The 282,340-nt window shown below is 50.0% G+C and overlaps 7 protein-coding genes and 1 pseudogene across 8 annotated transcripts; 6 read left to right on the top strand and 2 right to left on the bottom strand.

Moving 5' to 3' along the window:
- Nucleotides 1-1,269: 1,269 nt before the first annotated feature.
- On the bottom strand, nt 1,270-65,794 carry PKP4 (plakophilin 4). Of its 2 annotated transcripts, none has more exons than XM_088519806.1 (21): nt 65,660-65,794; nt 55,166-55,278; nt 44,317-44,351; nt 38,772-38,903; nt 38,426-38,616; nt 37,042-37,588; nt 32,516-32,707; nt 30,842-31,062; nt 28,668-28,796; nt 26,052-26,265; nt 15,478-15,661; nt 14,118-14,235; nt 13,428-13,619; nt 13,126-13,299; nt 12,343-12,493; nt 10,146-10,341; nt 7,057-7,141; nt 6,836-6,953; nt 4,294-4,425; nt 2,778-2,851; nt 1,270-2,251 (listed from the first exon to the last, which is right to left on the bottom strand). In XM_088519806.1, exons 1-21 carry the CDS (start codon nt 65,786-65,788, stop codon nt 2,003-2,005), a joined length of 3,576 nt encoding a protein of 1,191 aa, XP_088375932.1. In that variant the 5' UTR covers nt 65,789-65,794; the 3' UTR covers nt 1,270-2,002. The 2 variants fall into 2 exon arrangements, with proteins under 2 accessions (XP_088375932.1, XP_088375933.1); XM_088519807.1 differs by having other exon boundaries at nt 38,778-38,903; nt 65,660-65,788.
- A 38,917-nt stretch (nt 65,795-104,711) lies between these two features.
- On the top strand, nt 104,712-147,445 carry CCDC148 (coiled-coil domain containing 148). Its single transcript, XM_088519810.1, has 14 exons — nt 104,712-104,778; nt 106,268-106,389; nt 107,902-108,005; nt 108,818-108,900; nt 109,039-109,202; nt 109,475-109,570; nt 109,773-109,954; nt 118,230-118,368; nt 119,887-120,093; nt 132,878-133,018; nt 137,043-137,161; nt 144,045-144,162; nt 146,364-146,504; nt 147,298-147,445. The coding sequence occupies exons 1-14, from the start codon at nt 104,712-104,714 to the stop codon at nt 147,442-147,444; spliced, it is 1,830 nt and encodes a 609-aa protein (XP_088375936.1). The 3' UTR covers nt 147,445.
- On the top strand, nt 122,756-126,815 carry LOC148595719 (ankyrin repeat domain-containing protein 26-like; annotated as a pseudogene).
- A 19,782-nt stretch (nt 147,446-167,227) lies between the features above and the next one.
- On the top strand, nt 167,228-192,104 carry ACVR1 (activin A receptor type 1). The gene is made up of 9 exons (XM_010226674.2): nt 167,228-167,299; nt 169,768-170,034; nt 170,355-170,572; nt 177,040-177,139; nt 179,934-180,080; nt 181,361-181,636; nt 183,584-183,781; nt 189,670-189,800; nt 190,816-192,104. Exons 1-9 carry the CDS (start codon nt 167,233-167,235, stop codon nt 190,948-190,950), a joined length of 1,539 nt encoding a protein of 512 aa, XP_010224976.1. The 5' UTR covers nt 167,228-167,232; the 3' UTR covers nt 190,951-192,104.
- Nucleotides 192,105-211,470: 19,366 nt separating this feature from the next.
- Nucleotides 211,471-230,063, top strand: ACVR1C (activin A receptor type 1C). Its single transcript, XM_010219499.2, has 8 exons — nt 211,471-211,699; nt 222,066-222,311; nt 224,166-224,396; nt 225,825-225,992; nt 226,792-226,948; nt 228,850-228,974; nt 229,365-229,495; nt 229,717-230,063. Exons 1-8 carry the CDS (start codon nt 211,546-211,548, stop codon nt 229,840-229,842), a joined length of 1,338 nt encoding a protein of 445 aa, XP_010217801.1. The 5' UTR covers nt 211,471-211,545; the 3' UTR covers nt 229,843-230,063.
- An 11,762-nt stretch (nt 230,064-241,825) lies between these two features.
- CYTIP (cytohesin 1 interacting protein) lies at nt 241,826-252,075 on the top strand. Its single transcript, XM_088519809.1, has 10 exons — nt 241,826-242,369; nt 243,355-243,599; nt 243,773-243,943; nt 246,319-246,368; nt 246,743-246,797; nt 249,231-249,333; nt 249,460-249,553; nt 250,155-250,224; nt 250,921-250,987; nt 251,617-252,075. Exons 1-10 carry the CDS (start codon nt 241,826-241,828, stop codon nt 252,060-252,062), a joined length of 1,845 nt encoding a protein of 614 aa, XP_088375935.1. The 3' UTR covers nt 252,063-252,075.
- Nucleotides 252,076-255,765: 3,690 nt separating this feature from the next.
- ERMN (ermin) lies at nt 255,766-257,861 on the top strand. Its single transcript, XM_010219506.2, has 3 exons — nt 255,766-255,994; nt 256,301-256,393; nt 257,291-257,861. Exons 1-3 carry the CDS (start codon nt 255,766-255,768, stop codon nt 257,743-257,745), a joined length of 777 nt encoding a protein of 258 aa, XP_010217808.2. The 3' UTR covers nt 257,746-257,861.
- A 2,248-nt stretch (nt 257,862-260,109) lies between these two features.
- GALNT5 (polypeptide N-acetylgalactosaminyltransferase 5) lies at nt 260,110-268,289 on the bottom strand. The gene is made up of 10 exons (XM_088519794.1): nt 268,058-268,289; nt 266,349-266,515; nt 265,453-265,572; nt 265,135-265,270; nt 264,726-264,845; nt 264,328-264,445; nt 263,788-264,111; nt 261,390-261,470; nt 260,814-260,969; nt 260,110-260,246 (listed from the first exon to the last, which is right to left on the bottom strand). Exons 1-10 carry the CDS (start codon nt 268,234-268,236, stop codon nt 260,115-260,117), a joined length of 1,533 nt encoding a protein of 510 aa, XP_088375920.1. The 5' UTR covers nt 268,237-268,289; the 3' UTR covers nt 260,110-260,114.
- Nucleotides 268,290-282,340: the final 14,051 nt, after the last annotated feature.

The following is a 282,340-nucleotide window of genomic DNA, read 5'->3' as shown; positions in this document are numbered from 1 at the left end:
TGACTCCCAAACAGGGTGTCCGTGCACCCTGTCCGTGACTCCCAAACAGGGGGTCCATGCGCTCCATCCGTGACTCCCAAACGGGGCATCCGTGCGCCCTGTCCGTGACTCCCAAACAGGGGGTCCATGCGCTCAATCAGTGACTCCCAAACAGGGCGTCCGTGCGCTCCATCCGTGACTCCTAAACAGGGCGTCCGTGCGCCCTGTCCGTGACTCCCAAACAGGGGGTCCGTGCGCCCTGTCCGTGACTCCCAAACGGGGGGTCCGTGCACCCTGTCCGTGACTCCCAAACGGGGGGTCCGTGCGCCCTGTCCGTGACTCCCAAACAGGGTGTCCGTGCGCCCTGTCCGTGACTCCCAAACAGGGGGTCTGTGCACCCTGTCCGTGACTCCCAAACGGGGCGTCCGTGCGCCCTGTCCGTGACTCCCAAACAGGGGGTCTGTGCACCCTGTCCGTGACTCCCAAACAGGGGGTCCGTGTGCCCTGTCCGTGACTCCCAAACAGGGGGTCCGTGCGCTCCATCCATGACTCCCAAACAGGGGGTCCATGTGCTCCATCCGTGACTCCCAAACGGGGCGTCCGTGCGCCCTGTCCGTGACTCCCAAACAGGGGGTCCGTGCGCCCTGTCCGTGACTCCCAAACAGGGGGTCCGTGCGCCCTGTCCGTGACTCCCCGGGCGCTCGTCCTTGTTTCTTTGCCCTGTCACAGCGCGGGGCGCCGCGATGGCGCCGGCGTCCGGCCCGCGGAGCCGCTCTGCTCGCTGCCGCGCACGGGGCTGAGGCAGCGGCCAACGACGGGTAACGAAGTTTATGATTACAGGCAGTATAAAGGCAACAGACCCTAAAACACGAGGAAAGTATACAGTTTTGTCACTTAAAAATCAAGAACCGGGATTGTAATCTAAGCAAAACATTCTTCAGTAGTCAAAATTGAGATGGATTTCTATGAAAGCAAAATGCTCTTAATTTCCTTTGCAGGGGAGCAAGAGGATAGAGGAATGGTGGAGAGACAGCAGAGTGGTGGTGTGAAATTCTTGGGATTGCCCATTTCAAAAATAAAAAAACTAGGGGAAAAAAAAGTAGTGCATAATTTCACACTTTGGTATGTTAGCCTGGAGAAACTGTAGAAAGCTGGGGAAATGGCCCAAATGGCTTTGACATATTTAATCTGTTTATCTCATGCAATTTAACTTCACATTCACTGTATTTGTTTCTGAATATCACATGTTGGAGGAAAAAAAAAGAAAAAAAAAAAAAAACAGGGAACAACTTTCCATGGATGAGACTTCCATATTTATTGTTCTTCCATGTGCATAGAAAATGGCAGTGAAGTTTCTTATGAAAGAGGCAGGGAATGGGAAATGTGTAGATATACTGGACTGGACTTTGTGCTTTAGAATTACACTATTAATTTTAAAAAGTTTTTTTTTAATTTATAACACTTTCTTGGATTTTATTTTTGTATGATGTTTCATGTGTTTTAAAATGACACACTGCATTACAAATGATGGCACTTTTAACCAATGTGGCATTTCCATATTTACACCAACAAAATAAATTTACAAGACGTAATAGCATACAATCTTGACATTTAGTAATAGCAATAAAACCAGGCCATCCATTTTATTTTTTTTCTGTACAAACTATCAGAACAAGACTTTTATTCACATTAAAAAAATCAGCTTTAATCTGCTCTGACCTACACACTTTCAAAATTCATTTTACTCAATTCTCAAACCTTTCATCACATCGCCCACACCCTCACCAGACTACAGGAGCTACAAGTAATTATACCTAACATCTAAACAGAGCAAAAAACCCATCCCTTCCAGTTTTTCTTGCACCTTCCTCATAATTCCTTATTTAAAAGAAAACAAAAGCAAAAAAACTCCTTTGTTCCTTCTTTTACTTCACCTTCACATTTCATCACCAAAACAGCAAATGAGGCCATTCCACTTCTTCTCAAGCAAGATGAGAAATAAACTTTTTTTTTTTCTTTAATGCTACACCCAGGAGTCAGGTGAACCTGGGTACTGTTCTGCTCTATAAGAAGATCGTCTGGTGGAGTAAAAGTCTACGTAATTTGTGGTTGATTTCAGTCCATATTGTGTTGTGTAATCTGAAGTAGCAGGAAAGTGAACTCGGTCATCAAAATATGGGTCTTCATAGCTATGTGGGGATTGCAAATATAACCTGTATGCATCATAGTTTTTTCTGTTGGTATCCTCTTGACTGTAGTACAATTGCTGATGCTGTTGCAAAAATGTTGGGAAAATATTGTTAAAAATAATTAGCAGAGGAAAGACTTGTTTCTCAAACTTACCTTTGTGGAACTGTGGTGCATAATGTGCTCAAATGCAGCTGCACTGGTGACATCAAGAGCAGAGGCTTCATCCTCTGTGAAACGTACCCGTGTTTACACAAAACCCCTAAGCCCCCCTGCACGACACCGTCAGCGTTCCCTGGGAACCTCGGAATACCTAACAGTATTTTTAAGGCATGCATAGTTGGAATCTGACTACTCCAGCACATTGGTTTTAGATGCAGTCATAACATTAATACACTAAAATAAGTGGCTATAAAAAGAAAACTCTCAGTCAATAGACTAGTAGTTGCTAATGTCCTACTAAGAATCCTCAGTAACAAATTAACTGTTACAGATAAATGCCACAAAAAGCTCTGATATTACAACATAGACTAAACTCCCTTAAATTCCACTGAAACAGCACATGCTGAATCTTGTATCAATATCAATTCAAAGTAAAATGTTAAAGTCACCTGTAGTCGTCTGTTTTGTTCTCTTGCTGGTGAGGAATAGGAACTGATGTAAATTGGTGAAGCTTTGCTGGAACCTGTGAGAAAATGTTTATGGCATCAAATTTAGTACTTTTTTACCATTCTTTTTGCCCTTACCCATTGCAATTACACGCAGACTTTGCAAAGTCTGCAGACGTTGTCTCTGCAGCCCGAGCGTCCCGGGCCCCGCTGCGCCCGTCCTGCTGCTCCGTCCCGCGCGGCCGCAGCGGCTGCTCCAGGCTCCGCGCAGCAGCGGGAAGAGCTCACAGAGCGTCACCCCTCGTCCTGATAATGTTACAGGAATAACTAACTTAACTTTGCACCCATGAAAACTCAAATGCATTGGGAAACCAAAAACTGAGTCCTAAAAGCTAAGCCCGTGAAAGCCTTTGCCATTATATTCAGTCATATTTATGTCGTTACTATACTGCATATTTACATATTTATGTAGTTACTAAAAAAAAAAAAAAACACAAAAAACTCCAGAAAAAACAAACACAACATGCAATTTTCTCTCAAGAGGGCTCATGCTGACTGCCTTACAAAGCTCCTCCGCAATCCTTCTTTTCAAGTTAATGCAGGACTTTAAAAGTGTAATACAAAATATACAAAATCAAAACATACATAAAATATATACAAATATATCTTAAGGATATTAGTTAACTCCTGCAGAATAAAAATAATATACCTGATCCCACACACACAGAAGTTGATTTATAAACAAGGCATCACACATTTCCTTAAAAGTACTAGTGTTTTAACACAGCATTCATGGCTGGAAGGGCTGTTAAATTTCCTTGTGATCATATATCTCTATTAGTAAACAGTATCATAAACTTTGTATTTAAACACACCAAGAAAATTCGGTCCATCAGCAGCAGTTAAAATTGAAACCAGGAGGGTTTTTTGTGGGTGTTCCTACAACATGGAATTTGTTTCTCCCTGTTCACTGTCACCTCAAGACTGATGTCAAGTGTTACGGAGGAAAGGTGCAAACAAGTATGGAGTCTTGGTACTTCTTTTTTGTAATACTTATGAGTAACAGGATAATAAAACGACTTCCTGTAGCAGTGTTAAACAAGATTACACTTTTCAAATATCTCTTATTTCCTAATATGCAAACAAATCTCTTCTTATTCTGGTAATGTGTGCGATTTTAAAGAAAATAGCACAATGAAGACAGATGAATACTCTGCACTGTTCCACGTGCAGTGAATATGAATAAAAATGGGAAACATTAAGCAACAGTAACAAGCATGCTAATGCAGTTCAACTCTTTTGTTAGCTTAGACAAACTCGGCTTAACACAGGAGAAAAAATAATTTCCAGAAAGTTTGCTTCAAATGTTAATCAATGATACTATCTTATATTAGCCTTGCTCCTTACGTCACATCCACGTTAAGCAACAGTAACAAGTCTGCTAAAGCAACTGTCCATATCGTGACTGCATAAACTCCTCATATGGGGAACATTTAGATGTTCCTAATTGGTGTCTTACCAGTGTATATGTCTTTATGTGTAAGGACGTCACCTTGGTTACTGTAATACTGCAGGGAAGGTTGTGTTCGATCATATTCCGAGCGGGGTTCTCTAATTCCTAATAAAGCCGGTGAGGAGGATGTGCTGCCAACTGATGAAAGGAGAAAGATTATCAGTATAGGCAATAAAGCCAATAAAATTTTCCAACCTAACCCCTTTTTCCTCTCCACTCCCCTTTGTCTCCAGGGATTAGCAAACGATAGAGATGGCTGCGCTCATGTAATGCACAAAACTCGCAAATACTTCTACCAAGATAAGGAACCTCAGTGACCAAAGCTAGCGTCACGAAACCATCGAATTATCATTTCATAGTCTTATGGCAAGTCACATCCACAACACTTACAGCTGAGACCCTACCCATTTTGGTTTGTATATGACATCCTGAGAACTTGATTTAGCATTCAAACAAAAATGTAAATGCTCACTTGTGTGCAATCAGAACGTAACACTTCTGCTGGCATTTATGATTTTATGTAAGTTATCCTTAAAGACAATTTTAAAATCCCCTGCGACCTGGCTGAAATGACCCATGCACCCGTGTGCTCTGTGTTTTGGTTTGCATGCTGAAGGGAGCCCTGGGGATTCTGTGCTCTGGTGGGCTGGTAGCCCCTGTATGATCACAACAGTGGATTACTTATTTTTTATCCCTGCTGTGAATACATAAACCTGTTTTAGTTGTAAGAAGTTTGTTCCAGCAAATCTTTTCACTGAGAACTCAACTGTTTTTTTCACTTAGACAAACTGCCTAACACAGGAGAAAAAATACTTTCTAGACGTGTTCTTCAGTTGCTAATCAATGACACCATCGTTATCAGCCCTGCTCCTTACGCCACATCCCACGATCCTGTTGTTATGGACAGTTAACATGGACGGCCCTCCGGGGTCTGACCAGGAGCAGCCGCTGCAGCCCGGGGGTCTCTCCCTCGCGCTCCTCGCGCGCGCGGCGCGTGGTGCTGCCTGCGGGAGCCATCACCGCGCTGCGGACACGGCCCTGCTCCAGCCACCGGGCTGCCCTTCACCAGGTGAGGCCTGTCCGTGTTCCGCAGCAGAAAGCAGGCACTTACTCACAGCATTCCTCACTAAGGGCTCTTTAAAGTCGTCTCTGGATACTAAGTTAGAACTCTTTTTTTTTCCTGTTTCTAGTCCCCAGAACTGAAGAGGGGGGAAGCTCTGAGAGAGGAATGTGGCAGCAGCTACGGACAGTCCAGTCACACACAGGTAGGGTCTGACCAGTGCCCTGAGCCGAATCGCTGTTAGTGTCAACGTTGTTGCTTATTTTGAGGAGCTTTTTTTTAGGTCTGCCTGTAGAGATGTAACTTAAGCAGTCCAAGACTTCGGGGTGTAGGGGTGATGCCAGTGTGCGCAATTTGGCACTGGCTGTGAAAGTAAAAGCTATTTTCAGTACCATGTGCTGTGACAACGACAAAGGAAAAGGAAGGTAAGGAAAATCTCTCAGAATCCTAAGAATTGAGAATGGAACTAAGAGCAGGCTGATAAAGTCACGTAAAACAGGCAGATAGAGCTGCTCCCGCACGGCACCAGGGAGAGCAAAGAGCACTGAGAGGCTCCTCCGGCCCCAGCGCGCCGCTCGGAAACGCGTCTGCCTGGGCCTGGTCTGCCGCCTCGCTGCGGCGGGGCTCCTGGCTCCGCTTTCTGATAAATAAGTAATTAAGGAACAATATTGTATTAACTGGTCACTCATTTCAGCAGTCAAGATATATACATGCCTAAGTAATTAGAGAGATCTGTTCACATAAAAATACAGGAGTTAATTGGATAAATCCAATGCCAAACAAAGAGGACATCGGGAAGGTTTTATACCAGGCTTTTCCTGAACATTTCAGTCCTAGCACTGCAGAAGTTGTAAGAAGAAAGGGGCAGTTTTGGTTAAACTGCAATGAATGACCATGAGTCAGAAAAGCCAGATTTGTGTTTTTGACTTATTTGCCTATTTTGGCATTACATCACTAGGGATGAAAACAGGTTCCCCCGGGGGTCCGTGCTGCCCGTGCACCCACGCGCGGCCGTGCACCGGGGCAGAGGCTGCGCAGCGGAGGCCACTCGTCACAGAGACCTGGCTCCACACCGGGCACCCTGGGGGTCTTGTTTAGGAACAACCTGGGGGTCTTGTTTAGGGACCGGCTGCCCCTTGGCACCCGCGGGAAGCACTCCAGGGCTCTGCACACACAGCATGTGCCTCAGGCTCATGCCAAGGAGACTTGCACATTCTAAGGCTATCTGCATTTTGATTTGCACTGAGTAAGTGGGGAGACAGGCCTCAAATTGCTTCTTATCCAAAGTAAATGCTCATATTGAGACACCCACAAAGCCGGTGGGATTTGAAGCCTGCCAACAGCATCAGTGAAGGCAATACACTGTACAGAAGCACGGTCTTGCTTGCTTAAATACAGCGGGGAGAGAGCAGGTTTTAGGCAGAGTAAAAAAAAGAGCAATGCCCAAGGGAAGAAGCTCTTCAGAAAACTCTGCAGTCTTTGACTGACCTGACTGTATGACAGGGGACATCTGTTGGTTCGTTGTCGATAAAGAAGGATGCGATTTGAATCTCTCTCGTTCTAGTGTTGACACTGGTGTAATAAAATGACTCTGATTCCATCCATCCTATGGAGTAACATGAACAAAGAACATGGATATAAACTGCTTTTCATTAAAGTAAGAGTTTTTGTGCAACTGTTTTCATGAAGGTGATAATTTTGTAATTTACCTTTTTATAAATGCTACGAAGGTCTCGGTATTGCCATAATGTATTCAGTACCTGGGCAGCTGCCTTGACCACTTTTAGTGAAGACCTAGGGATGCAAAGAATACTACAGTACTGCAAAGTATTCACCCCACTTAAAAAAGAAACATTTTATTCAGTACATTTCATGAAATCCGCCATTGCTTTCTTGCTTCAGACTGCTTTTGTTCTTAACAAAATACCTGCCCATTCTCAAGAGTGAAGCTAAGAAAAGAAAATTGTGCTAACTGTTGTTAGAAGCAAAATCGCATGACTTTTTAAAAGAGAATTGGTAGTAAACTTAGTAGTGGGACTAAAGGAGTGATTTGAAATTAAATGCCAGCATGGCATCTGTGCTAAACGTACGCCTTTTTCTGCCATTGTGAAGATTTATCCAAATTCACCTTTTGAAAGAAAAGACTGAAACAGTTTGTAGTGTCAGCCAGTAAAACTAATATTTTTGCAAGATTTAAAATTTGCTCAGGGTACCCCATGTCCTCAAAGCTTCCATGCAGCTGCAGCTGTGCCCTGTATCTCAGCGTCCAGGAGAGATGAAGTCACATCAGGGATCGCTGCACTCACAGCCACATAAATCCTGGATACTCCAAACATAATCCACAGTCCCAGACTTTGTTAAGTGTGGCGTGTTTATTTCACATCAATCAACTTTAATCGTTGATCGGCACCCGCACATTGGGCTGATTTTATCAGCTTCCTGCTGTCTGCAGAGGGGAGAATGGGGACACATACGGCGGGGAGCTCGGGGCGGATCAGCTGGGCTGGGGAGCTCGGAGCGCCGCTCGGAGCCCCGGGGGTCCGCAGGGGTTTCCACCGCGGCTCTGCGCTGGTCCTGCAAGGCTCGAGAGCCCGTACGTGACCCCTGGCTTGAGGCTCTGCTCCCCAGCTCCGGGTGTCCCTGCAGGGCTGCACAGACCTGGTGCTCTGCGCAGCCCCGGAGCAGCTCTGCACGGATCCCAGAGCAGCCCTAAACGGAGCAGCAGCTCTGCATGGACCCCAGAGCAGCTCTGCACGGAGCAGCAGCTCTGCACGGACCCCAGAGCAGCTCTGCATGGAGCAGCAGCTCTGCATGGACCCCAGAGCAGCTCTGCACGGAGCAGCAGCTCTGCATGGACCCCAGAGCAGCTCTGCACGGATCCCAGAGCAGCCCTAAACGGAGCAGCAGCTCTGAACGGACCCCAGAGCAGCTCTTCATGGAGCAGCAGCTCTGCACGGACCCCAGAACAGCTCTGCATGGAGCAGCAGCTCTGCACGGACCCCAGAGCAGCTCTGCACGGAGCAGCAGATCTGAACGGACCCCAGAACAGCTCTGCATGGAGCAGCAGCTCTGCATGGACCCCAGAGCAGCTCTGCACGGAGCAGCAGATCTGAACGGACCCCAGAACAGCTCTGCATGGAGCAGCAGCTCTGCATGGACCCCAGAGCAGCTCTGCACGGAGCAGCAGATCTGCACGGATCCCGGAGCAGCTCTGCACGGAGCAGCAGCTCTGCATGGACCCCAGAGCAGCTCTGCACGGAGCAGCAGATCTGCACGGATCCCGGAGCAGCTCTGCACGGAGCAGCAGCTCTGCATGGACCCCAGAGCAGCTCTGCACGGAGCAGCAGATCTGCACGGATCCCGGAGCAGCTCTGCATGGAGCAGCAGCTCTGCACGGACCCCAGAGCAGCTCTGCACGGAGCAGCAGCTCTGCACGGACTCCAGAGCAGCTCTGCACGGAGCAGCAGCTCTGCATGGACCCCAGAGCAGCTCTGCACGGAGCAGCAGCTCTGCACGGACCCCAGAGCAGCTCTGCACGGAGCAGCAGATCTGAACGGACCCCAGAGCAGCTCTGCACGGAGCAGCAGATCTGAACGGACCCCAGAACAGCTCTGCATGGAGCAGCAGCTCTGCATGGACCCCAGAGCAGCTCTGCACGGAGCAGCAGCTCTGCACGGACCCCAGAGCAGCTCTGCATGGAGCAGCAGCTCTGCATGGACCCCAGAGCAGCTCTGCACGGAGCAGCAGCTCTGCATGGACCCCAGAGCAGCTCTGCACGGAGCAGCAGCTCTGCACGGACCCCAGAGCAGCTCTGCACGGAGCAGCAGCTCTGCATGGACCCCAGAGCAGCTCTGCACGGAGCAGCAGCTCTGCACGGACCCCAGAGCAGCTCTGCATGGAGCAGCAGCTCTGCATGGACCCCAGAGCAGCTCTGCACGGAGCAGCAGATCTGAACGGACCCCGGAGCAGCTCTGCACGGAGCAGCAGCTCTGCACGGACCCCAGAGCAGCTCTGCATGGAGCAGCAGCTCTGCATGGACCCCAGAGCAGCTCTGCACGGAGCAGCAGCTCTGCACGGACCCCAGAGCAGCTCTGCATGGAGCAGCAGCTCTGCATGGACCCCAGAGCAGCTCTGCACGGAGCAGCAGATCTGCATGGACCCCAGAGCAGCTCTGCATGGAGCAGCAGCTCTGCATGGACCCCAGAGCAGCTCTGTACGGAGCAGCAGATCTGAACGGACCCCGGAGCAGCTCTGCACGGAGCAGCAGCTCTGCACGGACCCCAGAGCAGCTCTGTACGGAGCAGCAGATCTGCACAGCCCCGGAGCAGCTCTGCATGGATCCCAGAGCAGCTCTGAACGGAGCAGCACCCTGTGCTCTGCACAGCCCCGGAGCAGCTCCGTGCCAGGCCGTGTGGTGAGGGCACGGCGACGGCTCCAAGAGCCGCTTCTTCCCATCAGTGCTTCTTCCACAAACCTGTTCTAGAAAATCCCTCTGGAGAGAGAAATGCCCACAACCTGGAGAGATAAACTGCCCACGACCTACCTGCTGGACATGCCTGGGCTCACTAACAGTGGTTGTGGTACATCCCTGCAAAGGTGCTCATCTATCCTGACTTTCAAAAGCTCTAAGCATTTTATTTATGATACCCTTCAGGCTGGGTAGCTCCTCATCAATAAGAGGGGCGCTGTAAAAACAGATAATTTTTTTTCACCCCAAAAGACATTTCCCACATTTGTAAAACCTCTGAAATGGAACAGATAAACCCTTTGGTGATGATGAAGCTTGTTGCCTACTTGCCTGTCACCTCTTCCCTTGGTTATGTTCACCAGTTTTTCTATTCCTCCAGTGTCGGCGAGGGCTTTGGCGTTTTCCATGTTCTTGCTCGTGACCTCGTGCAGAGCACAGCAGATCGCAGCGACGGTCTCATCGGACAGGACGCTTGGACCGTTGCCTCCGGGAAGTCGGTTCACCAGATCCCGCATGGCATATTTACCTTTAAAAAGAAAGAAAAACACATTTTGGTATTTAAGATGTGTAATTCTAGTACTCATCACAATATTGTATTTGAAAGCAATAAAAAGGAACATATGAACATTTCCAAGAATTCGCATTTTATACAGAGACAAAAGAGATACCAATTTTTCAAATAAATTCTTTTTCTTCTGTCTGAAATGTGAGAAATAAGTTGCATTTGTGTATTACAGCAAGATCATTTGGAAATGAAAACTATTTGGAGGAAGAATATTACATGATTTCTTATATCTGAAAGGGTGAGGCATATTCCTGGGTTAATGTGGGAGGGTTAAAGAAATCCTTACAGTAGTTTGGAAGTTTTTCTTTCAGCCATTCTGTTCACCTTATCTGTCACCCACAAGAGGTCAGATCTCATTTCTGTCAGATTTCAATTACTGACTGATGCACAGGAATAATCATAATGCAAACAGAGGAAATTAACTGAAGTAAAGGTAAATATTTTTCTTATGTTTAGGTAGGCTGTGTTGATAATGGAATGATCATTAATTGATTTTTTAGAGGACATGTATTTGTATGTAACAGTGAATAATGAATAAGCTTCACAAAAAGCTGTTAACTCTCTATTTGCATTAGATGCCCGAGGAAATCTTCTGCAAACAAAAGGAACTTTTTATGCCTACTGGAAAACGGCCACACATACTGTGAATAGTGGTGCTCTGTCACGGCTCTCTTCTAGCAAGATCCTCAACAGATGTTTGCACATACCAGTTTTTATTGTTATTCATTACAACCCCTGATCTCTACTCTGAAATAACTTAATTTTCTTCAGTGTTTAGACCACCTAGCCCCACTATTCTGGCCCATACCAACCGTGGTGAAGCCACCCCCGACTGCTTACTGGCATAGGGTAGTTTAGGATTTTCTTCATAACTCCAAATGTTTTGTGGAAAGGTGGGTTTTGCAATGGATCTGCAAAGCAAAAAAACTCTGGGCTTTGGCAGGGAGCGGGAGGGGAGGTGCCCAAACTCACAACTCCTGCCAGGAAAGGCAAAGACATCCTGAAAAGAAAACGTCACGCTGGCATTGCCTGCGTGCACGGGTGCTGGAGAGCACAACTGCTAACATAATTCCTGCAGGCCCAGCACACGCCTTACAGGAAAGTATGCTCTGAGAAGCTTCCAAAATAAACAAACTTTTCAGCTATATTTGTGTTTTTGAGAGCTGTACTCTTATATGCACAAATAGTTTTACATACTCATCACTGTAGTTTGAAATAGAATATTCTCCTACAACAAAAATCACACTTCTCTACAGCATGATACGATACGTGGTTCATTCAGGCTGCATCAGGCTTGGCTGAGGTTGGAGCATGTTGAACACTTGCTGTAAGAGAGCTGGAGACTCTTGAGCAAGGAAGGACAAACATTTTTTTTTGAAGAATGCTAGACAATAATATTAAAATACTTGAAAGGAAAACAGTAAGTTTTTTTTTTCCCCTCTCTGGCAAGCACCACTGCTGAATATTTAATCCAGCAAAGGCATGCACACACTCTGTACACTGCCCTGCGCTGTTCTTTACTAGGAAGAGTTTCTTCCCTCTCTCGCTACCTAGAACTGTTAAATGAAACGTTTACTGGCACACGGCTGAGCTGTCATATCCCCTTATGGCAAGCAAGGAACCTGGAAGCCCTCTAGGCAGGTTACCGTTTAGCTCCAAGGAAGCAGAGTTGTTTTCTATCATATTTTGTATCAATGGTTTCCTGTCTGGTTGAGTTTAGCTGAGGTGACTTCACTCCGCTGTAACTAGATTGCTATGCAAGATGGCTCAAGGCAAACCAAAAGACAACATTACTCCGAAAAGCTACTGCTGTCAAAAAGATTAATTTCTGTGACACAAGGGACATGGAATAGTAAAATCCTTTATGCTGCTTCTCTTGCTAGACTCTTATCCTGGTGTTTTTCCAACATAAGGCCTGCAACGCTGGTAACCCTGCCTGCTGCAGCACAGTTCTCTGCTTACCAATAAGCTCCTTGTTACGAACATCCAAGGCCATGTTCCTTAGGGCAGTTGCCACCGAAGAAACGACTCTATCATTATCCATTCTCAGCAGCTCCACGAGGATTGGCAGCCCCTTCTCCTTTCTGACAGCAGCTCGAATGTATGCTGCAAACTGCAAGAAAGCTACAGTCACTTGCAAACCTGCTACAATAGCCCTGCTGATACCATCTCTCACAAGACGGCAATTCTTAGGTATTGTAGGGAAGGCGTTTTCCAAAGAAGGGATGCTAAGTTAAATGCATATCTTTTCTATTATCATGGAAGGTTGGTTCTTTCCTGTTCTAGGCTCATTCCTAGCCTTTTTTTAAAAAAAGAGCTAAAAGGTTAAAATCAAAACAGATGACATAACATTGCACATTATATATATTTGTATTTGCACTGGTCTTACTTCAGCAGTACCTTCTCATCTAAACTGACAGTGGGATTTTTTTTTTAACTCTAATGTGCACTGCAGAAAAGATTTCACTGCTTTTAAAATAAATGGCACCAATGTCAAGGCCAGTTTCCACACTGCTCTCTTGCCTACGTTCTTTGCTTTGCACCATGGAAGCATTTGCATTTGTGCAATGCGTAAGTAGTAGTGACACATGTTAGACATAAACAAGCTTATGCAGAAGAGAAAATTACTGTTTCCTCCTGAACCCACCCCAGCATCTGTTTAAAAGCAAGCAGGTTAAGTACAAGCACAGGAGAGGTGACAGGAATCGAGATGCCCCCGTCGAGGAGGGGCTTCTGCAGCACTACCTTCCAGTTGCCTGCAGAGAGATTCTGCAGGGATCCCGCGGAGCCCTCCAGAGTTGCTGGGTTGGAGCTCTCTGCCAGCAGCGTCAGGTAGGGTTTTACCACAGACGGGTGCCACAGCATTTCCACCCCTTTAGGAGACTTGGAAAATCCCGGTATAGGGCCAACTCCATCCCACTGTGAAATGAACACGCACTTCTGAGTACAGAAACACTCTATTTTTGTTTTGTTTTTGTCCAAGCCATATGTTTCCTTTTGGCTAAACTACGGTTGATATATTTGTACTAGAAAAAAATAAATTAAACCTGATCCTCCTGCGAAGCTTTTTTTTTCTTCTTCTTTTTTTTCCCCCAGCAACTGGGCTCCGAGTCTTTGCTGGGCGACTCCTTTCCCAACAGGTCGTCCAGCTCGCTGATGCCCAGCAGACGCGCCTGCGGCACCTCCAGCTCCAAGCGGTAGGAGAGGTTTCTCAGGGTGCACACGCAGTTTTCCACTGTCTGAAACCAAAGCAAAAGGTGTTTGGAATTAGTGACTTGGTCACAGTGATACTGCAAACCAAACATATTAAGAAGAGATGAAACTCTGGTATTTGGGATACAAGCAGCAATTTCTAATTCTGGGCCTTGGGCATTGCTACTTCTGCTTCTTTGAGAAAATTGAAATGTTGCTGCCGATATCCCCAGTTATGAAAACATTGCTAAAAGTCACCTCTGCTGTAGTGATTTTTTCTGGTATTTACAATAAAAAATAGCATGAGTGCTTTTTATTATTATTTTATCAAGGAATAAATACTTCAACACTGCCAAAATGTTATGCATAGAACCAGTTACTTTGTATTATGCAACAGAATTCGATTGCTTACAAATGACTTCAGGCTGGGAGAGACAACCAGTCAAGCTAAGCACATCACAGTCCTAGATCACACCATGTCATCCCCAACAGATCCTATCGGACGCACAGCTCGGCGTGAGAAGTCACGTAGAGCGCGCACGCACCTTGCTGTCGTAATCCGACGTGCTCACACACGTGTGGATCACGTAGAGCAGCGAATCCACCAGCCCTTCGCAGGACCTCATTTGCTTCCGGGCTTCTTCGCCCGCAGAGCTCAGGTTCCTAAAGGATCAAAGGGAATGGGAACGTAAATGCATGCACGGCGCACGGCGGTGCACAGGCGGCCGCGCTTCACCCGGGCGCTGGCACAAGTCTCTTACACAGCTGTTTGACTTGAGCAGTTAAAAGCAAACGCACCGCTTGGAGCAACCACTGCCTCCCGCCCGCCACACTCTTCATAGAGGGCAGCTTCAATTCACACTAGTCTTGACACGGAAGTGGCTCCCTGACAAAGCCCACCACGAGCCCAATCTCTCCCCACTGCCCTTCCACCCCAAGCTCTCTCAGCAGACCTGACACAACTCTCAGGTCTGTGTCCGCCGCACAACAGGTCCCTGAGCTTGCCCACGTTACAGACACCCTTTGTGGCCTCTTGTAACACCCAGGCAAGTCCAGGCAGCTCTCTGTGGTCGCTGTCACTGGTGGCAGCGCTACGCAGAGGGCTGCACAGATGTATGGAGCTGTGGCCAAGGAACAGGCTGCGGCGTGCGCAGGACCGCGCGGGGAGGCAGCCGGGACGGGATGCACGAGGCTGCAGGGAGGAGCTGCCCAGAGCCGCCGCGGCGCTGGCTGCACCCGCGTGAGAAACGGCCCTGGGAGCAGAACGGAGGAGCCGCTTAGGAAAACGCCCTGGAGTTTGGAAAAGCCTCCAGCAAATAAAGAGCGGTTCCTCTCTGTGTATGCAAGTGCGGTGGCCTCATCCTGATGTTTAAAGAAATACAACTTGAAGTCTAGTGAATCAAAATGATAAGCAAACTTACAAATAAACAGAAATTGTTCATATCACAGAATATACGGCCCCATGTCCTACAATTTTCTTTTCCAATTTTTCAGTTTTGCATTTTATTATTTTAAACAATACTTTTTCTATGTACTGCTGCTTGCTAAATTCACAAAAGGAATAGCCAAACATTTCATTTCTGATATACATACATAGCTTTTAAAAATATATACAGCAATAAAGAATCACCACATGCTCAGGCTTTTATCTGAGTAATTTTCATGATCCCATGGTAGTACAAACCACAGTAATTAATGCCATAATAGTTAACATCTCCCAGTGTCTAATTTTGTATTTCTCACTTTCTGAGAAAGTGAGAAATAGAAAAAAAACTTGCCTGTGTGGCAGAACTAACTGGAATGTATCAGCTGTAACAGTGATTTTGTTTTAAAGTCACCCAATAAGAAGCACCTGCTGAATAACCTGGTCCCTCTGCAAATAGAGCCTCATGTGACAGCCCGTACCTGAGGCAGCCGGTGGTATTGCGCAGAACCAGGGATGTCTGAAACTTCATTTTATGATCGTCATCGAAGGAGGAGCTGTTCCAGCCGGAGTGGGGCACGATGACGGTGCTGGTCAGCGTGGACAGCGCGTCCCTGATGATGGTCATCTTCACCGCGTCGCAGGAGGACAAGTTCCAGAGGACCCCTGCGGAGCAAAGGAGCGTCGCGGCCGGGTCAGCAACACCCGGCAGCGCTGCCACCCGCAGCAGCCTGGCACCAAAACAACCTCCTGCAGCCTGGCACCAAAACAACCTCCCTGCAGCCTGGCACCAAAACAACCCCCTGCAGCCTGGCACCAAAACAACCTCCTGCAGCCTGGCACCAAAACAACCCCCTGCAACCCGGCACCAAAACAACCCCCTGCAGCCTGGCACCAAAACAACCTCCCTGCAGCCTGGCACCAAAACAACCTCCCTATGGGCAGCACCAGCAGCCTGGCACCAAACCAACCTCCTGCAGCCCGGCACCAAAACAACCTCCTGCAGCCTGGCACCAAAACAACCTCCTGCAGCCTGGCACCAAAACAACCTCCCTGCAGCCTGGCACCAAAACAACCTCCTGCAGCCTGGCACCAAAACAACCCCCTGCAGCCTGGCACCAAAACAACCTCCCTATGGGCAGCACCAGCAGCCTGGCACCAAACCAACCTCCTGCAGCCCGGCACCAAAACAACCTCCTGCAGCCCGGCACCAAACCAACCCCCTGCAGCCTGGCACCAAAACAACCTCCCTGCAGCTTGGCACCAAACCAACCTCCCTGCAGCCCGGCACCAAACCAACCTCCTGCAGCCCGGCACCAAACCAACCCCCTGCAGCCTGGCACCAAAACAACCCCCTGCAGCCCGGCACCAAAACAACCCCCTGCAGCCTGGCACCAAAACAACCTCCCTGCAGCCTGGCACCAAAACAACCTCCCTGCAGCCCGGCACCAAAACAACCCCCTGCAGCCTGGCACCAAAACAACCTCCCTGCAGCCTGGCACCAAAACAACCCCCTGCAGCCTGGCACCAAAACAACCCCCTGCAGCCTGGCACCAAAACAACCTCCCTGCAGCCTGGCACCAAAACAACCCCCTGCAGCCTGGCACCAAAACAACCCCCTGCAGCCTGGCACCAAAACAACCCCCTGCAGCCTGGCACCAAAACAACCTCCCTGCAGCCTGGCACCAAAACAACCTCCCTGCAGCCCGGCACCAAAACAACCCCCTGCCGCCTGGCACCAAAACAACCTCCCTGCAGCCTGGCACCAAACCAACCTCCCTGCAGCCCGGCACCAAAACAACCTCCCTGCAGCCTGGCACCAAAACAACCTCCCTGCAGCCCGGCACCAAACCAACCTCCTGCAGCCTGGCACCAAAACAACCCCCTGCAGCCCGGCACCAAAACAACCCCCTGCAGCCCGGCACCAAAACAACCTCCTGCAGCCTGGCACCAAAACAACCCCCTGCAGCCTGGCACCAAAACAACCTCCTGCAGCCCGGCACCAAAACAACCCCCTGCAGCCTGGCACCAAAACAACCCCCTGCAGCCTGGCACCAAAACAACCCCCTGCAGCCTGGCACCAAAACAACCCCCTGCAGCCTGGCACCAAAACAACCTCCCTGCAGCCTGGCACCAAAACAACCCCCTGCAGCCTGGCACCAAAACAACCCCCTGCAGCCTGGCACCAAAACAACCCCCTGCAGCCCGGCACCAAAACAACCTCCCTGCAGCCCGGCACCAAAACAACCTCCCTGCAGCCCGGCACCAAAACAACCTCCCTGCAGCCTGGCACCAAAACAACCTCCCTGCAGCCTGGCACCAAAACAACCTCCTGCAGCCCGGCACCAAAACAACCCCCTGCAGCCTGGCACCAAAACAACCCCCTGCAGCCTGGCACCAAAACAACCTCCCTGCAGCCCGGCACCAAACCAACCTCCTGCAGCCCGGCACCAAACCAACCCCCTGCAGCCCGGCACCAAACCAACCTCCCTGCAGCCTGGCACCAAAACAACCTCCCTGCAGCCTGGCACCAAAACAACCTCCCTGCAGCCCGGCACCAAACCAACCTCCTGCAGCCTGGCACCAAAACAACCTCCCTGCAGCCTGGCACCAAAACAACCCCCTGCAGCCTGGCACCAAAACAACCCCCTGCAGCCTGGCACCAAAACAACCCCCTGCAGCCTGGCACCAAAACAACCTCCCTGCAGCCCGGCACCAAAACAACCCCCTGCAGCCCGGCACCAAACCAACCCCCTGCAGCCTGGCACCAAAACAACCTCCCTGCAGCCCGGCACCAAACCAACCCCCTGCAGCCCGGCACCAAACCAACCCCCTGCAGCCCGGCACCAAACCAACCCCCTGCAGCCTGGCACCAAACCAACCTCCCTGCAGCCTGGCACCAAACCAACCTCCCTGCAGCCTGGCACCAAAACAACCCCCTGCAGCCCGGCACCAAAACAACCCCCTGCAGCCCGGCACCAAAACAACCCCCTGCAGCCTGGCACCAAAACAACCCCCTGCAGCCTGGCACCAAAACAACCTCCCTGCAGCCCGGCACCAAAACAACCCCCTGCAGCCCGGCACCAAAACAACCCCCTGCAGCCCGGCACCAAAACAACCCCCTGCAGCCTGGCACCAAAACAACCCCCTGCAGCCCGGCACCAAAACAACCCCCTGCAGCCTGGCACCAAACCAACCTCCTGCAGCCTGGCACCAAAACAACCTCCTGCAGCCCGGCACCAAAACAACCTCCCTGCAGCCCGGCACCAAAACAACCCCCTGCAGCCCGGCACCAAAACAACCTCCTGCAGCCCGGCACCAAAACAACCCCCTGCAGCCCGGCACCAAAACAACCCCCTGCAGCCTGGCACCAAAACAACCTCCTGCAGCCCGGCACCAAAACAACCCCCTGCAGCCTGGCACCAAAACAACCTCCCTGCAGCCCGGCACCAAAACAACCTCCCTGCAGCCTGGCACCAAAACAACCCCCTGCAGCCTGGCACCAAAACAACCTCCTGCAGCCCGGCACCAAACCAACCTCCCTATGGGCAGCACCAGCAGCCTGGCACCAAACCAACCTCCCTGCAGCCTGGCACCAAACCAACCTCCTGCAGCCCGGCACCAAAACAACCTCCTGCAGCCTGGCACCAAAACAACCCCCTGCAGCCCGGCACCAAAACAACCTCCTGCAGCCCGGCACCAAACCAACCTCCCTGCAGCCTGGCACCAAAACAACCCCCTGCAGCCCGGCACCAAAACAACCTCCTGCAGCCTGGCACCAAAACAACCTCCCTGCGGCAGCACCGGTAGCCTGGCACCAAACCAACCCCCCTGCAGCCTGGCACCAAAACAACCTCCTGCAGCCTGGCACCAAACCAACCTCCCTGCGGCAGCACCAGCAGCCTGGCACCAAACCAACCTCCCTGTGCCCAGCCAGAAAACACCATCCCTCACGCTGCCAACACAGGGATTTACACACTGACAGCATTGATCAATCCGTGGTCAGCAGGGCTGCCATCAAAAGATTCACTTTACAGACTTGAAATTACATTTTGTAAACTCCAGGTTGCAGTTTGTTCAACAGCTCTCAGCTGGGCTGCCTGGCTGGGCGCAAACCCTTCCATGAAAGAGGTGCCATGTGCAGTAATAATGAGAACAAACGCAGCAGCAGATCAGCAGCTGTTTCCTGCCACACTGAGAAGGGAAACCTGCACATTAGCGAGTAAATAGGCTCCTCTCTTCCTCAAGGAAAACTATCCGACAGAAGCACACGCTGGCTGACGGGGGAATTTCCTGGCTCCCTTGCTTGCACAGTGGCTCGTTCTGCTCCTGGCCAGCAAGGGGAAGTCCCAGGCACCACAGGAGACCGGACAGATATTCCCTACCAGTGCTCAGACTCATCACAGTTTGCAAAACACCCTTCCACCCTCCTGAAACCTCTGCTGTTGCTCGCTACTCATCTCTCAGGTCTGCGCTCTTCTGGATATCTAAAGACAGGAGACTCTGTGACCAGCTTACGCTGAGGCCAGAGGTTCTGCCAGGGGGCTGCCGCGGTGCTGGAGAGGCGCTGGCGCTGCGGAGGCGCGCGGCAGGCCCCGGCGCAGCCACGGCAGGGCCGCGATGCGCAGGCACGGCGAGGCCACGACGCGCAGCCACGGCGAGGCCGCGACGCGCAGCCATGGCAGGGCCGCGACGCAGCCACGGCAGGGCCGCGATGCAGCCACGGCGAGGCCATGACGCGCAGACACGGCGAGGCCGCGACGCGCAGCCATGGCAGGGCCGCGATGCAGCCACGGCAGGCCATGACGCGCAGCCACGGCGAGGCCGCGACGCGCAGCCATGGCAGGGCCGCGATGCGCAGGCCCCGCGCCCGCCCGCCGCACGCCAGACACGCTCAGCACCAACGCCGGAACCCTTCCAAGCGCACGCGCGCCGCTCCCCTTTCCACACTCCCCATGCGTTCACATGAGGAGACGCATCTTGGTCTTCCCGGAGCCCTTGTTCCTCAGCACATGAGGATGGAAACCTGCAGCTAATCCCCAAAGCTGCTCTTTCCATCGGCAAACCGCAGCTCCCGGGGTTCGCCCTCCAGGAAAGGGGCGCGGGACTCCCCTGTCAGCCAGAGGCAGCTTTGTCCCCTCGCGCCGGCTCCGCTGGCGCCAGCGGCTCCCGCTCCCCATCCCACGTCCAGGAGGCCCCGTGCCCACGGGCTCGGCAGCCTTCCTGCTCTTACACACTCCTGCCACTGTTCAATTTTCTGCGCATGCTCACAGATGATTTTGGTTCAATCTTTTCTCCAAAATTCCTTCTTGTACCCATGGTCCGGTTACCTTTTTGAACACCTATTTTGCAGAATATTTCTTCTGTGAAAACTACGCATTTCATTCCAATATTCCAATGCTTCAACATATTACAAGATACTGCATAAATATATAAAAGCTAAAGAACAGATCGGGTCCTTCACAGTCTCATAGTCCTGAGGAACTTCAGATGAGAAATCTACTGCAAAGGATACTTCACATGTTAAAATGGTGAGCGATAACTGAGGCTAAATGTTAATACTACCATACAGACACTTTTAGAGACACGGAAAGAAGTATTTATGACCTTTCTCTCCAGTTCCTGTAAAACAAGACTTCCAGCAAGACAGGCGACTGATATATAAACTAGGAAAAGGGGAAAAGAAGGGAAAAGAAATCTCTAGGGTGAGATGGAAGTGTGCTATGAAAGACTGGAGAGATCTTCATAAATTGCCTGCGGTTTCCAAGTTTGAACTGCATCACATCTGCATGCTCCAAACAAGCTGAGGTTTACCTATTCCTCAGGTTGAACAGCTTGATTACATATGGCTATTTCAATACATATGCAATTTCATACCTTAAATATCTCCTGTGACTGTATACTCCCACTAAAGAGAAATCCTTCATAGAAAATTAATGGTGAGAAATCCAAACGCTCTGCTGGCCAACGGCGTCACACTCCTAAAGACCTGAATTCATGCGGTTTGTGATTCACTCTAGAAATTAATCTCAACTAAACTCCCCATCCCATTTTTTGTTAAAGCAAGTTACATAAGATAAATAAATTCTGCATCAAGTCCGAGAGTACTATTAGATATTAAATTGTCTCCAGTTACATAACACGGGAGAAAAGAGCTTACCCGATTTGCTGAGCCCTGGGCTCATCCCCAGCCGTCCCCGTCCGCCTCCGCCGCTGGGAGGGCGGCTGCGCCCGGGAAAGGAGGCAGGAGAGCACGAGGGGCTGCACGAGGGAGCCGGGAGTGGCTCCTGGGGTTGCCTATGGCTCTGCGTGTCACTTAGAGAGGGACGCCGACGTCTCCCCGTTCCTCGCCCGGAGAGAGGCCTGTGAGCGTTTCTGAACCCGCTGCCCGCAGGCAACGCGCAGCGGCGCCCAGGGTCGGTTCCCCCGCGCGGCCGCCGCGCACGGCCAGGAGCTGGCGCTGAAGCCACCGCGCACGGCCCTGCCGCAAGGCTCCGGCCAGCCTTGAGATCCCACCAGGTTTGAAGAACAAAAACAAAACATTTAAGGAGGGTTTGTGCCTCCTGAAAAGCTGCCGGTCATATTAAAGACTGTCTGGTATAGCAAAGCCTAGATGTTCAGCAATGATGAAGTATTCCATCACAAGTATGTAAAATGAATGAAAACATATATAATACCGATTCAGCTGCAGATAAACTGCCTTTAAATAGCTCGGATGTAAAAGAGACAATAAAATACAGCACTCATATCAAGCTATGCAAACAGTATTGATGAACCAGAATATGTTTTTCTCTAAACTGGCTGAACAGGAGAAAAAATAATAATTCAAGAAGGTAAAGGATGAAGAAAGTACAATAAAAATGCTCAACATGTTATTCAGAGCTATAATTTAAAAGGCTTTGATACAAGCTTCTGTAACATCAGATACCAACGAAATAAACGTATAAATCTAAATAGCTTTAATAAAAGCTAACTAAAGGGACATATATAGGCTTATGTAGTAGATCCTTCCTTTTATTTTTTTTTTAGGCAGATTTTAGGTTCTGCACACTGGAGTCCTAGCAGGGCAGGTGAGTTCTCTCATAGAGCCACACAAGTCACCCACTGAGGGTGACCCATTTTAAGACCCCCCTTCTCTTTCCAATTCTGTTCTGAAGCAACTCTTCAGAACTAACATAACATCACAAACTTGGCACTAGGCCAGGATAAGTCCGGGATAGCCCACGGCCCTCCCAAAGAGGACTCCTGAGGACGCCAGCAGCCAAAGACACAAGCGCCTCGCGCGGCCGCCCAGCGGGCAGCTCTGCACCCGGACCCATCCGCCAGCTCCCTGGCATTGAGCTTGAAGGTCTTTCCCAACCATAATGATTCCATGACTGTACGATGCTGACAGAAAGCAGATGATCCATCTGAGTCTTTGAAGCTGTCCTGGGGCCTCGGCAATTCAGTGGAATGTGCAACCAAGGACAGGACCAGCCAGTGGCAGCGGATGGAAGTGGGTGCAACCCTCGGACAGGCAGCCACCGGGAATGACCCTCCAAGTGCAACACCAGGACTTGCACCTCATCCATATTTCTAGCTTCCTAGATTGAAAGCTGTTCCGCGGAGATAAAAGCTCATAAATGATGTAGGTCCCATCCTTGAACATGGCGTGGTAAAGCCAAATAACCTTGATGATTCAATGTAGGCTCTGGTCTAGCAACAAAGCAAACAGGATTGCCTGGAAGATTTCTGGGTGAAGCAGTCTAGAGATGTGGGTGCCTGAGGAGAGCAGAGAGCAGACAGGCTAAAGACACCAGCACATAAAACAGTGCATCAGACAGCCTACAAGAACAGCTTCTCCTGCAGGCTGAGTCAGCTTTTCACCCTAAAGGTCCTCAATCTGTCTCTAAGATGCGAGGCAAGTTCTTCAAGTAAAACTTGGCATTATGAATTTGATTATAACTGACCGTGTTCTTCCCTAATTAAAAAGGTACTTACAAAGAATGTGAAATTTCCACAAACTGGAATGGAGCAGAAACAGAGACACCCAGAATTTGAACATCTGGTAAAAAAATGGGTGATTTGGAAACCTTACTTTTAAAGACAAAACTTGATGCTGTTGCATTTAGTGATGTCAATTGTTTTTATCAAATCCCACTGCCAGAAGACAGGTCAGAGAAACCCTCCAAATCAACGGATTTCTCAAAATCTTCGGTAAGGTATTCTCAGATGGAGAGGAATTACTTATGAAGAGCTGTTCTTTCCACACACCAAACAGTAACAGTCTGTTTTTATATGCTGCTTGCTGTGCATAATGCACATAAAATCACTCAGGAGCAACATATTCAAACATTCAAGTGGATGGCCTGCTATATAATTAAAAAAACATATTTAAAACTCTACTGATTCATTTGTAGATTAATAAATGCAGGAGGCTTTATCTCTTACAATAAGGTAGGGAAAAGACTGGAATTATAATAGCATAGATGTAGGGCTGTAGTTTACTGACTCTACAAAAGGCAGCATCAGCTGAAAGCTAGCAGTGAGGTAGATAAGTCACAGCATGAAATTTCACTGACCTTTTTCCTGCCTTTATGTGGTCAGGCACATGGAATGCAGAAAAGTGTACACAGCAGTATATGATAAATAATTTAAAAATAATATAAAAAAATAGTTTGTTAACTAGAATTTCTCAAACTAAGAACAGTTTTGCCGTCACACGCTGTAACCAACTCATGAAAAGGACGGTTCTGTTTTAGTTGTTTTCCTAACAGCCCTTTCCTACGCCAGCGTGGCTGCGTGACTGGAAAGGCTGGGTCAGGGCTTTGGCTCCGTGGGACCTGCCTGGCCCCACAATCACCAGCTTCCCAAAACTCAGACAGTTACTCAGGACACGTTCCCAAGTCACCTGAGCAGCTAAAAGCTTGCTTTTGACTGAAATCATCCCTCTCTTCATAAATCTTATATAAATCTATTCCTGTGAAACACAACTATGTAGATCGCAAGAAGTTTGCTATTCCTATTTTACTTGATAAAGCAAATTTGCATTTTGAAGTAAACTAGATGGGCATTTCACATAACTGATGCTAAATATACCTGTTTTCTTTAAAAGGCAACAGATACCCACTAATTGATGCTGCTAATGAGTAAGATATAACTTATTTACTAAGGAAGAAGCCTTTTCCTCAGGAAAAGGAAATGCATATTTCCCTCCCTAAGGAATGTAGATTAGATATTCCATATTATATGAAAAATGATGGATAAGATGAAATACTGATGAACGGTGTTAATTTTAAACTAGAAATCAGCCACATAATGTTTCTAGTGATGTACATTTATATTAACTTTTCTAGTTTTATAAGATTATCTTAAAATCGGAATGCACAATAAAACTGGGTGTGCATTTTTAGTTTTAATTCTGCCACAGGTAGAATCTTTTAATTAATAAGTAATTGGACCTTCTCCACTTCTTTATCTTGGTATTTATAGAAAGGGTTTGAAAATCTCTGCCAGAAAGGTACTGTGGATCTGCCTGCAGTGTTCAGCATTGGTCTGACTCTGTTCTAACAGAAGTCAATGTCACTGACTTAAGTAGAACAGAATTAGGTCAAAGTCTACCATTTTGCTGTACTTGGTAGAAAAAAGGATCATGCAATATCTGTGTGTTAAAAATTAGGGTCACTTTTTCTGAAGTAGTCACCTTCATTATAAGTCAAATGGAATACCTATTTATTTGAAAACTATTTTGGCTACAGATTAGGTGCTATGTATTTATTGAAAGATAAAAGTGTTCTTCTTTTTAATACATAGTAACTGTATAGTCTATAAACAAAACTTTGAATTTGGCTTTATCTGTGGAACCATCCCTTACCTCTTAAAAGCAGAAGTTATTCAGAAACATCAAACACGGATTTTGTAGCGCAGACAAAGCAGCTAATGTGCAATTCTACTCCTATGTATTCCATTTACATTAACTGTTCTTAAGGAAATAACTGTATGCTAGCAGAGAAAACACCAAGATGTAGAGATAGCAGAGGTTATCTCAACATTTGCTTATGTGGAAAACATTTAGGGGAAAAAAAGCCTTCATGTGAATTTAAAGAGATATGCTTTGCACACATTCTGTACAGAATCATTTTCTCTACTTAATATACTTCCAAAGTGACTAGGCTAAGGTACACATACCATTCCAAGGTATTTCTTTGTTTAGAAAAACTATTAGAATATTTTGTTGGCAGTTCATGCAAAACAGCTTAATATGAAAGAGAATGAAACAAAATTACGAAACCAAACCAAATGAGAAAGCTATCAAAACTTGAAATAGTTAAGTTTTCTGAAAAACTCTTGTTTTTTTCTCTTCTGTCATATTCTTCTGGACCCTGACCTGCACACAATCCTCTCATGCTGAGAGAGACAAGTAGCTGTGTCAGAACACATCTAAAATTAACAAATCCAACTGATTTCCATGAAAATGGAGCTCCTTCATGTGTTATAACTGGAAATCACTGATTATCTCTGCTCTCTCAGTCTGCACCAAGACCCAAGTAGGTCTCTGGGCTACAAACTATCTTATGATCAAGAGATGACAGATGTGCACAGTTACAGGTTGCAAATGCAGAGGCTTCTGTAACTTGAATACTTGCAACTGTCTGCCTCTACCTTAAGATACACATTCATAGTCTGGGTTCATCTTTGAATTCTGCAACACTTCATTTCAAATTTGCTAAAAGACTTTTGTTTTTTAAATCAGTAACAAGACTGATGCTAAGAGCCAATAAAGCCATACCAATTCAAGCAATACTGGGCCTACATGCAGCAGAATCACACTGGACCAAAATTTATCCTAAGTGTAACTACTCTGTTTCACTTTTCCCAGTGAATCTATACTTGTATGCTAGTATTTTAAACATCAGTAATCAAATTATTTTGTACTTAAAAAAACTAATGCACACATAAAATTCCAGACAATATGCTCCAATTCCACTCACTCACCAGCTGTTTCTGTCCTGTTGTCCAGAACAGAAAAATAATCTATATTGTAGCTCTGCACCATTTTTTTCTATACAAAGCTTACCTGTTACGAGCTCTTTTATTTCTGCATCCACAGTTTTTCTGAGCAGTCGCAGGAGGGCAGGAATCCCACCAACGTTCTTCATGGCGATCTTGTTCTCGTCGGTGGACTTGCCGTACACGAGGTTCCTGAGCGCCCCGCACGCGTTCTTCTGCACCTCCAGCACCCTGTGGTCCAGGAGGTCCACCAGGTGCTTGATTCCGCCCAGCCGACACACCTGCAGGACGGACCCACGGGAACATCAGCTCCTGCGCACTTCACACGTGGCACTCGACACGCTGAGAGGACCCTTTTTTATATTGAATGATAGTATGCCCTATTCTACCCCCAAAAGGAAGATTACCAGGAAATCTTAACCGTAGTTAAGCTAAGAGGCTGTAAGTGAAGGAATAATTTAAGGCTGCAGTGAAAAATCCTTTACCATTTTGGTAAACTTCATACCATTTTTGGATGTTCCTTGCCTGTTCCACCCTGTGCAATAACTAGTTTAGCAAGTTAGAACACTATTAACTCACTGTCATTAAGTTCATTGTCTTTTACTGTCTTTTACTTTTACTGAGGGCATTCAGTGGACTGACGGCTATTTACATGGGAAGATTTCTGGGGCCAGGAAGTTTGATGTACTGTGAAAATTATCTTGCATAGTATTTATTTGACACAAACTACATCAAAAGCGCCTATTGGAGGATGCTATACATTTTTTAAAGATTTATTCTTTCTTAAGGCTACTAATTCTTATGTCTACATTATTAAATAAATGAAGGAAGGAATAACTATTCAAAGTTTTCAGTTAAATCCCTCCTGCACGACAACACAACAGCACATCAGACATTACACCTACTTTACACATTATTAAAGGAAAAGCAAATTTAGGTAGACGTTCTTCACATGTCAGTGTAATTTATTTTTTCTATGTAATTTTGAAGGCAATTTAAATGGTAAAGATGGGTTTCTCGCAGATAAGCAGTTTCTTATGCTTCCTCCAGGTTTTAGCAATGCAAGCACTTCAGTTCATTCTGCTGGGCTTGTAATACCCTTAATAGTCTAAGAAATTAATCTGCTTTCTATCACAGCAATAAAGTAATATATCTAAATAATGAATAAAAATATAGCATTAAAGGAGTACTCAAATAGTGCTTTAATGATCTTAGCAATAGAGCCATTACGATCCTTTCCTATCCTGAGCAGTGTCTAGTGCCGGCCTCTGACTGAAGGCAGGACACTCGTCGCGAACTGCAGCTTCCCTCTCGCCACAGACACAGCAAGTGGCCACAGAACAGCACGAGCATAAAGGAGCCGACTGCCCGGTGAGCACTGCCGGAGCCTGAGGCCACCACAGCTCCTTCCCCTGAGGCCACCACCGCTCCTTCCCCCGAGGCCACCACCGCTCCTTCCCCTGAGGCCACCACCGCTCCTTCCCCTGAGGCCACCACCGCTCCTTCCCCTGAGGCCACCATCCCTCCTTCCCCTGAGGCCACCATCCCTCCTTCCCCCGAGGCCACCACCGCTCCTTCCCCTGAGGCCACCATCCCTCCTTCCCCTGAGGCCACCATCCCTCCTTCCCCTGAGGCCACCACCGCTCCTTCCCCCGAGGCCACCATCCCTCCTTCCCCTGAGGCCACCTCGCTCCTTCCCCAGCTGGTTCTCTGCCCCCGTCAGATCGCGGCCACTTCGACCCGGGCAGCCGGAGGGCAGCGGCAGCGGGAGCAGCCCCAGCCGTGCGGGCAGCGCGCGGAGGCCGCGGGCCCGACGCGGTCCGGGTGCGGGACGAGCACCCAGCCGCTGGCCAGGGGAAGTGGCGAGATGGAGGCAGAAGGGATCAAAGGGGAAGGGCAACGTCTCCCTTGCTGCAACTGGGGGTTGTTTTGCTGGGTGAGCAACATTCTTACAGAAGTGCTATCAATATTTCATTAACATAAGTTATATTCATCATGTTCATCATGAAAATAAGAGATAAAACACGCATGAGATATGAGTGGGAAAGCAAACTTCTTCAGATCAATAGCTTACAGCTGCTCTGAGGAAGAAGCAGCTCTTTAGACAACTGCTAGATGATATTTTAACAAAACCTGTATTTTCACTCGGATGCACCTTTCCCCTACAATGAACTGAAATTAATACTCTCCTCTGTGTATTTCCAGGATTGTGATTTCTTTTCTTTGCTTGACAGTTCAATTATTCCCTGTGAGGCACTAAAATATCTTCAGCAAAAACACAGAAAGCCTTCAAGAATTGTCATTTCTCCAAGAATTATTGCTTCTCCTAATCTGCAGTCACCACCACACTGCACACACAGACTTCACCTTCACTTCTATGCTTCTGCCAAACTGTGCAACCCACATGTCAAAGAGCTTCACATAATTTGCATGCTATACAAAGACAGTCTTATAAGAGGCTGTGTGAAGATCTTCATGCACATATGAAGATCTGTGTATATTATATATATGTGCATATATTTACACACACCTACATATGTCAACATTAACGTATGTCTAGTACAACCAGAAACACGAGAGGGTCCAGGATACTGTGCTACAACAAAAGGATGAAAACGGGGCAGGTGTGTGGCTGTTCCTAGTGCTGAGCAGCCTCCCCAGCAAGGGAAGCAGCCGTGCCTACCTCCGTCTTCACTTTGTTGTCCCCGAAGCAGAGGTGCTGCAGGTAGGCGGCAGCGTTGGCCTGCACGGAGGGGAACTGGTGCTGCAGCATGTGGATGACCTCGGGCAGCTCCGGGTCTCGCCAGGCAAACTCCCTTCAGCGGGAACACAAGCACAGGCATTAGCTACAAACATGCATTTATCTACTAGGCAGAATTACAACAGCGCCTTAAGTGCTTTTCATCAATTTTGTTTTTGTTCTGCAGGACCAGGGCTAGGAGGAAAAACAGGTATGTCAGAGCAGTAATGAGTCACCCCACACTTTATTCTCCCCATTGGGAAAGAGCGCTTTATATCCTACATGCTTCAGTTGGGTATGTTGGCCATACAAACAGATGTACACACTAAAATTACACCAACTGAAACTCTGCAACCTATAAACATCCCCCAGCACTTCAACACAGAGCCAGATGCACACATTTTTCCTAAGTTCTCTCCATTTAACAACAGTGCTCAGGTGCATCACTCCCATAAAGTATATTCTCCCGAATACTCAATGCTCTTCCTCATCTGAAGGCAATTGTACTCGAAAAAAGCTGTGCTGCTATGGATGTCTTCATCGTGACCAGATCCACATATTTGCATAATCTGAGTTACTCAGGGATTGCAAACATAATACCAGTTTCATCAGACGTGCTTTACTTAACAAATCATTTTATTTACGCAGACAAATCTGGAAAAGGCATTAAACACATCAGGGCCCCATTCATACCCAACTGGGCTAGATATGTATCCACTAATATTTGTTGGGCCAGCTTCCCTTTGTAAAGGAAGTCAAAAAAATAGGAGTGTGTCAAGTTTCTTGTTCTTGAAACTCCAGGCAAGTTTAGAGCGGCTGTCCCAAGAGCAGCGTCTGCGCCTGGGGTATTCGAAGGGCAGCATCGGCAGGGCCAGCCGGGTCCCCGAGGATCCCTTCACGGCCGCTTTGCAGGGGACGCTACCGAAGTGCCTGCTCTGGACCAGAATCACACAGGGGCTTATGTCTCCCTGCTTGTGTCTCCTGAGGACAACGGCCTCTCCAGCAATAGAGATCCCGCGAACGCTCCCCGGCCTCCCCGCAGAGCGATGCTTTCTGGGGCTCAGAACACAGAGAACCAGAACCTGAAAGGGACCCGAACAAGTCAGAACTGCTTCGTTGTGAAAGCACAAGCAGCCCCCCAACATCAGGACATGCACCACCACAGAGAGGAAGCCGCAACTTCTTAGCAGTTCTTTGCATCCCTGCTATCAGCAATCAACTTTTAGGGAACGTTCTGTGAGCCAGAACAGATGAGGAGCAACACGCCACTAGCGAGCAGCAGAGACAAGACTATCAACCTCACTTAGATGAACGAACAGAGGAGTCAAATGAGATTAATCCTGTCTCACTATAGCCATCAAAATAAGAAATATATTAATACTCATTAATAAGAAAAACAATACACTTAAAGAAAATCACCGCTACTATTTTCAAGACTGAAAGATAGGACAAACCTCAAAAGTATCTAAATCATGTCTGTTATAAGCTTTTTGCAAAACAGGTATAAGTTCTAGTGAAAAGACTGTCTCTTAATTGCAATGACAATATTGGGACAACACTTGCCTCATGTCCATGTTGTTGACATGCACTTAGATCATCAAACTAAAGGAAGTGTTTTAAAAATAAGCGTGCATTAGGTTTTGCAAAATGGTGCATTTATATTTTTTAAGATTTATGTTGTTCATGAAAAATTCATTTAAACAAATTAAGTACATACTTTCTAATTTTGAAAATACGACAATTTCCCACTCCCACAAAAAGAAGTTTGCTACATACAGGATTACAAAAGCCTCTGAAGAATTACTCAGAAAGATTGACTATAACCCGGGCTGTTGACATCAGATTTACCAATACTCCTTGTAATAACTCCTACATGAAAATAAATATGGAAGAAAAGCATAACAGCATTTAAATACATACAAGCTGTTCATTCTTTCCGCAGCAAAGCAGAAGAAATTTATTGCTTTAGCCATTCAACAGGATCTTTAAATCCAAATAAGTCATAAATGTTTGAGCAGCGCAGAGCTGAAATGCACACAAGCAAAGGCGCCCCGTTTATTCCCGGGACGTACGAAAGAGCTGTGGCCCACAGGCAGGGCTACGAGCGGGGGGCAGACTTGCCTGGGGTCCTTCTGAATGCTGTCGATGGAGGGGGAGCGCGTGGTGCCGTCGTCGGCGGGCGCCGCGTGCTGCAGCCGCCCGTACACGGGCTCCGCGAGCCGGAACGGCGCCGCGCGGTAGGGCTCTGCGTAGGTGGCCGCCGTGCTCAGCGCGTAGTTGTTTCTTTGGTAGGTGAGCGTGCTGCGCTGGCTGGACGATCGCTGCAGGTTTCCCACTCCTGCCGCAAAAACAGCATTACAAAACACAGGCACCAAAGGTCTACTGAAGAAGCAAAGTAACCCTGGGTCAAAGAGGGTGACCAAAAGAGGGGCACAAGGGAGAGGCTGCTCCTTCAGCTGAAATCCCCGCAGGAAGCGTCGCCAGAAGATGCCGCCAGCGACAGGAGGAGACTCCGGTGGAAACAGATTTAAAGCCTGATTTGCTTGAGCATCTAAAGCACAAAATGCATCTTGCGACTTTAAACAGAAATCATGCTCTAAATTGTGTTTTAGAAATCAAGCTCCAAAGTGCTTAATAAAATTCAGTCATCAACAGCAATTTCGATTTGTCAACAGTACTAAAGAGGGAGAAATAATTAAACAAAAAAAATCTTATAACTGATATTATATTTTCCCTTTTCCAACTATTTGCAATTTTTTCCTGAGCAAACTTAAAAAATAATAGGAAGAACCAGGATTAAAGATGCTTTCAAAGCATTAAGGTTGGGAATCCAGAAATTCAAATGCAATTCTTCAAATGCTGATGTGGTAGTTTTTCTTTGTAAGGTAACCGGTATTAAGTAAACCAGAAAACAGAGAATTTACATTTCTAGTTAACTTTCCTCATTAGCACATCCTGACAAACATAGTTTGTCTGCTTTAAGCTGTGGCAGACAAGAGAGGATAACTGCAAAATCCCTTGTCTCCTTCAATACACAGCACTCTCAGCACTGCAGTTATGTAAAAAAAGATTTAAAAGATATTTTTAAATATGTAAAAAATGACCTAAGAATTGGACACATCCCTGTAAATATTTCTGGAGAGTTGGTTAGCTAAATCACTCTAACATTTAGACAATTTTTAGAAATTACTCCACTTTAGTGATTAGCCTTAAAAAAACTTCTTTGCAAAATAAATTTTACATTTTTCTTTACATAAAATCACTTTAACATTAGTTTTTTGCTTAAGCAGTTCATAATTTGTTAGTAAAAATTATATCAAATATTAAATACAGAAATATTGCAGTTTCACTACAAAATCTTCAAATATAGCATTTACTACACTACAAAACACAAATTACACTGCAAAAGATGTTAAGTGTGCAAGCTATCGTTTTACTGGATAGACAAAAAATGAACAAGCTCAGTGAGAGAATGGGGCACAAAGAATGCAAGAGTGTATAATAAAGTATGTGTCACAAGATGCTCTTTCCTCAAGCCTACTTGAGTGCACCGTGTCAAATGGGAAATATTCTGGCTCTAGGTTGTCACAGATATGCAGCACCAAGCACTCCGTGACAGCACCACGACACCTTTCCAGTTGCTTCAGGTCTGTCTCGCACTTCCCTTGCTCTGTACCCTCCTCCTTCTGCCCTGAAGCCAGCACTCCACGTGCCCTGCAGCGCCGGAGGCTCCGGAGCAGCCCGGGAGCCTTGGCAAGGCCCGAGGGCAGCGCCGCGAGCGCGTCACCCACCTGAGCCCGTTCGGTACAGGGCCGCCTGCGAGCCGTGGTGCAGCTCCACGGTGCCGTGGTTGGGGCTGCGGTACACGGGGCTGTAGTAGGTCCTGCCCTCGTAGATAGGCGTGATGTGCAGGTCGGGAGACACGGCGGAGCGCAGCTCTTGTCCCAGCTGGCTGTGCTGACTGGCGTACGAGCTCCGCAGGCCTGGACACAGGGGGAGGTCAATACGTACCTGTCCAACACCCCTTTGAAATATGAAAGCAATCATGTGCAGATCTTTCTTGTGTTAGCCATGAAAAAGTGTTAGCTATGTCACAAAACTTTTAGAAGAAATTAAATACAAATACGTTAATAGAGGATAGTATTAAACTATGGTCAAACACTTTTCGTTAAACTGTTTTGCATTAATAGCATTAGATGCTTAATACTACTAATCATCTAATTAGATTAGAACTACATTCCTTTGATTATGCTTTCCCTACAAACTGGTAGGTTTTTAACTTTTCCAGCTCAGCCCTACTCACAGTATCTCTGTGTTAGCAGTAGGCTGCAGCACACCAGCAAGGGCAAAGCGAGGCAGCGCGCACAGCTCGCCACACCGGCGCCGACGCCTGAACCCGACACAAACCCCGCTGTGAAACAGGCGCAACCCGAGCTGCGGGCAGTAATCTTGAACACGAAGGAGTAGGTAGCATAAGAGCCAAACACTTCTTGCAGGGGTAGACGGTACCACAGGCCAGCGGCCACAAGTTGCAATGTGCAAAGTTCGGGTCCAACTTCAGAGAAAGTTTCTTCATCAGAAACGTCGCAGACTGCAGCCCATCAAGAGGGCTGCAGGTCTCCAACCTTGGAGGTGGCCGGTCCTCAGCTGTACAAACGCCCCTGAGCTTGTGCCAGCCTCGGTCCGAGCAGGGGGCTGGACCAGATCACCAACCCTCTGCGACTCCGGGTGCCTGGGCAAGGCCTGGGGCTGAGGCGGCCACGGCGATGGACCCAGCTCCAGCCCACAAGGTAGTTCCTCCACTCGGGGCTCCGCAAGCCAACTGCCTGACACGCAGACCCCACGGAACGCCGGCGCCGCACCAGCGCGGGTCGTTCGCATGCACGCCTCATCCGCGCAAGGAGACTGCTCGCATGACCCGTGAGCGCAACCTGCAACCAGAACAGCGACGTCTCCCGGCTCCGGGCGGGAGGCCGAGGAGCACAGCGCAGGCGCCTGCGCTGAGCTGGTTGTGCCTCAGCACGACGGGGGATTTGCTCCTACCACCTGACTGAACCCACGAGGGGAGCAGCCCTAGAGGACTCTGTCTGGCCTCGCCACACACTAAGCAGCACCAACACAACAGAAATTGAAGGCTGGACCTCTCGGATGACGCTTGGAATTGGTTTTCTGCGACTTCCTGAGCAGCATAAGACAGGGATGTCTTTGCATTCTGAGTGCAAATGTAAACTTACAGGGTCTAATGGTGAGAGGTGAGGAGGTGTCTCAGCTCCACCAGTGCCTCTGCTCCTCTGTTTCTCAAATTCTCTACAGGTGATAAAAAGGACTGTTAATATTTATCTACATACAGGGACGCTGCAAGACAGGCTTGCTCTGCTGGATGGAGAATTACTACTGAAGCCATCTGCAATTTAAAGGAATCTGCTCGTCATATATGCAGACATCAGCAGCCAGATGAAGCAAAGCGCAGCGGCTAAGCTCTTCTTAAAGAACAAGCCCTCTTAGTTCCAAACACAGGCATTACAGCACAGAGCCAGATCTCCTTCCCCCTTGTTAAAACTACTAAATTCCATCAGTCTGTAAGAATAAATTTCTTAAGCTTTCCTATTTCATCAAATTTGAAAACTTAAATATGTATCAGAAAATAAATGTATATATTACAAGTTTGTTTTTATATATTATTGATTTTTTAAAACTAAACATATTACAAAAAATTTATATAATGCTATTGCAAGATGTCACCAGGAATAAACATAATTTGGAAGTTGATTAATAAAATTATTACTGAGATCTGATATGTGATCTGATAATTCTAAACATTAATGCAATCTTGACAAAATACAGTCTAAACTGTAAGTAAGCCAAAGAGATGGGCAACTTTTTCCAATTTCCTACTTCATGCAAGAGATAATACTCTAGTTACAAGCTACAACAGTCCTTACAATTGTCTTGTGTTGAAAACACCAGAAAGTTGAAGCTCTTCCTTTCTCAGTTTGAGGGTTCCTCAGCGAGAGGAAGCGAGAGACTAATTCAGAACATTTAGTCCATTTTGAGGAGAAATGCAGACACGTTACACCCAAGATATCAACTGGTAGGATGATTACAAGGTTCTACAAGTGATGAATTCAGAGCTTCAAGCGAGAGCAGGATCCAATCCAGGGCAACCTATTCCTTTAGAACCAGACAGTAAAGAATGTGGTTTGAAGGCCTACTAAAACCATAAGGAACAAGCCAGTTTGAAGAAAACCGAGCATTAAGTTGATGTAAATACATCTTACAAAAGAGATAGCACTTTTGGAATCACAGCTATTTCAATATCTTTAATTTTCCTAATGAAGTAAAATTAAAAATGGGATAGGATCAACCCACTTCATCAAAAATCAGCTTTGTTCTTCACTTTAATACCATGACAGTTGCTTAAATCTCATCATTTATACACATTCATTCTAATAATGTAATTGTAAAATTCTCTAGCCAATTAAAAGATAGCAGGCCTGTTAAATCTTCAAGAGATTTTTATAACTTTATGAGGAAAAAAATCATGGTATTTTTTATATTTAACAATGAAGTTCAGTCATCCACTAACTTTACTAGCTGCTAAAATGCAAACGGACATATTTTATTCCATTTACTAAATCCTTGTAGATTACTGAAGTTGTCTTGAACAGCACAAGCTGCCCCGTTGCCTATCACGCCTTCCCCCCTTTCCAGTGAGGCGATATTGGGATGCACATCTTGGAGGGCAGCCCCAGAGCCTCCCAGACGCAGCGAGCCCCGCTGGCCGAAGGGCACCTGCCTACAGACAACTGCAGCATCCTCACCGTTCTAGCACGGCCATCCAGGCGCGGTCTAGCCACGGCAGCACAGATTTAAGGAGGTGAAGCAAAGCCATTATAAAAGTTTAAATAGCCTATGATATATTTTGCTCTGGTGCAACTGCACTAAACTCTCCTTTCCCCCTTACCTTTTGCAATTGGATGGCAGTTTTCCTCTACCTCATGTACTCCACAACATCACATTAAAAGCAACATACAGACTGGCATACATTTCTATAAGATACATTTATATAAAATCAAATGATTTCTTGTCATCATAAATACTGTCCTTTTGCTGTTCATTACTTTCATTTATGAATATGCTGAGGAGCACAGGTCCCAACATGGCCCTGCAGACTCAGCTGGTGACATGTCCTCACTTTAAAAAAATCTTTCTATTCATTTTTCCCTATATTGCTTATCTTCCAACCAGCTTCTTATCCATGGCAGCTTACCTTCTTCAAAGAATTTTTTGTGATGGGTCTTAATGAAATACTCTACTGAACTCTAAGTAGACCATATTAATCTTCCTTTAAAGAACTGCAACAGATTTGCGAGGCATGACTTACCCTTACCTAAAAACATGCTGACTCAGCTTTCCCCAAAGTATCATATTTATCTCTGCGTTAAACGACTCCGCTCTCCTTCAGTTTCTGCAAATCTGCCTGTTACAAATGTTGAGTTAACTGGTCTGGAGTTTCCCGGGTAGATCTGGAATTCTCCTCAAAATCGCAAGCTTTTGTCAACTTAGAAATGTACTAGTACCAAAAGCTTGCAGGTGGACCACTGCACATAAAGTTAGTAGCTCGGCCCTTGCACTTGTGGATGAACATCTTCTGTCCTCAACACGGCTGCCGAGCGCTTTGCTGATGCGTCTGGTAGCAACTGGGGGCAGATCCTTCAACACAGCCCCTCTGATGAAGGCTTCTAGACGGAAAGTCTGCACTGGCAACAGACATACCTTTGCTTTTCCAAACTGCATCTTAAACCCATTTTGTCACTCTTCGCTGAACATCTTATATCCTTTTCCTTCCTTCTCATTTGCACAAAACTTTACCTTTCTGAGTCATGTGTTTTTACTTTTGATATCCTCCCTCACAGGAAAGTTTAGCCACACTGGCTCTTTAAAAACTTTTGTGAAATCAAGCTATAAAACGTGCCATGCGTTTTCCTTTGGTCTTTAAGCGTAGCATCTTTAATTACATACAACTACAAATAGTTTTACTTCATCTGTCCCTCTCAAGTTTGGACTTCTTTTGGCCTCATTTAACTTAAATCTCTCAGCAGAGGACTTCCTGATGGCTACTGGTGCTTCCTGCGAGTGTACAGTGTCACTGACACGTACGGCTTGACATGAGCATTCACAACCGATGTGCAGAACCCACCAGGGCTGTGTCCTAATGCCGCAGAGCTTACAAAACACAACTACAACGGCATTATTGGTTTTCTGCCCTGGCTGGTTTATACTAAGCTTTAAGCTGCATCTTTACCTTTTTACTAACCTGTAAGGCTGTCTGGACGTGGCGGGACCATCCTCTCGTATATCTCATACTGCTGTCCATACGGTTCCATATCATGAATTGTCCTTTGTAAAGTTGTTCCCAAGTGCTGCGGGACCGCAGTCATGCCGGAGCGTTTCGGGGAGGAAGATCCCAGCTGGGTTTGAGAGGGGGAGGCTACTCGGGCTTGCACATCGGCAAGGGCCAGCGGGGAGCCAACGCGGGCCGAGGCCGCGTACTGGGCGGCGCCGCCGTTGGCGCTCGAGGCCTGCCGGGCCAGGCGGCGCGCGGCGGGCGGGGAGGCAGGTCTCTGCGCGGCGTAGGGCGACGCGGCGCGCGGCGCCGGCAGCGTGGTGGACGAGTAGGCGCCCGCGGGGAGGGCTCTGGGCTCGGCGAGCGGCGGAGAGCCGTAGCCGCTGCCCAGGGAGGCGCGCAGCGAGCCGCGCGACGGCGAGATCCCCGTGCCCACCGCGTAGGAGGGAGACTGCGCCCGCGAGGGCACCGAGCTCACGCGGCGCATGGTGCGGCTGGGCGCGATGCTCACCGACGGCTGCTGGAAAACGAAAAGAAAACCTCTGTCAGACCTATCCGGTAGGCCAGACATTTCTCCTCCATAAGCTCTCAGACAGAAAAGTCAACTTAACATGTATACAACTTAACAATATACAAAAGGAGCTAAACAATAAGTTTGCCCTAAATATCATTCATTCTTTAAATTTTCCTATTCTTCACATTCCAATTCTTCATATTTTTTTTTCTAATCAGAACTTCCTAATAAAGAAATCAGCAATTTAGTATTAAAAGACCCTCCATTCGTCACTCTTATTTGGCTTTGTAGGTTAATGTAGTTATGCTTTCTTTAAAAACAAGCCAGTACACTGGAAATTCAGGAACGGTTCTGCAGAGAGCTCTGGTACAGCTAATAATGCTTTTTGATTACTACCTTAATATCGATCCAATTAATGAAAAAAAGGAAAAAAAAACAAGTGGTAGAAGATACAGGAGCCCAAACATCTCCTTTCATTAAGCACATGTTTACATATGGGCTAAAATGCAGGATATTTTATCCAAATCACACAGAAACAATTCGAATGGGATGATGTTACCCTGGCAGTATATTAGCAGCACACTCTGTAGTCCGAAGTCCCTAGAAGTTGTACTTATTTTCACTTGCAGTAAATGAATCAGATCATATGAACATTGACATCAGTGAACAAATCTATTTTGCCAGACATTTATACTTTTTAAGCAGCGAAAATGTTAATTCAAACAATGTAATTTAATAGCATTAATTCCTGGGTATAGGAAGTGTAGCTCCAACTACGTATCTATTGTCTTTAAAACTTTGTTACAGAGAGTAGATACAAGAGTACTATTTTGAGCATACCTGAACTAAAGCCTGTCCTTCAGCTCGTGAACTTCTCACCAAGTGGTTGTTGGCAGCTCCAATGAGGGAATGTTGCTGTCTATTTTCTGGATTGCTCAGGTTTTGGCTGTTATGGAAGCTGCTTACTTCCTGGTACCCACTATCAGAATAAGAATTCATTTGTGTTGAACTTCTTGAGTTACCTACAGATCCTGTAGATATGAAGCCAACATAGGAATAAATGCATTACATACCTTTATGAAAACAAAGTTTTACATATGCAGATATTTACTGCATTCATAGTTATATTGCATTGTTAGAGAATCAATATAGAAACATTCTCGTATTTAAAAAGCACACAACAGACCCTCACTTTCATGGAGAGATGTCTGTTCTGGAGAGTAGAGGCTCCCCTGCTCTGGCTCCGTCCGGACGTGATAGGCATTGGTGTGAGCGCTCTCTGACACGCGGGGTTTGTTTGCGCTGCTGGCTGGAGCATCTGGAAGAACAAATCAACTGGGCAAACACAACGTACTCAGGTAAGCTTCCTGCAAATTCAGTAAGAGTTATTTTCTCATACGTGCTCTAACGAAGAGCTTCCAACATGACACGTCTATAAACAGAGACTGCTGGTTGACTTGTACCAGCTACCACACCAACCAAAGGAACCTACTCTGGCCTTAACGGCTCTCAAGAGTCTGCACCTCTCAAGAAGATCTACAATTCTCAGCTTTTAAATGTACTGTCCAAGCTACTGGGATGAAAAATGTAGCTGCTTATATAGAAAATATGAAGATGCTTATGCTCTGAAAAGTAGCTCTACTGGAGTACCCAGAAATAGCTACCATATTTTTAATTGATACTAGTAATGCTACTGGTATTTCAATAGAGCTTCATAATTAAAAGGTCAGGTTGAATTTCATCCATACTTGGTATCATCAACTGAAACAATAATAAATCACGAAATATCAACAAAACGCATTGTGTTGAGGAGCATGGGCTCCGCGCCAGCGGCCGTGCAGGCTGAGGGGACCCGTGTCGCTCTCGCGGAGCAGGGACAAGGACGGGCTCAGCGCAGCAGCGGAGCAGGGCAGCGTGGAACGGCCTCGCTGCAGGGGACACGTGTCGCTCCCGTGGAGCAGGGACGGGCTCAGCGCGGCAGCGGAGCAGGGCAGCGTGGAACGGCCTCGCTGCGGGGGAGCCGTGTCGCTCCCGTGCAGCAGGGACGGGCTCAGCGCGGCAGCGGAGCAGGGCAGCGTGGAACGGCCTCGCTGCGGGGGAGCCGTGTCGCTCCCGCGGAGCGGGGACAAGGACGGGCTCAGCGCGGCAGCGGAGCAGGGCAACGTGGAACGGCCTCGCTGCGGGGGAGCCGTGTCGCTCCCGCGGAGCAGGGACGGGCTCAGCGCGGCAGCGGCAGCAGCGCACAGCAGCGTGGAACGGCCTCGCTGCAGGGAACCCGTGTCGCTCCCGTGGAGCAGGGACGGGCTCAGCGCGGCAGCGGAGCAGGGCAGCGTGGAACGGCCTCGCTGCGGGGGACCCGTGTCGCTCCCGCGGAGCAGGGACGAGGACGGGCTCAGCGCGGCAGCGGAGCAGGGCAGCGTGGAAAGGCCTCGCTGCAGCACCCGCTGCACCAGCCTGCAAAAGGGAGCTCTCAGCTACAGAGCACTTGCACTCATGAAGCCAAAAAGAAGTATCCTGACCTTTAATAATGCAGAGCTGTACACGTAACACTGGCGTCTCAACGACTCTACCATAATGCCAAATAATTGCAATATAATGCAATATCTGTACTTAAAATGGTACTCAGTAAGTGCTATTACAAGCAGTAATCGAATACCATTCAAATACCAGATTAAAAAAAAGAAAAATCGCAACCTCCGTGATTCAGAGAATCTCTGCCGTCAGCATAGTTATTTGACAGTAGTACTTGCTTAGGTCAAAATCATCTAGTAATTTGATGGTAATTAATTATAATAAAAGCTGTTATTACCAAATTAAAATAGGACTTGATAAGAAATTAATTTCATCATTAATTTCATCCAGAGTGCCCCTAGAAATGGTTCACAGACCCACACTAAAATAGCTGACTTCCAGGATCTTGTAACACCAACCTGGACATGAGGCAGAAGTGGGTATTGAAACAGTCTTTTGAATAAAAGAGTTCTGAGGATTGGACATTTAAACTACTCTTTAGTTACCTTCAACAACAATATTTTAATTTTCAGATTATTTGGTTAAAATAACACAAGACCTTGTTATTTTGTGTATTAGGAACTATATGACATTAGATCAAATTCAAAGTGACAGACAATTTCAGGAGAAACACACAGGGAGAAATGAAAGTCATTTATACAGTGCCACACCAATGTTCCTAAGTAAAACCTTGGTGCAGTCACGCACTTGCCACCAAGCAAATGCTTTCACTCTGCTAAAAAAGAAGATTGTTTAGACTCTCTAACAAAGGCAAGAATGCACAACAAAATGACTTTTTGTTTCCCTATCTCTTCATGAGAAGAACGGCCTAAATAAAATAACAGCCTTTTATAAATTGCTGCTGATCTAATATTCTATTTATGAGCATCTGCAAAATAACATCACGTTATATTTCAGCAGAAAATTCTGTGTAGTTCAACTAATGCATTAAGTACTTTCAGTTAAGGACTCATCCCACCATCCGCTGATGGTTTTTTAATATAAAGCACTATTTGCACACAGGAAAAAAGATGATTTATGGGAGCATTTTCATTTATCTTTAACTTCAATATTTTTCAGCTCATAGTTGGTAAACTGTGTGCCAACTTCCTGTGCCACGTGCTCTAGGTGACCCTGCGTGTGCAGGGGTTGGACTAGATGAGCTCTAGAGGCCCCTTCCAACCTTCAGCATTCTGTGATTCATTCTATGATTCTATGAAACTAGCATCCACTGACATGCTTTAAAATAAACCTTAATAGTAAATAAGCAAAAAAAACCAAAATCTACCAACCCTTTAAAATCACTATCTAAATTTAAAGATTAAATTAAATTTGTATCAATTTAAATCCTGAGCAAAATCTTTTCAAACATACCCACTTTTGAGCAATTACTCTAGGTGAGCCTTACTTTGGATACATACAGAGATGTAAGGAATTCTGGATTTATAGTAATGCATACACTATTTGAATAGAAATGTTGTTCTTAAAGGAAAACCAATATTTTTGCAACCTGTTCTTCTAAAAAAAGAACTGTGTTCCTAGGCTTCCTGGCTTTGTTCCTTTCTCAAGTCCTACCATTTTGCAGAAACTTAAGTTTCCCCTCCTAGGGCGATGGGTACAGAAGATTTCTAAGGAAAAAGGGAACAAGTGGCAGGAGAGACTTGAAGTATAAGATAAGAAGAAATGGATAGATGAAAGGAAGAAAAAGGAGCTCATGGAAAGTCAAGGAATAAAAAAAGAAACAACTGAAAAAGCTTGTTGCTGCAGCAAAAAAACTGAGGAGGAAATAAAATAAATATGTGGAATGAGATGGAATGAAACTGGATGAGATGAAATCACTAAAATAAAGATTGAGATCTGTCAAAAGATCTCCCATTGTGGACAGTCCCTGATAGAATATAGAATGAAGGAAAATAATTTGAGAAGAAAAAGAGTTTTCAAAATGAAAGAATGAACCAAAGTGATTCCTGAATTACTTGAAAAAAACAAGCTTTTGTTTTTTTTCTTTTGTTTAAAAAGATTTTAAAAAAAGAAACAGAAAGAGCAGCACAATGATTAGCAAAACTTAAATACAAAGGCAATCAGGTTGTTGAAAATCTTGGATTGAAAAAGAAGAAGAGCTAATGACTCAGCTGAGGTGAAACCATGGTGACTACTGAAACCATGCAACTCCAGTCACCACACACTACATCTAGGAATTTAGCCTCTAAGTTAAAGAAAACAGGAAGGAAAAAGGACAGTGGGAAATTTGAGAAATATTCTGGGGAAATGAGGAGAAACTTTATGTTGCTCAGCACTCGGTAAGTCCTCTGGAGCTGTAAACGAACAGCAGCAGAAGAAAACAGAACAGCCCTTCCTTAATCACAACATCTCTTATCCCACGGTGATTCCGAGCAACCCTATCCAACTGGGAAGGCGGCTCCAGTTTGGAAGCTGCCTCTCCTCCAGGGAGCAAGGGGCCGCTGGACCCGGCCGCCTCCTGGGCTCTTTCCAACAAATTCCTCTACTATCCTGAGACCTGTTGCATCCATTTTTTGCCAGGTGACACAAGAAACCCTGTCTTAAAAAAAGACCTAGATGTCATGTAAGATTGCCTTGTTTGCAGCATATGGAAAGCTAAAAACAAAAGGTATCTTCTTTGAAGGGATTTTTAGGGAAGGCAGCTCCTTATAGGAGTATTTTGGCCTTAAGAACCTTCAGCACTGAGAAAAGTAGACCTTCACTCTGGTTTACCTTTTGTCTAGGCAATGATCCCTTACTTCTGATATTATAAATTCTTCCGTAGTAATTCTAGTACCAGAAGACTAGTGTTTTGAAAGAAATTTTCTATTGCAATGGAATAGAATAAAATGCAATAAAAATGCAATAAGATGCAATAGAAAAAAAAAAGCAATAAATGAACAGGCAGTCACAGAAGCATAGTGAACTATTACCGTAAAAACTTCATGCTAATTAAATAGGAAATTCTCTGCCTCTTTTTTATACTTACAGTGAAAATATTTTCTGGTTTGAAATGGGCAATAAGTTTTCATTTTGGATAAGTGTATTATTCTTTCTTAATTGAGCTAACATAATTTAAGGTGGGACATAACAGCAACTTGCAGGTGGAATCCACAGGGTCTGGAACTGCCATGATTCCAAATACGCTCCAGTGATTAAGCAGATGACTAAGAGGTGCTGCAGAGGCGAGGTAGCTGTGAAACCTGCATGCATTCTCTACATAATTAAATGCTTTCACCACAATGCAGAACTAAGTTAATAAACTCTTAACAAGAAACCTAAAATTATAATTGCGTTTTTATTACATTAAAGCAGTTTGGCTTAACCTGATATTCCTTCAAGAGCGCCCAATTGCATTTGAGTAACACAATATAATGCCAAATCAGCAAGCAGAGAATCAAGGTCCCATTTCGGGTCCTGCTGTGTGTTCCTGAGATGTTGATTTCTGCACATCCACTTCATCACTCTAAACAGACCACCAGCTGTTCCAAGATTGACTCTTCAACCACTAAACGTCGTAATTGATGCAAAACCCTCATTAGCTAATGCTCTGATCTGGGAAATTTGAAGGTCAGATTAGATTATTTTAACAGTCCCTTTTGGCCTATACACTTAAATGTTGCCTTTAATAAGCAATCCTATCTACTTTCACCTAATATACTCAAGAGAAGAAAGATGTAAATGTACTGCAGACTAATCTTTCATTTTGGAAAGAAAGTTCAAGCTATGCTGAGATACAAAAATAGAAAAAATACTTCTGGGAAAACCCTCAAAAAATGAAGGTTATCTCAGTTTAACTAAGAATATCTGTAAAAAGAAGAACCTGACCTTTACCAGCCAAAGGAAAGACTGAAAAGTTGTTTTTGAATGAGTTGTAAAGGTGACCTAATATACAGGAAGACTCCTGCTACCATCACATCTCTCTCAGAAATCCAAGGGCACAAAAGGTGTAGTCCAGGCAGTAAAGTACCTGTGATTACCTCTACTTAAGCCAAAACATACTTCTGCAAGAACGGATGAACACACAGATCTCTCTGCATCTTAGCAATAGTACAATAATGCCATAGTTTGAAAAAGATACTTAGCATCACTAAGTAAACAAGGCCAATGAACAGTTTAGTCCAAAACAAGCAATAAATGGAAAAAAAAAAAAAAAAAAGAGGTAAAGTTTGGGGGCCTTAAGGCACTGAGACGGCAGAAGACACACACAGAGAACATACCTGATGATCTCCAAGGAAATGATTTTTCAGTAGAGCTGTTGAAAGGGAAAAAAATAAAGCAAGTTCAGGTTCATTTTTGTGACTAAGTGGCTAGTTATGGGTTCTTTTTAAACCAAAGCATAGAAAATGGTACAAAAAGCAGTAGGCTCTGATGCTCTGGGTAAACAAAACGCTGCAGCACTTTGCACGTGAGAATGGAGCTCTGCGTGCCCCGCTGTTCATTCCGTACCTCGCTGCACTGCAGGGCACCGCGGCCAGGAGCGGCAGCGAGGGGGGCTCCTCCTGCAGCGCCCGCACGGCGGCAGGGGGGACGCGCTCCGGCGAGGCCGCGCACGCCTCGCCCTGCAGCCCCGTGCACCGTCCCCGAGCCCACCACCGCCTTCGCTTCGGAGCGCTGATTTTTAATAGCACATTTCGGGGTTTGTAACTACATGACAAGTAGATTTTGTGCAACTTCATCAGCTTCTGGCTAGCAAGCTGAACCTCGTACTTTTCTTATTATAACCTCTAAAACTACTTCTGTTGTCAAAAATTCAAAAGAAAAATTCTACCAAAATTGATGTTGAATTCCAGAGTTTGTATAAAACTGAACAGATTTTATTTATCCAAAGCTGAGTTTTGAATGATAGCCAATGTACATGCATACTTTCCTGTGTGTGATCTTTGCTCTTCACTGAGCAAGCCCATCAAGTTTTTAATCATCGCTATAAGCGTATTCATCAATACTCTGCTCTGCTGAAATTAAGAAATATGCAGTTATCTACTTGACACCTGCAGGTCCGAGGACCACAATGCTACCTGAACGTCAGATCATACACGCTGTACCTCCCCTCTTTCTTTCGCTGATTTTGAAGAAACTGTTTCATACAATGAGATGACATCATTCACTGGTGCTAGCAAAAGAAAGTGCTAAACACACAGAAATACTATATCCTTGCATATGAAAGATTAAAAGATATATAATATATATAAATAATACACATTTTAATATATATTGTATATACTTTATATATAAAAATATATACACACACACACATATACAAAAATGTATCTACCAGACATATCTAAGTGAGAGTCTTTATACCTACAGGATTAATGAAAGATAAGAGTTGTCCTGACTACAAGCAAGAAGTAGAAAACTGTTCCTTAAACTAGTCAGCTAAGAAACTGACTTAAATTAATTCTTAATAAATTATTTTCTGCAAAAATTGCAGTGTCTACTCCCTAATAACTTAATCACGTAGTTTTTGTTACCTTTTGAACTTACCAATTCTCCAGCTCTGATAAGCATGCGTAATGCATTTTATTCTATTCTTTTGTTAAAAAGCAAATACCATCTGACCACTGAGCAGCTTTGCAGTCACTAATTTAACTAGTCTTGCTATCTCCTCCTGATATTAACGTGTAAGCTAGTGAGCCTATATATGTTGTACAGCAAATCTAAAAACATTCAATTCAATCTGTCCTTAGATGAGGAGGTTAGACATGTAGAAATGACACTTCTCTTTCACAGCTGTTTGCTCTAATCTGTAGGATTTTGAAGTAGAGAGAAATATTGTTACTGCCCAGTCGCTATTCACTAAACGGCGCAGAAGGAAAGCATAGCTAAAACATGAGACACGGAGGGAAGGAGAGCGCAGATGAAACGCCAGACAGAGGCCCAACCTTGTCGTTCGCTCTCAGGCCGCTCCGCTCGGGGCGCTGAGGCGCCGCGGCATGGCGGCCTGCAGCGAGCGTGAGGCGCGAGGCGCTCCCCGCTCCACGCTCCCCGCTCCGCGCTCCCTGTTCCCCGCTCCGCGCTCCCCGCTCCGTCTCCCCGTTCCCCGCTCCGCGCTCCCCGCTCCGCGCTCCCCGTTCCCCACTCCACACTCCCCGCTCCCCGCTCGGCGCCCGGCCACCGCGGCCGCCCTCCTCTCTTTCCTCGGCATCTGGCAGCTTCGCCCTATTTTTATACCTTTTTTGCCAGCTCTCACAGCTTTATTTCAAAGATGGTGCCTTAGTTACAGGATTGAACTAGTCACTGGAGCGGACGAAGCACCGGATGAACAGAGAGCTTTTGAAGCACTATCCTCTCTAGAAACAACTCTCCCAGTTAGATGTGTGGCTCCTGCTCTGGAGGGGAAGCTGACGCCTTGGTGCTACCTACATCCTTGGAGACACTGCACGTTACGTGGCAATTAAGCCTATTGTCTTAGCAACCATTCCTTCAAATGGAATATATTTCTACAATTTAAACAACATTCTATGAAGGAAAATTAGCAATTTCCATTTATATTTACCTTGACCACTTGCATACACCACTGTTGTAATCAAAAAGGGCAACAGTGGGAAAAAATGAAGCATCAAATTATTTTATTAAATATATTTCAATATATTAAAGTTATTTGAAAATGCTGGAAAGCTGTAGAAAGCAAAATACACAAGATTTTTTGAAAATGTATATACTTCACATGTTTTCACCATTGAAAGACACATACCCCATGAGCTAGCAAATGATTTCTTCACGGGGATCCATGTTTGTTGCTTCAGTAGAGTTGTCAGTAAAATCTTGCTGAACATATTGTTTCAACTGACCTTTATCTTTCATTTTAAATACCACCACCCAGAAGACATTTATAATTTTATGTGCTACGAAGCTGCAAATTCTTAATACAGGGGGATTTTCCAATAAAGTGGCATATATTTAACTCCATATACTGCAACATCACAAGTAACTGGCAACTATCAAAATCAGTAAAATGGCATTTCACATTTTTGCTATTTTTTGTTGATAGCAAATATTGACTCTTGATGACAAACATGTTAACTAAACTTCAAGATAGCTATCAGAAAAGCTGAAAAGGACTGCAAATCACCCTGACCAGGTGCATCTTAATGGCTGTGACCATGGCAGTGACCATCGCGACGCCCGCCCTCCTTCCGGGGAGCTTACACGTTCTCGACGCCACCAGAGGCTGGAAACGCGGCACGCACCTCTGATGTGCCACACGGGTCTACCCGAGAGCTTAGGGCTGCTATGCCCTAACGCGGGAGCCCGTCTGCGCACACAGCCCTGGTCACCCGGCGGTCCCGGTGTCCCCTGCATCCGCCTCTCCCGCTCGCCGAGGACAGCGATGCCCTCCGGTAGCCGCCCGCTCTGCTACTACTGGAGAATATAGCAAACATTTATATATGCAGATGCAGTCAACATTAAATCATTGCTCTCTTCAAATTTATCAGCAGTGCCACTCCACAATTTGCTTTTTTCTATTTGAACATCTGCAACCAAACTGCATTAAAAAAACAGCTAATCTCTTCAATTCTGCTGGCATTTAAAAGCTTCAACATCACTCCAACCAGGCCCACAGAAACACAAAACAAACTAAAACACACAAACAACTTACTTCTAGCAAGAAACTTGGCAAATTTCACTTATTTTTGATGTAGACATGCAAAAATCAGTTAATGTTTTATTTTTAAATTTCTGTAGACATAAGACAGAATGATAGCACATCCTGCAATTTTAAAGAAGCAGCTGATGTTGTCTGAGTGCCACAGGTGATGTGCCAAAGCAGAAATACAGTACTCAGCAACCAGAGAGGTTGATGGAAATGTCCTCTTTTCCTCTAAGCCGTTTTCTCTTGAAGACAATTAAAACATTTAAAAAGGAAGTGCTAAAAATTATTTAAAATACTTTTGCAGAAAGAATTTTGAAAGGACTAAGGAAGTGATTGAGTTGCTACTAGCAAAATATGCAACTATTGCTCCAATGCTTCCTTTAAGTATATAGTAGACAATAGTGGATATATTGGATATCTGAATTTTCAACTTTGATCTTTGTTTAGTTATGAATTTTTGTTATGAATTTGTTGTGAATTTTGTTAAGTAAAGCTAATTAAACCTAGAAATATATACCACTTAATATCTTATGATAGAAGCGAACCAAGATGTGCTTAGAAAAAGAGCGACCTGCCTCTAATCTACCAGAATTTTGTGACTAGTTGAAAAGAAAAAAAAAGAACAGCAAGCCTATTATCTTTTATTTGAATTTTCAAAGGTTTCTCACAAAGTTTGTGACAAAGAGTCACTTAGATAACTGACTAATCATGTCAAATTCAGAAAAATATTTCTATCAGATTAGAAAATAGCTTTACTTTATAATTTTTAAGTGACAAAAGATACCTTTAGAATATTCACAGAATTCCAAGTGGAATAAGTAGTTTAACTACTTTTGCACGAAGTACTGAGATCTGTAGATGACATTATTTATTAATGATTTGACAATAATGAAGGGGAATATCTGTATGAAGGTGTTATGGCAAAACTGGAAGTGGTTACAGGCAAGGAAAAGAGTAGCTCTGTGCCCACTTCAACCACTAATCAAAGCACTCAGAAGCATCACTCTTACTGCTGTTGACACAGGACTCCCTCCAAACCTGAAAAAATCTAAATTTCCCTGTGGGAAAGAAACTGAACAAACATGGAAGGAAACCTGTCAACAGAAACTTCTGTACAGTCAAAAGAAGCCAATAAATACCATGCTGTGAGAGAACATGAAAAAATAACCAAAAAACTGCCGAGGCTGTTATGTAAACTAGCAGCCCTTTTCTGGGTGTCCTTCCTATCAGGGAAACAGCAGAAATGGAGATAAGAAGAAAGGAGTTAATGTCATAAAATAATTCTAAAATAAGAGCATATGAAAGTGCAGAGTATAACCAAATGGCACAGAGAGAGGAGGAGACACACTCAGTGAGATTGATGGTTTTGGGAACAAAGAACAAACAAAACCAGCACAATCTACTGTTAAGTTCTGTAACCAAGGTCAAAAGATACGATTATACTCTAAAATGTAATAAAATAAGCCGAAATATTTAATGTAATAAAATAAACTCCAGATATTTATCTATTATTTTTTAGAATGCAGAGAATAGGAAATCTATGGTTAGATTAAAGAGGATCTGAAGCATTTTAAACAAAACCTATAAAGCCTAAAGCAATCACAGCATGGAGCAGTCCCCGACAAAGGGACATTCTCCCACTCGGCAACAGAGCCCGTTTCTTTGCCTGCAATGGGCAGTACCAGCCACGGTCAGGAACCTGAGCACCAGTTGTTTTATCCCAGAGGGCAAGTAGCTCCCAGCTAGCCAATAATAATCTAATCATTACCCCCTCCAAATTTAACGAGTAAATAAATTATTTAGTTAGGTGCCAAAAAACGTCCTTCCAACAGCTCTATTATTAAAACATGTTGATTACTGTGCATTTCTCTCTGCAACAAAGATAATTAACTATATCTTTTTGTATTTTATATTTATTACAGCTGTTTGATTAGGGTTTTTTTGTTTTGTTTTCAAATTTGAATATGAATACTAGCTCAAAGAAAAACTTAAATTACTACAATTTTTTTCCCCTCTCCAGAAAGTATATACTGATTATAAGGGTAATTTTTATGAACATCATAATTAGCCATGAAAATTTGGTGACATCATATATTACAATATATGTAAGAAATTTCAACATTTAAGGTGCTGAGATATTTGATGTGTTGCATGAGCAACGGTGACCAGTCTCCATAGGAGCCACAAGGGAAGCCCAGCTCCGCTGCAGCCAGCCCGGCGCGGGGCCCGGAGGCCTCTCGCTCATCGCAGCCCCGCGAACAGGCACGAGGCACCGAGCGGCTCAGCCCAACGCTGCGCTTCTTCCCAGCAAAGCCCCTTCCTTCCTTCCTTGTCAGGAACGCGTGCGCACACATAAAGTGCAATACATGGGGTGCATCCACAATAAATCATCAGTGCTCAATTACAGGTTAATATTTCACTAAATCCCTCTAGACTGTTTTTCACTGCTGGAGAAACTGCACGTAATCTTCTTTTTTCAGTACTAATTAAAATATAATCTGTTATGTAAAGCAAAAAAACTCACCATTCTAGTAACTATAAAATACATTTAGTTTCATAAAGCCCAGAAGATTGGTATTGTCACAGTGTTACTCAAATTAAATGAATACTTCCAGATTAATGAAAATACTTTGCATGCACTTGAACATAAATCACGTACAGATAACCAGGTACACATGTTTAATTCCAGCTGGCAGGAGCTACTACCCTCTTGCTGTTATTGTGGTAGTTGTGTTTTTTCCCTGACATCCGGATGAAGCTGACCCGTGCAGAAGTGACTAAACACGGCCCTCCCAGCGGCCTGCACGGATGATGGGAGCATGCTGACCAGCCAGCACTTCAAGGGTCGAAATATTTTTAACTATTTACTGCGCTGCCAACTGTACTTGCATTCTTTAAATGTCTATTGTGCCCCTTACTTCTTTTTGCCTTCCTTTGCTAAGGTGCCCGTGAGCAGCCTCTGAGCACAGTATTTCACAACTACATTAACAGTAGGAGCTGGCTGGCTCCCCGCAGCGCTGCGTTTGGGCACGTCCAGAGACACGGGGAGGGCTGGCTGTGCGAGCACGAACCCGCCGGCACTGCGAGGGGAGGCGGCCGGAGCAACGCGCGGCTCCGGGACGCGGCTCCGGGACGCGGCTCTGCCAGGGACGACTCCTCTCCCACCCACACGCCCGGCAGCCCGGAACCGTGTCCCCATCAGCTGCCCGGTCGGGCTTACGGTCAGGTGCCATGGGGAGCAGGAGGCTGAACCTCCTGCCGGCTTCTTTCCAGGGAAACATGTGCATGGGAGGGAGCAAGAAGTGAGAAGATACAGCTGGAACCTCATCCTGGTCTTCCGAGCTACCAATGACCTTGCAGTGTATAATACATGTTAAATAATTATGTACAGCACTGACATTATCCTGAGTCATTTCAGTCTGCTAAGAGGTTTGAAAGTGGATGGGACATCATTAAAGAGCTGAGCGGATTATCCATTTATAAAAAATTAAAAGAGGAAATTAGTTTATTTGGAGATTACTTGCCTGTTAAAATTAAGACATACAGGAGCCCTGAGATATCTCTCACCTACAGCTTGCTTCTCTCTATTCCTCAGACTTGCTGCTGTCCTCATCCTTCACTCCTCGTAGGGGAGCCAATCTATCACCTACTCTTGCATGCTGCTTTTACAGTTCCGCTGTAAAACAGGTGGGCAACAGAATAACAAACCTAAACCAAAAATACGTTCCCTAATGGCTGGCTCTTGTCCTGCTGCATCAGGAGGAGTTTTTCCTTCTATGCCACTATATGGAGGACTGTGCAGAAATATCTGCTAGCAGGTAAAGTGATTACTTCTAAGTGGTTCTTCTTTGAAATAAATCATCTTGTATCTGCTAAACATAAGGAAAATGTCTAGAAGGGTTTACAGGATATTAACTACAAAAGAATGCTTTTGAGGAGTTTATGTCATGCAACAAAAATGCTAAAGACCTGGCTCAGGTCAGTCGAACCAGGCACTGTGCTAATTCCAGGCTTAGAAGAACAAAATAACGTTAAGGAGCGTTACTTTCCAGCTACTGATGGGCAGCAAAACAAGGCACCCTCTCTTATGCGGCTCGTACAACCATGGCGAGCGCTGAGGCAGCTGCGGTCACTGCAGCAGGCGGCCGAGGACAGGACAGGAGCGCTCTCCTGCCTGCTCAGAGCTGGGGCACACGTGGCCAGGGAAGGGGCCGGGGGCGCTCCTGGGCTGGGCCCTGTCCCCTACGCGGCCTCGTGCACAGCCTGCCAGGCACGGCCTGCTGGGCCCAGCCATGGGCACAGCCGGAGGGGCACGGCCTGCCGCGGCCGGCCTCGTGCACACCCTGATGGGCACAGCCTGAGGGGCACAGCCTGAGGGGCACAGCCATGGGCACAGCCTGAGGGGCACGGCCTGCCGCAGCCGGCCTCGTGCACACCCTGATGGGCACAGCCTGAGGGGCACAGCCTGACGGGCACAGCCATGGGCACAGCCTGACGGGCACAGCCTGACGGCCCAGCCATGGGCACAGCCTGAGGGACACGGCCTGCCGCCGCTGGCCTCGTGCACACCCTGATGGGCACAGCCTGAGGGGCACAGCCTGACGGGCACAGCGTGCCGCGGCCGGCCTCGTGTACAGCCTGCTGGGCACAGCCTGCCAGGCCCAGTCACGGGCACAGCCTGACGGGGCTGGCCTCGTGTACAGCCTGATGGGCACAGCCTGACGGGCACAGCCTGATGGCCCAGCCATGGGCACAGCCTGACGGGCACGGCGTGCCACGGCCGGCCTCGTGTACAGCCTGATGGGCACAGCCTGACGGGCACAGCCTGATGGCCCAGCCATGGGCACAGCCTGACGGGCACGGCGTGCCACGGCCGGCCTCGTGTACAGCCTGATGGGCACAGCCTGACGGGCCCAGTCATGGGCACAGCCTGCCGGGCACAGCCCGCCGAGCTGCGCTACAGGGTTGACGTTACATGACACCGTCCCCTCGGCAGTGCTACCACCCCCGCCGGCTCTACCACAGTCACGCAGCCGCCCGGGCAACGCGCTGCCTCGCCGGCATCATTTCAGTGAAGCTCTATCTTATTATACTTATAGTCCAGCTCAAACAGCACTCTAAGCCATTTGAAGCCAAAGCCCTCACACCTGAGAGAGTTCCTGTTGCCACAGAGGCACCAAGCATGGGCGGTAGCCGTGCTCTGGCACATCGGTGCACAGGAGGTACCTGTGCCGTGCTGGTACCCGACTCCGGTGCTACCTGTGCTCTGGCTCGATGCACTACGAGCAGTACCACCCCCCGAGCTGACGGCGATTTGCAGATCTGGTTTGTGGGCAGGTCGGTCAGGAGCAATACCACATCCCTGATTTCAACAGCTTGAGCTGGACCTCAAAACAGTGTCTGAGCTCCCAAATGTTTTTATCGGCGCCCTCAAACCCCTACCATTTAACCTGCAAGCATGGGGAGATCAAAGCACTGGCTTTGATACAAAGCAAGGCTTACCTCCTTAGAATCATAGAATCATAGAATCATTAAGGTTGGAAGGGACCTCTAGAGATCATCTAGTCCTCCTCTTAGGAAGAGAAAATCTGAGCAAAGGGGAAAAATAGCAAGTTTTTTACATCTTATACTTCAATGTCACCTTCTTTTTTTTCTCTAGACCCTCTCAGGACAGACAGACATTGTACCTGGCTAGGAAATACCCATCCTCCTGCTTCCTGAGTGCTCAGTGTCCCTGTGATTCCTCTCCCAGGCTGCCAGCCTTGCCCAGCATCAAGTTTCCAACCCTCTCTGCCCTCGGTGCCCTCGTACTGAGCTCTTGTCAGTCCCACCAGAACATCGCATCAGCTGCTTTGGGAGAGCACACACTTCTACGGCTCGAAGCTTTGCTGACGTCTTTGCGGCTGCTTTGACACTCCTCACCTCAGCTGCTGCTCTGCCTTGCTCGGCTCTCCCAGCAGCTCTCGGAGCAATGTGAGGAAGCACAAGTGTCTCATACTCGAACATGGGTGTTTTCAGCCTCTCGCCCAGCCCCCCGAGAGCGCATGCACGTTGAAGGACAACGAGCGAAGAGTTAACCAAGGACCCGCGCCCCAGGGCCCCCGCCGAGACGCCGGGGTTACCCAGCGCCACGGCTGCCTTGCGCAGCGCCGTCACCCGTGCGCGGCTCCAGCTACTGCAGTGGGGCCGTTCAGAAAGGGAACCGGGGTCAGACACAGCAGCGTCTCTAAGAACTAAGAATATAATTATGTTTTATTTTTAAGTCTATGAAGTACTTCATTAATGAAGTATGGAAGACTTATGGCCCCTGAAAACATGTACTTGAAGAGTTTAATTAGACTCGCAAATTTACACATGCTAATATACATAACAAAATAACTTCATTCAAGTGTGAATGTTTTCTTTCTCTACACTTCCACTATCTCTTTTGTACATGTGGCATTGAGCCATAAGAAAGCAACCAAACCCAGAAATTACTCCATATTTACGAATGCTCTAAATTATGTTTTCCATTTTTTCCATGCTGAATGATAGTACTTGATACAACTGTATTATATCTAATGCATTGTACAGTGGTAACTACATATTTCAAAAAATGCACTGACCCTTAGATTCTTTGTAGGATAGGACAACTCCGGTCTCCTCTGTACATAAAATTTATATGTGAAAATATATCCCTATATGTACACATCAACATGGAGTTTTCTATAACCCGAAATGCAGGTACAACTGTTTCATCAGAAAAGAAATTAGCATGAAGATTTCCAGATTCAATAAAGCATTTAATATCTTTGAGACAAATGACCACCCAAACACATACAGTATATAAAAGTTTGCAAAGGAAATATCAATGATAATCATCATCAGTATAATACTTGCAGTTAAAAATAATAATTTGCTATAGCTATTGCTGCTGTATGTTAAATATATTAGGTATGTTTTACAATATTTAAAATATGCTAACAACACACATATAACAAGATACTCCCTAAAACAAATTTAACAAAGTAAGTACTTCAAAAGAACTGAATAAAACTAGATAATGATTAAAAAAATACTGTAAAGATTATTTGATTTAATTAGTACTGTTACTTGACACAAATATTTTTAAGCCTACCACATTTTTATTGGGATGAATCTTTAAAAATAAACTTTAGCAAACTTAAAGCAAAATTTAAGCTTTACAAACACTATACTGAAAATGCAGTCCATAATTATAGATGCCTCTTTAACACTCTCATAACTCTTCATGGCAAATCTACATTTTTTATACTTACGATACTAATGAGAAGTGAACAGCTGTTGATATGTATGTGTATATATATGCGTATATATGCGCATGCATATGTGAAGGTATGTGAAGGTGCGTGTATATATATGTATATATGCATATACATATATATAGCATAAGTACCACTAAAAAGGCCTTTAATTTATGGGACATATGAAAGTAGAGTCATTAGGACTTGTACCTTGTGCTGGCGATACTTGGTGATTCTGCTCCAAGCCTACATCTTTCTAGCTGATTAGCCACAATTTGCCTTTCCACTTCCAGTTCTCTGGTAAGTCTTTGAAATTGGAGCTCCTGAAATTTCAAAATAAAAAGAAAAGCATTCTTGATGTTAAAAAATGGGTGTGGATTAATTCTGCAGCAATCAGTATCTTGTTCTGACTCCTCTTCACTGGAAAAAATTATTAGAAGATTAAAGTGGGGATTTAATGGTTCTTTAGATCAATGCTTCCTGCAAATACTAACTTATCACCTGTTAAAAATAGGAAACCAGTGTTCAAGCATCAGTGATTTTTACTTGTCCTGCAATTTAAATTTTGGTATTTCCTTCTGTTGCCATAGCCTAATAAATAAAGACTCTATAAGGTCAGTCTTCGTTTTCATCTATATCAGAGGTATGCTAGAAAATACTGTATTCTCTCCTTTCCAGTTGCAAAACTTCGAATCCTAAACTACACTATGTTGTGACTTCTGTATTTAAAATTTTTAAAATTTATTGTTTCAAAACGGTAGAGGGTAGCAACATGCTCTTTCAACATTTCTGGTTTCAGATTTTGTTAAATTTCTTGGGCAAAGTTATCAACCCTTCCCCACTTTACGAATGCTGAAAATAATGCTCAAAGCAAAACACAGAAACAAGTGACTACTCAGAATGATCGATGTTAAAATCTAGAAAGATCTGCTATAAACAGAATAATCTAAGAATCTGTATTATGTCACCAAGGGATGAGAGACCTTCTGCTTTACAGTTAGAATCCTTTTCTATCATTAACAAAAGCTAAGAGAGCAATAGTATTATTTTTCAAATTGGTGTTCCACATTCATTGAATGTTAAGTAAACTCTTTAATAGTATATAAAATTAAATAAACTATACAATTTAAGAATTGGATGAATTTTGGATCAAGTCTTACATCAAAGTAGCACAGAAGAATCTATTTAACTTTGAAGAGTAAATTAAATTACTAACAAGCTGTATTTCTTGAATATATGCCGTGCAATTGTATTCCATAGCAGTTACTTGCCTTGCTGTATTATAGAAGTCACTTTGGTCATGTATTACAGCTAGCAGACACTGTTTTCCACACCTCAAACCGAAAGGAAACGCAAACACTTTATTTTCGTCAGTGGACGCTAGACGAGGGCTCCGCTCCCGGCAGCTGAGCACGGGCTGCGGTGACGCTCCGGCCGCGCCGCGCGGCGGCTCCGGCAGCCCCAGGGCAGCCGCCTCGCGCCCGCGCGAGGGGCGACGTTTGCCCCGGCTCCCCGGCGGGGCGGCCCCGCGGGCTGAGCCCACGGCAGGGCCGGCGCTGCCAGCCCAGCCCGCCTGCCGCCCCGACCAGGCTCCCAGGCCTCATCCATCCTCCCTCCTCCTCCTCTTCAGAACAGCAGGTTGCACGGGCAGATTTTTGGAGGTCACTGGATTTAATCTTCGACAAATTAAATACTCAGATATCAACAGAGTAATAGTTGGGAATCTAAAAGCTGGTAATAATTTTTTTAGACTACTACACATGAAAACACCGACACAGGCTTCAGGGAACAAGTGGAAACCAATTTTGGGCTTCTATATCAAGCAACACTTTAAGATTACCAGGATAATATACCCTAAGATAGCTTACTGCTTGTTTTGGGCTCCAGTAATCAAAAGAACCTAAAAAACAGAGAGTCATCTGGATTCTGCAAGTCCCTTCGTGACAGTTTTCCTTAAGGCACAAAGAATTTTTATTTTGAAGTATTTGCTTGCCTACGGTAAAAGCCCTTTCCTCTCCCCAGAGAGCAAAGCCCAGAGCACAGGGCGGGCAGGAGGGCCGCGTGGTCCCAGCCGGCTCCTGGCCTGCGGAGCTCCTCGCCTGCTTGCCCACGTAGACAGAACCATCCCTCTCACCGGCCTGGCAGACCCTGCCAAGCTTCAGGGCAGGAAACGCTCTCCAAGCCAGGCACGGAGAAGCTTTTTAGGACATACAGCCTAAATGAGCCTCTTTTAAATGGGACTCCAGGCTAAATCCTTTTAACGCTGAGACCCGACACAAAACACCTCGTGGATCATAACCTTTGGACCATGAGGTTTAGGGGTCTATGTATGGGCTAGAAAGCATGGACAGTGTGAGGAGGTTTGTACGATGTGTAACTGCATCCAACAGCAAAGATCCAATCTTTGGAATTTATGGCAAGTCCTAACAGGACGAAACTTCATGTTATATCAAGAGGTGCATCCTGCCACTACTTCTTTAAGACTGCTTATGCTTTGGAAAGAAAGTATTTAAAATGCATCCTTGGCAAAAAAATTAAATGGACAAACACATATAGTTTATTTTTCATTTACAAATCTGAATATAGATGAAATGCTCACCTAAAAATTGATTCACTAGCAAGCCATTTATATGCTAGTGGTAAACGCAATGATTTTCAAAGAAATGTTCATGTACTAAGTCTTCTTAAGTTTTGAAACAAGTGATGGCATGACAAGGCTTTCTCCAAGTAAAATATATTAGACAGCATGTAATATATGTGATCATTTTTAAAATAAACAGTATTATGCTCCTTACTTGTAGTGACATATAAGATTACCCTCTGGTTAAGGTTCTTCCCTGTTCCTTGCTTTTAAATCAATATTTAAATAGCGACATCACTCATTGCAATGTCATTTCTACAAACTATGAACACAAACCTCAAACTGAACATTTGTTTTTCCAACTATTACTGATGCTTTTTACTAGATGAGCAAAATTAAACAGATGTTAGCCATTAGTCTCTCTTAATTTGCGTTCCATTACGGACAGAGGCATTAACAAAAATAAGACTGTTTTCTAGAATAATGTTATTGCACGGGACAAACACCCACTCGCCTGCACTTGCTCTCACCCCGCGCCACCTCCTGCAGCCTGACACAGGCCCCTGCACCGGGCCCGGGCGCTTCTGCCCAGGGGACACTGTTATCATTGGGCCACGCTCTGTTGCTCTGTGTTTTGGAAGAAACGGGGTTACCAAACCCCATGAGCACGTGGAAATGTTCTAGAAAACCTTTTTACAAAAGGCGAATCAACTAAGAGAGAACATATACCAGAGGAAAGAGGAAGCAAATGGAAAAAACAGCTAGAGCAGGAGGAATCAGACGCACAGGAGAAGGAAAAACAAAATACAGGCTTGTCAACATCTGGTCTGTTTGTGTCAGCAAGTCTTTCCTAAAATATTACAGAAGTTTAAGAGTTGCAGAAAATACTGATTTTTGTAGAGCAGAAACATGATAAAAAGCAAAAAGTGGAAGATTTGCTGTGTTTTTCTTATTCCACAGCAGACTTACTGCAAGCAATATAGGAGCAGTAGGAGAACTCCACAGAGCAAATTCAAATTTTTGTAGACAGAAAATAAAGCTCCACATTCCAAACATCACCTCAGAGTTCAGATTTGAGGATTTCAGGCAGGCAAAGAAGAAAAAAGATTACTAAGATTTCACTGAAAGCATCACAGAAGAGTCTTTTCTTTCTGTGTACTTGATTGATCTTCTAACTTCACATGGTATTTCTTGAACACGGCAGTTTGGTCTAGGCAGTAAGAGCAGAATCCCTCTCTCGGAAAATATAGGATTTGGTTATGATTGGTAGAATGTGGTCTGCACAGAATCATTCGAGACAATTTTTCCTCTTAAAAAAAGTGACATAAAAACTGCCTGGAATAGGCAGTTATACAAATATTCAAAGTAACAAATGTTCCATCAAAAAATAAAGCACATTGCAAGAATCCAAAGCTGGTGGCAGGTGCATGGATCACACTTCAGGGCTCTGCTTCTTCCTACTGACATTTTATCCTGCCTCCCTCCCATCACCCTGCTGCATCTCCACCCTTGGGCTTGATTACCCATCACTTACCCTTAACTTCAGACCACAAAGTCAGTCCCGAGGTCTCAAACTCCCTTTGCAGTAGTAGCACATTTTTCCCAGCAAGAGATGCATTGCCTGTGTTAACGCAGCTATGTCCACACTCACCATAAAAGAGAGCCCTAAAGACACCATCCCCAGGCTGCACCTTTTGTTTAAGAATCTGCCATAGAACGATGAGGAGAAATACAGGTTTGGGGGGAGCTGCGGCCGCCCCGAATCGGTCCCCGCTGCTGCAGGAAGCCGTTGCCACTGCAACGTCTGGGCACGGAGCGGCCGCGCTCGCTCCTCGGCAGCGCATTCCCGTGCCCAGGCGCCTGCCCCAGGCAAAGTCACCATTCAGTACGTTCTGTGGGCCTGGCCTGGGGAGAGCCGCAGGAGGGCAGCCACTGCACCCCTCTTTTCCACTGGCAGCAGAGCACGGATGCTGCACGGCCCAACTCGGAGGCTGCGCGAGCGTGGCCGGGCTCCCTGCGGCCCTGCACGGGCACAGGTGGCCACGGGGCCGCGCAGAGCTGGTGGCCAGGGCTCTGCCCCACGGCGCGGCGGCGATGGGCACGCGCGGCACCCGGCTCCAGCATCGGCATCCTGGCACCCGTGGCCTTTGGATCACGGGACGAGGTTCAGAGCTGACTCGCGGCTTCCTACACGTGCGCTCCAGTACAACACAGTATTGCACAGACCCAACACTGACGTTTTGTTGAATCAGGAAATTCTGCTCCCTCAGTAACATGGGTGGAAGTGCAGCGTCTACATGCGGAGCGTTGAAAATAAACACCAGCTCCTCGCTGCCCTGTCGCGGGTGACCATCCCGACGAGGCACCGGGAGCCAAGGCCCCGAGGGAAGCGGCGGAAGGTCCAGCCGGCCGAGGCAGCGCCCTGTGACGGCCGCCCTGCCCGCCAGGACCGCGCACGAAGCGGCCGCGCGGGGCGGCCCGCGAGGGGCAGCCCGGCCCCGGGCACAGCCGGCGGGATGGTGCTTCTGGAGCGCTACCACAGCACGCGCCGAACTGCTCGAGCTGCCACACGTCACCGGCTTGGCGCCACGGCCAGCAGTGACTGGACGCAGACCTACACGATGCCTTCCCAACAGAAAGATTGTGGTGGCTGAGAGATTCGGTTTTCAGCTGAGCCTCTTCCAGTAGTCCGAGAGGGATGAGGGTAGCGACGACCTAGAATGTGCCCTTAGCCATGGGAAAGGAGTATTTTACCTGGAATTAGCTCTTCCTCCTTCACATGCCATGTGCAGGGCAGGCCACGCACCTCCTGCTGCCGGTGCAAGTCCAGGGGTGCTCAGGGAAAGAGGCAGTCGCATTCCGGGCGCTTCATGAGTCCCAGACACGGACAGGGACTTCATGCACGACCCTGGGCCCTTCTGCTGCCCTCACGTTGCCGACACCAGCACGTGCACTGAGCGACCAGACCCCTCGTTTCACCTGCTCTAGTTCTAAGGTACGTTCAAAAACCGACTACTAAAAGACACATTGAATACTGTACTTTTTCCAATCTGCACACCATGTGATACAATGCTCCACAAGACTACTGAGACAAAACTAACCTTTGCAGTGATCATATCAGATTTTTTTTTCTTTTTTTTGGAAAAACAAAGTTTACTTGCAACACACCTGCATTTGTGTGTGTTCAGTACCTCAGTATCTTCCAAAGTAAAAGACAAAAGATAGAAAAATCGGAAAGGCTAAAAAGAATTGCAGATTGCAGGATGTGAAATGACCCAGCTACAATTATCAGCTGATCTCACTTACCCCGCATTCAGCAGCAGCAGACCATTAAAGCCCTTAATGTGCCTATGCCTACACTGCTCACTAGGCCGGTAAAACAGTTTAGTGCTGCTCTAGCAGATGAGGGATCAAAATCCAAGGAAAGCGGCCAGCAGCTCCCAGGAAACACACGGATAAGCAGCAGCAGAGCCCGCAGGGAAGGAGCCGCCCGAGGCCTGCGCTGGCCTCTCTCGGGAAGCTGTTGCAACCCTGGGGCTGTTTTAACTGGGTGCTGAAGTAAGACAGGCCGCTGAGCCAGCCGCTACCTAGAGCTGTGCTCCTGTGCAGCACATAGGCAGGCAACCTAAGCATAAAAATGTTACTGAAGTATTTCAGTACCTTTCAAGGATACCTAACAAGGATCCTAGATTGGATCTTTTTCAAAATTTCTCCACAGAACTAACAATAAACTTTGAAAAGAAAAAATCAAATTCTACACTTTCATATTAATAAAGCAGAACACTGAGTTTTCATGCAGGAAGTGAGTTAGCAGTTTCATCTGAGACAAGAGTCCTAGAATAAGAGATCTTCCCAGACTTGATTTTACTGAATACAGAGATGATTGTAAACAGCAAAAATAGTAAACGTCAAAGTTAGAGAATAAAACTAGCAAGAGTTTAAATAAAAAGCCTCTTCCTGTCACTCACCATATTTTTTCCCCACCCATGCACTGCTCGCTAAGCAATTAAGAGACAGGGAGAGAGAGAACAGCCTTTGCCCAAAGCGCACACGATCTGCCATGGGGTGATCGCTGCCCGTGCAGGGACACACTCCCCTCTTGCCCCGTCACCAGGAGCTCAGCAAGTTGGCACGTCCTCCTTCAGACACCTCGTCGGGTCACACACCCGCAGGTGACGCCCCGCTCCGTGTCACACTGCTCTGTGTCCCAGCTGCTGAAGAGCTCTCCTCAGAGCACGCTAGCATTCTCAGCAATTATGAGTTTGAAAAACGCAACCATAAATCTTTTGCTATACAGAAGACACATTCTCTAATGTTGCTGTATTTCAAAAAAAATATATGATTTTCACTTAGTTCCATGTAGAAAGAAAGCTATGAAAAAATGTTGAGAAATAAAGAATTTTGTACTTGTACAATGAACAAGAGAGCTTCTAATATCTGGTTCACTGTAAGTCTTGAACAAGAAAAGGCTCCGCTCAAGTGTTAAACAAGAGCGAACACTCCAGGGAAAACATTTAACCACAGGTCTCCCGGGTTTCCGTTCACGGGAGAGCACAGCAGCCTCCCTCAACCCACCACCCCCTTTGCAAAGGGAACGGCCACGAAGAGGCTGCAGCTGCAGGGGACAAAACCACCCACACGCGTCGCCTTGAGCCGGCTTTTTCCAGCAAGACCTTCCTCTCTCTAAGCCCAATCACCAAAGAGGAAAGCTAAAATGTGGAACAGGAAATTTAATTCTGAGTGATCCAGTCACACATTTGATCCTGCCAAGTCAGCAGCAACTCATTTTAAATTCAATAGCGTGAGACTTGCATGTGTAAAGTAACAAATCTAAACCTTCATCTTGAGAAGCACTTGGCAACTAGCTGCCTTTAACATTTCAAAAGGAATTTCTGCTACGATGCTGCCTTTCCAAATTGTAATAGCATGCTATTACAGTGTGCAAATACTCGGCTTACTTTAAATGTGAATGAGAAACTTTCTGCAGAGCTAAACTTCTACCCAAGTACTCCCCAGGATTCAGTTTTCAGAAATAGTCACATATTTTAGTATTTTAGTTTTACATAAAACTAGTTTCAGCATTTCTAAGACGCCTCTATCCATAAAAGCATGAAAACTTCATAGTACTTTAGAAGTGAAGCAGGTAGATTAGAAAAAACTAATCCATGTAGTCACTGGAAAAAAAAATTAAAAGAAACACGAAGGAAAAAAAGAAAAGGACAAACTCTGTTTCGGCTTCTCTGCAGCTGAACAGTGTGAGGATTGCATCAACTCCAAATGGAAGCCCTCTAACAGAGAGGCAACGTGTGCGTGCGTGCCCCAGCTTACACTAATACTAATTAGGGATGCAATTTCATGCTGAAACAAAATGAAGCTTTGTCAGAAGAGCACAAGGTTGTAGAAACCTCAGTTCTGCCACAGATTGTGCTTTGTTCTGCAGCTCCTATTCCGTAGCATCAGAAAGGAGCAGGGGATTTTTCTGGACACCGTGTCCCAGGGAGGACCCTGCGGCGCGAGGGAAGAGCGAGGCCAACGGGGCGGCCGCTCGAGCGCCCGGCCGCCCGCAGCAGCTCCCGCGGCCGCCGCGCAGCCCCGCCGCGCGCACCGGCACGGGCATCGCCGCAGACCCGCGGCCGCCGCGCAGCCCCGCCGCGCGCACCGGCACGGCCATCGCCGCAGCCCCGCGGCCGCCGCACAGCCCCGCCGCGCGCACCGGCACGGGCATCGCCGCAGCCCCGCGGCCGCCGCGCAGCCCCGCCGCGCGCACCGGCACGGCCATCGCCGCAGCCCCGCGGCCGCCGCGCAGCCCCGCCGCGCGCACCGGCACGGGCATCGCCGCAGCTCCCGCGGCCGCCGCGCAGCCCCGCCGCGCGCACCGGCACGGGCATCGCCGCAGCCCCGCGGCCGCCGCACAGCCCCGCCGCGCGCACCGGCACGGCCATCGCCGCAGCCCCGCGGCCGCCGCACAGCCCCGCCGCGCGCACCGGCACGGGCATCGCCGCAGCCCCGCGGCCGCCGCGCAGCCCCGCCGCGCGCACCGGCACGGCCATCGCCGCAGCCCCGCGGCCGCCGCGCAGCCCCGCCGCGCGCACCGGCACGGCCATCGCCGCAGCCCCGCGGCCGCCGCGCAGCCCCGCCGCGCGCATCGGCACGGCCATCGCCGCAGCCCCGCGGCCGCCGCGCAGCCCCGCCGCGCGCACCGGCACGGCCATCGCCGCAGCTCCCGGGGCCGCCGCGCAGCCCCGCCGCGCGCACCGGCACGGCCATCGCCGCAGCCCCGCGCCCAGGGACATCCTCCCCTCTCGGAAGGGCCGTGGTGGTTCAAGGGCTCCGTGTTCAGTGAGGACTTGGCACAGAGCAGCAGGCCCCCATACAGATTTTTCTGCGCGCTGGCTCCGCTGCAGTAAGTGTGTCTAAAGCACTGAAGTTCTAGCTAAGGTGGGGCAGCTCTATTGCACAAACAGACCCACTGCAGATAAAAGAGATTCCTGAGTAAGAGGAAGTTAGGCCACAGCAAACAGCATTTTAGTCTCTGCTCAAGCATAATAAAGTAAATAACCACACTGGAAAATATTCTGTTCTGGGCTTTTTGCCATACAGGAAGGGCGTTGAATGTGTCAGTGTCCACAATCAATATCAGCAGGAAAAAAGATCTCAAAAGGTACAGTTTGGTCCTCAACACCTTGCTTTACCATCTGCAAGGCAGAAGCATGAATTTCCCTCTCCCTCCCACTCATTCTAAAGCGTCCATACATACTACACCTGAGCTATAGTTTTGAAGTCTGTTTCACCAAGTGTTTTTGCCTCTTTGATCGGAATGGAGTTACTTTAGAGTCCAAATACTTAGTAGTCTTTGAACGAACAAGAAAAATATTTCTTGTTTAGAAAAGAGGATATTAACAAATGCTTTTCTTATTACATGTACCATGCATAGGTCCAATACAGATACTGTGGTCATAAATGTGTTTTCGGTTTAAGCATTCACTATTGCATCAAAACTGCCCCAAACTCACTTTGGGATGGCATTTGCAGCGGTAAGATTCCTGGCAGATGATTGCTATGAGTTACACTGCTGTAATTCATTGCAATGCTGCTCATCATCTGAGTATGATTACAAGCATGTTCTCTGCCTGTTAACTGCAAAATAAAACAGACTAACTTAAAATCATCACAAGTGTATTTTAAGCAAACAAGTCCTTTTTGACCTATGCAATAGGTTAAGATTGCACAAGGCTGATTGCTGTCCCAGGCTCAAGATTACAAGCAATTGACTGCGACTATTTGTATCTCGGTAGCCTCCAGCATTAACATCCTTCATACTGAAGGATCTGCTTTAATATCCCTGAGCACAATTAAGGTTGCTATTGCCATCTTAAGGATCCCTATTCAGATGTTGCAATCTATATATTAAAAAAGACAGCAGATCATTATTTATAGATATGATGGTGGGAAGCTAACTTTTATCTCTTCCTTTTTTATATTAAAACAAACAAAGCAACAACAACAAACACCTTGGTTAGGAATTTTCTTTGTAAAACTGATATTTTCCCGTAAAATAACAGCCCAAATCAAGCTGAACTTGATTTCAGATTTTTTTCTTCTATTGAAACTATAACTAAGATATATGTTCATAAATATACATCCATAAATATGCTGTAGATTTAACATACAGTATTATTTTGATGGTATATTCTACAGCTAAAACGGAACTCAAAGTTTGAACAATTCTTTAACAAAACACAAGTAACATCTCATACCAAGTCTTTACCTGTGTATTTCTGTAGCACCATATGGAACACAGGGACTGGACAAAAACTATTTGTTCTCAGAGCTGCCCAAGTTTTACCCCAGCTTTTACACCCTGAACCTGCATTTCAAGTCTGATTTACAGCAACAGTTCAACGCACACGTTACAATGGATACAGATTATCATAACGATGCTTCTGTTTATTGCCACTAAATGTATCCTTTATGTTTGAATTCTGCCCTGTTTCTTGTCTAAGCCAGTACTCGAGCACCACGTTAATGGCAGGAAGCACATTTTGGAAGCAGTGCCATTGCCCCGTGGCGATGCGGGAAAGGCCCCGACGAGGGAGCGCCTCGCGTCTCGCGCGCGGCCCTACCTGCTCCTTCACAGAGGCCAGGATGGTGGTGGCGGTCGCCTCCGCGTCCGCGCCGGGGCCGGCGGCAGCTCCCTGCGCCGGCGGCAGCAGCCCGTCCTCCACCGCGGGGGTCTGCTCCGGGGCTGGCATTTTGCCTGCAACAAACGTTTTCAAACAGGTTATGTTTTGCACTGGTGAGGCTTCAAGATTCCAGATTATTTCTCCTATCTTTGTTGTGCATATTTTTCAAACTTAACCAAGATGGCAGAGAAATTCGTTATCATCAATATCAACGTATGTTGCTATTGTTGTGCTTGACTCTCCCATATTTAAATTAGGATCAGGTATGGAACTTGAAGGCTAGGCAAAGCAACCAGGCAGAATAACGTTTGAAAATTATCACAAAAATGCCGTCTTGCAGGGGACATTAAAGGCAGCAAAATCCACGATGTGTGGAGAACACTACACATTTGGATATTACACTTCTAATGATGCTGCCCTTCCTGATGCTTATCGTGCACACTTTCCAGCGGCAAGGCCGATGAACAGCACACCAGAACACTGCTTTGCTGCTGAGCACAAACCACAGAACAGGCTATTTTGGCAACAGAAGTTTCATACAAAGAAAGCTTCTTCTGCAGGTGCTGGGGAAGAGGACGCGGAGCAGCAAGGACGGGGCCGCGTCCCGGCTGCGCAGAGCGGGGCCGGCACGGCCGGCGTTGGGGCTCCCTGGCTCCAGGCTCCCGGGCACGGAGGCACCTCCAGCCCTCATGAAAAAGACAGATCAGCTCTCCAGAACGGAGAAGCTGCTGCTCACCCACGTTACAAGCACTGCTGTGACAGGCACACGTTCGATAGCTTCAAAGCACCAAGCACAGGGTATTCAATTGCCTTCTGGATGTACGCCATGCTTTAGCTTCCTCAGAAAGGAAGAATGCCCGATTTTGTGCTTTAGCAATAGTAACTATCTAGATGGTACTGGCCACAATCCTGGCGCACCCAGAGAAGGCTGGAAGCCCGGGCGGCAGCTCACGCTGCAGAGGGAGCGCAGAGACAGGCAGGACCCGGGCCCCGCGCGTCCTCCTCTGCCGCCAGCCTCGGCACGGAGCGACGCGACAGAGCAACGCGAGACGCCAGCCCGGGGCTGCCCGTGCCCGGGGCTGCCCGTGCCCGGGGCCGCGCGCGGCCAGCGCGGCTGGCGCTCGCACAGGGATCCGCTCCCCGACTGGCCCCCTCGGAGCAAGCCTTATTGCTTCCTTGCAACCAGCCGCTATAACGTAAAATCCAATATAAGGAACAGGCACAAGAAAACCTCAAGTCTTTTCCATAATTTTATCAGCCCACCATTCACTGTGTTGGGATTAAGAAGAGACAAAGAAGCTCTCAACCCACCCAGAGTGAACTTCTGTAGGCACCTACTCAAGAGAATTTACATCTGTATGAGCTGAAAGGCAGAGCAATTTCTCTGAACAGGAAACACCCCCAAAACTGAGTCTCTAATAACAATGCTCAGACAAAAACTCACTAAATTAATTATTAATGAAGATGTCAGTGTTAACTGTACATCTATGCGAGTGTTAAAAGGTGCAATCAGAGCTATAACATTCCAGAAAGGCAGTTGTTTCAACCGCGCAGTTTCAATTAACGCATTTCTTGGCAGAGTAACCGATTCCCTAATCTTGATGTCGAGATGAGACAACTGTTGGCTTTGATCCTACAAGCGCTTACGTTGGCGTTAACCCTGGCAAAAGGAGCATTCCCGCTTCCTGCGCGGCGGGCACGGCCCACGCGCCACGGACGCACCCCGAGCTCACCGCGGCGAGCCAGGCAAGGCACGACACGCACAACGGCCAGGCACCGAGGGGCAGAGCCCCACAGCAGCTCCGCAGTGCAGGTTCCCTCCTGGAAAACAAGCAGCCGGTTCCGACCGCGCTAGGAACCCTGGTCAGCAGGTACCTGCCCGCACCCCGTGCCACAGCCTCGCAGCTCCGCCTCGTCCGGACCCTGCTCTCCGTGTATCTGGATGTCTGCTCAAAGCCTCTCCTCCAGGATCTCCCGCGATGGTTACATGGCTGCCAAGCTGCAGACAGGACTGATGTGGCTCTGCCTCTGCAGACCTGCTGGAGATAAACCACTGCAGGAAGGACTACGAAGATGGGACCACAGAAGACAGGGCAGGGGGCTACGCACACTCACGAGCACAACACTGCCCTGCAAAAGGCAGGAACCAGGTTCAGGCCCCTTCTCCCAGCCCGGGCTCAATGGCAAAGTAACCCTCATGTCCAGAGAGGCCATCCTGGGGGCGTGGAGGTCCCCGCCACCAAGGCGGGAGAGCGAAGGGAAACCTCCTTCCTGCCCCAGGAGCCACACAGAGAGGAGCTCTGCGCCTGCCCGGGGCAGAGCCTGCACGGGGAGGACGGCAGGAGGAGCGCGCAGGGGAGGAAGGGCTCGGGCCGGGACAGCTCCCTCCTCCTCGCCCCGTCCGCGGGGCTGCAGGGCTCCTGCGTCCCGCACGTGTTGTGTGAGGAAGGGCTCAGGCCGGGACAGCTCCCTCCTCCTCGCCCCGTCCGCGGGGCTGCAGGGCTCCCGCGTCCCGCACGTGTTGTGTGTCTGCAGCGGCCGGCGTCCCGGCCAGCGCGGGGTGCGCACACGCCAGGGCAGCTGCTACCAGCGCTTCAAGGAGATTACTAAATGCCAATCTAGTTACTTGACTTTTTCTGGCACAGATTTACCGTTCAAAATTCCTCAGTTCAGATAGAAAACAGCTCCTAACTTCGCATAACTGTAGTTCACCATTCTACATCTACAACAGTTCCCATAATCTTGGAAAATGTCACCAACATGCACCCAGGGCCAGAAGCACCTTTGGACAACTGAGGGCTGATCTACAACTTGCCCATCCGTTAGTGGAGAATTTCAGAGACCCGGCCTATGATGAATGCATACCAAAACACTTACAGCAGCAGCTATTTGAGCTTTCTGTTAGTCGCTGCTTCTGTCGAAGTTATTCTGCCCTTTGAGACTGCTCGCCCTTTCACACGTACCATTACATGTGCTCTCTTCCAACCTCCTACTTAAGGTAGCCCAAGTTTCCGCTCACCTTAAATCAAAGATTTCTTTTTCCGCATTTAGCATCCAGCTGCGGTGCCGAGTAAGGGGAAGGACACACAAATATGTACCTTAACCTGCACAGTACCTACATATGTGGCCAAAGCCAAACGCACTGCTGCTGAACACAGGTCCTGGAAGCAGCACCATGGGGCGAGATAGCCCCAGGTAGGACAGCCTTAAATGAACCCACGCCTCATGAAAGCAGATTTCAGTCGACAAAAACATATCCAAAGTCTTTTGAAAAGTGCCTGCTATAAGCACCAAGAATTACATTTCCAATAACAAGCTCCAAAGTGGCCAGCACATACAGAGGCGGGGACAGAAGATCTGCTGCAGCCATTGGTGCAAACTGTGGCTGCCCAGGGGAGAGCGGCTGGAAGAGGAAGGGGCGAGCGGCGGCGGCGGCGGCCCTGCCCGCGCTGAGAACGGCCTGCGGCCCGGGAGCAGCCCCGCGGGAGCAGCGCGATGGGAGCAGCCCGCCGGGAGCAGCGTGGCTGGAGCAGCACGATGGGAGCAGCGCGACGGGAGCAGCGCGGCGGGAGCAGCCCCGCGGGGGCAGTGTGGCGGGAGCAGCCCGACGGGAGCAGCCCCGCGGGAGCAGCACGGCGGGAGCAGCGCGATGGGAGCAGCACGATGGGAGCAGCCCCGCGGGAGCAGCCCGACGGGAGCAGCGCGGCGGGAGCAGCCCGACGGGAGCAGCGCGGCCGGAGCAGCCCCGCCGGAGCAGCCCGACGCCGGCCACGCAGCCGGCTTCGCTCCGGCCCTGCGCTCCCGCAGACGCCACCTCTGCGGCCTCCCTCCCTCTGCTCCGTCTCGGCAGGCCCTACCTGGACGGAAGTGTTTATTAGAGTAGGCTGCACTCCTTTCACTGCACGTGGAGAGACTCACTAACGGAATCACCCTCCGTTTTGAACTGCAGGGCACACGGCTGCCTTACAATTATTACAGCATTCTGACGATGCCTGCACACTCCGCTCGGCGGTGCATCGGGGCCCGCGCGGATGCTCTCGCCTCAGCATCACCTCAGGCACCGTCAGGAAACAAAACATTTCCATGCGAAAGAGCAATTCTGCTCATCTTCCAAGAACCTCTGATCTTTGCTTTGCCACTCTTGACCTTGCGGTGTGGGCGACTCCCCCTCTCCACTTCACTGACAGGGTCGCCTCAGTGACCCCTGCAATGAAGAAGTATTAAAGCTGAAATACTCATTACAGTATTTCAAATGGCAAATATTTTATTCTTCCAGTACCCATGCCGGGCTAAATAATAAATAAACAGAAAAAAAAAAATCAAACAAGTTCAAATCTCTGTATTGGTCACTGGTTAGAAAAGGTTTAAACTAGATCTCTGCCTGCACATGAGGAAGCAGAAGTTAAGAAGGGTCTTGCAGAGACCACATGTGAACCCAACTATCTCTGCCCTACTAGGGAGAGGCTTGAGTAAGAATTAGCTCTGCTCTCGTAACACCATTCTGTCATTCTGCAGCCTTCTCCCATTATTATTATTTTTCTATACCAAAGGCCTGTATAATCAAATAACTTGACAAGATTGTGACCCAAGGATGAATGAAGGTCAGTGATAACGAACATGGCTGGTGAAACAAAAAGGTGAAACATGGAACATTTATACATTATGCAGAATTAAGACAATGAGAAAATCGACTTTCCGTAGCTAGAAATAGGATGGTAAACAGACTATGTTGCTTCTGTGCAACTTCATTAATATTGCAGAGCTTATATGACTTTGTTCAATTTCACTTAAATTATCAGCAGAGAACAGTACATATCTGCTAGTATTTTCCTGGAGATTTCAGTTTCCAATCAAAGTAGGCAACATATAAAATAATTTTTCAGAAAACTGTTAAACGTTTCATACTGTAGCACACATTTGAGAAAATTCGTAGCCCCGATTCCGAATGTTGGCATTCTCTCTGTGAAAGTGCAGGACAGAGGAACAGGCGCGGGGACGATGCGCCCCTGCGCCGGCCGCACTCACACTTGCAGAGCGGACGCGAGCGGGCCAGGACGGAGAGCGAGCCCCGCAGCGGGAAGCGCCCGCGCCAGCCCGGGAGGCGGCGGCTCCCCCTGCCTCCCCGCGGCTCCCTGAAAGCAGGGAGCGCTGCACCGACCGCAGCGCCCGCGCCGCCAACGAGGACAAGTCCTGGAACCCACCTGAGCGCGACGCCTCCTCCTGCGGCGCTGCCCAGCGTGCAGGGACACGATCGATGGTCACTGCCCCGGCCCTCCCCTGCTGCTTGTAGGGGCCCTCCTGGCGCTGAGGGGCGCGCGGGCCCTTCGGGTGTCACAGGGCACCGCAGGGCGCGCGGGCAGGGGGTGGCACTTGTGCCTGTCAAACGGTCAGACAGCTCCAGCGAGCTCCTCTGACACCGTGTCTTTCCTTGGGGAGCGTGGGGGTACTTTTCTGACCCAGCACATCCATATAACCACTGGTGCAAGTGGGGAGGGGAATATTCAGTTGAGAACAGGAGAAACACAAATCACTAAGTCAGGTTTAAGGAATGATGCTTCAATACTCCTTTGTTCCTGCCAGTTTTCCCCTCCCCACCTTTTGCTGCCTCCCCTGTTACTGTCAGGGACACCCGATGCTTCTCCAGGGCTCAGTAATTCCTTGCCCTGTGGCCTGGGCAGAACTCAGACTTCCCTGTTCTTCCGAAAGACGGCAAAAACGGGGCTTTCCCACAGTTCGCTGCTTGCTTCCCTTCGTATTCCTCCTCCTCCACTGAGGAGATGATTCTCCAGATTTTCTCCTTCCCCGTGCTCTCTATTTTTCCGCCCCTCAGCGCTGTCCTGAAGCCATTTTCTCAGGTAATGAAAGCCCCCAAATTGATGGCAGCTAAAGCGGTAATATAACTCTTACGAGCGCTGTCATCAAGGATAGACAGGACTGCCTTATTGCAAGAGAGAAGCATGAGAAAAGCAATGAGCAACACCTCGTCATTAAAAAGTCACTAAAAATCCTCATATTTATATAGCCACAAGATTAACCAAAGCAACAAAAACAAATTGCTGTGAAAAGCAACAGATGCATTGCTTGAGAAATGTGAGATGCATTTAACTACTGTATTAGTCTCTTTCTTGTCTCTTTCTTAGAAAAAGTATTATATATGTGTGTATGTATGTGTATATATATATATATATATATATAGTACATTCAGGTTCAAACTGCTTCTGGTGCTATATGCTTTTTAAAACGTTAAAAACAATTACCTTCATCTCTGGGCAACTGTATTCTATTTTTTGCTACAGCTCTGAAGAAGAGGCAGTCGTTTTTTCTGGCCGATGGCAACATACTTTTGCTCCATTCTAGCGAGCAGGCAAGACTCTGCATCCACAAAAATCCAGTTGCAACATGCTCACAAGATTAGTATTTTTATAGCTTTCAAATCAGCCATTCAGAAGAAGAGATCAGGCAGGAACAGCAAGAAGGCCACCTGAATCCACGCTTGCGATCGCATCCTCCGAGGCCCGCGGCGCCGTCCGCAGGTCGCCTCGGGAAGGGGAGCGCTTGGCAGGCACAGGGGCCGCGCACGGACAGTCCCAGCGCCCGCCCTGCTCCTTCGGACCGCTCCACACCCCAGGTTTTAATTTATTGGGGCACGGCGCTCAAAGCCAACCCTATAGACTAGTAAGCACATTCCTGCATAGCAGTAAGTGTTCAACCTCATGACAGAGCGCAGAGAGGGGCGGAAAACATAGCATGTATCCCAAAGATGTTACTTTTCCAAGCGGGCTGCCAAGTGGCAGAGACATTCCCCAGTTATTCACCCTTCAGAAGCTCGAGCGCTCGGCGCGGCGCTGGAGGAGCCTCGCTAGCTCGGCTGCGAAGCCGCTCGCGAGGACGACGCGGAGCAGCGCTGTTAGAACCTGCAGGCGCCGGTACCGCGCCGAGCGCTCGCCGAGCGCTGCCTTCACCAGACACCGGCAACGCGGCCGAGCTCCCAGCCTTCCCGTCTCCCCTCGGAAAACCCTCACAAACCAGCAAACAGCTAATTAGCAGCAATTTTAAGCAAAGATAGAAACACTACCAAGCAGAACAAAGACTGTAGGAACTTTTCAGTTTCTACTTACATTTTCTCTCAGTCCTTCAAAATTATTATTGTACTATTACTCTCTATATTATTGCTAGATAGAGCACATATACCTTGTAGGTAGATATTTTTCAACTGGCAACATTAAAAAACCAAACCTATTTTATATGTGTTTATAAAAATGTATCTCAACATTGTTATACAGTATGTTTAAAAATGCATTATATAAAAAAGCCTCCAAAACAATAAATTTACAGCTTCGAATAAACGCGCCAGGACAGCAGACGAGCCCCACAGCTCTGCCCCGCAGCGCCCACCGCGCGGGGACGCGGCCGCAGGGCCCCGGCAGCGCGGGGGGACGGCCCGGCGGGCGGCGCGGAAGGAGCCGCCGCTGCGGAAGCTGCGACCAGAGCAGCCCTGGCGCCGCCGGGGGACACGAGGCGGCTCGCGCCACGAGCGCCGTCACCGCGGGCGGCCAGAGCGCGCGCGAGCGCCAAGGCAGTCACTAACGTGGTGGTGGGCGGCAGGCGGCACGAGCAGACTGCACGCACCCGCCGAGCAACAAGAGAAATCACCTAAAGAGAGGTGCCAAGCTCATACACAACTGGTGCTAACCCGGCCTGAGCCTCCAGCGCTGCCGCTGGCAGCACCTCGGGAAGCGGCGCGACGCCAGGCCTGCCCAGAGAGCACAGCAAGGACCCCCAGAGCAGAGCGCGCTCAGCACCGCGGCCTGCTGGAAACCTCCTCCGCGCGACACCGCCGCCTTCCTGCTGGAAACCTCCTCCGCGCGACACTGCCGCCTTCCCGCCCGCTCCGCTCCGCTCCGGGGGCCGCATCCACCTCGGGCGCGACGTTCCCAGCTCCATCAGATGGAAAGTTAGAGAAGAGCAGCCAAAACTCTGCAGAGGCTTCTGCTGGAGCAGCCTGTGCTTAGTGGTGACAAAGACTACGGGAAAAAGTGAGGACAACTGAAATACTAAATCACAAGCAAAGACAAAACACCAGTCGAGGATAGTATTACAGGTTACGGTTATCTTCTTACCAATTATCAAAGAATATCAATGATCATTAATGCCTTTTACTTCTTCCTTGTAAACAGGGTTTTGGGGTGCTTTCACTTCTTTCAAATTCAAATAAACTTTATTTTTTAGGCTTTTTGATAACTACAGACATTAGAGCGATTACTTGGTCACAGTTATGATTTAGATATGCCTGACAACACTGGTATATTTAAACAAACAGACCTTTCCCAATAGGAAAAGTTAAGACCTTAATCAGTTCTATTCTGCATTAATGTAAAGCTCAAAATCTGGATTTCAAACACATATCTACCAAAAGGAAATCCTCTCAATAACATGAAGTAGTTGAAAAAATATGAAGTCCTAAAAAAAAAAAAAAAAAAAGAATTAATTACTGCTTTAGGGGATTTCCACTTTCAAAATACAGAAACCTGCTGTTGCTTGCACGATGCAAGTCCAGGAAAACATCAACATCGCTACTCAGGAAATACACTCAGGGATGACAGTGCCAGAAAAGAATGCACTTCCCGAACTGGCGAGATTTGTATTTTATATAATGCTTAAACAGAAAGCATAGCTACAGACTTATCTTCCCACTTTCAGAATAAGCCGTGCTTTTGATCTGCAAAGAGAGGTAATTTCCCATAGCTGACATTGAAGCGCGCTCCCCCGCAGCGAGCAGCAAGGAGCAGGAGGCAGCAACGCGCCCCGGGCGAGGGGCGGCTGCACGGCCCTGGGAGGACAGCACCGACACGGCGCCCTGGAGAGGGGGAACCCGCACGGACACCCCTGGAGAGGGGGAACCCGCACGGACACCCCTGGAGGGGGGGAATCCGCACGGACACCCCTGGAGGGGGGGAACCCGCACGGACACCCCTGGAGAGGGGGAACGCGCACGGACACCCCTGGAGAGGAGGAATCCGCACGGACACCCCTGGAGAGGGGGAATCCGCACGGACACCCCTGGAGAGGGGGAACCCGCACGGACACCCCTGGAGAGGAGGAATCCGCACGGACACCCCTGGAGAGGAGGAACCCGCACGGACACCCCTGGAGAGGGGGAACCCGCACGGACACCCCTGGAGAGGAGGAATCCGCACGGACACCCCTGGAGGGGGGGAACCCGCACGGACACCCCTGGAGGGGGGGAACCCGCACGGACACCCCTGGAGAAGGGGAACCCGCACGGACGCCCCTGGAGAGGGGGAATCCGCACGGACACCCCTGGAGAGGGGGAATCCGCACGGACACCCCTGGAGAGGGGGAACGCGCACGGACACCCCTGGAGAAGGGGAACCCGCACGGACGCCCCTGGAGAGGGGGAACCCGCACGGACACCCCTGGCACGGCAATGTGGAAATACCTGTGACCTGGATCAGGCCACCTCAAAATGAAAAACTGTAGCCAGGTTTCCAGGCACTGAGCACTCATCCTGCTTTCAGTGCCACAGCCAGCAGGGTAAATCGCACATTCCACCAGGATAAATCCCCAGCTAACTCCATTTTCTGCATGCTTTTTATGAGAGATGTCATTTCAAATGCTTAAGTTTTAAAGCAAAGCTTTTGAGCGAAGGCACAGATGATGTTCTACAGAGGGTTCAATTATTATTATTATTTTTAAATGCTCACCTAATACTCTTTATTAGGTCAGTTCTCATATAACCAGATATGTGAAGCTGCAGATGGCAGAACAAATGTTGTCTTAACATGCCCAACAAAGGAGGGGAAAAACAGGCCTCAAAAGCCACCCGTAGACATCTCTTTCCAGAAGGTAACATAACCCTGCATTTTTTTGGTCGAACAAAAGCACAACAAAAACATCACAAACAATGTCTGCATATACAACCTCTCACTATTTCTTCAAATAACATTTTTAAAGACATTCCTTACTCACAGTGACGAACACAGTGGATGTTTGGCTTCGCTATGGCAATGCTGCCAGCTAACTCCAAAGAACTCTCAGCACACCTTCCCATGTGCCTTAATATCTTCTCCCCCCCACCGTCTTTTAAAAATAGATTTCAGCTAGGCTATTAATGCAAACTTCACATCAACATGTCCAAATACGGTGAGGTGGACACACACGCACTCGCACACTAACTTATCCCATTTTTATCCCGTTTTAATTCTGTTATTGCTGCTTGTCAACATCCTCGTTGAGCCATAGGCAGGACACACACCAACAATTCTGCCTGACACATGAAATAACCCCCAAGTCCCCTCAGTGGTTATTTCCAGTGAGCTCAGAAGACAGCGCTCACTCGCAGCTACGCCGACACATGCACGTTGCTGTCCCCAGCGCCTCGGCTGCCTTTGGCACTCGCCAGCCGCCCGGGCGGGCGCTGCGAGGGCTCCCGAGGACGGGCCGGGCGCGCTGGGGCGGCGCGCAGGCCGCTGCAGAGGGACCCTGCGGCTCCCGGCACCTCCGTACGGGGGACGCTCTGGGAAAACACCCGCTCCTGGAGGACTCACCGTGCTCTGGTGCCGGGCTGCAGCCTTCAAGTCTGAACGCGTAAGCAGAATATACATGCAGGCAGCTTCCTGCGAGTACCCTGCTCGGTACTAAAATGGCATGGGTTATGTGGAATGAAGCAACAGCAAGACTTAACACACTTGCTTAAACAACTATTTCAACTTTTATTAAAAGTAAGGTAATGTGCTGCTTGGGACAAACACCTGAAGTCAAATGGGACTGGTACAACTTAAATTCACACCACACACACTGCTTCAATTCCGCTAAATTGAAGCTTAGAAATTACTTCACAACCTAAACTTTGTTTTTGAAACATACTGAAGAACACAAACCGACAGGCACTCCAGCAGATCCCAGCCGAGGGACGCGTGCCGGGCACAGCGCGCCAGAGCTACGCTGCCCTTCTTGCCAAGCGCATCCCGCTGCGGACGGTGCACACGGAGCGGCAACCGCAGCCCCCGGCCTTCCCGGCCTCCCGGCCCGCGACGGCGGCCAGAGCGCACGAGGACACGCACACGGAAATCACCCGCTCAACGTCAGCTTTCATTTTTAAGGAATTTCATGAGCTCCACAGCTTTTATGGTCAAGCGTCTTCAGCACAGGGAAAGCTTGCACCTGCTGGGATGACAACATGAACTTCAGGCTTCCCATGTAACGAATTTAGACAGAGACATTCTTGCTTAATAAACTACTGATTCACTGCATCTTTAGAGCAGATTGTTCAGTGGCTCCTAAGCACAAATCATTGGTGAATTTTACAGCCAATATACTGGAAATTCGACAAAGTAAAATCCGAAAGACAGGAGTAGTCACTCATTTCAACTCGAGAGAAGCGCCCTCCCTGGGGACGGTTTTTACCCCGAACTGGTCTTACGGATACAGCCCTCTCCGCGGGGAAGGAGGGCAACTGGCTGGGGTGCCTTGGGAGCCTCCGGGCGGGCAGAAGGGCCGGGCTGGCAGCGGCCGCGCTGCACCGCGGCACGGAAGGGCTGTTGGGAGCGAACAGCGCCGGGGACTGCGCTGCGGAGCGCTCAGCTCCTCCAGCCGCTGAATGAGGCTCCAACAGTTGTCATAGCTGGGGCACAGGGATTTATTTCATAAATACGGTAGCTGAAGAGCAGTTACACCAACAAAAAGTTTATTTACTCGAGCTCAATCCTGACAGACATCACAGGAAAGTCAGTTGCAGAAATAGCCATGGATCACACCATTATGAACTGTTTTAAGTTTAAAATGAAAAGAAAACCAGAAGTAGCCAAACCTGTAGCTGAAGTCCTCCATTTCAGAAGAACCAGCCCTATTAAACAGGAGAGTATGCAGTGAAATCAGGCAGCCAGGCTGCTCACGAGAGCAGCTGTCAGAGCCAGCCCGCATCCAGAGCGGGGAGGGAGGGCTGACGTACACGGGCACGCGATGCACATCCACGTACTCCTTACCCGCGAGCAAAGCATACCTACTGCAAAAAAGATACACGTGAAAATTCAGAGCACCCTAGAAAAGGAGGGTTCTGGACAGCTAAGCAGTCTGAGAACTGGTGTTTTACAAGTCAAATAACAATGGAATGAAGTGAGAGGCTCAATCAAGCCATGCAAGAACTGCTAAAGAAGCAGGGAAAGTCCAAGGGAACAACAAAAACATGTGGCAAAACGGAAAACATGGTCAGCACTAGCCTGCTGGGTACCCAAGGCAGAAGGACCCCCACGTGGTCTGTGTGTTCAAGGGGTTACACTGTGTTCAGCCTGCTTGTGGGAAAGAATACCAAAAGAGCCCCATCTGGATGGAGTTTTCTGCACTAAGAATCCATTCTCTTGGGACTAAACTTGTTTAACATTGCCAAAACACGCACAACTTTGGGAAGCCCCCGAAGGCCATTTTTCTGGCAGGCAAGGGCTTGTGGCATTACGCAGAAACCTTATTATGGAAGAGCCCAAGGAAGCACCTTGCTGCTATGGCATGGCCAAGACGGCCGGTGACCAGACCCGGCTCCCGCGGCAGGGCCATCGCGGAGGAGCGGCCGAGCCCCGTCCTGGCACCGCGCGGGGGCTGCAGGGCCACCCGAGGCCAGGCTCCCCATGGCTCCCCATGGCTCCCCATGGCTCCCCATGGCTCCCATGGCTCCCGCGGCAGGGCCATCGCGGAGCAGCCCCGTCCTGGCACCGTGCAGGGGCTGCAGGGCTACCCGAGGCCGGGCTCCCTGCGGTGCCAGTCAGACCCTATTCAAAGGCCACGGGGATGACCTGCGGACACAAACCCCCCTTTCTGACAGACTCCCCAGCCTTAAAAACACTGAGCCAACGTTATTGCCTTCTATAAACTCTTTGCGATTAAAATTGAGGGCAGAAGAGAAATTTGAAATAAGGACATCCAAGACAAGACCAAACAGGTCTTAACTGACCATAAAGAAAATTTAACTCTAAATTAGGTTGTTTCACATGACTGCAATAAGCATCTTGTCAAAATGAGAAATACACATTGAAGTTAAATGTTTTGATAATAGGATTATTGGTGGCAATTTTTAATTACTACTGTAATTACAGTGTTACAACACAGTGGATTCTTATCGTATAGGTATATCCAGTTTGTTTTCTCTTATGGCAAAAGGGTAAATAGGTACATAGGATATAAAATAATATCTGCCATAATGGAAGTTAACTCGTGATTGTAACAGTTAAAATCAGCAGAAAGGGGCCATCTCCTCCGGGATGTGGTTATAGTCAGCATTGTTTTGACTTGTATCCTCTTAGCTCTTTGCATTTGGAAAAGGTTCAGGTCAATTCCAGATGCCAAGCACGCTTTAATCTGTAGCAAGAGGCAGTCACTTTAGTTAGGGCTCCTGAATAAAAACATACACAAAAACCCGACTAGTAGCTGAACTCATTAATTAGCAAAGCTCTCACCACCTTTGGCACATACCCAGAGCACTGCAACAACAAATGCCAAGTACTCCGGACTTGGTGAGATTTTCACAGGCCAACGCTGGGGTTCGCGCACAGGCAGAACGGAGCATTTTCCACACACAACCTCACTGCTTTTCAGCGACACAGAGGCGCTCACGCCGTTAACAGCCAGCAAGAGGGATGCAGCAAACCACACTGCAGCAGTCAGCGTCTTACGGGGCCGTGACGGCAAGCGGCAAAGCAAGGAAAACAAAAGACACACTGATATTCTGGAGAGTTTGCAGGATTCGGACCTGTCATGAGTGTAGGTTAGTAGCTGGACTCAGCCCACCTACTTTGACACCTGCCTCTAGACCTTGCAAAAGAAGCAAAAAAATAACACCTGCTATTAAAACACTCAAGGTGTTTTCCTTTCACTTCCGACTTTCAACTGACCTTGCAAGTCCTGCACTGGTGCTCCATTTTTAAAGGTGTAAATTTAACAGCACTTAATTAATTCAAGACACTGTATTTCCCTGTGATGGCTTTAAGACAGGATCCACATTTTATTTTTAGTTCACCTGAGACCAAAGGGAACAAGCTGGAAGCAGTCGAGGCGGCCAATGCCCTAGCTGCTCCGAGCAATCCGAACGGAGGAGCACGGCAGTGAAGCGCGCACGGGGTGGCTGTGCCATGGAAAACAATCAAACTCTTGCGTGGAGACACTGCATGCCCCTGTCCAAGGGAATCTGTACATGTAAATTATCATCCTATTTGAATATAAAATACAAATCTATACACAAATCTTGATGGCCATGTATTCTCTGAAGAAGTGTTTCTGAGGCTGGCTGACACAGCCGCTGAATCTTCTAATTGACACTTTGAGATCAAACAGTTAAAACTAAAATGAAGCCACCCTTATTGTCATGTCTTACTAGGTCCACTTCCAGGATACCAGATAAGATTAATTATATTGAACACTAACTCTGTCTGCAAGGAACAGGAGAGTGGAAAGCCAACGTGTGCTTCAAACTGAAAAAGTACAGTCATATACCCATAAAGTCATAACCTTATACAAATTCATGCATTTGATCATGCGTCACCATCACACCAAACTTCCATATTCAGAGGAAAAAAAAATACCCTGGTGACGATTCTAAATTTTGGACCATGCCAGGTTCTCCCATCAAGGGCCTTTGGAAGGTAAACAAATTCAGCAACGCTACCGTGAAGGGATCTGCTCACTGCGCAACGCCACGCAGAGGAGATGAGTAAATGCACAACGATGAAGAACGCACGACATCTGCAATGGCAGCGTATCCTCAGTTATAGCACCGTGTCCAGGTTAGATGGCCTTGTTTCCACCAGAGACTGAAAAGGTCCCAACAGCAATCAAACGCACGTTGAGGTTCCATCCACCCCCAAGAACACAGGAAAGGCCTCATCGCGTCCAGCACAACACTCCTGACATCGGCCAACGGCAGAGGCTTCACACCTACCGCTTACCAACACTGAAAAAGAGGACAGGCTGCACTTGAACTTCTGCTATTACAAGGTGTTTTTGAACTCAGCGTAGAAGTCTCCAGCCCGGCTGAAATTCTCTGCAACGGGCAAATCATTTCAGTCAGCTATAGGAGAAAGAAGCTAAGAGAGCCTAGATGAGATCTTGGGGGCTGGGGGAAAGAGCGGGGTTGGAGTTCATAAAATCTTATCTTCCCTTCCTCCAATGTGTTTAAGTTCGCCCATCTAAAGACATCGATGGGAGCTAGACATGTCAAACATCTTGAAAGAAAAGCCTAAGCAGGCAGGTAGCCTTGTGGCACACTCAGAGCTGTAAAATGCTTTCATCAATGGCCCATTTCAGTGAACCTGGGGGAAAACACTTACTTATTCTTATACCGGATCAATCATCAGCTCGGAGATGCTCACAAAGTACCAAAGACACTATCAACCCAGTGTTAGCAGTCATTGATTTTTTACACAGAAATTCCTATTTAAATAAAAGAATGTGTTCAGCTCTTGGATTCTAAGATCAAATATTTCTGAATTGCCATGAGAACAGAATGCACCAAAAGTGGTGGCATTGTTATAAATTTTCAGATAGTGACGTTTTTCTGGAACATGATCAATCCCAGTGTACGTAAACCTTCACTCACAAAGAAAAGACATCTTATTCCTCAGAGTGCAGGAAGCATCTGCAGAACAAGGGGCTTCTCACACTTCTCACTCATGAGACAGAAATTTGAGATCAACCAATTCCAAAAGACATCACCCAGCAGATACCGGGACCCACACCGCAAGCACTGAGAAGGTGAGGACTTGGAGATGTTCCTAAAAGCAGCCAAAATGTCACAACAAACACAGGGCTCCCCTGACCATTGCACAAGTGCTTGATCAGTGCCAGTTAAATACTTCTACCATGCACATTGATGCATTCACCAAAAGTTCCACAGGAACTTAAGGAAAAAATTCTCAACAGTGAGGGTGCCAGAGCCCTGGAACAGGCTGCCCAGAGAGGTTGTGGAGTCTCCTTCTCTGGAGATCTCCAAACCCGCTTGGACGCAGCCCTGTGCCACGTGCTCTAGGTGACCCTGCGTGTGCAGGGGTTGGACTAGGTGACCCCGAGAGGTCCCTTCCAACCTTCAGCACTCTGTGATTCTGATATAACGGCTGCGTATAAATTAACTAGCCCACGAACTTAACTGTTTTCCCTCAACCACTTCAATCCACAAAGGCTGGCATGCAGCTCCAACTAATCAATGAACTTCCAAACAGCTGATGCTATTAGAACTGTCAAAATGTGAATGTGTGAAAATAACACACATTTGTAATAAAGCATCAATCTTGATTCTGTAACAAGAATTACCCAGAGCACTACCAGAGTAAAATATACTTGTTTCTATGTAAAAAGGTGTTTGCTTTGAATTGAAGGAAAAGCTCCCCAAAACAATAGCTATCTTTGCTGCCCACAGCAGTTTTAAAAATCATGCATCTTCCTTCTCTCCTTCAAGTTTCAGTCTTTCTGAAATAAATATTTACATCATGGCATATATCAATATAACAGTAGTATAAGTCAACTTAATAACACAATGCAATGAAGCATATCACTAAAACAGCAATCACTCCAAATATGTAAAGGCTTTCTAGATGTAATGAATTAGATCTTTACTAAGCACAACATAGTGGCAATTTAGAACATATTGTTTTAAATCTTTATATTGGGGTAAATTGGATGAATATCAATAATCTAGTCATCATAACATAAATAAATGTATTCAAGCTTAATAAAATGTGTCATCTTCCTACATAGTGAGGACCTCATTTGGGCAGCAGCAACTGAGAAAGGTAAAGTGTTTTTCCTGCTCCTTTCTAAGCGATCTGCATCAGCCAAAATTGAATTCAATAGCTCCTCTATTCAGTCTGTCATGATAATTCAACATATTTTAAGTTAGCAATTGTTTTTAGTTATTTACTTCGGTGTCTGTACATCACACAGAGGTCATTTTTAAAGGACACAAAAAAACGTGACCATGTTTCACAGCCATATTAGAAAGACTCTTACTACTGGGACATTGATTATATTGGCACGAGCAGAAGAGGATCCTGTAGCACTCAGTGTTTCTTCCAGAAGTTCAACACTTGCTGGGAAAGGTTTTAGCCTGTGAACTGTAAGAAGCTCCTTTACAGCCTTCGTATTCTGTGGAGAATGCTAAACAAGGATTTTAAAGAAGTATTTTCTACAAAGCAACAAATTTAATCATGATGTAGACTCACAAGTCTCAATGTATAGTGTAACCATAATCTATGCTAAGAAACAATAACAAAATTCAAGAAAACTTAGTAATTATGTTTCCTTATTGCATAATCCAAATAGCGAGGAGGAAATGAGCGCTTATCTCACGGGTTTAAAATTTTTGTCTTTTTTTAATTTCTTTTATTTCAAATAATAATAATTAAAAAAAATATATCCTCAAAGCAGACAAATGCACTACATCAGTCATCTCACAGGCCAGTATCTTCTACCTCGGCTAAAACACAGCACCAGTTGTTTCCTTTACCTTATTCTCAGGGCGCACCTCGATGAGAAGCGACCTCCAGGTTCTGCCGGTGCATCTTAGATGGAGGCTGCATGAAACGGGGCCAACAGGCCGGCACGGCCAGCCGAGAGCCCAGGCCACCTGCAGGGAGGGTGGCAACACGGGCTGGGGACCTTTCCCTCCACTTGCTCCACCTGCCCGTTGAATTTTGTCCTGCCGTTGTCAGCTCTGTTCAGCATGCATTTTCCTCTGCTTTGTAAACCCGCACATCAGGCTCCCTTACAAATGTACAATCTGCATCACTTTGATACTGTTACCATTTTACTCAATAAGAAAGCCTGGTGACCTTTAAAAAAAAATAAGGCAAAAAGGTTAACTATTTTTCCCAAGGAACTGTCGCCGTAGTTATCTGGGTTACCCTTCCAGACGCGAGGAGGAGCCCGCAGGAGGCAGCCGGGGAACGCGGCGGTTACGCACACGATGCTGCATGCACAAGGCTTCCTGCGCGCACCCCGGGGCTCGGCGTGGCTGCACACCTTGAAACCAGCTGCACGACGCGACGTCTTGTCGTGGTAGGAGATACGAAACACTTCCATTTGAAACAGGCCACGCGTCCAGCGACAGGGACGTGAAGGACTTATCCTTGAAACAACGCAATGCGAGACAAATGCTAAGTGAGTTCTTTTAAAGCCTATCATACTGAAAACAAACAAACAAAAAAGTTCAAAAAAGAGTTCACCCTAAATCTATTGAATTTCAGCAGATATCAGTATTAGTCTTGTTTGCACAGACAAGTCCAGAAGGAAGCACCTTGGGATTTACATCCTGCACCTACAGATGGAAAGCTTCCAAATGATGCAAAGACAACGAGGCATCTGTGCACTGACCAAGGCATCCCCACGTTACAGCTCTGTGTCATGCTGAGATACGTGAGCAGGCACAGCCCAAGGGAAAATGACTGCCAATTCATTAATGTTCATCAACTAGATTTACCTTCATGATACACAAACACATGATTATTCATTTTTGCACAATAACAGAAAATTCTGCTGATACAAGAAGACATAGAACATGCTTTTGGAACTGAAAAGATTTCCTTCAGGAATGCTAAAGAAATACATTTTGCTGCAATGCATTTGGCAGGAAGAGGACAGCAAGTTGTAAAGTCTCCTATCTACATCACATTTCTAGAAGGGATGGCAAAAGCAAAAAACATCTACAGTAAACTAAGATACCATTAGATAACTTCTATTTGAATACAGGTGGTGCAAATGTAAAAAGCTATTAAGCACATTTATGAAAGTTAAAAAACAAGCAGCAGCATAGCACGGGGCGGCAGCGGAAGGCTTTGCGCACACTTCTGCGCCTTAGAAGCTAGATGTGAGGATTATGTCAGATGATGAAGAGGAAGGTTTTTTGCACCAAAACAAACAAACAAAAGGATTTTTCAAACGCCTGTTCCCTCTTTCTTGTAGGCGAACGTCATTTGAGAAAACTAGAATGTCTGGCACGGCTCCGCGTGGCTCCTCCCTTTCCTTCCCACATCCCAGCTGCCCCTTGCCCTGTCCGGTTGCAGAGAAGCTGCTCCCACCTTCCCGCATCCAGCTCCGTCTGCCGCCAGGACGGCCCCGTCCCGCTCCCGGTGCCTGCGCTGGGCCCCGCCAGGCTGAGGGAGGCAGGACCCGGCTGAGCACCGGGGCGCGCGGGCCGGCCTTCCCACCAGAGCGTCTGCAGCGGGCGCGAGGCCGCGGGACGGCACAAGGCCGTGCGCGGGGCAGGAGGGCCGCGGGACGACGTGAGGCCGCGGGACGGGGCACGAGGGCCGCGGGACGGCGCGAGGCTGCGGGACGGGGCACGAGGGCCGCGGGACGGCACGAGGCCGTGCGCGGGGCAGGAGGGCCGCGGTATGGCGCGAGGCCGCGGGACGGGGCACGAGGGCCGCGGGACGGCGCGAGGCTGCGGGACGGGGCACGAGGCTGCGCGCGGGGCAGCAGGGCCACGGGACGGCGTGAGGCCGCGCGCGGGGCAGGAGGGCCGCAGGACGGCGCGAGGCCACAGGACGGTGCGAGGCCGCGCGAGGCGCAGCAGGGCCACGGGACGGCGCGAGGCGCAGCAGGGCCGCGGGCACGGCCTGCACCGCACGAGGCCTCCCCAGCTAAAGGGTGAATTCTGCTAACTGCCCGTAATTGCCACCCGCTGGTTGCATGGACAGTAGAGGCATTAAAAATCCACACGCACCCCGATGGAGCTGTGCTGCCGAACACACGTTTCGGCTCATACCCTTCCAAAGGCCTCACAGCAGAACTCCTCTGTTCCTTATCGCCTGCAGCACCCATCAGAATAGTAGAATAAGTGTAGCTTTGGGTTAACACTCATAGAACAACATTTCAGCTGGAACACCTGGCACTTTTTACAAGCAGGGACCCTGCCGCTAAGGGGAGGGAAAAAAAAGCCTTGATTTTAGTTATTCCTTCAGGAATGGGTCAATCATTCTCAAATAAAGTAACAATTCAGCTTTATTTTAGCCTCTAAAATAAGAGTATAATGAAAAAGAAACACAATAAATAGGAAGTTGGCTGATCTTTCAATTTCAAGTGCTAGGTAGGAACTTTGCATAAAGCTACATTTTCTTTTAGCAAGTAGAGTATTTAAAATTTACTTATTAGAAAAGAGCACTTATCTATTTGGACAACAAAAAAAGACAACAGGAAAGCACTCCTGCATTAAAAGTACTCCTGTCTATTTTAATTTCTGTTAAAAAGCCATCTTGCCTCAAAACAGTGAAACAGCAATAATACTTTTTCCCGGTCTTCACGGGGCAGCACTGTCTTCATCTGCCTTTGAGAGCAGGATGCAAGGAAGGGGAGCGGGGGATGACCATGGGGATGGTGCACAGAGGCGCCGTGTTCAGCGCGCCCGGGCAGGGAACCGGCAGAACCGGTCCCGAGCCCCGAGCTCTGGCGCCTGCAGTGCCAGAAAGGGCTTTCCAGGAAGCGGGGCAGCCAGGGCCAGGTCCTGCGCGGAGCCTCCTCCTCGCGCCTGCCTTCCTTCCTACACAGCGCGGCGGCTCCCGGTCCTCGAGGGAGGCTCACGCGGTGCGACGGCGGAGCCGAGCCCTTCGCGAGGCGCGTGCGGCCGCGGAGCCACTCACTAAGGGCAGAAAGAGGGGACGGCCGCGACGGGGAGCGCAGGAGAGATCCCAAACACAAAGCCGGTTACAAAGACTTTAACGGACAAGAGACACCTCTGCTGCTCTCCTCTGTGCTCGCGGAAGCTTTGGGAAGGTCATCAGAGGCAGTTTCCGCTGGCCACGTTTGCCTTTCCCCTTCCTCCACAACGTCTCCCCAGAGGAGCGTGCATCGCCGTGCCGCTTGATTAGGAACACAGAAACATTACCCAAGGAATCAACACGTACCGCCAGCCTGGGGAAAAGCGGATGGGAATCGGCAAAACCGCAGGCCATTCCCAGAGAGCCGCTGCAGCGCCAAGGCCAGCGCTGGCGACGCCACATTCCTACTCACGCGTTTGTCGCAAGTCCTGAGGCACAACCCGAGCACTCACTACAGGAAAAGAGGCTGTTCCTACAGGTTTGTGTTACGCACTTAGCTCTGTCACATATTTACTGTCCATACGCACCATTACTTGAACTGTGTTGCTGACGGTGACTCTCCAAATGCCAACAGTGACTGTCACGAGCGCTGCCACATGAAGAACCCCGTCTTGAGCCCCTGCATCCACACGCACACAGAGCTACGCTGGCTCCGTCTGCTCCCCAGATGGGGTTTAAACCAGCTCAGATTCCTTTTGCAGTAAGAGCAACTGAGGATGACTTTGGAACGTGCTACCTTAATTATAGCAGACCAATCCCTTCCACCCAGACAAGGCAAAAAATCATGAAAACTCCAGATTTTTGAATGGCACCAACAGTTTTCGTTCAGGAGATGCACATATGCTTTGATACCAGAGAACAAAATGATTGATTTCTGCAGCAACTCTCGCAACTTGTTTCCCATCAGGTACTCGGGAAGGAAGCTGCTGTTCTAGGTTCATTAGCTCAGCACCTCTCGTGCCGTTTTTCTGCACGTCCGCAGCATGTGGACTCCCCAGACCAGCGAGGCCCAGGTCACAATTCGGGCTCCTCTCTTGTAATAAAGTTACTATCTGCAAGCGTGTCTGCATGTGCAGATTGCTCTGCCTTAACTCGCTCATCAGCTACATATAAGTGCAGCTTCTCATACAGAGGAACTGCATTTTAACCTAAGGTCAGTATTTCGATTAAAAATAACAAAAAGTAACAACAGTTGAGATTAATAAAAAGTAGTGCTAATAACAGACTTACAAGCATTTTTTTTCCAGAAAAGCATCCCTATCCCTGCTTGCTTTCCAGGGGTCTTTTCCTGACCCCATTACAGCAATGACATTCAGGTAACAAATGCAGGTACTGTCAATTATAACAGCTCCGTTATGATTATGGAGAGCCCTGAACTAGTCCGGGCTCTCAGGCAGCACAAAATATCAGAGAAATGCTTTCAGATTTTTTTTCAGTAGCACAATTAAAAGAAAAAAAATAATAAGGGATTTGCAGAGTATCATTTTCTGGAGTTTCTTTCATATTTCATCTGCTATAAGCATAATTTTCTTCTGCATACACCATATACCAGACCTAGCCTATAATTCAGGACTAGTGCTTTTACACTGCACATGTTAAAACTCAGTATAAAATATATTTCACAGGGCATTTTGAATGGTATTTTGCCAGCACACAAAGCTGCTAGGACAAAAGCGATGCATTGTGCCACCTTCCTTGTTTGTATTGTGACCCAATTCATCTCTCCGCTATAGAAGGACCCCGGGTTACTAATAAAAATAATAATAAAAAGTGAACATGGAAAGGTAGGTAATGTTGCTGACATCTTTAAAAAAAAAAAAAAAAAAACCCAAAACCCCCCCCACACAGAATGAATACCCCCCTCTTACAGAGGAATATTCTCTGAAGACATTTTCTCCAACTGTGCTTTAGAGCAAAATGTCTATTATTATTAGACAGAGACATCATTTTGTACTGAGGAAGGTCTACCTAAATTAAAAATATGAACAGCAGCTTATTCCAGTAGCAGGGCAGTACTTCCAGCAAAATAAGTTACCGTGATCCATCTTTTCACAGACAAGTTATACTAACTTTTCATCTGCTCTTCTAATATCTAACCAAGATACTACAGCATGTTAAAGCCAACAAGAAGCTTTTGTCCCCAAACAGCCTCTCCCAAGATAATCTACAAAACTGAATTATTTTATGTCAAGGAATTAGACAAGTATCTTTGGTAGGGAATGATATTCTTATCTCGGTAAACTTTGACATTGAAAATACAGTATTTTAGTTATAGGGAAAAGCTTTACCACCCTTGCCTTCTCCCAGTATTGAAACCATGACCTATCAAAAAACTCATAGTACTGAAAGATTGAAAAGGCAGTTAATAAAACATTACTGGTGCAAACATCACCACACCTTTTCCTTCAAATAGGTAAGATACGGGCAATGACTAATATAAAATTAACAAGCAGCAAGAGATTAAAAAATTAGGCACAAAGGTCCAAGGACCAAGCTTAAGCAGAGCAGAAATAATAGTTCTTTAATGAGACCTGTATATTCACTGCAGAGCTAGCCAGGAAGCACCCAGGACCTCGAGGGTGTTTCTCTGCAGCACACGGGATCTCTGCTTTCCTCAGGACACCCTCACAAGCCCATGTGCCAGAACAGCCCGGGTCCCGGGGGCTGCTGTCGGTGCCGGCTCCATCACCTCATCCTCACCGTGGCCAAGGGGCTCCCTCCCCGCAGGCTGCTGCGGCCGCGGCCAAAGCAGCTCCCGGGGGTCCCGGGGGTCCCCTCGCAGCCCCGGGCCCCGCGGGGAGGTCGCCCGGACGCCCCCACGGCGTCGCGCGTGGCTCCAGGGCAGCGCTGCCGCTCCCGCCGGCTGCGGCCCCGGGGCAGGGCCAGGCCGGCCGGCTCCCTCCCCGCGGGGCCGCAGCGGCCCTGCCGGTCCCGCGCGGGCAGCGCCGCCCGCGAGCCGCGGGGCCCGGCCGGGGAAGCATCGCGCGGAGCCGCCGGCTCTACCGGCCGCGCTGCACCAGGGCGAGCGGCCAGGGCCGCTGTGCCCGGCGCCCCCGCAGCGCGGGGAGCGCCCCCGGCCGTCCCTGCCCGGCTCCCGCCGGGGCGCAGCGCGGAGGTCACGCACGGAGCCGCGGGCAGCACGGAGCGCGCGGAGGGCGCAGGCCACGCGCCGCCCGGCTCCGCACGGCGCCCGCAGCGCCGGGGCAGCCCCGCGCCCGCCCGCACCGCGGCGGCTGCGGCTCCCGCCGCCCTCGCGCCGGGCACGCGAGCGCGGCCGCGATGGGGACAGCGGCGGCGGCCGGGCCGGGCGCGGAGCGGAGCGGAGCCCGCGGCGGCGCCTCCCCCGCGCGGCCCCGCGGCGCCCACCTGGAGGCGCCTCGCGCGCCCGCCCCGCCCGGCCCGGCCCGGCCCGCCCGCCCGCCGCGACCTTCGCCTGCGGCGGGGCGGCCGCTGCGCCGCGCTGCGCTCCGCGGGGCCGGCCCGGCCGCACCTGCCGCGGCGCGCTCCGCTGAGGCGGCGGCGGCGGCAGCGCGGGCGGCCGGCGGCGCCCTGCGCCCTCGCGCGGGGCCAGCCCCGGGACGGCGGGACGGCGGCCCCCTCCCCCTGCCCCACTCACCGCGCGGGGCCGCGACGGTCGCGGCGCTCGGGGCGGGGGCGCGGGGCCCGGCCCTAGCCCGGGCTCTCCATGGTGGCGGCCGCGGCGCCGGCGCCGCCGAGCCCCGCCGCCCGCTCCGCCTGGCTGGGCCCGCCCCGCGCGCGACGTCAGCGCGGCGCCCTGCCCTGCGCCCCGCGCCCATTGGCTGCACGGGCGCCGGGGCGGCGCCCCATTGGCAGCTGCCTCGTGTTAAACCCGCCAATGGCCGCGCGACTTCAGGTTGCCCTGGTTACCGATGCCGTGAGGCGGCGACGGCAGCTGCGGCGCCGCCGGAGCCTCCGCGTGGGGCCGGGCCGGGAGCGGGGCCGGGGCGCCCGCCGCCCCCCGCCCCCCGCGGTGAGTGCGGGCGAGGGCGCTGGGAACCGCCGGCCGCAGGATGGGCCCCGTGGGGCCGTGGCGGTGCGCGGGCCGGGGCTGCCGCCGTCCCGCCGAGCCGTGCGCGGGAGCGGCCGCTTTGCCGCCGTGGGGGCTTCCGCGTTTCGGCGCGGCTGGGCCCTCCGCGTCCCGCGTGCCCGCAGCGCGGCGCAGCCCCGGCAGGGCCGGGAGGGGGTTTCCCCACGGCGGGGCCCGGGCCGCTTCCCCGCTGAGCGCCGCCGCGGCCCTGGGCTGTGTCCGCGGAGGGGGAGCAGGACCCTTCTCTCCGGGCGGGAAGCCGTGAAGCGACCCGAGGGGCCGGGCAGGTACCGCGCTGCATCGCGAGGGGGGCCCGCCGCGCGGGGCGGCGCTGCGGCGGAGGCGCCTTCCCCCTCCACGGAGCGGCCCGTGTCCCGGCCCGCGGCCTCCCCGCGTTCAGTGCCTCCCCCTGCCGATCGGCGCGGCCGGCAGCAGCGGGCGGGCCCGGGCCTGCCCCGAGCCTGGGGCTGGCGAAGGGCCGCGTGCCGGCCCCGGCGCGGTTTAACCAGGGCTGCCACCACACGCACAACTGCAGCCTGATTTACCTCTGCTTGGAAAGCGGCTTCACCTAATCAGTGACAAATAGCTGAACGTGGAAGGTGCCTCTAAAGTCAAATGCGTGTAGTCCTTAATTTCTCATTTTGAATCTAATCTGCTACCCCTGGAAGCTATCTATGTCAGAGCTGTAGCTGATAATCTCCAGAATATTTGTTGTCACTGTACAGGCTAGTAGCGTAGCTGCTACTGCAATGTGGTTGTTGAGGAAACCTTTTCCTCTTGGTGCATGTAAACAGGGGCCTGGATTCCCCGTTGCCCCAAATATCTCATTATTCACATGGTGTTAAGTGGATATAAAATGTTACCAAACCAGACTGGCAGCCTACTTCAGGAGATAGGAAACCTGAGTCCAGAGGAATAATAGCCAAAGCTTAGTAAAAGAAAGAGGAGCAAGGGTGAAATAAGGTGAGCAATGAGGGAAGAGAAAAGGAGAGCAGGAAAATAAGAAAAATAAAGTGTGAAATCGGAAGAAGCAGATCTGTAAGAAAGGGAAGAAAGCAAAGAACTTATGAGCCGAACAGCTTTCATTATTTGCAAGCATGCTTCTACCAAAGGTGTACTGGATTAATTAAATCAATTTGAATCAGTCTAAACTGGTTTTAACCTATAATTTGGATATTATTACATTGGCTTAGCTTCCACAGATAACAGCTTTGGGAGAAAGAAGCTTACTGTGCTGCCCTTGCAGACCGAGCTCCCCGTGCGCGTTGGTGCCGCCGGCGCGGGAGGCGCAGGCTCCTGGCGGGTAGGGAGGGTGGCACCCTGCCCGTGCAGGCCGTCCCGCGCGGGCGCGCGGCTGTGACCTTCCGCAGCGCGCGGGGCGGGCGGCTCCGCGTGCACGGAGCCACGGAGCCGCGAGCGCGCTGAGCGCACCGCCGGGCGCCGCGGGATCCCTTTAAACGGCTTTAGGGCAGGCAGCTAAGGCTGCTTTCTCCAGCCTGCTCAAGGATAAGATGGTGATCGTGAGCTGGTTTGTTTTGGCAGGAAGAATTAAAAATAATATTTTGAGGCCCTGTCAGATCTGCAGCTATATTGAATAACTATCACCGAAGATTAGAAATTTCATTCCATCTGGTATTAGTCAAACTGAGCCCAACATATGTTAAATATGCGACAAAATGTTATGAAGAGGCACCCAATCTCAACTTGAAGATACAAAGAGCTGCATAATGTGGTGATTTTTTTGATAGCTAATTATTCTTTTGACAGCTAATTCCAATAATATCCTCTGTTAAAGGTGTTTTAGGAATTTTAACTTCAACAACAAATGAGCATTTGTTCCTGTTTATTCACCTTCTTTAGGATGTGACTTGACAGTAAGATGATCTTTACTTCTCAGTTCTTGGTGTCATTTGAAAAGCACTGATTCCATTATGTTTGCAAATCTTATCAAAATCTGATGGCATGTTTTCCTTCTGAACCTTCCTGGTTTCTTATGAGCCTTAAATCTGATCTCAAAAGAATTCTGCTCTTTTTCAAGAGCTTTAGACAAGCAATTTAGTTAACAGTGTTTGCTGGTGGCTTTGCTGCCGTTCCTGTGTTCCTTCAGCCTTTCAAGTCATTAATACATTTTTCTGCTTCATTTAATTTATCCCGAAATTAATCCAAGTGGAGTTGTTCTTTATTGCACAGATGTTCACAGTCCATACTGTCATGCCTAGGTTCAATCTTAGTTATTATTTGCTCTATTTGCAAGATTACTTGGCTTTTCTCATTTCATGAAAGCACAGAGTTACTGTGGTTGGGGAAGTAGGGCCTGCAGATGCAGAAGTCTTACTCCTAGGAAATGTTAGACTATGAAGATAAAGATCAGTCGCAAAATCAGTGCTGCTTTTTGTCCTTCCCGTACCCCCAAAACTGTTCATTGGTGCCTATTATATCTGTAATCTCTTACAGGTGCTGAGATTGCAAAGGTTTGAGGAAAATGTGATTGGAGGGGAGAGTGATGCTCATGGCACACTATCTAAACAAATGAGCAGCTCTTTAGCATTCACCAGGGTAATTATTTAGGCATGTGCATGTTTTTTTTCCTCATTAAAAACTAGAATTTGATTTCAAAAGTTATTGCAAGTCATTGTGTTGGTGTCGCAGCAACTCATGAGACAATGAGTTTAGGCAATTAGTAAGGTTTACTTCCATTGGTTTAAAAAGCAGTAAATGTTCACTTCTTGATTGTTGAATGGGAGAGAGATTGCACTTGATAGGTGTATTTCTGACCCCTAATATCAGAGACTCGTAGGATTACTTAAATGGTAAATGGCTAGCATTTCTGCAGACTGGCATATAAAATTATTGCTCTGGCATGGGTGTAGATTTTATCTCTAAAATTCTGCACTTCTCTCTCCATGTGAAAATTAGATCAGGGGAAAGCTATTTGGATACTGCCAAGTTAGTTATTTGCATTTTCATCATTTTTTCCTCCCCTCTGTGACTTTGAAGCATCAAGTACGAACAGTCGAACCTAAACCCCTCCAGGTGCTCAGCGTGCTCACCAGGCCCCGGTTGCCCGGCGCGGCTGCGGGGCGCAGGGGCAGCTCTGCCCCGTCCTGGTGTCTCTCCGGCTGGCCCTGTGCTGGCAGCCGTGATCCTGCACGTGGGCAGGGAGCTGGAGCCCTTCTCGGAGGGCTGCCGAGAAGCCTCCCCGTCCTTTTTTTTTTTTTTTTTTTTTTTTTTTAAAAAAAAAAAACAAAGTTTGATCAATTTTCTCATACATTGCACTGTTTCTGCTTCTAATGCCTGCATTAAGATATATACATATTTAAGTAGCCAAGGACAGAGGGACCTTGTCTTTGGCAGAAGGCAACGTGCTTTGCCTTGTGTGCCAGTGTGAGCAAAGCTGCGGTTTGAGGGCTAAAAGCTTAAAGCTTACTGGCCCATCATATAGACTCCCTTGCTAGGTTGATTCAGGTTTAAGATAAATGGTGTTTTTACAGTCTTGTCTTGTTGTAGCGGTCCTGTTCGAGGGGCAGCGTGGACGGTTTGTTGTTCAGAGGCGCTGCGGGAGGGTGCCCGAAGAACAGGCCAGTGATGGGAAGTCCTTAAATAAGCTTTGCTGCTGAAGCCCACACATTATCAAAACAGGGCTTCACTGTGCAAGTACTCCTTTAAACCAGCTATCTTCTTGCGTGTTACTGTATTTGGCAAAACAGGGATGCTCAGCAAAACACAGATGGATAATTTGGTGGAGGGATATAAGAAGCCAAGTGGAGTGTTCTGTAAAGGAAAAAAGGAAGGCAATTGGCCGTTGTTCTGTGTGGCTTTTCAAGTCTTAAGCTTGTAAATACGATCTGTGAAAAACATCAGCCTATTTAAAATGAAACTAGCACACCATACAAACAAAAAGACCTCCAAGGAAACATGCGTTGAGAAGTACCCCAGCGCTCTGAAGAATGCAGATCCCTGCTCAAAGGCAGGTGCAAACCTGCTCCTAGTGGCTTCTGGTTCTCCAGCTGAACAGAACATTGCACATCTCTATTTATTTGTGGCCTGGAAATTTTGTGTTGAGGAAAATTACCGAATTATCTTTCCTATCAGAGTAGGGATATAGAATTTTGTAGTGAAATCATGAGATCCTTATGAATAGGGAGGCAACAAAGAAAATGCGTATGCAAGAGGAAATATTTTTATGGACCCTGCACTTGCAAGGGCTGTAAATGAGGAGTTTCAGACAAATGTATGTTGTTTGTGTAGTGTGATATTGCAGAGCATTCTGCAATAGCGTGCACTGGAGGTGTGCTGCACGCTTCTGAACACGCTACCCCACAAATGTGACTTAGCGGCAATGGCAAAAGCTGTGCAAAGGGTGCCAATAGTGCTGACAAAACGGCGTGCGGGGAGCGCCGCATCCCGGGAATGCTCTGCCCTCCTGCTCGCGGTCCCCATGCCGCAGAGAGCCCTTCTCACGTGGATGAGGCTGCGCGGGGAGGGAGGAGGTGCTGGTCACCCCAGGCGCTCCAGGCTGCTGCGGGGACGGCGCCCACGGGGATCCAGGTCCCAGCCCAGGGCAGAGCCCCGCGGGGACGGTGCCCATAGGGATCAGAGCCCCGCGGGGACGGTGCCCATGGGGGCCTCCCGGGGCAGAGCCCCGCGGGCGGCTCCGGGCTGCCCTGCTCGTGCGGCCTCACCGGAGCTGCGCGGGGGCCGCTTCCCCAAGCGGGTGCTGCAGAGCTGCCTGTCGAATGACCTGGGGGTGCAACTCAGCACAGCTGAGAAAGTTGTAGGTTATGGTAGGGCATAATAGGAAAAAAGAACCCTGGTCATGGGAATTGGGACCTGCCGAAAGGAACGTCCTTGGAGCCCCGGTGACATAGACCGGCAGCCTCCTCCTGTCTCTTTGAACCTGCCAGTTTATTTTGTATTGACTGTGTGCGAGGCTGCCTTGTGCCTGCAGCTGATGAAGGGATGTGCACAGGAAGGGGGTGGCCAGCGCGACTGCAGGAGTCGGCCTCGTGCAGGGGGCAGTGAGCCCCTTCCCGAGGAGAAGGAGTAGGAAAGGAGCTTGGAAATGGCAGGGGGAAGTGCTTTAACGTCTAGTACTGCACAGCAGGCAAGGGCAGGAACACGTGGCAAGAAGTGCTTCATTCTGTAAAAAGTTCAGTCCGTTTCATTCTATGAAATGCACGGTGGACTTCTGTGTTCCTTCCAGCTTTGAGAAATTTGGGCTTCAGAGAGCTAAATAAAATAGAACTATCATGACCCTGAAAGCTGCATCGTGTTAACTGTGCAGTTTGCAGCACTGGAAATGAAAACACTTTGGTCAGTTTATCGGAAGGGCAGAGGGGCTGTGAATTGCCAGTTGTACTTGAGATGCATTATACAGAGTCCACGTATCCTTAGGTGTCTTCTGCTGAACTTCTGCTACTGTTGAAGTTCTCCTCCTTGGTATTGATTATTTTTGTATCTGATAGTTTAGTAACTGTGATGCCTGTTAAAGGACCCGCAGTCCTGCTAAAGCTTCCATAAGAACCCTTCTCCCACAGCATCCCCTTCCCTGGAACACCACGTGCTTATCCCTTTGGCCCTGCATTACTGCATGTGGAACCTGCCTTTGAAATATCCATAGTACAGTCAGCGTGTCTCCTGTCTCTTACTAAAAAGTAGCTGTAATTAAATCCTTACCTGTGGCATAGTTGTAACTTGTTCCCAGAAAAGGCAGCCTGTGTTTGTTTTCCATAAGAGCACATTGCCCGTGGCAGTACGGCTCCAGCAGGGCCTCCTGCCGGCTGTGTGTGATGAGAGCACCCCGGGTTTGGGTCAGCAGCCCGCAGATGATCAAACACCGTGCATGAAAGGGCGAAGAGCCCGGCCCACAGCAACCTCCAAGGGGCAGCTCTGGCTCGGGAGCAGAGGAGGCAATTCCAGGTAGCCTAGGGAGAAGAGCCGGTTCTGACGAGGGAGCCGGTCCATGGCAGGAAGAGAAGCATATTGCCCGCTGCGAGGAGCAGCCTCGTGTCCCTGCCGCGCTCCGCGAGGAGCAGCCTCGCGTCCCCGACCTTGGGAGGACCTGCAGGATGCAGGAGCCTCCAGTGTGCTGCCCTGCTCTGCGGCCTGTGTGGGCTTGTCCAGCCGAACCGGCCCGGGAGCTGCAGTGCGGCCGTGGAAGGGCTGAATGACGGCGCTGCGCGGCGTCTCGGCGGGCGCAGGGTCACCGTTTGCTACCGCGCTTCCCTTAGGAATGCAACTGCTTCCTCATACCTACTGCTAGGGGGCCAAGAATGCTGTAGTGAGCAATACTGAGTGCTGACCCCAGCCCACCGAATGCACAATTATGGTGTGCTTGAGCTTCCAGAAGTGGATGGAGTGGAATGGCCATTGCCTTGCAGAGCGGGAGGCTTCAAGGGAAAATTTAAATACATGGGAGGAAAAATGGCCCTCAAATTTATGTATAAACAGTTTTTTTTTTTTTTTTTTTTTGCTCTTCAAATGATCTGTATGCCTAATCTGATTTTTTTTTTTAATAAAACATCTCAACAGCACCTGAATTAACTCTGTGCAGTGTTTTAATACAGGTTTAATCTATAGTCTTGTGCCTTGAGCAGCTCTGAGAACCCTTTGCTACAGTGAGTGCAAAGGTTGTTGTTATTTTCTCTACATTTATTTATTTATTTATTTTACTGACAAGTTAAATGTTTTGGCTACCTAGAAGCAAAAATAATTTATCTGATATGTTTTAGCAGTTAGAAAGCAGGTCAAAGTTAGGTGCTGTAGCATTGTTTTATTAGTGCTCTAATGCTCAGAAATCACTTACCTTAATACTTTTCTATATAGTTGTTTATTCTTCTTGTTCGTGTGAATTGGATCCTTTTTTTAAAAAAAAAAAAAAAACTTGAAAAAAGTGTTTTTTTCTTATGGATCACTGAAATGCTTGGCTCAAAACTGTTGAGATTTAACAGATAATTATATTGCAATATTTTGTTCCACTAGTACCAATCTCTTGACAGTCTCAAGCTACTGCTTTGGATTTGTTTTACATTGTTAGAAACTGGCAGAGCAAAGACACTGTAATGCAGGAAACATTTTCTCTATGGCACTTTCCTGTTACAGTGTATTTGCTTCTCTTCTGCTAAATGAATAATGCAGATTTAAGCATTTTATCTGATGGATATGAGAGCAGTAGAGTGGTAAGTTATTCAGTGCACCATTACAATAACAAACCTACTTTATATATTTAAAAAAAAAAAAACTCTGTAAGCTTCTTATGTAACTGCAAATTTCTTATGTGCTATTATCCCTTAAACTTAGCCAGCTGCAGGCAGGGCAGCTGCCAGTTTCAAACTTGGAAATCCATAGGCCAGGACCTGATCAGTGAACATGGTTCCTAAGGATTTTGGTTTTTAAAGAAGAGAGGGGAGAGACAAAAAAAAAAAAAAAAAAAAAAGGTACAAAGTCCCGTCTGACTCTCGGGAGTGTTCCGCTGTCAGTAGCACTTGAGGATTAACATGTTGAAAATGTGTGTCATTGGCAGATAGTTAGTTGAACCAGTACAAGAGAATGGATGTGATTAAGGGATAAAGTTGGTTATTTGCTTGCTGTTCAGTGTCTGTGATTCCCCGTGCCTTTTCCCTAAGAATCATTAGGATCACAGAGTTGCAGCAGTTCCTGCCTTTGAAGGGACCCTCGCAGCAGCCCAGGGATTCACTCTTCCTTGAGGCTTCAGGATCTAGGGGAAGCTTCCACAGCACTTCTGAGGAACCCCGAGGCCTTCGAACGGCCACCCTGAAAACAAGGGGCTCCTTCCTGACAAACTTGGAGTAAAAAACCCAAACAACTCTATCCACTCGAGTCTGTAGCGAAAAGTTCCAGCTGATGCTCTGTTGGCGCATTCTGTAAGTGCTGTCTGTGGTTCACCCTTGCTTTTTGTGTTTGAGTGCGCGTGTGCGCTATGATCTCCCTGGGCCACGTGCTCTTGTGAAGCAAAGCAGCCTTCCTTTGCACAAAATGCCGTTGTGAATTACACTGTCACTATGCTGGTAACATTACATTTTGTGTAGACAAGACATGGCTATTTATTACCGATTTTATGTTTAATAATTCGACTGATTTAAGTCATGCTCAGAAAATGTGGGGTAGTGTGTCCAGATGATTGAACACCTTTCTGCTCCCTCCTGGGAAATCTTGCTCTCCTTTTGGCAAGAGCAATGTAGCAGAGAGAAAACTGAAAACTCGCGGCCTGATCTGCAGAGCCTTTGGTGCGTAGATGTGTGAAGCGGAGGCAGCGAGGCCCGGGCTCCCGCGGAGTTAATGGTTAAACCCCGAGCTGGGAGCGTCCCTCGGGACGGGACGGAGCTCCCTCGGGACAGGACGGAGCTCCCTCGTGTGAGTCACGGCCGGCCGTGGCCGTGGGGCTGCGCCGCCTGCGCCGCCGCACAAGCGCTGACTAACGCTCGTCCCCTTCCATCCCTGTTTGCATTGGAGGGAAGGGATCTGGCCTCAGTTCTTGGTATCCCCCTATTTAAGAATTTCACTTACACCCACGCACAACTCGGTGATTACATTGAGAAGAATGCACTAAAGTGTCAGTTGAATTAGGAGCATAATCCTGCTTCTAAGAGGCTATTTTTTACAAAAAACAACAACAAAAAAGCTCTGAATTACAGTGGAGGGCAGGAGCAGAGAGGGAGGGCTGGCAGTGCAGTGCGTTTGCCGTCCTACAGGTTGAGCGGTGGCTGCTGCTGACGGCCAGGAAGCCCCCGCGTCCCCGCTGTGCAGGGGGACGGCCAGGAGCCCCCGCGTCCCCGCTGCGCAGGGGACGGCCAGGAGCCCCCGCGTCCCCACTGTGCTGGGGGACAGCCAGGAGCCCCCGTGCCCCTGCTGTGCTGGGGACAGCCAGGAGCCCCCATGTCCCCTCTGCGCAGGGGACAGCCAGGAGCCCCCGCGTCCCCGCTGCGCAGGGGACGGCCAGGAGCCCCCATGTCCCTGCTGTGCAGGGGACAGCCAGGAGCCCCCATGTCCCTGCTGTGCAGGGGGACAGCCAGGAGCCCCCGCGTCCCCTCTGCGCAGGGGATGGCCAGGAGCCCCCATGTCCCCGCTGTGCAGGCCCCTGTGTCTCCGCTCCGCTCTCACCTGTTGCTTCCAACCGCATCTGGGCCTTTGGCCTGGAGTCTGTGGCGAGGATGGAGCAAAGCCCTGGGGCAGCGTCTGGGCTCCGACTTGGGCAGACTTTTAAAGCAAGGAAAGGGTTTTAGGCGTGTCAGTACTAAAGCAGACCTAAATTTATCTTGTGCTGCTTTTATGATTTGGCTTGGTGTATTTTGTAGTTACTGAGGATAAAATATGGGTTTAAACAAGTCTTTATTCCAATGTTGTTTTAACATCTTCAGTTCCAGGCTTCTAGAGAAGTGGTATCAGAAAATAATTTCCATTAGAAAGTTGAGATCAAATATACATGTATGGTGTCACTGCAGAAAACAAACACATAGGCTGGAAGGCAGTAAACTCTGATTTACTTAAACACAGTAGCCCTAAAATTAAGAAGAATGGCCAGGGAATTTTTGCTGTGTCCCCTCAGATGTGCTCTCCCGGCTCCTCTTTGAAGGATCCACAGCCAATGCAGGAAGAGAAGCTCCTGCCGGTGAGGGGGTTCTGGTGAAACGCTGACGTGCTGGGAGCAGGGAGAGGGGTTGGCTGCTGGGCCTGGCAGGAGAAGGGACAGGGGGTGGCCAGGCTGCCTTAACCTTACTGCTGCCCATAGCTTGAAGGGAAAAACACTCAGTGCTGCTTCTGTGCTAAGAAGCTGTAATTTCTGACGAAGCAGACCCACATTATGGTGGTGGGTCCTGATCTGTTTAACACATGACTGCAGCTTGGCAAGGAGCAGCGATGCGAGGGTTTGCAGTGAGCGCTGCGGATGCAGGGGATCCATCCCCTCCAGTACTCCCTGTTCCCGTTAGCCAGGTGCTTCAGTCCGCTCCAGCACTCCCTGTTCCCCTCGGAGTTGAGGGGAGAGGCAGGAGAATAATCAGCTTGGGGATCACAGCGGGGATGGGAAGTATGAGCTTTGTCACAGAATAGTCTGTGCGTTCTGTCAAGCATGGATATGGATCCTTCTCCAAGCATGGATAAGCTTAGAAAAGGTACTTTACATCCGTCTGTGCAATTGTAAAACACAATATTCACCGGCAGCGCTCTCTAACACAACCATTTTTTTCCTTCTTTTAGAACTTTTCTCCATTTCTGGGTCTGGGGAGTCATTTCATTCTTGGTCGTCCCGCTGAACTGCCTTGCCCGTCCCTGGCGCTGCGGGCTGAGGCTCCGCGGTGATGGTATCTCTGGCAAAGCAGCATCCTGTCGGAAGGCGCTCCGCTTGCAGGAGGTTGTCAGTTAGTCACGGATCCTGAGCAGTCTGTTCACTCATGCAGTGCTCGAACAGGGGGTCACTTGGTGTCTGTTCGGTGCTCTGAACTGCCTGAGCCAGTCCTGCTCTCAGCCTGTCTGTGCTTTGGAGAACAAATCTGCGCTTACATGCATTGCAACTGAAGTGCCCGTTCAAAGGCTTAGCTCAGCCCGCGGTCTGGAGCGTTGCGCAGGCTGCGGCACGGGAGGAGCGTGGCCTTTGCTGGCCCCGTGTGCGGGCGCAGGAGCAGGGCCGGGCTGCGGGCAGCGCGCGCTCGGTCACCCGCGCGCCTCCCGGGGAGGGCACGGGGCCGTGGGGACAGGCGCCAGCGGCTGCGTGCGTTCCGCTTGCCACCCGCCAGCAAAGCAAGGCTTGGCGGGCAGCGCGGGCAGCGCCGCCGCTAACCCAGTCCTGGGCAATGTCCTGGGCAGCTTCTGGTGCCCTCTGCTTCACATCCCACCATGCTGGGGCTGAGCGGGGAAAAGAAAAGGTGTTTTTGTTTTTAGCTCCCCCAGTCCCGTTCTCTTTTAGTAGTAGTGATCGGGCACTGTTTTGGGCAGGTATCGTATCTCATTGTGGGTCAGGACTCCTGCATGTGAGACGTCGGCGTGTTCAAATCCCCTGCGAACAGAGCAGCCCTTGGTGCGCGGCCCGGGCGCGTGCGCCGCGCGGAGGGGCTGCCCTGCGCCCACGCGAGGGGCAAGGCGGGCACCGGCTCCCCTGGGAACAGCTCTGTCCGGAGGAGTCGGTGAGACCTTCACGGGGTAAAAGGTTGGTCTTTTGGAATCCTCCCTTAGTTTTGGCCATAAATGACTGAATTTCTGTATAAAGAACTAATCCACAGTAGTTGATTAAATTTGTCTTATATCTCACTGTAAATTTATATCCGTTTGATTTTAATACTGATTCCAAAACTAGACGGAATGCCAACAGATCTCAGAACTTAATGAGAGCATTAACATATTGAAAATTATTCTTTTAAAGTTATAAAACCTTATATTTACATGCAAAAATTCTAATGATTGTTTCAACAGCAAAGGGAACAGTGCTTAAAGTCAGTATTAGACATTTTGAAATACAAAATGCAGTGGCTTTTCTTGAAAACTACCCCCCTAATACTCCTTCCAATACTTCTTGTCAAATAGAGATGCAAGATGAAGTAAGCAATATTTCTGCTACATATAATTTTCCATGGCTTATGCTTTTAAGAATGAAAATGAAGTAGATTCTCTGCTCTCTGAATGTGCTGAATCATAGTTCTTCGTCTGCTGTGCAGGGTGAAATCAGCTGGGATTTCCTCAAACTCCTGCCTCAAAGCCCCGCGCTGTGGCCCGTATCAATGAAAAGCAGCTCCACCATAATATTGATGGGAGTGAGCTGTAAAATTGATGGTGGATGCTTAAATGCTCTTTCTAAGGACTAATCTTGTGAAAAGAGGAAAGTCAGAAAATGCTTTGAAGTAAATTGTGTATTTTACGCTACTGTACTTTTTTTTTTAATCCCACTGAAATGTATATGCAAGTAGAAAGTTATGTGTAGATAATTTGATGTATAGATTAAGCTTTACCATGACAAAAAGGCCACGGTTGCTGCAGACACGGAGGATCACATCATTTGTCTGGATGAATTTGGCCATGTTATAGTTACAGCTTAGAACCAAATAATTGGTTTGAGCAGAGAAAAGTGGAATCAGCAAAATGAATGTGCTAACTTGTTTGTTTGTTTCACTTTTGCAGAGAGGATGGAAGTGTGAATTTATTTACCAGGAGCTTTAAGACAGCAGAATATATACTTACTTTTAAAGAGGGAAATGAGCTTTCTGGTTTTTGGTTTTTAACATTCAGGTACCTTTCATTTCAGTGATGATAAGCATCAGTGTAGCTTCTCACCAATTAATTATCTTGGTCAATAATCTTCACAACGAATCTTTTCCAAGATTCCTCATCGTTTATGGAACGAGCACTTGAGTGGGATATAGCGTTGGGCAATTCTGGCTTAGTGCAAGGGACAGTTTCATAGTGTTTCAAGTGCTATAAAAGTACTCATCAAGGAGAGCCGCGCGGTGTTGCTTGGCCAGCAGCGCTTGCTCTTTCTTGCTCGCTGTGTGGGGGAACATCCAATGCAGAAATCCTGGCGGTCGCTGGTGGTCTTGGCCTTGTGACTCGCCCAGCCGGTCGGTGCACCGTGAAGATCGGACGCGTGTCCCCGTGCACAGCGGTGTCTGCGTGCGCTCGTGGAGGTCACTGCACCTCGGCTGTCTCCGGGCTTGTCGGCAATGGCGATGGGAGCCCCTTCGTGGTGACGCTGGCGGGTCAGGCTTTTTACGTTCTAGTGGCTGCTGATGGTTTCACAAAGCTGTTTTCTGTCACGAGGCTTGTTACAGCTCTAACTATCAGATATGTTTAGGTGGTGGTGTACGATTCCAGGCTGCTGGTTGCAGCCTCGCGTTTTGGACTGATTCACATGAATAGCTAACTGCCAAAGAATTGTTCCCTTTCCCTCGCTCCGGCTGCTGCTCTTCCATTTTCTTCGTGACGCACTGAGCTCTCTGCAATTTTATGGATAAGCAGGTTCAGATCACCCGAACAGCAAAAAGGACTCCGCAAAACACAACTTTGTAGTTTTTTATGGCTCGCTATTTGCTGTGCAAAGGGCTGTACATGCGCACGCGTGTTCTAGCCGCAGCTCTGTGGCCACAGGAGCACACGTGTGTTCCAGCCGCAGCTCCACGGCGGGAGGACACCTTTTTAGGCTTTTTTTGTCTTTAAACTCAGAAACTCAATCTTACATTTGGGCCAATGTGGTAGTTAAAATCCGAAGAAGCCAAAGCAAAGAACAGATGATCTCTTATGTGCCAGCATTACAGCTTCATCAAAGAGAGAGCATATGTCTTCTGTTTTTAACTGCTAAATAATATTAGAAATTCATGTTGATACAGGTGAACCTGTTCAGTATCTGTCCAATTACTAGACATTTTCTGTGAGTCCTGTCTCTTAGGAAAATAATATGTATTTATTGTCTATGTGTGTCCAAATTATGAACATGCTGTTGATATTCCTAAAAGATTTGTTTATTTCTCCACAGATATGAGTGAATCGGCCCGTGGAGCATTCTTTAAAACTCATGGGATTAGCGGTGTAGGTATGTATGCTGTTATGGCTAGATTTAATTGTTTCATCACAACCTAGAATAAAACTATTTATAAAATACTGTGTGCAGTTATTACATACATATGGAGGCTGCTGTAGCATTCCAATTCTTGACATGAAAAATCTTTTCATTTTGAGGTACCATCTGGGGTCACTTTGTCAATCTTTCTGCAAGCATGCAGCAAATGAGAATTCTTAGGAGAGGATTTTGCAGGATTTACCTTAGCATTTATTATAGACCTCTTTGCAAAACTGTCTATCAGAAATATCATGTGCAGGCATTATTTTTTTTTTAATAGTGAATGAAAAAAGAAAAATCTTCTACTAACATCTGATGACAAGTTTTGCTGTTAAATGTACCTAAAAAAGACTGGAAAGAAGAGGCCTGATTCCACAGGCATTCCTTATTCCCTTAATCTCCCTAGTTTATATATGGAGTTACCGGTCATCTGTGCACTGAAGTCTTACAGTACAGGAGCAAAAGTTCAAGTATTTTCATTTACCATTATAAATGCATTTCATGCTTCAGCAAGTGTTTGATGCAGAAAGTCATGAAAGATTATTTCGGAATCCTGTATTTTCTCTGTAAGTAATATTTTGTGGTGTTATTCGTATATATAATTGTAGGTAATTCATTCACATGTGTTTGTAGATGTCTATTTATGCCTAAATAAAATGTATTGGATATGCTTTCTGTTTTACAAAATAAAGTTTACACCCTGTATGCTGTACCCTGTGATTCTGGACTGTCATCTTACATGGGCAGACCTCATTGACTTCAAAAGATTCCTCAAAGCAGTTTTCAATAGAAGAAATGTACAAAAATGAGCAGCAGGGGTTCAGAAGGAAGTTCAGGCTAATGGAAAGGAAGCATATGGAAAGTAAGGATGGAAGTTAAACAATTCTGGGTTAGAGACATGGAAACGGAAGCTTTCTTGTGCCCGCCTGATGCATCTCCAACGATGGACAAAGTAGGGAATCTGCAGGAGCTGCAGCAGGAGCTGCAGGGAGGCGTTTAGCTGCTTTGCTCCCTGCAGACGATCTTCCCGCCTTTGTCCTGCTGCCGCGGGGTTGTCGGGCGGTGGAATTTGAAAAGACTGGATCATGTTTTTTCAAAGAGCATGAGATTCATAAGCACCTCTCCAAAGAAGAAATACTGAGGTGCAGTGGTAGTTAGTGTCATTCAGGAGCACCTGTAGCAGTTACTGCCTGTTTTCTGATGGATATGGCAGGATACATGCACTAGCTTGACTTCTGTCCCAGGTGAGCCTGATTTAGAAATGGTTGGGAATTGTTCCGGAGCTCAGACTGATCCCATACCCTGCTGCTTGTGCCTGTGGCACCGGTGTTACTGCCACAACCGACTCTTAGCAGACTAGAAGCGATTACGAGGCTTTGGGAACCGTAATGAAGCAGTAAGAGGCTTAGGTGGAGGGTCGGAGCGAGCGGCTATCCGCAGGGCTCGGCTGCCGCGCTTGTGCCTCTCGAACAAGGGCCGTTGTTCTTGGGCTGCCACACACGGCTGGGATGCACCCTGGGAGGAAGGGAGAAGCCGTATTCACGGGATATCCCGCCAATTTAGGGATGAGCATTTAAATTTAGACTGGGTAAATTTAGAACGGGTACAAAAGCCCGTAAATAAAGTAACCTAAAGGTCTAAAAATCAGGAGAGAGGAGGCTATTTATACCAGGCTGTAGGAGGGATACACTTTTCATGTAAGATATGTAGAGAGCAAAAATATTTTTTTTTAGTACAAGATTGGAACTATCACCTCAGTGGCATAACACTGATTGCTGGGATAATTCACATGATGAATGGATGTTCTCCCCAGAGCCTGCAGAAGTTCAGTAGAAAATGTATGCTGTTCTTTTGGTTGGAGATTCAGTCAGAAATGTAACTGCAATAACTGGTTTTCTGCTCCAGCTCATTACGTTTACCTGTAAAGAGTAATTTTTATATCTTTTAGAGAAAAGTGACTCATATTGCTCAGTCTGCAGATTGTAATAAATGGTGGAGTAGTCTTCCAATTTATGAAATAGGAATGCATACACCAAATTTTTTATATTTCTGTATTTGAATTTACTAAAATTCCTGAAGAGCCAATTTAAGCTGAATTTTCTTTTCACTTAGCATTTGTGAACATAACTGTTTTCAGTGAATTATGTGTAAAGAAGCAAACAAAGTTTCTGCTACTATCTCTACTAGCTTATAGTCCTGTTTTGAATTCACATTCACCAACTGCAAATATTATTGTCCTAGAATCTTTCAAGGCTCTGATTTTAATTTCTATGTATAGTGTTTCCTTTTTATGATTTTAAAGTATTTCTCCAGAATTTGAAATGACTTTGTATGTTTTATATGCTAACTAGAAAATCTAGTGATTCCTGTGAGAAATGGTCTTTGCAGCCAGAAGTATAAACCTATTGACTATAAACATCTATATGAACTTGCTAATGAAGAAAAAAAAGCATCTACTAAAATTCAATTAAAGGTATGTTGTTGGTTTTTTATTTCTAATGTGGTTTTTTTTTTTTTTTTTTTTTTTTTTAAGTACAATGATCATATTTCTTTTTGCGGCCTCGAGGAATCTGAAAATGAGCAGGAATATCAGCCTGCTGTAGTAGTATTCATGGGCTTGAAAAATGGGCGAGTTTATCACAGTTAATGTTATTTTGATTTGGACACTTTCATGTCCAAATGTGATTTTTTTTTTTCAAGTCAGACATGCAAAATGTGTATGCAGTGTCCTTCCTAAAAGGTCAGAAAAAGTTTATAATGCCTTGAGCAAATTTATGCAGATTTGTTACATAACCAATCCAAGATACTGGGAGTAGGAAGAACTTAGAGGAATGAATGGAAAAAGGGGCTGATCTGGAAAGAAAGCCAAAAAGTATAGTTATGAAGTGAGGACTTGCAAAGCCAAGTTGAGATAGGTCTTGAAAAGAAAATTAAAAATCATCTACTTATTCCTAATTTAATGAAAATATCGCCTCTAGTTTTATTAAGATGGTCATTTATAATGTGTGGACAAAACACTTGTCTAATAGAAATTAGTGACAAAGAAGCAGAACTCAGTGCTGTCAAACTGGAAAGAAGACTAAATATCAAATTTTCTACATCCAGTAATGCCGTTTTACATAATAGTATCTTCTGTAAGTCTGATCTCAGAGACTTTTAATAAATGCAGAACAGGAAGCAAACAGTGTAGGTGATGATAGACCCAGCGTCTTAACTGGAAGAAGATACTATTATGTAAAACGGCATTCATGTGGAAGCAGATAGGTGTTAAACCAGTTGTTGACTATCTACGGAAAAATACAGAGCGTGTACGAAGAAGCTAATATTGCAGCAGTTATACATAAATGTCACTTCTGTTGTTGTATAATTTCAGGACTATATGTCGAAGATACACAATCTCCTTCATCTTTTATTTCCCATTAGTTTTAGAATTGATTTGAGGATGTATGGGTTCTTTTTTTCTTATCTGATGAATATTAATAAAGTAGGTGTGCTGTGCACTCCTGAGAGTACAGCCGGTTGGTTTTGCTTTTTGAGTGCTGTGTAGGACAATTGCATCCTATTGCAGTTTTTCTTTAAGTGACTGCCTTTAGTTCTGGTTTAGCTTTATTTATAAAATGGGATGGGAGTTGAGAAGGCAATCAAATCAAAATGGTATGTAAGATCTATTGATCTTTAACTCATAGCGTTTTGTTGCTGAACTCACATATTTTTTAATGATGTGAAATGCTAATTTCATAGTTACTTCTTCATTTTTTTTTCTTTCTTGTCAACCCGAGATAAAACTTATTTGGACTCCTGAAGATAAAGTGATATAAGATGTAGGAAACTGCAGAATGTTGTATATTCTGTTGATCACAGAATGTCTATCTGAAGAATATTGTATAGTTAAAACATTGTATAGTTAAAAGCATCCCTAGAAAGGGGATTTTATAAAGCCATTGAACAGATTTAAATTATTTAGAAGCTTTTATTTTTCCTCCAGGTTAAGAAAATGGAACAAGTTTCAAAAATTAACAAAGAGCAAACACTGTTGAAACAGCATCACCAAGTGTGGTGGCAAGAACATAAAAAACTGAGTGAGAACAGGTAAGGAGTGAGGGATCTTAATTCATCATTCTTAAGGAAATATTTCAGAAGTCGAAGTTTCTGGAGTGCTGCTCTTGGTTAGAAGGGACACGTAGATTAGGAGGAGAGCTTTAAAATGCCTGCACTGAGTAAGAATTTCTGCGAGAGTTTATGACCTACATCAAAACGAGCCTGTAGACTTGACAGATAAAGGAGCTGGATGTTTTTCTGCAAGTATTTCTCCATGATGGTTTTGTAGCTCTATGTTTCATCTATCAACATCCAAAGAGTATCAGCAGTTCTGGGATGCTTTTAAATTCCCTTCAAGTGCCACAGTCTGTATTCAGGTATGTATAATCAGGTCATGGTTAGAAGAAGAAAAGTTAATCCTATGCATGTCTGAGGATCCTGCTAAAGGTGGATGAACAGCTGGTACAGCTGCATTTATCTGTGCTGCAGAAGCTGTTTGCTTTTGAATGATGTGTTCACATAGTTTATTTCAGAATTTTCTGAAAACAATACATTGGGTGACCTGCAGTGAATTTTTCAGAAACACGTGATTTGCTGCCCGAACCACAGAGCTTGCATTGCTGCTGTCTTGTGTCTGCTGCTTTCGCACATCCTCGGTGCAGCAGGTCAATGAGGGCTTGTTCTGCTCAAAGGAGGGCACCTTCCATACCATAGCTCCTGCGCATCCCGTCCCTTCCCGTGCAGGGACTCGGCTCTTTCATTTAGGATCTGCACTTTGATTGGATATTAGAAGTTTATAATCCTTTGAGAACTTAATGAATAAGAAATGATACCTTAATAAAACCCACTTTACTACCTTTCAGACAAAAAGCTGAAGCAGATATACAGACTTTCCTTAGTGCAGGAAGCCATAAGTATGACTTTCTTTTGGATTTGTGGGACTTGGGTAAGAATTTTCAATTTACTTCATGATTATTTTTAGTGAGTTTTTAAATATCTGTCTTGACAACTCTAAATTTTGAAAGTACAATGCTATGTAATATCGTGTGTGTTTGAGAAAGCTTTATGTTTCATTTGGGTATAGCTCATAAATTATCAGAGGAGCGGGATTCATACCAAACAAATACTGTAGTTCCTATCTGGCAACTAAGAGAGAACTTGAAATTCAGGCTATCTGAAATGCAGCATTACCTCTCAGAAGAATCTCATCTGAAATACAAGTTCAATCCAGTTGAGGTGTTACAGCAGGTTGGTAATTTTGATTTCATTTTTACAATTTATTATCACTTTATTTTTAGCATTTTCATTTAGTTTTATGTAGTAGGGTTTTTGATTTGCTTGTTTGTTTGATTGTTTTCTTCTTGAATTTAATCCACAATCAGATTACTTGCAGTAGTGCAAGTCTGCTTCAGTAAATGTACAACACCGTGAAACTGGAAATCAGGCTCTTTATTTGTAAATATAAACTTTCATATTACGACAATATTTTAAAAATAACTGTTGCCTATTTTGTGATATAGATAGACTTTGTGAAGAAGCAACAACAAGCAATATTGGAATTCCTTCACCTTGAAAGTCTGGCTTTGGAAAAAGAACTTGAGGACTCTAAAACGAAAGTAAGGTTTAACACACACAGAGCCACAGAACGGTTGAGGTTGGAAGGGACCTCTAGGGATCATCTAGTCCCAACTGCTTGAGCAGAGACACGTAGAGCACGTGGCACAGGGTTGCCTTGGTTTTCCTAATTAGTTTAATTAGCAATTTTTCAAAGAATAAGTATAATACAGAGTAGTCTTCTAAGTAGCCTTTCTATTACAGGCATTAGCACAATCTTTTGAAGAGAAAAATGGACTTTTCCATAAAGTTCCTTCAGCACTGCTGTCTTTGGAGTGTCCCTGTCCTGATTTGAAGATCTTGATTATTGATGAATATCGTAAGCTTGCGAGTGAATATTGGTCTAAGCTTCAGGAGATTGATCAGCAGTTAAATGTCATATATAGGTAATGGCCTCTGTTCCTGCTCTTTTTTTCTACTAGGCATAAGATAAAGACCCATGATATGTTTTACTATCTGTGGATCTTGCAGTTGCCTTTGCCATGAGGATTAGTTCTCTTTTCTTCTGTGTTGAAAATAGTTGACTTGCTGCCCAGCTCTGTGGGATTAGATAGTCAGTAGCTGTTTGCATAGCTGAGAGAAATGAGACAGTCCTTTCAAAAGAACTCATCTGAAAGAATAAGTGAAATGTTTTGTGGATTAAAGAACCAACAATGTGGTGTGCAGCAAATGTCCTCATTGCATGTGTTCATATAAATAGAAATGATTCTTTCTATATCGTTATTATTCTGTCAAGTACATTGATGTCAAAAAGTGCAGTCTTTCTGAGAGAAATCTAGAAATATTGCTATGAAGCAGATCAACTTTCAAGAATTCTGGATTGTTGCGGTAATTCTCATCACAAAGAAATGTTAAAATGCACATAGCCCCAGTTTGGAATAGTATAAGGCAGTTTTTCTGTAATAAAAAGCAGTTCATAAAAAGAGCATGCATTTTAACATCGCTATGATTATTTAATATGCTAATAGGATAAAAGTTAGTCTTCTTGTTCAGATTAACTGACTCCAGGAAAGCATATTGAGTTGGAGTTACCGGGCAAGCCTTGACTTATTTTTCCCCTCTACTGATATTCCCTTGCTTTAGCATCCCGTCAAGTTCCGGAGAGGGCAGGAATGGGAAAGTCATTGGAGTTACTTTAAGTCTAAGCAGGAGAAACTGGGAAGAGCAGGAAAGGCCATGAGTTTATTTGGTAAAATGATAAACCTTCCCCTTCACTACACACGGCTGCAGTGAAGCACTGAGATCGGCCACCACTGCTGCTGAACTAGTTTGGGGGTGCCAGAAAAGCAACTAGGTGCTGGATCCCCTTGGAAGTGATATTGTAATTGACATAGCTTTTATATAAACTGTTCAGGTTCTTTGTATAAACTGTAGGCTCTTCTCTTTCCAGCTTATCTAAGACCTATATTTTATTTCTGTAATGTCCCAGCTATTTTAATATGATGCTTAAAAACTATTCTGATATTTCCCACTTTTATAGAATTTGCAAAATGGCAAGCAGCAGATTTATAGCATTTTCTCTGCTGATGTCTCTGATCTTTTGTTATAGTTGCTTTTATGGAGCAATTTTTACAACCTCTATGAGAAAATCTGTGATGGATATTAAATCACTCAATACCTACAAAGGCTTCCTAGTGATTTTAATTAAAATGTTTATGATCAATATAATCTGTGAGGGGAGGGGAACTATGTAAATATAAATTCCTTGATGCGCAAGTATGTGTATTGATGAATAACTAAGTCAATAGAGACAATATAGTCTATAAATGTAGTTGACAAATCTATTTTCAAGCATTTTTATGGGTTATAGCCTATTTATACATTTACATGCTAGGTTTAAATTTTGATGTTGAGCTAGCTATTTTGCAGTGATAGTTCTGTCACTTTGAAACTTACAGATAAAATAGCATGTCCTTAAGGAAAGAAAATTCCCTTGTAGTTGTAGGTATGAAAACTTGTGTGGTTGTACTTTGAAGGAATTAATCATCATATCTACATAGGGAAGAGAAAGGAATCTAGCTGGGAAGAATGCTGATAGTGGCAGTGGATTTGGATCAGGGTGTCATTTCAGCCAAGAATTACTGGAATCCTAAGTGAACCGTCAGCAATTGTCTTAATCATTGCATTTAAAGATAAATCTTAGGCTCTCATTTGCTTTCTGTTTTTTAACGTTTTCCTGATTTATGTTTTCATGATTTTATCCACAACAGTAATACTAAAAATGTATTATCAATGAAAAGCCAGATTCTTGTAGAATCCCTTGCTTCCAAGATCTGATGTTTATAAAATAGACAGTGCTACTTTTTGTCAGTTCTTATGTTTATATTGTATAATTTGCAGGAAAATTCTTTGAGTTTGAAAAACATCTTGTCATTTAATGTTCTATAATTCATTGAGCCAGCTGAACTGATAATGCTATAAAAAGTTGAGCTTTAGATTTTCTTCACCTCCCTGTGTACCCACCATATTTATTATTAGAGCCTAATGAAACATGTGCATTTGTTTTTGTTGCTATTTGCCTGACTCTGACAAACTTTCCTTTACAAAACATTTTTACTCTTGTTCTTGTAATTTGAGAAGCCGCCTAGCAGAACGTGACTATATATTTTCTTAATTATGTTACAATTATCTCTGTGTCAGTATTTTACGGTGGAGAGCGGGGACGCGGCCGCCCCGCTCGTGCTGTCGCGGCAGCTCCCCACAGTGGGATGGCAGCGCCTCGAGCGCGTCCGGCCGTTCCCTACGGGAAGGGAGCTCCCCGCGGCGGGACGGCGGCGCCTCGAGCGCGTCCGGCCGATCCCGACGGGAAGGGAGCTCCCCGCGGCGGGACGGCGGCGCCTCGAGCGCGTCCGGCCGATCCCGACGGGAAGGGAGCTCCCCGCGGCGGGACGGCGGCGCCTCGAGCGCGTCCGGCCGTTCCCTGTGGGAAGGGAGCTCCCCGCGGCGGGACGGCGGCGCCTCGAGCGCGTCCGGCCGTTCCCGACGGGAAGGGAGCTCCCCGCGGCGGGACGGCGGCGCCTCGAGCGCGTCCGGCCGATCCCTACGGGAAGGGAGCTCCCCGCGGCGGGACGGCGGCGCCTCGAGCGCGTCCGGCCGTTCCCTGTGGGAAGGGAGCTCCCCGCGGCGGGACGGCGGCTCCTCGAGCGCGTCCGGCCGTTCCCGGCGGGAAGGGAGCTCCCCGCGGCGGGACGGCGGCGCCTCGAGCGCGTCCGGCCGTTCCCGACGGGAAGGGAGCTCCCCGCGGCGGGACGGCGGCGCCTCGAGCGCGTCCGGCCGATCCCTACGGGAAGGGAGCTCCCCGCGGCGGGACGGCGGCGCCTCGAGCGCGTCCGGCCGTTCCCTGTGGGAAGGGAGCTCCCCGCGGCGGGACGGCGGCTCCTCGAGCGCGTCCGGCCGTTCCCGGCGGGAAGGGAGCTCCCCGCGGCGGGACGGCGGCGCCTCGAGCGCGTCCGGCCGTTCCCGACGGGAAGGGAGCTCCCCAGAGCGGGACGGCGGCGCCTCCAGCGCGTCCGGCCGTTCCCGGCGGGAAGGGAGCTCCCCGCGGCGGGACGGCGGCGCCTCCAGCGCGTCCGGCCGTTCCCGACGGGAAGGGAGCTCCCCAGAGCGGGACGGCGGCGCCTCCAGCGCGTCCGGCTGTTCCCTGTGGGAAGGGAGCTCCCCGCGGCGGGACGGCGGCGCCTCCAGCGCGTCCGGCCGTTCCGGTGGGAAGGGAGCTCCCCGCGGCGGGACGGCGGCGCCTCGAGCGCGTCCGGCCGTTCCCTGTGGGAAGGGAGCTCCCCGCGGCGGGACGGCGGCGCCTCGAGCGCGTCCGGCCGTTCCCTGTGGGAAGGGAGCTCCCCGCGGCGGGACGGCGGCGCCTCGAGCGCGTCCGGCCGTTCCCTGTGGGAAGGGAGCTCCCCGCGGCGGGACGGCGGCGCCTCGAGCGCGTCCGGCCGATCCCGACGGGAAGGGAGCTCCCCGGGAGATGTTTGTTCCCGAGCACGGGCAAAGCCAGGGATTAGCTCTGGGTACATTGGTCTTATAGATTAATGTAGAATGTGCTTGGCACTTTTAAAACTCTTTTTAGGTAAGATCTTTCCTGGACTTTTACAAAACTTTAAGCAAAGTGTCATCTCACATCCTGAAATTGCTCATGCAGGTGATGGCTACGGACACGCAGGGCTGGATCAGGCGTTCTTTGGCTGTTTGGCATGAACAGCCAGCAGATCTTGGCCGTCTGTGTCCATGCTGACTACTGAAAATAAACTGCTTCAAGCTTTAGCTCAGAGCTCCCCGCAGTATCTTCCACAACCCGTAATTCGTGGGCCCCGCGGGTCCGTCCTGCCCCTGAGCAGCACAGCAGTTCATGCTGAGGTGGCCCTTAGGACAGAGTACAAATCAGAGGCATCCTCAGGGAGATGCCGCGGCTCGAGCACACGGATGCAGATCTGCCCTTGTAAGCAGCAGGAGAGCATCAGACTGGTTCTTCTGCCCACAGAATGCGTGGTTCTCCTTTAGCTCGTGTAATGCGCTGTGATGTATTTCCTGACTGAGATACGTTTTATGAATGAACTTACGTTAAATGTTAATACTCATACAGAGCTGTGAGGTTTCCTGTTGTTATTGTGAAGGTATCTGTGCAGCGCTCTGTACTGCAGGGCCAGAAAGGCTATGCACAAAACCTCAAACACAGAATCAAGCACAATTTTTCCCCACACTTATGTTCTTTCCCATATGGATTCTTATCTCCCAATGTGTTTTATTGGCCACTCAGGATGCAATATGAATCTGAATGACTGTACCTCATATTTCATGTAGACAAGGAGATTCAAGTTTTTCCACAAACCTGCATGTGCAGAATCTCTGAGGCAGGTAGTTTCAAGAGCTGTGATACCTTTTTGCAAAATCTCATCACTGTCACCCCCATTTCTCACCACTGCCCTTACCCACCGTTTTAGTTCCTTGGACAATATTCCTTTTTTTTTTTTTTTTTTTAGCATATGAAAAACCTCAGTTCAGTCATTTATATTCATAGTCTTTCCTAAGAAATTTAAGTAATTGCCTATAAAGAAGCACTTTCATTGCCTGAGAATATCCGCTTTTGCCAATGTAATTCCACATTTTATGTCGTCTTGGTGGTTGTCAGTAGCTGCAAATAAACTTTTTACAGGAGCTAGATCTTTTTTCTCCCCCATTTGGAAACTTCCATTTCTTTTCATGGTGGCTGGAATTTAGTAGCAAACAGCTGGGTTCTAGAAATGGAAATGGTTTTCCAGATATGCGACATAGTTTCGGATGATTCCTACTTCCCCCCCATTTTTTGCCCTGTTCTCCTCTATGTCACGTAAGATGGAGGGACACGTTGGGAGCGGCGCGTTAGTGTTGGCAGCCCCGCGTGTCCTGGCGCAGGTGGCCGGAGCTCTCCCTGGGGAGCCTGCGGTGCTGGTGCCCGGAGCTGGGCCGGGGCCGCGGGGACGTCGTGGGCACCGGGGGGCCGCGTTTATCCGGAGCTGGGGCACCGGGGCCGCGGGGACGTCGTGGGCACCGGGGGGCTGCGTTTATCCGGAGCTGGGGCACCGGGGCCGCGGGGACGTCGTGGGCACCGGGGGGCTGCGTTTATCCAGAGCTGGGGCACCGGGGCCGCGGGGACGTCGTGGGCACCGGGGGGCTGCGTTTATCCGGAGCTGGGCTGGGGCCGCGGGGACGTCGTGGGCACCGGGGGGCTGCGTTTATCCGGAGCTGGGGCACCGGGGCCGCGGGGACGTCGTGGGCACCGGGGGGCTGCGTTTATCCGGAGCTGGGGCACCGGGGCCGCGGGGACGTCGTGGGCACCGGGGGGCTGCGTTTATCCAGAGCTGGGGCACCGGGGCCGCGGGGACGTCGTGGGCACCGGGGGGCTGCGTTTATCCGGAGCTGGGCTGGGGCCGCGGGGACGTCGTGGGCACCGGGGGGCTGCGTTTATCCGGAGCTGGGGCACCGGGGCCGCGGGGACGTCGTGGGCACCGGGGGGCTGCGTTTATCCGGAGCTGGGGCACCGGGGCCGCGGGGACGTCGTGGGCACCGGGGGGCTGCGTTTATCCGGAGCTGGGCTGGGGCCGCGGGGACGTCGTGGGCACCGGGGGGCTGCGTTTATCCGGAGCTGGGGCACCGGGGACGTCGCGGGCACCGGGGGGCTGCGTTTATCCGGAGCTGGGGCACCGGGGCCGCGGGGACGTCGTGGGCACCGGGGGGCTGCGTTTATCCGGAGCTGGGCTGGGGCCGCGGGGACGTCGTGGGCACCGGGGGGCTGCGTTTATCCGGAGCTGGGGCACCGGGGACGTCGCGGGCACCGGGGGGCTGCGTTTATCCGGAGCTGGGGCACCGGGGCCGCGGGGACGTCGTGGGCACCGGGGGCTGCGTTTATCCGGAGCTGGGGCACCGGGGACGTCGCGGGCACCGGGGGGCTGCGTTTATCCGGAGCTGGGGCACCGGGGCCGCGGGGGCGTCGCGGGCACCGGGGGGCTGCGTTTATCCGGAGCTGGGGCACCGGGACAGTGGGGACGTCGTGGGCACCGGGGGCTGCGTTTATCCGGAGCTGGGGCACCGGGACAGTGGGGACGTCGTGGGCACCGGGGGCTGCGTTTATCCGGAGCTGGGGCACCGGGGCCGCGGGGGCGTCGCGGGCGGCCGGGGGCTGCGTTTATCCGGAGCTGGGGCACCGGGACAGCGGGGACGTCGCGGGCGGCCGGGGGCTGCGTTTGTGTCACCAGCGACGCCGCAGCGGCTGCCTGGCGGACACTGCGTACGAGGGAGCCTGGTCCTTGCGGGAGGAAATTGGGCTGCTCTGGAATTGCTACAAGATTTGTCAGCAGATTTGCTACGTCTTGTGACTTATTCTAAAGCCATGCAGATTGCAACCTTTTTCTTGAGAGGAAAGCCAAAGACACAAGTATCAGCGTATCCTATTTGTATTCTGATTTGATACTGCTGCTTTTAGACATTTGGGCTATTTTTTGTTCTATGCATTGCTTCCATCTTTCTCTGTTGCTTAACAGAGGGCTAGCATAAAGTTAGTGCTTTATATTTTCCCCATAAAATCTCTTTCCATAATGGATTCTCTATATACAATGTAAACATTACTGCTGCAGAGCGCTCTGAGATGTTTATAGCACTAGTGGCTTTAATAATGTTGTTAGTTTATTGAAGGAAGGTAGGATGTGATTTCTTCTTACCTGATCATCTTCACAGTGTGGCTGTCTGCATAAAGGCAAGGCAAATTTTAAATATCTACTCAAAGGAAAATACAGAAAAAGTAAAGAGAGAGTACAGGAAACACGGTATGCACAACCCACTAAGGAATATGAGTTTAAATATTTCTGCTTAGTGTGGTTATCCTTATGTTACTGCCACGCTCATGTCAACTTACAACAGCAGAGCATGCCAGTAGAAACAAAGGAGTCGAACCTGTTACCAGGAGAGCGGGTGCTTTTGTCTGATAATGCACTCCTTGGAAAACTGGTTGTTAAAATGGAATATTGTATCTTTGCATTCTTGAACTATAGGCAACTAACAGGTCAGGTCTAGGGATATTTCCTTTCTCTCTCCTTCAGTGTTTCAGAATATTGTATAATGTTGATTACAGATTATTTCCACTGTTCAAAATATTTTGAAGCGAAGACTTGAACCAATTTTTTTAAAACACTTGTATTCACTTTTTGCTCTTCAGAAAGAATAATACTAGACTGTATCACTCAATCTAGTTTAATATCAATTACATATAAGCATCTCACATAAAAGCAATTTGATCGTCCTTTTTTTTAATATCTGATATTTCTACCTACGCAAGGATGAAATGGTCCTAACATCTTGCTGAGCATCCAGCTGTTGAACACCGAGACACCACTCGTGTCTGAGGAAGTGCAGGAGCTGCAGGAAGGTGGAGGCTGCAGGAGTGCGGCGGTGGAGGTGGGGGGTACATCCACGGGATTATCTTCTTTTAATGTTCTCAAGGCTTTTAGCCAGGCTCGCGGCTTTGAACACAGTCCTCTGGGCTCAGAGACACCTTGTTCTGACTCAGTGCTGCTGCTCTTGCATTAATGCTGATAATAAAAACTTGGCATGAATCCCTCCAAGGTAAGGTATAGATTGCAGATAAATTCTAGGCCCCAATCCTGTGTTAACTCTGCTTTAGTCTTATGTTATGTCTTGCTATTCTGAAATACATGAATGTATACTGGTTATTTCACCTCTTATTTTAAAAGCTGTAAAACTTACACTTTGATGGTGCTATTGTGAGTCTCATTAGTTTGTTTTTAAACTAACCCATTTAGCCATGTGCAGATATGAGATCATTTTACTGATGCTCAGACAGAGGTTCTGATCTCTTTCTTTTTTCTTGTATTTTCTACGTAGCATGACTATTCGTTAATGTAACTTATCTGAGTAAAGCACTATTATTTCCTAATAAATAATAGGTGTAGAAAAGGAGCAGTTAACTTAAATGGTTACACAATAATAATCATATTAGAAAGGTGATATAAGTGTTTTCCTTGTTTCATTACAGTAAATTTCTCAGCTTTGATCCAGTATCAAATTTGCAGGGTGAGGCTGGTGCCACCAAGTCCCCTTAAAAATATATATAATTACATCCAACTTCCTTTTTAAAATTTAAATTATATTGGGAATTGTTTTGGATTTCTGTAGGAACATTAACTGGAAAGAAGATGATCAGTGGGTTTATCAGACTGTTATCAATCAGTATCCAAGTGATCTTCAGAGAAGAAGGACTTTGTACCTCGATGTGTTGCAGAGATATCTTCCTCACAAATCCAGGCATGATCTGGTCAGTGGTCTTCTAAGTCTAGATCAATTACATACATTCTTCTATATAGTGTATGGTGAACATTGGTATTAAAGAATTGTTTATCAAAGCCTTTTATAGTAAATTTTCTGAATTCTAAAATAGATTTTATTTTGTACAGGAAGAATGGATGCTTCTGTCTTTAATATGCATCATCCAGAAAATGTATTACTTCTTCAAAATAAGCACTGTGGGAATTTTATAGTTCCATCTACCCTTACAGGCAGATTCACTGAATTCCTTTGCGAGTATTGCTTTTGCTGTAAGGGTTTAGAGTTATGTCTGGTTCTCTGGTTAGTGTTTTTATGAGGAAGTACAATATTGTTACACTGTCTAGGGCTAGATATTTTATTTGGTCTATGGCACGCGTACATGAGGAAGGATGGAAAGTTATCTCCTTTTATCAAGAAGTTACTTTTGTTTGCATAATGCCTTTAAATTTGATTGCTGATCCCATTTATACTGCATAATAAAAACACAGTTAATGGAGAATTCAAGGCCAAATCACATTACAGAGTGAGTCGGAGTCTCTTTCTCTCTCCATGTGTTTTAGACCACTAATTCCTTATGTCAGGATAGTGCAAAGGGCTGTTAGTGATGATTATGTGTAGCTTTGCCAGAAATGGATCATTCTTGCAGATTTTAGAACATCTGCATGTGAGAGCTGGGCTAAATAATCCTGTATTTTGCATAATGTATGTATATGTAAAAAATAAAATCACTAATTGGCCTTCATAATTCCTTAAAGTTTTGTAAAAAGTTAAAATTCTTAAATTTTGGATCATAATACTGTTTTGAATGGATGTATCTTAGTATATGTATTGGCATGATAAATTCAGAAATGTTCAAACAGTGCTAAGGATCTATTCTTAAAATATTTACATTATATTGACATAACTCAACTTTGATCCTTTTATTTCTGCTTCCCTCTGACATGGGGCAAGTGCTGAGTACTTGATCTAGTGGCAGATCACCAGAGATCTATTTTTAGAAGAAAGAAAGGAAAAAAATGAAGAAATTAGGAAACAAAAAGTAAAGATAATTCTCATCTGTACTATATTCATACAACTCTTAAGCGGAGCTCTGTTTCTGGAAAGAAGATCATAATTAGCTTTTAAAACCTCATCTTGCAAAAAGTGCTCAGTATCTCCAAAAACGCACGGAAAGTATCTAACGTGCATAGTGACATTTCTGTGATTCGGGTGAGAAGGGGCCGTTGCGGCTCGTTGAGATATTCCTGCTCCAAAGGTGCAGTTCGGAGGGGAGCGTGAGCGTCCCCGGGCACCCAAGCGCCGCGTGACGCCGGCTCCGAGCAGGAAGGGCCGGGCTGCCGCCGGCGCCGGGAGGCCGCGCTCCGTGTTCCCGGGCCCTAGCGGGTTCCGCAGGAATTTGTCGTCATAATAGCTAAAACATGATGTTTAAGGTTTGCAAAAATATCTAGAATTATTATTTTTTTAACACACAATTATTAAACACTTCTGAAATGTTTTACATCTTTAGGTTGTTCATGAGAAAGCTTGGGATCGTTACCTTTTCACTAGGAATCAACGCAAACTTCTGATACTAAGTTGGGCTCAGGCTAGAAAAGCCTTTTTAGTTAAGGCAGTGGCAACTGTTGCTGAAGCCTCCGCTGCCCATGAGACAGAATTAGTGCTGGCTAATACCAGACGAAAGCAACAGGAGCTCTGCGCTGATCTGAAAGAAAAGGTAGGTTCACCTATAAATTCATCACATCCAAATCTGTTCCTTACTGGCAAATTCTAAATGAATGTAAGCAGAAAACTTAAAAGTGTTTTTAGGAGAAGAAAAGCTAACAGAATGCAGCTGTCACAATCCTGTTTTTACTGGCCTAATTTAAATGTTTTGGGTCATTACAAGAAAACCAATTACAAGATGTTGGCAGAGTTTTTGTCGTGTGAAGCCTGACCTGCAAATTCCTTTGCGGATGTTCTGTTTCATGACCGGCAGGCATCCTTGTTTCATGCCTGTTTGACCATCTCTTCAACTCTGTTTGTCTGTCTTTGGTTAAGACTTTGGTCCCATCCTATCTAGCACATTTTAGGCCTTAATATGAATGTCATACTGTGCATGTAATCTCTGTAACACTGCAGTCACGTTTAATTTGAGCGTCATCAAAGAGCTTGAACTGGGTTAGATTTCAGTATTGGAGCACAAAAATTGTTATATGAGAGAGTCTGCCTAAGCTGCCAGGGTCAGAGGTCTGTCACTAGATCGTTTTGGTTCTTGTTTAACCTTGGTAAGTCATTTCATGTTTTCTGCTTTGGTTTCTTCTTCAACAAAATGGGATTGATACCTATGCCACGTGAGGTTTACTTCATAAATGCTTTTAATATTGGAATGCCCAAAAGTGGCAGCTAGAGAAACCTGCCTCATTCATCATCATCATCACCATTTTCTTACGTTAGTTTTCAGAGCAATAATGAATTTGTCTTTTTGTTTATGTTTTGTAAGACCTGAAAAAAATTAATCCCATAACTTGTTTGGGTTTGTTGTGAAGGTTCCACCTTCTAAAAGATGCTTTACTGTGTTAATTAATAAAAGGGGAAAATTACTCTTCTGAGCATGACAAGTCTGAGCTGCTCTTTGTGATTTTCCATGTACACAGAAATTAACATACAAAAGCATAGGTAGAGTGCTCACTTCACTCATATTATCTTTATGGGACACTTGCTTTCAGTGAAGTAGAAGGTTTTTCGGGTTCTATACTACTAGCTGTTATTGAAAGAGTACCAGTGCAGGCCTATACTTTGGGCTATGTTCTTCAAAATAATAATTTATGATTGAAAAACTGTGAAGGAAATTAGCATGTGGTTTTCTGAACTAAATGTCCTTTTTAGATCTTTAACCTGATGCACTTAATGTCTCAAATCCTCCTGTTCCTCGCTGCAGAAGCTCTGCGTTTTGCTGTGAAGTCAGTTACCCTTCTCTTGGTGGATTATCGTGCCCGCTCTCCTCGCGCCAAAGCAACAAGAAAGGGTTGAAGCCGAATGTGGTACCTTGACTCTCATGTTGCTTAAGGGCCTCGCGGATGCACTGAATACAGTGGAAGTTTAGATTCTGACCTCCTGTTGCCAGGAGCTTGGAACTTTTCTTAACTTAAACCTATTAGGTCTGTGCCTTTCAAGGGCTGCTGTCAGTCAGAGGTGACTCTGTTAAAAGGTCGAAAGTTTGATCAAAACAATTCATCTATTTCCCCAGTGAAGAGGAATGAAAAAGAAATATCTTTTTCATTAAAAAAGGAAATCATTGTGACCTTACTTTGAAGAGCTCTGCAGCTGAAAGGGTTAGAGGATGAAAGCTGAACTTCTGCAAGGAACTAGTGATTTTTCTGCAGAAATGGTTCTGAATGTGTCCATATTTTTTTGTTTGGATTTGACAGGTAAACGCATTTGAAAGCTCATCCTTTGCACAGTCGTAGTTCTTCTGAAGCACACTACCCAAGAGTGTCATGCAGCTGTAGGCAGCTTCAGCAACCGACAGATGCAAAAGTAGCTCTTAGTCTACTGAATTAATTTCAAACTGATTAAAAACCCATCCTCAAATATTATGTAGATCTATAGATGAGGTAAAAAGTGAACTTGTTTCAGTGATGAAATGAGTATAGAGCTGGAAAGCAGAAAACTGAGCTGGCTGCTCGCTGGTGAAGCCCGAGCTCTGCCTTTGGCCTTTCATGTCCTCTTCCCAGTTCCAGTGTGAACTCCAGCGTCTTCCTTGCTGCTCCCGGCAGTGCGTGCCGTGCCGTGCCGTGCCGTGCCGTGCCGGGTGGCCCCCGTATTGATCGCTCGGCACCAAGTACGGCTTTGATTTTGCTTTCCTTCGAGTGTTTGTTCAGCTCCCTAGGACGTGGATTAGATCTTGCTCCTTTACCTGACTGCTGAATTTGACAAAGCTTTAGGAGCTTAATTATATTTGAGACCTGCATGTATCTGTCAAATTTAGTTGAAATTGTCCAATGGTTCCCAGAAGTACTTGGGGGCAGATGTTTAGACAAGCAGATAGATCACCCTAACCTTATTTTCTTAGGAGAATTACCTTCCTGTCGGAGCTAGGGAAGTGACACCTCAGGCAAGCAAGCAGAATAATTTACATTAAAAATATCCCAAAGTAGTAAATGTTCAAAAGAGCTGTTTGTAAGAATGTAGAAGGAAATAGAAGAGGTAATAATATATGAAAGGACAGCAAATTTAGGGAAATGGATGTAAATGGAAATGTCGTTTAAGGTGATGCATGTGTGAATATTTAAAGCAGTCTGCATAATATTTAGACACGTTAACAAGGCGTTGACATTCCCCACTGACAAGCAAAGAGCAGTTCTGCATTATAGTGACTGATGAGAGGAAATTCGAAGATGGGCCGTGAAAGCCTGTTGTTTGAGCAGAGATGCTGTGACAATGTTTTTGCCCACTGAAGTTGAGCTGATATTGGATGGCAAGGTTTACAGCCAGCAATTCTGAGCCTTGGGACCAAGTTTCTGAACTAAAATGGAATGTGTCTGCTTACTGGTTGGATTTTAAAGAGGGTTTTGGTCAAAGCCCCCCCCCCCCACCAATATCTCTTTATCAGATTTAAGTGAATAAAATTTCTGAATAAACTGAATAAATAACTGAATAAAATTTCTACCATTCCATTAAAGACCAAAGCAGTTGTTTTCAACTTTTTACTAGTTTTTCAGGTGGAATTTTATAGAAGAAAAATAATTTTAGTAACAGTAGCCTTGCTTTTCTTCATTATTTCCTGTGGATAAACTATCTAAAAATACTGGACAAAATCCAGTAAGAATGTGAACCTTCAGTGTTAAATTCAGAAGATAGCTGCCTTCTGACTGTAATTAGGAAAAAAAAAAACCCCATGATTTCTTGATTACCTCATTACCAAATGGTTTCATACAAGACTATTCATAACTCCCTTAATCACAGGATTCTGTTAGTACTATTAGTCTGGTTTGTCCTGTTAAGCCTGATTCCAGTTGCTATTTGAATGTCCAATGTCCCTTAAATTTCCTACTTGTTGTGCAAGCCCAGGCCATCCCTGGAGAGCCTATCCAGCCGTCGCTTCCTGGGAGCTCCGAGGTCACAGTGTGGGTGCTCTTGTCTGATTAATGACTTCGTATCTTCTTTCTTATAGTTTCGTAAGAGTGCTACTTCCTGTTCCATTTGTAGAATATTTAAGGCTAATGGATTTATTATCTCATTTCACAAGAGGAGTTTATGTGCTTAGCTTCTATTAACCTTAGTGGAAATCATCTGTGTAAATTCTAATTCTTTTAGATCTTTAATTCTTACGTTTTCCTCTTCCCTTCCTCCCTTCCGTCCTTTTCTTCTTCCCGCCACGTTGTGGGAGGGAGGCGCCGGGGCCCTGCTCCATTCGGAGCGTCCCTCCCCGCGCCGCGCTGCGCGCCAAGGGGCCGCGCGGGCAGGAAGGAAGGTCACCGCTTTTATTGGTTTTCCCTGCTAATCTTCTAGTCATCTCAGTTTTACTTCCCTCGTCAGCTAGTTCTACGCTAGATAAATAGTAATGCTGGGAAATAAAAACTTTGCTAAATTCACTAAATTGTCTGCACTGAGTGGGTAATGTGTCTGGTAGGAACTGAACTGAGAAGAATGTCCTTGCTGAAGACCTCTTGTGGCGATCCAATAATTCTTTTAGCCCATGACTTTTTAATCACCTCTTACATATGTTTTGTGTCATTGTCAGAAACTACTAGAAATGGATAGCTCTAAAATGTACATTTCTTTCTGAACACAATTCTTACGGGCAGCTGCCTGTGCTGAGGCTGCAGCCCCTTCCTTAAAAACTTGAAGGAAAAAGTTCATGACTGATTTCAGATCTAAGTTGACAATTAAGAAGTTTTTTTGTTATTGTTTGGTTGGTTTTGGGTTTTGTTTGTTTCTCCTGTACCTTGTAGCTGCTTTCTGGAAAGATGAAGAGCTGTCCCAAACTTACCACAAATGGGATAACCCTCAGTTCCATATTCAGTGAGAAAGAGTGGAAAAGGTGGGCAGAGATGTAATGAAGTTGGAAAGAGGGTGAGAAGGGAGAGGAACTTGTCCTGGGAATAGGAGGTCATTTGCTTATTTGCTTGGGATCTACACAGACAAGCTGTAAAGCTAGCGAGCTTGTTCAGTTTTCAAGTGTGCTAATTATGCATCTACCTGCAGAAGTTTAAGCTGAAGCTTAGTCACAAAATAGGGATTTTATTGCTGCTCATAGCAGTTTTGGACCCAGCTGGCATGGCCAGGACGGCGCGATGCCAAGCGCACGCAGCCCGCGCTGCCTCCCTGGGAGCCGGGGAAGAGGCTGCCCCGCTGCCCGGCTTGGCCGCGTTTCCCAGCGCTCTGCAGAGCTGCCCTGAGGACACGCGTGGAGGGACGAGCACGGGGATGCTGAACTGCCAGCGTCAGCCTGCCAGGGGGCTGTGCTGCTCATAGAACAGCCGAGTGCAGATCACGCAGGTTCTGCTGGTCTCCTGAAAATTCAAAACATGCTGCTTGAATATGAGCAGAAAATAGAATGTGAAAAAAATGGATACGCGGCACTCTGGAGAGAAGTAAAAAAATTGGAAAGTGAAAAGGAGTCACAATTAAAAGCGGAAGAGACTCAAGATTTGAAATCCATATTGGCTCATCAAGAAGTGGAATGGAAAAATAATATCCAAAGCCTTAAATTTACTTTGAAACAAGAAAAGAAGAGGCTCAGGGTAGAAATGCAATATCAGAAAACCAAACAGCTAAGAAAGGAAGAAGATCGCTACTGTAAAGTGATGGAGGAGAAACGAGAGATTGAGTTACACTCAAGGAATTTAGAAATGAAGTTAATAACATTGAGAAAGCTCTTGAAACAGGTTGAGGAAGAGCGTGATGAAACACAGAGACAGCTTTCTCAAGGAAAGAGTGCCAGAGCCCTACAAGAAGGAATTTTAAACAACCATCTTTGGAGACAGAAGGAAATAGAAGAAGAAACGAGAACTATAGCAAAAGATTCAGTGGTATCTGACAGCAATGAGTGAGAAAAGGATCTCTTGTCCAAAAATCAATTATTGCAAGATGAAATATCTGTACTTAGGCTAGAGGTTGATCAATTAAGACTTAGGAACCAGGAAGAAGAAGCAAAATATGTAGAGGAAAATGAAACCTTGAAGTAAAAAAATGAAGATCTTAAAAAGGAACTTAAACTAAATGAGGAAGCTTTAACACAAACTGTTCTTCAATGCAACACACAGCTGACCTTACTAAAGACAGAATCGGCAGTACTGACTTCCCAACTGAAGCAGACAAAAAGAAGCAAAGATAGAGACAAAAAGAAGCAAAGATAGAGACAGAGGTGGAATCATTCTGCTCCCGTTTGAATTTGGTTGTTCAAGAACTTGAACTTCATCAGGCATCAAGAAATGATACTGAGCGTGCGTTTCAGAGGGAACGTGACGCGTGGCTTCGTTTGCAGGACAAGCTCCATCATGGTCTCTCCGATGCACAAGAAACCATCAAGAGCTTGTCTCAGCAGCTGACTGACGTTGAGATCAAAGCCAGCAATCAAGAGAATGAGATTCACCAATTGAAAGGAACGCTAAGAGAAAAAGCATTGCTTTTAGAAATGACACAGATAGAATTAAGTCAGGTCCAGTGTTAAGCAAAGGAATGTGATTATGCCTGACACCTTGAAAAAGATCAGGTAAGCAAATATATGATAACACAGGAATCTATGCAAGAATGGTTGGCTCAGCTCCAAAACCTTTTACTCCGTCAGCAACTATAAGATATGCAGAATAAAGGTATCATCAAGGAAAAAGTCGTGAATGATGTCCAGGACAGATTTAATGATATTTTCAATAGACTCAGAGCTGACACTGAGAAGCAAGCTTACCTAATGGAGGAGAGAAGCAAGGAATAAAATGCCAAATGTGCTGACTTAAGAGAACAAATCTTTAAATGTGAGACCGACAAATAGAGAGGTCAGACAGCTGCAGCAGGAGCTTGCCAGTGCTCTTAAGAAGCAGTCCATGGCAGAAGCTTCCCTGGATGTTTCCACACGTTATCGCAGTGACCTGGAGGAAGAGAAACTGCGGTTGCAAAAGGAGTTGGATAGGATTAAAGGCAAGTTGCAGGAACTGGAAGAACAGCATATTCAGTCTGAGCAGTCAGAGTTCATGATTTGAAGACTGCCTTAGGAAATAAGAAAAGGAATTATTAACTTCTTCGCAGAAACTTCAGCACCTTCTGGAAGCTTCGTTGGGAACCAATACTAGTATAAAACAACTGGAAGAACATGTGCAATGGCTTGAAATTGAAAATGCCAGATTAGAAGCCACAGCCTGTGGCTGTCTGTTTAACAGACCAATAGGACTGAGGTTCTCCAGAAAGACCCGTAAGCCTCTGCCTCGGTTCATAATCACCCGAGGACCTGGTCACTAGTTTGCGGACAGTGCCCAAGCCTTGGGAGGAAGATCAAAATCAGGTTGGGAACGTTCCCAACAGCTGGAGACAGAGTCTAAAAAATCCATGCAGCTAGAAGCAAAAAATCAGGATCTAGGAGATTAATTGTCTTTTATGTGTGGGAAGTGTGGGAATCAGGAAAAAATGGAGAAAAGCAAATGTCAGCTGAAAGAGGAGGTATCTGACCTCAAACGTCGTTTAGAGACTAATATAGTAGATCACAGCCGAATAGAACAGTATAAAAAAAGAGATTGATGAAAGAGCTGAACAAGAGTTAAGACAAAAACCACAAGAAGTTAACCTGTTTCTGCAGTCGCAGGCAGCCTCCCAAGACAGATCAGAACAAATAAGAGCCAGTTATCATGTTTCACTGAGAAACCAGCTAAAGCACAGAATTAGAGATCTGGAATCAGAATTGGATAGAATAAGTATACAACAAGACAATACTTCTCAAAAAGAATCCACACAGAGAGAAGTGGGAAAGTACAAAGAACTCTATTTGGAAGAAGTAAAAAATAGAAGGTGCCTAGCAAATAAACTGGAAAGAGCTGATGAAAGACTAGCAGAAGCCAATGCTGAACTCCTTAACGAGCGCCATAGAAGCAGATTTTTAATTGCAAGCATCATTGTGAGTGGAAAAGGTCAGTTCAGAGCCAATCAGCTCACTCCCCTCACGGGGTGCAACCCCAGCTGAGCTGCCCAGCGACCCCTCTGTCACCTTATTGCTCACAGATCCCTACAGAATGGCACCTGAGCCGTCCCTTATGTGTAGGATAATTTTTATATTGCATTCCTTGAATTAATATTTTGCATATCTAGTCTTATAATTGCATTTCAACATTTCTGACTTTGCAGCTTTGCTGCTGCTCTTGTTCTCAGTTGCACAAGGATTCCACCAGAAAAATGCTGATTCTTTCAGTAATGCTGAAATAATGTCAACTTACTTGCATCAGCTTTGCAGTACTTATGTCACTAGCATCTTCAATTGTGGACTTATTTTTCTGGAAGAAACCCTCTAATTTTTTTTTCCCAGGCATTGTAAGAATGAGTCTTAGCTCAATAAAGAGAGAGAAATGCATTCGGTAAGAAAAATAAGGACAGGTGTGCAGAAATAGTTCAGGAATTAGTAAAACTTAAAAATTTCTGAAAGAGCTATTGGAAAAGAGAGCTAGAAAGGATCAGAGTGGGGATATCAGAGGATTCTATTTTATCCCTTTCAGGTACAACTTCCAGTACTAACTTTACTTTAAAACTAGTAAGCCGACTGGGAATTCTTGCTTGGAATTTGAATTCTGTCCGCTAGCCGTGCCCGTGCAGCACCCCCGGCAGCTGCAGTCCTGCTGTGGAGCTCTGCACAGTGCTTTGGCAGCACTGCTCCTCCCTGCCCTTTGCATGGCCCTGGTTGTGGTGCTTTTCTGCCTCCCTTTCAAGGTCCAGTCTCCTCCCGAAGGACTCGTACCGTGCAGACCCTCCTGGCACCAGTTGTGCTCTGCTCCTGCCTGTCAACCTTTGCAGTTCAGCAGCTAGAAGGACCTTGGTGCCGGCCTCCTTAGTGCGACCCTAGACCTGGTATGTTATAAGCCAGTCTTGTTTCAAGAGGAGACTGTACATGGTGCCCCGAGCATGTATTAACTTAATGCACATTCGCTCAATTTTTTTGTCACTAAAATAGACATATATATGTAGCATTAAGCATGTTAAAATACATTATTACTATTCAGATGTTAGAGTGAAACAACTAATGCCTTAGTTTGCAGTTTATTTTCCATTATTATAAAATGCAATATTGAAATACCAAACTGAAAATAGATATTTAGCCATTCTGTTCAGTACAGCAACTTAATAATTCACTTGGCAAAAACACCTCTCATAACACACAAACTGTGAAATGTATTTGAAATGCCAATTGTAATTAAAAACTTTCAGGGCTTTACATTGGCAGGGCTTGTATTGCTAAAACATAAGCTTGTTTGTGGAGAAGGCAGTAGGGGATCTAGTTTTCAGTGTATTTTTAATAGTAGTTTAATATTAGTTTAACAACCAGGGTTTTTTAATATTTAAACAGAACATTTAATGTTGACACAGTAAAACCTACCCTTCTGATTTTGTACCATTAGGAATGACGGAATGCAATCAAGAACACATTAAGGGGTTTCGGTGCGTTATAATGTCCCAGATGGCTCCTTAGGCTTGTTATTGATTCACAAATATTGTTCTGTGGGGTTTTTGTTTTGTTTGTTTGTTTGTTTGTTGTTCTTCTATGCAATATTATTTCTAGAGGGAAAGCCTGGCAAATATGATAGGTTTTGCTGAAAAGCACAAATAAGAGAAACTATGAAATCCTGTGCCAGGTCATGGCTGGCGACGAGCAGCAGGGAAGGGCCTGTCCCGGGACTCCCCCCGTTCCGGCTCCGGCTCCAGCTCCGGGGAGCTGCCGTGTGCGCCGCAGCGGTGCCCAGAGGCCTGGGCTGCGGGCGGCTCCGCGGTGCCGCTGCCGCACACCCACCCGTGCGGGTGAACGCAGGCGCAGGCTGAGCTCCACATCCACATCCCTCGTTTGCGCGGGGGAAGCTGGGCTCCCTCCTGGCTTTTCAGCCTGTGACAACGTGGATGGGGAACTGGGGTTACTTTGGGAGCCTTTGCAATCCTGCCTGTGTTCTCCTGCACTAACTGCTGCTGGGCAAAGTTCCCCTTCCTAGGCAGTCTGGCCCACTGAGTAGGTGGGGGCTGTGGGACTGGAAATGCTCTCTACTGGAGAAATGATTTTAACCTTCAAAGGGAGTTTAAAAATTGAAATATTTTGACTTTTGAATAAGCTGCTTTTTTTCCTAATTTTTGGAATATCTCGAATAATAATAAAAAAGAATATTTAGCTCAGCTCTGTTAATATTGTATGGTAGACGACTCTAGACTTTGATGTGGGAAGTCAGGGCACAATGCCAACTTACTGAATCTCATCTCAGAAATATTTTGTAAACAGTGCTTTCCACGTTTGTTTATTTTCCTTTCTTTTTGTTGAAACAATGAATCACATTTTCAAGGAGGTTACTCCCCTTTTGCCTTAATGAAAAGGGATGGACTGGGTGACCATGGCAGGGCATGGATAAGGCATGGGATAGTATCTCAGCTTTGTCTGGGGAACTGTTGAATAATTCATGCTCTGTCCATTCCTGAAGTTATTCATTGAAGCTCGGTTATGTTCATTTATTTGCGGGAGACCTGTTGAATAACTAGATTGTGCCCAGTATTGATTTCTGCCTCGAAATAAAAGGCATTAGGAGAAGACCTATGCACATGTGACTAAGGACAGTGGTTATGACCTGTCACGAGATTAGTGTGTAACATATATTCTGTGCAAACAATTCCTAACCAAGATGAATGGTTTGACATGACTTTAGACTAGATTAGTATATGCAGTCCATGCTTACCATTTTATTTTTGTTTGTTTTTTTTCGATCGGTTGTCTTGCTGACAACCTCTGGACCTATTCTGCTCTCAATACCTGTTCCTGTTCAGTAGTTCCACTGACATTTCACTTAGCTGTGGCTTTTAATGAGACTGATTTAATGGAATCACAATACAAACTAATGGCAGAGGTCAGAGCACTGAGAAAGTCACACTTTGCTAACAAGAATTCAAAGGCATGTGGAGCAGAAAGTCAGAAAACAGGAGCTTCAATAAGCAATATTTTTGTTAGATAGTCTGCAGTCAAACATTTACATGTTTGACTTTATCAGCCATTTCAGTTTAGAAAATCACAAATAACATTACAGAAATCTGAACTTTCTTCAAATGTCCCAGCAGTTTATTTTTAGATCCAACACAAAAGCACACTTACTGCAGGCTTTGTTCACTTTACGTTTGCTCGTAGATATTAAAGCTTCATGAGGATGTTTTTGTTTGTCTGTTTCCAGGACTTCTCAAAAGTGACTTGGAAACGATCATATCTTCCTCCCAAGTTCATTTTAAAAACATTTCGGTTCATTTTTTTTAGTGTAGCAAGTGAAATAATGGAAACTATTTCCAATTTTTATTTTAAATTCTAATGCTGCTAAAATATTTGAGTGGACTACTCAGAACTGCTAACAAAGAGTTGCCATTTAGACAATCATATTATGTAATTCTTATTCTGTTTCCATCATTGTTCCTTATTTCTGTTTATATTGATGGCTTAGCCCGATAAACACGTGTTACGTAGCGCTCTTTGCTTCAGCCCTCACTTACCGTTCCCGTCCTCGCCAAGCTGAACAAACTGTGGTGGCGCCATGTTCCTTAGGTAGCTCCACGCTGCTTAGGTAGCACCATGTTCATTAGGTAGACCCAAGCTGCTTAGGTAGCTCCACGCTACTTAGGTAGCGCCATGTCCCTTAGGTAGCACCACGCTGCCTAGGTGGCACCATGTTCCTTAGCGCCATGCTGTTTAGGTAGTGCCATGCTGCCTCGCTGGTGCCACGTTCCTTAGGTAACGCCACGCTGCTTAGCTGGCGCCATATTCCTTAGGTAGCGCCACATTCCTTAGGTAGCGCCATGTTCCTTAGGTAGCGCCACGCTACTTAGGCTCCGCTCAGCACCGAGGTTGCCGTCAGTGCCATGACTGTAGTAACCTCTGAAGCAGCCGCACGCGCCCTGCTTTCGATGTGTGGCTGCTCCTTTCCTCCAGTGTCCTCTGCACAACCTCAGTGATGCTTTTTAAGGAAATGATCTGGGTCACCCATTTCATTCCTTTCTGCTAGTGCTCCTACACTGAGTCTCTGTGTACTTCTCAGGAAAATGTGCACTTTTGTTATGCCTAAGAAGCAAGAATCTGATTCTCTTTCTATCTTTACAGAGACTAGCATAAATTTACAGCATTTACTGGTCTGCTGCGTCTCCAGCAGGTCAAGGGAGGGTATCCCCGCCCCTCTACTCAGCCCTGGTGAGGCCACATCTGGAGAACTGTGTCCAGTTCTGGGCCCTGCAGTACAAGAGGGATGTGGAGCTGCTGGAGAGAGTCCAGCGCAGGGCTACGAGGATGATCAGGGGCCTGGAACATCTGCCCTATGAGGAGAGGCTGAGGGAGCTGGGCCTGTTCAGCCTGGAGAAGAGAAGGCTGAGAGGGGACCTGAGCAGTGTCTAGAAGTACCTCAAGGGAGGCAGTGAGGAGGATGGGGCGGCCTCTTTTCACTGGTGGCCACTGACAGAACTAGAGGTAATGGCCACAAACTGAAGCACCAAAAGTTCCACAGGAACTTAAGGAAAAATTTCTTCCCAGTGAGGGTGCCAGAGCCCTGGAACAGGCTGCCCAGAGAGGTTGTGGAGTCTCCTTCTCTGGAGATCTTCAAACCCGCTTGGACGCAGCCCTGTGCCACGTGCTCTAGGTGACCCTGCGTGTGCAGGGGTTGGACTAGATGATCTCTAGAGGCCCCTTCTAGCCTTAAAGATTCCACGATTCTATGATTCTACTTAATGGTTTTAACTGGTAAAGAAACTTACAGGAATACTCTCTCAGATGTTAGGAGAGAAAGACTGGGATTCCAGAGCTGGATTTTGGAGCAGTTGTGGGAGAGTAACACAGGCCTGGACTATAAAGAAATGTGTTCCATGCACAAGAATAATTCTTTAATGTGCAAGAAAAAACAGTGAGGGGCAGAGACCTCCCCAAGGGAACCTGACACCCAGGAGTCACTTCTTTGCTTTCCTGGTGATTTTCAAGTGGAACAGCTGCAGGGTCACGGATGAGAAGGCCCTGGTTCAAACTAATTTAGAAGTGACATTGCTGACTTTAATTTGTTTAAAAACTGGGTAGAGCTCCTCACCTCAAAAAGTGTCTTGTTATGTCTGCAACACATAATAATTTTCACTAAAGATGTGATTTCATATTCCCTTGTACAGAGTAAAGCATTTAATGTGGATCTCCTGTGTCCTACATAAGAGTGAATGAGGTATCTGTGCCATGACAATCTTATTAACCAAGTCATTATATATATATATATATATATGTCTTTTGGAAGCTATTTGTTGCAAAACTGTCTAAACAAAGTTTCTTCTCTCATTTATTTCAGGTTCTACAGTGGAGAGTACAACAAGAGGAGGCTGCTAAACTAGAAGCTGCTTTAGCTACCAGAAGAAAACAAAAGAAAGATGAAAAAGAAAGGGTACAGAGAGAACAGGAGAGGATTCGGAGAGCACAGGAGAAAGAGAAAGTATGAGAAATGTATTTTGGGGGGTGTTAATGAGTATAATTATCTTTAAAATCTTTAGCTGATCTCACTACCTTATATTCTTGTACACAGTCTTTAGTGTTAGTACAGATATTAGAAAATGGAGTTTTGCTACTGTCTGATTTAGCTTGAAAGCTGAGTGCTCTTCTGTACTTTGTTATGTTTCCACAAGAATGAGGTACACAAAGACGTAAGGTTAGTGACTATCCCAAAAGCACAGAAAAACAGTGCAGTGGCTCTGCTGGATTTCTGGCACGTACAGATTTGTGCTTTTTCAGTGATGTGGCAGAGAGGACTGAAGGCTTCCAGTGCTGCAGCTGAGGGTGCTGCAATGCAGCAAATGAGCCCTACGTGCATCGTCTGCGAGGCCGGGCCGCACGGGGCGCCACAAGGACCGTGTCGGGGGCCTGGAACACGGTGATAATCTCAGGATATCCGAGACACCCGTTACATCATCCTGACTGCTGCTTGGATGGCTACTTGCGAAATGGCTTTGATTCATCAAAGCCATTTGAAGCCAGGATTTCATCGTAACAGAAAATTGGAAATTCACCACAGTACTTTTAGAAAATCAGTGCTTTTAGAAAATCAGTTTTGTGTCACATATTTGCTGTATTTCCGTTTTATTTTAACAATATGCCACTAATCCAGAAATTTTTACTATTAAAGTTATAGTTTTTGTTTTTTCCCCTGAAATCTTGCTTGCTTAGAGTATAACTCATCTGTAGAATATTTGTTAAGAATGCATAATTATTTCTGGAAAAAATAAGCAAGAGTAGAAGATGAGTTCTTATCAATTTATTATTGCTGATGGATAAGCAATCCCTTTTACATTCATGAGACGCTGCATGTTAAAATGCTTGCGAGAATGGTCACTAAGGATTGTGTTCTTACAACATGCTTGTTTGTTAGAAGCAGAGTTAAGTAAATAAGGCTGAACTGTTCCAAATAGAGTACTTTCATAATGCAGTGAAAGCTTAAGTGATGTCAGTATGTCTCACACCTCAGAAGGTCTGTATAAAGAACAGAGCTCAGTCTGAGTTTATGTTGTCATGTTTTCTCTTTAGCCTTTGTCGTCTTATCTTTATTTACCTGTCATGTCCCTTGGTAACATATGGTAGTGGGAGCAAACAAATACTGACAGTAGCAAAGTGTGAGCAATTAGATTCCCTAGAAACAGAGAGATTCTCGTTTCAGTAGAGGTATCTATTGCAGTAATAATCTTTGCAGAAAAAAAAAATGACACTATCCATATTTGCTTAAGGTGCTACCAAAACACTAATGAGAGCCGAAAAAATTCATAGCAAAGCAAAATAAATGACTTGTGTAATATACCTCCTTGGAATACTCTGCAGGCTGGTGTAATTGATTTCCTTAGCAGAAGAGTGAAAATAAAATTCTACATTACTTGGAATTTCCTTATCAATCTTTATAGTATTCAAGTTTCCTTTCCTTGCTTTGTCCAATGAAACGTGTCTTTTTGTCATGTCAAACACGTGGAGGGCAGAAGTCCTTGCTGCATTCTGTATTCCAGATGGCAGTTTTGTACAGCATTAGAATTTGTTTATAGCAACAATTCTGCAAGAAGCTCATGATCGAAAGTAAAGATGCTGAAGACTTGCTCTGCGGATAGACTGTTGTCTGCTCATTATTTCTCATTGCTGCAAGTCTCCAGAGCCAGCATTTGAAAAGCAGCTTGATTGCAAATTGATTTTGATTTGTGAGCTCCATGTTCTTGTTTGTGACTACATTCACATACTGGATGTATCCACTTTTCTCCTTCACCTGAAGATTTTGCTCTTTTGGAGTGGTCACCTGGCTTTGTTCCTCCTCTGCAGTTTATTTTCAATATCCAATATAGGTTCTTGGCAGAGCACACTCCTTCTGTCAAAATACACTAAATTACACAGTTAAGAAAATTATAACTAGTTACAATTAATTGGCAATAACTCAGTTTCAAGAGATGTTATTCTTTCCTTCAAGATAGGCAGAGTGGTTTTGCTTTCCATTGGAATCAGGAAATTCAGAGGGGTGGACCTCATGAAGCCTGCAGGCCAACACTGTGCCCACAGCAGGTTCAGCTATGAGGGCAGAGCAAGTAACTCAAGGCTTTATACCTATATATTTAGTTTGATTTCTTTATTCTTTATTTTATTTTGTTTATCATTGTATTATTCAAAATCTTGTGACTTCATGCGTGCATTTTCAGGCAAATCCTATGTCAGGCCTTTTTTCCTTGAATTGAGCAGTACTATGCCTAAGTTGCATGAACTTGTTGTAGACCTCAGTTAGCATTTTTGGCACAAAGTGCTATTAAAATACCCAAGGGAGTTTTTCAAGGTTATGCAGATGTGCACAGTATTACAAAATTATGCTGTGTGTTTTATTTTGTTTTTCTCTTCTCAATGGCATATTGTTTTCTGTAGCTGTTCTTGGTTGCTATGTGTTGTTGCTCTTAGAGGCTGGATATGAGGTTATAAAGTAAGTTAAAGACACAGGTTACTGAGGCGCTTTGCCGTGCTCTCCTGTGTGAGAGCTGTCGGTGCGGATGGACGCGCTGGGCCTGGCGTGCGCCTGCTGACGGGGTCGTGCTGTTGCTGTTACTTACGCACTGCTGTTACACAAAGACGTTGGCCTTAGTGAGAGCCCTCCTGGCGCTCAGCAGCTCTAGGGCCTGCAGTTAGTGCAGCTGCAGCCTGGCTGCATGTCACCCGGTCCCTCGTCCGCGTGCAGCACGGGCAGGGAACCCCGCTGCGTTGCTGCTGGATTGGGTTGCGGGAAGCGCCCTGAGCCGCACGGCTCCTGCTCCTCTCCTACCCGCGCCTAAACGGGGAAGCCGAGTTCCTGTGACGAGGAAGGCAGTGCAAGGGTGACGCTGGATGTGAGTATGCTGCAGCCAGTGCTGACCTTGCATCACAGCCTAGGTATTGATGTACTTAATACAGCATCAGATCTGCTGTTACGCTTCTCAGGAGCAGCCCTGCTGGCACAGCTGCAGCAGCTGGCACAGGATCGCTTGTCAGACACGGGGTTGACACCTGCCCGTTTGGGCCACCCTGTTGACAGCAGAGGCTGTCCCCAGCTCTGCACGGCCCGTGTCGCCTGCCCGCAGCGCTGCTGCAGCCGCTCGTGCATCCCGGCGCGCCGGGGGCTGCGGAGGTTCCTGACAGATTCCTGAAGTCACCTCTTCAAAGACGAGGAGCAGATTCTTGTGCCTGTGTCTAAAAGCGCGTTCTTGGCCTGCCACTGGTTAGTGGTTGTGAGGTTAGCTCAAGGCACCATTCAAATCTCAGGGAAGGGATCACTCGATTTTTGGTTTTAAGGTGGAGTTTGTAATTTATGTGATGGCAAAGTGGGAATAATAATTTGCTACCAATTCCGCCTGTTTATCTTTGCAGAACAGCTCTGGCTTTAGGAATTGAATCTCACGGAATTTGTTCCAATGCAAAATTCTATGTTTCCCTTGGCCAGTTTTCACTTTAAATCCTGATTCCTCTTTTTGCATCAGTAGAGGTTCCTGTTTCCAGATAAGCTTCCCTGCTCGGGTCTCCCACTCTTGCTGCAGCTGCTGTTCACCCGCGGTTTTGGGAAGGCTGCAGAGCTCCCCGCTGCCTTTTCCCGTTCCCGGCGAGCTCCCCGTCAGCCCCGTTTCGGCCGCCGGGCCGCGCTGGCCTGGCCGCACGCGTTGGAGCGCAACGGGCCGTTTGCTCAGGGGACGTTCCCTGCAGCGGCGAGGGAAGGTCGTGCTGGAGCGCGGGAGCTGCCCGGGCACAGGCCCAGGCGCCCGTGGCCTCGTGTGGCCGTTCCTGTTCCTGCGGTTCCACAGCCTCTTAGGCGGCTCCTAGTGCGTTTTCCGTTAACATACACCGTTCTAAAATATAGGTATTGTTATAGGAAGGTAAACTTGGCAATTTCTATAACTTAATACTTTTGTTAACTTGTTTGGTCTCACTGCCTTAGCTTATGAATGACTATTGTTTTGTTTACTGTGTTTGCTCAAACTTAGGTGAAAAAATACTGGGCAGAAAAACAGCTCAAGCAGCAAGAACAGGAAGAGAAGTATATACAGCATCTGGAAGAATTAAGAAAATTAATGACAGAACAAGCAATTAAAGACAGAGAAAGGTAAAATAAATTAAATGTGAATAACTATACATCAGTAGGAACTTTCTGTAATCTAATTTGTTCTGATCTCCCAACCTTCTAAATTAGAATAAATTGAGATAAGTATTTTTTTCCCCTGTCTGGCAATTACCCCACTCTGTATACACAGGTTGCATTGTATCCTGGAAGAATGTATTTGTTAGTTTGAATTAAATCACAACAATGAAAATCTTAGATCTCTGTAAACCATAGGCTGCTGCAAACATAGGAAGGTGCACACACTAAACCGACTCTCCATGAGGTTTTTATTCTAGTTGAGTAAAAGGACCTTCTGCCTTCTTTTAGCCAAATTATCTGTAGTCAGGTTTCTTTGAGACAGAGGTGAGAGCAGTTCATGGAGCACGTACAGCTTCAAAGTTATCAAATACTTTTTTAGAAGATCTTAAATTATACATCCAAATTTTGAGACATTCAAACTATGGAGTATTCAGACCTTAATCCTGGCACAGTTATTGCATCTTACTTGCTTTATGAGTCCTCATGGTTGTTGGTATCCAATATGATACTCCAGAAAGTGTGAAGAGCATTGCCTGGAGACTGTAGATGCTCCTGACTCCTCTGGTGTCATTTAGGACTTCCACCTATTCCCACTGGAAGCCTTCCCAGGGCCTTGTTGCAGCGTATGGCCTTCAGGGACCCACGGAAGAAACACTTGACTTCAGAAGGGAGTGTAATTGTATATATTCCCCCATCACACAGAGGAACAGAACAGCTGTGTATGGAGCTTGTCTATAGTTGCTCTCCTCGTGAAGACCAATCAGAGATTTACTGTTTTAGCATAGAGAGACCCACCAAACTGCATAGGCCAAAACGTAATCAAAATAGGATAGAGCACAATTAAAAGACTAAACATGGCTTAATCATTCTGTGGGAAACACTACCTGGATCTTATTTTATGATACTTTGCTTAATGCTAGGATGTAAATGTCTGTGTCCTTATGCTGTAGATATATGTATGGCTTTCTTTTTAATATACCTGCAATGATTTAAGATCAGTTCATTGTCTTCATCTGAAGTTGAAAGAGCAAGATCTGTTTATATTTTTCAGCAATAACTGATTTTTCACTTAGGTTTCAAGTGCTTTTCAAATGCTCTGAATATTGATATTGAGTAAAGATATTTCCCTGAAAAGTCAAGGTTCTAAAATATTGTGATATGAATCTTGGAATACTGCCATTCATTGCTTTTGGTTTAAGCTCTATCTAAATAGCCAGTATAATTACATTTAATAACCATTACTGAATGGAACTGTGCTTGAAACAAAGCAGCATTTTGTGCAGAAGAGACCAAAACAGGATTAATTTGGAAACGTCTTCATATGCTAGACGGGATGTTATTCTGATAAGCTTTAGCTACTCTCAAACCTCTTCAGAGCTGTTAGATATTGTTGCTTTATCTTTTGTAAACAGGGCATTTGATCTTGTCATTTGAGACTCTGATTGATGTCATTCCACTTATTTTTTTCTCTGTTTCCTTTTATATGTATATAATCTTAGAATTCATCTTTCTAATTCTTCTGTTTTATACCATTTTTATCTGCTGAAGTCTTCCATTGAAGTAGTTTATCTTTTATTTAAACTGGAAGTTTTGATTTTTTTGAAAAAAAAAAACTATTTTGAGAATCTTTTCTTTTGTTTTATTTTTCCCAGCACCTCATTTTTTGTCCTCTAAAGCCTTTATCATTAACTATATTGAAGCCTCAGGGCAAATTATCTTCACTGATCTGTTCTCAATTTCCCTTTCGTTTAGTAATTTTGTGGTCAGTCATTAGTTCCGCTTAAAAGATAAATTTATCAGAGTAAATCCAAACTCATCAAGGATACGCATCTGCTTAGCCTTATGATTTGCTGAAACAAGGCCATCAACTTGCAAATGTATGGAAAACTGAGCTGGAACTCTGGTGACTTTAATGTTGCTACATATAATTTTGAGCCTCTCTCTTTCTGTTCCAAAACTTCAGCTGCCGAAGGCTGGTGCCAGGTCAGGCTCTGCTCGGGTGGGACTCAGGGCAGTTGTGCTTCCACCAGCCGGACCTCGCAGTGCTGCTGCTGCGTCCCCGCGGCACAGGGCTCTCGTCGCGCTCTCGTCCATCTTCCCTACGCCGTGGCCGTTCAAAGGAAAAGAATAAAGGGGAATATGGAACTTTCCTGCATTAACAGAGGAGTTTAATCAGAACTCTGTACAGTTTAAACTTAAATGAATATTTATTATTAACTTTTGCTCAAATATGCATTCAAGGTATTGCAATCTGCAGAGACTCAGTACTCACAATAGATCAGAACAGGTTCTTATGTGTGTTTGGTACCCCCATATTTGGCACCCATACCTGAAAATTTTGAACTCTAATTCACTGACTATATGGAAATGGGAATCAAATAATTTGCAAATGTTTTTGAGCATTATTTTAGGTTTGCAGAACATTTTGGAAAGGCAGATGTGAGGGCTGTGCCTCTGAAAAAGATGTTATCATTATTCAAAATGTGGATCTGTAGTCGTGCGCTTTATAAGTTTTCCATAAAAAGGAGATCACGTTCATTTTAGTAAGAATCCAGTCATCAAAGACATGCTTGTAGCCCTGGTCAGTTTGGTTGTGTATTATCGTTATACGCTTAATTGTAATAGAAAGCAACAAAACGCAGCCCCTCCAGGTGTGGATTCCTGCAACGAGCACAGCAGTGTGTGCTGCCCAACTCCGTTCTCCGAGCCCTCCGTGAGCAGGACCCGCGCTCCCCGGCTCCGCGCGCGTTGGGAACAAGCCAAGAGCCGCCGGAGGCTCCTCTTCAGCTGCGGCGTCGGCGGGAGCTGGAGGAGCCGCCAGGGACCGGCTCCTGCCGGGAGCCCGCGGCTCCCACCCGCAGCAGCGGTGCCAAGAAAACGCGGGTGGCTGCAGGCTGTGGAAAACAGGGTGCTCTTGCTTGGGCCACACGTGCTCGCAGCACAGCCAGATCCCCGTGGAAAGATGGTGGCAGAGAGCTCCAAAAATCTCAGGAGCTGCCCCTTGGCGTGGTGAGCAAGCCCCGCAGCACACACGTGTGCACAAATGGCTGAGCTTTCAGCAGAACTGGTCAGGAAAGATTGCTCTGCATCTGCGTGCGGCACCGTGCCCTACATGTGGGCGATGCTCTTGTCTCGTGGTCACGAGTGACAGAAAGCACAGGGAAAGGGCACAGGTCGTCGCGGGGTGCCCCTGCAGGCTGCCGTGAGTCGGGAGAGCTGCCGTGCGGTAGCAAACACGGCTCGCTGTTGGTGGAGATTGCTAATTCTCGGAAATTAGATACATAATTATTTGAAATTATTTAGAGCTTTTCATCTCCAAAGCCTTTACAAGCATTAACCAAAAGGGGCAGAAAGGAGTTGCCGTTGGGTACTGCGGTGCCCCGAGTATGCGGCATCTTGGCAGATGCGTTGCCCTGCGTTCTGGGAGACGTGCCGGCCGAACGAGGTCGGTGCGCAGCGGCAGCAAGTCCCGCGCGGCTCCGGCTTGGCCTCCCCAGCACCGCCGCGCTGGAGAGCTGAGCGTGAGGCACGAGGGCAGGGCAGCACCGCTGCTCTGCTCCACAACACTGCAGGCTTTGGGGATAGGGAAGAGACTTCTGCATGCAGGGGCTGACCGTTCCAAGAACAAGATATGGCCTGGAGAGTACATAGAAACTGGGATAGATCCAATAAGATAGTGAAAAATGGTCTCTTGTTTTCCTGAATTGCTTCTAAACTGAAGATAAAATCGAGCAATCAAGTTAATAAAAACCCTTATTATTACAGAGTCCCTCTGGTGCTCTGTTTAGTCAGGTCTCTCCTGGTAATTGCAAGACACCAGATAACCAGTTACGACCAGATCAAAGCAAAGAATTAAAGGCACCTGGAACTGGATGTACATGAATTTGAAGTGACTAAGACCGAAGCCACTAAGTCACTGAATTTTTTGATCCCTTAATAGCCGTCTAACAATGGAGACATTTAACTGGCTAACTGAACAGATGGGAGCGCTTCATTTCTTGGCCTGCAAGTGCCGGGCGGCTGCAGTTTCACACTGTGCACGAGGCAGCCCGAGCTGCGGCCACCCCCTGCCTGAACCCCGGGGGCTTCAGGTTAAGGTCCCCTGACATCTTGATCCAGCAAAAGACGCTGAGAAGATGGAGTTGAGCCCAGACCACGATAAGCAGCGTTACCAGCACCGAAACGGGAGAGGGGGAGGCGACTGCGCGCTGATTTCTCTGTTCCCGGCACAGTGTCCGTTCTGCGTTAGCTTTTCTATGTATTTTCTATGTGTCTGTGAACTTTTATCAGGTATTGCTCTTTAAGTGCAGAATGGGCTATTCTACAGCAATGTCCCTTAAACAAAAAAAATATATATTTTGCATTAATGTTGCAGGGCAAGAATTAAATTGGCATGAAATTGTGCAGCTACTTTCCCTCACTACCTACGTGGAACGCGCTGGCACCGCTCCGTTCTTCGCTGCATGGGAGAGGTTTGCCAGTGTTAGCCCAGCACCTGTGCAGCTGCCAGTCCTGGCCCTGCGTTCAGAGCTGGCGTGGGAAGAGAGCAGGAAAAGGAGAGCTGTCCGCAGGGATTCTAACTCAGTGCCCATTAGAAATAGAATAATAGTGACTGTGCCAGAGCTGAAAGAATCGGGAAAACCCATGGAAAATTAAAAGCTGTCGGGACAGTTGGAGGTGCCGGTGGAGCTGTGTCCCGCAGAAATCTGGCAAGCTTGTCCTGGAGGTGCCGGCCGTGCCGGGGAGTGCTGGGAGCGGCCCCGCGGCCGCGAGCGCCATCCGGGGAAAACCAACGCTCTCGCGTCGGAGCGCGACGTTCTTAACTGCCACTGAACTCCATAATAGTCATGGTAGCTCGTTTCTTCCTACTGAATATTTATGAGAGAGTGTCTGAAAGGCGAGTTTTAATGAAATTGTGCTTATCAAAAATGACATAAGCGTGTACCCACAATACTTCAGAGGGTAGCTCTACTGGAACTAATCAGCAAAGCTCTTTTTTTTCAGCTGTTGATTTATTAAAATTATTACTTACTGTGGTACTTAAGGTCAAACCTGAGTATTCAAACATTTTAATTTTAAGTTTTGTATAAAATTAAGTTTACTTTGAAGAAAGACTAGCTAAAATATAGTATAATAATAATAGTATATATATATTATATATATATATATATAATATAGTATAGTGAAAAAAGTAACAAGTATATTTGGATGTGACACTGAAATCAAAGCTCAAGTAAACATTTAAAATCAAGTATGAAAATATTGGCAGGATGTTCTAAGCTAGAAATAGGTTGTGCAACTGGGAATGTACTCACAAGGCCTCTGCCTTCCCTGAATGTGGATTTCAAGGTGCTGCCATTGCCCTCTGAGAGTGAGAGTTAAAGTTTTTATCCAGATTGGCCTTGGCCTCTGCAGTGCAGACGGGACAACGACCTCCTTAGGAAAGGGTGGTCACCCCATGGCTCACCCTTCTGTGAGCAACAAGCGCGTCTGCAGGATGCTCAGTCCTGGTGCTGCCCTTGCCTGCCAGTCTGTGACTTTCATTATTATTTGCACCTGTTCTGAAATAGGGCAATATCATAAAATGTTTCTGTTTGGATTTGTGTGCTCCTTCCATGGGTGTGAACATGCCTGAAGTCGAGACCGAGCGTTCGAGACTGGGTCCAGATGTGTGGGGCTCAGTTCCCTTTCTTGGTAACTTACAAAAGGTCCCAAGGCACTGGGTGGTGTATCTGTTTACTTTAGAAGAAATACTGCAGTGCAGCGAGCTTGAGCAGAGTGAAGGCCTTGCAATGCAATACAAATTTAATTTGTCATCTTTTAGAAAAAGAAAAAAATTGTCTTTTTTATTAAAATCTCTTCAAGTAAAAAGCTGATTAGGTTCTTTCCCTGGACCAAAATTACCTCTGAACATGATTGTTGTGAACATTCATCTGCCTAAGTAACAAGCTGGAAGTGCCCTGGGCTGAACCACCCTCTGGAGACACTCTTGTCCTGGTGACTGTTGCTGGATTGCGGATGCCGTGGTCTCTTGTAGCTGCCAACACCACTGCACATTTAGTCGCAATTTTTGCAATTTATAGCACAAGTCATATAGTCCTTTGAGCTTACTATAATTATGAGAATAGTAAAATAAAAATACGCAGGTTTTATTGCAGTTGAAGCAGCAATTCCTTCTCCATTGCCCTAAGGGCCAGGAGAAGCCTGAAGGCGGGAGGAAGGAGGCCCGGGGTACCGTGTGGGCAGGGATGCTCTGCAGGACCCAGGGGCGCCCTGCGGAGGCAGAGCCGGCTGCTCCGTGGGCACGGGGAGGCAGCGGGAGAGGCAGGGGCACCGGGGGCTCCAAACGTGCTCTGTGCCTGCACGAGGGTTGCCAGCAGAGGTAAGGCTGTGGGTCCAGGAAAAAAGCATATTTTGCACATCCCTCCGCTGTGTTTCCTTCCTGAAGAAGGATGTGATGTTCAGGTTCTGCTTGCTTCTTCCACTACCAAGGTTGGGAGGGATTCGTTTCTTTTATATGAAAGGGTTATGGGACTGAGTTTTGCTGCCACTCACCGATGTCAGAGAGCATTAAATCTTGGCAAAGAGAATAGGGAAAAAATGAGTAATGGGACTATAAATAATGCTAAGGAAAAGCTGGGTTCTAGTAATGAAATCTGAAAGGTTAGCCAACTTATAAATAAATAAAGCATTTCTTTTTCTAGATATTTTGATGAACCAACCCAATACTTATTAGGTGGATCTGGAAAATATCAGACTAACTAGTTTTTAAACTGCAACGTGGTAATGGAAATTCCAAGTGAACGTGGAGCGATGCTGCAACGTCTGTGTGTTTGCTGTGGCGCAGGGTGAAGCTGAGACGGGCGCTGCTGGCCGGGCGCCGGCTGCAGAGGAAGGAGCTGGCCCGCCGGGAAGGCCTCGCGGAGCAGGAGCGGCGGCGGCGCCTCGAGGCGCTGCGGCAGCAGGTGCTGGTATTTCCTGGTTGCAGTGTTGTCACACACAGTAAAGATACAGACATTCCCTGTCACACCGCGTGAAAGATAAAAAGAACTATCTATCAAAAGCCAATAAATGAAGAAGCCAAAATGCAGTTTAGGTCTGACATTAACATTAATTCTGTCATGTTAGAGATCTCGGGTGCTTTGTAACTTTGACAAGAGGAACATTATGATGTTAAATTGCACTGCAGAAGCTGCTACTATTTGAAAATGGATAGATAATAATTTTTCTGGTTTTTTTTCTCTTTGTATTTACTTTTTGTTTGCATAACTTTGTATTTGCTATTTGTTTCTCTTTATATTTTCTTTTTTTTTTTTTGTCTTAAGTCTTCGTTGAGTCTCACTCACAATTTATGAGTAATTTAAATACTTTTAAATTCTGAAAATTTACCGACCTTGGACTAGAAGTCCTCAAGGAGACAAACTTAAGTCTCTGAAACTTCTGCACCTCACTTTAAAACAAGCATGTAGAAAAGCTGCCAAGTTTTACCAACGTAAATCCACTGTTAATTTTTTTCTGTTGCTAGCTTTTGAAGCAGTAATGCTCCCTTAATATATATTTTTGCATGTAGTCTCCTTGTTTTAACTCCAAAGAGCACAAGGGAGAACCTGGAGTTCAGATTCCTTGCACTCTGGGAAGCGCAGGCAGTAGGTACGGCCGAAGGGCAGTATGGCGAGGGAAAAGGTGCGTTCCGAGAGCTTTTGGGTTGGGATAAGTGAAGCGTCTCTAGCGGGGCAGCGCTCTCGTCGGGATTACCATTACCCACAGTTAAAATACAGTATTTGACACAGCCTTGACCTCACCTCCGCCCTGCGCTTTGCTCGGGATTAGCGGCGCGGGGCCGAGCGTGCGCCAACGAAATTCCTCTGTGATCCCCTGCGGACTCTTGCCCGCAAGGGCTTCGGCTGCAGCGTTTGGGTCTGCAGCGTCAGGAGGGAAGGACGCAAGAGCTCGATCTCCTGCGGAGAGCGAGGCAAGAGACAAACCTCAGGCATCCCTGGGCTGAGTTCCAGTCTTTCTTTAAATGCTCTAATTCAGGTTCATTTGCAGTAAATAATCATTTATTTTTAAAAATCTGATTCAGTTAAATATTTTGTTGTAAGAATAGTATCGATTTTAGGCCTTACTAAGAAGAATTGTGTTAGGTCTTTTTTAAGTTATTGCATTGGGTTTTGCATCATATTTCATGAGCGGCAGCAGTGTTGGTGGATCTGTTCATCTCTCCTGACTAATCCACCTCTCTTATCGAGGCACAAATACTTTAGAGCTGCCTTTGACCAGAACTGTGTAATTTTGCATCATTATTTTTCCTAACCAATATGTCTTTATGTTTCGCACTGATAAAATATTCCTCCATGAAATATATGCTTCTCACTTTTATGAGGAAAAAAGTGAGGTCTTTAGAAAAGTTACCTAGTTTGTGGATTTTGAAACCCTGTAAATATAAAGAAAACATATTAAATAGGAGTATGAAAAAGTAGTTTTCATCCAATTTCACATTTCAGTTGGCATACCCCAACTATCCTCATGAATCTTGCTGTATTTTCCAAAGTAGTATTTGCCTATATTTACATGTTTTAACCAGTGAAACTGTGCAATGAAAACAGCGCCTCAACCTGCGCGTGCAGACCCGGCGGGGGCAGCGCGGCGCCCGGGAGCGTCTCCGACGCCGTTTGCACCAGGCAGAGCCGGGCTGTTCCCGCCGGGCTGTTCCCGTTCCCGCCGGGCTGCCGGGGTTGCTGGCGGCAGCGCTGCCCTGGCTCTCCCGCTGGCCGCCCTGGCTCTCCCGCTGGCCGCCCTGGCTCTCCCGCTGGCCGCCGCGGCGCGCAGGCCGCTCCAGGCACTGCCCGCCCGTGCTCACCCCGGCAGAAACAACCGATGGGGGCAGAAACAACCGCGCTCCGTGAGCCCAGCACAGGCAGTGGCCGTTAACGGCCACGCAGTGAGAGGCCCGGCGGGGAAGGAGGCGGCAGGACGCCGAGGGGCCGCGGCCTTGGCGCTCCGGGCTAGACTTTGTGCGGGGCGCAGCGGTGCGAGGCGCCTTCTGCGAGCCGCAGGCCCGGTAGGGCACCACGCAGCCCGGGGATGTGTTACCAATACCGACCTTTTCCCACCTTGGCTCGACACAGATAGTGAGGTGCTGCTGTTCTCACTCCGTGTATTTCAGGTTGCTGTCGTTGCAAGGCTAGATCCAGCGAGAGCGGTGTCTGATACTGTGGCATCTAGAGCGAGGATGGGCGTTGGAGCCGAAGAAGAGTTTGTCCTTCAAAAGCCGCTCTTTAGGTTGCATACGTACAACGAGCAGCAGGTAACCGGCTGTAAGAGTGCTGTGTGGTTTATTGTAGGCAAGGGTATTGCACTAGAGCTGATCCCTTTTACACTTCTATGGCATGATTCAAGAGCACGCTGCACGCACTGCAGCGCTTGAAGGGAAGCGTCCCAACATCCAGGTCCTCTGGCTCTGAGGACGCAGCCGGTGGCGGCTGTAGGACACCCAGGGAGCGTCTGCCTTGGGAGGGCTGCACAGCGCCCATCTCCCCGGGAGCCGCCGGCTCTGCCCCACTGCTGAGCCGGGCATCGGCTGGCGCTAATGGGCAAGCGCCGACGGCGGGGAGGGCAGCGGGAACGCAGGCCGCTAACATCCAGTTAAGTAGTACAGGGAGGGATTTTCTGACTCGCTATTCCACGGCATCTAAATCTGTGTTTTTGAAATTATTCCCTCCCTGGTATCTGGAGAGTGTATTTACAAAAAGAGAAATGCTATTGGTATGGGTCTATGGCATAAAAGCTTTATTATAGCATTGAATAGACTGAAATGAAATGATACCTGTAGTTAAGATGTCCAGCACTTCCCAGTATAAGACCTGTGCTAAACTGCCACATTTTAAAGCTCCTCATTTTGGTAAGAGAGACCTGCTGCAAGGGATGTAGCTTTGCTTGGCTATGGAAATTTACCCAGCTCTGAGTGATGGATAACCACTGGAAAAGTCTTAGATTGCAAATGCTCTGGAAATGCCCATCTGAGCTTGGTCCCCGAGTCTGCAGAATATTGTGCACGTTTCACCCCAACCGGTTCTTTGTTGTTGTGGTTTGTTCAACAGATCATTTCCGACCCCAGGCTCCGTGTCGAGCTAGCTCTTCGAGAAGCCGGGCTTCATAAAACTGTTTATGCAAAAGAGATTTTACCCAAAATTCCTCCGCTGAAGCTTCCAAGGAAGGACATGGAATCCACGGCTTTTAAACCATAGCGGAGGTCGCGTGTTGCGAGCTGGGGTGCGGTCTTGGCTCTTCTGTGAGCGCGGGTAATAAACAGCCCCCAGGCTGCTGGTGGCAGTGCCGGGTGTGCTCATTGCAAAGGGCGCCCGCGCTTCCCGCGTGCCCAGGGCGCAGGAGCAGAGCGGCGCGGCCGAGGGCCCAGCGCGGGGCGGCAGCTCGCGCCGAGGCCGAGCGCCCCTCCGGAGCGGACAGTGGCGAGGGCGCCGCTGGGGAGCTGCCTTCCCGCTCGCGCCGGCGCTGCCAGCCCTGCCCAGGACGGCCTCGGTCTGGCGTTTTAGGAGGGCAGCGGCCGCCCGCTCCTCGGCGCCCCTCCTCACGGTCAGAGCTGCGCCGGTGAAGGCATCCGCCGCGGCGGCACTTCGCCAGCCCGCCCCGCCGTGCGGGGGGCTCTGCGGTTCTACCGGCCGGGTGCACTGGGCAGGTGTACCCTGCGTTTGTATCATACAGTTGTACGGTACAGTCGTACAGGTCGGTTGTACCATAGAGTTGTACTGTACAGTTGTACCGTGCAGTCGTACCGGTCAGTCGTACCATACAGTTGTACCGTACAGTTGTACCGTACAGTCGTACCGGTCAGTCGTACCATACAGTTGTACCGTACAGTCGTACCGGTCAGTCGTACTCGTCAGCGGTACCGCCGGGCAGCGCCGCGGAGCCCGTCCGTGGTGCCCCTCTCCACAGCAGGCCGGGACGTCTGAGCCCAAGAGACGCCCACGGTCCGGTAAGTGCCTCTGTAACTGGCCACATAAATACAAAATAGCCATGCACAACAGTCACTTTAGGCTGTTACGGTATATAAATGTGTCCCACATAACTTTCATGCCAGGTTGCTTGAGAATTTGATATTTTTAATTATAAAATTCTTGTTATCATGAATACTTCTATTATTCCTTGATTATTGTAAGAAGAAACTTCACTTTTATCTGTATTTGGAAACCAATTTAGTGCATCATGTTTACTGCAAAGCAATCACCCAAACAATTTCATATTGCAAATTAGTCTTTCAGAATAAACTATCAAATTAGAAATAACATTTCAGCTCTGAGGTCTCTACTTTGCAGCTGAAAACTACTGAATACGATTCACTTAAATGAAAGGGAAATTGGTGTCATTTGACATTCCAAGGGATTTTGTTTTCAAATGCGGGTAACAGGGTACAGGCAGCGGGTTGGCCGCGGCTCCCGGGGAGGGCAGGCCCGGGCCCCTCGCAGGCTGCGGCGGGAGCTTCCTGCACGGGGCTGCAGGGGGTTCCCCGGCTCGGGAGCCGCCGGCGGAGGTGCCGCACGGGGCGGGCAGCGCCGCCTCCTCCTCCACAGGACACCGGGACACTTTAACTTGTAGGAAAGGATTTTTACGAAGCTGTTGTTTTTGTAGCTGTCTGCAGACACACGTATGACGCTGTTGCGTGCAGCGGTGTTTAGAGCTCAGGGGCGCTGCGGGGGCCGCGCACCGCGGAAGGCTCCCGGCGGGGGCGGGGCCTGGGGCGGGGGGCGGAGCTCGCCCTGTGGGCGGGGGGCGGGGCCTGGGGCGGGGGGCGGAGCTCGCCGTGTGGGCGGGGACGGGCGCCCCGCGTCCCCGGCGCCCTCGCGGCCTCCGTACCCGGCGCGCCCGAGCCCCCCCGCTGCGATCTCGGCGCGGCCCCGCCCCTCGCCTGGTCACGGGACGCGCGGCGGGCGGAAGTGACGCGCGGGCGGGCGGCGCGGGCGGCCATTAGTGGGCGGGGCCGGCGGCGCGGCCCCTCCCGCCTCGCGCTCCCGCCGCCGCCGCCGCGGCCCTTTGTGCGTGTCCGCGGGCCCCGCCGCGCCGGCAGCGCCGCCCATGGGGAGCGCGCGGCCCTAGCGCCGCGCCGGGAGGAGGTGAGTGCGGCCCCAGCGCCGCGCCGGAACCGGCCGCGCTGCAGGGGGGCGCCGCGGCCTCGAGCCCGGCCCGGGCCCGCCCGCGGGCGCTGCCGGGGGCCGCGGGTCCGGCCCGCTCCGCCGCCGCGGCCCCTGTGCGCCGGGGAGGGGCGGCCGCCGGGAGCGCGGGGAGCTGGGGCGGCCGCGGCTGCTCCCGTGTGGAACCTCCGTGCAGCCGCCCTGGGGACAAGGGCTGCGTTGAGCTCCCGGGAGGGATTCCTCTCCCCGGGCCCGTAGGTGCTGCGGCTTTTGTGGTGCGCGCCGCGGTGCCTGCCGCGGGGCTCGGCCTCCCCGTGGGAGCGCTCTGCGGGTGGCGTTCGCTGTGCGGGGCTGCAGGCCCCTTTCTCACTGTCGTCCTTCTTGGCCTTCCCGTAGCCCGCTCTTTGCCGTGGTCTGCGCGCTTGGCCCGTGAGCGGGGACGCGCCGGGGCGCAGGGTCCCCGCGCGCTCGGCCCGGTGCCCGGCGGGGGCAGCCCCGGGGTGGCGGTGCCGGGGCCTCTCCCGGGAGGCCGCAGCGCTCGTGTCCCCGGCGGCGCTGGCGACCGGCACCGTCGGCTCCGGGTTCCCCTCCCTCGGCCTCGGGGTCCCTTCGCTGCTCCCGGGGCTCGTGAAGAGCTGCTGCTCGCGGCTTCTTGCCCTGCTTGTTTGTCTGCTCGCCCCTTACTGGAGGTTGGCTTCGCTCTGCGCATTTCTGTCTCCATGTCAGGGTGAGCTTCAATGTCTGCTGCTGTGACTTCATTGCTTCTACAACTGTTTCAGTTTATACATCATCAGCTTGTGTGGCTAGGCCGAAGCTATAGAAGGTGGGGCTGTTCTTTAAGCAAAACAGCCAAAGGGAGGAGAACTGTTTCATTTGTAGCTTTAGTCTTAATTCTTGTAACATGTTTCACAGCTAAAAGTTGAGAGAGGGAAGCCTTGCTGAGCTCGTATTGACGATGTCCCTGCAGACATTGTTGGCAGTGTCTTGCTAAGACGCTCGATACGTAGGTGCGGTAACTGTTATTAACTCATTTTCTAATGCAGTGTTCTTCTGCGTGCCGAAAGGTCCTGGCGCTGTTGAAGCTGCTGCCTGGCGCCGCGCTCTCTGGAGAGCGCCGTAGGTGCCGTAACTACCTAGGAGGGGTTTGCGAGGCCGCGGCCTCCCCGGGGAGGTCCCCGAGCAGCGGCCCCGGCTGCGGAGCCTCCTGCGGACACGGGCGCCCCGGGCCCTGCGCTGGCTTTGCTGGCCGCCCGCTTCGTGTTCTCACGATCGTTGGCCGTCTGCTGTCCTCATGTACAGCGAGTTGGTTACTCTCTTCTGGGTGATGCCAAGTTAACCTTTAAAGCTGTTTAGAAAGGCTCCTCTGGAAGAGGAATATGTGTGTGCTGGGGAGCTGAGGTGAAAGGGGAGGGCCCAAGAGATCTGTTTCCTGTGAAACGGGTCTGTCTTTAAGGGCAGCTCTCCCAGCGAGCGCCTCTCTGAAGGCAGAGAAGTGTCCTCGCTGTGTGCCTGGTCGCAGAGGTGCCGCGCGTGTGTGCAGTCTGCCTGCGGCGCAAACGTGCCCAGCGCCGAGCGAGACCCAAAGGCAGCAGAACCGGCGCCCTCCTCCCGCGCTGTTCATCCAGTCTGTGTCCAGCCATTAGGGAATCTTGCAGTTCTGGCAGGATGATGCGAGGAGCAGCAGAGACATCAAATGGCTCGTTTGGGAGGGATGCAAATGAGCCTGGGAGAGGATAAAGGTAATTTAAGAAACCGTCCTCTCATCGGCTGCCCTGCGCGGCCTTGCTCTTCCAGGAGCAGTGTCGGTCATGGGGAAGGGCAGCGCTGCGGCCTGCGACGCTCCCGAGGGCAGCAAGGGGTAGTGGGGTGGGCAGCAGCCCCCTTTCCCTGCCAGCCCGTACGTGAAGCCAGGCGTTCCTCAGCGCCAGGCTCTTGCTCAAGGTAGGACCTGAGGACGTCCCTGTGGAGCAGCTAGAGCCGCGCTCCAGTGCGTCCTGCCAGCCCCCTCCCCAAATGCACTTTGAGCGCGTTCTGCTGCGGGAAGCTCTCAGATAGACGCTCTGCCTCCTCTCGAGACCCTTCTCTTCTGCTGGGTAAAAACAGATGAAACCTCAGTCCGCTCGTGCCTGCAGCGTGCAGAGCTGGTTAGTGCAGCAGAGCTGGGAGTCGTGGTCGCTCCCTCCCATCCCGCGTGAAGACTCGCCGAGATTTGCTGGGCTGCCCTGTAGGTTGGTCTTAATGGCTTATTTGCTTTAAAACCTCAGGGTAGAGGAGACTGGCACACTTCAGGAGAATCAGAGTTGCAGTGTTCTCCAAAACGGTGTAAACACAGTCCTTTTAAATCCCGCTGTAGGCAAGTCCTTAATGGGTAGTGTCTGCAATCGTCACATCTTTACCTGCCTGTACTGTGAAGAACGATCCTGCTGCAAAGCAGATCTCATGAAAGTTTGAGGAATTTTGAGATTATCAATTTGGAAAATTCTATTGACAACAAAATGCTTTCAAGGAATTCTTTTAATTCTTTCTTGGCCGTGCTTACAGGTCAGAAAGGGTTTTTGAGAGGTGTTTCAGGAGCAGAGCAGTGTAGGTGGGTATGATGGGGTAGCTCTGATGACATCGTTTGTGTCACCTTGGCCTGTGAGTATGTGACCCAGTTACAGCAGTGAGTGGTCCCTCACACGTGGCCGCTTGCAGCCGAGGGCTCACAAAGTGATTTCCCTTCTGAGCACAGCTGATGTTTGGTGCTTGCTTCAGGAATTGCGCTCGTGGGACAAGTGCTGCCGCGAGCTCGCCGTGCCCGCGAAGGAGCCTGGAGCCCCGCGCTCGCCCTCGCTTGGCGGGGTGCTCGCTGCCTGTCAGGAGGACCGGCCGGAGCAGCAGTCTGTCAGACACCCAGTGTTCTGTGCCGGTGGCTCTCCCTGGAAAGGCAGAATTGGGTGTATGATTCATCTGCTGGTGAACAGTCAGCATCAGGTGCTGCGTGCCGGCCGCAGCCGGTTATTAGCCGTGCCTTTCTCCAGACAGGCTGCGTTTGATCTGCTCTTTCATTTGGTGCTGGACTCGCCCGCTGCCGGCGCTCCGCCCGGCTCGCAGGACCGCTGCTGTGGGGTGTCGCGGCGCCGCGCTGCGCCGGGGAGGCCTGGCAGGCTGATCCCCGCTGCGGGCGGCCTCCTGCCCGCGGCCGCTGCAGGCGCGCGGCGCCAACTGCCCAGGCTAATGGGGGCTTGCGTCGCCTCCACCGCTGCAGGCGCACGGCGCCCACCGCCCAGGCTGCCGGGCGCGCGTTGCCTCCTACCCGCTGCGGCTGCAGGCGCGCGTTGCCTCTCGGTGCCTGCAGAGCAGCTTGCCACGACCCCCTGCTGCCTGGCCCTCTAATGCCCCCGAGGCAGCCGCTCACCTCAAGTGCTTGGCCATTCCCTGTTAGTGCAAAGGCTGTGAAAGTCTCTAAGTGGTTAGGGTACCTTCTGGTCCTTCAGAGCAGCAGTTTTTTCGCTCTAAAATTCTAAACTGTGAGTTTCGATGTGGCTACATTTCACGAGAGGGTGTGGGGCAGTGTGTCTCCGTAAGTGAGACCCCTCCTGGGGAGAGGGCTCGGAGGTGGCTGCTGCAGTGGTCTCAAATCGTGAATGCAAGAGCTGTACATGGAAAGTGAGGAATTTGTTATTTCTCGTGGGATATAGCTAGGGGATGCTGTGTAGTCTGTAGCCATCAAATTTGAAATAAAAGTACTTCTTGTATGGTGCCTATTTTAAGGTGTGGAATCACTGCTGTGGGACACGCAAGAGAGCCGTTCTGAAGTGAATCGATCTATTAGTAGGTCTGTGGGAAGACCATTAAACACAGTGATCCGGATGCAGTTTCTGGCTTGGGAATTTATCTCTGGCTGGTGGAAAGCATGGGGAGGAAGAGTGATGTTTGCAATGTCCTTTTTTTGTCTTTCTAGCCTCTGCTGCAGTCCTGCTTGGCAGTGGCAGGTTGCCCTCGGTTAGGTGGGCGTTTCGTTGCCGTTTTGCTGTTTCCCCCAGCAGCAGCTGCGTGGTGAAGCGCGGCGCAGGGTCCCCGCGGACGAGCGCGCTCCTTGAGACGGCGCTGCCGCCCCGGGGCCGGCGTGCCCCGGAGAGGAGAGACCCCCGCGGAGCGGGAGGCTCTGCGCCGCGGGTCCCCGTGTCGCCGCTGCCCGCGGTGCCGCGCGGCGCCCCGTGCTGCGCTCCGGCCCCGCGGCGTCACGCAGCTCCCTGCCGCGCGGGTCGGCCTTGCGGTTGGGCACACGAGACGTGGGATCTGCATCTCCCTAGGAAACAAATGCAAAATTAAACAAAATACATGTTTATATTAAAGCAGGCGGTGCTATTTAGGGTGCTTCTTTGCAATAAGGTTGTCTCTTGTGTTTGTGTGGGTGGACTGAAACAATTAAGTCATTTTAAGGCAGAATCATAAAAGAGAGATTAAAAAGAAAGAAAAGATAGTGGTTTGGTTTGAGAGAGTAAATTGTTTCATGTGTTCTGCTGGTGCAAGGATAGACGGTACGGTGCAGGCTGTTTACCAGTGATGAACACCCTGGCCGTGCTGCGTGCTCAAACTCTGCCAGCCCTCGTTAGGCCTCGCGCCCTGTCCCGTCCCTCCCGCGCAGTTGCAGCCGGCGGCCGCTCGAGCGCTCGGCCCGCGGAGCCGCAGCCTCCGGAGCTCCCGCGCGCCCGGAGCGCTCGGCCGGGCCCTCGGCATGGCCGTCGCTCCTGCAGCACTGCAGTGTTCCTGAGCCTCCCCTTTGGTTGTGCCAGCGTGAAAAGATTCACAACACGCAGTGCAATAGTCACATATCAAGTTGGCTAACTCATATCTGCCAAGGAGCCTTGAGTTGTGCATTAAAATCTTTGGTTTTTTAAGCATTAAAATCTTTGAATTGATTTTTTTTTTAAGCTTAAAACTTAAGTTATAATTAAAATATCTAGATGTACTGGTAACTTATGAAACAAATATAGGAATCTCTTGCAAATGATCTAGTTTCATCAAAAGGACAAGGTTCTTTTTTCAGTGTGATTACAATAGAAGAATACAGTAGAAGAGTTGGAAAGCACAGACAGAAATTCTTCTCCAGGCGCTCATTCTGAAGTATTAAGCATTGATCTAAGCAGTAATTTTTATACCACTTGACTTGTATTTTTGGCGTGGATCATAAAACATGCATGTGTAATGACTGCACTGGAATTGCGGTGGTTGGAAGATGCCTACGCAGCAGTTTTCACTGGCTGCCTTTCCTCGGGGCCCAGAGGCCCCGCTGCGGTAGGAGTCGTCTCGCGAACGCTCCCCTCGGCTCTCCGTGCCCCAGGAGCTGTCCTCGGCGCGGAGCCCCGTGCTCTCCCTACGACCGGAATCCCCGGTGGGCGCCGAGGCAGGTCCAGGGCGGGCAGATAACCAGGCAGAGGAGCGGGGAGCTCAGGTACGCGGTCTGCTTTGCAGTGACGCTGTGGCTGAAATCCTGTGGGCATTGGCTGCTCTCCAGCACTTCTGCATAGATTGACCCTCCTCTGCCCAGGAAGAGGAATGCAAGTTATTTCAAGTCACTGGGAAAGAATAAAACAGCTCCCCTTAGCAGACTGTAGAGGAGCCTGGACACGTTACCGGCTGTGCGATTCCTGCCGCAGACGCGGTCGGCGTTGGTACCGACGTGGCCCGGAGAAGGGCCCGTGGCTTCCCGGCGTTGTAACTGGGTCTCCTCTCCATTTCTGCTGTCGTGTTCTTTCTCCTCCTTGCCTTTTGTTGTCAAGACGGAGTACTTTAAAAAAGTTCTTCTACAACTCCCTGCCTTTATTTTTGCTATTTCTTTAACCTCAAATTAGTTGATTGTCAATTAGGCCTTTATGAACATGCCAGAAATGCTATGTAGACACTTTTACGTGTGTTTGTGGCCCTGCACATTTGCCTCAGCCTTCAGAGAATAATCTAAATGATGCCGTGTTCCGACTTGCCTGAGCAGCGCGGTGTTTTTCTGTCTCCAAGCTCCGTACACACATGTAAGACTCATGTCCTTCCCTCCGAAGCAGGGCTGTGCATAATTGTTCCGCAAAACCTGTTCTGAAGTCTGAAGCCATTTAGACCTTTCCCTCCATGCAAGTTCTTTATGACTCAGTATTTTGAAGAGTGATTATATCAATATGATTGTTCCTAAATTAGAGAAATAAAGACCCAAGCAGTATTAAAATACCTTTGAAAGAAATCTTGGTGTTTCCATGCCTTGTGCAAAAAGGCATTTTGTGGCAAAAGTGGTAAGTAGAAAAGGCTCTGTAGAAAATCTTCTTAATAATGATTTGGACCTGGATGTTGTTCAGACACTCTAATAAAACATTTCTTGGACTCTGAGTACAACAATGTCCAGGATTTTAAGGGATTTTTTTCCACTTATTCTTTTTTTCCACTAGGAAGAGCAAAATGACATGAAGTTATGGGCCGAAAGACAAAACTTTCTTGTAGAAGCTGTCAGTTTTCTTCTTGTGCAGTTACTTGAGGCTTTAAGATGAGTGTTTTTTTGAGGCTGTAAAAGAGTTTTCTACCCCTGTTAACAAAGCATCAGTTAGGAGCAAAGCTTTGCTTTGTTCCTGAGCTGGGAATCCGTAAGACCTTGGCGTGTGGAGCAGTTACAGTTACATTGGTGTGGTTCCCAGTGGATGCTCTTTATTCTGAAGAGGCCCTGTGGCGTGCCAGCAAGGGCTCCGAGGGGCCGGAAACGTCAGCGTCTGAATGGCTCTGCCTTGGCTGCGGAGCGAGGCTGCTGCGCGCGGGACGGAGCCCTCGGGGAGGGAGGCCGTGCGGGGCCTTCGCGGCCGGGCCGTGTCGGGACAGGCAGCTCCACTCCGGGGGGCCGTGCGGGGCCTTCGCGGCCGGGCCGTGTCGGGACAGGCAGCTCCACTCCGGGGGGCCGTGCGGGGCGTTCACGGCCGGGCCGTGTCGGGGCGGGTGGCTCCGCTCGTGGAGGCCGTGCGGGGCGTTCGCTGCTCGGCTGCGTCGGGGCGGGCGGCTCGCGGCTCCGCTCGGGAACCGCGGGCTCCTTGGCAGCGCTTCTCGCTCCGCAGCGGGAGCCCTTCCACGGCCTCACCGCGTTTCCTGCGAGCGCTCGCGCTGCCCGGCTGGCGCGGGCCCTTCCAGGCTGCTTTCTTGTGCAGACAAGCCTTTAATTTGCAGCTTTTGAAAGACAGTGCTGTTTCAGTCCATGCTGTTTCATTGAGTCTCACGATACTTGATGGTTCTTTTGAGCCAAGGTGGAAGAAATCAACAGCCTTCCCCTTTGAAGGGGGAGAGAGGAAGCAGGTTTGCAGTTATTCCTGGCTGTGGGGGGCAGAAGGGGAAGAGCAAGTGCATTTCTTTGGGTAAGTGTGTGTCTTAAGATGTGCAAACACAAAACGTGTGAACCAGGACACGTTTCTGGGGAGCCCAGGAGCCTCCTGGCGCTTCCCATTCCCCATTTAAAAAAAAGGCAACCAAAAAAAGGCTGTTTAGTAGTGAAGCAAACCTTCTGTTGAGGCCTTGGTGTGCTGGTGAAGTGTAAAAGTGTATGAAATACTATTTTTTTTCTTTTTTTCTCCCCAGTCGAGGCTTAGGAAGGTTCTGCTGCATTCTTCAGTTCCCCCTTGGTCCCGTTTCCATCAGCCGGGTGCGCTTGGCACAGGAGGGCAGGGCCCGGCTAGCGGCTCCCGCGCTCCGGGCGCGCTCGGCTCTGCGGCGGGGGCTCCCGTGTGCTCTGCCCCGGGCTCCCCGCGCCGCGGCCCCGCTCCGTCCCGGCAGACGGGGCGGCCCGGCCGGGTTCCCAGCGCGGGTTAGGGCAGGCCGGGCCGGGTTCCCAGCGCGGGTTAGGGCAGGCCGGGCCGCGCTGGCCCGTGCGATGGGCGGCTGAGCTGAGCGGGGGCCGCGCTGCACGGGCGGGCCCTGCCCCGGTTCTCCATGGGTTCCTGCTCAGACACGGCCATTCGCCAAGCTTTGGACTTGTCCTAGGAGCTGTTGCAAAAAAGGGTTCTTGTTTGCTATAGACCCTTTCTGTGTCCTGCTGAGGAAGGCTGCAGTAGCTGCAGTGCTGATAGGCCCCGTGCGCATGGAAACAGGCCTGTTTGGCTACCCGGGCTACTAGCAGGTCAAGACCAGTAATGAAGTAAAATGACCAGGTGCTGATACGCTGGTCTAGCCGTTCCGCGAGAGACGGCAGAAGTGTTCAGGCATGTAAATGTTAAAGCTGCATTCGCTTGCTGCTTTGATCTTGAAAGAATGTTTTAGGGGGAAAAAACGTCTGTTATTTGTCACATATAAATTAAAATAAAGGAGTGTAGTAAAGCTTTTTCCATGTGAAATAGGCTAAAATATTAATTTTTGCATTTAGTTTTTGCTCTGGGTTGAGTTTAAAAACTGGAAGGCTAATGTTCAGGCCTGTATGGGATGATTTCAGGAAATAGATGAGGTTTTAATCCCTGAATTGACCTGCCCCTGAAGCAATATTGAAGAAATACACTCTACCTTTGCTATTGCGCATTTGAAGTATAAAAACTACTTTTGGCATAAGGGATTGGACTCTTTCGGGTATAGTTTAGTTGACATCTCTTTGCTTTCTGCTTTTCATGAAAGTCAGGTAGATTGTGAGTAAAGATGATGAAATGCTCCCTCCCCGCCGCGGAGGTGGTAAAAGGTAAAAACAACTCCCTGCCCGTCTGTGCCGCTACCAAGCGGCTGCAGTGAGAGCCCCAGCGGCGCGCGGGCCCTCTGCCCGGCTGCTGCGCGCTGCGGACGGAGGTGCTGGCTGCGCCGGGCCGGAGCTGCTCTCCGCGCTGCTGCGCTCTGCTCCCTGCGCTGCTCTGCTCTGCTCCGCTCCTCTGCTCCGCTTCGCACCGCCCTGCTCTGCTCTGCGCTCCTCCACTCTGCTCCGCTCCTCTGCTCCGCTTTGCACTGCTCCGCTTCGCACCGCCCTGCTCTGCTCCGCTCTCCTCCGCTCTGCTCCGCTCGGCGCCCTGCCGTCCCCGCCGGCCGGGAGCTGCTGCCGCCCCGCCGGTGCAGGAGGCCCCGGGTGCCCCGTCCGTGCCGAGCCGCCTGCGGCGGTGCCGCCTGCGCCCTCCCTGCCGGCCGGCTGCGCTCCGAGGAGGGACAGGCCCGTCTCCTCCCCGGGGATGGCTGTTCAGGCCTAGATACCGTTAAACAATGCACTCATTTATGTTGGACAATGATTAACTATTCTTTAGGAAAGAGCAAAGAGATGTGCCAATCCAGATGTAAAATTGATTATTTAAATTGTGACTCAACTTAAGTTAAACTTGGTCATTTAAACCACTTTGATCTCAATTCAATTGGGAAGTATTTATCCCCATACCAGAAACTGAAACGAACAGCTCACCTGTGCAAATGCAAAACGCTGCTTAAAAAATTCTGCAAGAAAGCCAGGTAAAATTCCAAATAGTGTTTCTCTGACCCTGACTTGTGCTTGGGTTTTCTTTGAATCATTATGCTAATTCAATATTGCTCAGTGTATTTTGCATTTCTGTAACTACTTTTTTCCTGGTAGTGGCACAGAGAGGTCTCTGCGGTGCCGACCGTGGAATTCCCCGCTCAGCGACGCGGCCGCGTGGGGCGGCCGTGCCCAGCGTCCTCGGGCGCCGCGCGGGTCCGTGCCCGCCGAGAAGCTGGAGCGCCCGGAGCGCCGGGGCTGGGGCGGGCCGAGGCTGCGGGGAGCAGCCGGCGCGCCAGCTCCGCAAGGTCACTGCCCTTCACCCAGGCCTCATGGCGGCACCGGCCAGTGCGTCTCGAGCCCCCGCACCCGGGGCGGGCGCTCGGCTTGCGCAGCCCGGAGCCCCCGGCGCTGCCGGCGGCTGCGCGTACGAGTGGTCGGCCGGGCAGGGCTGTTACGTGGAGAGCGGGTGTTGGTGGCTGTCCATTACAGCAGGGCGCTTTAGAAAAGCAGAACCAAACTCCGGGTGAGTGTTAGCCTGGCCAGCAATGCCTGTGTGCCCTGCAAGGCTGTGTGTGCTGGGGACCTCCAGTGCCACTGCCGAGGTGACAGCTGGGCCCTCTAGAGCCTGTGGAGAGGGGAAAGCAATAAGGAGGTGTTGGTCCTGGCTGCAGAGAGCGGAGCGAGGTGTCGCGCGCGGCAGTCGCTTGTAAGAGCTGCTCGAAGCATCAGTGTGGGGATGGAGCGGGAGGAGCCCCTCTGCTCCCGCCTTGGCCTCCCGCCGAAGTGCCGTGAGCAGGAGCCGCGTGGGAGCCAGAGCCACAGCTGAAGGAGCAAGTGCTTCAGGCACCATCCACTGGTACCTCCTCACTAAGTTCTCTTTGTAAAATTAGCACGTGCTCAGGCTGACCTGGTCGTGAGCAAGGTGCCAATGCTTGAAAATGATCTGCTGGATTCAGATCCATGAGCCCCTTTCCTGGAGAAGGGAGAGCTGAAAGAAAAGTGCCAGAAGGAGCATGTGGACCTAGAGACAACCCGGAGGGTGAAAGGTAGGGAAGGTACCAGAAGATGAAGTGAAAATGGTCTCTTTGAAAGACTTGGAGTGAGTGAAAATGATCAGGGTGATAGTAGAGAGCACAGTAAGAGGAGAAATCAAGCTGTTTTTTAATTAAATCATTTGTGCCACATGAAATTTGGCTAGCTACAAAGTTGAGTACATTGTAAAAGGTATTAGAGAAGCCTAGTTAGGTCTTAGGAAAGGTATTAGGCCTTGCTCTCCTGATTCAGGCAGAAGGGTTGGTTTGATTGGGTGAAGGTTGCTTTTTTTTCTGACCAGCAAGTAACTTGCTGTAGGAGCCGTTGGCTGATTTGTGAGCCGCAAACCCGTCTAGCCCGGTTCGTGGCTCCCTGTGTTCTGGGGGTCCGGGAGGAACCTTGTGTTATTTTGTTTTCTGACGATCGCCACTGGCACAGGACAGAAGCCCTTCCATGAGGGGACAAAGATGGTTCAAGCCTAATCCTGCAGTGAAATGAAATGTTGTCTTATCCTAGCTCAAAATATCAGTTGAGTTCGTGTTTTCCAGGTAGTTTTAGAGCGGTGCCGGCCCCGGGGCGCCGCTGGGCTCCCCGCTCCGTGGCGTGGCTGCGTGCGGAGCTGCTGCGGCGCCGGCCTGCGCGCGCTTCTCCGTGCTCATCTCCGTGACTCGCTGCCCGTGATCTCAGCAAAAGGTGACCCAAAGTGGCGCTGGGGACGGCTGGGTGGCACGTGTGAGCTTCATCCAGCAGCACCACTAATACTCCTTTATGTTTAATTTCCTTTTCTAGGTCACTGTTATCTCACCTTTATGTTTTAAGAACTATGCAAAATTCTGACTGTAAGCTTTTATATCAGTTTTGTTCCTGTTGTTTTTCTGATAATCTTTTCTCTGGTTATTTTGGAGTGGAAAGGATTTTTGCATTGGGTTTGAGAGTCTGTGATCAACTCAGTTTTTCCCAAGAAAAGCTACATATGGGAAATCTGAGTAAAAGCAGGAGCTTGAAGTGCTCTGGAAGCTGGTGTGTTGCTTTTTCCAGCTTTACTGTTCCCTGCTTCATGTGCAGGCTAGATTTCCAGATGTCGTTTTGGCTTCCAGATAGCAAACAGGGAACAGGCGCCCGGCCGGCCCCGCGCTGGCGGGAGAGGGGAGGCGGCAGCAGCGCAGTGCGGCGCTGAGCGGCGCCCGCTGCGAGAGGGGCACGGAGCTGCCCACGGAGCTCGAGCAGCACCAAGCGTCACCCGCTCGCGTGGCGGCCGCGCTTGGTGCCCGTGCGCGAATCTGTTCCTCTGCCTGTGCCTCATTCGAAGCCCCTTTGCCCCTGTTCACTCCTCCCGTGCGTGGCCATGCATGTGGGGCGAGGATGTGGAGCTGGGCAGGGGGACGTGTCAGCCGCTCTGAGCTCAGATCCAGCTGCGGAGCGCGAGGGCGTTGGGGCTGCGGAGCTCGCGCAGCCCCCGCAGGCAGGTCCCGCCGTGCCGCGTGCCCGGGGCCTCCCGAGGGGGCAGCGGGAGCCCCGCGTCGGCTCTGCGCCCAGCGTGCTCCTCCGTGCCCGCGCCGGGCGCGGGGCCGGCGCCGTGGGCAGCCCTGAGGGCGCCGGGAGCAGCAGCCCTCGCCGGGGCCGTGCCGAGCCGGTACGTGTGCTGCCTTCTGCGCGCCCCGTTGCAACGGGGTGAACAGATACATCTGCTCTCTGCTATTTCTTTTCCTCTCCTTTCTGCCCCGCTCACTCTGAAAATGTTTGCTTTTTAAATGAGAGCTGCTGCTCTACTTTTTAAAAAGGTGAATTCTGTCATCCACGTTGTTGAGAGAAGGACGCGGAAGCTTCGGCTCCGTGAAGAGCTTCCTTGCCCGTCCCTCCCCGCAGGGCCGCCCCGCGGGCGTTGCGAGGGCTGCGCGGGGCCGTGGTGCGCGGGCCGGCGGGGCTGCGGCTCCGGGGATCCGTCCCGCTGCGCCGCGTTCCCGCAGCGCGTGCCTGCCGCAGCAGGCTGGCGTGACGGGGCAGCGCCCTCCTTGGCCGCCCGGCAGGAGGGCTCCGCGGGGCGGCTGCGGCGCCGCTGTCCTGCTCGTGTGGCTCGTGATTCACGCCAAGCCTGAGCGTTTTCACGCCAGCCTGGCCTGTTTTGTGAGAATGCTTCTAGGTGCCTCCATCCGTTTTACTGTGATTTCCCTGCTGTCTGTTCAGCCAAAGCCAAGCTGGTTCCTGGCCCGGGCGCGCTCGGGAGCAGGCGCCGCTGCGCTGCTCTGTCGCGGCAGCCGCACGGTCTCGGAGCCCTCGTGCTGCCCAGTGCTGCTTTGTTTCTGCAAGCAGGAAGTTTCGCAGCCTGAAACTCAAATGTTTCTACTTGATGCTCAGAAGGTGGATAAAAAAATGCCGATTCCTGTGGAGCTGGAGCCAGCCTTGCTGATCTAGCTTTGCATTTGCACTAAGCAGTGCTATGAAGTGGAAGCCTTTTAATGCTGACTGGTGGGTGGACCTGTGCACCGGTATTGTCAGTCGTGCTGGCCAGTTTGGTTATGAAAACTGCCAGGGTGTCCGAAACGTCCATGTGGGTGTGTAAAACGGCCCGTGCCTCTCTGCAGGAGTGGCTTCTGCCAAAAGCTGCTGGAAGGAAGTCTGCTCGCTCCCCCCGTTTGTGCGCTCTCGTCTGGGAGGGCAACGGCTCCGTGCCGATGCTGCCTGCTGTCGAGAAGAAACAGACCCGCGGCCTCGCTAAGCCTGACCTCAGTGCGGTCGTGTCCGGAGGGGTCTCCTGCTCCTCCCTAGCTAGAAGGGCTCCCATCCCCAGGGCGCTGGGGCACCTCCTTGCATTTCACAGAGGTCGTTTCCAACAGCTGCTTTTCTTCCTGCCTTGATGCTCCTGATGCTGTCGAGCTGTGGGAGTTGCTGGTGGACACGCGTCACCGTCTCGCCTGGCTCAAGAGAGCACTCCTGCTGTTTGGACGTAGTGTGGCCATGCCCGTGGGCGCGTTGCTCTGGGCTGTTCCTTTGCTTGGGAGCAGCGCGAGGCTCGGCCGTGCGGAGCGTTCCGGTGCGTCTGCCTTCACGCGAGCGCCCGGCCGCGAGCACGTGCACAGTCAGTTGTTCGTCCGAGGTGGCGAATATCAGGGATTGGTTAATTTCTGTGTCTCTAAGGGACATTAAAACAAAAGTTTGGATGAATTTGTGGAACGGTTGTAAATACATCTGTGCAGCCGGGTCTGGCAAGGCCGCATGAGGTGTACGTGTCTGAAAACCTGTGGCAAACTGTCTGGAAGGGCAGACGGATCGTGGTACTCTGAGAGCAGCATCAGCAGCGCGTGTGGGAAGGGCCCCGTGCCCGAGGGTTGCTCGCCGGCAGCAGCACCCGCTGGTGGGGTGGTGGTGGACGTGGCTGACCCGAGGGCTGCTGAGGGCCTCTGTGCGCCGGGGAGGCGGCGGGAGCAGCGAGTGCCCTGGCTCCCTGCGCCGCTCTGAGGGCTGCAGGGCGGCCCGGGCTCCGTGGAGAGCGCGCGGGAAGGGCAGCGCTCGCAGGGATGTGCGGGAGCAGCCGTGGGCAGGGATAACGGCGGAGCGGGTCGGGCTCGCACGGCGGGGCTGGAGCGGAGCCGGGGAGCGAGAGCGCCAGAATAACCCTGGGGTTAAGGACGGCGCGGGGAGCGCGAGGAAGGAGGGCTGCGTTACGGTGCTCTGCGGGGCCCTCTTCCTGCAGGCAGCAGCCTGGCTGCGGCTGGGGAGCAGGCAGGAGGCCGCCGCGTGCCCTGCGCTCCCCGCGCTTCCGCAGCCTGCGCGGCCCTGCGGCGAGGAGGGCCCTGCGGCGAGGCGGCCCCGCTGCGCCCTGCCGCTCCGGCAGCCGTGCTGCGCGGCCCGGGCGCCGGCACAGCGCCCGCCGAGGAGGCTGGCACGCGCCGATGGAGCGTGGGGAGCGTCCGTTTCCAGTCTCACCCCACCTCCCTTGGCTTGCCGGCGCTTTGGAGCAGTTGAGCTGTAAATGCCAACCAAACCACATGCCAGCCTGGCTCGTTCCCATCCCTTCACCTGTCCTGCTGTGTAGCAGCCCCCTGCCCTTGAAGAGCTGCTCTGACCCCACGGCCTGACACCCCACCTGCTCCTCCCAAGCCTCTGTTGCTCCGTGCCCCACGTGGGAGCGGGCAGGGTCCCCTGCTCCTGCCCCAGTGCGCGGGCAGGGTCCCCTGCTCCGGCCCCTGCTCCTGCCCATGCGCTTCCGCGGCCGCTCCGCGCTCCGGAGAGCGGCTCCGCGCGTCGCTCCGGCCGTCCCCGCGGGCTGGCTGCGTCTCGCGGCCGGCTCTGCGCGTTTGCTGAATCATGCTGCGGATGCGCCGCTCTGCCAAGCAGCGAGCGGTAACGCACGCTCTGAGCAGACTGTAATCCGTGTGCCGTGGATTGCCTTCTGGTTAGGACCCTTGCACTGCGGGGGAAGGAGGGCGTTCCTGTGCCAGCATTATGGACCCCGGGAAAATCACTACAGTGCCTCAGGTCTGCTCAGGCCGGCAGAATCCTCCTGGGGCTTCTGATGTGCAGATGAGGCCGGTTCCTGGCGGTGAAGCACTTAACCATAGATAAGGGGTCGCAGAAGGGGCCCTCGCAGGGCGCAGCCTTGCAGGAGCTCCGTGACCGCTTTTAGGCTCCACATCCCGCCTGATAACATCAGCGGCTGGAAATGAAAAGCATTTGCACCTCTTAAGATCCCTGCATACGTGAAAACACAGAAGGGGCTGCAGTGAGACACTGCCTAATTTATACGTCTGTCGGATCCAGTGCCTTTGCCCTTGGGGTGGGCCTGGCAGAGCGAGGGGGGTTGTCTCTAAACACTGCTGGTGCTCACTGCGCCATTAGATTAAAAAAAGGGACCCGAGGCTGTCATCCCCCCAGGCTAAGCTATGCACTTCATTTGTTTATTTATTTATTGTTGAATTACTGTAGCTTTTTTAGAAGAGAGCCGGGAATTTTGCTGAGACCAGAGCTAAAGGCTGTTTTTCAGACACGTTTGGCTCCTTGGCTTTGCTGTGTTTCACAAATGCTGCTGAATGGCTCTGAGGAGCTTTTGACAGGCTGTTCAGAGCTGCTGAGCAGCGTTGCGGGATGCTGCCGTGCGCAGAGCTGCCCCGCGCGCCGCGGGGCCGGCCAGCTCTGGGCACCAAGAGCTGCACCCTGCTGCCAGGCTCCGCGGTGGGATGTTTCCATGGCCTCGCTACGGCCAGGGCCCCAGCACACATTGAATAGCCAGGAGTTAATGGAAATTGTCTCTACTCTGTGTGGATGCTTCGAGTAGCCTTAGCAGGTGAGTGGTATCTAGGCTTGTCTGTAGTCCCGTTTGCATTTATTTTAACAGAAACTTTCCATTGCCCGGCTGCAGCAGAGCTGCTCCCGCCAGCCGCAGTCTGCGGGAACCCTCCGTGAGCCGCCTCGTGCCCAGGTGGCCATCAGATGTGTGCGGCGTGATAAATATGTCTGTGTTTAGTGATCAGGGCACTTACTGGGCTGCTGAAACGCGTGAGAAGCAGCAGTAAGCATGTACGTCTAGGCGGGTGCCTGGAGTCGGTATTCACGTGAGGCCCGGGCGCGCGTGCCCAAGACGCACCGCAGTGCTCGCCCGTCGCTCCGGGGCGCGGGGCTGCTCGCGGCCCCCGCGAGCCGGCCGTGCCCGCCGGCGTCTGCGCGCGGAGCTGCCGTCCTGAGCGCCGGGACGCTCGCGGCGGTGACGTGAGCAGTGCAGCCCGCAGGCACCAGCGCAGCGGCTGAGCAGCTCCGGGAGCGCTGCGGGGTGAGGGCTCTGCACGGGAGGCCTTGCCCGGGGCGCGCTCGTCATCCTGTGTTGAACGTACCTGCCCCGCAAAGCAAGCGGTGCCTAGAGAGGCACACGTGGCTTCCACGGCCCCGGCAAGTTGCAGTACACGTTGGGCTTTTCAAATGAAGTTGAAGGTGCCTGTGCCGCTGTGGCGCTCGAGTAAGATGGAGTTAGCGGCAGGCGATGCAGGCCGTGTCCCCGCGCCAGGCTGCTCTCCCGGGGCCAAGACGAGCCCCCTGGAGCGGCTGTGCCGTGACGGCGGCGGTGCTTTGCGCGGCGCCCGTCCAAGGTTTATTTTTGTCCGCTGACTTAATGGGCTGTGTCGGGCCGGGTGTGCGGAGCAAAATGGCACCCGGCGAGGGCTGCTGAGGTCTCCTGGGAGGGTGCGCGGGCCCCGGCGGCCCGAGCACGCGCGGTGAGAGCGGAGCTTCCCCTCCTCGCTGTGCCGCTGCCTGCAGGTACCCGGCAGCGCCGCCACCGCGCTGCCCGCGGGCGCTGGCCGGCTCCGGGCGCACTGCCAGCCCTCGCCCGCTCCCCCTCGTGCGCGGGACTGCGCGGGGCCGCGCGGCCGTCCCGGGCAGGGAGGCTCTGCAGCAGCGCGGCGGCAGGCGCCGGGTTCAGCTGCTCCCCTGCAGCCTCCCTGTGTGGAGGCCGGCGCTGCCCCGGCTCTCGCAGCGGCCTCGCTCTGCTGGCCGCGCGCTGCGTGCCGGCCCTCCAGGGAGCTTGCACAAACAGCCGCCCGCTCACCGGGCTTTTTATAGACGCCCAGCATGCGGGGCCGGGAGCCTCCCGGTGGCCACGGAGCGACTCCTTTGGGGCGACCTGCTGAATTCCTGGGCGCGGGCACCTTGGTTTCGGTGGCTGTGACGTGGGGGCAGGGGTACCTGTTCTGCGTTAGCCGCAAGCGCGTATGACAATTTGGTGTGAGCTGGGGCCTGCTGCCAAGGCCGTTTTGCAGCCCGCGCCCTACATGAGCGGCAAGGCTCGCGTCGTGGCTGCCCGGGGCAGGGGCTGCTGCTTGCGGGGCACGTCTGGGCGCCTCCTTCCCCGGGTGCGGAGCGCGGGGCAGCGGGCGCGGGGCAGCGGGTTCGGAGCGCGCCGCCGCTCGCGGAGCGGCTCTGCGGGGGCGAGCGGAGCCGTGCGCTCAACAGGGGCCAGCAGCTGGCAGGGCCCTCCCGCGTCCTGCTCCGGCGGCGCAAACCGGAGCTTTCCGAGGTGCCGCGGTGCCAGAGGAGCGGGGCACGGCCGTGGCCGGCCCGGCTCGGCACCGGGACACCCAGCTGCTCCCGGGCAGAGCTGTCCTCCGGCTTCGCTGCCTTATCCTTGATTGCTTTGTGAGCACGCGGTGTCCAGCTTTGTGTCCGTGGGTTTCCAGCACAACTGCTGGGAGCTGAACGCTCGTGTGCGGCGGTGCCCACACACAGCTTTTCAGACTTGCTAACTTATTTCGGAAAGAAGGCGCAGTAAAAATGAGACTACTGCAATCCAGCTGTCCCAAGTTGTGTGCAAGAGCCTGGCAGCCTTGGCTCAACGGGTAAACCTTGAGGGGCCTCCCGGTGCCGCTGCCTCGCGAGAGCTGTGTCTTTGGCGGCGCGCGGCCGCAGCGGTGCTCGCGGCGCTCACGCCTCTCTCTCCCTGCAGCTCCACGATGCTGGACGGCCTGCTGCTCCTGCCGGTGCTGGTGGCCATGGCCCTGCCCTCCCGCAGTCTGCAAGGTGAGTGTGCGGCCGCGGCGGCGCGCGCCAAGGCCCTCTGCCCGTGCGGTCGGCTCGGCCGTGCGGATGCCTGAAGGGGCTGGAGGGGGTATCCAGTGCTTAGGGCAAGCCCGTGATCTCCCACAGCTGCCTGCTCAGAGCTCTCTGAAATGCTCTGTGGCGATGCGCTGATTTCAGACTTGATGCAAATAGTAAAAGGCAGGATATTTGTCAAACAAAGTTAGAGGGAGGTGAAAAAAATGCACAGTGATTTAGTGGTTCATGTTAGTGATACCCGTGAATAGGAAATCCTAAGGAAAAAAAGGAGCCTATGACAGATACTTAATGGGAATAACTGTCTTGGGCAGAAAAGAGGAGATTGATGGCTGTCACTGCTGCGCCTTTTTATTGCAGCTGAACTGCAGCTATTTGCTTCTCAAAAATATTTTGTCAGACTTTCAGAGCTGCTTTTATTAAAAATCTTAAAGATAAAACCATCGGCCTTTCTCTTGCTTAATGTGAAGAGCTGTCAATGGAGAAGAGAAAAATACAGCGAACATGGGTGTTGAATTTTAATTTCTCTGTTAATTCCTCTTGCCTAACGTGCGTGATTAGACCCTGCCACACTGTGTAGTGAGGAGCACGGGACAGACCTGTTGGACCACTGCGCCCTCCCGCGCTCCCCTGCGGGCTCGGCGCGCTAACCCAGCTGGTGTTCGAGCTGGCTCCCCTTTAAAAGGAAGGGGAGCACTGTGTCCCATCTTCGCTGCGCGCACGAAAAGGGCTCTGTGAAGACAGCGAAACTCTGCAAATTCCGTTTTGCTGAGTAGACGTGGTGCAGCGGAGTTGTTCTGCTTGCGTACCTGGATAGCCCCCAGCGCTGCGTGGGCCACTGCCGGTACTGTCTTTCCTTCAGCGGGCAAGTGAGATACAGGAGCTTCAGTTTTGAGACTTTCATGATAGCGATCGCTGAACTAGGTGTGAAGGCAGCTTGGGCCTAGAGCCTGGAGACGTCGATGCAAATCCCGGCGTCTGCGGGGCCAGCAGTGCTTGTGTGCGCCCGCAAGCGCGCGGAGCAGGAGCGCAGCGCCAGGGCGGCAAGTTACGGAGCAGGGATCTCTGCAGGGCTCGTCTGGGTAAGGGGGGTGTTTTTAAGCTTGGCGCCTACCTGCTGTGCCGCCTGCCTGCTGGCTGCACACGGGCTTGTCCTGACAGCGCTCCCGCCCGCGGTGCCGCTGCCGAGCGCGCGCGGCTCCATGGTCGGGCCGGCCTGGCCAGCGGAGCCGTGGGCCGCAGTGCCGGCCCCGCAGCCGGGCTCGCTGGCACCGGTGCGCGCAGGAGAGCCGTGGGAGCCGCCGCTCGGCGCAGCCCAGCCGTGCGCCCGGCTCGCCCGCGGTGCGGCTGGGCAGGCAGCCCCAGCGGAGCGCCGGCCCCGCTGCGGCCTGCACGCGGGGCCTGCCCGGCTCGCCCGCGGCGTGCGGGGCCTGCCCGCCCTGCGCCGGGGCCGCGGGGCCGGGGCAGCTCCTCCAGCCCCAGCGTGGCAGTGCCGGCCCCACGGCAGCGCCGGCCCCACGGCAGCTCGTGCGCGGTGGGAGCTCGGCCCGCCTGCAGGCGGGTGCTCCCCGCGGCAGCAGCAATGCAGGAGCCGCGGGCCGGCCCGGCTCTTCCCCAGCCGAGTTCTCACTTGGGCGATTCACAAATGGAAGTTTCGCTGGGGGAAGAGCGAAGGAGCTGAGTTACACTCCCAGTGGGCAGAGCTGATGGCAGGCTTGCAAAGCCAAACACGTGGTACGTTTGCAGCTATTTTTAGAAGCATCTGCTGCATTTGTGGCTAGAAACTTTCCTTGCACGCTAGGAAGAATGGAAGAAGAGCCTGTTAACGTGAGCGGAGTGCCGCAGGCGCGTGAGCAAGGCTGCGCGCGTTGCCCTGCAGGTGTGTGCAGGGTGTGCGTCCGTGCGGGTCGCACCGGCTCCGTCGCGCGCGGTGCTGCCGCGCGCAGCCTGCTGCCGCCGTGGTGGGAGCCGGGTGCCCCGCGCCGCCTTCCCGCTAACGTCCTGCCGTCCGTGAGCAGGGTGTTGGCCCTGACGCTTAAAAACTTCCCGTCTAGAAAACAGCTGTGTGTGGGCAGAGTTTTGGAGCTCCGTGTGGGGGGTGATTCTCCTAGCTGGGGAGCTCTGGACGTTTCCCTGAGGATATTTGAAAGTAGTTTTCTGTTCTAGACTTAAAAATCCTCTTCCGTCGTTGCTGTGCCGCGTTGCGCGCGGGCCGCAGTGCTCGAGTGCGGGGCAGACGGCGCCGGGGCTCTGCGGGCAGCACGTGTCTTGCCGAGTCAAAGAAAGGAGTATCGTGATCTCCTGCTTGCCGGTTCCTCAGCGCTTCCCTTTCCTTTCAAGTGGCAGATCTTGTTGTCTAATGATTTAGTCATCTCAGTATAACTGAAGCTGTTAAAAATATGATCCATTTTTTCCTCAACTTTCCCTTTTTGCAGATGATGAACTGAACGTGAATATGGTGCAGTACGAGTGCGTGTGCGAGGGCATGTCCTGCGGGAACGGAGACCGCTGCCGGGGCCAGCAGTGCTTCGCCTCCCTCAGCATTAACGATGGTGCCAGGGTCTACCAGAAGGGCTGCTTCCAAGTCTACGAGCAAGGGAAGATGACCTGCAAGACGCCTCCCTCTCCCGACCAAGCTGTGGAGTGCTGCCAGGGCTACCTGTGCAACATGAATATCACTGCGCAGCTGCCTTCCTCGAAAGGTGAAGGGCTGGTTTATAGGCGGTGAATCTGGGGAGAGGGGGCTGGGTCATGGGAGCGAGGTGGGATTCCAACGGGAGCCTTCCCGCTGGGCTCTGCGGCGTGTCCCGCGTCCCCAGCCGTGCCGGGGGTCGGGTTGTTGTGGCGGCTCTGCAGCGAGTCACTTCGGCAGCACACGTGTTAAACAGCTCTGGCGACTGGAGCTGTGGCCTCTCTTACCGAGCAGGTGGCTACCACGTGCAGCGTTGCTGTCAGCATTACTGTGTGTTTGCTTGATGACTTTTTTCTGTGGATGCTCAAACTCTTCATTTTCTTTTTCAAGGGCAAACTCTTCAGGGAGAAGCTGTCGGTTACAGCATGGAAACACTAATTATTGTTATACTGGCTCCAGTAGTAGTGCTGATAGTTTTTTCTGCGGTAGCTGTGCTGATCATCCGGAGAATACAGAAAAACCACATGGAGAGGCTCAACTCCAGAGATGCAGAATATGGCACAATCGAGGGACTGATTGCCTCGAATGTGGGAGACAGTACGTTGGCTGTAAGTAACCTGGACGCCCGTGAGGGACCGGGAAACCTCCCTTCCCTTCCAGCACTGTTGCCATCACCCCATACCCCTCCCAAAAAGAAAGGCACCGAGCGCCAGAGCTGCTGCTGCTGAGAGTCCTGTACTGGGAAATCTAGCGTGTAAATGGAGCTTTGCCAGAAAAGTAATTTTTCCAGGTCAGCTTCTTTGACTTAGAGTGTTGCTGTAAGCTGCAGGCAAACTGTTTTTGTTCCTAGGAGTAATGTCTGAAGCCAGTGGGATTCTTGACCTACTGGAAAAACAGGGTACATGCAGAAGCTGGGAAGCCTAAAATGATACAAAAGGTATAAAAATGCATTGCCTTTCTCGTGTATCAAAGAGTCTGAAATGTAGGAGGGAAAGATGTGAAGGTTGGAGAAGAAGAAAGTACAGACCCTAAGAGGTATTTTTAGCTTTAAAGACTTCAAAGCTGCCTCTAATGATCCTTCGCTGAAGGGCTCTTGGGTGACTAGAGTATTAGTGCGATACTGGTGACAGGAGAGAACAGTAGGAATTTGAAGACATGGAGGCTGTTTACTCCTGTTAAAAATAGATGTTAATGGTCGAATTTTGATTCATTCAGTCTCTGGCAAGAAAACAACTGGAAATTGTTTCTTTTAAAAAGCGTAAAGAATCTTACCTCTACTTGTGGCCTGAAGAGCGTTCACGACGGCTTTCCCACACTCTATCAGAACTGGGTACGCAGAGCTTCAGAGACAGCTTGAGGTTATTTGCTTCAGAGACAAATGCAAAGAGGAGAACTCCCTCCTCTTGCCATTTTTCACATACAGTCTCTGTGCCTTCCTAAACACAAAGTGGGAAAGTATATTCCCTTCACTGCTTTCCCTCCTTAACCTTTCATGCTTTCACTAAGGGTTGAGAAGTTTTTAGAGGAATGAAAATGGTCTGGAATGCAGATGTTTTTAATGTGCTACTTTGTTCATTATCTGGGCTTTTCCTTTGTTTGGACTCAGCCTCAGTAAGAGAGGAGAGGAGCAGAAACAGGTGTTTAACTCTGGGCAGAAATTTTGTGTATCTTTTTGAGAAAGTGTCACTTGGCCGCCTCTGTAGGGAAGCAGTTTGATTGTGCCACATGCGTCTATATATTGCATATATAGAGGCTGCCCAGAGAGACTGTGGAATCTCCTTCTCTGGAGATCTTCCAAATGTGCCTGGATGGACCCTGTGCCCCTGCTCTGGGTGTCCCTGCTGGAGCAGGGGCTGGACTGGGTGATCCCTAGAGGGCTCTGCCAACCTCAGCCATTCTGTGATGTCATGTATTATTATTTCTATAATATAGATATGTTATATATTTTATTATACATATATATTGTCTCTATACATAGAGATAATATATATTATTTCTTTGCCTGGAAGTTAACTGCTCTGCAGGCAGCTGTGGGAACTTAAGAAAAGGACCAGTCAGAAATGGAGCTATTCTGGGGAGCTGGAAATAATTTCTTGCACTGCTGTAAGTGGTGGAAAAATCTTGTGGAAATGTGTTTTGTCACAAGACAGTATGTCCTGGCAAAGTTTTCATGGTGTTTGAGGTGGCCAGGGAGGGTTACTGTTTCCACGTGGAAAGGACAAATCCTTCACTGAGGAAGATCAGGTTAAAACTGAAGAATCAGGCTCCCAGTCATCCAGATGACCCCGCTGTGAACCTCCGAAACCAGGGAAACACGGCCCTCTTGATGAGGATGTACCACATCAGGAGCAGGAAGGGGAGGATGGACAGGGGTCGGTTCTTCGCTTCCTTCTCCAGCACAAGAACAGGGAGAGGCCTCAAGCTGAGCAGGGGGGGTAAGGGGAGAAGTGCAGGTCCTCAGGCTGGCGAGGGAGCCGGCGGTGAGCGTGTCTGGAGGGGCAGTGTCACCGTCCAGCCCTGCCAGCGGCCTGTGGCCGCAGTGGGAGGTGAGGGACTGTCCTCCAGGGTCCTTGGGTGGCCACTTTTGTGCTTTGCCCTGCAGTCCAGGAATCATATCAAAAGTCTGGGGAGATCCCTGGGATACTCTGGGGTGGGATGAGAGGCAGAGGAAGTACAAAGGGTGAAGAAATAAGACTGTTTTTCATTGGTAGCTCCCTTTTAAGGCAGAGCCGTGGTGGTGGCTCTGTCCTGGAGTCTGAGCTGCCCGGACGGGCTGTGTCGGTGCAGCACTGAGTGTGGTGCCGGCGAGGGGGCGTCCGGCACTGCCCTGCCCATCTGCCGCTGCTGGGCCCTGCAAAGCTCTCCCAGGTAATCGTTCTTTTAATGCCTTTTTATGCCTTTGGCACTCCCAAGTCAGCCTGCAGGGCTGGATTCCCTCTAACTGTTTTAAAACAGACATTTCTGGTATGTTCATCATGAACTAAGCATGGCTGTACGTAGGTATCTGCTCTAAAGCAGTGACTTTGAGCTCTTATCGCTTACCAGGATAAGTGTCCATTAGACTATTTCCTTTGCAAGCCCTTAAAGTGCTTCAAGTCATCCAGTGCTCCTCAGAGATGATGATTAAAGCCTGGAAGAATAAATCAAAAGTTGTTCTCACGAGGAAGCGGGAGAGTTGCTGGCTGCAGAGGCCGGGTCTGGCGGAGCGGCTCTGTCCTCAGCCCTCGCCGCCGGCGCCTTTGATGGTGGTGCCTCTGGTGTTGGGAATGGAGCAGGCAGATAGCTCCTCGCCTGTGAACAGTCACCCAAGCAGCCAGCCTTCATGGGCCAGGCTTTTCTCCGCTTTGTGCTTTAAGTCTTGGATTTTGTCACACATCAGAGTTGTTTACGCTTGGCATTATTCTCCATAGTACAGGAAATACTTGCAGCCCTTGGTTTCCTAGTGGTTAATGGAAAGAGCTGTTTGGCCTCTTCAAATCTTGTTTTTACAGCCATTGTTGCAGACAAGCTTTTGCTCCTGTCTGGTACAAGCAGGAAGGAAAATGAGTTCACATTTTGGGTAAAACAGCAGTATTCTGTCACTTTTTTTCTTGAGCACTTACCAAGAAACCAGATTTCTCACTTTTATCTAACTGAAAGCCAGAAGTCCAATTTGCTTGGAGATATTAGGAAGTTGATTATGGCTATGCTTTTCTATCCTACTTTCCTTTCTAAAGGAAAAAAACATTCAGTAACAAGGTTTCTACAGAATTCCTAACTGCACAATTACCCGTGTATTAGCATTTGAAAAAGGTAATGGGCTTTTAACATTTGGTTACTCTTACGTGCTCATGCTTTCTATGAGCCTGCAGTACATTTCTGTGAACTAAAATACGAGAGTACTGTGAAATAAAATACGTGAATAATAAAGCTTTTAAGAAAAAGGTTTGTCATGGAGAGCCCTCCGGAGCGTGGGTGCCCTGCGGGTGCAGGTTGTGCTCCCGTCCCCTCGCTCGCCTTGACGCTGCTGCGCCTGCGTGCGCTTGTGCCCGCTGGGCACCGTCCCTGCCCGTCCTATGTTGCTCGCGGGATTTCTTCGCAGGGAATCATAGAATCGTGGAATCGTTAAGGCTGGAAGGGACCTCTCGAGGTCACCTAGTCCAACCCCTGCACACGCAGGGTCACCTAGAGCACGTGGCACAGGGCTGCGTCCAAGCGGGTTTGAAGATCTCCAGAGAAGGAGACTCCACAACCTCTCTGGGCAGCCTGTTCCAGTGCTCTTGTCACCCTCACTGTTGAGAAATTTTTCCTTAAGTTCCTGTGGAACTTTTGGTGTTTCAGTTTCCAGCTGTTTCCTCTAGTTCTGTCGGTGGCCACCAGTGAAAAGAGGCCGCCCCATCCTCCTCACTGCCTCCCTTGAGGTACTTCTAGACACTGCTCAGGTCCCCTCTCAGCCTTCTCTTCTCCAGACTGAACAGGCCCAGCTCCCTCAGCCTCTCCTCATAGGGCAGATGTTCCAGGCCCCTGATCATCCTTGTAGCCCTGCGCTGGACTCTCTCCAGCAGCTCCACATCCCTCTTGTCCTGTGGGGCCCAGAACTGGACACAATACTGCAGATGTGGCCTCCCCAGGGCTGAGCAGAGGGGCAGGATCACCTCCTTTGACCTGCTGGAGATGCTGCTCTTAATGCACCCTAGGATCCCATTAGCCTTGTTGGCCACAAGGGCACACTGCTGCCTCCTGGTCAACTTGTCCACCATGACACCCAGGTCTTTCTCTGCAGAGCTGCTCTCCAGAAGGTCGGTCCCCAGCCTGTACTGGTGTCTGGGGTTATTCCTCCCCAGGTGCAGGACCTTGCACTTGGCCTTGTTCAATTTCATGAGGTTTTTCACCGCCCAGTTGTCCAGTCTGTCCAGGTCCCTCTGGATGGCAGCACAGCCCTCTGGGGTATCAGCTACTCCTCCCAGTTTGGTATCATCAGCAAACTTGCTGAGGGAGCACTCTGTGCCTTCATCCAGGTCATTGATGAATAAACTGAATTGGGAAGATTCATCAAGCTTCGTTTGGTCCCTCTGGATAGGGCTGGTAATGAGTTATGTGAGTTACATTTTTTAAAGAAGTTCTGTTTTGGGGCAGACACTTCACACATGTCATGGAAACCCCTGTGCTGCCCTGGAGGTGCTGCTTGTTGCCGTTCTTGGAGTCCTCCATTTCGGGCCAGTTTAAAAGCTCATAAATTAAAACATGTTTGTGTGCTGAGGTGGTTCCTGCCCCACAGGCACGTTTGCTGAAGATCTCAAGTGCTTTCCTGCCAGCTTTACGGAGTTTTGCAGGAGGTGATGGTCCTTCTGGCTCGTCACCAGCTGCCGTGGCCCTGTTCCTATCTGCTTGTGCCTGTTTCGCTGGGGCGCGGAGCAGCGCCCGGAGAGGTGGAGGCCTCGCGCGTGTGCGGGCGCTCCCGGCCGCGCGGGGCTGCTCTCGCTGCGCGGACGCCGGCAGAGCCGCGCGTGCCCCGGCGGTGCAGGGTCCGTCCGCCGCGGGCCGAGAGCTGCGCTCCCCGCTTGCCCCGGGCTGTCTGACGGGTGTGAAGGTGGCCCTGGCCCACGCGTCCTGCTGAAGGTGGCAGGTGTCTAGAACGGGCAGGTGTTGCTGAACTGCAGCAAATCGTGGCGAAACCTACTCTGTTTTGCAGATAACCTCCGGAGCAGTGGGGGACTGCATGTCTGGGTTTGTCTTTGTTGTTTATTGCTAAGCTGATTTCCATTAATGATCACTGCTAAGTGTTGTTTGGGGCACTTGATTGCTGACACAGAGGTGGCCCTGCTGCTGAGGCGCAGCTCTTTCCTGAGGCACGTGCATGGGGCCAGCGCTGTGATGGCCGCAGCTGCAGCCACGCAGGCTCCCGGGGGCTCTGCGGAGTGCGCGCGGCTCCGGCAGAGCAGAGGGGGCACCGGAGGCGCGGGCTGGACGTGGCGCTCGGGGTGAGGCAGAGCTGCCTGCGGGCTCTGCGCTCGGAGCGCTCCCGGCTCCGCTCCGCTCCGCTCCGGCTCGGGTCGGCGCCGCGTGCCCGGTGCTGCCCCCTGCCGGCGGACGCGGCTGCGGGGCTGCCCTGGTGTCGCCGCCGCCGGGCGCCTCCTCGTTCCTGTCGCCGCAGGGGCCTTCAGCGGGCGCCGAAAGCAGGGCCGGGCCCATCCGTGCGGGCAGCGGCGGGAGCCGGCACCGCCGCGCGGCCACCACGGCCCGCGCCGCCGCCCGCCGCTCTCCCGTCTCCGCCGCGAGCGTTTGGAGCGTTTCTGAAACCAGCTCCAAGTTCTGGGGGTCTCGCGGGCACCCGGGGTCGGTAAAGACCCGGGGCAGTGCCCGGCCCTGCGGATCGCGGTGCTGGGAGCAGCCTCGGCTCCTGAGCCAGACCTGCCTTGTGCCTCGCTCCTCTAGCTGCCCTCGGTGAGAAGCAGCCATGGGGGGAAAGGATAGGGAAAACCTATATCAATATTCAAAAGAAAGGTTCCTTTCTTTTTCTGCTAATTATATATGGACAAAGGGATTCAATATAGGAGGGCTTTTTCTTTTCTTTTTTTTTCTTTTCTTTTTTTCTGCAATGCCTCAAATTACCACAAGGCATAGAAAAATTTGACGAACAAGCTGCTATTAAGCTGATGCGTATAAGTGAGATACCAAATTGCAAGAGCATGAACTAAGCGAGGGAACAGCGAAATCCTGGGAAATAGCTGTGGCTGGAGTCTCGTTATGGAGGCCAGGAAAAAATCCAGGAATAATCTGACAGTTGTTTGCTCTTACTTCTCATGTTTATAAAATTTCCTAGAAAAAAATGGTATGAAACTTGTACTTCCTCTCCCCTCTCCTTTCCTTGTGTATGCGCTTTGACAAGGTAAAATGTTGCGATTAAAGGAGAATTCTCTGTGTCTCTTCAGCGGTGGCGACAGCAGGGTCCTGATCCCTATGGCTGTGGGTGCTGCTGGTGCTGCCGCAGTGCCTCGAGCTTTGAGATAACCGCCCTGTGAAGACCTTGCTGTATTTACGTGGAAGAAATGCAACTTTTCTCATGCTGTCAACTTCTGATTTTCCTTTTGAACAGGATTTACTGGACCATTCCTGCACATCTGGAAGTGGCTCTGGGCTTCCTTTCTTGGTGCAAAGAACAGTGGCTCGCCAGATCACGCTTGTCGAGTGTGTAGGTTAGTAGAAGTCTTGTATACGTGTCTAATGACAGGTCTTGGTACAGAGCTTTGCCTTTCGTCCTAATTAAAGATGAGTTTTGTTCAGTAAGGTAAGGCTGGAAAATACAAACCAGGCTTGTTTGGGCACTTTTTAGGCTAATGTGTTTTTTCGTTTGTTTGTTCGTTTTGTTTGTTTGTTTTAAATCAAGCTTAATTTGAAGCTTGAAACTGTCGAATTATGAAACAAATATTTGATTAAGTGGCATTTAATTAAAAAGCTTTAGAATTAGAAATAAATGATTCGTCTTTAAGATACCTGGAGTTGACCCATGAAGCATTAAGTAGCTAAGATAGCATTTAAAAAAGGGCATGATTCTGTGCTATCAGAAAGGGAAAGCGGATAATGTAGGTTGAAATCCCACCTGAAGGAAGGGATACCATGGGCAAATTCTCTGCCTCTGGAGACCGTGATGGAGAAGGCGGCTTTCATGAGCCTGGCTTTTCTCGGGAAGGGTTCAACTTTTAAGCATCACTGAGCTCCAGATGCCTCAGGGCTGAGTCTCTTTTATTTTTTGATCCAAACTGCTGGCTGGCATCTCAGTGATGCTCCTTTCTGCCCGCTCTGGCATCCTTTGCAGCTCGCTTGCTCTTGCTGCTGCCCTGGGGCTGTGCAGTCTGTGATTTGCCATTGCTGCTCCTTTTCCCCACCCTAGGACTCGGTGTGGGTGTGTGTTTGTGTGTGTTGTTGTTTGACTGTTTTTTCAGCACTTTGTCTAGGTTTAAGGGCCCTGCCGTTCTCTCCAGCATGTGCCTACAGCTGCAGCGCGTCGCTCTTCCCCGGCTCCATGTGCTGGTGGCCCCATAGCTGCGCCCGTAGATAACACTTCTTGCTGGCATACAAGTAACAGATTTGAAGACAAAAAAGTTAAACTAGCATAGAGCTAGTGGTCATGTGCGCTTGCCTGTTGAAGCTGACAGATATGATTTCCATTTTTTTCTTCAGTTAGCGTTTTAAACGCTGATGGGTTGCTCATTGCTGGAAAACACTAGTTCTTGCTTTTGAACTTAAGACACAAACTGGAAAGAGTAAATAATGTTTACTTCCAGAAAGTAATTGTAATATTTCAAGATTCTCCTAAAGTTTCAATTTAATTACATTTTTAAAATATCTTGTTGTTTTCTGCTTTTGTTACCAATGAAGAAATGGAGAATTCTTTGCCTTTGCCAAGGGACAAGGTTCCAAATTATAGGAAAAGGGTGAATACCCCACCTTTTTGTTTACCATCTTTTGTTGTTGCAGTTCTGAAGTAACAAGGAATTTTCAGTACTTGCTTGAAGAATAAGGGACATAATTTTGCTCCTCATAATAACAATTAGGTTTGGTAGCTGCTTTATTTTGTTCAACTGCAGTCTCCCTGTTTTGAGGATTGGATCAGGTGTGGGAAGAATAAATTTAGCTTCCTAAATCCCAACTGTTTGTTGTGTTTTGCCCTATGTTTGCTAAATCCCCATCTGTGCAGGGGTTATGAGCTCTTCGCAGGGCTTGAGAGCGAGTCGGGAAGCTGCTGCTGCCTCTATTAAGAATAATTGGGTTCAATTCATTTGAGAAACGGATGTCTGAATTCTCAAATGGTCAAAATATGGAATTGAGAATTGCTAACTGAATAGTGTTAAATTTGAGCTAAATTTAGAAGTACTTGAGTCAAAGCTATCCAGAAAGAGAGGCATTGAGCCAAGGTGCTGCACTGACATTAAAGAGGAAGGTAAAGGCTTAATATAATCATGATCGATTCCTGCTTCAGAGTTTTGCACCCCGTGCAGGTCACACGTTGCTGTGAGTCAGTAGAAGTTCTAAGTGTTGAAGGTGCTGGATGCAGTTCCACGTGGAACGGGGATCGCTGCGAGCGAGCGGGCGCAGCGGCTGCTCCGCGCGCGGAGCCTCCCCGAGGCCGAGGGTCTGCGGTGGCCTCCGGCCGGCCGTGCTCCTGCGCTGCCGGGCGCCGTCGCGCGCGTCGTGTGGGCGCCTCTTCCTCTGGCCGCCCTCGGGCCGCAGCGAGAGGCAGGCTCGGGTGTCTGTAGCCGTGCAGGCGAGAGAGCTCCTTGCCTGAACGCCAAGGCTGTCCTGTTCAGGCTGCCCTGGATTTTCGCATGTGCTTTGTCCCGGATATTGCTGCGATGTCAGGCAATTTCATATGTTGTTCACGTGAGCGGCAGCTCCGCGTTCCCCACCCGCAGCCCGGCCGCGCGGGAAGGCCGAGGGCCGTCGGGCACGGCGCGGCAGTCGGTGGGCAGAGGTGCCCGCGTGGGGCGCGGGCCCTGCCGGCTTGGAGGCTGCCTTGGGCGGGAGCGGGGAGAGGAGCTGGCTCCAGCTCACCTCTGCCTCGGGGCTCTGGCCTTCGCAGGCACCGCGAGTCCGAGGTAGGAATGGAGAGGAGCAGTTCTGCTCTTCCTGAACAAAGTGAAAAGAACTCGTTATTGAAAGGAATGAAAACGTCAGAGACAGGTCCGTAGGACCGCAGCCCCATTCTGTGCGTGTCTCGGCCTTGCGGAGCTGTGCAGCAGGTTCAGCAGGGCCGTCCGTGCGCGTGAGCACGTGGGGTGCGCGTTCACGCCGGGAACCCGCTTGTGCTGCTGCTAGAAACTGGCCTGTGTTTGTTGTTGTGATGTTTGCTTTGCTGGGGAACATGCAGCACAGAACCATGTGCTGATTTTGGTGCCTTCCTCTAGGCTGGGGTGAATCCCCTGCTGTTAACTGGCTCTGTGCCTGTTAGCTGAGAAGTTTTAACATCCTTCCCTTCCTGCTTCTCTCCAGGAAAGGGCCGATACGGAGAGGTTTGGAGGGGTCAGTGGCAAGGAGAAAATGTTGCTGTGAAGATCTTTTCTTCTCGGGATGAAAAATCCTGGTTCAGGGAAACTGAATTGTACAACACTGTATTGCTGCGTCATGAAAATATCTTAGGTAAGTAGAAGAACAGTTTTCATTTTTTTCTACTGTAAATCCCATGAAAATGAGTTAATTAAGCAGTTCATGTGCAAAATGCTGCAGATCAACCTTGCACTCTTCCAGGCTTGGCTCTTGTGCTCATGACAGACGGTGGAAGGGGACTGGGAGTAGGGGAGGCTTGCAGGAAAGTGCTGGAATCTGAGCCCGGTAGTTGGAGAGAGAGTCCCAGCGGCAGCAGGGCTGGTTGCCTCGAGCAGAAAGCACCTGCGCTCAGTTTGGAGCGCCTGGAACGGGGCTCTCCTGCGGTGCGGGCTGCGTTTGAAGTTTAAGAAGCCCTCTTGATTCCCGGTAAACACGGTGCTTTTTCACTGGTGTCACCCTTGCAAATGACAGCAGCGGCCTGCTCGGTGACGTTCCCTTGCATGCAAGCCGTCTCATTTGAGTCAGTTTTCCCTAGGCTCCTCCTTCGCTTTCTGCTGAGGAGAACTTCCTTTCTGGCTCTCTAGCACGCCCTCCTCGACACTTGCGCTCCCCTGGCTGGTGAATGCTTCCAGGGGCAATTACTTTGCTGCTATAAAAATAGTTTTGTGGCCTCCTGAGCGTGAATTATTGAACGTCCCTTCCCAAGATAGCAAGTAACTTTGCAGAAATTCTATTACGCATTTCCCATGTCTGTGTGTGTGTTTAGTTTGTCTTGATAACTGTCAAATTTGTGGGCTATTTTATGGGTTTTTTTAGATGCACTATTCAACAATATCACATATTACAGAGAGTCATAGCAAAGAAATCTGTCTACTGGGATTAGAGAAAGTCTATGTTGTTGCTGACAAATGTCATATGAGGGCTTTTAATAAACATGATTTGTCCCTCTGACTTGGGAGTGAAGCTTTTGCTGCTTCCAGCTGCAGCCCTTGGCTCAGCAAAGCGCTTATGCGCAGGAGAGGCAGGAGCAGCTCCTTCCTGCTGGGGTCCTGAGGTCAGTGTCAGACACCACTTCATGACGGAAGTTCTTGAGCTTCATCAACATAGGAAAGAGGTTCTTTGCTGCCTTTTGGAAGATGGTGGTGATGGCTTTACACCAGAAGTAATTTGCACACCAGTTAAGTACATTTTGTGAATAAACCCAGGAGTTCCAAAGTGCGTCTTGTCTGTTTTCGTAGTATAACAGGGAAGTTTCTGCTAAATTCAGTTTTAAATTACCAGAGGGGCCTAGTGGTATTGATTCATATCCTGGGGGAGACCTGGATGAGCCATCTTATTTTGTGGTTTCTCCTTTTCTTCCCTACCTCTCTTAGGTTTTATTGCCTCTGACATGACTTCTAGAAACTCTAGCACCCAGCTGTGGTTGATCACCCACTACCACGAGATGGGGTCTCTCTACGACTACCTGCAGCTCACGACCCTGGACACTGTCAGCTGCCTGCGGATAGTCCTGTCCATAGCTAGTGGTCTTGCACATTTGCACATAGAGATATTTGGAACCCAGGGCAAGCCAGCCATTTCCCACCGGGACTTGAAGAGCAAGAATATCCTCGTCAAGAAGAACGGGCAGTGCTGCATAGCAGACCTGGGTGAGTTGAGCGGCCGCCGCCGTGTCCCGGGCACCCCTGCGGGGATGGAGGCCGTGGGTATCGGCAGCGCCTTGGGGGTTCTCGCTGTCCCGTGGCCGCTACAGGGCACTTGCCCCTGGGAGACCCCCGGAAGGCTCCCGGCCGCCCCGAGCGCGGAGCGGCCCTGTGCGGGACGGGTCCTGCTTGTATTTCCCTCCTGCGTTTGAGAAGGAGCTCGCTGGGGTCCCCTGCGCTTCGCAGGCAGTGCGTGTCCTCCCGCTCGCAGCCAGAGCAGAGCTCCCTTATCCGTCCAGCTCTGGGCTTTGACTCCTTAAGTTTCTGCACTACACCATTAAAGTAAGTGGGACTTTCCAGTTTGAAGCAAACGCTACTGTGTGTCGGGAAGGTGCAGAGGCTGCAAGCAAAGCGCAGTGGCTCAGCTTTGGAGTTTGGAATACACTCCAGTGTACTGGGGGTAACGGTGGTGGTCCAAAAGAGATGACCTGTGGCTTCCTGAACACCAGTGCGTCTCATCGGCTTGCATCGCCACCATCAAACCTCTCCTCACGTGTTTTGACGTCCCTGCTGGAAGGGTTTGCCTGTTCCTGGGCTGGACGCCTGTGCTGGCGCAGGTGAGGGGTCCGTTAGATTCCCCAGGTTCCTGCTTCCCAAGCCGCGGATGCCCCCGCATGGGAACCTGGTTACAGCACTGCTGTCCCCGGCCTCGCTGCAGCAGCGCCTTAGTTTGTAGTGTGGAGGATGCTGCCTTGCACCCCTCAGCATGAAACCTGGGACCTGCCAATTCCCTGGGTCTGTTTTGCCCAGTTTGGATCAAGCATTATGAGTTTTCTTGAAAGGTTCTTCGAAGTCTTTGTGTTTAGAGTTTGCCAGGGCACGTGTCTCTAACCCCGTTCCCAGGTGCAAGGGGCAATATACACTAAGGACAAATATTTCCTCTGTAGAAGAGGCTTTCCAAATTACCTTCTCAGCAGTGATAGGGTTGGCTTGATAGTGTCTTTCTAGAGCTGTCATGATTGTTGTTTTAGCAGCTTGAAATTACTTGAAGTGCACGTAAATTGCAGGGAAAAGTGTTTTCCAAATTTTTGTTACTGCAAGGCATGGACTTAAGAAAAATAAATAAAAGAAAAAAAGAAAGAAAACATTAATGATTTGGAGATAAGTTAATGTTTTGAAGTAAAAGCTTTTTGAAGTTTCATCTAAAATAAACTCATGTTAAATGCAGGTAGTATACGTTATTCTGGCAAGAGTTGGTGAGGAAATGGGCGAGAGTCTGCGTCTGCTATTGCTTAGTTATGTCATGCACCTGTTGCTGTTCAATTTGCAGTGCTGACTGTTTACCATGGTGAAATGAGTACTTTGTGCGTTTCCAAATTTACAGTAATTTAGTTCCTCACATAATGTTCTTTACTTAAATGTTTGGTAATTAGTAGAAACAAGGTAGAGTGGTTTTGACTGACTCACTTCAGATCACTTTGAGGATGTTTATTTTTCAAGCAACTGCAAATAGAGGTTTTTATTTTCCAGCTTTATTTTTAAACTTGTGTATATCTCTCACGCAGTGTTTTTCTTCTCTTTTCCCCACGGTTTGGATATATCCGCCTACCCAAAAATTCTATAAATAAATTTGAGTGCTGGGTAAAATTGTTTTCTTCTAAGTAACAGATGCTCGGCCTTCTGCGCATACATGCCTAGAGCGCTGGTGACATCCAGCGGCTGCAAAACACTTAATTCCTATAATGACAACACTTTACAGCCATGCAATAACATGTTAATGGTAATCCCCTTGGAGATAATAGGTCCAAGGCTGTGGACGCAGCGGCTGTTGCTGATGGCTGGTTTGGAGCTGGTGCTGGACAGCCGGGCTCCGGCTGCTCCTGCTCGGGGGCTGCCCGGTGCTGCCGCCGCGCGGTCGGGCCCCGGGGTGACTGTGCTGCTCTCTGTCCTCAGGCCTCGCGGTTATGCACTCCCAAAGCACCAACCAGCTGGATGTGGGGAACAACCCCCGCGTGGGCACCAAGCGCTACATGGCTCCCGAGGTGCTGGACGAGACCATCCAGGCCGACTGCTTCGACTCCTACAAGAGAGTCGATATCTGGGCTTTCGGGCTGGTCCTCTGGGAAGTGGCGAGACGCATGGTCAGCAACGGTGAGTATCTGCACTCCTGTTTGCCCTGCGGAGGAGGGGAGCAAATGGTGACTCGCGGGGACACGTACACTGTGCAAGAAAACACTGGGCACCAAAATGCTTCCGTTCCTCCAGGCACCTCCTGGAGTAGTTGGTGTGCTGGATACAGGGATCAAGTATTGTCACTTAGTCATGATGGAGGAGAGGGTCCCTTGCTGAATCCTGGAAAACAAGAAATAGTTAGATCACAACAAACAAATCATTAGTTTAAACTTTTGCCCATAAAGTCTGTGAAGTTTCCCATGTGCCATTAATTTACAGTGGGCATGGGTTTTAGGCATCTGTTTCGCATGGCAAAACCTAATGAACCATGAGGGAGGCTACAAATAAAGTAAACACCAAAGAGACTAAAAATCAGGGATCTTAAGTTAAACACAAAGCAGGATGTGATCAAACATTTCCAATTCTAGAAAAGATGCTAGTAAGACTACTGTTCTTGCACTGAGCAATGTTGGATTATGTTTCATCAGCAAGAGGGTCTGAATTTCAGAATCCCTAGCTGATTGTCTGTAGGTGCTTTCTTGTCCTTGCCAGTCCAGGAGTCCTCAGGGTCTGTTCTCTGGGCCCAAAGGACAGGCAGGACCCTCAAGATGTCAGACCCTGGTAATAACCATGGGAAGGCTCCCCGAGGAACACATCTGTTGAAATATTGTGGAAAATGTGTACAACTGAAGAGCCCAAAATGAGGATTTTGAATGTTTTCTTAATGTCATTGGGAAAATTACACGAATATTAAATTTAGGTTAATGGTGACGTATTTAAATCTGAGGAAATCCTAAATGTTCGTGCATGTTTGTTTGCTTTGTGCCTGGCTGAGTCCGGCTGTGTAGGCAAAGCTGCTCAAACTGAAGGATTAAGTTTTAAGTGGGAGTTACTGCAAGTGAGAATTCAAGGGAAGGACAGAAATAGGCAGTTTTGTCGGTGCTTGTTAGAGATGGGCAGATATGGGAGTGTGCACTGGTATGAGCAAGCAGAGTGGAGCGAGCTGGGCTGTAATACAGTGCAGGAGCAGGGGGCCTTCCGTGGGCCTCGCGCGGGGCGCTCGGGCCGCGCTCGGGGGGTCCGTTTCCTCACGGAGAAGGTGCTCGAAGAGGTGTGTGCAGGGACGGCTGCGCCGCGCGGCCAGGACGCGGTCGGTGCCGCAGAGGAGCGCGGCGCGCAGGCGGTGCGCAGCGAGGGGAGCAGTCCTGCAGTCTGCCTTGCTGTCTTGTGTTCTGCTGGGTTTCTTCCATGCCCGGCCTCCCTCCGCTCTGTCCGAGCAGTGACACCGGACACCGGGGGAGAACGGGGAAGTTGGCAGGGGCAGCAGCTCTACAGCAAACAAGGAAATACTGTTACGTCCATTAAAAAGCAGGATTCTTTCTAAAAATGAAGCTTTTACTGTACCTGTTATCTATCAGTGGGGAGTGCTCCTGGGAGTGCAGCGCTCACCCAAACACCCCTGTTCTGCAGGGGCACGTAGGGTGCTCAAACACACGACGGGGAGTAGCGAGTTGCGGCTGACCTGTGGCGCCTCGGCCCGTGCGCTGCCTCGCGTGACTACAGGGCCCGTCCCGTGTGCGGGGGACCCGTCCACGCGGTGCCGGCGGAGCAGGTCGGGGCTGCCCATGCAGCAGGGACCCCCTGTGCGGTGGCCGGGGCCGCGCTCCCCATCCTGCTGTTTCTGCTCTCCCCGTGGCAGAGGTTCCTTGGCGAGGAACGCGCTCAAGGGACGGGCGTTGCTTTGATTGCAGAACACACAGCAGTTGATGCTGAAGTGCCGTAACGACCTCATGTGAAGATGCATGTGGTTGATTATAGGAAAGAAGGAAAGCTTGTGAACGTGTGGGGGTATTTTTTTTACCACGTACTCTTTTTTTTTATTGGCAAGTGTATGATGTAGGCAGTTTGGAAGACTTGGTGAGGGTGTTTTGCAATATTCGGAGACCTCTGGTTGCAGTTCATGTCAGCGCCTTGAGAATTTGAGCTGTAACAATGAAGTTATGTTTGGTTTTATGTTCTGCCCTCTGCCTGTCTCAGCAGCCTCCGAGCCCTGTAGGGTGCCAGCTGCTGCAGTGACGACTTGCTGGATGGAGGGGATCATTTTACTGTGCGATGGGTGATAGCAGTCCCTGCGACAGGAACGAAGAGCAAGGAGGGAGGTCAGAGCCCCGGTGTCCCTCAGCGCTGCCTCTCGGGGGCTCTTGTCGTGGTGACAGGCCCAGCAGCGCAGGGCGCCTGCTTTCGCGTGGCACCGCGTAGGGTATTTTCTGCTGGAGCACAGCAGCCAGCCTGCGTGCTGGTGGCACCTTATAGATAAGATTCTGAGGCGTGCTTTTATGTATTGCTAGTCCTGCGTTTTGAGTGATGTCTGTTTGAAATCTGCTTTGTCACAGCAGTCTTTTGGAGGTAATCCTTCATGGAATATGAGATGTCCTTTTTCTTTTCTTCCTTCTCCATTTTCTAAAATAAAAAAGTCGTATGCATTTGCCTCTCAAAACAAACATCCTATGGAAGGATGCATGTTATTTAAATCTCTCGTGCTGAAGTTTGGTATCTGCACTGTTGCTGCAGTAGCTGCTGCTCGCAGACAACGTGCTGAGGAGCTCGTGGCCCGCGAGGCCCGGGCCCTGCCAGCCACGGAACCGCGGTGCTGTGAGACCCAACTGGGCCTGGGCCAGTCACGGAACCGCGGTGCTGTGAGACCTGACTGGGTCCTGCCAGCCACGGAACTGCGGTGCTGTGGGACCCAACTGGGCCTGGGCCGGTCACGGAACGACAGTGCTGTGAGACCTGACTGGGCCTGGGCCGGTCACGGAACGACAGTGCTGTGAGACCTGACTGGGCCTGGGCCGGTCACGGAACCGCGGTGCTGTGAGACCCGGCTGGGCCTGGGCCGGTCACGGAACCGCGGTGCTGTGAGACCCAGCTTGGTCCGCAGACCTGCCCGGACGAGGACAGAAGCCCCGGGGGTTCAGGCTGGTGGGCTGGGGGCCCCCACGGCAACACTTAAGTCATGGCCGCCTCGTTTTGGAGTCCGTTTGGTCGTGTCAATAAAACCGCAAGTCTAAGACGACGGCGATACTAACTTTAACAGTGCTCGTTCCCAGTTAGTGGCTGTGTTTCCCTCTGTTGTTCAAGCAATTCACCCTCCTCCCGGGTGTGAAGCAACAGCCGCTCCGGAGGGAGCGCTGTCTCCCGGCAGCGGGAGCAGCCGGCTCTGGCAGCGCTTGGAGCGCGACGCAGCCGCTCGGATGAGCCCGTGCGGGACGCCGGCCCTCGCGCGAGCGAGCCGAGGGCAGCGATGTCGGAGGGGCAAGAGGAACTTCCACCACCTGCGCGTGCTGTGGGCTTTTGTCCGTACCATTCTGGCGGATCCTTATCCACCGCTGACAGAACAGCAGTGCAGTCAGCTTGAGTTTAGTATTGTGGTTCATGGAAGCCCTGAGGTTCTCACCTGATTAAGTTTGCTTTCTGCCTCTCCTTCCTCCTATAATGGTCTTTAGGTGAAACAGTGATTTCTAATGGCCTTCTGCTCTTGTGGTTGAGTATAAGGAGGAAAATCTTCTGGAAGCTTCTTACCCGCAGGCCAGACTGGTGTTTGTGCCTGCAGGAGCCCCCCGAGCCGCAGGACGCAGCGCCGTGCCCCGTGCTGGTGGCAGAGCTTCCTCCTGGCGGGGGCTCCCGCGCCTTCCCTCAGCGCCTCTGCTCACCTCCTCTCTGTCCCTTGTCATCGCTGCTCCCTTCAGGACTGTGGTCTTGCTGGTGAGGTGTCTGGGGCAGACCAGCAAGACGAGAGCTATTGGCGAGCGCAACCAACGCGTGGCGAGCGGGCTGTGGGCAGCGCTGTGTCCGCTGCCGCCGGCTGCGTGGGTTCCCCTTCGCTCCAGTTAACCCGCATATGCGTAACTCAAGGTGGCCTTAACGTTAACAGGGAGTAGAGGCGGGGTAAAACGCTATTGCACGGGTCAGTGCCGGTTCACTTCCCTAGTAAAGAGCTGGCTACCCAGAAAAGAAAACACACTGTGTCCTGAATGACAGAAGGCACCTGAAATGGCCTGGAGGCGGCAGCCTGGGCTCCCTGCTGGAGCGGGGAAGGGAAGCGTGCAACAGTTGAGGGCGCCGCGCTGGGGCAGAGGTCGAGCGGCGCTGGCCCGGCCGCGCGCTCCCCGGGGCCGCGGCGCTTGGCTCGCCGCGCTCGCTGCGCTGGGCTGTTCTGTCGGAGTAAAGGTTGCCCCAAGCTCATTCTGTACTTGGTGTTAGAATGATGTGTCCTGAGTGAAACAGCCATCTAAATAACCTACACATTGGAAAATCACGTGAAAATAGTAAATTAAATACAGCCCACCTTTGTCTTTAGTGATAAATTCTACTTACTCATATATCATAATGACATTGGGAAACCTTTCCAGAGCCATGTCATGTCTGTGAAGTTTTGCTTTTGAGCAATGTAAAATTACTTCTTTATCCATACTTTAGTTTGAGATGATGCGTGTGCACAAAATTCCTTTGTATTCCTGACTTCTCACAGATAAGGTTGTGTTCTGGGAGGGGGCAGAACAAGTATAAAATGGGAGCTCAGCCCTATAGGTAATGTTCAGCATGGGCAATTAGGAATTGTTTAAAAACTTAGAGCTGCCTTCCATCGAAGTGGGAGCTTTTTTGGGTGGCCACATCTTTGAGCTGCCCTCCTATAAAGTGATTTTCTGTGTGACTTGTAACTTGCTGAAGACCATTTTTCTCTTTCTCTGATCTTTACAGGTAGGGGCTTCTGCATGTAAAATCTGTAAATTCTTACAGGGAATCTATGGAATTTCAATGTGCATTTGTGTTAGAACAAGAAAACAAAATCCTAGATGCTGCAGTACAGTTTCTGGGAGCCTCTTTTCTGCTTGAGCACAATCCAGGTTTCTCGCGCGGCCGCTGGAAGGTCTGCGCGTGCTCCCGGTCCCGCCGCGCCGAGGGCCGTGCGGGCTCCGCGCAGCCCCGCGCGCTCCGGACGCGGCTCCCGCGCTCCCCGAGGAGCCGGCATGGGCCAAGGGTGCCGCTGCAAGCAGAGCCTGGGGAGCGCGCGGACTGCACAGCTTGGCCGCCGATGCTGCGTGATGCCAGTGGCCCGCGGCATTTTACTGGTTTAACAGCAATAAATAACTTCACGTGAGGTGCCAGCGAGAGCCTGGAGGTGCTGGCATCCGTATTGGAGTCTGGCATGAACCACAGAACCGAGCAAAGTGTGTGATAAAGCTATTAAAGACACGGTGCAGACAGCAGCTTTCCTAAGCTGTTCGGAGGAATCCCAGAGGAGTCAGAAGAGCCAGTTTGTGCAAAGCCCAGAAGTGAGGGTCGCTGGAGAGCAGGAAGCGCAGGAGAGCCAGGCTGCTGCTGCACCAAGCAGGCTGCAATTCCTGCTTCACTGGGGCCACGAACTGCGCCTTGTCCCTGCTGCATCCCTGCCCTCCAACTGCGTAAGGCACGGCATGTGACTTAGCGGGAATATTTCTGTTGGCAAAGAAGAGTTTTGATCTCATACTACTGCAGTTGTACTCCTTGGCCTCTTGGCAAATGAATTTGCCGTTCAAACTAAAGCCGCTATTTATTTATTATTAACTATTATTTAGTTCAGACATCTGTAACGTGGATGTAGTTATTGCTTTGCACCAATTAATTAACATTTTGGATCAGAAAAACTGTGTATATGGTGGAAAGTACTATTCTGTTTTTCTGTGGCTACTTGACACTGATGTTCTGGTACGAGTGATCTCCACGCTTCTTGGTGGTGCAGGTCACGTGCTCCTTCTTTCTGGGCATAAATGCTGCTTCACTTGGCTTGAGTCATTAGGGTAACGTCTCTCTTGTTTGCATCTCACTAGGTATTGTAGAAGACTACAAACCACCATTTTACGATCTGGTTCCAAATGATCCCAGTTTTGAAGACATGAGAAAAGTGGTCTGTGTGGATCAGCAGAGGCCGAACATTCCCAACAGGTGGTTCTCAGACCCGGTAAGTGCACGTACAGACCTGTGGATGGCCGTGGCTCGAGCTCTTCTCTCGACACAAACCCTTTCGAGCTGTTGGAGGCTCTCGCGCGCGGCCCGGAAGGCGCCCGTGGCGCTTTCCAGGGCGGCTGCCACACGCTGCAGAGGAGCGCGGGTGTGCGGCTTCCTCAGAAGGGGAAGGAAGCACCATGGGCAGCTTCGGGTTATTAAATCTGAGCAATTCAGATTGACCTTTTAATAGCATGAACTAATCGTAATTATTTTCAAGCTGATCTCTCTATTTTATTGTTCTCCAAGGGGAGGTTTCTTTAAGGGGAAGGTAACCTGTGTAGGTCTCTGCATCATAAGGATGCAGGTCTACAGCAACAGCTCGATCTCTTTTCAGCCTGCATTGAAAGGGCTGTTCTTTCGTTTTTGTGTTTTTTGAAGTTGTTTTTTCTGTGCTCTCCAGCTTTGGACAGCTATTCTGTTTCTCATTGCTAAAGCTATAGAGGTTTGTTACGACAGGCCAGGACTGGACGTCCCATGTAGAAGGGCTCGGCTTGGGAGCTGTGCCTGTGCCACCAGTGGTGAATCCCAGCTATGTGAAGCTACACTCCATGTACTGAAATCACAGAAAACACCTATACAATCGTTGACTTTCTACATTGGTCTTAGAGGAGTCAGCTGCATTGAAAAGGGGTTCTATAGAGTGTTTCCTTAATTTAAAGTTTTGAATGTTTTAAAATTAGTTAGGACTAAAGTCTGAACCATGTCCAAAGCTAGTTGCACATGGCAGTCAGCACATTGTCTACCTACCTGCTCTCTTTAATTGCAGTATTTTTTTCAACACTTCAAGTTGATGTATTTGGAAACAAAAGGAACCCAAATACGCCACAGCAAAACATCTTGTAGACTCTGAAAATAGGAGTATTATTGACGCAATAAAAATGTAACTGTGCTATTGCTTAGCGCAGTCTAGTTCTTTTTGACTTGTGATTTATGTGCTTATGTGATCTGTGTTTTTATTCTTTTCCCAGACACTAACATCACTTGCCAAGTTGATGAAAGAATGCTGGTATCCAAATCCATCAGCAAGACTAACAGCCCTGCGAATCAAAAAGACTTTGACCAAAATTGATAATTCCTTAGATAAACTGAAAGCTGACTGTTGACCTTCTTCTCATGGTGCTCTCCTGATAGGAAGGCGTTCGCCTGGGCCAGAGCAGTCTGGCCAGACAAGTCATATACTTGGTCCCCCTGTGGCTTCTTATAGAGGCAGAAGTTCTTACCTGGCTGCCTGTTCGGGAGACATTGGAACCCTCTGGACTTTGCTCAGTGACGACAACGGGCATTTCACAAACGGTCAAGCTGTAGAGACTCGCGCTGGAGGTGCTGTTGCAAAGGTAGCGAGTGGCCTGAAGGAAGACAGAGAAATCCTAAGACAAGATCAGGGCATTAAACAATGGCTTTGAATAGCTTTTTTTTTTTTTTTTTCCTTTTTTCTTTTTGTTTTTTCTTTTTTTTTTTTTTTTAATCTCCTAATCACTCCCAGGTTGAACACATGGAAGTGATAAATTTTAATCAGCAATATTGCCTGTGCTTCTCTTCTTTATTGCACTAGGAATTCTTTGCATTCCTTACTTGCACTGTCACTGTTAATTTTAAAGACATGACTTGCCAAAAATATGATTGGCTGTATACTACATTGATCTATGCCTGGATAATAGGAAATGAATTTGGTAAACTGAAAATGTAACTGTCAGATTTTAGCTGCATTTTACATGTGTACTGATGTTTACAATAATGCTGAACACTAGGAATTTCTCGTTTATACAAAACTTGCAAATTATTTATTACTAGTGCACTTGTCAGTTTTTTAAACTGTAAAATAAGTGCATAAAGTTAAAGCTTATTTTTATGTGGCCTCTTTCATGATTTCTTACACAGACATTTTTGTAACACAATATAACCTGAAACATAAATTGTTTTCTGTATTACCATATTACAACTCGATAGTCACGTTTTAAGTGCTTCACATTTGTAGGTGTGTGGTCTGTAACATATTTTCAGTTCAAATACGGAACATATATATAGCCATTACCCACATGACATTGTGTCTAGTACCTTACTGATCTAGAAAAGGAAAGCAGTGGAGGACTCGAGTAGAAGTTTAGGTCATGAATGCTGTGGGGAAAATGCATTTTATTTCTTCTAAGCTATATAATATGCATTTAAACTCTGCCAGAAAAATAACTATTTTGTTTTAATCTACTTTTTCTATTTAGTAGTTATTTGTATAAATTAAATAGAATGTTTTCAAGTCAAACGGAGGAGTGTTCTGGTTGTCTCCCTGCCCGCGGGAAGGGAACGCGCGCGGACGCCGCAGCTGGCGGTGACGCCGCGGGCCCAGGTGGCCGTGGCAGAGCCCCCAGGTACCCGGGGCTGCCCGGCAGCCGTTTGTCCGGGCTGGCCTGTCCTCTCCTGCTGCGCTGAGCGGATGCCCAGGTGGCTCAGCTGGGCCTGCTGCGTCCGTCCGCACGGGATACCCGCACCGCCGCACCGGCCTCTCCGCGCGCTCCCCGCGGCAGGAGGGGAGTCACCGCTGACATCGGGACAGCTCAGCTGCCTATCCAGAGAATGGTTTCCCTCTGATACCTCTGTGTTCTCGTCTTACTCATTATTCCACGGGGAGGAAGTAAGTGTCTGTTCAGCCTTTGGAATGACTCCTTTATACCTGAACTTAAAACCCTCTAGGTAATGCAGGAAGCCGGACAGCAATTTTCGTGCCATGTTTGACCTGCGGAGTCCCAGCTGTCTGAGGTTCCCTTTGCCTCGGGTTTTGCCCAGCCTGCCAGAGGCTGCTCTCTGTTCCCGTCTTTCTCCCCGAGCCCCGTCCTGCTGCAGCCGGTGCCCTGGCTTTGGGTTGCCGCAGTCCTGATGCAGAAACAAGGCCAGGCCGTGGCCGGGGCTCGCGCCAGTTGCTGGGGGTCTCAGTGGGGATCTGAAAAAGCCATCGCAGTGCTGCAAAAAACATGGGAAAAGAGGGGGCTATTTGTTTTTAATAGGAGGCCAAAGGGTCTCCCTGAGCACATTCTGTCACTTGAGCTGGACCAGGTATGTGATGGTGCTGGTCTGCTCAGGAGTGCCGGTTTCAGAAGGGAGTCGAGTGAGCCGGTCCGTGTTGGCCTGAAGGCAGCGTCGGTGGGAGTGCTCGTTGAGTCGCAGTTACAGCACAAGTGGTTCTGTTCGTGGCAGCTTTCCCAGGCAGCGCTGGCTGAAGGTGTTTGGTTCTAGCTGCCTGCTGTGCACGTGTAAAGGTATTTCTCATAGTTGTTAATTTGCACACTGAAGGGGCAGGGCGAGCACAGTCATCTCCAGCAAGGGAGAAGGGGAAAATAACTGCAGTGTCCTCTGCGCTTGCGTTAAGAGTCACCCTGTGTTCGTAGCTGGCTCTGAGTGCCCTGGGGTGGTGCCTCAATGCTGCTCCTTCTCTGGAAGGGCTCTGGGGTGCTGGGTCTCCCTTGGGACAGCAAGTTGTGCATCAGTTTGCCTCACGCTTGGACTACTTTCCAGGGCCTTTTTTTAAGGTGGTTGCTTACGTGGATGTGCTGTTGCTTCCAGGAATCCCGTTGTTTCTTTGTGGCTGCTTCGTGCAGAAGCAGCCAGTTCCTAAGGGGCGCTCAGAAGAACGCCCTGGATTTCTGTGACCAGCCACTTGTTCAGCGCCACTTTCCTGCTGCTGGGGCCCAGAGCAGCGGGAACTGCCGGCGCGGAGCCTGCGGGGCACGAGGGGAGGCCCAGGGCTGCCGGGCCACGAGGGACCTGCCCGGTGCTGCTGCAGCCCGGCCTGTTGGGGAAAGGAGCCTCTGCTCTGCTCGGCTTGGCTCAGCTCAGCTCAGCCCTGCTCGGCTCTGCTCAGCTCAGCTCTGCTCGCAGCCTGTTAGGGAAAGGAGTCTCTGCCCTGCTCAGCTCTGCCCGGCTCCGCTCGCAGCCCCGGCACTGCGGAGCGCCCAGGGCCCGGTGCGGGCTGCCCTCAGCCTGCCTTTACCTGGAAAATGACACTCTTCCAGCTTGAAAACAGCTCTGCGTATTCTACAGTTGTTTACAGATTGCTTTAAAACTTGCATTATTTAACTATAGCACTAGCTATCAACCCTGTTACCCGCATTAGGACTTGTTGCTAGGAGGTCTAGCAGCTCTTACAATGCTGACAAGCACGGGGCTTGCCAAGGAGCCCTCTGAACGGGGGCTCTGGACACCACTGGTGTTTAGCTACTTGGGGTAGAAAATTGCAGGGTGTTTTTAGCATGAATTAAAACTGGAAACTTGGCCGATAAAGCAAGAATATGAACATTTCCTGCACAGAACGAGCGGTGAAGCGCTGGAACAGGCTGCCCGGGGAAGTGGCGGAGTCACCGTCCCTGGCAGTGCTCTAGAAAGCTGAGGATGAGGTGCCTGCGGGCACGGTTTAGCAGGCAGGGTGGGGATGGGTTTATGGTTGGACTTGATGATCTTGAAGGTCTTTTCCAGCCATGGTGATTCTGTGAATTGCAAACACAAAAGCGAGCACCCCGTGCTCAGGTCCGGCTTGCGCGGCGCTGGGCCAAGACGGCTCTGCAGCCACCGGCAGCGCAGAAAACGCTGCTGGGGCCTGCGGAGACCCCGGCCAAGAGGGTCATCTCAGCGCTGCTGCTACTGGCAACCTCCTTCTGCACCAAAATGTCCAGGGATGCTTTGAAACAAACTACATGTCCATGTCCCGCTTTTGAAATATTTCTGGATCCATCTTTAACCAGGCAAATCAAAAACTGCCCCACTTTTTTATTTAGAGGGATACTTGCTTCTTAAATCAACTAAATTAATCTCAATGGAAAAAAAAATCACGTGCTATTTTCACTGTTAGCAGCAATTCATTCATTCGGCACTGTCTTTTTCTAATGTGCGATTGCTGCTGAATATAGTCAGCACACGTGCATTCAAAACCAGCTGAAATAGCAAGGTATTATTATTTATTTTTTTAACTAGAGGGCAATGCATCCAAGATCAGGGAGGCAAAAATTCAGTGGCAGCCTGTGAAGATTATCTGTGGTCTGTGTTATTTAACCTCATTTTCCAAAGGTCTGTCAAAATAATTATAGGAAAAACCTTTTCTTTGCCTCTGAGGTTTCCAGGAACGGGGAAGCCACTGCAGAATTCCCAGGTCATGTATGTGAAGACAAAGACACAAACCCTTCTGGTTTTCCTGCATGTTCGTTAAGGAGCTGTCCCTCTGGTGCTCCCATAAAATCTAATCTTCTAAAGAGATTTGGACTGCTTATATCTAATCCGTTGCCGGGAGGGTATAGCTGTATTTATTACTATGGAGATGGCCATAGCGGAAACCGAGCCGTGTCGCTAGTGAATTTGGGCCGAACGCTTTGCTAACGCAGCTCGAGGCTTTCCGTCCAACACGAGCGACCGCCCACAGCACAGCTCCGACGCGCGTGCCCTGCATGTAAACAACAAGTAAAGTGCTCCTCGTGAGAGCAGCGCTGTCATTGAGCTGTTCTGTTGATGGCTCTAACCACCTGCCAGTCAATGGGAAGAAAACTTGGCAAAAAAAAAGGTGTTTTGGGGGTTGGGATGGGAGGGAGTGTTTGGGGTTTTTTTCTTTTTCATGTATAACTTCTGTTTATTTTGAGTTGAGATTTTGTTGCACTTGACGAAGTTTGTGTGGGGAGAGCGGCCTAAAGAAGCCTTTGCTTGGAGAACCACCTCAGTGTCGGGGCCACCTGCAGCCTGTGGTCTTGATCTTCGTCCTCTTGGTTTTGCCTTTCCTTATGGTCCTTCTGTGCCAAGAGCTTTGATGGAAAAATCTCCACTCAAACATCCAAAATTGTGTAAGTACCTGGATTAGGCTATTTTGGTAAGGAGGAACAAGGAGGTGCTCCCTTTCCTGCAGGAAGAAATGCTCGTAAAGCCAAAAAATGGGCCTTGGCGGGTCGGCTCTCACAGAGGACTGTCTGAGAAAGATTTAAATTCTCTCTGTGTGCAGAGTAGTTTTTTACATTTTAAAATTCTGATTTTTTTGTGGAGGAAAAAAGTAATGCATCAATGTAGGTTTGCTATTATACTAAAAGCTGATCTAACCTGGGATAGCAAATTTGCTTTATCCCGCCCTGGGGAAGAAAAAGGCATTTCCAGAGGCTGAGCTGAGAAGCTGTGCCAAGAACCCAGCCGCAGAGCGCCAGGAAAAGCTGAACGTGGAGGTACCGCTGCGGCCCCCGCGCTGCAAGAGGCGGTGGGAGAGACCTCCGGTCTTCATGGAGCAGCAGCTGGGGCAGAGGAGAGACCTGGGCACAGGAGTCATCTCTTCTGCACATCTGGAAAGCACCAGTGGCTACGTGGCTATGGATGGAAAGCAAAACCTGAAGATGCTGGTACCAATCATGGCAACCTTTTGCAGTGCTTGTTACACCAAGGTGTGTCTGTGCGTAGCAAGGAAAGGCTGATGCTGCATTTGGTTTCAACCCCCGATACATTTCGTCTTCATAGGGGCATCTTGGATAGCTTTGAAGGTTGTGTTCTGAGGTCTTTCACAGCTTATTGAAGGAGCTTTGCGTAGATCTTGCCAGTCTGCAACTTGAACTAAACCCTCTGCAATGCCACAAGTTCAGTGCTCTGGTGGCAAAGAGGAAACCTGGTGCTGCTGTTCTCGTAAAACCCGTTTTCTAGCAAGATGCAGCGCCTGCAGGGTTGCGTTAGGGAAGGAGGTCCCACAGTGCTGCAGCAGAGCCGCGCACGGAGCGGCCGGTGCTGCTGCCCCCGCCGTGTGCGCCCGGCCGCGCGTCCAGCCGGGACAGCCCGGCACAGCCCGGCACAGCCCGGCACAGCCCTGCACAGTCCGGCACAGCCCAGCACAGCCCGGCACAGTCCGGCACAGCCCGGCACAGCCCTGCGCGCAGCTGGGTTCCCCAGCCTGCCTCACTGCTGCAGAGACCGCGGGGGAGCACGGTCAGGGCTCCTGCAGCAGCTGGGGTGTTCTGGGACTTTGTTTTTTTAATTGCCATAGCCAACAGTGTAATATTTTGCAAAAATATAGCATTTTGGAGATTTTGGGGGAAGAATTCATAGAATTTCTGAATGAACAGAGTGGTAAGTAGATACGCTTTGTGTTTAAACAAGACAGTTCTGCATTTAAGACGCTGATCTGGGATGCAGAGGGACAAGGTAAGTGGCTGCTGACCGACTTGTTGCCCCTTCTGGGCTGTCTCTGTTTTGCTTGCATAAAATTTCAATAGGCCTCAGTTCTCTCCAGATGTGGAGCAAAACAAATTACAAAACAAAATTCTTGTTTTGAAGCCAACCCTAGAAGAACTTCCAGTTGGCAAATGTTTTGATAGTGTTACCCATTTCCAAAGACTCTTAAATCCCTAGGACATGTTATTTCTGTCCTACTATGAACCATGCCATGCAAACAGCTACCTTGGGAGCGCATTTGCCTCACAATAGACACAAAGGGTTTTTGTTGTTGTTTTCCTCCTTCCCCGGCTTCCCCCACGGCACTTGGTGTGTCAAAGGCCTGAGGAGGCTGAGCCGCAGGGTGGCCAAGCAGCGGTGCGGGTGGATAACGGCGCAGCCAAGCGCGAGCGCCGCCCCGCGCCCGGACACGCTGCGGGTGACGCTCCCGGGACCGCGGCCGCTCCGCGCTCGCTCCCCTGCGTCGGCAGCCAGGGCTCTGCTGCGCTCTGTCTTTACGTCCACATTAATGAAATGCAACATATAGAGCATTCCACTCTTAAATTACAGAAGTTCAATTAAAAATCAGGGTACTATATTTTCTGCTTTATTACAGCTCAAACAGCTCACCAGATTTGGGGTTTTAGAATCCAGAAATGTCGGTAGCCTTAATGAAAACATGTTCACGCTCATGCTAAGATTTGCAAAAAGCCGTGTACTGTGCAGGTTGTTTGGCAGGGGACGTTATTATGTAGGGTAGCACGTTATTGCTTTCTAAATAGCAGCTTAGGTTAAGGCCTGGATGGAAACAAATAGAACTAAATGGAGAAAAGGATTGAGAGGATACAGATACAGGGCAGTTTTCTGAGGACTGGATTTTCTTGACTCACTTGACTCCAAGCACCTTGGAATTACATATTAGTTACTGCCATATTCTTAATGACACTGGTAGCCTTACACGAATGAAATCGAAATAAGAGGTTATGACATGACTGAACAATTTGAAATCTACCATTTCAGATTTTGTAGACATCATATACTACAAGATACAATAGCATATGAAATGTGTAATTTATTTTTAGTAGCCTCGATGGGCGCAAAAAGTCCCAAGTGTGTTTTGAAGACACCACTATTAAGGCATCCCAAAGGGGTTTTGTTAAACCGGGTAGTGTGGACAGCACTGCCACGTGGTACGTGAGACCGCTGCAGGGAGCCTTTATCGAGGAAGTGTGAGAGAACATGGTTATTACTGACATGCTACTGTTCTTTCATGAATACAAGTATAAATACAAATTTAAGCAAGGGGAAGATGTATTCAGAAAGCCTAAATATATTTCACCACAGCCTTCATGACATAACACATCATCAGTTACCTATCTTAACTGCAAACCAAAAACCCAAGCTTGCCCAGTGAGTCTCTAATGTTCTAATAACTCTTCCATGCAACGTCTGTCAACAATATATTCAAAATAATTTACTGTCTCTTGGCCTGTATGCTGTGTGTATGGCTCCATGCCGTTAACATTGTAGATGTTATCTTGGAATGAAGTTACTATCATGGTAAAAGAGGAAATGTATCTTCTAGGGAGCATTTATCTTTTGCCAAAGCATTCAGCTTTTCCAATCCTTGAGTGCAATTAGAAATAACACCCACTCTGGGACCTCTTTGAACTCCGGCGCTTTGAAAGAAGAGGCAGAATTAACGTAACGCCTGCCTGGAGCGCTCTGAGCACGCAGAGCCGCTCTCGGGACGCGTTCTGCTCCTCTGGAACACCTGCTGCGAGCCATTGCCTGTGAGCGCTGCCTGGCGTCGACCTCCGGCCCTCCGGGTGTGCTCGTGGGGCAAGTCTGGGTCACCGAGATGTTCTGTAAAATTGTGATTCGTGAGCTACAAAGTTGTGGGTATATTGTAAGCAAGTTTTCTTAGGTAAGAACTTCCTTTTCACAATTATTTTGATTTTAGTTATTGTCTATTTGCTTCTGCTGCTCCTCATACAAATCTGTTCTTCCAGATACTCAAGACATGAAGATCAAAATTTTCTGAAATGTGGTACATTCAGGTGAGAAATAGCTTCCTGTGCATCTCCTCACCCCCAAAAATGTTATATTGGAGATACGAGATTGCTGGGGAAAATGAAAACTTGAGGTGAGAGCAGTGATATAAAATAGCCAGGAGGTGGTAAGATTCCAGCTTGGCTGCTTCAGTCTTGGGGCAACTTTTCACTGCTCAGGGATCTCTGTAGATATTCATTCCTCCATTAAATAACTGCTAGAAGATATAATTTGTGAAGTCAAAAGAAAAAAGTAAAAGGAAAGGAAAAAAAGAAAAGCAGGAGGACAGATCAATGTTTGCATTATCAGAAGGTGTTTTTTTCTATGGTGAAAAAAAACTCATGTAGTGTTGTGATTTCCCCATTGCTGTGTGCAGATAATTTCATGTGATTTCCATGTACACTGCTGTCTTTGTATGGCAGGAGTACAAGGATATAAATGTAGTGTTGCTTTGCAGGATAAGTACAAAGGGAATGGTGCAAATCAGGATAAAAGTGCACGGGATTTAAAGTCTGGACAGTAATAGAGCATAACCCAAAACCCAAGAAGTCCACCTGAAGTTCCCAAGAAAACTCAAAAACCTTTCCTCCGATAATGGACAGGGAAATTAAGTAGAATACAAAAAGCTATTGTTATTTCTGGCAACTCTTAATTTTAAATCTGTCTGTAACGATCCTCAGTCCTTTTCTTGCCTCAGTTCCTCATATGTTTAGTCGCGGCCCTCACGCCCATGTCTGTTTTGCAACAGACGGTGAGACGTGGCTTAGAGCTGAGGGGATGCGTTGTCCAAAAGTGCCCTTCTATTACAGCGACTCTTTCACTGGGGCATTTGGGAAAAGATCTTGTAATTTTTGTGCGCCTCGGGCCCACACTTCTGACTGGTTTTAGTGCAAGCAAGACGCTATTGATGTTGCCATTAGCTTTATAGAAGTCATGTAGTACCGGCAGCTGAATAACAGGACAAAGCTTCATCGTACTAAGCCTCTTCATGCCCTTGTATGTCTGTAGCCAAGAGTGGGAGAAGCAAATTTGCCTAGTTGTAAACAAATTGTTTTTCTTCTGTATGGGGTTTTAGGGAGTCTGAGATATACATTTCCTCGCAAGTGTATTTTAGAGCAACTTGTATTTATTGAGAGATTTCTTTATGTTTTTTATCTGGTAAGATATACTTTGTACATATTATTTGTCGAATTGGATCTTTCTGACCTCAGGGTGCTAGCTGATAGCATAAACAACATGGGAATTTCCAGTTTGATATCTTTATTATGAGTGGTGGAGCAAGGGATGAATGAAGGGATTAAGGTTGCCACAATATGTAAGTAGAATGGAAGATGTGTTTTATTTGGAGTGTCCCCAAAAAAGCAGTTGTGATGATGTGCGAGGGTAGGACACACTGGCCCCTTCCCCCAAAACACCAAACCAGAACGTAGGCCTAATAATGCCAGAAGGACTCGGTGTCCGCATTTCAGTTTCATTGCAAGGAACAGTGCGGATGCATCTGAAGAGCCCTAACTTAGAGAGGGGAAGGGAAACACACAGACTGACATCTTCAGACTTCTAAAGTAAACGACGGTTCTGCATTGTTCTGTTTACATATATAATATCTATACTTGTGTGAAGGAACAGCAAAGGTGGTTGAGACTAGATAGCTCTCAGAAGCCTACGTAATCCAAACTCACACAGCTTGTGCGTGGTGCACACAAGCCAAATGTTCTTAGCTACGAACTTCGCTCCCATTATCTTCAGTGCAAGGTCAGGCACTTTGCCTTTCTGAAGATCAACCCAAAAAAGCATTAACAGTCATGAATTTCACTTAACCAAGAGCATGGTACATTGAGAACAAACTAATTTAGACAAATGGAGTCTAATTTTGGCACTGCTGATTAGAACATGAAGCATGGTCCTTACTCTGTGTACTGTAATTAAAAGATATTATTAAAGCAAGCAACCCAGACTGTTTAAAGAAACAAAATAAAGAAAAAAGGAAAAATAAAAAAAAGAGACACGACTGCAGTAATGTATTAAGCAAGCGCTGATAATGAGTGTTCAATTTGCCCCGCCAGGCCTGCGCTCGCTGTGTCGCCGCGGAGGCCGCAGCCGACGAGCAGTCGCCCCGGACGGACCTTCCTCTTCCCCGGCCTGCAGTGTCTGCACATGGAGGCTCCCGCGCGTTCCGGGGTGTGGGGTGCCCACTCGGGGGCTCCTGCCGCCTTTCCAGACGGTGACGATGCAGCCGGCTGCCAACTGGGCACCATCGCTGTCCTGTGCGGCCCCACGCGCTCCCTCATTCCGTTCACAAATCCATCCCCCAGAGCCAACCTCACAGCTCCCTTCTGTGCATTATCCAGACTCATTGGACCACGGCTGCACAGTTGTGCACAACTGTCAGCAGATTAGGTCCCTCCTGCCTCCTTCCACCTTTTGTGAGACTTTGGCTGATTCACCTTTGATGAGATCCTGCTGCCTACTTTAACGTTAGACTTAGAAGCTCTAAGCAACACCAGCTGTTCTGCCTTGTCCCACAGCTTCCAACACATGTATAAACTAACAAATGCCATTCCAGAGCAGTAAGGAGCTGATAAAAACCATTCTAGGCAGGCTCCATGGGCAGCTGGAGCTTTCCCAGCAAGGGGAGCGTGTGGCTGCAGTACCAGAACCGTAACCCAGCCCGTGTAGCGTTAATCCATTTTCTTTCCAGAAGGACCCACGCACTGATACTGCTCATGGAACGGCACTGCTGCGGAAAGGCTGAGCTGCGACAGCGTTAACCGGAGCACCTCAGTTTGGATTAACACGTGCTAAACTCCACGGGCCCAACCCAAGGACGCGCCGAGGCCCCGCGGCCGCCGCCCGCCGCCTCAGCAGGGCCCCGCCCCGCGCGGCCCCAAGGCCCCGCCCTGGTGCCCGCGGAGCCGCCGCGCCGCGGGGGACGCGGGGCCGCCCTCCCCGCGGGGCCGCCCTCCCCGCGGGGCCGCCCTCCCCGCGGGGCCGCCCTCCCCGCGGGGCCGCCCTCCCCGCGGGGCCGCCCTCCCCGCGGGGCCGCCCTCCCCGCGGGGCCGCCCCCGAGCCCCGGGACCCGGCTGGCGCCCGGCGCTGCCCGCGGGGCGGCGGGCGGTGCGGGCGGGCGGGGCGCGCGGCGGCGCCGCCCCGCTAGAGCCGCTATAGCCGCGGCGCGGGCGCTGCGGCTCGCGCCGGCCCTGCCCGTCCGCCCGCCGGCGATGCGGGCGCTGCGGCTGGCGCTGCCGCTGCTGGGCGCCGCCGTGTCGCTGTGCGCAGGTAGGCGGCGGCGGCAGGTGCGGGCGGGGCGCGGGAGGGCCGCTCGCCGGTCCCGCTGCCGCCGGGGGCGGGCGGCTCGAGGCTCCGGCCCCCTCGCGCAGCCTCTGCGCGGGGCTCCCCGCAGGACGGGGCCGCTGCGGCCGAGCCGTCCCGCCGCCCCGAGGCCGCTGGCGGCGGCCGAGCCCGGCGCGGAGCGGAGCGTCCCCCGGGTGCCGCGGGTTACGCGGTGCCCTCGCGCAGCGCCGGGCGCGGGCGGCGGCGCCGGGCAGGGGAGCTGGCCCCGCCGGGCAGGGGAGTTGGCCCCGCCGGGGCTGCCGTTCCCCGGCGGCCCTGCCGCAGCGCCTCCCCTGCGGCGCTGAGCCGAGCCCGGGGAAGGGCTGTGCCTGCGCCCCGGGGCTCCTGTGCTCCTCCTCTGGGACAGGAGGAGCCCGAGCTCGGGCGCTGAGCTCCGAGACCTTCCCGGGGAGCCCGCGGGCAGCGCGGCGGCGTCGAGGGGCGCCGGACCCACCTGCCGCTCCCGCCCGCGCTGCTGAGCGGGGCAGCACGCCCGGGGCTGGCAGTGCCACCATGCCCCGCTCGGAGGGAGCCTCGCCGGCAGCGCGGCCCTGCCCGCCTCCCCTGCTAACAAAGCTCATTGGCTTTGGTTGCTATTTATATCTGAAAACCCTGCGTTGTTTGTGATCCCTTAAGCTCCGGCGTTTCTGTCTGTTGCCTTTCCGCCGTCGTGGGCTCTCGGTCCCCGAGCGCGGTGGCAGGCGGCCGAGCTCCCTCCCCGCGGCGCTCCGGAGGGGCCTGCGCTGCCGGAGCAGCAGCGCTCGTTGCTGCACCCAGAGCTCCCAGCCGCCCGCTGCTCCCAGCACAGCCGCCTGCTGCAGGCACAAGGACTCTGTGCCGGGCTGTAGCGGAGCTTCCACGTGCCTCAATTTTTATGAGTAGTTAGAGGGTTAGAAGGACAAGAGCTGTGCTTTTTAAATGCCTGCCGCCCTTGCCGTGGTTCTCCACATCTGCGGCACATCAAGTGAGGCAGGTCGGTGCCCACTGGTCGCAGCGCGGTCTGGGGCAGGGAAGAGCGCCCCGCGCTGCAGGAGGAGCCGGGTCGCGGTGCCCGGCAGAGCGCTCCGCGCTCCTTGCCCTCTTGAGGGGCTCCTCACTTGTGCTCTCGGTTTCTGCAAGTCTGTTCTCGCTTCTTCGTGCTTTCGTCTTGCATAAAGCAGGGCACAGATTGCCCCCATAAACGTGAAGATCTCGGCTTGAACGGGAAAACAGGTAGGTGTGAAGTAGGAAGGATAGGTCTGTACCTGGACCAGAGAGCTGCTGTTTGCTCTGTACAGCTCTGGAAGGCGTCACGCACACAAATAACTGCTTCCTGCAACCAGGAACATGACAGACTCTCTGCTTAAAAGTGAGGATCAAAACAGATTGTGGCCAAATGCTGAGTATTGGATTGTGCATGAAAACGTCATAACACTTGATGCTTATGTAGTGCTGTGTTAAAATAAACGTGCCTTCTTGTTTTTTCCATAGCGTAAAATATCCTTGAACTGAGACGCAACCAGTAACCGAAATCCCTGCAAATCTCGAGTGAGTTATTGGTGCAGTGCTTAATCTGATGTTTCCTATTGGGTACAAACACAGGATAAAAGCTTAAAATGCTCCGCAAGTGTCTGCGTAGCTGCACCCACAGACAGCGCCGTGAGCCAACCGCTTCTGCGTGCGGAACTGTCAAATCCAGTTACCTGCTTTTTGGAACAAAGCGCAGAGGTGCTGTTTTATGTCCTTTTTAGCTGGTGGTACTGGAAAGTGAGCATATTGTCAAATGCCAAAATTGTATGCAAAAAGTACTATATTCAGAATATTTAGAAACCTGAAGTATCTTTCTGCCAAACATGTGCAAGGAAGTTCCACAACAGCAGAGCAGCTCTGCGTTGCTCTGCAGGTAAATTCATTGTGGTTAACAGCTGATCCCGAGGATGCTAATGTCTGGTTTCTGCGGGTCCCTGAAGCTGTTTTTCGAGTTTTTAGTAATAAGAAGCTTTAATAAAACATGGCTGCACCTACAGGCACATAATGATCAACTAGTTTGGTGTGAATGCTGTCAGAGCTGACGGCTCGAGCTACCGAGGCATCTGCGTCTGATTCCCATAAAATACTGGGCAGAAGGCTACCCGTGGGAAGCGCAGCTAGGATCCACTTCTCCGTTCCGTTCTCTGGAGTAGCCTTCAGACCCTCAGCAGCTGCTTGCCAATGACTAACCCGGGCTTCGCCTGCCCGGGCGTTTGGTCGCTTCCTCGGGCGCCCTGCAGCGAGGACGGGGCAGCGCTTTTCCAGCGCGCGAGGCGGTGACGCAGCCGTCCTTCCTGCTGTTGCCGGGGTCGCCGCGCACGTTGACCGCGGGCCCTGGCGTCCCGGCCCGGCGGCGTCCTCCTCCGGGGCGATGCGGCTGCCTCGGGGCCGCGGTCACCGAGCTCGCGTGGAGGCGGCAACGGCCGCGGCTGCCTCGGGCCTCGCTCGCGGCTGCCTCCTGCTGCGCGGCACGGCCGGGGAGGCGCTCCTCGGAATACACACTCTTTGCAAATGAGGAGTTCTTATTTTCTAATGCAATCAGGTACTTTGCTTTCTGATGTTGGTTCTGAGCTTGATGATGGCAAAAATAAAGTGCATTAAAAAGTCAATGCTATCCTGATTCCATTTTTATCAGGAAACTGATTCTATGTAATCAGCACAGTATTTGCAGAATTCATATTCTCCTTAATTTCTGCAGTAATATATACATTTTCTATGTGATTTAGAAGGGTGCAAAATGTTTGGCAGAAAGATATTTTAGATTTCTAAATATCCTGAATATAGTACTTTTTACATAAAATTTTCATTTAAAATTTCTTCAGTAATGGCTCTTTTTTGTGAAAAAGCAGGCTATATTAGATGAACTGTATTTCATTAGAAGGAAATTTTCTGAAAACACGAAATGGAGTCAATGTGACTTCTTAAACGTAAAATGCCTCTTGGATCTGAGGCAGTAGCAGTATTAACTGTGTTTACCTCTCAGTGCTACAAACTGTTCTAGACCTTTAGCTGTTGGCTGTGGGCCCCTCTGGCAGCAGAGCTGCACGCAGTGCCCGGCTGCAGCCCCTGCACCGGCTCGTCCTGCAGCGCCTTCTAGGCTGAGACCTGCAGACCTCCTCATCACCTGGTCAGGCTTGCTGGTGCTCGGTCAAATCTGACCACTTACATTAATGTTCTATTGCACTGCGTATGTTCCATAAAACAGAGCTTTCACAAAAGATACTAACCTATTGGAGGCAAATAAAATGCTAGAGACCGTCCCTTGGTAGTTTATTCCACCAGTAAATACCTGTCAATGTTTTTATTCATTCCTTCCTCCCTGCTCAGTTGGTCTTAATTTAAATATCTGGCCTCAGTTTCCACCCCGTTTTGTCAGTGTTTGTGGAGGTTTCTTTGTTTGTGGTTGCAATGCTTTTCTAGAGCAGGGATCTTGAGTATCCAGTATTTTGCTTTCAAAATTAAGATATCTGGAAATGTTAATAAAATCACTTCTTGTATATATTTTTAGGAAATCAAACCAGTGTAATTGTTTGAGGATTTTCTTTCTAAGACAACTTCTTCAGTTTTGGAATAGCTATTGTGGTTCTGTTTTGGACAGCCCTCTAGTTTTTTCCTGCAGTAGGTGATAATTGAGCTGTTAATCTACTAGTACTCCTCATATATTATTTTTTGGGGACCTCACCAGAGAGGGTTGTCTTTCATATGTTTAATACTTACCCAAGAAGCATGGTGATTTTAAGACTGTTTGAGATTCTAGTTTCCACTCTCGAAGAAATAAGTTACAAGAAAATAAGCGCTGACGTTTGATCGTTTTCACAGCGGTAGCTCATTATTCTTGCTGCAGGTAAAGGCAGGCAGGGCCTCGTTCCCCGTGTCCAGGTTAACGCTTCTCTCCCTGCCGCGTGGGCGCTGTTCGTAGCCGCGCGCAGGGAAGGGCTCGCGGGCTCGGGGCAGCGCGGCGGTGCAGGTAGTGGAGGAAGGAGGGCGAACGCAGGGCGCAGCGGGCGCTCGTGTATCCGCACGGCCGGCGCGGGCAGCTCCTGGCAGCCTGCAGCCCAGCTTAGAGCCAGAGGGTGCGTCTGGATCGTTGGGTCGAGCAGTTTGTCAATCTCCCTTCTGTAAAGGGGTTTTGTCTAAGGGCATTTTGAACACGCTAATTCTAAATGCTACCAGATACCTCGAATAGTATTTACACCTAGCAGTTGGCCAAGGGAGAAAAGCAAGAGGAAACACTTCTTTCTCAATCATGAATTATCAGGATAGATAACATCTATGGTGCATGGCAGCTTTCAAGTTATGAGAAATAATGATTAGCTGATGCCATTAGCCTTCTCAATATGATCTGTAATTTCTCGATAAAACTCTTTCATCTCTGTAATCTGCCTCTGGCACAAATGAGCCAAGCTGCTTAATTTTTCCTTCTTGTTCCTCTTTCTAGCTCTCCTGGGTCCTTCCGAAATGGGTAACAGCAACTAATCCTGAAGAGTAAAATGTGGTGCTAGTTTTTCTGTTGTTTTCTCCTTATCATGATACTCTTCTTGAGTGCTGAGCTGTTCAAGAGCTGTCCAAAAAGACGACTCAAACTCTGTTTTGAGAGATAACAGCTAATATTGGGTCTATTACTGTACCTAAATAGCTGAAGTTTTTTTCTCCTACAAAGTAGTTTATATTCACCTGACTTTGTTCATTCAGCATGGTGAGATGCCTCTGCAGTGCTCTGAAATCACGTTCAGTTTTTCTGTCCTCAGCAAATTTTACTAGTGTCCTATCCGTGGAGCTCGCCGGAGAGCACAGGCTCCTGCGGGCGCTGCTGACAACGCTGTCCCGGTGAGGAGAGCCAGCCCCGCTCCCAGCCCCGGCGCTTATCTCGGCTGCCGTGGGCTGAATGGGATGACCCCTGCTAGGAGGTTGGGACGGCGCGGTCTCACGCGCGGTGGGTTATCAGCATTCCTCTCGCTCCCCCCAAGGACACCTGCATGGGGGGCTGTGCTGCAGCCGCCCTGACTCTGCCCGCCGCGTTGCACCCAGAGCCCACGGCGTTTGCTGCAGCCCCGCAGTGAGCTGCATGAGCCGGCTGCAGGGCGAGCCGGGCGCCCCGCGGCTCCCTGGGGCTCCCTTGGGCCCCTCGCCCAGCGGGGAGCCCTCGGCCTCCCTCAGCCTGGGCCCTGGGTCTTTGGTGCATCGGGTCCATATCGCAGCGCGCCGCGTTCGGGTGCTGCTGCGAGCTGCAGGTAACCTGCAGGCTTCGGTTTGGAGAACCAGGCAGCACTGCGCAGCTCTGCTTAAATGAGCCCCACATCTCTTAGTTGAGATATAAAACGTGATTGCACCGAGAAGCACACGACAATGTCTGCACTGATGACTGAGAATGTGCTATCAGTACGGAGCTTTCCTTCCCATCAAGATTAAAGAGAGTTACGGTAACACTGCTTAGATGTTTATTTTCAAATTTAATTCTGAAATCCTCTACTACTGTGTAGACACAATAAGAAACTGCAGAGTATTGCAGATAACTAGATTATGACTTAACAGAGGATTAATACTCTGTTAATCTGTCTGTATAGTAAAAACATCTGAGTTAAAATGTAGAGCATTGTGTGATTCATAAATGATAGCAACTCTGGGCTTTTTCTAACCTAGTTTTTAATTTTTGTTTAGTGTGAGACTGTTAGCTTAGATTCTTTCCGTTTAACTTTTGGTGATGCATTATTATATAGTTTCTGCATTTTCACCATTAGCTGCTCTCATTAAACCGGTGTCTAAACTCAAATTCTTCAATCTGTTGTTCACCTATGTAATCATTCCTCTCTTGTTCCTTGGATATTTGGCGATTCATGTATTTGAAACAGACATGCAAAAAAACTGATGGAAGTGTTAGTAAAAATAATAATAATAATAATAACATCTGTAGTTTGGTTGTGTTGGTTTGTTCTGAACTGCTACAGGTTCAGTTCTTCCTGCTGCCTAAGCTAATTTCACGTGGCCTGTACTCTGGGTTTTATTATGATTGCACTGAAAAATAAAAAGAAAAAAGTTGTTTTTTAATGGGTTATTTTCTGCTCTGGAGAGCAAGTTGGTCTGTCCTTAGTTCAGAGTGGGTTTCATCCAGGAAATTGCTTTGTAATCTCAACTCCTATTGCAATAATAGCAAAAAGAGAGCAAAAACAAAAATTTCCTTAAACTACTGCGATCTTAAAAAGACTAAAACAAGGAACACCTATTTCCTTATGGTTTCTGTACCTAAAAGTTGTTTTCTTTGTGTATTTGACAGGAAAGTGCGAGTCCCCCTCCCTGTTGCCTCTGTTGGTTGTTAGTTTCTCTTGTTGTTCATTTGGGTGTTGCGCAGAGCAAGAAAAATGCCGTGCTTTGTCTTACAAAACAAAAGAAAGTTGTACCGGTCCTCGTCACCCTGCTGGGTGTGCGGTTTCCCTCGGCCCGCGGAGGGGTCACTGTGAGCACCGCGGTGTCGCGAGGGCGCAGGCGGCCTCCCGTTGGGGCGGGTTTTGGGGGGCGCAGATGGAGAGATGCAGAGTTGTTACTGCTGGAGAGCTCTATACTGGAAGAGCTGCTAACCCTGGCAACCGGGTTTGGATGCCTAACATAGCTTTGAGGCCACGAAATACTTCAGTTGTTCACTTTCTCCTAATTTCTCAAGAACAAGAGAATGCAACATTTTAAGGGAATTGTTGTTATGCTTGAGTAAATAAAGAAGTCATGTTCCTTGCTGGATTAAGTGTGCCTTATTTTGAAACTTGAGGAACATAGTTTCTTCCTGCCTCCTTGATCATTTTTCCTTTAACTGCTCCACACTCGCCGTATTTTACTGCTCTAGTTTGTGCTGCTGTGAATGTTCTGTCTTTCCCCCACACAACATTGCTAATAACACCGCTAATAACATCGTCACGACTGTCTCTAGGAATAGAGCTGGACGTTTCTGTACTTTTCTGATGGGTTTCTTAGCAACGCTTGCGTGGTCATGCCATAAAACGGCTACTTGGACGAGCAAGCGTGGTTGAAAGGTTATGTTGGCTTGAGCGTTGTGAAATACAGGGGAAGGTCTTGGTCTTCGTGCGGGTGCCCGTGTGCTCTGTGAACTGGGGGCGAATTGTTAGCCTCCGTGGGACAGCGAAAGAGTCGAACCAGAGCAGAAACGGCGGCGTGTTGTGTGGGATCGCAGAGCGCGCTCGCGCTGCCGGTGGGTTGTAGAGCACAGGGCCGAGAGCCCTTTGCAGGGAAAGGGAACCTTAAGAAAGAAAGATGTAATGAGGAAGCTGGAGCAGCGCTGAACGGTGTTCTCAAGAAATCCACAAAATATTGGGATGGGGACAAAACAATTACCTGCTTTGGATGACATTATCAAGATTGTTTCCCATCTTAGTTTTAGATTTATATTTAGTGTGTAGGGGGCCAAACAGCATAGTGGCCTGTCTGAAGTGCTGAAGAAGCTTCTAGCAGTCTTTATTTTAATTCGCTGAGTGACTCTTACTTTGCAGTATTGTCGAGGATGTCTGTCTTTCGCTAGGTTACTTTTTCTGTTGATCTGATGATGTCTCCTGGCATCTCTTCTAGGACTGTGATGATGTCTTCAAGGAAAAAAGAATCACTTGCTGCTTTTGTCGCATGTTTGTGCTCACTGCCCTGTACAGAGGGAAAGCTGAAGCAAACACATAATGATACGGTTCCTAGCATACCCTGAATTCAGGATAAACATGAGCATATGGTGCCTAGGAAGTTTGTTGTGGGCCTGAGCAGAAGATAAATACAACAAGCTGCTATTTCTGAAGTGTAGTGCAGAATGAAGGTTGTTTTAAGGAAAACAAGTAGTGTCACAGAAACACAAATCAGATTCCTGCTGACGTCTGTCCGGAGTTCTTAGGTCATTCTGAGCATCTGCTTAAGACTGGAGTTCCTGTTCTTCCTGCCACAGGCAAGGTACAGCCACAGCTGCGCAGTTCGTTTTCGTCTCAAACTGAAGGCGAGGTGTAATAAAATTACCTTGGGGGCCCAAAGGTTTGCTTTCCCACGTAAACAAACGTCGTGGCTCGCCAGCGTGGCATGATGAGTCCAGGGAATGTGCTGGAATAGAGGCTGCTCCCTGGGCCGTGCCTGGACACGGCTCTGCAATGGGAGCGCTCTGCAGGCTGAGCGTGGTTTGGGGAGCAGGGGTGGGAGAGAATGCTACACTGAAATGGCACTAAATGCACTTCAGGAAGGGCTTTCTTTAAAAATTGCTTTCAACCAAAGGTTAAGATCTCTTGTATATCATAGGTAACCAGGTATGCAGGCTCTTAAACTTGGCATGAAACAAGCAGAAATTGTTTACTATGAAGTAGGTGAAGAAAACACGGAAGGCAAAATGTGTTGTCAGCATTTGGTGTCTAACTGATGTGGCTTCAATTCCCTCTTCTTGTTCCGCCAAAAGAGCCAGTAAAGCCTGATTAATATAGTTGTTACTGGTTATATGTGTTTCTCTTTGGTTTTGTAAAACATGAAGATGTAGTTAGAAATGTGGAAAACCTAGAAGTCACACAATTCTTGTGCTGAAATAAATTGAGCAAGTGTTTTACTGAAGAAGGTGCATCATCTCCAAGTACAGAGGAGAAGACAAGCCCACCGTTACTTTCTGCACCTCTTTTTACAGTGCTGCGTGTTACCTTTTTTTCCTTGCGTCTTAGAGGTTCCTCCGAGCTGCTGCTGCAGAACGGCCCTGCACAACGTCTGGCAAGGTCTGCGTGTTGTAGCCGGCGGTTTGGGAAGCCCGGATGTTAGATGAGCAGTGACTGCTGGTGCCAGTTCGGGTCCAGTGGATGTTTAACGCAGCCGTGTCTGTCCCTCAGTTTAACACAGCCGTGTCTGTCGTGGAGCCGTGGTGTGAGACTGTGCACGGTCTGGCGCCATGTTCCCCTTGTTCCCTCTGGTACCTGGGGCTCGCAGGTACCGGAGCAGTCGCCTGTGGCAGCTCCAGAGCCACCCGCAGCTGCCTGGGAGGCTCCTGTGGGCAGCCGCGGTGCCTGGGAAGCTTCACTAGCGTGTGGGAAACAGGATCCTCCCCTCTGCTTCTCACACAAAACTGTTTTTCAGGTCTGAAGTGCGTGTGCCAGCTGTGTGAGCACACCAACTTCACCTGCCACACCGAGGGAGCGTGCTGGGCTTCCGTCATGCTCACCAACGGAAAGGAAGAGGTGATCAAGTCGTGTGTCTCCCTTCCAGAACTGAACGCTCAAGTCTTCTGCCACAGCTCTAAAAACATAACCAAAACTGAATGCTGCTACACTGACTTCTGCAACAACATCACTCTCCACCTGCCCATCGGTAAGTGGCTCAGAAAATAAAGTATTCAAGTGCTTGTGAAAGGATGAGAGTGATAGAAACGCTGAACAGAGAACAGCACTATGAGAGGTAGCTAATAATGAGCCTTTTAAAGGCTGACTTCAAAGGCTTCCTCCCCCCCGCAACTTACTTCAAATTGGAAAAGTAAATGAATTTGTAACTGTTTGGGGGAAAAAATGAATTCTTTTCTCTCCCAAAAATATTCCAGATGTTGCCTTTGGTACCCCATAAGGCATTAATCCTGAGGATGAAGAGAAGTCTGAAAGAAATGGACTTATGATCTCACAGTTTTGGAAGGCATATCTTAAATGAGTTTGTGTTTTGGCCTGGCTGTGTGGGTCTTGGGAGCTTTGTGTATGACATGCTGGGGCCCTTCCACGAGGCAGGGAGCAGCAGTGGTCCGTGGTACAGCAGCTCTGAGTTGGTTTGGGGGAGCTGAGAGTTGTATGTTGCTAATTGAACAGAGCGTTTCATATACTTGGTATTACAGGCAAATAATGAAAACCTTATAGTGGCCTAAGAGACGTATGGTCTACAGCATCTCCGTGGCCAACCTAAAGGACCTGCTATTAATCTTCTGGTTACAAAGCTGGACTAGAAAGGTTTGAAAAGTAGGAAATTAACTGTAGATGCTCATGGCTAATTTGACATCTGAAATCTACTCACGACATCCACTTTAAGGACAGACAATTTATGGTGAGTTCTGATCACTGAGGGGTAACAGCACCCTTTCCTTGTGACAAGCCTCTGTCCTCATTTTGCCATTTAGTTCTAGAGTGCTGTAAAGCTGATGAATCCCACGTGCTTGTGATCCAGGTTACGGAGAAATTATTGCAATTAATGATGGAATGTCTACACAGTAGAAACAATGTGTTTTAATTGCTTTGTTGTAATCGCGAAGGCAAGTGTGATGGCCTGTGTTTCCTATGGGCTTGTAGGATGTGTGTGTGGGTTTTTGATGGGGAGAAAGAAAAGGAATAAAACTGCTCAGTCGTTGCTAGGAGAAACCTTTCCGTGCTGTAGTTTCAGTAATCTTGTTGAACTTTCAGGTTCTGTGATTTATGTTAGTAGCTCATTTGGCAGCATGTGTTCGGTGTTAAAGTGGTATCGTTGATTCTCACCCAGCAGATTTAAGAAGGTTTAAAATTCCTGGTTCCACGTAAGACAGAGGAAGAAGATTTATACTTCCAGAAGCTCTGTACTTTGTACGGTTGAAGCAATTCTAGAGTCTGCCAGACTCAAAATTGTGTAATGAAACTTGATTCAGAGCTTTTTAAAAATATATTTTTTTACTATTTTTAGATTTAATAGATAAATATTATTCACTCCAAGAATTTAATTCTGTTAACCTGTTTAATCCAAGCTTTGACAATAAGTTGTCAAATATATTATTTTGTCAAATAATATCTTTTTATATGCTTACATTAGTAAGATATGTTACAGATCAATAAGATGTATTTGTAAATCATGCATTGATTTACCACTTGCACTTTAAGCTGCTATTATATATCACATAACAAAACTAAAGCAGTGTGTCACTGGGAACACTCTGTATTTCGTTTAAGATTTAGGAAGGCAGACCATGGAGGAGGAGTAGTGAGGATAAGTAATTCTGGAAAAAATGATTTTAAAAGAGGCGCCTGAAGGAAGTTGGCTCTAGCTGTGGGGATGGGAGGAGGGATGCTTGGGGAGGGAGAGCTAGGAGAGGACAGAGCAGAGCGGGTGAGGCAGCACGTGGCGAGTATGAGGTGGTCTGTGGGTACCCTACGGATAACCAGGACGTGGTGTAGGTGGCTGCACTGGAAGGGGAAGCTGATCAGGAAGACTGCAGAAAACTCGGGAGATGAATAAGAAAGGGAAGGGTCCCAAGAACCCCTCTGGGGGACATGGGCTAGGTAGAAACATGACAGCTGGGAAGTCTGTACCCATTTATCTAGTCTTACCTGGTTGTATGTGACAGGAATGAAAATCACTTAAGGATTTTTCTTTCAGGTACCTGAAAAATTGAAGAACTTGTAGAACTGTAGAAACAAAATACCACCATTTTTAACCAGGGATGCTGGGGTCTTGGGGGAGTACTGTTCTTCACAGATGAGCGTTGGAGGCATTTCTCTCTTTTTAACACTTGAACTGGTAGTTGCAAAACCTCTGGTTTTGCGTTACAGTATCAGAGAATGACTTACGTAATTTTTAGCCTGAACCCTTTGCTCTAAACATTTGGGAGAACTCCTGTTAGGTGAAAATTCGACAGTGGCCGTGTTGTTTGTGTGCTGCCTTCCGAGCGCCCTCTTCCACGTGGTGCAGAGCCAGCCCTGCCCCGTGCGGGCCGCTGCGGCGCGGTGCGCGAGGCTCCCCGCGGCGCGGGGCGCAGGCGCCGGGCACCCCGCGGGAGCGCAGCGCCGCTCTGCCGCCCGCCGCGCCGCGGCTCCGCGCCGGGATGGCGCCGCTCGCTCCTGGCCTGCGGGACGTCCCACAGCATCTTCACAAGCAGCCGCTCTGCAGAGCTCCAGAGCCTGCCCTGCTGCCGCCTGCGCTGGTGTCGCAGGTTCAGTGACAGCCGTTTGGCCTACGGTAAGTCACATACAATAGAAAAACCAGCTTGAATACAGTTGTAATCCAACCAGCTGGATTTTTGGATGGAGACTTGTACTCAGGAAATTGAAATTTCCCAACTCTTTAGGCCAGACCTTGTTCAGCTTGTGTTTTAACTTGTTTGACTTCTCATCTTCTGTGATACCCTAAATCTAGATCTTGGTTTCATGTCTGAGAACAAGAAATTTTAAACAGAGGCACGATAGCAAGTAGCCTGTTGTCCCTTGTACCGTTAACTTACCTGATTAAAGCTGGAGGCAGCTCTCGTTTCAGTAATGAGCGCAGTACGTCATGGAGCTGGTGAAGGCTCCTGTGTTCACCGCTGGGAGGGCTTGTTGCCAGCATCAAGGCACTTGGGGCAGGTCTGGGCCAGCCTGTGGGTTGAGATGAGCTTCTCGGCCAGTGGCCGTTGTCCTGACGGGTCTGTTGCTCGTGACCTGGGTGCCACCTTCACAGTGGATCTCTCCCTGGCTGTCCCTCCAGGGAATTTTCTCACCTGCCTTGGCATGTTGCAGGCGACTTTAAGGAGTTGCTAATAAGATCTAGAAGACTTCTGGAAGTTGCCAACTTTCACCACACAAGATTATTGGGCCATATTTCAGATCTGCAATAGTTCAAACACTGCTGTGCTGTCCTCCCAAGCCTTTTGGGAAGACAGTGTTTGCAATCTCTGGCCTCACCCCCCTTCTGGGAGGGATTCCCTCTCATGAGTCTGTTTATAAGCAAGAGAGATTCATCTACCACCCTTCTGGAGCAGACTCCCAGTCTGATGCTTCCATCAGGTTATGGCAGGAGAGATGTTTGAGCCAAGGTAACAGTAAGTGCAGGCTGTTTCCCAGCCCTTCTCCAAGGAGGCAGAGCTGGCGTTGGCTTCAGTTGCATCCTTAGCCTGAGGCAGCAACTTGGCAACTCCTAATATGGAGCTCAGACATTTTGCTACTAGATCTAGTGAGTAAGACTTTCTCAACCTATTTTTGCTGGGGTTCAGGGAGCAATTCCTGAATCCTTTCTCTAGAATTGGTTCATTGTTTCGTGGTACTAAAGATTTGGTTGAGCTTTGGAAAGAATTGGTGCCCTTTTTTGGAAGGAAAGGGATGAAAATTTATCACAGAGCCATGCTGGCGACTTCAAATTCTGCATCCCTGTAAAGGCAGGTTCCTCCCAAGTGAAGCTAGAGAGCCCTCTTGCTTTGCCTTTGTGCCTGTCTCGTGTTGTCGGTTCCCACAGCGCAGGTAAGAGCGCGCGCGGTCGCTCCCCCTCGGGGTGACGGCGGCTGCACTGATGCTTCTTCCCAAGGCGAGGTCTTTCCCCGCTCTCCAGAGCGGCGCCCTGCGTCGCTTCCCGCTCGGGTCGGGCCGCCCGCTGTGACCGTCCTTCCTGCCGTGGGCAGCCGCAGGCAGCGGCGCCCTGCACCTTCCGAGGGGACAGCTCTGAGGACCCTCCTCGCTGTGCGAGCAGATCCCTGTGTTTCCGTCTCTTCAGACTAATCCAATAATTGAAAGGCTCTTACTCATGCCTCCAAAAAGGCCTGTTATATTCTGCAGCATTGTAATTTGCCTTATAGTGTGTGGCAGTCATTATGCCACAAAGGTCCTTAATGAAATGAAGGAGAAGCTGTTCCAGGGCTACTCGCATGGTGGTAGACATCTCTCTTGAAAGCTGTTGTTGTCTGTGATCTATTTAGGGGGTAGAAGATTGTTAAGGGAACCATGACAAAGCTTCAGCTTTGGCTTCGTGTAGTCAGACAAAATCATAGCACAGAAAGGAAAACAGGACACTTGTCACATACATGGGAGATAAGACAGGTGTCTATCTCACTGTCCCAGCTGTTATTGGAATAGCAGACACAGGAGAGAAATACTGAAGCTTTGGAAAAACCTGGAATAAAACAGAAGCTGCCAGGTAGGAAGGCGCTGAGTTGTCACAGTCAGAAGAAACTGCTGGGCCGGATGGTTAGAAATGTGGGGGAAAATCACCGTGCTGTCATTCTAGCCTCGTGGTCTCACAAGACTTGATGAAACTGAACTTTACATTTCCATTTTTAGACATACTAAGTGTACTGGGTGGTTGTAGGTGAGTTTGTCAATTTGTCATAAAATTCAATGGACGGGCTGAAGAAAACCTCAGTGTCTGTGGGGAAAAATATGGGATATATATAAAATATGGGGAATGGACCAAAAAGAGGAAGGGATATAGATCCATGTATTTTTTTTAGTAATGTTTGTTGCAAACCTCTGCTAGGGTTCAGCTGCTGGAGTTGGCAGCTTGTTTTAGTAGTCTGCTGAAAGCAATAGCAGCAACTTCATTTATTTGATGGTTTTCCATGTTGTTTTATAATGAAAAAGGTGAGTTTATCTGCTGTGGATGGAGGCAGAACTGAAAAAAGAATGGGAAATAAAAGCTTCTAGGGATGAACTTTGTCGTATCTAGTGGGTTTCTAGCCTTCCAGTCACTGCAGAGCCTGATAAGAAACTTCTGGAGAACATGTGATCTGTGGAAGCAAGTTAGGCCAGGGCAGAAAAAATGCTGGAATCCAGTGGTAGCTGTCTGGAAGATAGCAGCCTGTGAATCATAAACAGTCCTTATCTGGCAGTTAGGAGGTTAGCTGTTTTCGACCCCAGATACGGATTGTTAACACAGATTATAGTGGTGCAGAACTGCTCAGAAATTAGACTGCCTCTCTTGGATGCAGTAAATCTATTGGATCTTCGTGTTGATGCAGTTTAGTACGGTATTGTTGGTGCGATTTTTATGATAAGCCAAAAATTGCATTGATCTCTTAAACTTCTCTTTGAAAAAATCCTGCAGGCAGTGCTCCAGTGCATCTAGCTGCTGCATGGATACCTTGTTCTGCAAATATTTTGTGGATTTGTTGTAGGTCTTGGTTGTCCCAGGCTGATGCTTTCTGAAGGGATTTGCAAGAATACAGCCGTTCAGGCATGAGGCAGAGATTGCGATGATGGGAGGAAGGAAAGAGCTAATCAAGCAGTTTGAGGTAACTGTTTAACTTGTAGCTGTTGCTCTGACTGATTTACTTAAACTTCATGATCATAGAGCATACCTGTTCTCATTAATTTCTGAACGTTGAGAAGGGGGCGTTGGGATCTACAGTCATCATGGAGACTGGAGAAAGATGATTCTACTCTCTAGTCCAAATAGTATGTTTTTAAATTGCTCTAAAATTATTTGGTACCTCTGATTAGAGCCTTGCATTAGATGCAATATATTTTCTTAATACATTGAAAGAACACATTTTTTTACCCCTGTGTAGCTTAGGAACTTAAACATGCATAATTAGGGCTTCTAAAAGTCTTAAAGTAGCCATTAAATATTAAAAACAAGGCAAACAAAGCATGTGAGAATAATAAAAGGCAAACAAAGCATGTGAGAATAATAATGTCATTTCTATTGGAGGGGGGGAAATGTCCTTTTTTTTTTTTTTTTTTTTTTTTTTGCTACCTTAAGTACTCTTGTTTGCAGAACTTGGAATGTGACTACAGCATATTGTGAAAGTGCTGGATTTTGCCAGATGTGCTATTTTTGTTTCATACATGGCAACATATCTTCAGCTTCTATTTTTGATCAGCAAGGCACTGAACAGTGCATTCTAAATAAGATTGCAAAATGTTATGATTAATGTAGTTGGTTTAATAGTTTTAAGTAGTCAGGAGAGGTTTTCTTATTTCCCAAAGCGTTTAACATTGCACAAGTGCTTTAAGCATTACCACACGTGGTGACGTTGCCGTTCAGTAGCTGTTTGTGCTGCGCGTGGCGGGTTTGCGCCGGTGCCGTGCGGCCTCCTCAGCGCGGCTGTTGCAGTGGGAAGCCCAAGGGCCGGCGTGCGCGGGCACCCACGGGCACGGCTGCTGCGAGCAGAGAGGCCAGCGCTGCCCGTTCCTAGGTCTCCCCTCGGTGCTCTGTGAAGGACTGGAGGGCGCTGGGGTCGCTGGCCGCAGCCTTGCTCTGCGCCCGGCCTCCCGTGCAGCCGGTAGACTGAGGGTGCCCAACGCAGGCCCCGGGTGACCTCTTGCAGGAAACCTCGCCAGGCGTTCAGGGTCTCTTCCGTTCCCTGGTGCCCGATGGAGACCCCCTGCAAAGGCACCCCAATTCCTCAGCTTCCAATCTCGCTGCTCACTTGCCTTCTGTCCTTGAACTCTTTTGACTTAGGGCAGCATCTGAAAGGAGCTCTAATTCTATTCTAATCAACTGTAGCTACGTAAGTTAAAAAGTTAGCTTCTGTTTGTGCTTCTGATCATAAATGTCACACTCCTGAGCTGGCGTGAGAGAGGGTTCTGTAAGTTTTGCTGCTGCTTCACTCTTGAGGTCTTACCCTGAGTGTTCGGAATTGCCTGTGAGCTTTTGTCTCCATATCCCTTCCTCTGTCCTCCTGACCGAGCCATGTTTTGTGCACTTCATGCCCAAGAACATCAAAATTGGCTTGTGGCCAGCTGCCCTCACCATATCCCCCTTGGGCTCCTTGGTTTCTCCAGCCTGCCCCACTGCTTGCTGGGCTCTGAAAACGCCCTGCTCAGAGGAGGAAAGCATCTCTATAGGCTGAGGCACAAAGCCTGCACTGCAGTCCTTTAACAAGGCAAAGTGTCGATAGACGTTTTCAGTAAAAATGTATCAGATCAGCTTTCTTTTAGAACTAGAGGCTTTTTTTTTCTTGGTAATGCTGATTTTGTTGCCTTGATTTTTTTTTTTTTTTAAGACACTTGGAAAGAAAAAGCCTACCTTAAAATTCTGCAGTAAAACCTCTTTCAGCAGTTTAGATGCACAAAGAGTGCATTGCAAGTGCATAAATATTGTGATCCTCCTTTGCCTGCTGCCCATATGTTGTTTAGTTCTGTTTGCATATCTCTGAACCAAACCTTGACTGGCAGAATAGGTGACATGGAATAATAAATGTAACGGTGCAGTAGTATGATCTCAATATTAAAAAGACTTCAAAAATGGGTACTTTTTTAGATTCATCATGTGAGACCAGTAGTAAAAGCACTGGTATTAAAGCATGTTCCTCTCACCTTGCTCCATGCCTCAGTACTTTTGTCATGACCCAGTTACTCTGTTAGCTGCTTACCTGAACTCACAGCCTGTGCAGTCTCTGTGAAAGCAGAGTGAAATGTCACAGCAGCAATGCAGCATTCAGAACAGCTAAGGAAAGCAAAGGGAACTGATATATTGTGCCCTAGAAACTTACTTTTATACAGCTATATATCTATAAAGTTTATATATATATAACTTTACGATAATAAGATAACCAACTTTGTATTTGTGACCACCAAATCTGAGCATGTAAGAACAATTACTACTTTTTTCTTCCCTGTACAGGTTTGCTACCTGTAACATGAATCAAAAATGAATAAATGCATGCAGATGATACATGCAACTCCCCCTTTTTGTGGCCCAACTTATCATACTGTGTGCCCTTCTATACATGGATATCCTTCTTTACAGCATTCAGCATATGCAAAGCCAACCCCTAAGAGCTATAAGCACCTTCTCTTACCATCTGGTTCAGTGTAACAGGATTAGCTGTACAATTTATAGAGCCCAGCAACACACCACTATTCATATGATACAGGATACTTGCTTACTGCACTTCACGAGTGCTTCAGAGGAAAGCTCTGCTGTGTGGAAACATTGAGTCATAATCAAAAACAGCTTAACAAATCACAGTTAAGGGGTTGGCAAGAAGCAGTGACAATGAAGTTACAATTTGCGTGCAAATCCTCTTACAGCTCTACAACCTCTCAAGTGTCCTAATTAAGACTACTGAAAGAAACTCCATGGAGTAGATGTAATAACTTTGTTTCCAGAATTTGATTTGTAAGCTGTGAGTAGACATAGGGCCATCAGTTGTTAACACTTTATTTTCTCAAAAACATATAGATTTTTTTTTTTAATTATTAACTTTGCTTAGCTAACTTTGCTCCTGGAACTTCTCAAGTATGGAGTACATTACTTGAAAATGCTGTTTTAAAAAGTACTTCGGTTGTAATATTATCTAGAGGGAAGTGAGGCAACGCTAGGAGCCAGTAGGTTACTCCAATCTCTTCTAGTTTTCCAGAGACTCAGAGCCTCAGTTAGCCTGAAATCCGCATCACAGCATGTGTATTGCTTAGCAGTTTCCTAAATGGAGAGAAGGGCTTTTTGTTCTCTCAAACTACCACAGAGCTAATGTTATAGCTTAGGAAATTTGTGTCACTATCAAGCTCTTCACATTCTTAAGTTTTTCCTAGTATTTAGATCCACAGTTTGGAGGTTGTTGCTCAGTGTGATCTCAGAGCTGTCAATTTAAATTAAGGCATTTGTGCATGTGATACACATGCAAAGCGAGTACTTTAATAATACACTACTATATACACTACTATAAACTCTTTCATGTTTTTTCCCTTATGGCTTTAAAATAGAAAATGATCTAGGGCAGCTTCCTTCCTCGTTTCTTGTAAAACACAGCTTCATGAGCGTGAGTTTTGGTAGTGTTTTAAATCTCCTAAATCCCTCTAATGCCTCATTTACTAGAAGTTTGTATTTCCGTATGCCTGAAGTGTTAGGGGACGAGGGTTTATCCAAGGATTTGTTTTCAGTGAGTGCGTTGAGACGCACGCCAGCCGCCTGCGTGTGAAGGGGCCGGGCGCAGCGTGGCGAAGCCGGGCCGGGGCGGTGGGGCCGGGCGCAGGCCGCACGCACGGCCTCGCAGCCGGCCCGGCCCGCGGCGCTCCGCGGCGGCCTTGCGCCAGCCGGCGTCTCGTTGGGACACCCGGGAGCTTTGGGGAGCGGGTGAGGACCTGGCGCCGCACAGGAGCAGCGTTTTGCCAGTGCGAGGGTAGAAGGGGCCCGCTCCATGGGCCTTCTGCGTTCTTAGAACTACAGTTGCAGGAACATGCCACGTCCGCTAAGTTTGCCCTCTTTAATGTTACTGTGAGAAGTGTGGAGAGATTAGTTGGAAAAACTGATAGTTACAGGCTGTTGTGTTTTGAGATGTCTGTGCAAGTTGAGTAGTGGTTAAGTGAACATACGGCAGGAGAGAGTCCTGTGGGGAAAGTACTGGGTGGTTTAACCTGTCTAGGGTGCTGTGCTCATGGTTGCTGCTTGATGCCAGCTCAGGGATGCTTTGGAGGGTGTCTTACCTCTAACGGCGCTTCCATTCAAGCTTCCTTGAATGCCTTCAGTAGCGTTTTCTTAAGGAATTACTGTCTCTGAGGTCATGTAGTTAAGTGGTGATCCCAGTCTTAATTCTGAATCCGAAGTACATGTCAAAAACAAACAAACAAAAAGCACACCACCACCAAAAACCCAAACCTCTTGTGTCTTGCTGTTGGCAGCCCTAGGTCAGGAAGACGCTGGGAACCCAGTGCCTCTCACTGATGTCTCTGCTGGGCCAGGCATACGAGCACTGCTTGTCTCCTGCCGTGGCTCATACAGGCTGTACCTTCAACTGTCACTGTGAGAATCAGGATAAATCGTGATATACCTCAAATCAGCCAGTTTTGAATGTATTGGTTTGGAATACTGAAATAATTTTTCAGAAACATGGGGACTCAACTTTAGCCGTAGCAAGGCCTCTGCTCCACTGTCTTGCAGTTAATAAATCACCTTAGATTTAGAGGCTTTCCCCGGAGCCCATTGTCAACATATGTGTCTGAAAAGTGAGTGTATAAATAATTAAATTTTAATATGGCACCTGATGCATAGTTTTTAACTTCCAGTCTCTCTTTTCCTGCACCTCACCCACCCCTCTGTCTTTGCGAAGCTGCTGAATCTCCCAGCAGAGCCGGCGTAGGCCCCGTGGTGCTGGCGGTGATGGTCACCGTGCCCGTCTGCGTCCTGTCCCTGGTCGTGGTGCTCACTCTCTGCACCTGCCAGAGCCGCCGCTGTGCGTACAGGAGGAAGAAGCAGCCAAACGTCGAGGAGCCCCTGTCTGAGTGCAATCTAGTGAGCTCTGGAAAAACGCTTAAAGATCTCATTTATGATATGACGACATCTGGATCCGGGTCTGGTATGTATGTATTGCTAAGCACACTATATCTAAGTCAAATATAAATACACCATCTTATGCATAAAGGGATGAAAAATATATTTCAAGCACAGCTGCTGCAGCTACCTGAAATTTGTTGTCTAAAGGCCAGTGTTTGGGGGGTTATTTTAACAGACTCTTAAACCTGCAATAAGTTCTATGTTAAGGAAGCTTTTGTACTGACACAGTGACTGGTTGGCTTGGCTGCACACTTAAGAGATGGAAGAATTTTATTGTTATTCCTTTCTGTCAAATAAGAATAGTTTAATGAAAATGTCAGCTTTGATACTTCTTTCAAATGGAAAAGGTTTTAAAAAGTCCCTTCAGAATTTTAAATATAAAATGAAACATTACTGTCTAATATGTCATAGTTGATAATAAAACATATTAAATATAACTGAATGAGTCAGAGTGCTGCTTCTGAATTTTATTTTGGTGGTGCCAAGCATTATTCTTAATGGTTCTTTTGAGTAGAATGTCAAGAGTTTTCTTTTTAATATTTCCCTATTTCCATTAGCCTAGCTGCTATGTTGCCTATGTTGCCATTGAGAAGTTGTTAAATTAGAGATATAAAAATGAAACAGGACTTCCAAAATCTCGTTTCATAAGATTGGAAGCACATCCACCTTGTGTGGTCCAATTTTCTGTAGCAAGCTGGTCTGAAAATTAATGACTACCCATAAGGTCAGGTATGTCTGACAGTAGTTCTGATGCCTCTGCCTTTTGCTGGATAACTTGGACTTTGGCAAGGCTGCTATCACAGGGGTAGAGCATGGGAGTGTGCCTTTAAAACAAAGGTGAAATCAATTATTGTCCTCAAGATTTCTTAGCACCTGGGTAGGCAGTCCTTTTTTGAGAAGAAGAAAATGCTAAATAGGTGAAAATTCAGTATACCTTTACATGTGATATTTAAGACTTTTTGCAAAAATTGTTCTTATCCCAGTCTGTATGCTCCCACTGGAATAGTGATCTGTCTAAATGATGATAAAAGCGAGCAGGGGATGGGGTTGTTTCTGTGGCAGAACGGTGATGGTGCTGCCCGGTGATGGTCTGGCAGCTTCGCAGGGCGTTACCTTTGCTGCTGCACCTGCCCCTTCAGGGGGTGTGCAGAATATAGGCCTAGGTCTGTGAATCTGGGACAATGTAGTTCCTGTTTTGTATCTGAACCATTTTTTTTCTGTGCCTGATTACTGCAGTCTGTAGTAGCTTTTTACACATCAATCATAGCTATTTTTTTCCCCTCTGTGAAACATAATAGTAAAGCTGCACTGATTTTCCAGGCAGAACATAGTGTACATGGCATTTTTTTCAGACATTTTTATTTTTATTTTTATTTTTATTTTTATTTTTATTTTTTATTTTTATTTTTGTGTCCTCTCCATCTGAAAGGGTACTTAATTTGCTGTTGTGAACCAGACTAATTTTTGTTTCCTGACCTAATCTACTGAATTCTTTCCTAAGTATAATGAGAGTTTTCTGGTATGTTTTCACAGACTAATAGATGCCAGTCTATCACTGATCTGCACCAGAAGTTAACTAAAGATATATGAACTGTGGTCTTTTGGTGTGCTCGGGCTTGGTGGAAGGGAGGGTTTGTGTGCAACTTTCCTGAGGACTGAGATCATCTTTTCCTTCTAGAGACACAGCTAATGTACATTCACTTGGCCAATATAATTCAAAAATATTTTTATGGTAAATTTTGGTTGAGATACAGTTTTTCTTAGGTACTCTTTGAAAACAAAATCATGCATTGCAACTCACTAGAAAATCTCTAACTTTAGAATTTTAAATTGTTTATAAATTATTTCACAAATACTCATGTTCTTTTTATATTAGGTTTGCCTCTGCTTGTGCAAAGAACAATTGCAAGAACTATTGTTCTTCAGGAAATAGTAGGAAAAGGCCGATTTGGTGAAGTTTGGCATGGAAAATGGTGTGGAGAAGACGTAGCTGTGAAGATCTTCTCTTCAAGAGATGAAAGATCTTGGTTTCGGGAGGCAGAAATCTATCAGACGGTTATGTTGAGACATGAAAATATCCTGGGTTTTATTGCTGCAGATAACAAGGGTATATTGTACTTCCTAACTTAATTTCACGATTTAAAGCTGCCTTTGAAGCAAAATATTCATCTTGCTGGAAATTCTGACCACCTACCTCTGGCTCGGTTTTGTTTCCTGCCCTGCCATCTCCTCAAATAGGAACAAAACTTTGAACTATGGAAGTTTCCAAAGCATTTATTCTCATCTGGGGAAAAAAAAAAAATCACCTGTCTACTGTAAAATACGAAATCTGCCCAGGCTGCCAGTCCTACAGTGCTTCTGCAGGAGAGGGGCGCCCGGGCCAGGAGAGAGCCTGGAGCAATGGAAAATTCAGGCCAAAGGGGGAGGACAGCCCAGAAGTCCAGGGGTTGTACAGGCCAAGTGGGAGAAGGGGAGAAGCCAAGATCTCCAAGGAGGGCAGACTTCCCAATCCCTAGTTTCTTTTTTTCTCTTTTCTTTTTTTTTTTCTCTTTTCAGCACTTTTAACGTTTCTTCCTGGCATTACTAATGTTATATATAATCTTTTTGTCTGCCCTCTTGCCAAGACAGCAGGCTGATCTACCCAGTGTTCATAGTGCAACAGCTTAGCGAAGTTGCTGTCCACCAGAATCTCGCCCAGTTTAGAAAACTCCTGCCTTTGTATGATTCAGTTCCTCATAAATCAGTTATCTGTTAGTGGGAGCTGGGAGAGAGAAGACTGACAAGCATCAAGTGATAATCCTACAATAAATCCCGTATGGATGCATGTTCAAAGATTTCATAGGCTTAGGAGTCTGTTATCTCGGAGTCTGGAGTAGTATTTTGGTCTTGTTGCTTTCTGAAGGACTAAATGTCCATTTTTCTATTTACATACATGATACAACTGGTAAAATACAGCTGAAATCATTGTTTCTTTATTGTAACCAAGCTGCACATATGTTTTGGTCTTCATATTTCAATCTATATGTACAAAGAACTAACACTTTCAAAATAGATCAGTTTATATAATATAATGTAGAAAGCAGTAGAACATACTGATAGTCCAAATATGGCATGTGAAAAGCAAATCATCCCAAAATATTCTACTGGAGTATCTGTGAGTTTGGTGAAGACTTTGTTCCGCAGGGTCCAGCTGGATGTTCTTGGTTGCATTAGGTGTCTGTTGCTGCTCCCTGAGACGCCGTAGTGCGGCAGTGACTTCCCGTGGGCAGACTTTGGGAGCGTGTGCTAAGGGGGTTTCCTCACTGCATTCTCGGAGCTCTGGGAAAATGTTCCTTACAATATAGAGATCCCGATGTTCATGTGCTTTGTAATGTCCTGCTGACCTTTTGTGTAACGTTTCTTTTTTCAGAACACTGGTATTCAAAACATTCCTGTAGCAGGGCAAGACGTAAACATTCTTCTGATTTTATTTACCTTTTCTTGGCTTTTCTTTTTTTACTATATAAAGGTATATAACCCTATTTTCTCTTTGTAGATAATGGAACTTGGACTCAGCTCTGGCTTGTCTCTGAATACCATGAGCAAGGATCCTTGTTTGATTATTTGAACAGAAGCACTGTGACTCTTGATGGTATGATTAAACTGGCACTTTCAATAGCCAGTGGCTTAGCACACCTTCATATGGAGATAGTCGGCACACAAGGTACCTGGTCTTCCTGTCACATGTTCTCAAAATATTTTAAGGAACGCCAGGGCTATTTACAAAAATGTTAGTTGTTTTTGCATTATAGGTTTTTTACACGTGTATGGTGGTGTACTACACGAAATAGTATTAACATAAATGTATATGATAGAGTATAAGTAGGGAGTAGGAATATAATGTTTCCAACAAAATTTAACAATACTTACAACTTAGAGAACCCAGATTTTATGAGTTTCAGGACTATTTCTACTGCACCATGAATAAAATAATATGGGATAGCCTAACAAACCCCCCCTCCTTTAGTATTTAGTGATACATGGGTTACTGGGCTGATCTGTGTCCAGCAAAACAAAACCCTCCATTGCTACTGAGGTGATAATGAAGTGGCCACTTTATCCAGTCAGCTGCTGAATTTGTGGAGTACAGTGCTATAGCTAATTTTCCAAGTATTTCAAAAAATACGCATCGTCTGTCTCCTCTGACTTGTTTAGGTGAATGTCTGTTAGAGCCTTTGTTAAAGGAGTTTGTTAATGAATTAGTTAATTAATCTGGAGCACGGTTTTACAGTTTCTCTCTTTGTGTTTTATTCCTGAAATACATATATTTGAACAAAAATGTCTTTAGTCTTTTTATTATTATTTTAATAGCATTTAACTGAGCTTTACTTATTGCAAAACAGGTTTCAGTGTTTTTACATGTTTGGTAATAAAGTTGGATGTAATCATTTGTTTACTTGCCCATTATACCAAATTTTTATGCTTATCATCCCAAATGGTGCCATTTTCTTTTTTGTTAACAGGCAAACCAGCTATCGCACACAGGGATCTGAAATCTAAAAACATCTTAGTGAAGAAAAATGAAACCTGTGCTATTGCGGATTTGGGACTGGCTGTGAAACATGACTCTGTATTAAATACAATCGACATACCTCAGAATCCTAGAGTGGGAACAAAGAGGTAAAAACACTCGAGTATATTATTCCTTACTCATCTGTTGTGGAAGTACTTTTCTGCAAAGGCCTCTGCTTGTTTCTTGCTTCTGTTACTTGCCTTCCCTCTTTGCTCTGACATCTACCTAAATTACTGGCAACAGATCCAAGTCCTCCATCTCTGCTGGCTATATATAGCACAGACTCCCACACTGGAGGATCGTACATATTCCCCCCACATTTAAAGTTTATGCAAACAACTTAATGCTAACAATGCTGCTTTTAAATTTGGTATTAGACAGCAGGCAGGCTGGTGCTTGTGGCTTACGCCTGTGCCCACAGCTTTAGGGATGCAGTTGTGACAGCAAGTAGTGGCGTTAGCTCAGACTCCTTCTCCGCAGCCCGGTGGGTGCTCCTTCCCAGCAGTATGGCAGCTTTCTTGCCTTTTCTCAGGTTCTCTTAGAGAAGGTGCCTTTCTTCCTGTGTTTTACTGCAGGGATGGCATTCTCAGAGCACAGCTTTATCTCTATCTCAGGCTCCTGATTGGCTTTACCCATTCCTCTGGCTTTGCTCATCACCAAACTTAGTGAAAACAGATTGTGTGCTGAGGTGAAGAGGAAGCACACTGTCTGGCCAGATACACAGCTGTGTTGTGTATTTATGTGGCTGTGGTTGTTAAGCACATGGACATGTCTTTAATCTGCAAAGTTCTTTGTCTTTCATATTCACAGTTGTCCTTTTTCAGCTATCATTTATTTTCTTGCCATTTATTCAGCCATCATAAAAACATTACATTAATGTCTATGATCCTGTCCCAAGTGCTTCTGTCATACAGCTGATTTTTTCAGTTCTACTTTCTGAGAAAGTTGTTTTTAACAAAACAACCCAGATTTGAAACAAGGAGGGATAAGCTCCCGATTCCTTTCCTGGATTTGAACACGAGCCAGCAAATGTGCCCTTGTGGCAAAGGTGGCCAACGGCAAAGATGGCTTTAGGAAAAGCCTTGCTGACAGGTCGAGGCAGTTGGTCCTTCCCCTCAGCTGTACTCGTCCACATCTGGAGCTCTTGTCCATACAAGGAAGACGTGGACATAGTGGAGCAAGTGTAGCAAAGGGCCATGGAGACAACTAAGGGACCAGAGCTAAGCAGGGTCTTAGGAGGAGAGGCCGTGGGAGCTGTGACGGAGCTGGGCTAGCAGGGAGCACTGGGCAGGGGTGCTAGTCCAGACAAGCTGCAAAGGTCTCTTCCGTTCTTAGGTATTCTGTGATTTCTGAAAGGAATTTGACCTGTTAATCCAGTATCTCTTTGCTAAACCATGCAGGGAGAGGCTGATCCTGGCCTTACCCTAATACAGATTGATTATCCCTAGAATTTTCTTCTCATCAACAGCAGCAGTACCACAGAGAGGCACGAATCGGCCCGTGCTACTCAAGGCAGCTCTCCTGTTCATTAAGTGCCCAGGCAATTGTTACCTCTGCAGGTAGGATTAGAGCCTGTCCCCCAAACTGGAACATGGTTCTGCTCTTTACATGTCATGTTGGTCAGAATATTTCTATAGGTACACTTTTGGAGGTAGTTAGAGCACCGCTCCTAGAGTTTGGAGGAATCCGGATGATGCCTGGCAATGTGGAAGGCCCGGTGTCGTGCTTCCAAACTGCTTGCTTCTGTCAGCAAAGTTGTTAGTAGTTGAGGCTGAAAATATCAGCAGCAGAATAAAATTGAAGATTAGTGTTTTTAATTTCTCATTATTAGATTTATCATTGAGACCAGCTTTCTTGTGTTCACTCAGAAGCGTTGTAAAAAGCAGTGTTTCTGTTGTTGTTGTTTTTTAATGTAGGATTTTGTGCTCTCTGGCCCCCTCACATAGCAGCACAGTTGTTTTCTTTTGTAGAAGCTTCCACTAGCAAACTTGTCTTTATATATTTAAAGGTATATGGCTCCTGAGATACTTGACGATGTGATGAACATGAACATCTTTGAGTCGTTCAAACGTGCAGACATATACTCTCTTGGTCTCGTATATTGGGAGATAGCAAGAAGATGTTCAATCGGAGGTAAGAGTTCTGGCCTTTTTATTTTGCAATCCAGACTAATCTTATATTAAGTACAACAAAAACAAGGAACTGGGCACCTCCCCTCACCTTCTCAATTATCTTGACAGTATGTGGAAGTAGAAATCTATTGCTGAGTATTGCCCTCCACGGAGCAGCTGTTGGTACCAGACTGCCCAGAGATGTGTGTGCATACAGGATCTGGGATAACCATCTGGATCAGAATGGGGCCCGCGGTCTGTGCCTGCTTGTGCTCCTATTTCAAGCCACAAGAAGCAGGGTAGCCCCAAATATCCCTCTGTTCCTTTTTATTGCCTACAGAAACAATTAGAGTTTATTTGGAGCAGCTGCTTCGCATTTTTGTCTTTTATCTATTCAACAAATCTCTCTTAGGAATCACTGAGGAATACCAGTTGCCTTATTATGACGTTGTGCCTTCTGATCCTTCGATAGAAGATATGAGAAGGGTAGTTTGTGAGCAGAAACTGAGACCAAATATTCCAAACCAGTGGCAAAGCTGTGAGGTAAAAGCAGTTTTCCAGTAGCTGTCTTTGTATGAAATGCTAAAGTTCTCTCTGTTCTGTATTCCTGTTGGACCGTTGTTCCAGAGAGCTATACTTTATCTTTCAGTGTTGCATTTAAAAAGAAAAAAAAGAAAGAAAGAAAGAAAAAAAACAGTGCCAGATGATGGTTGACCTTTTTTCTTTTCTTGGTGTTTTTTTTTTTTTTTTTTTTGAATCTGAAGGTGCTCCGAGTAATGGGCAGGATAATGCGGGAATGCTGGTATGCTAATGGAGCAGCTCGGCTGACTGCACTTCGTATTAAGAAGACAATTTCACAGCTCTGTGTGCAGGAGGATTCCAAAGCCTAACAAATATCGTTGGAAGAAGAGGAAGGAAAGGATTTTCTTGTTCATCTTTTAACATGTGATATTATTTTTATTTTTGGTCTACCTCACATAATGTGGTTCAGTGTTTGTGTGCCCCAAGCAGAGCACTGACATCAAGCTGCAGAGTTGGCCACTGAAAGGGGCAGCTTTTGACTTGCAGTTTGTTTCATACAGCAAGTCACTGAGTCACCTTGGTTTTCTAAGGAAAAACAGTCATTACATAAACAGCAGAAAGTAGCTTAAAACAACACTACAGTCTAAAATAACTTTTGCTATTATTATGCTTTTTATCCTAGTAAAACCCCAAATATATTGCAAATAGCCTGAACTGTTTTCAAGCCTGTTTATAGAAGAAAGCACACGTTTTATCTTCAAGACAGGCAAAAGATCAAATTTAATCAAGCTTTTTACATATTTGTACACAGATATCTGAAAAGTGGCTGTCAGTAAAATGCATTTTTAAATACTATATTTATCATTACCTAAGGAAGTAAAAAAGATGAAATTTCTACTAAGCGTGTATACTGTGAACAAAATCATCTAGTTTGTTCCTTATTAGCATTTATTTTTATGGTCTTGATTTTTTTTATAAAATATTATAGTTAGGATTTGCAGTTACTTTTTGTTCATTTGAGCTGAACATATCAATTAAGGACTTTTTTTAACCAGTTACTAGGAAAAATAACACAGGTGATAATTTTCTGATATTACATAGGGATGAAATGGGAGAAATTCTACATAAACTATGAAAGTACGTATTTTTAAATAACATTTCGCCAATATGTCACTGGTAACATTTCTTAGTGCCTTTGGATGTTTTATTACACAGCTTTAACAAAATTAATTCCTGTAAAACGGTTTAAAAAAGCCAAGCCAGAAACGAGTTCCTCATTCTCCCTTTTCATCCCCTTTCCCCAGCACAGGGCCCGGGGTGAGATGAGCGCAGGGGAAAGGCTCGTCCCTGGTCACAGCGGTGTCACAGCCCGGGCCGTGGCCGCAGTGCCCGTGACGCCGCAGCGGCTGCGCGAGCAGCGCCCATGACCACAAGATTAATGCGCTTTCTGCCACCCGGCTTCCTGACACTTAAGATGAATATTCCAGGTGTACTCGCGCGGAGGATTGGATCTCCATTCGTTATGATCTGTCAAAGATTACAGACCCGATAAACTCGGGGCGGGGGCAGTAAATGTAAAGTACTGAAGTTCTGGCACAAAGCCAGAGGTGCAGAGGTTCCGTACGGCTTTCTGTAATAGCACCAGGTTGGTGAAAGGCATGCGTGTCTCTAATCTTATTTCCATAATACTTCAGGGTCTAGAAAGTAGCATTTTTTTCAAAATTCCTTAATGTTCTGTCATGTGATTAATAACCAAGATGATACATTTCATAATAATCATGGTTCTTTAAATATCTCCAGATGCAGGCAGTCCATGGAAATTAAACCCAGAGATGTCTCCAGTGTAGTTTGGAGGAAGGAATCTTTGCAAAATATGATCTCGCATGCACAGATCTGTGGAAGTGAGCTTATTAGCTAATTATGGTATCTAAGATCAATCTTTGACGTGAAACCTCTTGAATTTTACAAGGAAGAGTGGGATAAACTGTTAACGAGTGGGGCAGCCAGTCATGTCAGTATTCCCTGTTTCATTCTGATACACAAACTCTAGGATATTATGGTCCCTTAAGAATGTTGGTGGCCCCGTGAGCAGGCTCTAATGATACTTACGTGTTTGCATAAAGTCTGGTTATTTTTGCTGTGTTAAATAATGCAAGTCTTTGTCTCACTTTATGGTCTGTTAGCCAAAATGTGGAGACTGTTCCTGCTGGATTGCTAGTAGTTTTTTACTGTATGCTTTTCAAGATGTAATCAAAGTCACTGCATAGATTTAATTCACAAATGCTTCAAGAGCATGAACTATACCAGGCAGTCCACCAGGTGCAAACGTTGCAGGCTTTTCCAGGGGTAATCACGATAACTGTGTCATATTGCTTACACTTTTGTACAAACCCAAAGGGTGATTTTAATCACTTCAGTAATCAAAAAAAATGTGCATACATAAGATCCAGCATTTGTTCTTATAGAACATAACTCTAAAGAAGCCCTTGAGTTAAAAAGGAAACAATCAAGGTTTTTTGTTGTTTGTGGGGTTTTTTTTGCTGTTTGGATTGGGAGGAATGTCTAATCTATTGAAATCAACTCTTACTGGCTTTGCAGAATAAGTTGTCTAATATCAGTTAAAGGAAAACAAGAGAAGTTTTAAATAATATGCTAATTTCAGGACAGTTTCTTCAAAAGTACTTAAACTGTGCAGGTGGGATTAGCTTTTCACAACACTGATTTCACAACATTAGGCACCTTCAGGAAAGGGCCTCAATGAAGCAGCCGGTCTTTCCAAACTGCCCAGCACTTAACAAATCCTTTTAGCTTTTATTCTGAGAAAAGAGGATCAAATATTTCTGAATAACCTGAGCAGTATATTAAAACATGCATTAGAAACAGGGCTTTAGAACAATGAACAGCTGGCCAGGAGGGGAGGGGGACAGGGCTGCTGAGCCCTGCAGGGACCTGCTTGCTGGTAGGTGCCCTGCAAAATGTGGAGACCATGAGAGACCATTAGGTTATCTTGTACGTCTTTAAAAATATATTAATTCATTGTCTAAAATGGAGGTATTCTTTGAACTTGCCAGTGATCAGGGCGTTCCGTAGGAAATTTTAACCTTTTTGCTTGCATTCCAAATTCAGTTCTATGCACTTTTAGCTAAAAAGCTCTCTGATTCTTTGAAAGTGTCTGTGTCCTTCAGTGGTATCTGGTAACTGTTTTTAGAGCTTCTTTGCCTCTAAGGTAGATTGTACAGTGGTGGATCTGGCATTTATGCAGAGTCTCCTGTGTCAGAAACTATGCTAGACTAAAGTCTAGCAGTGAAATTGGAAAATGTGCTTTTTGGCACGAAGCCTGAGCAGCCTTTTCGGTGACCTGCTCTTGGATAACAGCTGGAGGACACTTACAGAGGGGTTTAGTGGTTAGTTTAGGAAACTGTCCTCAAATAGGTGACACTCCGTCCTGGCTGTAGGTACTGTGTTGCTGCTGCCGCATGGTTGTTCCCTGAAGGCCCCGTCCTGTCCTCGGGAGATGCTGCTCTGGCACTGCCCACGGCTTGTGCGCACTAGTGCCCTCGCAACAATTTAATCTCATTTTTGTTAGGAGCTTTATACCAGCCTCTCCCTCATATCTGCGAGAGTCCGAAGAGTCTCTGCTAAAATCAGGATTTTATCAGTGCAGGGTTGTTGCAGGAGGAGAACCTAGTCTTAACTTACTCTAAGGAATATTAATCCAGTCTGTGATGGCTGTATGGCATGTTCTGCACTGCATTTTTTCTAGGAAAGTTAGGGAAATGGGTCCCCCTCCCAACTCCTTTTTCCATTTACCTCAAAATCAGGAAAGAAAGAAAGAATTTCTGCTTTGTTGTTTTATCTCCTGGGCAGAGAATCTGACGCTGAAGCAGCAAAGGAACCTGCAGCTGGTTCCTGTCTGGGGGCTTCTTTCGGGGAGCTGTGCACGCTGCCGCGGTGCCGTGGTGCCCTGGTGCCGTGACTGCCCTGGTGCTGCGGTGCCCTGGTGCCGCTGTGCGGGAGCTGCCACGGTACCGTGGTGCCACGGTGCAGGCGCTGCCATCGCTGACATCTCGCAGCGATTCCCTCAGGCAGGACGTGTGCAGGGGAGCTTAAGCAATATATTTTTTTGCTTCATTTTGACCTGGCTTTGTATGAGAATAACTGCCATAAGTAATTCTTGTGTTGTTGGTTGTAAATGCTACTTTTTTATTTCTGTCACTTTTGTCAGTCTTACATGTTGGTGGATTTTTAAATTACGGTTATTTAGTTTCCTTCATAGAGTCTCTGAGGTTATTGCACAGTCCTGAGTTCAAAAGACGTCCATTTGGATCTGACCAGAGCGCTGTGAGAAAGATACTCTTCTCGCTAGACTGTATTCAGGTTTAGCAATACCTTTACAGGTCACGGCTCCATTCCTAACAAACAGTTTAGATTTTTTTCTTATACGTCTTATAGGGTGAAAAATTTTAGTCTGTTTTTCCTGGCTTTTTATTTAGCTTAGTACTTTGGCATTGATTTTCTTCTTTCTTCATTTGTTCTTTGCTGAAGGTAAATTTTAGTAAGCTGGATTTAAAATATAACCGATCCAAGTGGCTAATATTGCTATATTAGCCTTTAAAAATGCTTATAAACCATATGCGCCTTCACAAAATGAAAAGATCTTGTCTTAGTCACCTTTTCCCTCCATGCAGAATCATCCTGCTCAAATCGGGAGCTAGCGGCTGTGCCTGGGGCTCGCCGGGTGTCCGAGGGGGCGGAGGGACCGCGGCGGCGCGGCCGGCCGCCCTGGTGCGCCAGGGCACTCGCCTCATCTCGCCTCACCTCGCCTGTGTTTCTAGTTCGGGGACGTTACTGTTAATTGGCTTTTAATAAAAACCTCAAAGTTAATGCGTAGGAACTGAAAGGGAAAATTAGTTAATTCACCTTTTCCTCTAGCATCTACCTGTTTTTTGTTTCTTTAACGCTCCTTTCCAGAAAACACTCCCTTAGCAATTCACTGTTTCATGTAACTCCTTTTGCACTCTGCTGTTTTTATAGTCATTTGTGCTGAACCAAAATTAGTCCCCTATGTAATTCTAAAATGATTTCTGTAATATTTTGCCATTGTTACTTCACTGGCTTTTTAAAATATAAACTATAGATAAACTAGTTTTAAAACAGGCCTAGTCCCCACAACAGATCTTGGGCTTGAACAGAGTGAAACCTTCCCATGTCCGCAGGGATCCCACCCTGCCGCGCGTGCGGTGGGGCTGCCGTGGGGAGCAGGACCCCGGCCGGTCCTTGCTGAGGGGCAGGAGTTGTTCCTGGCCCGCTCCGTGCGGCTGGAATCGCACGGGAGGAGCGCTCTGCGCCGCTCTGCGCTGCACTGCTCTGCGCTGCGGGATGCGGCCTGGCTCTGCGCTCTGGGCCCGCTCGCTCGTCCCCCTCTCCAGGCAGCTGCCCGGGGCAGCGGGGGCCGGCCGGGCACCCCTGCGCCAGGAGCAGCCCCCTGCACTCACAGCCGAATCGGAATCGGGCCCTTCTCCTAAATGCAGCTGAGGCCTGCGGTTCCTGCACGGCGCGTCTCGTGGGGCCTGCAGGTCCTGCACGGCCCATCTCTTGGGGCCTGCGGTTCCTGCACGGCGCGTCTCGTGGGGCCTGCAGGTCCTGCACGGCCCGTCCCATCCCGGGAGAGCACTCCGCTGCGGTGTCCGCAGCCTGCACATGAAAACGCATGGCCACGTTCCTGTAGCTTGTGTAGTGCCGCGTGTTTATGAGCACTGTGCTCCAAAATTCCTCTTCTGGTTTAGTGCAAATTTCACAAAGTTGTCTGGCTGCTTACAGAGCTCCGTGTCACCTCCTGTAGGTGCTCCCCAGCAATAGTGCTAGTAGTTAGTTGCCTTGTGTAAAATGGAACAACTTTACCTTGATATTGCAAGCTGCGTGTTTGTGCATTGGAATGACGCGGTAAGGATCATCATCGTGTGTCGTGACGCTCTTTAGGAAGCTTTTAGGGAAACACATCCATGTTCTCTATTGTCAGGCAGCACAATTTATGAATGTATCAGGGAGGAAAGAATTAAAAGGTACAATATATTTCTACAGAATATAAGAAATGTGCAATAAATTGTAACCAAAGGCTCTGAATGTATTTTCTGCATAAATAGACTGAATGTATTTTGAATGTAGCTACAACACTTGTGTCTAAATCTGCTGTGGTTTTAGTTCCTAAAGAGAAACATGTAGTATTTTGTCAATTTACTTGCTGGATTCTGACTTGTCTGATTTTTATAGAATCATTAATATTTTATCTGCAAGTACTGTAATATTTTAGAACTTTGTATAGTAGTACAGTAATAAAACCCAACTTTCACATTGTGAAATACCTAGTCTCATGTACACTGAAGCAAGTTTATTTTTAAAACTTTTGCTGAAGTTATTGCTTGATATATCATCTGCTCTTGGATGTAAATATTTTGTTTGGATGTTGTATTTTGTATGCATATTTTACATATCGATATACTTTTGGGAAAAAAGTGGCAATTTTAATAAATTAAGCCCGCGGTGGCATGGTGTTCCCGTGTCCCTGTTGCAGCTCCGTGTCCGTGGCTGCCGCGCGGTGGACGGTGCCGCCCGGCATCGCGTGGGCTGTGCTGAGCCCCTGCTGCGGCCGCGGGACGAGGGCAGGACGGGGCCGTCTCCCTCGGGAGGCTCTGCCGAGCTGGGCGGGAGCGCGTGGAGCTCGGGGTCCATAGGGAGCTGCCGCCACGGCCAGCTCTGTGCCCGGTGCCTGCACGGCCCGGGTCAGAGCCCGCGCGACGCTCGGGAAGGACGAAGGAGGGAAAGGCAGCGCTGCCGCGGGGGTCGGCGTGAGGCCCCTGCCTCCTTGCTCTGCCCAGGCCACGCGTGGCAGCGAGCGGAGCGGAGCCGCCCGGTTGTGCCGGCAGGTACCCAGCGCCTTCGTGTGGGGAGCCCTTCTGCGCGGGAGGGCTCCAACCAGGGCCTGAGCTTTGGGGAGCAAAGAGAAAGGGCTAATTCATCCTTTCCTTGTGTCAAGGTAAATCAACCCTGCCAAAGTCCCCGCATCAGTGTGCGCCTGGTTTCAAAGGGAAAAGAAGGCAGCTCCAGAATTCCTGAAGCCACAGGCTCGTGGCCTGTGGAATGCGGCTCATTCCTCGCTCCTGCTGCCCGGACAACGCGAGCGTTGGGCAGCAGCCCTGCAGGTACCGGAGTGTTAAAATGATGGATGCTTCCGAAGGGGGCACCTCCGCACGGGCTCCTTTCTGTGTGTCTGAGAATCGGGTTACCAGCAAATGTGGAGCCTTGCTGACACAGGAACAACTGCATTTTTGTAAGGCTGGGACTCCTCTGAGATCTGTAGCTGGTGTTTCCTGTCCCTGTTTGTCATGCGGTGACCTGAATTCATAGTAAATACAGAAATTGCAGTAACTTAGTGTGCAATGTACGAAGGCCATGTAGCAGGAGATTTTATAAATTTAAAAGACTTTAGTGACTTTTCTAAAAGGCGGAAAAGTAGTGTACAAACGTGTGCTAAACACACTTAGGTGTGTTTAGTATAACTCCCGATGCCTCCAGAAGTAGAGGAATATTCTACTGAGAAGCACCCCTGCTTCATAGGACTGGCTTAACAGCCACAGCTATTTCTTCTGTTTAGAAATGTATTTCTAGTGAAATAGGAAACAAATCATCGTGGGGTTAGAAATTGGACTGACCTTGCAGGCCCTCTCGTGGACGAACGAGCCTCTGCAGAGGAAGGCCAGGAGGACAAGTGCACAGATTCCGTGGTAGTGATGACATCCAGAGCAGCAGCAGATTCTGTATTTAACAAGATCTGATTCATCTGTCCTCATCCAGAACGAAATGTAATTGCTCACAAACTGCATTTGCAGACCTGGGCTGTAGGAGCTGCTTGGTCAAACTGGCGGCTTCTCGCTAGCGAGTCCAATGGAGCCTTCAGGCTGTACGAGAATGATCTGACGTCTGCGGGCGCTAACAGGGCAGCGTCAGGGCAGGGTGGCCCCGCACGCCATTCCCAGACTTCTCTGAAGACAAGAGCCCTTCATAAGCACCCAGGAGCTATTTGAGGCTACCAAATATAAACTTTATTACTTGTAAAGCAAAGCTCTTTTGTCTAGGAGGCAAAATACAAAAAAAAAAAAAGGAAAATCAATGAAATCAATGCCAGTAAACAATGAAACTAATGGGTATTTTTGCATTTTTTCTGTTTAATAAGCCTGCTTTGGGGCAAGTGCTCCAGCTTAGCAATGCAATCAAGAACGCTGTCTGCCAAAATTAAAATAGCAAGATATAAATGGCACAGGAAAAATAGTGAAAGATTCAGGTAATTAATATGAAATTTATACTCTGATTTGCATTCACAGTGAGGCAGAAAAGAAAAAAAAAGCGTATAAACTCAACTTTCTTTTAAAGTTTTTAAAATTATATTGAAGAATAAATATAATCTAAGTCTATTTAATTTCATTAAAATGCTGCTGTGTATTTGGTATATATTTGTTCAAAAATGAACTGTACAGATGTTTCACCTATTTCTGGATTTCTCCTAATGCATCTGAAGCTGCATTCTGCTAGATTTGTTTTAAAATACGTTCCTCATTTCATTGGTGAGTTAAATGAACGGTATAGGAAATTTACTGATTATAAAAAAATCAGCAGAATTATAGCTCAGGATTGTTATTTTATATTTTTACAGATATTTGAAAACCTAGCAGGAAATCATGTAAACTAAGGTTATATAGAGGTTAGCAATCTAACATTTTCATTACACTTTCAGGCCTCAGCAAGAGTATTGTTATTCAAGATTTCCTGAAAATTAGCCTTATATCTCATCTTCTGTATAGTGAAAAGAAAAATCATGTTTTGATTAGGAAAAGCAGAGGTGGGCAGTGAGGTTGGTCAGCAGCAATGCTGTGAGACCTGCTGTGTGATACCTCAGTGAGGTGCTCACACCATTACTCTGCCTTGGTACTTGGTGTCAAGTGGAAAATCTGGTGAGACAGAAGAGCTTCTTGTGGTGTGTCTGTGTTTTGAAGCTTGCCAGTAAAGAGTCTTTTCACCAGAATCGCACACAGACGGGATCCTTGCTCGATGCTGTGGAGAGCACTTGCTCGGTATCATGCAGCAGGTTTCACCACTTCCTCTTCCCCATGTTCCCCCGTAAGGCCAGTCTGTCTCACAGGGTATGAAGTTGTTCAAATTAGACCAACTCCCTGGAACGTTACTCTTGTCTTTTCAGCAAGATACTTAAGAACAGAATTCAGGTTTCATTATATGCATACAAATGCTCCCTAAGCCTGTAATGGTTCACCCCGTTAATTTAATGTATTTTTGGTCCCTTCATGCCACAATAGTTCTCAGCCTCCTTTCCAAGCAGCCACAAAATTGTCCCAGTAAATTAGGCCAAAGAAGATGCGTCAGGAACAGGAGCCCGGGGCAGAGCAGGACGCAGGAAGCGGCTGCCGAGGGGGCAGCCAGGCGGGACCTGCCACAGAAGTGACCTGAGGAGGGAGCAGGTTTCAGCAGCTGCTCGTCCTGATGGAGCTGGGCCAGAGGGGCCTCCGCGCTGCCCTTTGCCAGGAGCATTCGATATTGTGACCGTAGCTGCTCCAGCAGCTCTTGGGAGGGGAAGAGCCCCCGGTGCCGGTGGAGCCTGCTGTGCTCCGCTGCGGTTCCTGCAAGTGCCTCCATGTAGAGCAGAGGGTCCCTCTGCAGACACCGCTGCTGCCTGTAATGTGGGGAATTGGGTCATCTGTAGGGAGAGCTGGATGCGAGACACCCATCCCCTAAAGCGCAGAGCTCCTAGGCAAGGATCCCTAAAGGATTCGCTCTGCATGGAAGGGAGAAGCAGCTGCCCCTGGGGTACCGTGGAGAACAAGGGTTTTCTGGTTCCCCTTCGCAGAAACTGCAAGCAAACAAGGCGGACCCTGCCCATACGTGGGATTTGGCATTTGTGCCTGGCAGACACCTGTCAGCAGGAAGAGCCAGTGTAGAACATGACATCCCGGGATGGCATCAGGTCCTGGATATATAACGGGACAGGGCAGGGAAGTGGGAGGATGAAGGGGAGCGCTGTTTCGGGGGCTCCTTGGGGGCCTTGTGCGGCCCAGGCTCCCGCGCGGGGAGCGCTGCGGCTCGGCTGCCGCGGCAGCGGGGCCTCCTCCGCGCCTGTTTGTTCTCATGGAAGATTTTGTTTGTTTCTTTTCTCAGCTTGTTTGGAGATGAGTCACCTGGTTTCGAACCGTCGAAGCGGGTTGCTTGAGGAACTGAGAGGCACCGCGCTTGTTTCAGAGGCACCGCGGAGAGCGATGGTGAGCAGGAGAGGAGGAAGAGGCTCTGAGTCACGGTGCTCTCGGCGTCGCTCAGCCTGCTGCAGCACGCAAGCACATGCCATCCCTCAGATAAAACTCATTTTCCTCTGGAAAATTAGAGCGCCATATTCCTCCTGGCTAGATTTGCTTTTTCCTTTGCCCTCTGAACAAGCAGCACAGAGGGTGAAGGATCCATAAAATACAGGATAATTAAAGAATATTGTTTTCCTCCCTGCTGTGTCACTGCTGTCCCTTGTGAAATCTAGATTTTACCTAACTTTCATGTAGACTAGAGTTTTGGTAATGTGTTTGCGAGAGGAAACGTACTGCTGTGTCAACTGTCCTGCCTTGCTGGGTTGACAGAAAACCCGCTTACGGAGCCAGGAAACCCAAACCACGTTACAGCCTGTGTAGCCCATACAGAAAGTCTGTCACAGAACCGGGAAACGGGCACAGCACTCCTCTGGCGATGCATTTATCAAGGGCACATCTGTTTTTTTTTTTTCTTTCTTTTTCCCCACCCCATTCTTTGCTTTTGAAATACAGACAGGAAAATGCGAGATTCTGCAGTTTTACTTGGAATTGAATCATGTAGATTATTGAATGGTATTTACTAATGGATTTTAGAAATCTTCCTCTTAAAGTTAAATCTTACTTAATGTGTCTTCATTAAGATAGATTTTCATCTATTCAGGAACTAATTTGGTTGTTCCTTCTGTTTATATCACATAGGGTTGCTATTTAGGGAGATGGGTAGAAAGTAGTGCTGTGGTTTAGGAGTGGGACGCGTCTTGGTGCTAACTCTTTGTCAAAAACCTGCATTCAGGTTACGTTCATGTAACATTTTAAAGTTTGATCAAGCTGTGCTTCGTAAGGGAAATGCTTGTACTGGGTACAGTAAAACGCAACACAAAATACCGGTCCTTTCTGCAGGGAGCTGAAAAGCAGAGCAGTGTCGGCGGTGCCGAGCATCACTCACTGGGACCCTCTTTGCCCCGGCTTGCCAGCCTGTGTTTTGGCACGTTACCAGAGAGATCCTCCATCTCAAACAGCATTTTCAGATGGAAGGAAATGGAAGGGCAGAAAGCCATAGAAAATAGCAGCGATCCTGTTTGGACGATCCTATCACTAATCACAGCCACCCTGCCCATCGCTGTGCAAATTTTCAACCCGTTTCTCAGCAATGCCTCTACATATAATCATTTTGTTTTCAGACTATTAAGATTATAACAGAGGTGCGACATGGGGTGGTCTGGCCCGTGGTGCAGAGGAAATACCCTGGCAGAGATGCAGGAAAGGGGGCTGCAGAGGAAGGTGTCGACTCTTGCTAGTGCCACAGATTAACTGTCTCTGTTTCCATTTCATGTCTTTTCCTCCGTCCTCTAAAGCTGGTGGCCGCAGGGAACTGAATTCATTAAACATACTCTTCATTTCAGAGCAAGACCTTCTTGCACGTGATGAAGGATGTGCCTCGGCATCCCGTAAGTACCTGCAGCCCGAGCCCTGCGCGTTACGTGGCAGCGAAACGCGCGCTCGGGCCCTGGGGCACCGAGGAGCTGCAGGGTCCTCCTGAGGTCCCCATCGGCCTCCGTGGGCTGCAGGGAAGACTGCCTCGGGGTCTGGTCCCGCTGCCCCTGCGTCTTCCTGGCGTGGTGAGACAGGCTTGTTTGGCATGGGGCTGTTTACAGAAAAGGAGCGATTTTGATAAAATCTCCACTATTAAAAAGAGCTTTGACATTGCCAATACTGAAACAAAAAATGACTGTTTCAGTATGGGGCCAGAACAACTTTCATGATTTAAAGCAGTGCTTGCTTCAAGAAATGCAAACAACTGGCTCAGAATTCAAGGGTCTTTGCTGAGACACAGGTGGGCCAAGTAGCAAGAGGCCGGCGCTGCATTAGCGCACGGTCCCGCGCGCTCGGGGCAGGTTCTGCAGAGCAGCCCGGGGGGCGTTTCCAGGGATCGGCCTCAGCCTCGAGCAATGCTGTGAGGGCAGCATGGTGCAGCGGGCACGCTCTGGCCCGTACCATGAGCGAGCGATGCCATGAGGGCAGCATGGTGCCGCGGGCGCGCTCCGGCCTGTACCGTGAGCGATACTGTGAGGGCAGCATGGTGCAGCGGGCGCGCTCCGGCCCGTACCGTGAGCGATGCCGCGAGGGCAGCATGGTGCCGCAGGGGCGCTCCGGCCCGTACCGTGAGCGATGCCGCGAGGGCAGCATGGTGCCGCGGGCGCGCTCCGGCCCGTACCGTGAGCGATGCCGCGAGGGCAGCATGGTGCCGCGGGCGCGCTCTGGCCCGTACCGTGAGCGATGCCGCGAGGGCAGCATGGTGCCGCGGGCGCGCTCTGGCCCGTACCGTGAGCGATGCCGCGAGGGCAGCATGGTGCCGCAGGGGCGCTCCGGCCCGTACCGTGAGCGATGCCGCGAGGGCAGCATGGTGCCGCGGGCGCGCTCCGGCCCGTATCGTGAGCGATGCCGCGAGGGCAGCATGGTGCAGCGGGCGCGCTCCGGCCCGTACCGTGAGCGATGCCGTGAGGGCAGCATGGTGCCGCGGGCGCGCTCCGGCCCGTACTGTGAGCGATGCTGTGAAGCTCACACGCTCCGGCCCATACTGTGAGCGATGCTGTGAAGCTCGCACGCTCCGGCCCGCACCGTGAGCGATGCCGCGAGGGCAGCGCCGCGAGCGATGCTGTGGCGCGGAGGTGCTGCCCACGCTTGGCAGGAAGTGCAGGGCCCCGCGGCGTCCTGCACACGGAGGAAGTGGGGAGGAATAGGCGGAGTGTGTCAGAAACACGATTAGAATCAGCGACTGAGAATTGTAAGCTAAGAGAATTGTCAGGATCTCAGTTTTGCTGATCTTTAACTTGAGATCCATCGCTCATGCTCGTACCTTTACTGACCCTCGCTCTGGGCTGTGGTCCTGATGTGAGGTGCACTACTCTGTGGTCCAAAAATGGACCTACCTCCAGTTTCCTTTTTGTGAACCAGAAGGAAATTTCTGGCCATAGGCAGTTGCCCAGTCAAACACTCCTCTGTGGTGAGAGCAGCAGCAATGGTCAGCTTGGAGGTTCTTGTGTTACTTGGGTACTTAATACAGCAGCCAAACTGAACAGCAGGTAGGAGGATATCTGGAAGGAAAAAGCAAAAGAGCCAAAAATTTCAAAACAAATTTGAATGAATTCTCTCCAACTTGTTGGCTGCTGGCGCAGAAACCTTTCCAAGAGGGGAACCCAGCATAAAATCTGACTGTAAAGCAGCAGATCCCCCCGAGAGGAAGCTGTGCAGACCTGAGTGAGTTCCCTGGTCACTTTGCAATGACATTTTGTGCCACGGGGATGCCCCAGGCGCAGCTCAGGGCCGGGGTTGTGCTGCTGTGCACTCACCCCGCGAGCTTGAGGGCTCACAGGGCAGGAAATGGGGCTCAGAGCGGCAGCCCAGGCTCTGTGCTGGTCCTGGGCCCCAACCCTCGTGTTTACTTTCTCTCTGCTCTAAGTAATTGCAGGTTATGTCCTAGCCTCTTGGTGCTGATGTGTGCCCTTCCCTCCCGCCGTCGTGCAGCGCGGGCCGGGCAGCGCTTCCAGCTCGTCCTTCCGGACCGTGGCCCTCAGTTCTTGCTTCCCCGCGACTGGGAGCCACAAAAGGAAGCCAATACCCAGCACCAGCGCTGCCCTCCCTGCCAGGAGGCACCTGCAGCAACGCAGCGGGTGCAGAGCAAATGCAAGACCATCGACGGGAGCCCTGGCGAGTCTCCAGGGCAGCGGGTGCTGGAAACACAAGTTCTTAAAGCAAGTAGCAGCTCTGTGGTGAGAACTGCGCTTGTGCGGAGGAACGGCAAAATAAGCAGATTTCGCTACCTGCCGAGCCCCGCTCAGCCCTTGGGGCCGCAAGCCGCGCTGGGCAGCACCGGGGATCTCGAGAAGGGATTTGTGTGCGCGCTCCCCGGCCGCGCGTCACGCGGCCCCTTCCGTTCCCACAGCCGGGGAGCGCGCGGCTTCCTGCGCGGCGCTGGCGGCGCCGGGCCCCCAGCATGTCCCTGCGGAGGCTGGCGCAGCAGCGGCCCGCGGCCGGCCCGCCCGAGCCGCTGGACAACCGCCGGCTCCACGCGCTGGCCAGCACGGTGGGGACGCTGCCGCGGGCGCGCAGGCAGGTACGTGCACCCGCGCGCGGCGCAACGCGGACCCGCTGCGCCTCGCGCACGCAGCTGGGCAGGCTTCAGCGTTGCCAAAGCGATTTAAGGATTTGCTGTGGAATCAAGCGGGCTGGGGTCAGCTCTTGCTTGATTTTGGTGTGTGAGAGGGGCTTCTGCAGTGCACATTTAGCCCTGCGCGTTTTTGGACTCTGCCGAGGTCCCCAGTGCCACGTTCCCAGGAGCGTGCACCAGAGCGGCGCTGCCGGGGGCTGCTGCCCACGGCGTGCTCGTGCGCTGGCCGCCTCGCCGCGTCTCGGTTTGCACCTGTGCCCTGAGTCAGAAGAGGCTCTTGCCGCCCGCATGTTTCTTCAAAATCGAACTTTCTTTGGTATAGGGGCCTCTTTGGACTTTGGTGTGCATCTGCCATGAGTTATTTCCACCTAGATTTTGAATATTTTGCTACAAGGAATGCTTGTCCCTTTTGTCTTTGCTTGTCCCTTTTGTCTTTGCTTGTCATGCAGCAGGTGGCAAGTCTCTGTGCGGAGCCAGGCAAAACTCACTATAAATGTCAGCTAAGCAACACCGACTTCTGTCTACTTGTGTAGCCGGAAGCAGCCGAAATAGCAAATGTTTGCAACACTATAAACAGATTATTTCCAGGAAGCCTGTGCACCGCAGGCTCTGCTCTGTGCGGCAGCAGGAGCGCAGGGGGTCTCGGAGCAGAGGCAGCCAGCGCAGAGGCAGACGGAGCCGCGCGGGGGATGCCGATGCTGAACTGCTGCGTCGCAGCAGCCCGTGGCGGGGAGCAAGCGCTGCGGCCGCTGCTCCGGGTTCAGACGGGCCTGTGACCGCGGCTGCAATGAGGCTGCGCTCGCTAAGAACAAGCTGCAGGTGTCCACGAGGCCGCGCGAGCTGCCGCGCGCTCCGCTGCGCGCTCTGCCGTGGCCGCGGCAGCGCTCCCTGCCCGTGCCGCGACTCGGCACTGCCGCCGCCCCACGCACTCTTCATCCTAGCGCCTGGCTCCGCAAACCCGCTAGTGGCAGCGTCATCCCTCGATCCGTCAGGAAGGACAGCGTGTCGCTGATCCCGCCCCTCCGGAGCGCTCCTGGGCACGCTGCTGCCCTGCCAAGCGCGGGAGTCGGGAGAGGCCGCACGGCTGCCCCTACTGCGGTGTGGGCGCTTCCTGCCCCTGCCCGCAGCACTGCAGGCGGTCGGGTTTGCAGATGCCCACAGATCTTTAGGGGAAAAGTACCGGCAGGTAAAGGTCTTAGCATGGCAAAAACCAAGATTTTGGCTTCTGAACCCTGCAGGGCCCAAGGTGCTTCTGCCTCACTGAGTGCGGGGGTTTTCTTAAGGCGTTGCTTCCTGCCTTGCCACTTCCTCACAGGTCCTAGGAAATTAAATCTGCAGCAGTTCTTTGAGTTCCATACTCCAAGCAGTCAGAAAGATTTTATGGGGATTCAACCTCGAATTTTCCACCTGTTCTCATGCGTTTTTCGCAGTAACCTTTTTCATCACTCTCGATAGCAGCTTCCTGCCTTCAGATCTGATATTGCTGCAAGTGTCTCTCAGCCAAGCTGCTTGTGCTGCAGAGTTCTCTCCTCTTGACATTGGTGTTGTTGAGTTCTGAAAGCTAATTGTGACGGTGTCAAATTAGCACCCTGGCACAAAATAGCATGGGCCCCACGTATTTCGTGTTGGCTGGCAGGATCTCAGCACCAGTTTTCAACCTTATTCCACAGAAGATGGGGTAGGCGGCAGGTGGCCCGTTATTGAAGTTCGGGTCGGTATCGTGCAGCTGCTTCGCAGGGAGGATGCCCAAGTGCTTGTGGGGGGCATACAGCCGAGCGGCGGAATCAGTGCCACAGGGTGCCCCAAACTCCTTTTTTAATTTGTTTATTTGCTGTTGCTCCGTTGTGTTGGGACCTTTGAGGTACTCCAATTCTATATTTAAAGAGATGGGAAAAATGAAAGAGATTATGTGTTGCATTTTCCAGGGTTGAATTTCCCAGGTAATAGAAATAAATGCAGGTACCCTCAATAACTGCTTCTTGCACTTCGTGCCGTGCTTCACACAGCCGCGTCCCTCGCGGCACGCAGCTCGCGGAGGCGCAGGGCTTGGGCTCCGCTCCTTCGCGCTGTCCTGCTTTGCTCCGAGCTGGGGGAGCTGCTCCTTGTGCCTGACGGGACTCCCAGTCTCGGTCCCCGCCGCGGTCTCACCGTGCGGGTGCATCCTCCTCCTCCTCCTCTTCCTCCTCCTCCTCCTCCTCCTCGCAGCCGCAGCCTCCCCGCTGGGCCAGCCCCTCTGCCCCGGGGCCTCGTGCCCTCTGCCCCACACGTCAGCTCCTCGGGCCCCCGATCGCTGACCCACGTGCTCTGATTTCTGATTGCAGCTCGGCCTGACCCGCTCCAGCTCCCTGGGGGACTCCTCTGCACCACAAAGGTACAAAGACCTTCCTCTCCTCCCGCTGTTGCTACTTGTGTTCCTTGGCGCGCGGGAGAGGGTGAATATTCAGAACAGCTTTTCCTGTGAAATGTGGGTCTTGGAAACCGTGGAGTTCAGCAGCCCTAAAGGGCTGCCAAGGCAGAGCAAAGAGCCAAGGTCGGCTGGTGCCCCATACCTGGAACCTTAAATGTGACAATTTAAGGTGTCACATGAATAGGGAAATGGGCGTTTGGGCCGAATCAGCGCATACCAATAACTCTGCTAGTGCAGGCAGCAGCGAGCGAGAGGACGGGATTGTTTTCCTTAGAAATAAACAGTGAAGAAATGTGGTGCCCAGTATTTATATGCAGTTCTGTGTGTTTTTCTTACAGACACATCGTTGCTATCGTCAAAGAAGATAAAGAGACATTTGGGTTTGAAATTCAGGTAGGACATAAATGATGAGTGGGGTCATTTGAATGTAAAATATGGCCCAGACTCTTAAGTGTCACATCCTCAAAGTTATCCTTGGTCAAAATCAGGTCAAGTTTGCAGGAAGCAGAGAAGGGCAGCAGCTCGTCAGGAAGTGCCCAAAGGAAGGTGGGGGTAGAGGTGGATATTAACTAGCATTATCCATCCCTTTAAATTCCGCTTGCAGGTGTCTAATGTGAAATGCTTTGTGCAGAAGGGAGTTACTACCAATTGTGCTGGTGTTGTTTCCACACTGTGAGAATAAAATGCTGTTGTTTTATGGCTGGCTTTTATGGAAAACATCACAGGACTCTTCCTAAATGACAGCTGGACTCAGCTGGAATCTGGTACATAACACAGCGCTACCGCTCCTCTAAGCATATGTATTCTGTTTCTGTTGTCTGTTTGCAAAGACAGCATGATTACAGCTTTACAAAATAGCTGGTAGTGTGATATAAACACTGTGAGTAACTGTAGCAGAATATATGGGAATAGCATGTGCTGAGCTATTCTTGAGGAAGCAGTAGACATTTTAGCAAGCTACCAACCAAGTTTATGAGAGCAGCAGTTGGTTCTGTCCTGCCAGCATGTAGATGCCTTCCCACTGCCCCTTCTCTTTTGCATTTTCAAAACATTTGCCTATGTGGGTGCACAAAGGGAAAATGTTATTTTCAGTGACATTAGCATACTAGGAAAGCTTAACTTTTTCAAATTGGATTCTGTGACTAATAAGGGGGGTAAGTGTTCAGTTCATGAATAGCAGAGAGCTTTCAGAAATGAAAATAATTGAGTCAATTGTTGGGCTTTTGTATAAACCGACAGGGCAGATTTTCACTATTTGTGACAGTCCCTGATTAACGAGGATTATTCTTGATATACTTTCTTCCTGAATGTACATTCATTGTGAATGTTTTGCTAGAAAGCCTAAGCCATGAAGAGGCAGCGTTTTTCTGGTATTATCTAGAAATTATAATTTCAATACTATAATTTACATCTAGGCAAGCCAGAATAAGATGATGTGAAACTTCAGGTCTACCACCCACAGGGAGCTTTTGAGAACCAGAGTGATGACTGAATGCCAGAGTTTCTCTCATTTTACTGATTCTTCTAGTACTTCCCATTTTGAAATGGAGTTTGAAAGCAAGGCTGACGAGTTGCAGCCCCGGATCTGCCTGGTGTTTGCAAACCAGGGCCTCACAGCAGCATTTCTCTCCCCTCTCTTTAGCCATCTGCAAGTTAAGCTCTTTAGTAAGTGCCTGTTCGCCTGCAGTCCATGAGGAGAGGAAGCTGTCCTGAGAGGAAGGACATCCTCGAGTACAGCCTGGGTGACTAGGTTCCTCCTTTCAGGTGGCTTAGGTTAGGAGTGAGGGATCCCAGCCCGCCTGTCCAGTTAATGTCACTCAAGATGGTCGGAGCAGTCGGTAGGTGAGATCCACTAGCTTGAAACAGGGTGAAGAAGGGCGGTGACACGTGCGGTTCTCCGTGTGCAGTGCACGTCCTTCAGCGTTCTCACGCTTCACTTGTCTCTCTCAGTTCAGCTGAAAGTTTTACTTTCTAATCGGAAATCTCTTTATGTGGATAAACTCTGAAGTCATCCCGGTCTTCATCCCTGTTTGTTCCATGTTGCCAGAGAAAATACGAGAATCTGACATGTCTTTTTATATCTGAGTAGATTTGTCTATCTTAGCCTTCCAGGACCTTTAACTTCAGTCATCCTGTCTTTGCAGCTATTACAGATCAGGTTGCATTTTCTACTTATTTTACTTATATTTGACTTACTTATGTTTTTAAATGTCACAGTTGATAATCAGGTGTTGGATATTAAGTAGAATTATTTATACATATTTAAATCTATAAATCAAAAATAAAAATCCCTTTTTTTTTCAAGAGGGATGAGAGAGAGACATGGAGATAATGAGTTCAAGAGACCAGAAGGGCAAAAGTAGCTTCAGCTTTTCTTGCTCTTTAGTCATCCCCATTAACTGATTTCTCTTGCAACACCCGCTGACCTGCACAGCATCTACAGCGAGCAGGAGCCTCTTCTGGAAAGCTTGGCTTGTACACTGCTGTGTTTGTCTGGGAACCTCGAGTGTCATTTCATTCCAATTACAGTATGAGCGAAAAAATAATCTTGACTGCAGTTGCTGAGTTTTTATAATGAATAAAACAATCTATCGGGCAGTCAATTTTAGAGTCTGCTCTTCTCTATTGTGAGAGTTAAGTTTCTAATTGTTAGGTTGTAAACTTTTGACATTCTCATTTTTATGGTAGTATACCCTGCACATCAGAGGCTTATCTAAAGCAGTGTAAAAGAACCATGAAATCAAATTAGGCTGTATGACAGTATTTTAATTTTTAAGTTTTTTCATGGCTTTCATATTGGTGACATTGTTACTTTGGTATTCACAGACTACTAGATTTCCACACCAAAATGATTATTCCCCGGAGCTGTGCACTTGTGTCTGCAAAATTCAAGAGGAAAGTCCTGCCTATTTTTCTGGCCTTCAGATCGGTAACTGTTCACATTTTCCTTCTGCGGGGAGCTTTATTTTGCTTTTCTGCTGGTGAGCGCTATAGAGAATGAGGAAAAACCTCACCTGCTGAAGAAGCTGATTTGTCCTCTGCTTAACTCTGACAGGTGATATCCTTGCCAATGTCAACGGCGTGAACACCGATGGCTTCAGTCACAAGCAAATAGTAGACCTGATAAAATCTTCAGGGAATTATTTGAGGTAGGCCTCTGTCCTTCCCGCTGCCCCTAGCTGGTCTCTCCTGCTGGAAGCCGAGCAGCCTCTAGCTAGCCCGGCACCCACGCTGCCCCAGACTCGACAGTTCGGGTGTGTTTTGGCCATGCAGCGCCAGGGGGATGGGTTGAGGCAGAGAGGGCAGCGCGTGGCGCGTGGGGACGGTCACGGGCAGGGCTGCCCGGACACTGCAGGCTCTTGCAGGGCTCTCTGCACCCCCGTCTGCCCTTCCCGCGGCAGGGACTGCGTCCCGGCCGGGCCCGTCGCAGAGCGCGCGGCAGGACATCGGCTGCTCGCCCCTGCCCTCCCGCTGATCCTGGCTTCCCCCTCACCTGCTGGCTCATTTTTGGAAATTAACCCGTATTTTCTGCTCTTCTCCTTTTTTTTTTTTTCCCTTGTCCACACCCTCGTTTTTGGAAATTTCCAGGGCAGTTTGACTCCCCTTGCACTAGTAACACTGAGGACAGTGGCTCACGGGGTGCTGATGCACATGGGATATCACATGGGGCTGCGCAAGCTCTAAGAGCAGTGCGAAAAATATCCAATAGCCTCTCTGTGCTGCAGCACTGAAAAGGCTTGCTCTTCACAGGCTGGAGACCGTCAATGAGGCCTTGCTTCGGAGGAAGATGGAGCTGGAGACGAAGCTGCAGCTGCTGAAGGTAACAGAAGGAGCACGCCTGTGCGCGCACGGTGCTGGTGCGGACGGCCCGTACCCCGAGCAGCCGCACACTGCTCGCGGGCCCGAACTGCAGGGCTGGGAGGCCCCTCCAAAACCTGGTATTTTCTGTCAGGCCAGAAGTTTTTGTGCCCTGCCAGAGGTGCAGAGCTTCCAGAGATTTTTTCCTTTACAGAAAGAAAAGCTCACATTTGGGAAAATTTCTCAGGTTTCTTTATAAATAGGTTATTTAAAAAATAATTTTTGGTAACTTTGACCTCTTTTAATTTTTGTCAGATTAGAGGCTAGCTAGCATTTTAAGTAACCAATAAGTTTCCACACTCTTCAGTTTACTTGGCACCTTGTGCAGCGCTCGTAGGAGCTGCTACCGAGCGCTGCTGCCTCCTGCGCTGCCGTCGTGCCCAGTCTGCGCACAGCACACACGGTTCAGCAGTGGCCGCGGTGCCACCGAGCCCATGCAGCCCTGGGATAAAAGTATTTACCTTCCTGAACGGTTAAAGTACCTCAGCCAGAGCCCCAGGAAAGGAACAGGGTTGTTTCCTGGCGGAAAGCCACCAACCCGCAGGGAAACGCTCTCCGCCCGCTGCTATGGCTGTTCCTGGCGCCGCAGCGCGTTTCCGAGCGCGACGCGTTGCGGTTCGCGCAGCGCGCGCCCACCAGCCCTCTCTGTCCCCCACAGCAGGCCCTGCAGCAGCGGTGCGCCGAGCTCCGGGCCCTGCACTTGCAGGAGCAGCGCTTGCTGCATGGTAAGTGCTCGCGGAGCCGGGAGCGCGCGGGGCTGCTGCGGAATCCTGCCTGCTCAGGAGGAAGCCAGGCTGTCACCTGCTTGTCACTTGCTTCCTCTCTCCCCTGCTAGCCAGGGTGCTGGGCTGGACACTGGGAAGGGTTTTCGGGGACACGGGAACTTGTGCTGCTCAACTGGCGCAGAGCAGAGGGGCTGAGCATCAGCCCTAGCACAAGAGCTGATGCCGCTTGCGGTATATTTTGTCCAATGCTCTTTTCAGGCTGCAAAATAAAACAAAAAAGCTCTTATTTGGGGATTGCCTTGGGAATAGCTTTAGTTCTGCCGAAAGGGGGAAGTTATAAGCTCAGCCCTTGTGAAGGTAAAGAGCAGGGTGCCGGGAGCAGCGCTCCTGTCCCCCACCTCAGCGCTATGGAGTCTCTAGGCTCTTCCTTGTGCCCCGCTGGTGGAGAGGCCACCAGACTGTGAGGAGGGGCAGATCTACAGGAGACAGAGCTGGGGACATCAGACAAAGTACCAGCCCTGTGTCTCTGGGCGTCCTTCTGGGAAGGCCGGTGCTGAGCTGGGGTGTCCTTGCTGGAATAGGCTTCCCACCCTGCAAGCGCCGTCCTGATCCCGGCTGTGTCTCCGCAGGGGCTGTGAACGACAACGAGGCGCTGCTGTGGGAGGCCGCGTGCTGGGACGGCTGCGCGCTGCCGGGGCCAGCGCTGCCGAGGGGGCCGCGCTGCTCCAGTGAGAGCAGCCGCCTCAGCTGGATGACGCTGGACAGCGAGGACGGCTCCTGCGCGTGCGGCGCCTTCGAGGACTCCGCGGCCGAGAGCCTGAGCCGCCAGTCGAGCGTGGACGACGACTGCGTGTTCCCGCGGGACGGCGCCGCGCGCAGCTCCTCGCTGCGCAGGAGCCGCAGCACCAGCGTGGCCAGCAGCGGCTCCCTGTCCCCGCTCTGGGAGGGCACCGGCGGCACCTACCACTTTGGGACGCTCCCGCGGAAAAGCAGGAGACCGAGTGTCCGCAAGCAGCTCCTGAAGTTCATCCCAGGCCTGCATCGCGCCGTGGAGGAGGAGGAGAGCCGGGTCTGACGCTGCGCACGTCGGCTGCGGTGCCAGGGCCCTGTGAGCGAGGGCAGCCTCGCCTCGCGCGGGCGCCTGCCTGCCTCTCCCACCGGCATGGCAGCAAGACTGACAACGCTGCAAATGCTCTGGCTTTTTTTTTTTTTAGTTAGTTACTATTAACGACAACATACCATGGACCTCTCATTACTTAATGTGAAAAATGTTTAACTCTGAAACGTGAAGAACCTTGGCAAAACTTTCTTGACGTATTTAGTATTAATAATAGGTTTTTTATTATATGCAAAAGTTATAGATATTTATTTCCAGTTACTGAAGTCATGGTCTTCAAAGGACTTCACAAAAGCAACTGCTTCTAGTAGAAGTGGTGGCAAAGCTGGATTAGATGCAGAGTGGATGCAGAGAGAGGCCCCAGGAGCAGCCTCGCCATTCCCGTTCCCAGTCGCGACGTGACGGCCGCACGGAGCTGCTCTTGCCCGGCACAGGGCACCGCTGCTGCTCCGGCAGGTCCCGAGTGGGAAGGTCGCCCTGGGCACCCGCGACGGTGCCGAGCTCTTCCGCCGCGCTCGCTCATCCCGATCCCGCTCCGCATTTGCCTTGCCCTGAGCTGCTTCCAAAGCCAGCGCTGCTTGGCCGGAGCGGACGCCATGGGCTCTGTAAGCTTTCGTTGACAAAAATGCGTATTAGTAAAGGAAAAACTAGAGTGCTGCTGTTTGGAGTGAGGGCAGAGAAGAAAGCGGCGGTCACAAAACAGGAGCGCGGGTCGGTGGCCGCAGAGGCGCGAGGGGCTGGGAGCCCGGGGGAGCTGCGGGTACCGGGGTGCCGGCTGCTCCCCATGCGGTGACGGGCACGTAGGTGTTCGGTGCCTTCAGCAGCACCCCTGCAGACTGCCGCAGTCAAACAGGCTCGCCAGCATCTTGGCAGGATTGAGAAGATGCTTGTGGCCATACAACGATCTAAATGTCTAGGTCAAGTAAATTCGATCTCTGTAAGATGGAGGAGGTAATCTCAGATGATTGTTCTGCAGGAATGAGCAGGATTTGTTTTGCCTCTGGAGGCAATGACAAGTTTAGATATAATTCTGGGAAACTCCTAGCAGAATCATATCTTCTGTAGTGTGAAAGACTGCAGGAAACACCACTACTGGTAATTGGGGTGTTGAGGAGAAAAGGTAATTATTAACTCTTTACATTTCTCCAGGAACAGAGATTTCAGGAAGTAAAGATTAAATTGATACTTTATATGAAATAATTTAATAAGTGTGGGTATAAAAGTGAAGCAAATGAGATATTTTATTTCCCCATCATGCAAAACAGAAATAGGTTGCTAGTTCAGATCACGTAAGGTAATTGTGTTTTCCGAATACAATTGAAAGAAATTTAGATCTATTTAGCTGCTTGCCCTTTGTGACTCATCTTCCTTTTGACTGAAAATAGGCAGTTATTTACAATTCAGATGGTACTGTGGCAGGATTTCCCAGTCTCTTCAGAAACCTCAAAATAAAACCAACCTCAAAATAATCTTCCTCGGAGATGAACCCAAAATAAGAGCAACCTGACCCCAAAACTTTTCTAGCTAATAAACGCTGCTGAACCAGCAGAATCTGTGTTGGCTTCTGTAATGTTTCTTAAAGGGATTGAATAGCTCATAATACAGCAGTTCTGCGGAAGAGATGGTGGAAATCGTGAGATCCCTGCTCCACTTTTACCAGCTTCCGAGCTTACCAGACTGGTGTCCGAACGAAACTAGAGGCAGTAGGAGGCTCTTTCTGCTGCGCTTGGCTGGGTCGCCGGGGCGGGCGGATGCTGGGCTTGCTGCGCCACGCTGCAGTGGGTGAGGGTGAAGGCCCCGCGCGCCGCAGCGCGACGTCTGCACGGCCGCGAGCGCAAACAGGATGCAGCGGCTGCGGGGGTGCCCGGGCGGCTGGAGCTGCTCAGCGCGCTCCCCACACGCCTCACGCAGACCCCTCGGCGCCCTCGGTGCTGCGCGAGGCGCGTGGGGAGCGCGCGGCAGCCAGGCCGCTCCGCGCCGCTTCCCCGGCCCTGTTGGGTGGACAGCGTCCTCGGCGCCTCAGTGCTGCGCGAGGCGCGTGGGGAGCGCGCGGCAGCCAGGCCGCTCCAGGCCGCTTCCCCGGCCCTGCCGGGGTGGACAGCGTCCTCGGCGCCCTCAGCGCTGCGCGAGGCGTGTGGGGAGCGCGCGGCAGCCAGGCTGCTCCACGCCGCTTCCCCGGCCCTGCTGGGTGGCTTCTGCCGTCTGCTGGGAGCCGTTCAGGACACGGGGAAGCCACGCTGGCCTCAAGGCTGTTATCCTGCGAAAACTGTCTTCCCTCACAAATTAAAGCTCCAGTGCTGCAAGCTACCAGATGACTCGAGTTTCTGCACTTCACCTCAAATGCGACTCTGGCTCATATCTCTGCACGTTCTTGGTTTTGTTCCATTTCGGTTTGGCTCAGAGTGGGCAGCCCTCTTTCCAGTGAGCACTTATGTGCCTTTTCTTCTCCCTCGGTGCTTGCGGGAGTGTTTGGGTAATTTCTGCTTTCGCACCAGAAGGGCAGTTTCGTTTCCCTTGTTGCGCAGCGGCTCTGGCGCGTCGCAGGCGGCTGCACCTCTCTAGCTGCGTTGCAAGGGGTGTCTGCGGGGCTGCGTGTGAGCACGTGCGCTGCATGGTCGAGTGCCAGCCACAACGTGGTCCCCTAAGAGCCCGGAGCAGCGTGTCCAGAGCAGGGGGATTCTCAGGGGATACCCCCCACACTGCGATGCCTCATGCAGCAGGGTTTCCACCCCAGGAGGTGGCTTGCCAAGCAGGAATGTGCTCAAGGAGCCCTAGAACAACTCAGCAATAAGGAGAAGGTGTGATGGGAACAGCCAATGGCCATTCCCAGCCTGCAGCAGAGACCCAGCTGCTCTCCGGAGGCACCAGAGCCACTTTCAATGTGCTGCCACATGCTTCTCTTGGACAAGCTTTTACAACCATTCCCCCAAACTTTTCTTTCCTAATGGTTTAAAGTTGTTGATTTTAAGATGATCAGAACCGGTCAGAAGGTTTTGGGTCTGCTGGGTGGCACAAGTTCGCCCAAGTGCATCTGGTGCTGCGTGTGCAGCACGTGCGGGTGCCCTTCATGCACCCTGCCCACCCCGCGGGCGCAGGGACAGGCTGTCACCGCGTGCCGCTTTTGCCAGCGTCAGGTTTTGATGCTCCTGGCCCCTCCCTAGGGCCGAGTCCCTGCAAGCGGGCGCTTCGCTGCAGGGCCACGGCAAGCGCTGCCGAGGACGTTCCACACGGATCCCTTGTCCGAGCGGCAGTGTTCCGGGGTGATCTGTGCATAAGCCTCATGGGGAATGTTAAGCTGGTTATGAGGAAGTCACGTTGCAGCAGCAGTCACCCTCCGCAGATTAAAGCCTTGGGACTGGTGTTGTCCCCACAGCAGGGCACCGCACAAAGAGCCCTTGTGTGGGGGACCCGCTGGGGCGGCACAAAAGCGCCCTCGTGCAGCCCATTTGTTTATGCAAATCCCAATGAGGCCGCTAATTGCGCAAGGGGACGAGCCGGGGCGGCGCTGAGCGGAGCCGTCAGCACCTTGCGTCCAGGCGGAGAGGAGCCCTCCTGCCCGCTTGCCAGGAGGAGAATCCCGGGGAAGAGCAAGCGGTGCCTTCCCTGTCCCCATCCCCGTCCCCGTCCCCGAGGAGGCGCGAGCCCCGCGGCCGCCGTGCTAATGGCCGACGACATCCCCGTCACAGCCTGCGCGCTCGAGTGCAACGGGACCACCAGCCCCATCATCAGCATCATCGACCAAATGGCGATACCCGCTGGGACGGCTGCGCGCGCCAGCACGGAGAGCGCTGCCGGCCCTGCGCCCAGCAAAGTGGCGCAGGAGGGAAGCACGCGTCCCGCAGCGGAGAAGACGACATGCGGCAATTCGGGTGGGGAGAGGCAGTGCGAAGGTAAGGTGCAATGCGCGTCCCTACTTCTGTATCGGGCAGAAAAACTGGTATTTAAGGTATAACCCTGCAAAAAACAGTGCATTCTATGTGCTATTGCAAATAGTCGCAGCAATGTCCCCAGATCCTTCCGTTAGAGTCAAATTTGTCCTGGCAGTTACAGGTATGAAAAGAAAAGCAGGTGACTAAAGAGATGGGTTTTTTTTCCATCTAGTTTGAAAATCAGCTGCCTGTATGAAAGGGCTCAAAGCCAGTCCTTGTCATTAACTGTGCTGTCAGTCCTACCCTTGCGCTTTATGTTTCCTGAAGGAAACCAAGAAGAAAACGACGCAACTCAACCTGACGGAGCAGGCGAGATCCCTCCCCGGGATGTGGCAGCCGACGGGCAGCAATCCGAGGATGGTAATGCCAGACGCTGCGTGGCGCGATGCGGTTTTCGCCTTTCAAAGTCAAGGCTGTAGAGATGCCTATTCGTTTTTCCAGGCAGGGGAGGGAGCCTTACGTTACGGTGTGCAGTGACCCTTTTCCACGGACAAGGGGGACGGTTGCTGGTACCGCTGCGGTACTGTGCACGGCGCTGTGCAAGATGAGGTCACTCGGGCATAGCTATAGCAGACATAGGGGCCAGGCTATATATCACCACATGGAGACTGGTGGTGCTTGGACTAGAAAGCAAAGATCCCAGGAACACTTGTGCCGGGCACAGCAGGATTTCATGGCAGCTCGCAGGCCTTGGCAGGGTGGTCGGCGGTGGGGCCGACATCGCCGCCGTCGCGGCCTCGTGGGCACAATGAGCCCCATTGAGATCCTGTCCCCCTGCACCCACCGGTGCTTTATCTCCCAACTGCAGGCGGCTCGTTAGTACCCAGCCAATTGGGTCTAATTAGTGCTTAGGGCCTCACAGGCAGTGTTCAATAGCCCATTTGTTGTGTCACTTAGAGCAGCATGGTGCCAAGTAGGACAGACACACGGTACCATCTGGGTGCAACCTGCCACCTCGGGACGTGGCGAGCGGGTGAGCGGAGCATCCCCGGGCTCTGCGGAGAGCGCGTGGCCCCCAGCGCCCGCGGGCGCCCCGCACGGCCCTGCTGCCGCGGGAGGGCCCGGGGTCCCATAGGAAACAAGGGCAGCGGGTGAGCGGAGCATCCCCGGGCGCTGCGGAGAGCGCGTGGCCCCCAGCGCCCGCGGGCGCCCCGCATGGTCCTGGTGCCGCGGGAGGGCCCGGGGTCCCGCAGGAGCTGTCCTACCGTGGCTGCCAGCGACGCTGCTGACCCAGGTGCTGCTGCTTGTGTTGCACAGGGTCGGACCGAGCGGGAGCTCCCACGCAGGGCACGGAGCAGCTGGAGCCCAGGGGCACGGAGCCGGCCGGGGCGGCCTCGCGGCAGAGCCCGGCAGCAGGAGCCCCCACGCCCGAGGAGCACCCGGGGGACGAAGCGTGGCCGGACGAGGAGGAGGAGCAGGAGGAGGATGAGGAGGACACTGAAGAGGATGAAGTCCAGTTGATAGAGATCAAGAAGGAGAACAGTGAGGAGTCTCGCGTGGAGAAGCAGGAAAACGGCAAAGAGGCTTCTCCCCCTGCTAGTCCCACCTGCAACTCCCAGCCCGAGAAGCCTGGGGAGCCACCGGGTGCAGGGAAAAAAAACGACATCTCCAGACACAGCTATTCCCGATACAACACAATCTCCTACCGGAAGATCAGGAAAGGAAACACCAAGCAGCGAATCGATGAGTTTGAATCTATGATGCACCTATAGACTGAGCTCAGAGTTTCCTTAACAAGCCGAAATTCACGTTGGTTTTGGTCCTCCCCCGACATCTTTTCCCAAGACATGCAGCCACCACTGCACCTTCCGAGCCTGATCTCATAACACACCGTGCAAATTTAACAGCCGTCTTTCACCCCAGCGCCAGGCACACCCACACCTGGCGCAGGAAATAAATAACGAGTTTGCTACGTTTAATGCCACTGATTCCGTTTATGCTTTGGTTCCTGCCAGCAGTTGCGGCTGGGCTGTGTGGCGTGTGCTCGGCTGCATGCATGCATCCTGCCCGTGGCTGCAGCTGCGGTGCAGCAGGCGCGCGGGCAGCCCGAGCAGCGCACCCCTTGCTCACCATGTTTGCCTTCATAACACCCCTGCTACCACCGCGCAGAAACCTCCGAAGCGGGAGCCTGCCTGCTAAAACTGCACTAGAACCTGCCAGACTAACAGGGACGGGCTTGTGTCTTCCCCAGCAGCCAAGTGCGGCTGGCGGCAGCAGAGCAGGCGTGCAGCGAGCCGGGAGCGCCGGCGCGGCGGCTCCTCTGCCTGGCACGGGCTGCCGCGGGGCCCGGCCCGGCTGGTGCGGGGCATGCGGCCGGGCTGGCACCGGGCCCCGCGCTCTCCACCACGGGGGGCGCGAGGTCGCGCTCTCACGCGGGTTCCCCTCCTTTCTCAGCAGGAAACTTCGCGGATGTATTTGTCAAAGCAAGAAGCGCCTTGAGCAAGATTTGTTTTCGTGTCATCTGAATACAACTGATCTTCATTAAAAAAAAAGAAAATTGTGCAACTGCAATGGTCTTGATAAAATATTTTTTAAAAATGTCTTCCAGAAAGATTTGTCCTGAGCTGGGACCAAGTTTGCAAATGTCACCCAGAAAGAGCTTGGTGAAGCTGTGAGCACCCCATGAGCGGGAGTGGAAATAGGACACAGGTGGAACTGGAGCGGTGCTGGCACCCCCGGCCCAGAGGGCTCTTTCCATTCGTGGCTTTGCGTTTCCAGCTGTGCTGTGCATTACTTTGACTGCCCTGCTGTGCATAAAGGCGATTATGCGCTGGCTCCGTGGCCATGGGCAAGGCCGGCCTGCATTGTACGGGCGCACACTGCGCGCTTTGTGGCGGCGCTTGTTTGCGCGCGCCAGGCGCTGCCGGCCACAGCGCACACTGCCCGCTTGTTCGCCGCGGCCAGGACACGGCTCCTGAAGGCTGCAGCATTCGCCGAGCCCGGCGCGCTCCGGCGGGGGCTTGCTGAAGTGGAGCTGCACAGCGCTGCCGAGCCAGCCGTCCCACCAAATCCAGGGGAAAACACCAGGAAAGGGGTGCAGGTAACCGAGGTAACACAGACACTCCAGGGAAAAGGCCTCATGTAATGCCATTTATTTCCAGTTCTTCCAACTTATTATTACTACTTTTTTTGGAATAAGGCCAAGCAGGGCCCCAGCCGCAGCCCCATTTGGTGCACAGCCCGGCCTCCCCCAGCATTTCCAGGGCGCAGGGCTATGGGGCTCCCGAGGTGCAGTGGGCCGGGCTCGCCAAGGGGCGGCCGCTGCCGCTCTGCACCCACCGCACCTCCCCTCCATGGAAGCGGGCTGGGAAACCCGGACACAGGCAACCCTGCTGATGATGGGAAACGTCCCAGCGATGGGAAACCTCCCAGCAAGGGGAAAGCTCCTGCTGCCAGGACCTCCTGGCGATGGGGAACATCCCAGCAATGGGGAATCCTGGTGATGGGAAGTGCTGGCGGTGGGAAACCTCTCACTGATGGGAAACCCTCTTGGCGACGGAACCTTCTCCGCACTGGGAAACGCTCCCGGCCGCACTGGCTCCCTCGCAGCTCCGCTCCTGAGAGGGCAGGCGAGGGGCGGCTCCTCGGGGCACTGCCAGAGGCGAGCCCGACGCAGGCAGCGTGCAGCAAACCCCGAAGAGCCGCCCTGGGGAGAGCATGGACACTGCGCCCCGTGCCAGCGCCTGGTCCCTGCTCTGCTCAGCCGCTTCCCTGCGCATGGACAGGGCCGGGCTGCGCAGGGGGGACCAGCAGGGGCTATGCCCACGCCGGGGTGCTTGTCTCCCTGCGTGCGCCACTGCAGCGCGCGCACCCGGATGCACGCGAGTGCGTGCGGAGCTGGGCCAGTCCTCCGCAGTCCTGCCGGGCGCGCGCCCCGGCCTCCATGGCGCTTGCAGAGGTGCTGAGCGCGCCGGGAAGCCTCAGGCTCACGGCTGCAACATCCATTGGGAAATCCATGCCTGGCGCAACAGCAGGACGAAGCCTTGGTGCAGGGAGCGCTGCTGTGGCCAGCGGCACGGAGCAGGGCTGCGGCCGCTCTCGTCACGCCGCTCCGCGGCGGGTCGGCCGTGGGCCGGTGCCGTCAGTCCACGTGGTAGCTGGTGAAGCGCCACTTCTGCTGCGGGCTGTGGGGGTCGCAGGCGGCCAGGCGCGGGGCCGGGCGCGCGGCCAGGCAGGCGGCCGGGCCCTGCTGCTCCACCACCACGTGCTCCGTCTGCAGGGAGGGCCATGAGCGTTGGAACAGGCAGAGCGTTGGAACGGGGAGCTCCCGCGCCCTGTCACTCACGTCCCCGAGCTGACGTGCTGACGTGGAGCGGTTAACATGGGAAAGGACCCGACCACCCCTCCTCGGGCCTGGCCCATGGCACTCGGCAGCTGGACAAGCGAACAGACCCCCGGCCAGCCTCTACGTGTCCCATCTTTGGAGAAGGCTTGCAGCTGCCTACGGCCACTGCTTGCCCAGGGCCAACACTGATGCAGCCCTGGCTTGCTTGCTTTTCTCAGTACCAGCAACAAACACAAGTGCCCCTACTCCTCCTCTTCCGTGTTTGGTTCTAAAGACCAGTTTGCAAACCAATATCTACTAAGTAACTTCCAGGGAAGGGCTAGGGTCTGTGTAAGACCACGATTTTGGCTACCAGCTTAGGGCAAACACCAAGCCCTGGGTGCAAGCCCCCGGCCTAGCGAGCCACCGGCTCCAGCCAGCCCCTTCCTTGGGCGGGCCCCCGGCCCCAGCGAGTTCCCAGCCCTGCCGCCGCACACGCCGCCCGCAGCCACTCACCAGGCCGGGGTGCCGGGCGGCCAGCGACATGTGCAGCCACTTGAGGCGGGGGTCGCGGCCGTCGCAGGGGCGCAGCGCCAGGGCCGCGCCGGCCGGCGCCACGCACACATCCCCGTGCTGCAGCAGCCTCAGCCAGGTGTAGTTGAACTGCTGCGTCTGCGCAGAGGCAGGAGAGAGTGTCGGTGCTGCACGTGCCGGCACCCCTTGCCCGCCTGCAGCGCTGCACAGCAGCATGCACGGCTGCACTGCATGCACGGCCACGCAGCTCAGTGCCCTCCTTCCCACCCATGCCCCGCTCCGTGCTGCACAGCAGTGTGCATGGCCACATTGCATGCACGGCCACGCAGTTCAACCCCCTTCCCGCCCGTGTGGACCCATCCAGCTGCCCTGTCCCGCTGGACTCCCCACGCTGGGCGAGGGCGGCTGCTTCACTGCAGGTCTCACTGCACAGCAGCCCATCTCCCACCGCTCCTCTGCATCCCCCGGTGCCCCGAGGATGGTGCTGGCAGTGGGGGCAGCCGCTGTGCTGGGCCGGGCACCCCACAGCGCTAGCTCACAGCGCCCAGGCTGACTTACCGCGCTGCCGTCATCGCAGCTCTCCAAGGCGAGCGTGCCGTTCTCCACGGCGAGACACCGCGACGTGCCCGTGTTGACCAGCTAGAAAAGAGCACCGGAGTGTTAATGAGGAACGCAGGACACACACCTTTTGAGGCAGAGGAGCAGCTGCCAGGCCACCATGTGGCTGGGGTCCCAGGACAGCGGGCAGCACTGCCCGCATGGCTCAACAAAGCGGATGTCCCCGCACCTCGGCGCAGTGCTGCACGCACACGGGGTTGTGCAGCCACATGGCAAGTGCTGTGGATGCTGCACGTGGGCACTCGGTGCCTCGTGACAACGTCCCTCGTCCTCCTCCTTGTGGTCACTTGGTGCTTGCCCCAAGGGGCAATGCAACTGTGTCCCCTGAAAGCAGACAGCCTCAGTGGGGGCATCACCCTAAGCTCATTTTAACCAAACTGCACAGCCTGGCACCAGGGCAGCATTAGGGCTGGCTGCTGAGTCCCTGCACGCGGCCACTCCTGTTCCTCTCAGAACCGCTCAACGGTTTATCCGTTAATCCTGGGGAATAAATATGCTATTCAGAAAACAGCTCTCAAGTAATGTTGGCAATGCTGGAACTCGCATAGCTTGCTGAAAACCAGATTTTCTGCCCTATTAAGCCTCAAGAATAGGCATGAAAGAGGGATTCAGGTGGCCTGAAGTGAGGCAAAGAAAATCTTCAAAGTTTTTGTAAACGCAAATCTGAAAATTTCAGCTGAAGCATTTGTACTTATATGAGGTCTTAGCGCTGAGCTTGATGTTTACTTTTATTCTGACTGAAACAGGAGAGCTGTTTGGAATTGAAAAAGCCAGAACTTTTCAGGAAAGTTTTTTTTTTGTTTCCCCTTGATTTCTCAGAAATATCCCTGCTAGTTGCTTTCAGAAAAGCATCACTGCAGCTGATGTCTCTCTGAAGCCTTGGACTAGCTCCCGTGTGTTTTCCAAAGGGAAACAGGGCCGCAGGGTTGCTGTGGGGGGCCGCCTCGGCTGACGGTGCTCGTGCCAACCTCTGCTTGGAACCACGGGCAGATCAACCTTGATCTCCAGAGCCCAGGTGCAGCTCCCGGTAGCTTTCTCACCCGGACCCCACCACATCTCCAAACCAGGGCGTCCTCCTCGCCTCGCTGCAGCGCTCCTGCCCAACACGTCTGCAGCTGCTCACGAAGCGCTCATTGTAGCTGGGCGCCTGTGCCCAGGCTGCCCGCGTTCCCTCCATGCAGCCGCAAACCACGCAGGGCTGCGGCGCTGCTTCCTGGCGCCCACAACAGCCCGCGCGGGGAGGCGATCCCAGCCCGTCCGCACGCCTCCGTCTGCGCCGCTCCCACCAGCTCCCTCCTCTGGGCGCTCCTCCGGCTGCCGCGCGGCCGGGCACGGGCGCAGGCCTGGCTCCGGCTCTGGCTCCTGCCATCGCTGCAGTGTCACTGCAAACCTCCCGCTCTCGTTACCGCAGCGACAAACGGAGCGCACTAGGCTGGGTGCCTCTCCTGGGCAGAGCATCCCGGGTTCCTGAATGCTCTGAGGAGCACCTGACCCTGCCCAGGCCACAGTCGGGATCCATGTTCTGTTCCCGTTTCCTTCGTTTCTCAATGGGGGTGCAGTGATCTGCACAGGGGCAGCGCAGCTGCACGGATCAGGCCAGTGCGGAGGATGGAGGCTGGCGAGGGGACAGGGACAACGAGCAGTGCCTGGATGGGTTAGTGCAGGAGAGCTGCGCTGAGGGGGCTTTCTGCCTGCTCCTTGGCCGGTGTCGGAATCATGCGGAGACTCCCTGGTGCTTTGCTGGTGGGAAAGCGGCCGCGCGGCCCGTGCCGCGCAGGGAGATGGATTTCTGCTGCGCTCTAGTGGCGATGCACCCCCAGTGCATGGCAGTGCAGCGCTGGTGTCCGCACACGTGTGAGCCACGCGCCGGGAACCCCAGGGGAGAAGGAGCTGTCTCTTCTGCAGCAGGGAAAGAGCCGCGTGGAGACCAGGCAGCGGGTGAGCTACGGGCACGCTGTGCCCTGTGCCAGTCAGCTGCGTCTGGGACACTTGACAGGCTCCTTGATGGACACGTCTCTTGGAGGTGTCACTTTGGTCTTTATAAAAACACTGGGAAATGCAGACCGTGATGTATTCAATCCTCACATAGAAATTAGAAAGGAAACAGAGAAACACCATTCAAAGACACGTTTTCCCGGTGCGGAAACGGTGCGGAAACCCTTGTCTGCGGAACGGGTGCAAATCGGTCATGGCACACAGGGAGCGGCACAGCCATGGGCCTCCTGCCCCCCAGAGCAGTGCTGAGCACATGACTGTCTGAATGCTGCTAGATCCCAGCTAGCCATGAAAGCCCGTGCAAGCGAACAACAGCAAGCCCTGTCACCATTTGGATACGTACCAGCCCGCTACATCTGACCAGGGGAGCTTCCAGGTCCGGGTAGACGTTCTCCAGGTACCACTTGAAGCTTTTGCATTGAAGTTTCTTGCGTAGCTCGATCTGCTGCGTCAGGTTGCCGACGTCCAGGTTTTTCAGGAGGAGGTGATAAGCGTGTCCATAGAACAAGTCTTTGTACTCGTCCAACCAGACCTCTGCAACGCGAGCCAAGTTCCGCTCCACCGTGCTTATCCGATCCTTAGGGAAGGAGTAGGGGTTGTCGTTCCTAAAAATGTGCCCGACTCTGGAGCATGGAATGATCTCGACTTCTCCTCCACACATCCAGACCTGGAACACAGAGATGGACACGCCAGCAAACGCACTGTGGTGAGCATGAACTTAATCCTGCGACACGGCCCGGCTTTCGGCTCGCGTGCGTCCTGCCCCTCGCTCACGTGCACTCCCACGTCTCAAACACCGGCGGAGACGCTCACCCCGCGCTCCAGGCACTGCCAGCCCTGCCCCGCGCCTGCCCGCAGGAAGGGGCTCTCCGGGACCACCTACCTTGAAGGAAAGCTCCATGTTCTCGCCTCCCCAAACCTCCAGCCCGGGATCATACGTCCCCAGCTCAAAGAAATACCTCCTGTCGATGGAGAATAAGCCACCTGCCATGACCGGGCACCTGCAAAGAGACGCCCAAGTTTGCATGCACGAGGCAGGAGCACAGGGCTGCTGAGGAAGAGGGTTACAGGGCAGAGGAGCCCATCCCCAGGGTAAAACTCAGCATTTTCCTAAAGCCCCAAGACCTTTAGAAAGGCCAGAACAGCAATACATAAGAACATACCGCATCCCGCAGCACTGCCCCGCTGACAGGGCTGCCCCACGGGCTGGGCGCCTCGGCGGCTGCGGTGCCAACAAACCAAGCGGTTGGTTCCTGAGACTCTGAAATCCAGCATTTTTACCTTATCACATCAGTTTTCTTCATTTTATTTTTCTCAATGACCTCTTGGGGAATCTGTCGCCATCCAAAATTCATTGGCCAAGTGAAAATCCCGCGCTGGAAGTTATCCACCGTCATGTAGCTAGAGAGAGGAGAGATGGGCATGGCTAGGGCTGAGCCGCGCTCCTGGCGGAAACGCTGCCCTCAGGGCCTACAGACCATGTAATTAAAGCAAGACGCTAACAAAACGCATTAGGAATCCCCTGGGCAGAGCCCCTAAGAAGTATTTGTGCCACATGGAGCAGTCACGCCTCATGGCAGGGATCTTACTGGCTCGTGCAGGGCTGTTTCAGGCGTTCCGCACGAGGCACGGCGGGAGGCGAGCTCAGACGCCTGTCTGCCCCTTGCAGAGCCTTTGCTGGCCGCGGTACCTCATGTCCTTGTCGCTGATGACCTCAATGACGGGGCAGGCCACCTTGGCACGGCTCAGGCGGACCCTCTCCAGCAGCGGCTCCAGCCAGCCCACGTTGCACTCCACGTGCGAGTCCAGGAAGGTCAGCACGTCGCCTGCGGGCGAAGCGAGCGCATGGCCAGGCCCACGTGGCAGCCAGGGCTGCTGCTGGCGCCATGCGCGACGCCCGGGGCAGCGTCTCGCAGGGCGGCCGCGCTGCTGGGACCTGCGCGTCGCGCGCCGGGACACCCTCAGCCCCAGCGGGAACGGGCAGGGCGGCGCGGGGCCTTCCCCTCACCTGTGGCCACCTCGGCCCCAGCCAGCCGCGCTCGTATGAGGCCGTGCCTCTCGCCGAGGCGGAGGATCTTCACCTTGGGGAACCGCAACATGTACTTGTCCAGCTTCCCCTTGAGGTAGCCTAGGGAGGAGGAGGAGGAGGCAGTGAGGAGACACCAAGGGCAGCTCCTGGCTGCCGGCAACCCCCTGGCTCCCGAGAATGCTGCATGATCCAAATCCGCGCACTCAGCAGCTGTTCAAAGGCCTTAGAACTGTTTTTTCTTCTTCATGACACTCAAACAGCCACGACAATCTGGTTACAAATCTTTTCCTCTGAGCAATTCCCACATTTCTGAGGGGCTCCAAGGTGAGGGTTTGTGAGGCCTTGGCCTGACACGCGGCTGCCCCAGTGCAGCTCCTGTGCAGGCCGTTTTGAAAGGAACAAGCAGAGCCTCTACCCTTCTTGCACCCACTCTGCTCTCGGCTGCCAGCTCTTGGGACAGGCTCCAATGAGCACCCAGCATAGCACTATCCCTGAGGCTGGAAAACTACTTAGTTCTTAAACTGCCGAGGGCTGATGTCAGTGGGGAGCCAAAGCACCAAAGGCAGAGGTTTCCCGAAGCACCACGCCAGTGCACATGCTGGGCGCCCACGCGGCCGCTGCTTCTGCTGGCTCCCAAATCCCCGAGCCGCTCTGCTCGTGTACACTGTCCTCCTGACGCCAATTCTGGGGGAAGATCCACGGGGCTGGGCACAGGAGGGGTAACAGGGACCCTCTGAGCACGTGCCCAGCCCCCAAGACACCCTCAGCACCCCAACGAAGGAAACGTGACGCCTTCCCGCTCTGCGGAACCCAATTACAGGGAATTTTGCCCCAGGCAAGCTGGGTTTGGTGAAGGTGTGAGGGGTTTCACCTGCCTTTGGAGCTGCAGTCGTCCACCAGGATGAGCTCCTCCAGGAGGTGCGGGGGCGAGCGGCTGAGCACGCTGTGCACGGAGCGCAGCAGCGCGGACCACACCTCGTCCACGAAGCACATGATGACCGACGTGGTGGGGAGGTCGTTGGGCACCCGCTGCTCCGAGCACCTGCAACGGCACCGTGGCGCTCACCGCCGGCCCCGCCGCTCGTGCCGAGAACGTCTCGCAAGAAGGAGCCAGCTCCGCAGCATCCCAGCGCCCGCGCGCTACCGATCCCCCGCTGCACGGAACTCAGCTTGGGAGGGGGACAGCACCCATACGTGTTTAAAGTGCAAGGAAATGGCTATTTCTGTAATAGGCTGCTGGATGCGACAGCTGATCAAACAGCACAGGGAGGACAGGTCTCGCTTTGCGTCTAACTCAAGGGGTAGAAGCTCCAACGTCCCAATTTCAGCAGGATATGTTCATTTTCCACACCAAAAAAGGCCTTTTGATAATTTACCCAGGGCTTTTGTCTGAGGGGACCCCAGAGGACCATCGTTCTCTCTTATCTTCCAGTGAGCTGGAGGCACACAGACGCCCGTAGAACTCTTGCCCCAAAATACAATAATTTCTCCTGGAATGCCCACAGATTTCTGGAGATTTCTTGCTCTCACTGATTCCTAAGCCTGAGGAGCCTGACATAAGAGTTCCCTTTCCTTCCCTGCCAGAACAGACCTTCTGCAGGCAGTACCAGCAGCCAACCCATGTGCTAATGCAGAACATTCACTGACGAGCAGTGAGTCTAAATCGCTATTCCCTACCAGACTACTTTCAGCAACAGGCAGAAAACAGGGCCACGCACATTGGACACCGCGCGGACACTGACTTCTGCTTCTCTTTTGCTAAGTGAGCTCTGGTCGCAATGGTGATGGTAGGGGTGGCATTCTCTTAAATGCAAGAGCTTCTTTTTCCCCTTTTTTTGCCTGACAAAACAGGATTTCCAGGCAGAGACCAACGGGTCTCTTGTTGAACTGTAGCTAAAGCCTTTACAAAAGTTGCGAGTTGAGTCTCCATTACTTTGCTGGGTATATACATACATGCATTGTCACGTATAATACTATAATAATACTACTCCTATATAATAAAGTTTTCCAAGCACACGTAGAGTATTTTGTGTCACAGCTCCCTGCGGGAGCCGCGCTCTGCGCTGCTCCTCGCCCGCGCGGGCACCTTGCCACCCCCTGCCCTTGTTTGGCCAGGGCGCTCCCTACGCCATGGCAGCGGCTCCCGGATCTCCCCGCCGCGGGGGCCGTGACTCACGCTCCAGGCACGTCCCTGCCGGGGGCCGCGCGGCAGGTGAGTGCACGGGCGCATGCTCCGCTCCGCAGCGCTCGCGGCTCTCCCGGGCCCAGGACAACTCCGGCGACTGGCAGTGGACAGGACACCTGTCTGCACCGCTCCCGACCTTCCCCGTGGTTGTCCCATGCCAGCAGCCCAGCGATGAACCCCTTGGAGGGCCCTGCCCTCCTGCTCCACCTCACCCCCTGCTCTTCCGTGCCCACTACGGGCTCCTCGTTTGGGTTTTCGAAGCGCCGGTGGCAGATGGCAAAACCGCGCAGCACAGCGCACCGCGGGTGTTGGGAGCAGCAGCCCCACTCGCGGGCAGCGCACAGGGACCACCGCGTGCGCCCAGGAGCGCGCGATGCTGCGCCGGGCAGCAGCTCTTACCCAACGGGCCGTGTGTCCGCGATGGCCCGGTCCACAGGGATCAGGTCGCTGAGGTAGACGTTGAAGTTTCCTTCCTTCCACCGACTCTTCGCTTCCTCCTGCTTCTCCGCGGGGATGGCCACGGCGTTCCCGAACTGCCCGGGGGCACGGGGGTCCCGGGGCGCTAGCGTCACATCCATGGCCAGGACACGGTGAGTGCCAAGGCCCCGCAGGGCGCCGCGGAGGATGCCCTGGGCAGCATTTCTGCGCCAGGGAGCGCCGACCAGGGCGGCTCGCTGCGAGCTGTTGGCTACCACCGTGGCTGCTGGCATGTCCTTGGCAGGTCGCTCCGGGTACCGCTCCGGACGCCGCTCCGTGGAGTTCCCCAGGGAGTTGTTGCCCAGACTGGAGGCCACCAGGCTGCTGTTTCTCACCCCGTCCTTGCTGATGCCGATGGAGGTGTTCCCAAGTACTGCGGCTGGGGAATCATCAGCCCTGGGGGCCACTGGCCTGCTGCTTCTCCTCCCGTCCTTGTGGATGCTGGTGGAGGAGTTCCCTGGCGCAGCGGCTAGGGAATTGCTGGTCCTAGGGGCTGCTGGGCTGCTGTTTCTCACCACGTCCTCACCGATGGAGGGGTTCCTGGGAGCAGTGGCTGGGGAATCATCAGCCCTGGGCGACACCGGGTTGTTGTTTCTCACCCCATCCTTGTGGATGCTGATGAAGGGCTTCCCGGGTGCCTCAGTGGGGGACTTGTGGGCCCCCGGGGCCCCTGGGCTGCTGCTTCTCACCCCGTCCTTGCCGAGGTGGAGGAAGGGGTTTTTGGGTGCAGCAGCCGGCAAATCGCCAGCCCTGGGCGCCACTGGCTGGGAGGTCGGGCCCTGGGTGCCCGTCACGCCGCCGTGCCCAGGCCAGCCCAGCTTCGCGGCCACCTCCGCGCTGGTGCCGTCGCGCTGCGCACGTGCAACGTGTCCTGGAGGGTCCCTGCCGCGGTTCGGCGCCGCCGTGGGCCCGGCCCGACCCGCCGCCGTCGGGGGGCCGCTCCCCGCGGCCGCTCCGGCTCCAGCCGCAGCCCCGGCTCTGTCCCCGGCGCCGCGCGCGGGGCTCGGCGCGGTCCCCGCGGGGACGGCGGGCCGGGGGCGCCGCGCTGCGCCCCGCGCCGGCCCCTCGGCGGCCGCGGCCTCCCCCGCGCGCGCCCCGCGCTCCGTGCCCGGCTCCGCGCCGTCCGCCCCGCCGGGGGCCCCGTCCCGCCGCCGCGGGCCCGCCGCGCCGCCGCCGAAGGAGATGCGCAGCGCCGCCACGTCGAGCAGCAGCCAGGCCACGGAGGCGGCGGCCACGAGCGCCAGCGCCCGCCCGCGCCCGCGCAGCAGCCTCCGCGCGCGGCCCATGGTGCGCGGCCGCGGCCGCCGCTGCCTGCGTGGCCGGGCCCGCCGCCGCCGCCCCCCCGGCACGGCCCGGCCCGGCCCGGCCCGGTCCAGCCCCGCCCGCCGCGCCGCCCTCGCGCCCGCCCCGCCGCCCATCCCCGGGGCCGCGGGGCGGGGACGGGCAGGCGGCCCCGCGGTGCAGGACAGGGCAGGGCAGGGCGGGCGGCCCGTGGATGCGGGAAAACTCGGGCTGCTGCTGCTGCTGCCCCGAGCCTGCCCCGTGCAGCTCCCCGGAGTTCGAGCGATACCGATGGAAAAGCAGCGCGCGGCGCTGGGGAGATCACTGCCGCCGTGGCAGGGAACATGTGCACGGAGAGGAACAGGAATGGGCAGAAAAGGCTGTGTTCGTGTTGGTGCTTTGGAAAGAGAGCGCTTGCAAAGCCCGGCTGTGTTTGCACCGGGACTGTGACACCTCTGCAGCTGGAAGGGCAGCAGGGCTTGCACGGCTGTGCTGGGCAGCAGGATTCACTGAGTGGGCACCCCTGGCCTCAGCTCCCCTCTCACTGAGACTGCAAAACACCTGTTACCTGGGGGAAAAATAAGTAGTTTTCAAATGACCATTTGAACCCGGGAAAGTTTGGAATGAGGATTAAAGGTCCCCTGTGCTGGTGTTCCCAGCTCCAGGCATCGCCTTGGCAGTGGCTCCGGCTGCTCTGTCCCTATTGCACCTTGCTGGGCACCAGGCGGCTGCTGCTGCAGGGAGAAGCTGCTGTAACCCAGGCTCCTCTGTCCTCCATCCTTAATGGAGTCTGGAGCATCAGGCTAACTAACCTGGAGCTGGAAACTGGGTGCTCTTCACACACAGTGTCCCAGGAGGCAGCCAACGCTGCCTAAGCGGCGCTGGGCTCGTGCGTGTTTCATTCACACGAGCAGCCCTTGTCCGAGGAGACACCGGCAGGCCTGGCCTGGCCTGTGTGGGCCAGTGCTGGGCCCCTCTGCAGAAACTCCAGAGAAACTGAGCTTTGCATTTCTCTTTTTTAAAGATTCCCTGATCATAAGCTAAGCTGTTTTCTCTGGGGTTAGCAATGGTTTTTGGTTTATGCTGGTGCCAGTCAGTCTGTGGATGGATGTGAGCATGGGCAATGATTGAAACCAGCTTCCCCCAAAAGGGGCAGGTTGTACCACAGAGAACAGAATAGCCACTTGTTTGCATTGGGGGTATAAAAAATGACTGAGTTTGCAGCGGCTCCGGTGCAAAGTGTCACTTCTGTGCGGGGGAGGCGCGTGCAGGACAGGCTTTTGTGAGGGGTCATGGGGCGATGTGGTGCCACACGATGCAGTGCAATGCGATGCAGTGATGTGATGCCTCACGATGCAGTGCAATGCGATGCAGTGTGATGTGATGCCTCGCGATGCAGTGCAATGCGATGCAGTGATGTGATGCCTCACGATGCAGCGCAATGCGATGCAGTGTGATGTGATGCCGCGTGATGCAGCGCAATGCGATGCAGTGTGATGTGATGCCTCGCGATGCAGTGCAATGTGATGCAGTGATGTGATGCCTCACGATGCAGTGCAATGCGATGCAGTGTGATGTGATGCCTCGTGATGCAGTGCAATGCGATGCAGTGATGTGATGCCTCACGATGCAGTGCAATGCGATGCAGTGATGTGATGCCACGCGATGCAGCGCAATGCGATGCAGTGTGATGTGATGCCTTGCAATGCAGTGCAATGCGATGCAGTGTGATGTGATGCCTCGCGATGCAGTGCAATGCGATGCAGTGATGTGATGCCGCGCGATGCCATGCGGTGTGATGCAGTTCAGCGTGATGCAATATGATGCAGTGTGATGCAATGCAGTGCACTGCAATGCGATGCGATGCAGTGCGATGCGGTGCAGTGCAATGTGTGCGTGCATGGCAGGGAGTGTGTGGAGGCGCCTTCACAGGGATTTGGACTGAAAATACCAGCAGGGCTCTGTCATTTACATAGGGGTCATGTTTTGCTAATACGTGTCTTGTAGAAGCAGACAGCATGTAAAGGAGAGTGGTAAAACCTGACCCAGCAATGTTTTGAAAAATCAAATTATGCACAAAGTGTGCATTAAATTAATTAGCGATTCATTAAGAGGAGAAGAGTAAAGAAACTAGTTAGCAGTGTGCAGCATTTAGTAATGCAAGCCGTTTTCTATAATTGTTATATATAATTTGTCTCATAACATTATCCTTTGATAAATTATTGCAGCATAATATGATATATGTAGCTTATTAACAGTTTCATTAATTACTATTAGAGCAAAGACACTCTGAAATCTGGTGTGCATAGGAGCAAATGTTGAAGCAGATGGTTGAAATTAGTGAAATGCAGGCACTGCTGAACCCTTTTACCTAATTAGATTATTACGTTTAAATAGTTAAACTGAGTTGATCGGGTTGCCCATGCAGCGTGGGGGCTGGAAGGCGGCATGGCGGGGAGGAGGTGGCACCCGCAATCCCTGTCCCCTTCTCCCCGGCCTCCCCTGCGCTTCCAGGGCAGCGCACGGCAGGACGGGAGGACGCGTCCCCCTCGGCAGCACCCGCGTCTCCTCCCGGCGGCAGCGGGAGCAGGGACTCCCCGTCGGGAACGGCCACTGAAACATCCCCAGGACCCGTCCCGGGGCTTTGCTGGTGGCCGTGGTGGCCCTCTCCTGTGGGGACTTCCCAGTGGAGCAGGCGCGCTCGCTCCAGGTGCCCCTGTTGTGAGTGCCATGGGCAACGCTGGCGTTGGGGCGACACGACCAACGTGAACGTTGGTGCAATGTGGGCGTCAGGGCACCATGGGCCCTGCCGCGATGCCAGGGCCACGCGGGGCTCCAGCTTCGTGGGAATGCAGCTGGGCGCCACCATCCCCATCCGCATCCGGCTTCGCAGCCACGGCCTGGAGCGGGGGCGCATGGGGGCCCGTGGGGGCCACCCCAGGGACGTGGGCGCGCGCCCGCATCAGGAGGGGGAGTCACTTGTTGCAGAGAGTTCGGAGATTTCAGCGGGAGGGCAGTTGCATCAGTATCCCAAGGGTCCAACTTCACCGGGAAATTCCAGAAAAATAATAATTTAACATCGCTCCAGAATAAAGGAACTTTTAAATCACTTTTAGGGCTTTCATACAAGACAAGTGGCTGCCGAGCTAGTCGCTAGGTGCCAAGGGACTTGAAGGAAATCAATATTCAGCCTTGGAGATGGCACGGTACCCAGCTGGAGCAGAACCGGGATGTACAGCATATATTTAAGTAACTTTTAAATGTTTTTCTTTAATTAAAGCAAGGAGGTTTAGACACTTACTTGTCTTTGAATATGTTTTCCTTCAAATGTAGCGATAGCAGCATGTTAGACAGTATTGCAGCTGACGCGGTAGAGTTAAGAATAAACAAAAACATTTGGGAGTCTTTCTGTGCCCCCTTCCTCACCTCGCTGCCTTGGCCCTTGCCGCGGCACGCGGCTCTCGTGAGCGCGGCTGCCAGTGCCGCGTGCTGGGCACGTGCTGCAGCTCCCGGCGTCGCCTCCGCGCTGGGGGCTCCTGCTCGGGCTTCGGAGAAGCCAGAGCTCATTTCTGGTTTATTGAAGGCACCAGGGTGACGCGGGACTGTTGCTACAAAGGAGAGACCTTTGGTGCGGATGGGCAGAGGGCTCCGTGCAGGAGCAGGCGCTTCCTCTGCCGTGTCCCCGCGGCTGCTTGCGTGCGGGTGCGCGTTGCGAGGCTGAGCACGAAATGCCCCCCTGCAGCCTGGCCGCTCGTGGGCGCTGCTGCAGGCACCGTGTTTCGTTCGGTGTTGTATTTAGTGTATTTATTCAGCGTATTGCACTAGGACACTGCAATACCCCTAAGAACATGAGTGAAATCCGAGCTTCTGCGGAGCACGGGCTCGCTCGCACTCACTAACGGAAACACAGGACGTGTTTCCGAGGACCCCGAGCCCTCTTCCCCATGGGATGGATTCCTGTTCCCACTGGCTAGATGCAGGTTCCCAAGGGCACGGATCCCTGCTCCCGGCGGGATGGATCCGTGTCCCCAGGACTGTCCCCTGGGTGCCCCCCAGGCGCGGTGGTGCCGGCGGCGGCGGCTCCTCTCTGCCCACGCCTGCTGCTCGCGCCGGCGACGCTCCTGGGACAAGTGGCAGCCGCAGCCACCGCTCGCTCTTGGCAAACGGGGCCCGCCCGTAAAGAAAGCAAAGCCTGCGGAGCCGGGTTTGCCAAAACTCGAACGCTTTTGTTAAAATTGTATGAAGCAAATTCACAAACACATGATTTATATTATCTCGGCACTGCACAGAATATACTATTTAAATTAACTTCTCTCCCAACAAATGAAATCAATTCTCTTCTCGGGTTACTTTTCATCTGCCTTTTGTCTTGTTGCCGAATCTTTTCTATTTCTTTCACTCATTCATCTATTGTGCCCTTTCCTTGATCTGATAGCATTAAACATATAATTAAGTCATAAAGGAGGGAACTGATGAGTATAGCAGATGGTAATTGCTTCCTACATTTGAATGAAATGATATGCATTGCTACAATTTACAGCTCTCGCCTCATATTTTATTCAGGAACCTTTTATCTCTTTTCCTGCAGAATTATTCTGCAATAAATTTAGACATCTTATCAATAGCTTGGGTGATAGTAGCAGAAATGGAGCAAAACTGAACTTTGTGCATCATAGTGTTTAAAATAATTTTTAACAATAATTGAATTATCTACCAGCAAATATCGCGTATAGACCCTGGCCGACTTGGCTTTTTGTTTTTTCAAGGAAGCGCAGAGTGATCGAGGAGCAGAGCGGGCGCAGGTGACAGCTCGGACAGGAGGCGCTGAGCACCCGCCAGGGCTGCTTTCCTTTCCTCTCCCTTTCCCTTCCTTTCCTCTGCCTTTCCCTTTCCCTTTCCCTTTCCCTTTCCCTTTCCCTTTCCCTTTCCCTTTCCCTTTCCCTTTCCCTTTCCCTTTCCCTTTCCCTTTCCCTTCCAGCACTCTGCAGCTTCCTCGGGACGGGCTGCCAGCGGGAAGGGGGCCAGCCGCTGGGAGCGATGGGGCCAGCCGCTCGCGCCGTGCTGCCTATTGCTCCATGCGGAAAAGTTTCACAAGGGGAAGTTGGGACACGTTTCCCCTGCAATCAAAGGGGCGGTTACAGCGGTAACCCCGCGCATCCGTCCATAGCCCCATGCGGGGACATTGCGGGAGCTCCGCGTCGCCTCCCTCCGCTCTGCGGGGCGCGAAGGACTCGGTGTCCCCCTGTTCCCTGGGGATCCCCAGGTCCCGTGGGGCCTCCTGTCCTCGTGCCTGTCAGAGCCGCTGCTCCCTCGCGGACGGCTACGAGGCGGGAGCCAGGGCTCTCCAGCGGCTCCCTGCGCGCCGCAGCACCCGCCGTGTCCACGCGCTGCGGCACCCGCCGTGTCCACGCGCCGCCAGCCCTCGTGTGTGCTGGCGCCGTCGGCAGGACAGCGGCACCAGCCCGGCCGTGCCTGGCACGGGGACGAGCCGCCGCTGGGCTCCGGAGCTGCTGCCTGCCCCTAATAGACTGGGGAAAAAAGATAATGTGTTTGATCGATCAGCATGGACAAATTTCATTTAGGGGATCAATAACAGTTTACACTTGACAGAGCGGAGGAAGCGTGCTTATTTTTCCCTTTGATTGAATAAATGTTTTCCACGGGACGCAAAGGCGGAGCGGTCCCGACCCCGTCCTAACGGGAGGCGCTCCGGCGAGCTCCGGAGGCGCGCGCGCCAGCAGGGCACGGAGCGGCGCGGGGCCTGGAGAGCGAGTCCTGCCGCTTGCTAGTGCGGATCTCCCCCTCCTTCTTGTGGTTTTGTTTTATGAACTCCCTCCTAAAGAGGCTTAAAATCAGACTTGGCTGGTGGCACACGGTAATTAGGTTCCAGATGACGCAGATGATAACTTTCCCTTGCAATATGGAGCAAATGCCAATAATAAATGCAGCAAGTGCCTCACTCCAGATGCATCAGGCTGCTTCGTTAGCTGACGTGCTCACCAAAGCGAGCGCGCCGGAGCAGCGAGACGCTGCTCCTGAACGGGACCCATGGCCCCGTGACTGTTTTGGGCACGCAGTTTGGATTTTTTAAAATGTGTATTGCAAATGCCAGGAAAATGCCTGCGGGCGCCTCCAGCGTCGGGTGATTTAGTCCTCAAGACTTGCAGCCGTGGGGTCGGATCGATGCCGCTTGCAGGTCATGGCGCGAGATTGGAGGCAGCGCTTGACCTTTGCACAGCCCTGCAGGGCAGCGCTGCTCCAAAGACATAAATAATCATTTCTCGTTTGTTTTCACAAGGGGTATTTATTTAAAAATGCAAATCTATTATAACATATGTGACTTAAGGATATTCAGATGGGGAAGCAGAATGCATTTCCCTTCTTTTTCCCTAGTGAAATTCCAAGTGAAATGCTTAACGGAGAAACAGAAAAGATGGAATAAATAAGAGTAGTGATGGCAATCACTGCCCTTGTTCCCTTTGCTGTTGTCTAGTACCTTTAGTCAATGACGTGTCCATGCAAAGGGTCTCTCACACCTGAATTAAGCTTGTGATATTAGCAGAGAGCATACAGAAATTGCTGCTCAGCTTCATTTCCTTTTAGACATCAGGTATAGCATAAAGATAATGCAGGTATGACCTTATTTTATACATACCATACCACAGTGCACATAAAACCAGTTAGCTCTCAAGAGTCTTCTTCCTCTGGTCTTCAATAAATTCCAAAACCAGACCTTTCAAAATCCTGCCTATTGCACTCTGTGATGACCCGACTTAAATGCAGAAGCCAGTGGTTGACTTTATTTTTATCCTTGCAGGGAGGATAGTTGTTTATAAAACTCAACAAGCATAAAACAATATGCTTCAGGATTATAAATAGCATTTGAAAAGATTTTGCGATTGCACACCGTTGCCTGAAATACTATAGGGCACAATTCTTCATCTTTATTCAGGTAAACAAGGACTTTTGATCATGTAGGGGCAGTCAGAGATTGAGCATGTGGCCAATAATAATTCAATAAACCAGCAGTGATAGGACCTGACTTTCTTTCAACACATAATCAGTAAGCATCTAATTGTTAAGAGTCATAAAATTAAGACAGTGCCGCACAGGGGCTGTGCATAGCGCAGTGCTGCAATTCCCTGTGTTTGCAGTGGCGGGAGCTTCCATCAGAAGCTCATCACGCTGCAGCTCCTCCAACAGCTACGACGGTCATGCATGGCTTGTGGGAGGCCGAGCACTCATTTAGAGCAATATTAGAGTCCTTAGTATGGCAAGCAGCAAACCAGAAAGCGTAGGTATTTATAGAGATATTTAGACTCTGTAAAATGGATCGTGAAGTTACAAGAAGTGAAAGCACATGCAGACACGAGGCGATGTGATGATGTGGCGCGGCAGAGTGAATGGGGATCCCGCTGAAAGCACTGGGGGAAGCTGGGCCTCCGACTGGGCTGGGCCGTTGCATCTTGGTGGCCACGTTTTGCTGCTGGGCCCAGCACAGGGTCGGTGTCTGCCCGAGGAGCCGTGCTCGGCGCTGGTGCGTGCGGGAGGGACGCTGCGCTCGGCGGGGCGCCGCGCGGGACACGCTCACGGCAGGAGCCCTGGCTGGGTCCGGCCCTGCAGCGACGCCGCTGCCTCTGCGCGGGGCAGAGCCGCCTGCCAGCGGGTTTGGGAAGGGAGCTGTGCCTGACGTGCCTCTGCCGAGGCCTAGCGGGGTTATGGCACACATGGGGTGCTATTGCAGAACGCATCTTCTTATTCCGGGTCCACTTTCCGTTGTGCTTTTTGGTGATATTTCTACATATTCCTCAGAGTAGCCTGAGCTCGCTGCCTCTGCCGCCCGTCCTAGGCGGCGAGCGCGTGTCCCGGAGGTGCCGCACGGCGTGGCAGGGAGCAGCGTGTTCCGCTTTGGCCTGGCCACGCAGCCCCAAGGATGTGCTGCCCCTGTGCAGAGTCGCAGGGGGCAGTGCCGGGGTGCAGGGGGCAGTGCTGGGGTGCAGGGGGCAGTACTGGGGTGCTGAGGGGCAGTACTGGGGTGCAGGGGGCAGTGCCGGGGTGCAGGGGGCAGTCCTGGGGTTCAGGGGGCAGTCATGGTGGCCCCAGAGCAAGGGTTTTTCTCAAGGGCTGACCTTTTCCCACCTCTGCATCCCACCCCATCCTTGCCATGCAAAAGCTGCTCCCGTGTCCCAGAACGGGACCCTCAGCCCCCCGGACACCACACAGCCCGACCAGAAAGCTCACTGAGCGCTGCGGCTTGCAGGGCTCTGCAGGGAGCTGCGCTGAAGCCCTTCCTGAGCTAAAAGAGGACGTTTAATTGCATGTTTTATTGCACGAGAAAAGTGTGCATTCTCTTAATGTTATGAATTAGCAGAAATTAAAAAATAGGGTTGTCGACACATTGCTTGAGAATTGTTTACAGCAAATAATGAACAAAGCAGAGCAGATGGCCCCGGGCCCGGCTGTTGAGACCGCGCAGCGTGTTATTAATTAAAATACAAGTCAGCTTTCCCCGGCACTTGTAGCCCCCGGGTATCCAATGTAGTGCGCTTGATTGAATCAGGTAGTGGCAGCGCAGGCGGGTTTTATTTGGCGCTCGGAGGGATAACAAAAATGTAAAGCTGTTTTCTGCTACTTCATTTGAGAAAATATTATTGCGGCGCGGGCGCAGCAGTGGCAGGGGCTGGCGGTGGGCGCGAGCGCGCGGGGGCCGCGGTGCCGCCTCCCCCCGGACGCCCCTGCCCTTCTAGCACCGCCGGCCGCCCTCGGCGCCTGGGCCGGTCCCGGTGCAGCGGCCGCATGGGGGACCCCGCGGGAGCTGGCGGCTCCAGGGCGGATGCAGGAGCCTGGGCTTGGAAATGCCTCTGTTTCGGGTGAAGACCTTCCTTTCTTGACTGGCCCATTTACTCCTCTCCAAATACAATTGAACTTCCTGCCGTGTTTCCCGGCTTGGGGACGGGGGACGCGTGTCCCCAGTGCGGCTGCACGGGGCGTGAGGCAGGCGAGGGCCGGCGACGCGGCCGCGCCAGGACGCTGCCCTTGCTCAGGGCAGGCGGTGTCGCGCGTCCTGCAGCAGTGACGAGCACCCCAAAACACAGGCAGGGGCACCGCGTTCGGGAGCCTCCTGCCTCCCAGCGCTCGCTCTCGCAGCATTAGCACTGCACTAACGCCGGGGGTTTGCATTTAATTTTAGAAAGGCTGGAGGGAAATACGCTATTTCCCTGTTGCCCATATTTGAAATCCATGCTTACATGCACATTGGGTCAACCCCTAACCAGACGTAAGTACACAGCCAAGTTATTGGATTTCTTGATGATGAATAGAGATCGGAGAACGCACCTGTAAGGCTACGCGGGGATTTGCATAAAAATGAAGATTAGGTACACCTGCCTCTATAAAACATTGATGAGGAGCCCCAGCCACGTGCGCGCGGAGCCCCGCACCGCTTCCGAGCGGAGCAGCGCGCTGCCCTCCCGGGAGCCGCTGCTCCTGGGGCGAGCGGCCGGGGCTGCGGGGCCGGCACGCGGGGTGGCAGCGGAGCCGCCGCGGCGCTCGTGCTCCCGGCTCGCGGTGGCCCTGGCGGCCGGGTCGCTGCGGCCCTCCTGCTCGCTGCGCGCGGCCAGAGCAGTGCGGGGCGCCAGCGAGCGCTCGTGGCGCTGCGAACCGCGGGGGGCTCTGGCTCCCCCGCCGTGCCTCAAGCTGGGTCTTTTTGACCTATATCCCCTTCAGTTTAGGGCTTGGGGATGGTGCATGGATTAGCAAATGGGCAGCGAGTCCCTCGGGAGCAGGAGCTGCTCCGCATGCGGGCAGTACCCCCGCACGGCAGAGGAGCGCGGCTGGGAACCGCGCGGGCCCCTGCGTGGGGAAGCCCGTGCAAAGGGAGCCCCACAAAGGGGGGCGAGAAACCCCCAGCGGCGCCGCGCTCCATTCGTCTCCGCTGGCGCGAGCAGGAGCCTTCTCGCTGCTGAATATAAATAGAGGTGGGACGTGGCGTTGCGAGATGAATAAATGAATGAATCAATCAATGACAAAAACATACTATGCAATCAAAAGATTTTTCATGTTAAGATTAATTTAGTGTAATGCCCGCCTAAATATTACATAAGCCCTGGTGACATTGAGTTATACGGCGTGCGGCGGGACGGGAGCAGGGCAGGACGGGGCGGCCCGGGTGCTCCCACGCGCCGCCGCGGTGCCTCCGCGCCCGCCCGCCCGAGCCGGCCGCCGCCGCGGGCCTGGGCAGCGGCACCGCGCTCCGCTCCGCCGCGCGGGTACTGGCTGGGGAACAACCTCTGCGTTTGCATTTATACGCTCCATTGATTTCCTTTAAAGCGGTGACATGGGCTATTGCTACTATCCGTCTAGGCAATACCTAATGACAACTCTGCTCTTATATCGAATGAAGCACTTTTGCCATGTATGTAAGAAAATGTGCTTCTCTCCATATAATACTTTGTTTTCCTTTTCTGTAATTCTAACCCCGATATGCATAGATTTCAATAGAAAAAAAAATGTGGGAAAGGGAATCAAATACGCTTTAGCTGCAATAGCTGTAGTTTAGACTTCTATTTGTCTGGCTTGTGTAGCAGGCCCAGGAGAAAGCAGCCCGTTTTGCAGGAACCATCAGGACTAAATGCTTTGGCAACGCACCTTGCTGCAGAATTACCCCCAGCAAAAAGTCTCCTTCAGATGGGAGAGAAAGCCAAAACATCTCGCACGACCAAAAGCAATGGCGTGGGGTGAAGGACAGCATCCTCAGCAAGCAAGCACGTGTGCTGCAAGTGAGCAAGCACCTCCAGCGCGCGGCTGCAGTGAGCAGGGCCGCTCGGCGCCGCGCGAGCCCTGCGGGACGGGACGGGATCCGCAGGGTGTCCGTGCGGGAGCGCGCGGCCGGCGCAGGGCAGGCTGAGCGCGCCGGGAGCGGGAGGAAGCGGCCTGTGCTCAGGCACCAGCGTGGCCGAGCTGCAGCCCCGCACGGGGCTGTACGGAATGCTGCACTTCACAAACACACAGGAAAAGATAGATTTGGCTTTTAAGGCCCTCTGAAGTCCCTGCTGAATAGTGACCTCTCATAACCCACATCAGCTCCATGTGGGACATGTCAAGGCGTGAAGCACAGCAAAAGACGTGAGCCTGTACAGTTGTAGGTTTATGATTACTATTTATTAGTGGAAACAACCACCATATGACTTAGTCTTAGAACGTGGCCCGCCAAGGAAGGGAAGTTTTCCAAAGAACAGGATTTCAGCAAGGGCTGTGGCTCTGTTCATGCCTCGGGTCTCGCCAGCCCTTGGTGCGAGCGGAGCCGCCGCGGTGCTGCGTGTGCTGCAGCAGTCCCATGCGGCCTCATGGTTCCGTCACCGACGCCGCGGTGCGAGCGGAGCCGCCGCGGTGCTGCGCGCGCTGCAGCAGCCCCATGCGGCCGCACGGCTCCGTTGCTGCTGCCGCGGTGCTCCAGGTTTGGGGCGCAGGCCGTGGAATGTGCTGCATGGCAGCCGTGGCGCTGCTCGGCACCTGCTTCGTGCAACGCGGCCTGCGCAATTGCAGCTCGTGCAGTTAATAACGGCGCGTGAAGGGCACTTGCCTTGCAGTGGGAAACACTGACACCACGTGCACTGTATATCACCCAAATACAGGGCGCTTGGGGAATAAGGTGAAGATCTAATTGAGGATCTGCTATTTATCACTCTTCCCAGAATCACTGAGCGCGAGGCGCTTGCTTGGGGCATACATGCTATTCTCAAGCACTTCTTCCATCGTCACTTTTTTTTTCAAGGGAATAAAACATCTAACTACTTTTAAAAGTGCCTTCGACTTTCAATCATGAACATGTTGCTTATTAGGGAGATGAATTTATAGGTAATGATTTTATAGGTCTTTTATAATCATCCTTTTATAGGCAGATGCCATCAGGTTTGCATAAGTAGTGACATTAACCATTATGGCTGTAAGTGGAAATCGGAGTGCAGAAATGTAAATAACTACCGGGTTTTAATATCTAATTAGTGATGTGAAACCTTAGTGACAATATTTAATTGCCAAAAAAAGGGTGTTTTGGCACGCTCATTCCAAACAGAAGAGCTGGGCTAGGTTTAAAGTGCGTGAGAAGTGGCCGGCTGGGCGCGCTGACGCGGAGCCCGCGGAGCTCCCTGGCGCCGGGACCGCGCGGGCTCTTCGTGCGCACGGGGGAGCGAGTCACGGAGCCGTCTGCAGGAGCAGCCCGCGTGCCCGTGCCTGCAGTGGGGGATGCTGGCGTGTCCGGGGATGGGGTGACATCTCCTCACGCGTTAGTGACAGCCCCGGCCCCGCTCTGGCTGCTGGGGCACAGACCATGCGGGTGCGACGCAGCCCATGGCGGTGCAGAGCGCGGGCGCAGCCCGTGTCGAGGGAGAGCTGCACCCCGTCCTGCGCCGGGCTCTGCAGCACGCTGCCCAGGGCCGGCATCGCGGGCAGCCTCCACCGCGGGGCCTCCGCGGGCGCCGCGCGCGTGCGGCTTCCTAGCCGCCTTCCCGCCCGGCTCCCTGCATGCTGGAAACGTCCGTTCCCAGAAACCCTGCGGCTGCGCAAGGGGCTTGGGAGCAGGAGCAGCGGGAACGCGCGTGGCAGCCGCTGCGGGAAGAGCAGCCGCCGCATCCTGCCGGCCGTGCGCGCGGTCCCGTCGCAGCTGCAGCCGCCGCGTGCTGCTGGCTGTGTGCGCGGTCCTGTCACAGCCGCCGCGTCCTGCCGGCCGTGCGCGTGGTCCTGTCACAGCCGCCGCGTCCTGCCGGCCATGCGCGCGGTCCTACTGCACGTGCAGCGCCGCAGCCGCCGCGTCCTGCCGGCCGTGCGTGCGGTCCCGTCGCAGCCGCCGCGTCCTGCCGGCCGTGCGCGTGGTCCCGCTGCGTGTGCAGCGTCGCAGCCGCCGCGTCCTGCCGGCCGTGTGCGCGG

This window comes from Tinamus guttatus, unplaced genomic scaffold (genome assembly GCF_059628265.1).
Source record: "Tinamus guttatus ecotype Peru unplaced genomic scaffold, ASM5962826v1 Tinamus_guttatus_pri_ptg000073l, whole genome shotgun sequence".
NCBI classification, from domain to species: Eukaryota; Metazoa; Chordata; class Aves; order Tinamiformes; family Tinamidae; genus Tinamus; species Tinamus guttatus.
This window is presented reverse-complemented; position numbering and strand designations above follow the sequence as displayed.

Bases quoted from the DNA above. Each gene is read 5' to 3' on its own strand.
- GALNT5 (XM_088519794.1), bottom strand. From the start codon at position 268,236: ATGGATGTGACGCTAGCGCCCCGGGACCCCCGTGCCCCCGGGCAGTTC. The intron at 265,573-266,348 runs GCAGGTGAAACC...CCTCCTCCCTAG, and splicing joins GGACGACTGCAGCTCCAAAG to GCTACCTCAAGGGGAAGCTG. The intron at 264,112-264,327 runs GTAGGTGGTCCC...TCTGTGTTCCAG, and splicing joins ACATGGAGCTTTCCTTCAAG to GTCTGGATGTGTGGAGGAGA.
- ACVR1 (XM_010226674.2), top strand. From the start codon at position 167,233: ATGCTGGACGGCCTGCTGCTCCTGCCGGTGCTGGTGGCCATGGCCCTG. The intron at 167,300-169,767 runs GTGAGTGTGCGG...CCCTTTTTGCAG, and splicing joins GCCCTCCCGCAGTCTGCAAG to ATGATGAACTGAACGTGAAT. The intron at 181,637-183,583 runs GTGAGTTGAGCG...CTCTGTCCTCAG, and splicing joins GTGCTGCATAGCAGACCTGG to GCCTCGCGGTTATGCACTCC.
- ERMN (XM_010219506.2), top strand. From the start codon at position 255,766: ATGGCCGACGACATCCCCGTCACAGCCTGCGCGCTCGAGTGCAACGGG. The intron at 255,995-256,300 runs GTAAGGTGCAAT...TGTTTCCTGAAG, and splicing joins TGGGGAGAGGCAGTGCGAAG to GAAACCAAGAAGAAAACGAC. The intron at 256,394-257,290 runs GTAATGCCAGAC...TGTGTTGCACAG, and splicing joins CGGGCAGCAATCCGAGGATG to GGTCGGACCGAGCGGGAGCT.
- CYTIP (XM_088519809.1), top strand. From the start codon at position 241,826: ATGAGCGAGCGATGCCATGAGGGCAGCATGGTGCCGCGGGCGCGCTCC. The intron at 246,369-246,742 runs GTACAAAGACCT...TTTTTCTTACAG, and splicing joins GACTCCTCTGCACCACAAAG to ACACATCGTTGCTATCGTCA. The intron at 250,988-251,616 runs GTAAGTGCTCGC...GTGTCTCCGCAG, and splicing joins GGAGCAGCGCTTGCTGCATG to GGGCTGTGAACGACAACGAG.
- ACVR1C (XM_010219499.2), top strand. From the start codon at position 211,546: ATGCTCACCAACGGAAAGGAAGAGGTGATCAAGTCGTGTGTCTCCCTT. The intron at 211,700-222,065 runs GTAAGTGGCTCA...GTCTTTGCGAAG, and splicing joins CACTCTCCACCTGCCCATCG to CTGCTGAATCTCCCAGCAGA. The intron at 226,949-228,849 runs GTAAAAACACTC...ATATATTTAAAG, and splicing joins CCTAGAGTGGGAACAAAGAG to GTATATGGCTCCTGAGATAC.
- PKP4 (XM_088519806.1), bottom strand. From the start codon at position 65,788: ATGCCAGCCCCGGAGCAGACCCCCGCGGTGGAGGACGGGCTGCTGCCG. The intron at 15,662-26,051 runs GTAAGCTTTGTA...TTTGCTCCGCAG, and splicing joins AATAAAAGAGCTCGTAACAG to GGGTCCTCTGGAACTTGTCC. The intron at 2,852-4,293 runs GTAAGACACCAA...ATTTTCTCACAG, and splicing joins ACATAAAGACATATACACTG to GTTCCAGCAAAGCTTCACCA.
- CCDC148 (XM_088519810.1), top strand. From the start codon at position 104,712: ATGTACAAAAATGAGCAGCAGGGGTTCAGAAGGAAGTTCAGGCTAATG. The intron at 108,006-108,817 runs GTAAGGAGTGAG...ACTACCTTTCAG, and splicing joins AAAAAACTGAGTGAGAACAG to ACAAAAAGCTGAAGCAGATA. The intron at 109,203-109,474 runs GTTGGTAATTTT...TTTGTGATATAG, and splicing joins CAGTTGAGGTGTTACAGCAG to ATAGACTTTGTGAAGAAGCA.